This window comes from Neovison vison, chromosome 9 (genome assembly GCF_020171115.1).
Source record: "Neovison vison isolate M4711 chromosome 9, ASM_NN_V1, whole genome shotgun sequence".
NCBI lineage: Eukaryota > Metazoa > Chordata > Mammalia > Carnivora > Mustelidae > Neogale > Neogale vison.
Genome location: NC_058099.1, coordinates 86314882 through 86554356, shown reverse-complemented (window position 1 = coordinate 86554356; position 239475 = coordinate 86314882). Strand labels below are relative to the sequence as shown.

The 239475-nt window shown below is 40.9% G+C and overlaps 2 protein-coding genes and 1 pseudogene across 8 annotated transcripts; all 3 read right to left on the bottom strand.

Annotated features, from left to right (window-relative positions):
* Positions 1–15701: 15701 nt before the first annotated feature.
* Positions 15702–181014, bottom strand: TRPM6 (transient receptor potential cation channel subfamily M member 6). Of its 7 annotated transcripts, XM_044265883.1 has the most exons (40): positions 134637–135116; positions 133975–134054; positions 130705–130743; positions 125505–125682; positions 121944–122157; positions 118566–118690; positions 114891–115062; positions 109689–109857; positions 108483–108606; positions 98741–98813; positions 98523–98623; positions 95987–96121; positions 94860–94913; positions 91940–92080; positions 88438–88572; positions 86775–87055; positions 85092–85320; positions 81204–81353; positions 75608–75754; positions 72318–72446; positions 70816–70867; positions 70616–70725; positions 68866–69040; positions 68546–68660; positions 64782–64975; positions 61057–61189; positions 52756–53897; positions 51966–52078; positions 48341–48464; positions 45049–45140; positions 43528–43586; positions 41933–41958; positions 39052–39102; positions 37541–37606; positions 35011–35297; positions 34638–34720; positions 33626–33831; positions 26657–26708; positions 22047–22153; positions 15702–19826 (listed from the first exon to the last, which is right to left on the bottom strand). In XM_044265883.1, the coding sequence occupies exons 1-40, from the start codon at positions 134673–134675 to the stop codon at positions 19693–19695; spliced, it is 6036 nt and encodes a 2011-aa protein (XP_044121818.1). In that variant the 5' UTR covers positions 134676–135116; the 3' UTR covers positions 15702–19692. The 7 variants fall into 7 exon arrangements, with proteins under 7 accessions (XP_044121818.1, XP_044121817.1, XP_044121816.1 ...); XM_044265882.1 differs by lacking the exon at positions 134637–135116 and adding an exon at positions 180774–181014 and having other exon boundaries at positions 70616–70867; XM_044265881.1 differs by lacking the exon at positions 134637–135116 and adding an exon at positions 157675–158077 and having other exon boundaries at positions 70616–70867.
* LOC122917002 lies at positions 89082–90633 on the bottom strand (annotated as a pseudogene).
* Positions 181015–218036: 37022 nt separating the features above from the next.
* On the bottom strand, positions 218037–224659 carry C9H9orf40 (chromosome 9 C9orf40 homolog). Its single transcript, XM_044265878.1, has 2 exons — positions 224119–224659; positions 218037–219662 (listed from the first exon to the last, which is right to left on the bottom strand). The coding sequence occupies exons 1-2, from the start codon at positions 224551–224553 to the stop codon at positions 219504–219506; spliced, it is 594 nt and encodes a 197-aa protein (XP_044121813.1). The 5' UTR covers positions 224554–224659; the 3' UTR covers positions 218037–219503.
* Positions 224660–239475: the final 14816 nt, after the last annotated feature.

Here is a 239475-nt window from a genome sequence, read left to right as displayed (position 1 = left end):
CAGTCCTCCCCTTTCGGACCCTGGAGGTCTTGGCACACCCTCAATAAGAACAAAGGAAGTGGCTTGGACAGTCACAAAGCTTTTGTGCAGATAGCCAAGAGATGGTACCAGGCTGATTGACAAGGTTCATCTCCCACATGAAAACACTGTCAGGAATGAGAAAAGTGGCTGTTTTATCTAATGCATAGAAACCAACACAGAGAGGGAAAGTAAAGAAACATAGGAATATATTCCAAGCAAAATAACAAAATAAAACTCCAGAAAGATAGCTTAATGAAATGAACAGAATTCCTTATCTGAAAGAGGATTCAAAAGATGATTATAAAGTTGCTCAGGAGAGCAATGCATAAGCAAAGTGAGAATTTCAACAAAGAGATAGAAAATATTAAAAAGTACCAAACAAAGTCACAGGACTAAAGAACACAATAATTGAATTGAAAAATTCAATACAGGTGTTCAACAGCAGACTAGACCAAGCTGAAAACAGGGTTGGCAAATGCAAAGACAGGACTGCAGAATTCAACTAATCAGAGAAGCGAAAACTTAAAAAGAATAAAAAAGAGTGAACATGGCTTAAGGGGCTTATAGGACCATAAACTGGATCAGTATGTGTATTATATGAATCCTAGAAACAGAGGAGAGAAAGGGGCAGAAATCTATTCAAAGAAACAATAGCTGAAAACTCCCCTATCCTGGGGAAAGAAAAGAGACATCCAAATCCAGGAATCCTAGAGAATTCCCAACAAACTTAATCCAAAGAGATCCACCCTGAGACGCATTATTTGTTAAAAGTTAAAGAAAAGGAGAGAATAGGGGCACTTGGGTGGCTCAGTGGGTTAAAGCCTCTGCTTTCAGCTCGGGTCGTGATCCCAGGGTCCTGGGATTGAGCCCTGCTTCGGGCTCTCTGCTCAGCAGGGAGCCTGCTTCCCCCTCTCTCTCTGCCTGCTTCTCTGTGATCTCCGTCTGTCAAATAAATAAACAAAATCTTAAAAAAAAAGAGAGAAAAGAAAAGAAAAGGAGAGAATCTTAAAAGCAGCAAGTGAAAAGCAATTTGACTATCAACATATTTTTCATCAGAAATTGTGCAGGCCAGAAGGGAGTGGAATGATATATTCAAAGTACTAAAAGAAAACACTGCCAACCAAGAATATACTATCTGGAGAGACTGTCCTTCAGAATTGAAAGAAAGAGTTTTTCAGATAAATAAAAATGCTAGATAAAAGACACAAGATGAACTGTAAGAATATCTGGCTAACAAATTATGACTAACGATAAATAGGACTAAAAGACAGCTATATAAAGTGAAATTGACAAAAATAAAGTACTGGGACTTCATCAAAATAAAAGCTTCTGCACAGTGAAGGAAACAATCAACAAAACTAATAGGCAACCTTCAGAATGGGAGAAGATATTTGCAAATGACATATCTGATAAAGGGTTAGTATCCAAAAATCTATAAAGAACTTATAAAACCCAATACCCCAAAAAAGAATAGTCTAATTAAAAATGGACAGAAGACACAAATAGATATATTTTTCCAAAGACATCCAGATGGCCAATAGACACATGAAAAGATGCTCATCGTCACTCAACCTCAGGCAAATGCAAATCAAAACTGCAATGAGAGACCACCTCACATCTTTCAGAATGGCTAAAGTCAACAATTCAAGAAACAACGGGTGTTGGTGAGGATGGGGAGAAAGGAGATCCCTCTTACACGGTTGCTGGGGATGCAAACTGGTGCAGCCACTCTGGAAAACAGTATGGAAATTCCTCAAAAAGTTAAAAATAGAGCTACCCTAAGACCCAGCAATCACACTACTAGGTATTCACCCAGAGAATATACAAACACTAATTCAAAGCAATACATGCACTCTGATGTTTATAGCAGCATTTTCTACAATAACCAGAACATGGAAGCAGCCCAAGGGTCCACTGACTGATGAATAGATATAAAGATGTGGGATACACACACACACACACACACACACACACATAATGGAATACTACTCAGACATAAAAAAGAATAAAATCTTGAAAAATCTTGCCATGTGCAACACCATGGATGGAGCTAGGGAGTATTACGTTAAGCAAAATAAGTCGGTCAGAAAAAGACAAATACCAAGGATTTCACTCATATGTAGAATTTAAGAAACAAAACAAATGACCAAAGGGGAAGTAAGGGCCGGGGGGCGGGGGTGGGGGGAGGCAAACCAAAAAACAGACTCCTGAAGCAGGTGGGTGGTTCAGCTGGTTAAGTGCCTGACTCTTGGTTTTAGCTCAGGTCATGATCTCAGTGTTGTGGGATTGAGCCCCCTCCCCTCTCCCCAAATAAATAAATTAATAAATCTTTAAAAACAAAAACCAAAACAAAACAGACTCTTAACCATAGAGAGCAAACGGATCGTTCCCAGAGGAGAATGGGTGAAACAGGTGATGGGGTTTAAGGAAGGCACTTAATTGTGATGAACACCAGGTGACTAAAATAAACAAAAAGAAAGAAAGAAAGAAAGAAAAATAGAAGAAAAATGAAAGTAGATATTTAGGGGAAACAAATAAAAATAAGCGCACTCATGAGTCAAAATTCAGTAATGACAAAACATTAGCAAAATAAAATCAGAGATGAGGCATCTAATTCAATCTTGTTTGGGGAAACTTTTTTTCCTTAAAAAGTTATGATGTTTGCTTCCTGTTTTCTCATCTCCCCCACCCCAGACCATTCTCCAACCTTCGCTGTGCCCAGTGAATACTTCTATTAATTGAAATTTAAATGATTGCTTTTAAGCCCTTTTTAAACTCCTTTCACAAATGTAATTGCTGTCAGTACACACACACAAACACACACACACACACACACACACTCTCATGCCAATAACCGAAAAAGTTTCACAAAACTGTACTTAACCTTACCATATATGAGTCTCTCTGATGCATTCTATGATAATTTGTTCTACTTGTGTTTCCTTTGTTTTCTTTTAAATGTGGCTTACAACCAACAAAACTGATTTCATGACTCACCATTGGACTAAACCTGCAGTCTGTAAAACATTGGTTTAAAGGAGAAATAAGCCAGTATGCATCGGTAAAGATTTTAAACATCATTAGATAGCAGGGAACTGCAAATTAAAACTATGAGATACCACTACATACAATATTCGTGTCTAGCAAAAATATAGTAGAACAAAACTCTTTATACATACAATCACACAGAAAAAAATCCCCCAAAACATGTTAAGCAGAACCAATAAGACACAAAAAGGTATATACCCTGTGATATCATTTATAAAAAGTTCAAGATCCAGCAAAAAATAATCTACAGTAATAGAAATCAGTACCAAGGCAGGGACTGGGAACTGACTGAAACAACACACGAGAAAGTTTCCTGAGGTGATGGAACTGTCCACGATATTGATCAAGATAATGATTATATGAGTAATTTGTTAAAAAATTCATCAGTCTGTATGCTTAAGATTCATACATTTGACTACATGTCAATAAAGAAATATTGGGATTTTTGAAGGCTAAATAAGTCTCAGCCATCAAAGAGTAGTTGGAGAAAGAAAACTCCAGGCGGAAGGGGCAGCATAGCAAAGGCAAGAGGAAGGAAGGAAGCACAAGGCAGAGAACACGGTGACCTGCACCCAGAGAGGGAAGGGGGACTCGCGTGCAACATTAGGAAGATTGGGCGTTATTACCGGTGCAGTGGAAACCCTTTGGTGGGTAGAAGAATGGCATTAATAATACTGCCAGATTTCCATATGTGCTAAGTCAATCTGGTAACAACGTGGAAAACTGAAATAAGGCATTGAGGAGGCGCGTTGAGTGTCTTGAATAGGTGTTTGGGGAGGAGGCAGGGAGTGTGGGTTTAGGGAAGGATGGGTGTTTGCTGTAGCCGAAGCATGGGACACAGCAAGGGCTTGGAGGTGTGTAGCCTCAAGAAGCTGGGTCACAATGTGAAGGTCTTCTGTGCCACGGGAAAGAGCGTGACACTATCTCAGATAAATAAATGTGCAGGAGTGTAAGAACAATTACAGAGCACCTACTGTGTGCCAGACTATTGCTACGGAGTGTAAATTCCAAAAGGTAAGGATAACCTTTCCTTACCTCGCTATACCGAAGAAGAACCCAGGAGACTCAGAAAATCAGAGTAAATTTCCTAAGGCCACGCAGCTAGTAACCATTATGACTAACATTCAAACAAAGGCCTATCTGGTGTAAGTACCTGCTCTTTCCAAAACACCCCACTGTCACCATATTTCTGAAGGACATAAAAGCAAGTGACACTCCTCAGAGGTAGAGTTTCATCACATTGCAATCAGGAGTCAGAGGGAATGACGTGAAGGCTACAGTAGTCCTCCGGGTGAGCAGTGATGCTGGAGAGGGTGGGCAGTGATCACGGACTGAATATGTTTTTAGGCAGACCCTAGATCACATGTCAATAAACCGGATATGGGGTGAAACAAAGAAGAGGAATCAATGAGGACTCCAAAATTTTTGACCTTGGCACCCAAAAGGATGAAAGGCATTAACTGAGATGTGAGAGAATGCAGGAGAAATAGATTTGGGGGAAATCAGGGGTTTAGGTATTAAATCATTTAGGATGTCTGCTAGACTCCCAAGCTAGCACTCAGGGTCAAGAAAGCACTGAAACACAGAGGACTGTTCTAGGGCATTTTTTAAAAATATGTGTGCTGTGTGTGTGTTAATTTTATATAAATGGGATCACATTTACCACACCGTTCTAACATTAAGATTTATGTATGGACACAAAATGAATGAAGGAAGCAATCAGTCAATCGGGGCATATTGACAGAGAAGTCTGGATAAAGTTTTAATAATCAGAATCTGTAGGTGGTAAGATAGTGAGAGACTTGGACATTCTTTTTGGATTCTTCACGGCACTGTCTGAATTTTTTCTACAATGAGCATTAGATTATCCTTCCATACACAACAATGCTACTTTCTAAAGATACTAGAGGAAATTTACGTGTAATAAATCCTGAAGGTAAGTATGTTCTCTGACCCAGTATGTATACAACTAAACCTTAGCTTTAGTTATTGAAACTAAACCTACTGAAACCTTCAGTTTCCCACACAGAGACAGAATGAGGATGTAACAACGTTGAGTTTTAAACAATGCAAATTACCCATTTTCAGACTATGACCGGACCGGATGCCCTTTTTTGGCAATACTAAGTTAAGCCTGAGCCAGCCTGTGGAGTAGGTAGGTGGATATGTGTTATATACGTAAGTTTCTACGCATGTCTGTGTGTGTGTCTGCAAATCTGCATCAGGACTTGGCAGGTGTCTTCTGCACCCGTGCTAGAAGGCTCCTTGCAAAAGAACCCTGCCTTTTAATGAGTTTACCATTGGGGGGGGTGGAATTGGGACACTGCCTAGTTCCTCAGTGTTAAATGAAAATAACATTTAGAGTTGAATTAATCTGATTGCATGGGATCTCTTTCCCCCCTTGCTGCAAATCAGGAGAGTTTTTCAGCTAACAAGGAGGGGTGCCCTATTTGAACGGGCAGCGGGCGCCGCTGCAACTCAGAGCAGCACTGAGCGTGGCGTTGCCATCATAACCTCCCCGGGCTCGCGGCAATGAAACTCCGGGAGTGGCAAAGTCAAATCAGTTCAATTGTCTGATTGTTCATACTCATAAAGTGGGGAAGCTGGCAGGGGTCCGGCATAAAACTTGGGAGCTCGGCGGCGGAGCTCCTTGAAGGTAATTCATTGCCCTCTGCAGTAGCTTAGATCAGAAGGGCCAGCTCGGTCACAGTCGCTGTGGTTCCCCACGCTGCTTGAGAGCAATAGCGCAGATAGCCGGCTGCTATGCCAGATGTCAAAGGTGCACTAAAAGCACTTGTTTTTGATCTACCCCATTCCCGAGAAGTACAATGGATGGGTCTCTAAGTACCGCCATAAAAAAAGATTGTGATTAATGAAGCAGCACAACTTAATAAACCAAGCTGACTCCCACTTCTTTCTCCGAGGCGTTTTCACTGTCCACAAAGCAGTTCTTTTACTTAGCAGCAGGGACGTGTAAAATGTTAATCATCAATCTGTGGGCCATTAAAGAAGTTGCTTTCCCTTCCTCAACTTGAAACCAAGGGGGAAAGATAATAGGTTTGGTTAACAGAGCTGTTCACATAATGGAGATGTGCAGAGGAAAGCTTTGATAGAGTCGGTGTGGGAGCCCCGAGCGCTAATCCAGTCTGCTCTTGGGACCACAAGTTCAAGTCCTTGCTGGGGCTGGAAAGCCTGGTATGGAGGCTGGGGTGAGTGTCTTGATCTGGCTAGACATGGGGGAGGTAGCCGTACCTGAGTGAGGCCAAAAATAAAATGAGAAGGCACGGGTGTTCTGTGTGTCAGAAGAGAGGGACCTGAGCCGTTGGTATTGCTGATTTATCTGGCCTCCTGCCTCTCAGAAAAGAGGGCCACACTAGCCTTCCCAGAGGGCATGTGGCCTCGGGGGAGGCCTGGGTACTAGAATCCTCCCTTGCCCAGAGGTCAATGGAATTTTCAACTAATTCTCCAAAATCTAATGAAATGCTTCCTCTGTGGGAGTCAAAGGTAAATCTGTAAAAATTTACTCATGATATAAGAACTGCTTTCAGCAGAGGCAGGAGTCAGAGACGTAAGGCTTAGGCCCAAGGCCCACAACGGTTTGATGGTCAGTCAGTGAATTTCGTGAGGAGAGACTACTGGCAGGCATTTGAAAATGGCTACAGTTGGAAAGATGATGCTACCGTAAAAACAGTTCACTGCACCTTTTTATTCCTTTCGAGAAATCCTGCTCGTGTCTTCCCTTGGTAAAAAAACCTTAGACCACACTGTGACCAGAGCACGCATCGGGAGATGCCTCCCACTCCTAGAAGAGTGTGGAGCCGATGGCCCCAGTGAGGAGGGCCAGTGGTCCACGGCAGGTGGAGAAACCTCTCTGGTCTGCTGAAACGCCTCCTGCCAGAGGCTTTAACCCTCCACCTTCGTTGCTTTCTCTAAAAATGAACTGGGGGCAAGACCAGTTTCCATTATTTGAAGTCACTGGTAGGCACAGTTGTCTATGTTTTTTCTCAGGAAGCTTCCTTGAGTCCCCCAGTCAAGACCCTGAGCGACAATGAAACCACTCGGCCCTCTTAGTCTGAGGACCACTAACCAAGCTCGAATACCCAACACTCAGCTTCTCAGACCGGACACACAGATCAGGAAAGACGTGCCAACAACTCTGAAAAGCAGATTATGGCCAAAGAAATCTTTGGCAGTTTATACTGGGGCCCTGATTTTTTTTTAATTTTTTTTTGATTATTTATTTATTTGACAGAGATCACAAGTAGGCAGAGAGGCAAGCAGAGAGAGAGGAGGAAGCAGGCCTCCCACCAAGCAGAGAGCCCGATGTGGGCCTCGATCCCAGGACCCTGGGATCATGACCCAAGCGGAAGGCAGAGGCTTCAACCCACTGAGCCACCCAGGCGGCCCCTGTTTTTGCTTTTAAAGATTTATTTGTTTACTTGAGAGAGAACATGAGTGGGAGAGGCAGAGGGAGAGAGAGTCTCAAGCAGGCTCTGCGCAGAAAGCAGAGCCAGACACGGGGCCCGATCTCCCGACCGTGAGATCACGAAACCAAGAGTCAGATGCTCAGTGACTGCACCATCCAGCCACCCTGATGCTCCCTGTCTTATGCGTTTTCTTGGAGAAAGAGAATGAATTTGTGGGACAGCTAGGCTGAGTCAATAAAAGTGGGCTTCCTTCCCCCCTGTCGCCACACATCTCACTCAAAGAACTGCATCTAAGGAATAGATGTTGGTCCAACGAGCCTTTCTTCCAAACCTTTCATTTGTCAAGGTGGCCACGTCATTCTCCCACCCTCGACCTCTCGTCTCTCCTGCACAGCAACCACAGCAGTCGGTCCAGAACACTGGCGCTCCTGTTCCCTGGCATACCCTCCGCAGGACACGCCCCCACGCCCCAGCCTCCTCCTTCCCCAGGACTCAGTGCAGGTCAGAGCCCCTGCAGGAAGCTGCCCCTCGCCGTGAGCATGAGGCGCCTATAGGAGAGCTTCTGCACGCGCCTGCTCGCTCTCTCCCCTGTGCTCTAACGATTGATTTGGGTCTGCATGTCCCTCAGTACACATCTAGGAGAGCCCCGTGTAGCAGTAAAACATGTCATTGCTGTCTGCTCCGGACTTCCTATACGGGGCAGCTCTGGAGAGGGAACCATCCGACTGAAACAGACTAGGGATCTTTTCTGGCTTGTTTCTTAAGGACATTGTTTTCATCACTTTTATGCCACAGAGCAACAAAATAGCAGTATTTTACAAAAATGCCCTTGAACAGAAGATTGAGAAAACGTCTGTCTATCAGCCATATAGAACAGAGTTAATGGTGATACGAAGTGAGTTTGGAGGGGGTTGATGGTACGAGCACTTAAAGCCCTTCTCAAGAAACCCCTGGAGCCATCTGTACTCATGGTCTTTGCTCAACTTTTGCAAGTTGCTTAGGGGCAGAGCCTACGTCATACTCAGTGCTATACTACCAAGGCCAAGCAGTTTATACTCCGTGGATGGCTGATTAATTAACCCACTATCAACTGTGTTGAGAAGAGTTCCTAACTTCCGTAGCCTGCGCAGTAAAACTTAATTCCTTATGATTACATGCAAGGCTTTTAACAAATTTCCCCCTTCTCCTCACCTTCTTATCTTGCCACCTCCTGCTCTGTCCCATGATAAGGACATGATAAGGAAGAGCCACCCATGTCCCTCCCCATCAGTCCACAAGCCTCTCTTCCGGCTGCCATTCCCTTCTCCAGGAAAAATTCCTCTCATTCTCTGTGAAGGCCTCCCTTCCTTCTCGAGCGAGGGAGTCCCTCCTTCACTTGACCCCAAAGCATTTTGCAAATGTCTCCATGGTAGCTTGTGGCGCAGTGAGGTTTTCAAACACGTCTGTCTCACCACGGACCTGTGAGTACCCACCTTGCTGATCACGGCACGGTGCCTGGCAAATGCTAGACACTTACTGAATCTTAGCTAAATCAATAAATTAATGACTCAACCAATAAAATAATTGAGCAGCCACTGGGTGGGTGGGGTGGGGAGGAGGTTTACCAAAAAAAAAAAAAAAAAAAAATATCATGTCGAATCCAGTTATCAGCCGTGGTACTTAGGCAGCTTAAAGAAGAGATCGTAAATTTTCACCAAAGTACTCTAGAAATAGACTGACTTTTAAAATTTGATCAATTGATATATTAAAATGTTCCAATTCCCCTACCCAGTGCCCTTCATGAAATGATCCAAGATGACTCTTAAAAATCATTTTTAAGCATTCGCACCCAAACTTTAAAGTCAAAGCACCCCTTAAGGTCTTCTACTTTGTGGGAAAGGTATGTGATAATGAACTGTCTTCATAAAATGTAGTCAGTTCCCATCTCTTATGTACATCCAAGTTTTCTACCTCCATCTTAGCTCTTGCCATGATGAAAATTTACAGTGATCATGACCATCCAGTGTAAGAAATGAATTAACATTCTCCGCAGGACCCTCATTTGTATAGTATATTAATAGGCTCCTTATGTAAATTTCTACTCTTAGCCTCACTGCTTCTATGCCTGCTAGCTGGTTGTATGCAATTTAGAAATGAGGGCAAGATGTGTTTGATTTCACATGAAGTTGCTTAGAGGGATGGTAAGGGGGAGAATGGGTGGGGTTCAAGCAGTGAAAAGAAAGTTATAATGGACATATTTTATAGCTGTCACCAAACAGTGCTCAGTAAAGCCTACTCTCATTCTAATTAGATTTTACTTGTTTCCAATAGATTTTTGCCATTATAAATGAATTGTGGGAAAATAAAAGGGAGTGTATCTGATGATATTTTGAAGATGTCTGGTGCCAGATATGGGGAGTTAGTCAAAAGTGTGTTCTGCACTACATAAGGAGAATGTTTTAATTAAGACTTCTGAAGAAGGGGGAAAAAATCCACTCTCCAAAGCCATACCGAAAAACACTCCATCTTCAGAGCCACACTCAGTCAAACGAGGTACTGGACCAGACTAGATAATCCGTAATTCAGTAGAGATTTCTAGCTATTCATCACATTCCTGTTTGTCTTTTCTTAAATATGGTGCTCGGCGGCATTTCTTAGCCTTTTTTGTGGGTAGGCATGACCCTGTGACTGACTGAGTTCTAGCCAACGGTATGAAAAAAAGGATGTGTTTCACTTCTAGGGATGGCCCATAAGACCTCCCATATATCTCCACCATGTTCTTCTCCCCTCCTGGCACTTGGGTTGTGGACACGCAAGGGCAATCTTGGGATCCATCTGTTAAAAATGGAAGAACCACTCTCAGGCTGGGCCCTTGACTATTAGGCAAACAAGAAATAAATGTCTCTTGTGTTAAGTCATCCAATTTTTGTGTTTAGTGTTGTTGCCTAGATTTCCCTAATATAGGACTCTTTCATTTTTGGCATTCTAGGTGCAATCTCAAGAACTATAATATTAATCTTCTGCTTGCAAAGAGAAGCAGATGGGGGAGGCTATGCATGTGTTGGGGCAAGGAGTATATGGGAAATCTCTGTACCTTTTGTCCAACTTTTCTGTGAACCTAAAATTGTTCTAAAAAATTAAAGTCTCTTTTTTAAAAAGAGAGAAAGCAGTTCTCGCTCCACCAATTTTGGTCAGAGGTTGTTTTGATGATGAAATAAAAATGGCTTACATAATAATTATTAATAATTCTCAGCATGTCTCTTTTGTGCCAGACACTGTCCTAAGTGCCCTGGGCACATTATCTCTCTTTCCCAGAATAATCCTACTTGGTAGAGCTTAGGTTGCAGAGATAATGTTCTCCACAATGCTCAGATGCAAAAAATGGCACACTTCCTTATTTTTCTAAACCTAGAAGAAAGTCCCCTCTCTCTAAAATGGCAAGGATCAATCTCAGTCATATTTTGCAGTTATAAAATATATAATACCAAGGTAGTTTACTGGGCACTTGGAAAACAGGGAGGGGCTTCTAACCTGTAGGCCATCGGGCCCATGGTCCCAGCCCACAGGACTCATTGAGAGGCAGGAGGCTCCATCTGATCCGTGACCAGCATGGACATGAATTGCTCCCTATGACTTCTCAAGTAATAGTTCTTAGTCAGCCCTCCTGATATCCATAGCCCTTTCACAAGTCTTATACCCCTCTTGAAAAAACCACCATCTTCCCTATCTCCAGGAATGAATCTCTTTTCTTTTTCCCAGGGTAGATGTCCTCAGCCTCTTCAAGTTCTAGCCCCCATCAATTTTCCAGAAATCTTAGTGACAGGTTATCATATTGGGGCCTGGCAACTTCTGCAGTAAACCATTAATGCCCTGAGGGGAACATGTCCACCTATCCTCTTGGGATAGAAAATATCAAGAAACACAAGTCAGTATATTATCAGATTATCCTACCATATTCAGATAATAAAGGTTCAGAGACATTCAACAAGTTGCCCAAGGTCACAAACTATTCTGTGCTAAAGCTTCAAACCTAGCTCAAACCTAAGTCCACTGGTCCCAAAGTCTAGAGAATTTTCTGCCATTCCCTGTAACCCAGCCTGGGAAAACTAAAGGCATGCCACAGGCCCATGAGGCTTTTTAGTAATAGGAAATAATCATAAATCATCCTCAATCAATGAGTATTTGACAGACTCACTGAAATCCAAGACTTACAGAATCGTTTCACTTTGTATCTTCAATGGTTACCCAAGCCTGGTATTCAAATAGCTATTTTCCATTTATACAAACACACATACACATATACAAATAAGTAAAGAGAATTGCTAAAATCATTAATTTGCAATGTCGCCTTGCAATAGAATTCTGAAATCACATACTGAAAAGCATAGATGATTAAATCTCATTTGACTCATCTTAATGACAGCCATATAAAGATTTCCAAGTTCAAAACTCAGTCACAGAAACACCTCAATATTTTCCAGGAAAACACAGAAAGGTTTTAATACAAGAGAACATTATTTGCCTTAACACAAATTCGGTCATTATTAAGATAAATGATGATGACTTAGAAGGCCTGGGTTCTAGTCCTTCCTCTGACAACAGTTAATATTAACTGTGGGTGAAGCACAATGTCTTTGATCTCATTACTTGCATCTATCTTTGTAGCTATCACATTTTCTGATTCTACATTTCTGGAAAAATTGGTACCTCACTTATAAAATTAATGATGTTTTTTGGTCTACATTTGCAGTCAATGTAGTGTAAAAAGATGTAACATAATAGAGAATCAGAGAAAGGAAAATGTGGGAGGGAAAGGAAGGGAGAGGAGAGAAAAAGAATGCAAGAGAAGAAAAGAAATATTTTCTCATGATGGTCCAAATTTCTTAAGGTTGATAAACAATTGAAATTCTGTTGCAACCTTTGGACCCAGTCTGGAGTTTTGTAGGCTTTGGTATTCCACTCCCCCAACAGGCCCATCCCTCTGGAGAAGATGGGATGAAACAGGATGTCTTAGCCCAACATCATTAAATATTTGATTTATCTAACTCTCTTTGTTCTGATTCCATGCACTTCAAGCCACCCTCTGATTATAATCCATCTTGCAAGGCCTCCAAGGACACATTGTGATGGTCAGGCTGATTAAGTTTTTGTAGTTTGCACAGATTCTACTTTTCACTATAATTTGATAAAGTGGACTGTCACTAGATGCTATCCAATAGTTCTTGTATTGATCAAAAAAATCTAATTGTCTAGGGAGGCAGAAAAGAAAAGTGAGAGAGAAAGGGAGTGTACAGTAGAGGCAGAAAATTTCACTGGCAGACACAATGCTGGACCCAAGAGAACCCACTCATCGTCTTGCACTTACCTTGTGATGATGTCAAAAGGGAGTGGCTGATTGTTTCCTTTGCTGTGCAGAAGGTTTTTTTTATCTTGATGAAGTCCCAATAGTTCATTTTTGCTTTTGTTTCCCTTGCTTCAGGAAACATGTAGTAAGAAGTAGCTATGGCTGAGGTCAAAGAAGTTACTGCCTATTTTCTCCTCTAGGATTTTAATGGTTTCCTGTCTCACATTTACATTGTTCATCCATTTTGAATTTATCTTTGTATCTGATGTGAGAAAGTAGTCCATTTTCATTCTTCTACATGTACCTGTCCAGTTTTCCCTACAGCATTTGCTGAAGAGACCATATTTTTTCCATTGGACATTCTTTCCTGCTTTGTTGGAAATTAGTTGATCATAGAGCTAATGGTTCATTTTGAGGTTTCCTGTTTTGTTCCATTGACCTGTGTGTCTGGTTTTTGTGCCAGTACCATACTGTCTTCATCACTACAGCTTTGTAATATAACTTGAAACCCGGACTTGTAATGCTTCCAGCTCTGCTTTTCTTTTCCAAGATCGATTTGGCTATTAAGAGTCTTTTGAGGTTCTATGCAAATTTTAGGACTGTGTGTTCCAGCTCTGTAAAAAATGCTGGTGGTATTTTGATAGGGATTGAATTCAATGTGTAAATTACTTTAGGTAGTATAGACATTTTAACAATATTTGTTCTTCTAATCCATGAGCATGAAATGTTTTCCCATTTCTTTGTGTCTTCAATTTCCTACGTAAGTGTTTTACAGTTTTCAGGCGTGCTGTAGTAATTCTGAGTGTGCTGGCTAGTACTGTCTTCTATGTTACTGATTTGATGTAGCTTTCACTCCTAGCTCTCCCTTGAGTAGCTGATTTAATCAAGTTATTGAACTTATAACCAGTATTTTCAAATCTTTATAATGAGCATAGCCATCAGGTTGCTGTTCAGATAAATGAAATTACGTGTAGTGTACATTTAGCACAATGCCTAAAACACAATGAGTGCTCAACACATGTCACCTATAATAAAGATATTAAAAAGTTATCTTTCTAGTTGTTATGGGGCAATGATGATCAGCACTGTAAATTTACAGGCAGTAATACTGTAAATTCCTTATTTGTCTTTGAGACCCCTGAAGACAGAAATAGGTCTTATCTAGTAAGTCTAAACTTAGCGTCAGGCATAAGATACAGCTGGCCTCCACAAACATTTTTGAGAAGGATATATACTGATCAGTTGTACAAAACTAAGGACTGCACCTCTCTTCCCACCCTATCCCCTAAGATATCCCCAGAAGCCCTTCAACAATAAGCAAACGGCCAACCTCATGAAGCCCAGCCCATGTTAGTTTTCATCTGCAACATTCATGTGATCTTCTAGAACACATGACCCCTACTATCTCAATAAAACAATTCACTAGTCCTACCACAACCCATGGTACTCTCTATCCTCACCCCCAGCACAGGCATGCATCCAACAACCATTTATCCTCCTCCTCCTCTGTTGTTACCAGCATCTCTGCTCCCCAAGGCCCTAGCTATGAAATTTCAAAGATAATAGAGAATTCCAAAATATGACAATAAACTGTGATAGTTTTCTAGGGCTGCCATAACTGAGTAGCACAGACTGGGTGGCTTAAACAAAAAGACTTAATTCCCTCACAGTTCTGGAGGCCGGAAGTCCAAGATGAAGGCGTCGGCACATCGTTTCCTCTGAGGAGTCTCTCCTTGGTTTGCAGGTGGCCACCTTCTTTCTGTGTCTTCACATGATCTTTCCTGAGTGTGCTGTGTCCTAATCTTCTCTTCTTATAAGAACATCAATAATACTGCATCAGGCCCACCTTAATGACCCCACTTAAGCTAATTACCTCTTTAAAGAACCTGTTTCCAAATACAGTCACATTCTGAGGTACTGGGGGTTAGAATTTCAACACATGAATTTGAGGGGAGGGGTAGGGAGGCACATTTCAGCCTGTAACCCAGACCAAGAGTTTCTTTTGCTTACCAAGGCATCCTGAGGCTCTGTAACCTCTTAGTTAGTGACCCATAGGGAAACAGAGAAAAAGATTCATGGGAAGCCAAAATGCAACCACATGATATCGATAATGATTCCCCCAAATACCTCCAAGGAAAGGCATTTGGACAGTCATTAGCCAAAGGGTCTCTACTATAATACTTGTGAGGACTTGGTGATACTAACATAGCAAATGGGATTTCTAAAGGTTCACAATGAAAAAAATCATTGCGAAAGGGCAGAATTCTATAGGAGGTTACAGTTGACCGTTGAACGAGGCAGAGATCAGGGGCACAACCCCTCCCCCTTACAGTTGGAAATGACTCCCTCAAAACTTAATTACTAATAGCCTACTCTTGATCGGAAGCCTTATTAATAACAAATGGTCAATTAACACCTATTTTCAATGTTATATGTATTATAAACTCTATTTTTACATTAAACTAAGCCAGAGAAAATATGAAAATCATAAGGAAAATACATTTATAGTGCTACGCTATATAAAATCTGCGTGTAAGTGGACCCATGCACTTCAAACCAGTTCTTCCATGGTCAACTGTAGTTGCTAAAAGATGCTGGCGAGCTAAAGGCTGGAATTTTCTTATTACTGAACAGCCCCATATGACAAAACTTAAGTCACCATTAATTAAAACTTTTGTAAAACATCCAGCTTTGCAAACATCAAGACTCTAAACCTGCTCTCTGTGTATTCCCAAAAATGTCACCATTCATGGTGTCAGATTTGGGCTTTACTGTTCCGAAAGGCTTTCTCCGGGCAGAAGATGGCAAAAGAAATTCACTGCATAACCTAAATACATCGAAAAGCAAAATAAATAGGTGACACTTTGAAATGGTGAACTTCCTGGTTTTGAGCTATTTAATTAAGCTTCCAAACAAAAAGGGAGCAATGAGCTTTTTCCCTTAGGAAACGGAGAAAGAGCAGAACCCACTTCTGTGTTTACACTGAAACAGGTCCACGGAGCATCCTCAGTAAACATTAAATAATGATCACATAATATCAAAAATGAAAATCCCTTATAATTTATTGAACTGGGTCTCATACTCACAAGAAGCCTGGTAAGTGAGATTCTCTAAGGGCTTTATAAACGCTCTCTTATTGCTCACCTTTGTTTGAAAAGGTAAGCATCTCATCTCCATTTCAGAGTTAGGGGTTAAGAGAAAGGTTAAACAAATTATATAAAGTTATACCAAAATCTGCCAATGATACAGACCAAGGTCTGTTACTCTTGAGGACTAAAAATCTCTCTTGGAAACATTAAACAACTTAATATTTTTAGGAGGCCACTTTACAAAAATATATTTTATCTGTACATCATGGTCCAGAAAGAAAAGTCACAAAATAATAACTGTGAAACAAGACAAAACAAAACAAACAATGTGGTTTCCAGAACGCTTTCCATTCTACGGACCCACCCATGTGCCTCGAGAATTTGAAATGCTATTTTAAGTCTCATTTTCCTTCAGAAGCTAACCTCTGTGGAATAAAAGATTGTTAAGGGGAAAAAAATCTTTTCTGTCATTTGACTTTAACTTATGATAAATTAGCTTCAACTAGTTTCTTAGAAAATTGCCCAAGAAATGACTACAGAAAATTAAATACCAAGACTTCAAAGAGGCAAACACACAGCCTTCAAATTCCGACCTCAGAGAATAATCCTCCCTTTCTCGTGCTTTGGAGAGATGTGAGTAAAGAAATCAGACTAGGGCATGGTAATGAACCATCTTTCAAATGACTTTTCTATCAATCTTCTTTTCAAAGGGTAATAAAGTGATGATTATTTCTAGGCAGTTTCTGGGAAGTTATCATCTCATTTCAAGAGTCGCCAGTAAGAAGGACCATATTCTGGTATCACAACAATGATAAGGGCAAGAACTGGTTGAGAATTCAATAGACAAGGTGTAGGTTGTTAAAAGCTATTTCCTGGAAAATTAAAACAGAGAGAGATCAAAAGAATTGTGTGGGGTCTTAAGGAATTGGTAATCATTCCCTTCTAGATTAAATATGCAAATCTGATTTATTACCTAGTGAATGAAATCCATTACCATTTGAAGGTTTTATTATTTCTTCCAACAAGTAACATTGGAAGCTTATGGTGTGCCATGTCTTGTGTCAGACGCTGGTGACTAGTGGAGAAAGACAACTCACTATGACAGGGGCAGCTGTGTCATGACTTCTAGAACCTCGGTGGTCCCATCCAAAATAGTTAATAACCACCGCCAAGAAAATAAAATTATTTTTTAAACATTCATTAAATGGTTGTTTGGGAAGACTTTATCACCGAGAACTTGGTTTGCAAAGCCACAGAAAAGAGGAACAGGGTGAGAAATACCCAAGACCATATCTGAGCTCATTCCCTAGAGCTGTCAGAGGCTTTCAGGTGTCCCGAGGCAGAAGTCGCTGCAGGAACACACAGCCTCTCTGAGAGGACTACGTGTAGACAGGATGCCCTCAGCGGGGTCTCCTGTGAACCCGGCTGCTTCTCCAATCTCCCAAGTCCCGTCCCATCTGGGAGATGGGTTTTATGCTCATGCAAGGACTCGACAGTTCATTCTTCCTCGGTGGTTCCTAAAACCATCCTTAGCTGGGTCTTCTTATTTACCCTAATTCTCTTATCCCAGTCAGAGCCTCCTACTCACTTAGCAGATGAAGCATGGGACATATCACTGGATCCAATGTTCTCCCAGAAGACAGTTTTTTTTAATATTAACCACAGATCTACAGTTGGTACCAAAGGGCTGGGGGGAACAGAAACACCAGACAGAAAGGTTTTTTAAGGGCAAGGAAATGCTTTGTTCATTGCGTCCTCATCACTCACACGGTACAGAGAAGGCACTTTGGTAAAAATCTGTTGACTAAAACTGACCAAATGAATGAATGAATACCCACCCGTCTGTGGTCATGAATCACTCAAAAGTCATGACCGTCACGTCGGCATTTGCACACAAGCAATCCCATAGGAAACTTTGCCCAGAACTTCATCTTTTTAACATAATATTCTGGTGATTTTTCTGAAAGAAAAGAAGGAAAAGAAAGCAAGAGAAAGAAAAGAAGGAAGGAAGGAAGGAAGGAAGGGAGGGAGAGAGAAAGAAAGAAAGAAAGAAAAGCACAACACAGACATTTGAAATCAAAACGCATTTGTTCTCAAGTTCTATGCCAAGTAACAAATATTTGCCCCCTCAATTAACGCCTTTAGTTTGGCTCTTGGACAGTAAAACTGCCTCTTTTCCACAGTTCAACACAGCACTGAAGTACCAAGAGATCCCTTATTGATTTGCAGAGCAGGATAAAGCTGTTAAGCCCTGAAAAACACGTTAACATGTTATCCCCATTGCCAATCAAGAAATCACCCAAATTTCCTGTCCACTGCCACCCCCCAAGACCAAAGTACAAGGGGTAGAAATGTGTCCTTTGCAATGCACACAAGAACCAGACACAACCCTGGGCAAATGAAATCTGTGGCTCTCCAGCCCTACATGTCTGGGCCACACTTCCCCCAAAGAATCATCTAGAAATGCAGTTACGTCGGTGAATATATCAAACCAGCTCACGGAAGAGCTCTAGATAAAGAGGGGTTGACATTTTTCAAGCCTTCCATTCCCTCCTTGTATGAAAAGTTCATGCTTATTCTGAGGTGGGGTGACTCTGACCAGTGCCAAAGAGAGATGGCTGATCCCCCAAAGGTTCTGGGTGGTGAGGTGACCTGGGAGCCCTCCTTTGGGCCTCGGAAACTGATTACATGTTCTCAGGCCATACTTCAAATCTTACTGGGGCATTCCGCCTTCAAGCCACCGGCACTCTGCAGTAGAATGAAGAAAACACCTTCAAGCACATTTTCAGTCAGAAACTCCATCTTTCCCCAGAGAACCTGAAAGAGTAACTTAGCCTGTTGTATTATATGCACAACTTTGAAAAGGGGAGTCCTGTTTTAGAGGTTGGCTTAGTCAACTCTAGTTGATAGTAACCCTGAGCTTAAGGAAAGGGAAAATATTTCGTGGCAATTCCTAGTTCTACATATCCCCGGTTCCCCTTTAAGGAAAAACAAAACAAAACAAAACAAAACAAAAAAACAAAACAAAAAGGAAGCAGGAGCATTTGTTTTAGATTTCCCTTTTCCTTTCTTTGGGAGAAACCCGAAATGTCCAGGCATCATGTGATTGCTGACAAAACCTCAAATCCATCTGGATTTCACCAGGATGCTAACTTTTTCACTGGTGAGCCCATGCGGGAGGGTGCTCCAATCTGAGCAAAGACACCCCATCCCACTGTTTTCCCTGTTGCTGCTATTCAAAGCCTTGTGCCGCCGGGAAGGAGGAAGGAGGGAGTCGGAAGTCGAATGTCTATACACGTACATCCATAAACAATATGGGGGTGAGGTAATGAACAGCAGTGGGGGCTCGAGTCAGTGCACACAGTGAGAAAATAACTTAAATTCATCTTCCCGGTTCCTCAGAGCCCACCACCCTGCTCCAAGGGCTCTAAGAAACCACCCAAGGCAATGAGGTATGAGGGAGCAGTGTTCCCAGCTGGCTCGCCTGAGGGTCTTCCTACCCAGCCACAGGACAGGGGAACGAACACACCAAGCACCCAGGTCAGTGTCAGGTGCACACAGTGCACACAGGTCAGTGTCAGGGAGAACCCGTGTGTCAAACCCCAGTGAGGTCCTTAGGCAGGGCGAGCTGCCAGGCTGCGAGGGCGTGTCTCAGGGAGGCCCTCAGGGTAAGGCTGTCTGTCCCACGGACACTCTGGTGCCACCGACGGTGCTCCAATCAGTCTCTGTTAGCAGAGTTCACAGAAAGGAGGGCAACGGCTGGTATCCTCCTCTCCTTCCCTTTTTACAGGCGGGTGAGGTCTTCTGGAGAATGACGCCCCCTTTCCCGTGCTGGAGGCCCCTCCGCTGGTTCTATTTTGACATCAAGTCCAAAAGTGGAATTTATCCTTCCAGGGGAATAGTCATTTCTTTTTAAATCTGCAAGGAAAACAAGGCAGACGGTTACAGGGGAGCCTCCAGAAGGCAGTGTTCACACAGACAGACTGAACGTTGGGTCTGGCCAAGTGCTCAGAACGGACCCTGCTTCCTAAGGTTGCAGATACGGGAAACGCGAACCCTCCACCATGTCCGAACCCCCTGCCCCAGAGTCCGCGAGTCACTCAGCTCCCCAGTGCTGTTGCGGGGGCCGGGCGGTGGGGGGGCACCGAGAGGGGGAGGTCTGATCGCCGAATTCCACATGCAGTGCCGTAGGGAGCACACTCTGGCTGGAGTTAAGCAAGGCCAACCTGGAAACAGGGCGTTTTCATGGCTGGATGAGGCACAGGACAGGGAGCTCAGCCAAAAAGGTAGATATGAGAGATTTCAGGGGTCAGTGTTCTGCAGCAAAGTCGATCCTCAGGTCCGGAAGCGCCGAGGAAGGTTTCATCCCGTTATCGGATTCTACGCTCCCTGAAGCCTCCTTCCATTTGCGAAAGAAAATTCTCAAACGAAAATACTGAGGGGGGTATAACCCCTGGGGAGAAGCTGATGGAGGAGGTCGGGCTCTTTTATGTTTATGTAGCACGTAGTGCCATATTGATTAAGTCTGTTAACCTTAAATATGTATTCCTTATATTATTTTTAATGCTAAAAGGGGATTATCCAGACATAAAACTAATACATACTATCATTTACTAATAACCACAACACTTACTGAACATATCCATAGATGAATTCGGTCCTCACAGCAATTTCATGAGCTAGGTGCTATTATACTCAGTTCATGGATGAGAAAAATCAAGGCTCAGGGTCACATAGCTAGTAAAAAGCATTACTGGGATATGAGCTCAACCTATCGGCTCTGGATTCCATGCTCTTATACACTATTCTAAACTAGTTTTCCTTGAAAAAAAAAATGTGAGACTGAGAAAACATAATCAAGAGCAAAGAAAAATCACCTGCAGTTCTGTTTTTCCTAACTAAGCTTTTTTTTATATTCATATTAATAAATATCTGAATAAATGAGGGTATTCCTTATTTCCACTTAAACGTGTTAACTGAAGTGTTGAGAGAAAACAAAAATTAAAGCTATAAATGGAAGAATTATTGAGTTAGTGTGCTGTGGACTGATCTCTTTGCCCTCATCTACTGCGTATCTGTGAGACCGAGCTCTGAGCCGCTACAAGACCAGAGTGACAGTCCCCCCTCTCTTCTGCTCCTGTGTCACCTCCTCACCCCCAGCCGCAGCCCCACTGCCACCCCCTTGGCTGACAGGCTCATTCCCACTGGAACGACAAGCCTGCTCCCATCCCCATCTTTCGCTTTGCCATGCCCGCAAGAGCTTCTCAACCGCCTACCTCTACCTCCAATGAGATTAGAAATTGCCCTTCTCTGTTGTCCATTTGCACCTACTCCACCCCAAGTTACAGAGGATGCTGATCTTTTACTGATTTCCCATCCGGGGGCAGGATCCTTTAGCCTAAGGCAGGAAGGGCTACTGGGCTTAAAGCACGTGAGATTCCAGTCTGAGGACAAGTTTGGTACGACCGAAGAAAAACAGCGAACGAGCGGGGAGACATGAAGCATCCCTTCTGGAATCAAAGAAAAGAATTCCACAGAGCTGGGACTGCCAGTTTGGGGGACACAGACCTCCAGCTGCTTGCTTTTATGCTAAGAATATTTGTCTGTGGTGACTATATCAGTTTCGGAGAAAGTGTGCCATATTGTCAAATCAGATTTTTTAAAAATACACACTGCAAAAATGTTGAACGTGGCAGGCGTTTGTAGTGAAAAGCACTACTTTAATTGACAGCTGTTGTCTCCTTAGCTACTCCCCGGTCCCAAGTGTCCATTGAGTAACTAAGAATTGAAATCCTGGGGACACCACACAGGACTCAGAGTGGGAAGTGTGGGGGCGGCGCAGGGGGGATCCTGCCTCAGTTCAGTTTTACCCCAATTAAGTCGGTAAACCTTTCCCCTTGGAGAGACTGTGACAAGTACTGGCCCAATGTTGTTTTATCACATTTTGGCAGAACCTGAAGTAAATCCCCATCCTTTTAATCCCTTTGGGGACTTGAGAAATTTGCAGTCGGAAAGTCAGGCCTCGACTAGGAATGAGATAAAAATGTGATTGAGATTTTCGACTCCATCCCAGGTTACAGTGGATGTTGTTCTAGGAGAGATTTACTCAGAGAGAAATAGAATTGTCTGGGGCCATACCCGGGAGTTTGAGCTTCCGGCAGCAGGAGTTGCAACGATGTTTTGCAATGAAGTTTCTAATTGCATCTTCCCCTAAATTGGCTGGTCCAAACACCATTCCTCTTGATCTAGAGGAAATATCAGAATATCAATGAGATCACAGCGAAGCAAAAGGAGCTCAACCGGGATTCTCTGAGATACCGAACAGTATCCCATAGTAACCCAGTAAATTCGAAGGAGCCAACAAAGAACAGAGCACTTTGGAGAAGCAACAATGTTAGGTTTGCAAATTTAAAATTCAAATGCACTTCAATCTTTGTACCCAACTCCAAGACCTGCTGTGAAACTCATTTCAACGCTAATCTGATAGAAGAGTGAATTTTCTATGTACCACAGTAAAACAAAATACAGTGAGACCCTTTTCAACGCATATGGGGTGAGAGAATGACATTCATCACCAAATGTTCTTTCTACTCCCGGCCCCAAAAGGTGAGGTGAGACGTAAAATAAACTTGCTGTTGGAACACACCTTCTGGAAAGGCTCATATACATTGTTTCAAACCCAGATGCTTTTCGGAGAGTAACTGATGTCCTCAAAAATAAATTCCTGCTGCAACCCTACTTCCGGGACTCACAGCTCTTTCGACAGTTGGTTTTTATCCCACAAACTGCTCTAGCTGGGCTCTTTCTTTGTGCAAAGACAAGACCACTAGGAGACAGTGACTTCGTAGAAGTAAACTACATATGCTAAGTGTGAGTGACAAAATTATAGACAGAACCAGCCTATCTTCGGCACATTTCGAATATTCCATAACATGATCGATTCCCCAGCGGATTTGAGGACCGACGTTCACCCGCGATTAGATCCCGCACGACCATCTCCCCAGCTGACACCCCACACGCCGTGGAGCACAGCACACCAGAAACGCTTCCAAAGAAACTTTACGAGAGCTAATATTTTATTTTAATGACATGCGGAGTGGAAACGGCACATTCTAAAATCTGAACTCAATTACCACTCTTAAATACCACGTCTTGGGAAAAAAGAGAAGCAAACTCGCACAAAAGGAAACCATAAACTTCGCTTCTAAGGAATGTGGCTTTTCAAAAGGGACGTGATGTAAAAAATGGACTTTTTTTTTTTCCCCCATCTGAGTATTGAAACATTTATCTCAATTTCCACTTCCTTTTGGCAGAACAACAGTAGCTGCTCTGAAGATGTGCCAAGCTCGGGACAGGGGCTGATGTCAGTCGGCTCTCGGATCGCCTCGCCGCTCCGAGGCGAGGAGGTGGGGGAAATCTCTTGGGAGGACAACGTGAACGGACACCCAGGATTAACTTTCCTGGTCACTCAATCGCCCTTACAAAGTGCGGCTCTGCTGGGATCTACCGGCTGCATAAGCCGCCTCTTGTTTACTACCCGCCTCTTCAGGCATCTGTTAAGGAAAGACTTCAATAAGATGAAACCGAATGTGCCCCCCCCAAAAAATAAATAGAAAAGTAGAACCACTGGCTACTTAGTACTAGAACTCTCCTGATGCCAGCAGAGTGAAAAATGAAGGTGCTATTTCAGTCGTTCCAATGCAAGCATTCTTTTGCTAATCTCTAGCGTGACCCCGTTGGATTGCTTCGGTCCTGCATTCTACCTGCCACTTGCTCCCTCCCCGTAAAGCAGGAAAACCCCCAACTTAGAGATGTAACCCTGATCCGCGGATAAAAGCCGTAAGCTAAGTAACTGTCCTCTGTGAGCTCTGTGAAGGTTAACAGAAAAGAATCCACGTTTCTCTAGTGTGTGTGTGAGGGCTGTGACCATTCCCCGTGCAGGGGAGAGGGGGTTGGGGGTCATGGAAACCTTCGTCTGGCTCTGTTGCGTCTACAGTCCTACAGCATGCCGACGGACTTGCCGTCTCAGCAAAGTGAAAAAGAACAGTAACAACAACAAGCTGTTTTCTGGATCTTCTACAGCACAGGAGAAGGCAAGTGATAGCTCGGTTCTGGGAGCGCGGGAACGCCAGGCAGGGCCAAGTACACACAGATTTCCTAAAGAACATGTCATCCCTGTTACTGTCATTTTGTATTTGTCACAGGACCCCATCCAGCAAGGCAGTAAATGGAAAATAACCCCAGACGGCCAGTCACTGAGGTCGCCTCCTCCAAGGCTCAGTGACCCAAGGAGGTACAGCGACCGGCCGGACAGGGTTGGGCGGGGGGGAGTCAGATGACCGTGTCTTCACGTGCACAAGTGTGGGGAAGGATGGGGACAACAGGCACTACAGGTAATACCCGAATCTGTACTGCAAGAACTCTTCTCTGGTAGAGGATTCTTCTCTTTCGTGGACCCCTGGTCCTCGCAGACAAGTTACCCATCTCCACCCAGATTCGGTATTCTCGTGGGGGAACGGGGACGGGAGAGGCCTACTGCCCGTGTTGTTGGGAGGGGTAAAGCAAGCACGTGAAAGCGCCTGCTTGAACTGGCACTTCTCCAGCGTCTGTGGTTTACACCAGATCACCTGCTCATCTTGTCACAGCTGATTCAGCAGGTCTAGCGAGGGGCTGGAGAATCTGCATGGCCTACAGTCTCCCAGATACTGTGCCGGGACTGGCCCGTGGCTCCTGCTTTGGGCAGCAAAGGGTTCACCACACACGGCTCTCAAAAATGTGTGTCTCAGTGAACCGAGTAGACGCCACATGCCACCACTGTGAGTTTACCTTCACCGAGAAAACCAACGGCCCCCCCAAAGGAAGGCGCCCCACAAAACCAGACAGCCTCCAGTGATGCCATCCTATCAATCTCTACAGAGTTCCTATCTTCAAGTCATAAACAATGAAGCTGGTCCTAAGACAAGAGGTTCCCATCTTCGGTTGCCCAGCAGAATCTCGAGGGGGGACTTCTCAAAAAATATAAACATCAGGGCCCCCTCCTCAGAAATTTTGATTTGATACTCATTCTCAGAAGCTTTTTCTCCTTCCTTTTTCTTTTTTTAGTTTCCTAGGTGACCTTAATGGAAATTGATACCCACTGGCCTACAGAACACAATGAAATACTCCACAGTCAAGTGGGATAACGTGATCTTCTTAGACTTCTAAAAGGTGGAAATATTCAGGTCATATTAAATGACACACGTGGAGATCAAAATGTAATAGATGATAGATTAGACATAAACTGGGTTCGTTCTATATGCAAAACATTCTTCACTAAAAAATTAATGAAGGAAGAAGGAAGTACTCATAGTACAAGTTTCCTACTACAAACCTTTGGGTGCACAGGGCTATTGAAGAAATAATATCCTTAGCTAAAAACACTAGCTGTGCTAAAATAAAAATAATAATAAAGCCTTTCCCTGTACCCTAAGGGTTACAACGTGAACTCAATGCTCAAATATCATAGAAGTTGGATGCATATGGGCATAGGGATCCCCTTTATCTCCTCTAACTCACCTAGTCCAAAGAGATAAGCTAATACACATTTAGACGGACCTCTCTACAAAGATGCCTATACAGATGAGAAGATATTTCTTGTAAATCATTGAGGAAAAGAAGAGCATTAAAGCATGAATGTTTACAATATGAGTGCTGTGGGAGAGAAGTAAAAATTTCAGAAGTTATCGTATGAACATTGCCCACATATGTAATTTCTTTTATACATTTTTTTCCTACAGGGGCCAAATACAGACACGTATGTAGGACAACTGAGAGTAAAAATACCATATGCTAGTGGTTCTCAAAGTGGGGTCTCCAGGCCAGCAGCGTCAGAATCATCTGGGAGCTTGTTGCCTCATCTGACCTCACCCTAGACCCACTGAATCAAGAACACACAACCTGTGTTTTAGCAAGCTCCGTGATGGTAGAGGAAGCTCCTGTTTAAGAACCGCCGTCGTCTGCCATTTTGATCAGTCCTTAATTGGCCTCACCATACTTTGTCCTTCACCTTGAACAGAAGAGCACAACCTCAGACCCTCCGGTGCCTCCGTATGGGATCAAATGCCCAGGAGAATTCAAAGGACAGAGAGACGACTCATTCTTCCGTATAGTTTAAAGAGCATCCCTGAATTAAGTCAGGCGCTCTGATGCTTCCTCTGTAAGCCCTGCTGCTTTGGCCTCTTGTAGGTCGGCTGTTACTGACCAGCACACATTATGCCTTCTGTTGTGACAGAACACCCTGCCATGAGAAGACGAAGTGACTCCATTGTGAGGCCAGCAAGGGGAGCAGGGCTTCTCCTAGGACATCGTTTTCCCGTCAAAGCCTACAGAAGCTGAGCCCACCCATATTTTTCACTGGCTTGGGCCACCAGAAAACTCAGGGTTAAATCTGCAACAAAATCTGAGTTACTACACGGTCTTTATACTTTCCACTTATGTGTATTAACTCCGAATTTCATCTTATTTTATTTCCATATGTTCTTTTTGCCCCCATTTCCTAATCTGTGATTTTTTTTTAAAAAATCTCATTGTATTGGATATAGATATATAGAAATTTAATAGAGATATCCAGCTTCTCTGTACATATAAGCCATCTCAAAATTTTCTAGGATCTAGGCAAGAAATATAAATGCTTAAAAATTATTTTTTCAAAAAAAGATACAATGTGTTAAAAGCAATTTTCTAAATGATAACCTCATTAATCAACTTACTGTTTGTCTTCAGGTTTTATAACAGATGGATCAGTCAAATTCTCTCCAACACCTCCAAAGAAAAAATAAAATGCATTTAGCAAATGGGGATTTCATCTCCTCAGAAATTCAAGAAACTAATATCCAGATCTTAATTTCTTTCTTTAAACTTACATTCACCCTGTAGTAAATGCGACATTATATGAATTCAACGGACCATAACAGTTACGCAGGTGTGCCTGAATATTTTAGCTAATCCACTGTCTCCCGCAGCCCCCCCTCCTATGCTGTCATAAACTAGGAGGCCGTGGTGTGTTCACAGTTGCTGATAGCGGCATCCGTCATTCATTTACCATTTGTCTACACGAGACATTCTAATTATAGTCTCTGTAACTCTCTGCGACTATAAAGGAAAAGTATTAGCACCCTTGTATCCTCGATTTGCCAACAAATATGTTGACGTTCGAGAAGATTAAGCAGTGTGTCAGAGGCTGCACAGTTCACCGGTGATGAGAACAGGACGCGGGCTGAGCCGGTCCTTGCGTCCCTCCCCGTGAGGACGTGGGGTCCGGAGGTGGAGTCCGCCGGTGCCCAGAGAGGCACAAGGGGCTGCGAGGTTCTGCGGGCACAACCTCTCCTCCATCAGAGACGCCCACCAGATGCTGTATCTACACAGCCTTTACCAACAGGAGCCTATCGACGACCCCCGCCTCTGGACGTGGACGCTGGCTGCACACAGGTTCACTTGTGAAAATTCTTTGGGGGGTAAGCTCCTGCGGTGTGCACTTTCCTGAACCACCGTTTTTCTTTCATACAATTTAGTTGTTTAAAAAAAAAATGGACACCAAAGCGTACAAGGACAGCAGGAGTGGAATGCAGCACTGACATGGATCAAAACAGCAGTCGACACCTAGAGTGAATCTGTTATAAAATGCAAGTGGGGAGGAGCAGTTCTCCGCCGGATAGAACTTGTCGGGGCAAGCTGATGGGGAGGAATTGCACCATTTGGGCACACCCCAGCCCCTTTGGAGATCGGCCTCTAGACTGCACTGGTTCTTTTTGCTTGGAAGAGAGCAACCTTGCGGAAAAACTATTTAAAAATCAAATGAAATGGGTGCCTGGGTGGCTCAGTTGGTTAAGTGTCTGCCTTGGGCTCAGGTCAAAATCCCAGGGTCCTGGGATCAAGCTCTGCATCCGGCTCCCTGCTCAGCGGAAAGTCTGTTTCTCCCTCTCCCTCTCCTTCTGCCCCTCCCTTATGCTCCCTCTCTCTCAAATAAGTAAATAAATAAAACATTTTTTTAAAGAAAATCAAATGAAATGTAGAGATTTATTATGTATTTCTATTCGGTAAAAAATATTCAAGTTTTCTAACCGCTATTTTAAAAAGATTTTTTTTTTTTTGCCATGCTCAGTATGTTTTACCATATGCTAAACCTTTCATAAGAAAATGTAATCCTTATAGTTTATAGACCTTTCTCCCAAGAAACTGACTTCCTTAGAAAAATAACCTGGTTATTGTAAGGGTATTCAACCATTTTCGTGTCAGGACCCTCTTTGCCAGTCTGGGTTAATGTTTTAAAAATGCGAAATTTAAATACATAGGATGACAAAGGAAACCAATGATACTGAAATACAGTCATCAAAATATTTAAGTTGTACTGCAATACATGTGCATCTCCATTAGCACATTAAATAACAGAATCTAGTGCAAGTCTATAACTACCATAACGCCACGTTGTACAAACAGCGTTTTGCAGTATCTGCCAACACTGTAATGTGCTTTGTTAATATCGGGAATTGCTACTGCAAACAGTCATGGGTACCGCTAATGCCACTGTGGTTTGTGGTCTCCCCTATAATCGAAGGAAATGATGAATTTCAGTTGTGGGTTAGTGAAAATAGTGGTGTAATTTGTTTTCTCATCAAAGTTCACAGACCCTCCGCATTCTCTTTAAGAGCCTCTGGCTTACCATCTCCTTACACGGATTCTGCACAGGGAAAGGAAGAGCCAGGCTGAAACTCAGGCTCACGGGGAGGTGTATAAAATGTGATTGGCTCGGGCTTTATTCTTTTTAAAGAAAAAGTCACAGGAAGTGACTGGGCTCTTTATATTTTTCTCATTACAGATACAAGAAGGAACAGGGTCCACTGACTCCACTTTTCTAATGATGGAGTAAATACACAGAAAAACAGACAGAAAGATAGTCCGAGGACCGTCAGCAGAGAGACTACAGAAGTTAAAAACCTTTTCATGCTTATGCTCAGATCTAACTTTAAGCCTGGACTTCCCAGCAATGACAAGGCTGATGACTAAGGAAACTAAATTTAAGCTGGAAATGCTCAGTACCTAAAGTGGTCATACCAACAGGGGAAAAGGAAGTTTACAGGGGAGAACAATTCTGATCAAAATCACATCAGCTCCCGTTGACTTCAAATCTTGTTGCCTGTTAGACAGGCAGGGGTCAACGGGTCTGCGTCCCATGGCTCTGTCACCTTCTAATTCCGTGACCTGGATACCTTCTCTGTTCTGAGTCTCGCTGTTCTTATCTCAAAGTGTGAATAATAATGGGCCTTATCTTATATGCTTACTGAGGATGAAATGAACTACTGTATGCAAGATGCTTAGCAAAGTGTCCCAGAGCAAGCTAAAAAATGTCAACTGCTACCTTTATTATCTTTACTCTATCAAGACCTCTTTTGAAACAAAATTCTACTTTCTTACCACTGGTAAAATCATGTTCTGATTATCCCATTTCCCTAATGAATAAATCCCTCTAAAAGAATGACGGTGGAGTCTCCACAAATCTTTATATCCCTAAACCCAATCTGACCGTTCAAAGCCTTACTACTAAATGCATATTTTGGGGCCCTCCAATGGCAGAAGGAACGCTCGACAGAGTGAGAAGATATGGAAGAAAACTAGGCATTTCAACATCCCAAAATCCCAATCACACCTGTTTACTGACGTTAACAAGGTACATGCCCACGTGCAGGTGCACGCTGCGTGCCCTCGTGAGGAACTCCGACACACACATTCCGATCCCAACCACCCCGGGACAGGTCTGTGAGCCTCTAAATCCGTGGAAATAAGTTACTTTCTTTGTAGCGGCAGAATTCATGATGGTAGTGCTGATGGGAATGCTGACTTATTCTGGAAATGCTTTGTTGAATAAAAAAATCTGCTATCTCCAAAGTTCTTTGAAAAATAAAATGAACTTTTTTTTTAAAAGATTTTATTTATTTATTTGAGAGAGAATGAGTGAGAGAGAGCATGAGAAAGGAGAAGGTCAGAGGGAGAAGCAGACTCCCCAAGGAGCTGGGAGCCCGATGCGGGACTTGATCCTGAAGTCCGGGATCATGACCTGAGCCGAAGGCAGTTGCTCAACCAACTGAGCTACCCAGGAACCCTAAAATGAGCTTTTAAAAAAAGAGTGATCTCGGGGTACCTGGGTGGCTCAATCGGTTAGTGTTCAACTCTTGATTTTGGCTCAGGTCATGATCTCAGGGTTGTGAGATCGAGCCCCGAAAGGGCTCTGCACTAGGCATGGAGTCTGCTTGGGATTCTCTCTCTCTCTCCTCTCCTTTGACTCCTCCCCCAGCCTCTCTCTCTCTCTCTCTCTCTCTCTCTCTCAAAAAAGACAGAGAAAGAGAGAGAGAGAGACTTCTCCAGACAACTGTAATTTGAAGTGTAATTGTTTTTCATTGCCATTGCTGAGAATCAAATGTTGGATTTCACATGTAATGCTGACGATGCAGGCCCTCACATGTAGGATTTCTAAATGGAAAGCAAGTGGGAAACTACAGCATAAATTACAAGTGAGCAGAAACTGGTCAAGCCTTTCCTTCGCGTTCAGCTCCCAGGCCCGGTGTGGCAGGCAGTTCCTGGGTTAATGACTGGCACTCCCTGGGAAGAGAGTAGAAAGCAGAAGAAAAAGAAAAACTGCCAGGATAAACTGCCAGAGTGTTTCTCATTCTTCTTTTCCCCCTAAGCAACTGGGAGCCACAGCAAGCTGATAAAAAAATCACTTCTGTTTTAAAAAGCCACTTGGAGAATACTAATGACAATAACTAGCATTACGGAGGTCTTACTATGGGCCAAGAACTTGCCTCATTCTAGCTCCTTAATAGGAGGGATTAATAATGAGTTAAGTGCATAATAGCATTTCCCCGATTACAAATGAGGGTGTAGGGCTCAAAGTGATTGCCCCCCATTACACAGCTACTTCATGCTGGAGCCAGGAGTCAGACCCCAGCACTGCAACTCCAGGCCCCTTCCTCCAAACTGCTGCTACCAGGCCTCTCAGTCTCTACTCCAGACCACCTGAACAACGGAGATCATCATCTCTCCGATGACAGAAAGACTCATCAGTTAAATCCAAGACCGAACCCAAAACCACGATGGCATTTTAAGAATACATATATCCCCGGGGCACCTGGGTGGCTCGGTGGGTTAAGCCTCTGCCTTCAGCTCAGGTTATGATCTCAGGGTCCTGAGATCGAGCCCCACATCAGGCTCTCTGCTCGGTGGGGAGCCCGCGTCCCCCTCTCTCTCTGCCTGCCTCTCTGCCTACTTGTGATCTCTGTCAAATAAATTTAAAAAAATAAAAATTTTAAAAAAATACATATATTCTCATTTTTCCCTTCCAACCTGGTTTGGATTAAATATCATAATGCATTAAGTCTTTACCCAAGCGCCTGATAGAAAACAAGTGCTTGGTAAGCGTTAGCTACTAGCTGTAGTCATGTAACTGCTCATAGTTACTATTATAGGATTCATCTTCCTCCATAAATTCAGGCTTCACCAATTGGCCAAAACTCTCCAGTAAGTATCTCAATTGCTTCATGCTCGTTCTATGAGGCCCACAGTCCTCCTCTTTGAAGGTCAGTGTTTTGACATAGTTTCTTGGAGTGGCCTATTTCTGCAATTCACATAATTGCCCAGTAAAAGAATAAAGTTAATTCCATTTCCCTCCCCACCCCCCCAAGACTATCAACGCAGCATTTGTTCTGTTTAATGTCATTCTGGATTACTTAGAGACATAAAAATCCCCAGACATAAACATCATTAAACAAAAACCTATTCAAGTGGAATAGAAAACACACTAAAGAGCCATCATTAATTCCTTAAAGTTTTTCTTCTGTTGTTTTTTCTGTTTGTTTGTTTGTTTCTGTTATTGCTTTTTAAACAACTCCACCCCAAACTCAAAGCACAGGCACTGGAATACAGATGAAAACAATCAGCCTCTCCCCAACATGAGCTACAAAAGCAGCCCGTGGGCACGCGTATGCTGAGTTACATGGATCACACACTTGCTGGTTGGAAAGCTGAATCATGTTGACTGTTTTAACTTTGTTTATACGGCTTCCCTAAATATTGTGTTTGAGGGTTAGAAATATAACTCAACTCTGAGAACAGTGCAAATCAGAAAAGACGGAGAGACTTATGTGTAGTTTAAGAAGTCTGTACACATCCTTGAACATATGGCATAAATTTCAATCAGAATTTACTGGACATTGTTCACAACGCCTCGGGATTATGTATGTCAGCTGTGCCCAGCCTCCAAGCCTGGCTTTCGGTACAGAATCCCAGGACTGGAGAGGTGGGAAAGTCAGAGAGGACAAGCATTTTGCCCCATCTGTTTATAGGAACCATAACACGGTTATGTCCTAGGAAACTCATAAAGAAAAAAAGACAGTACAGTGAGAAGGAAAGAACATGGAATGGTCAGTTTGCATCCTGGCTCCCTCCTTAGTAGCTGTGCAGCCTGGGGCAAGTTATTTAAACTTTCAGGGCCTACAGTCCCCATCGTATCTACCGTGAGGTGCTGCTTCTGGGATTAAATGAGATAGCTCCAGTGAACGTTTCTGGACTAAATCCCTTATTTAAAACCAAAGCCCCAGTCAGTGAGCCCAAGGACTAAACTTAGACCTAAATACATACTTCATTCTGTGTCTGCAAGGAAAGCCTGCTGGAGATCCTCTGTTTCGTGCTGCAGGATTATAACTGACACGTGAGGTGTTCACAGTGGAGAGATGCACTGATCAAAGGTTTCCATTAAATATGAGTGTACTGTGTCACCTCTCTCGGGCTGAGTCTGCACTTTCATGAACTGTCATATCAAGGTACACAGCAAAGAGAGCAAGCTAAATTATGAACTCCCAAAGCTCTGAGCTCAAAATCATGTAAAATGCCCAGAATTTACACTTTCCTAGGTATATAAATGCATGCCTACTGTTATTATGAACAGAAGTTCAAGGTAAAGCCATAAAACTAAAAAATTTGGTACAAAAATCATTCCCCTCTTAGGGGCACCTGGGTGGTGCGGTTGGTTGTGTAACTTGACTCTTGGTTTTTGGCTCAGGTCCTCATCTGAGTCTTGAGATCAAACCCCACATGGAGCTCTGTGCTCAGGGCAGAGGTTGCTTGGAGCTTCTCTCTCCCTCTCCCCCTACCCCTTCCTGCCACACACTTTATCTCTCTCAAATAAAGTTTTTAAAAAATCACTCCCCATTTAGATCAAAGTTGAAGACATATTTAAATTTTAGGCAGCTAATTATGCCTGTGTTTTCCTCTTGAGCTAAGTGGGAAACAACATAAGAGGTGCTCATGACCATCACTGCACAATGTCTCTGAAATAAGTGACCCCGCCTCCCTTCAAAACTAGGTAGAGCAACTCCACACATTACCCATCCCTGTTCTTGCAAGATATCCTGGGACACCCGTCTGGTTCCTCGCATATTGGACAGTTTCACGAATAATAAATTCAGAAAACAGATACCATCTTTCAGTTTTCAAATTAAGAAAAAAAATTAAAAAGCACACACTATTGGGGAATATCTCTACTGAAAGACCTTAACTATGGCTTTGGGCAAAGAAAGAGGCAGGGTCAAGGGTAGGTGACAAGGACATGGACAAACCATCCCTGGTCAATGTTTCCCGAACCCGTGCCTCATACTTCTTGTATCAATCACACTTGCACGATCAATTACCTTGCAAATCTAAAACCAGCAGCTCTCCCCGGGTATACTCATAGGTCCAGTGGGAAAAAGCCAACATCAGCTCCTCTAAGGTGTTGCTGGGGGAAATTTCATCACCGTTGTTATTGTTGTACTTCCGGAACTCTCCTGTCATGTACTTCTCAATGGTCAACCATTGGTTGGCTGAATGGCAGTAGATTAAGAAAACTTCCAGGAATCTATGAGGGAGGAAAAGGAGGCCACTGAGTCCCCACAAGGCAGCAAAGGTGAGACTTACATTACCAGTCAGCAGCCCAGGAGAATAGCTCAAGTCTGGCCCGATGAAGCCTCAATGCACGTGCCCCACCTTTCTAAGGCAGGGACAGAATGCAAGGACTAGCAGTCTTCTCCACACTTATCCACCTCCCTTATCTTTGAAGAAACCTTCCAACTCTTTTATAAGAGTAGCGGACTCAACTTTTCTTGCTGTGCTCTATAAAGTTCCTCGTAACTTGAAGTTACTTCTTACTTGAAGCAGTAAAACTTTACCATAATCCCCAGCACCAAATTATGATCTATCTTAATCTATTATGATCTATCTTGATCTATTAGGATCTACCTTTATCTATTATGATCTATCTTACTAATGAATGTAAGAGTCTTGAGACATTCAAGCAAAAGTAACAGGAGTTCATTCTCAGAAAGCTCCTAATTTCTGGAAGAAAACTGGGCTTCCAATAGAAATGTTTTTCTTCTAGAATATTCCCGGACATTAGTAGCTACATCTAGGCTCTGCCCGTCATGGCTTCTGCCTGAGCTTCTCTTTTCCACGCACATGAGTTCAGTGTTTAAGCCAAGATTTCCTGGGATCTAACTCTCTTCTTATCAGTCCCCAGAGCTATAGAAGGAAAAACCCCAAAATAAGATCATATGGGGAATTTCCTCATGGCTTTGGCATTTCTCATGACTAACAGGTCTGAGAAAAAATGGAGAGAAATCAGTACTCAAAATGAAGGGCCAGGGTGCCCGTACTCCCTGTACTCACCTTGGCGTGTAGGGAATGGTTTGTGGTTTCACTTGGTTGAAGGTATAGATCAGTTTTTGAGCAGCTCTTTGTTGCTGAATTTCCTACAAAGTAGGGAGCATTGATAAAGACATTGATCTGTTATCATATGCGCGCCAATCAATGATCACAGAAGCACCAGGGTCCTCCCCGGTGTGACTTTTAGCCTTATTCAGCTTCCACCACACTCCACCCAAAAACAAAAGCTCTACAGAACAGAGATGGGGGAACACCACCACATCCAGAACAGAACAGGCTGTCCTCTGGGTTGAAGGAAATGGCCCCTAATCAGGATGCAGCCAGAACGGCTTTCTTTGACGGATCCCTCCGGGTGGGCACGGGGTCTCGAACTTACCCTGAGGCAAAGGTGAAGCACCGTACTCTCATGGAAGATTTTGTGCCATGACTTCACAACCTCGGGAAGAAAGGACTTCACGATGAAAACGTGTCCTGGTTTGAGAACGTCATCCTCAGACCAGGTGCTGATGACTCTCATGGCTTTCCGGAGCCCGCCATCCATCTCCTCTCGGGACAGCACCTGGATCATGGCCGCTCTCCCGCGCTGGGACCACGAAGACATGCTCCTGTCCAGGGCCAGAGGGGAACTCTCCTCCAGCCTGTAGACAGTCACTTCTTCTCCTGCTGCAAAAAGCAGTACAGGTGAGAAGTTCAAGGACATCTCACGTCTTTGACATGTTACAGTGTCCTAAATAACAACTCAGAATCAGTTCTGTTTCCCAAATGTTCGGAAGAGAGCGGGAGTTCCACCTAGGCACAAAGGAGTACAGGATAAAGGCGTGGACTTTGGCCACGTTATTTTCCAGTAGGGGGAGAGGGCAGGAGAGGACAGTAGAGGACAAGCATCAAATGATACATTTATATAAATATAAATATTTATATAAAAGATTTTTTAAAAAGACATTTAAAAAAAATGAAAAATTTAAGAAAAAGAAAGAAAGCCTGGTCCACTAATTTCCACTAATACATAATTTCCACTATTTCCACTAATTTCATAATACATTTCCACTAATTTCCACTAATACATAATGCATAAGAATTAGGTTGTTCTTATTGTGAACTACAACTAGACAAAAACAAACAAGTAGGGCTATGATTCCTTTTTAAAGACAAATACTTCCAAAGAGATAGTTTAACCCCATGTTTTCACTATCAATCCTTTTATAAGCCTTATTAGGCTTTTTTTTTTCCCCTCGAGTCCTCCTCCCTTTTTTTTTTCCTAAGATTCCATTTATTTATTTATTTAAGAGAGACAGAGATAGCAAGAGAGAACATGAGTGGGGAGGAGAGGGAGAAACAGGCTCCCCGCTGAGCAGAGAGCCCAATGTGGGGCTCGATCCCAGGACCCCGAGATCATGACCTGAGCTGAAGGCAGACGCTTAACCCACTGAGCCACCCAGATGCCCCTCCTAATTCCTCCTTCTATGACAATTTAATACCGAAAATACATTGTATATATCTACAAGCAAGTACACACAAATATACGCACTTGATACAGAAAAAGCTATTCCTGCCTCCTTGCGGGTGACATTAACACGCCCACTGAGGATTTGTGTTTCAACACAATTGGAGTTAGCACCAGGGTCACACCTTGCCGCCTCTCCCTACTTCCTCTCCCTCCTTCCTTGGTGCCCTTGGATAACTTACTTCAGGCCTGACTTTCCTGATCAGTGAAATGAAAGTGAAAATAACATTCAGCTCATTGGGTTGTTATAAAGATTAAATATGTCAATGTGGCTAACGTAAACTAGAACTTCAGATACAAACTCAATCCCACTGAAAAGATTTTACACATAAAATGCTCTCGAGCTGCAGGACAGTTTCCACTTTTAGGCTGTTGAACAGGGAACAATGCAAGCCTAAACGCCACCTACTACAGTGTTTAATGCTTCATAGCAGAAGTAACGTTCTATACACAACTTCCGTCCAGCCTAGGTTTGATTTTCTCCTTACACCTCTGGTTTAAAATGCTTTTCTTTCTTTTTACTTTTTTTCTTTCTTTTTCTTTTTTGGGTAACACTACACTGGTTCACCAAGAAAAGAATCTATTTGTTCACTCTTGCACTGAGTTGAACAGAACACATCTAGGTAATCCTTAGTAACACATTTTCAAATATTTATTCTTGGTGCCCAAATAAACGCCACTGAAGGTCTCTTTAGAGTTCTAAATATTTGGAGGATTTACAGCACGGCTTCTGAGTTGCAAAACCAGCCGTGGAGCCACAGGGAAGGGAAAGGCATTTGCGTCCGCGATCAGGAGCCACCTGATCTGTCCCCATGTGAAGAGAATTAAGATCTAGGACAGAGTGGGGACCCTTGTTACATTGTCAGTTGGCTGGACAGAGAGACTCTGGTAGCCTTGGCTTAAGGCAAGCTTGTTTTTCTTTACCACTCCAGCCTTTAAAAATGACATTTACTATCTGAGCTAAGTGCAATTAGTTTACACGAAACAAAACAAACCGAAAACAATATACAAAGCATTTCTCTTTAGATGCCTGTTAGTTTTTACTGTATTGACATTTATCGCTTTGTTCTGTGTTCATTACACACGGTTGGTTGGTTCTTTTCTTTCCTACTTACTTCCAGCCTTAAATCAGTGAATGCCCGGTGCAACATTATTGCTTTTTTTTTCCCCAAATGCTGCCCATTAAAGGTCCCATCCGCACAGTATCCAATTCTGACCTCGGATGCTGGCTGGACAGTTAACAAGAATTCCCATTTTAGAAAAATTAATTGCACTAAACGGCAAGCACCGGCAAAACAGAATTTTCAATGAAGACGATGCAAAAGGGTTTCTCCTGTGATTTCCTCGGCCGCTATGCCTCTGCCCTGGCACAGCCTCAAGAAGGTAGAAATGGCACACTCACCAAATAGTTGGATTGGTGTAAATGGTATAGTCTGAGAAAGCCTCATTAAATTGTTCCTTTCAATGGCTGCAAACAAAAACAGATTTGCTATTTTAAGTATGCACCAGTGGACTGAACTTACAGAAAGCCTCCCCACACCAGCCTATTCGTATAAGGCTAAAATATTTCATTGCAAAGACCCCTTATTTTTGCCTTCCTCAAAAATATTTTCCATAATCCAGCTTTTAAAATAAACTGTGCCTTAACACAGGAAGGCCCTCCCCCAGTCTTCGAAATGATATGAGATTATATAACATGGTCTGAGCGCGGGGCTATTACCTCCCCTCTCCTGAATACCAAATCACAGACTCATCCATACATATGTGGAACTTTCTTTTAAAGGGGGTTCTGTGATCTTCCTTTCTCTGGTTTTCCTTTTCTAGAGCACATCGAGCGCGCAGTGGACTGTGGGGACATCTACTGTTGATTTTGCACAGTTCACCTTCTTTTCCAGAGAGAACTGAAGGCCAGTTTTAATTAGAAGCAAGTGATCTGCATTTTCCTGTTGAGAGCTGTACCCTAACAGATCAGAGTCAATACGAGCCACAGTATTCTTCAGCAGACTTTCTAAAGTTGACAGCCAGAGTCAAAATATTGGATTACGAGCTGAGCTGAAAGACGCAGTTAGAAGGGCACGGAATGTAGTCCGGAGTCCTGCCCAGGGGAGAATTCAGGACAAGGGAGGCTCTTACTGGGCCCTGAGCATGTGACCTTGACATGATACGAATGGTACGTGTCACACCACCCACCTCGTACGCCGGGGCTGAGCTTTAGACTGTATGGAAGACCTTGCCCGTGTCTCATCTCCTCCAGTGCTGAGAGCAAGGGCAAGCAAAAGACCAGCCAGTGGCACAAGTCCAGTTGGTTGTTCTATGGCTCTGCATTTCAAAGGGTTTCCCTCTTCGCTCCCAGCTAGCCCTTCGGCAGACTGTTCCTCAGGAAGGGCAAGTGCAATCATTCCCGCTCTGAAAGGAAGCCAGCCGAAGCGCCGTGAAGCCATGTTGCTTATGAGAGTCGAGGCCCTTGACATCTTGTTAAATAACACCCTTGTCAGGTGTCCTTGTGGGACCTACTCGCTGGGGCTGGCCTTCATTCAGAGGCTGTGTTTGCTGAGGGCCAGTGAGGGTATAAAATCCTCCTTTAAAGAACTCATTTCCGGCCCCAATCTCAAATACGGAGATGTCTGGCTTTGGGCTTGTAAGGAATGTTGAGACGCCGAGGTCACCATTTGGCACTTGCCCATACATTTTTTTTTTTTTTTTAATCCCACAATCTCTTAAACCCTAACAACTTGTTTTCCCAAGTAAATGGCAAGGTAAGAAGTCTGAATGCTCTTCTCACGGGAGTGAACGCACAGCCTTTCAAGTCAGGAATCATGTCAATACTTGGCGATTCATCAATATTTCTGTTTACAACTGCAGAATCGCAGACTTTGAGCTCAGCTGACGCGTCGAGGCGCACATGCTTCCTACCTGAATAATGATGGCGAGGCTCTGGAGGGCTTTTTAAGGAGGCTGAGATTTCTGAAATTATAGAGAAGATTGGCATTTTAATTACTTGGCTGGAGATAAATACATGCTTATGAATATATTGCTTTCAAAGTTATTATTGAACAGGTTCATCGGAACGGCTTCTCCATATTTGAGAGAGATGGCCTAATATTCTTTAACCACATTATTGGGCATGGTATCCTGACAGCTTCCAATCATCAATGTAATATCTCCAAACATATTTATATAGGGAATTGAAGAAAGACAGGTAATATTAGCCTCAAAGATGCATTTTCTCTGAACCAATTACACCTCTGGGTTGCAGAAGGCACTAGGCTGCCCATCACACTTCTTGACATCCCCAAAGCACAATTCTCTGCGCTCCCACCAAGATGCAGTACCCATATGAAGACATTATTAATACCAAGTTATTAGCAGTCTACTTCACTGACCTAAAATGACAACAAAGTGATGAAAACAAATTAAGAGGCATGTACCAGAAACAAAGGAGTGGGCGGAGACTAGGACACCAAGGGACTTGTTTGATGGGCTCACCTCCTGCAGGCTTAACTCGTTCTCCTCTATCTGCTCAAGTCCTAAATTACAAGTCTCCAGAGAAATCCCTTGCAACCGTTTTGCCATTTCATAAAATTAAAATTAAAGTGGAGAGCTTTAGTCTCATGGTGGTACCTGCTTTATACCTAGTAGAGGAAACAGTATAATGAACCCAGTTTCACAGATCTCACTGGCTTCTTGTTGCCGGATAAGGAAAGGAACAAAAATCCCTTCCTCTGGGGGTGCTTCGTAAAAAGTAAGATCAGCAGAAAAGGCCCTTTCTTTTGAATCCATTCAATAATAAAAAATAAAAACATATTCAGCTCCTGCTTTAGGTCCTGCTAGCCAGGACAGATCTGGGTAAGTTGTGGCTCCCACCCTAGAAGAAAAGAAAATGTGAAATACTGGGAGCTAAGCACCTGTAAACTATAGTTACAACACAGCTGGCTAAGTAACAGACCAGAGATGTACACAGAGGCTTATGAAACCTTCATAGACAAGCAACGTGATATTCTTAAAGAGTGTGGGCATCTGAATCTGATAATGCTGAGTTTCAATCCTGGCTCATTTAAGGAGCTGTGAGGATTTGTTCACATTCATCCAACACGTATTTATTCAACACCTACTAGGTGCTTAAGAGAAAGACCAGTGTAAAAACAGACACAATCTCTGGCTACCTTTTAGTGAGAGGAAAGAGAAAATAAAGTAAATACATAGTACATATAGTATTACATATATATCAAGTTAGAGGGCTAGAAAGTGGGAGAAAGGGAGGTTATTATTTTAAGGATGGCAAGTCAAAGCCTCTGTGAAAAGGTGAAATATGAGCATAGGCCCAAAGGGAGAGATAGATAAGTCATATGGAAAAATGATGCAAAATTCGAGGCAGAGGTGACAGCAGGTGCAAATGCCCTGAGGCAGGACCATGGAGAGTGTGGCCAGAGTGGGCTGTGCTGAGGGGAAATGAGGTTGAAGAGCTGGAGGAGGAGCAGATCAACAGGGCTTTGTAGACCACATCTGGACTTTTACAGAGTGAGATGAAACGCCACGTGAGCAGAAGAGTGACTTGATCTGATTTTAGTTTCAAAGTGTTATTCTGACTGCGCTCTGGAAATCGACCATCAGAGAGCAAGAGTTTGGAGGTCATCCTGTAATCCACGGAGGAGATGAAGAGTGGTACGTGAAGGTAGCAAAGTGATCAGGCTCTTGATATATTTTGGAGGATATACCGATGGTTTGGACGTGGAGATGTGGGAAAACGGACATCAAGTATGATGGCAAGACCTTGGCCTCAGCAACTGGAAGGATGGAGTTGCCATTTCCTAAGATGGGTGAGGCAGGAGGTGGCACATCTGGTTTGAGATGCCTTGTAGACACCCAAGGGAAGGGGTAGATAGATAGGTTGTCATATTCCTCAGGGTAGAAATGTTGAGTGAAAGAATGAACATGAGCCTGTATATTTGGATGAGGGCCCTCACTGACGCCTGAGAAAGATTAAGGGATTTGCAGCCTATCCTGTAGGTAATGGGAAGCCACTGGAAACCTGGACGTAAGTGATGAATTATTGTTCAGAAATGTAATTCCAGTGGGAACACAGGAAAGTACAAAGGGAGAGAGACCCACCCGAAAGCTAGCATAAAATCAAGGGCAAAACTTTTTACATGGGAAAATAAATATTAGAGGCTCTAAGGCAGAAGCCATGGGCCAGAGCAACACAGCTCTGGTGGTACGGAGGCAAAGCTGATGACTGGGAACCAGAGAGAGTGGGACACACAGGGCTGAGGAAGAGAAGGGGCCCAATCGGCATCAAGAGGTCAAGAACCTGAAAAGGAGCTTGTAGAGTGTGGTAATGTTTGAGAACAGCCTTTACAGTGGCTTTGCCAGGGAGTTGTCTCATATGACCCAGCCTTACTCAGCCACTTGGGGCACAGAGTCCTACGGAAGCCATACAGGAAAAGGGATCACAACATGACGAAGGGCTCTTCGTGAGCGGTATGTAACAGACAAACCGACTTGCTGACCAGTCGAAGTGAACTCAGCGGGAACATCCTCACTCACAGAGAAAACTGGAAAATCACTGTCTGAAATGGGCAATTAAAAAAAAACCAGAACTGTAAACCAGACATCAATTCTGATTTATGTGGAGAAAGACAATCAACTTCCTACTTTTCTACTGAACTTTCTACTCCCTACGGTAGACAAAAATCACATACAGAATTTCAAGGACTGCAGAAATCTCAGTAGGAGAGGGAACCTTGCCATTAATGAGATTTTAAGAAAATAACATCTTTAAATATAAAAAACTTACTGTCAACTCCATTTGAACTTCTCAACCTGTATGAAAAAATTGAAGTTGTTTAGATACTGCTTTAAATTTTTCAGTGACAAATAAGAAAGGAAAAATAAGTACAACAGTAACAATACAGAGTCTGTATGTCCATGTGTATGTATGTAGACTTTCTTTGAAAGAGAAGTGTCGTTTGACCTCTACCTCTATCAACAGAGAAATGGTTTGCAACCCTACAATTATTTTCATAAAAAAGTGAGCACCACATATGCATACAATTCACTTACTGTGCATGCCCTAAGCTAGCCGAAAAGCAGTTGTTGGTTTTGTTTTTAATTAGCTATATGATCACACACACGACATATAGAAGATTTAACTGTGTTTGTGTTGTTCCGGATCAATTAAACTAAAGGGTTCCTGAACTATGCAAAGCAGATGCCTACAAATGAGTCTGTGAATGTCTCTGGACAAGCCTACAAATCAGTTTCATTAGCCCACATGGCCCCTAAATGTTCACGGGCTGAGATTAGCTCTCTGTAAATTGTCACTTGCCCTGCTCAAGTGCACAAGTGGCCATGGGCAAGTCGGAATAAACGCGATCAAAGAGTATCTCTGGTATTGAAGGTCCTTAGGGAAGAGAGTACAATTACAATTATTGTTTAATTTCATGCTGCAATAACCCACCACTCGGCATGAGCACACACTACCGAACCTCTGGGAGGGGAAAGTCATGTGCACCCGAAGTCTAGAGGCAGGCTTGCACACAGAGACCTGGATGGGAGTTCCAGAAAAAAAAAACAAAAAACTTCGAAAAGGCCACCTCGAATGGAGCTGGCTGCAGACTCTAAGTCACATTCCACTTGCCTGGTATCAACTGGCCCTTCATACAGAAGACGGTTTCGAGTTCGGGGCCCAGAGCCAGATGGATCCTTTGATGATGTTAACTAGAAAGGTCCAGAAAATACTACGAACCAAACAGAATCATTCTGCTTGGCTGGTTTTCCAACTTCGTTTCTCTGAATAAATAAAATTCCAGGGAAATGCTCTAGCCTACACCATGGGGGTTCTCGAGCTCCCGTCTCTTCTGATCCCTGCCTTCCCTCCGTTTTGTCTCCATCCTTGAACGGTTACTGCTTTGACAGATACTTGGGATGCTCATGAGAAACCAAAAATGAAAAAGATCAACCTCAAAAACTGAAATTGAAAAATTGGGGAAAAAAAAATTTTAGAACTATCTGGTCTTCAGTCTTTTTCTTTCGGCCAGACAGGCTTGTTCCTATTCCTGAATGCAAATGTCACAATCTTATCTGTCAGAAAAGATGGGATACTCCTGATTCCGCCCGTGCTTTTTTGACATTGAAAAGACAAATGCTTAATCTGCTGTGGGGAGTACGTTTTATTATTTTCTTAGAAGGCACTGAGGTGGGATCTTATTGCCAGAAACGGGAAAACTTGGAGAATAACAAGTTTTGTCTTACGACAAAAGGAAAATATTGTCATTGGAAACACTTTCTTTTCACTCTTTTTCTGACCCAATTAAACCTCTGTTACAAATCAGGCTTAAAAAAAAAATAGAAGCCAATGATGATTAAAAACAGACACTGCAAAATACTCACGGGGAGTTCCTATTGAGGGTGGTGCTCCTGGAGCTCCACGAAGAGTTTCTGCTCGGATCCTGAGCAGAAGGGAAAGGTCATTACCTGTTCACCCAACACACACCCACCCCAGGCTTCCAGTAATACATTTGCAAAAACACACACCTTGAAGGGGATAGTTCTCCGCCCTCCCCCAGCTCTCCAACCCACCTCCTCTAACTCAGTATTTCTCTTTCACTGGACGCAGTAAACTCAAGTTAGAAAGATGTATAATGTCAGCACAATCTCTGAACAATTCAGTGTGTTGACTGACTTGAACAGGATGAAATTACTTATATGGGACATCCCAGAGGAAACACAATATACAGAAATGAGAATGAACAGTTAATGACAGGAAAGAAGGAAGGAAGGTCTAGGTTGACAAGAAACATCAATCATTATATCCCTATGTCCTCTATCAGGACATTGTTGTTTCAGTGGATGATTATTTAGAATAACATTACTTGAAATTTATCATTCTAATTCCTATGTAGACTCAACTATGACTTCTTGAAACCTACTACATTCCAGGCATCACTCTAGGCACTTCCCGTGGTCCTATTTTTGTTATCCACGACCAATAATCTCCCAAGGATGGCACTGGTCCCATATTAGAGACACAGCTAACGAAGCTCAGAGGTTAATTACCATACCCGGCCCTGAAACCTGGGAATGGCAGACAGGTTCTTGCCTCCACTCCCCTCCAAGCAGTCTTACATTTTAGTTTGAACCTTCCACAGATCACATTCATGAGGTTATTAACGTACACTCATGCAGGTAATGTGGACAGAGTTCCTGAGTTCATAGAAATAATGTCCAAACCATGGCCACAGTTAGATCTCGTGCTTCCCACACGGTCGATGGCAGGAAAGTGAGCACATATTTGCAGACGGTAAGGAACACAGGCTGTAACATCACAGACCCCCAGTGCTGGAGGCCCCTACACGCAGCAATGCCCAAATCCCCTGCAGCACGTCTGCAGAGAGGCCGGCTCAGTCTGTTTGCCAAACCACACCAAGCGAGGGGCTTCCTACTTCAGGAAATAAACCATCCCATCCTTAGAAAGCTCCAGTTGCTAAAAGCTCCAGCTCAAATTGGGCTCAATCTGCCTCCCAGTGGTTTCGATCTGTTGACTCTAGCCCCACCCCTGAAAGCAGATTGAAGATACCTATGTTTCTTCCACCTGGCAACCTTCATAAACTTCAGCACATTTTCAAAAATTCCTGACTTATCTATTTTTCAGGCTAAAAACACTCATGATGAATTACTGGTGGACCAATACACTGAACGGAGGAAAACCAACAAGGGAAGAAAAAAGGGTGGGGGTGGGGGCTGAAGAGGAGTAGGAAAAATACTGAGCGTATATTCAAAGCAAGGATTTAAATGTAGTACCAATAAAACGTAGAAGCCAATTAAGGGTCACAAAGGTAAAACAGACACAGTCAAGGAGTTACAGAAGTGTGTATAAGATTTTTTTTTAAATATCAAATAAGATGTTTTTACCTCTTGCGACTGCTTTAAATAATCACTGACTTGGAGAGCATGCTGTTCCATTTCTTTCGTTTTCATTTTCTGAAGTATAGAGGGTTCTAGACCTTGTTAAAAGAAAGAAAAAAAAATTAGAGAATGCTTGAAAAATGTGTTACATTCAAATCACATTCCTAAATAGAAAGATCTGAACATAGTGCATTCATCTAAATTTGAATATAGCTTCGTTTTCTCTTTTTAGCAAGTGTTACCAAGATTCTTTTGTCCTTTTTTTCCTCAAGTGGTTGAAAGCTATATATTCTACAGTATTTCTATTCGCCAGTAGTTTCCTTTACATTTATAATAATTTATGCTCTCTAATCAAAGTCAAGCACTAAGTGATCCGTAACTTGAGTCCTCCCTTACAGAAGGACACCTTGAGCGAATCTTTTTTGTCCATGCTTTACGTAAAACACATGAAATTTTCATTCCAAATTGTTCTCCTACACCCTATTGTCCATGCTTTATGTAAAACACATGAAATTTTCATTCCAAAGTGTGAGGGCAACCTTCCTTAACAACTGCATGAAGCATCATAGTAGGCTACCCAAAAAAAATAAAACAAAAACAAAAGACAGGAAAGAATGCCAGACGACACGTTTCGTTTTCAGCTCTTTCTTAAAGAGGATGGCAAGGATCATTATTGTCGTTAGGTTTTATACTGGTACCTGCAGAATCACTGGTATGTAGTAGCTGCCCAATAATAATTAAGTTATTGGTCTAGATTAATTCTGAGAATAATGCTTAAGAGTCCCAAGCTAAATGTGGGGGGATAAGAAATAAGAGCAGTCATTTTTTTCTCTAATGATTTTTTGCCAAAAATACACACACACACACACACACACACACAGTGCAAAAAATCTACTGGGAAAAAAAATCACAAAATGTCATATGACATTTTTGTAATATTGTAAAGGTATGATCAATATGGCTTCAATGAGAGTGCAAAACTAAAATTACAATACCTTTAGGAAAAGTTAAAAATATACTTTTCCTAGTGGACAGTAGACAGGTAGACAGAGGGCCTCCTGGTCTCCTCAGATTAACTAGGCACCTGGAGTCAGCCTATTTCCCTACACCTTCTTTCTAATCATCAGACTTAAGATTCTTTCCCAGAACCCTCCTGCCACCTGCATCTTTTTCTATTTGAAAGTCACTGGAAAGAAATAACTCGGGAGTTGGGGGGTGAGTGAAATGGGTGAAGGTGGTCTCAGGTACAGACTTCCGACTGTAAGATAAGTAAGTCCTGGGAAGTAATGTACAGCACGGTGACTGTAATTAACAATAGTGTATATCTGAAAGTTGCTGAAAGAAGGGATCTTTGAACATCCTCATTACAAGAGAAAAAATTGTAACTATGGAAAAGACTTAACTTGTAGCAATCACTTCACTACATACATACACATACACACACACCAAATCATGTTGTACACATAAAACTAATACGTCAATTATATCTCAATAAAAAAAAGACTTGAATAATTTAAGAAAAACATACAACTTAAATATCAGATTACAAATAAACATTTATAAATAAAATGAATACATTGGCAGCTGGTCCTAGAATCGTATCTTCAGGTATGGTATTTGGGTTTATTCTGTACTGTAGGCTCTTATAAACTGTGTGCTTTAAGGCAAGACAATAATTAAGCTCTCTAGTTATATCTGTAGGTTAAGGGGGTTCTGAATAATTTAATTTCTAATGTCTCTTTCAGCTTAGAGTCCATTTGATTCACAGTGATTTAACAGACAATTGAGTATTTTCAAATATAAATCAGGGTTTCTCAAACTTGGCACTGACATTTTGTTCTGGATAATTCCTTTTCAGGAGGAAAGAGACCATCCCGTGCATTGTAGTGGGATGTTCAGCAGCATCTTTGGCCTCTACCCACTAGAAGTCAAGAATACCTGTACCTCCCTTAGTTGTCATAACCAAAAGTCTTCAGACATTGTCAAATGTCCCAGGAAAGAGAGATGGGATGTGTACAAAATTGGCCCTTGGTTGAAAACCACCAACCATAAGACAAAGCAAGGTTTTAAAGAAGCATAATAACATAGATTTCAATACAGTGTCTATTTTATCTTAACTTCAGTATTTCAAGTAATTGTAAATATTTATGAGACCTGATCACATAGTTCCTTCTGTTTAAAAATTAGTAAAAGGGAGTGTGAGGAAGATGGTGATAGAGAGGGAGGACCCAAGCCTTGCCTCTTCCCATAAATACAACTAGATACAACTAGGAGTATCCTAAATACTCCAAAAATTGACCTGAAGACTGGTAGAACAAACCCCACAAAGAAAGGTAGAGAAGAGGCTACATCAAAGAAGAGATTGGCACACACACACGCTCATGACAGTATTATTCATAGTGGCCAAGATGGGGGAACAACCCAAGTGTCCACTAATGAATGGATAAGCAAAATATGGATATTAACTGCATTCTGTCTTGCCATGGCAGCCACGGAGGTGCCCTGCAGAGATCTTGGAAGCCCTACGTTGAACATGCATAACAGAGCTGCAACATGGTCGGAACATGGTCCCCGCATCCCTGGATGGGAGGCTGCCTGTCAAACAGTTGCACAGGGCTTCGCCTAAGTAAGAATAAACCTCAAATGTGTGAAAGAATGTAATTTTTTTTTTTTAAAAAAGAGCTCGTAATGATCTCTTACCATGTAACCAAAGAAGTTCAAAGTTCTGACCATTGCTCCCAATTCTGTTCATCATCTGGCCTTATCCTACTTGTCCAGGCTTATTTCACACTCTCTGCCTACCTCAGAGTTTTCATTTGTAGCTAGCTGATCCATCTTTTCTCCTTTACGAACCACCATTAAGGGATACTTGCCCATGGAATAAATACTATATGTCAATAGTAATAAATAACTAACCACAACTCATCCAACCGAGTTCTGTGTAAGGGTTCATATCAACGTTTCATGAACCTTAAGAATTTATAACACGAGACAACCCCACGCCATACATCATACTAAATGAAAACTCCCTGAGCCAGATTTAACATCTCTGAATATGAAACTGACTGAGCCTTAATTTTTCTGGATCCCAACAACTATTCCATTAAACAAATGGAATAGTTTCTACAGTTTTCATAAAAATTAAAAATCAAAAAAAGTTATTTTTCTAAATGGTTACTGCCACCCTCTCATTCCCCCATCTCCACTTGAAAGAACAGCAGGGACCACCAGTGGTCTGGGAGCACAATGAGGAAACTTTCCCAAACTGTTTGAGATCCAAGAGTGGACTGTTACATACTTATCTGACTAAATTGGGATACTGTGAGCCAGTTCTTGCTGCAGGTCTCTTCTTCTGAGAGGTTACTTTCTCCTGGCTCTGAATCCAGCTTGTCATTTTGAGAGCAGGTGTCAACCTTTATGACCTGGAGAGAAAGACGATTGTTGGAACCCAGTGACATTAATCTGAAAACATTCTGAGTCATTAATGTGACCCATAGAGGTACTATGGTGAGTAGCACTGGTTGTTAACATTGGCTGCACATTAGAATCAACTGGAAAGCTTTCAAAACTCCCATTAGTCAAGCTGGCAGGACACAAGCACCAGGTGATTACTATTTGTGGCCATGACTGAGAACCAGGGTAGGGGGCAGCAGTCATCAAACTTGACTGTGCAGCAGAATCACTCAAAGCTATGCTAAACCACAGACCACTGGGTCCCACCTCCAAGATCCATGATTCATTAGGTCTAGAGGGAGAAAGAATTTGAATGTCTAGTAAGTTCCCAAGTAATGCTATCACTGCTGATAGAAGACCATAATTTGAGAACCAGTGGCACAGAGCAAAAAAACATAGGCTTGGATCCAAAAAGAACTTGTATTGGAATTCTAGATCCATCACTTAGAAGTTACATGAACTTGAGTAAATCATTTAATGTCTGTGAACCCCATTCCCTTTGTCATTAAAGTAACAGGTAGCCAACAATAATGGCTTCCATATGTACTAACCAGGGACAGAGAAGAAATGCGATAAACTGACAAAATACCAAGCAATAAACAAGTTCAAGTTATTAGTACCTAACCCTAGTTTAAATTCTAGTTAATTTCTGGCCACTTTAACTATTGCAAAATCCACTGAATTCATATTTCATAAGATTCCAGCAACTCATATCATTTTCCCTGTAAAAGAGTCTTCTTTACAAGCTAAATCTCTCCCTGCAAAAGGTAATTTTACATAATTGTCTTAATACTTCTTTCTTTGCTTCTGCTTCTCATTCTAAAAAGAGCTGAGGTGCTTTTAAAAATGCATCCAGATTACTATGCGGAAAAATGAAGCAGGGCATTAAGATCATGAAAGATGAAGCCCTATGGAATTACTAACTTGGATCTAAAGCTTCCTAATAATAAATTAAAAGATTCACTAAGTAAAAATGTAAGCATAACATATTGGAATTTGTGGATATAGCTAACACAATGATTAGAGGGAATTTCATAGCACTAAATGCATATATTAGAAAAGATGACAGTCTCAAATCAATGACTAAAGCTTCTATCTTAACAAACAAGAAAAAAAAATAAAGCAAAATAAAACCAAATTGAACAAAAGAAATAATGAAGAGCAGAAATCAATAAAACAGTATTCAGAGACAAATCAATAAAACCAAGAACTGGTTCTTTGTAAGATCACTAAAGCAGATAAGCCAGCAGCCAAACTAAACATGAAACAGAGAAATGCAAATATAGAATATTATGAATGAGAGAACTGATGTCACTACAGACCCCAAAGACAATAAGGGGATAAGAAAAGAATATTATAAAAAACTAGATGCCAATAAATTCAACAACTTAAACGAAATGGACAAATTCTTTGAAAAATACAAACAAAGCTCACTGAAGATGAATCAGATAACCTGAATATGCAGTCCTGCGTCTATTACAGACTTAGGGAGACATTTTTAAAAACATGGGCAAGAACTGAACACTTCTGGCACCTGGGTGGCTCAGATGGTTAAGCATCTGCCTGTGTCTCAGCCCATGATCCCAGAATCCTGGGATCAAGCCACATGTTAGGCTCCCTGTTCAGCAAGGAGTCGGCTTCTTCCTCTCCCTCTGCCTCTCTACCCTGCTCAGGCTCTCTCTCTCTCTGTCTCAGATGAATAAGAAATCTTTAAAAAAAAAACTGTACACTGAAAACTACAAAATATTACTGAGTGAAACTGAGGAATTTCTAAATAAATAGACATAGCATGTTCATGGATCAAAAAACTTATTACTGTTAAGATGCCAACTGTCCCCAAGCAATTCCACTCACCCCAGCAGGCTTCTCTGTAAAAACTGTACAGCTGATTCTAAATATATGTGGAAATGCAAAGAAACTAGAATAGCCAAAAAACAAGACAAAAAACAAAACAAAACAAAAACCACTTTGAAAAGGAAGAAAAATTCTGGCAGAGCTACACTACATGATTTCAGTATTGAATATAAAATACAGTATTCAAGACAGTATGGTAATACCATAAAGACCGACATGCCGATAAATGGAACAGAACAGATCCAGAAATAGATCCATCCATATTATGGATTCCATGGTCAATTAATTTTTGACAAAGATGTCAAGGCAACTCTATTGGAGAAAGACAACCTTTTTACCAGAAAATGGTAGGGAAAAAATTGGTATTTGTATTCAAGGAAGGAATGGAGGGCGGGCGGGAGGAAGGAAGGAACAAAGAAATAAAGGGGTGGGGGAGAAAAAGGAAAAGAAGGAGGGACTTCACTCCTCACCTGTCACCATCCCCAAAAGTTAACTCAAAACGGGTACTAGACCTGAATATAAGAGCAAAAACTATGAAGCATCTAGAAGAAAACATGGAAGAAAATCTCTGTGATCTTGGGTTTTGCAAATTTTCTTAAATAGGGTACAAAAAGTACAGACTTAAAAAAAAAAAAAGAAGAAGAAGTGGACTTCATCAAAATAAAAAATGTATTCACTTCAAAGAACATTTATGAAAAGTAAAAGGCAAGCCACCCAGAGAAAATATTTGCAAAACATATATCCAACAATGGACTTAAATCTAAAAAAAAACTCTCACAACCTAATAAGACAACCCAAGTTTTAAAAGTAGTCAAAATATTCAGACAGGTCGCCAAAAATGATATATGGGTGACCCAAAAAAGCACATAAATGATACCTCCCAGCACTCGTCATTCCAGAAATGCAAATGAAATCACCAGGAGATCCCACTCCATACCCCCAGCTATGGCTAAAGTTAAAAAGACCCAGTAGGGTGCCTGGGTGGCTCAGTGGGTTAAGCCTCTGCCTTTGGCTTGGGTCATGATCTCAGGGTCCCGGGATCGAGTCCCGCATCGGGCTCTCTGCTTGGCGGGGAGCCTGCTTCCTCCTCTCTCTCTGCCTGCCTCTCTGCCTACTGGTGATCTCTCTCTGTCAAACAAATAAATAAAATCTTAAAAAAAAAAAAAAAAGACCCAGCATACTAAGGATTGGTGAGAACGTGGACCGCTGGAACACTCCTAAGCCACTCCTCATAAACAAAATGGTACAGCCACTTTGAAAAGCAGTTTGGGAGTATCTTCTAAAATTAAACAAATACTTACCATATGACTCTGACATGCTTACTACTAAATATTTACCAAAGAGAAACTGAAACATATGTCCACACAAAGACTTGTGCACAAATGTTCATAACAGCTTTGTTTGGAATAGCCCAAAACTGAAAATAACACAAGTGTCCTTGAACATGTGAGCTGATAAATGAGCTGTGGCAGATCCACTCTGATGACTCTTCCATTTCTATCTTTACTCCTTCCAGCACAGGACCATTCTGTAGTGTGCCGGACACCAGACACTCCAGAGCAACCGAGCTAAGACAGGCGACAACCTCAGGGGCCCACGACATAAAACACACTTACTGGCACCTGCAGCCCTTGTGTTTTCTTCTTTTTCTTTGACGACCTCTTATCCCTGATCAGCATTTTTGTTTTGATCCATGCTGACTGCCCCATCTCTGAGGATCTTGAAAGATCTGTAAGGGAAAGGGTTGGCAAAAGAGGTTGAAGACTGCTCAGGGAGCCATTTCGTTCTACAGAGGACTGAGAATGGGGAGAATGAGGATCTAGTCGAAGGTGGTCAGCTTTTTAAAAATACTAGTAATGCACAGAATTTAGTAATTTAAGAGTTTTTTTTTAAAAAAAAACTTTTTTAATCTTTTAATACATACGCACTTAAAGATTATTTATTTGTTTGTTTGTTTGTTTATTTATTTATTTATTAGACAGAGATCACAAGTAAGCAGAGAGGCAGGCAGAGAGAGAGGAAGGGAAGCAGGCTCCCTGCTGAGCAGGGAGTCCAATGCAGGGCTCGATCCTAGGGCCCTAGGATCATGACCTGAGCCGAAGGCAGAGGCTTTAACCCACTGGGCCACCCAGGCACCCCTAAAATTTTTATTAACATATTATGTATTATTTGTTTCAGGGTACAGGTCTGTGAATCGCCAGGTTTACACACTTCACAGCACTCACCATAGCACATAGCCTCCCCAATGTCCATCACCCCACCCCCCTTCTCCCAGCCCCCCTCCCCCTAGCAAACCTCAGTTTGTTTCCTGAGATTGAGAGTCTCTTAAAGTTTGTCTCCCTCCCCGGTCCCACCTTGTCTCATTTTTATTTTTTAAACAAACAGACAAAAATGTTCACTTCTTACTTTTAATCTTAGAGATCTTCAGTTTCTCCTCCTTGTGGAATCTCAAACTGTGACTCCGCGTGAAGGGCCTATCTCTGCGGAAAGGACTGATCCAAAAGGAGGTGTTTGGCTGCGGCCACCGTCCCGCGGCTGAGCAGTCACTACTGTGGGCCAAGTTTGCTGAGTGCTGAGAGAGGGATCTAGCTCGGATCTGCCTCTGGCCTTGGCCGCTCTCTGCAGAGTCGCTGTTACAAGCGGAGGCCAGGCAGGTCTGCCATTTCTTCCTGACGCTAAACACGCCGGTTTCATCACCTTCGGAAAACGCCCAGTTCACGTATCCACCTGCAGTTCCCAGGCTGTCGCCTTGAGAAGGGAGGGAGGTCACTTTCATTGGCGGAGACGTGCACATCCAAGTGGGCAGAACCTGCTCCCCCTGGTCTTGTCTGGCTGGCCTCCGAGCGAATGACCCGTGCTGTGCCTCGGGTTTGGGCACGGAGTCCTGAGCTGAGACGCCGGGGCTCGGCCAAGTCAGACGAACAGGGACCTCGCTCTGGGCCACCTGTTTGGCCGCCAGCACATCTGCACCAGCTTCCACGGATGGTCTGAACAGAGGCAAGTCCTTTTGTGCAGGAAAAGGAACTTGCTTGAGGCAAGAAGGGACCAGGAGAAACTGGCCATGCTTTGGCTGGGTTTGCCCGTCAAGGGACAGCCCAGAAGCCATGAAAGTGGTTCCTGTTTCTTGCTTTTCCTGCTCATCTCTTACATTCGAAGCCTCTCTCTGACTGTCTGTGATCTCGAGCAGGGGCCCCCTCTGCACTGTCGGGGTGTGCTGGCTTCTGGCCAGGCTCCGCAGCAAAGAGGGAGGCATGCTGTAATACTGGTATTTCTTCTCCGCGGAGACCTCTGTGCTGCCCGGAACCCCGGCACAGACGACGTTGCTCCAGCTGTGTGGCAGTTTTCTGCACGTCGACGGCTTGCTGCTGGCCAGGAGAGCCTCATCCTCTTGTAAGGTGTCAACAGCAGAAAGGAATTTCAGGGTATCCACTGCCAGGGCAGAGAGGTCCTGCAGGTGTCCCACTTGGCTGTCCAAGGACAGTAAAGAGTCCTTTATAAAAGACACTTTTTCATTCATTTCTTTCATTTGGAAGTACATCTCTGTAACCCTAATGGTAAAGGCAGGAAGAAAACCAATGAGCACGTTGAGCCAGTGGGAACCTGCCTTGCTCTCTTCCCATCCTATTTCCACCCTTAGAAGGCTCCCTAGCCTCAGCTGCTTCCCCGGGTTGGGGGAGTCATCTTCTGTCTTCTCATCTCAGGGGATGTCACGCCTCCTACAATTCCAACTACCACCCCAATGAGGAAACCCTATGCATCTACTTCTCTAGCCCTTATTTCTCTCCAGCATTTCGGAACCGTGTTTCAGGCTTCCTGCTAGTTCTCTCTCGAATATTCCATCCACCAGCCCTACTGTATTCATTAACATTCACTCATTTCCATGGCAAATATCCAAAAATCTCCTACTGACAAACACCAGGTTATTCTGGATAGGGAAAGGAGATCTTGAGGAAGAAGCCAGAATGAGAGGAACAGAATTAATAATCAAATATGTGATTAGAAAAAAAATTTATAGATCTTAAAAAAAAAAATCCAAGTCTACAGTTCAAACAGGTTTCCCAAGCTTCACACAAAATCCATTTTAAGAGTCCTACATTCCAATAAAGTCTGAGGCAAATTTTTACAATTATTTTGAATACTTTAACCCAATATTACGATGTCCAGCCATTGATTTATGTAAAAGGAACACAAGATATTTTCAGCTATGAAAGTCAAAAGTTAAATGGCAAGTCGAATCCAATTAAATGTGATAACTGACTTAAGAGACAGAGAGAAATAATGAAGGAAATGTTGAAATATTATCTGTATATCTAAATATCTCTATTTGGGGATGGGTTTCGTTTTGTACCTCCCCTCAAAAGAGATATGTTGAAGTCCTAACCCCCTAGTACTCCTAGATGAGGACCTTATTTGGAAACATGGTCTTTACAGAGATAATCAAGTTAAAATGAGGTCATCAGAGTAGACTCTAAGCCACTATGGCTGGTGTCCTTCTAAAAGGGAAATCTGGACACAGAGAGAAGCCCACCCTACAACTTCAGTGATGGGTCTACAAGCCCAGGAACACCAGGGATTACCAGTACATGCCAGAAGCAAGAAAAGGCAAGGAAGTATTCTCCACTACAGCCATCAGAGGAAGTATGGCCCTCCCAACTTCTTGATTTTGGACTTGTAACCTCCAGAACTCTGAGACAATAAATTTCTGCTGTTATAGGACACCCAACATTTGCTACGTCATTATGGCAGCCCTAGGAAAATAATACAGCTTTCTAAGCTTAACAAAATAATAAATTACAAAATATCTCATATTTGGTTATATAAAAACAAACTCATACCCATAAAAAATAAAATATTTTAAAATAAACTGTAAGTTAGAAGTTATTCTAACAAATGTGATGACGTGTTTGTATCCTTTAAAAAATCAAAAGCTTTTACAAATTGTTGGGACACCTGGGTGGCGAAGTTGGTTAAGCAGCTGCCTTTGGCTCAGGTCATGATTTCAGGGTGCTGGGATGGAGCCAGACATTGGGCTCCCTGCTCAGTGGGGAGCCTGCTTCTCCCTCTGCCCCTTCCCCCCACTTATGTACTGTCTCTCTAATAAATAAATAAATAAAATCTTTAAAAAAAAAAGTTTTTACAAATTGTTATGGAAAAAATTACAAAGACTCCAAAGGATGTGAACAAACAATTCACAAAGATAAAACAAAGAAGATAGGGAAATATGGTAAAATATTCAACCCCATTAGGAATGCAGAGAAATGGAAATTAAAATTACTTCATCTACATTGTAACAACATTTTTTTTTTTGCCTAGAAAATGATTAAAATAATTCAATGGCAACAAAGGTACACCATTGGGACATTCAATTAGGCAATGTACGCAAAGAGACTATGATTTCACTATGCTAAAATAGATATTCTTTACATTACACAATACTAGGCAGTCATTTAAAAAATCACACATTGCTGATAGCAATTTCCTTTGGCTATTTCTGATGGTAGGCATGGGGATGTGGATGTGTGTTATGTTCTGTATTATATACTTCAAAATTTGGTATAAAAACTTTAAGTCAAGAAACAACAAAAGTTAAAAATATGTTTATAAATAAGTTGAATTATTTGAAGAAATGTTTTTGATGTATAAGGGGGGAGGGGTACAACATAAAAACTTGTATAAATTTTTTTTAAAGATTTTATTTATTTGAGAGGGAGAGAGTAGAAGGAGGGGCAGAGGGAGAGAGAATTGCCAACAGACTACACGGAGCTCAGAGCCTGACCTGGGGCTCGATCTCACGACTCTGAGATCATTATTTGAGCCAAAATCAAGGGTCAGATGCTTCACCGACTGAGGCACCCAGGCACCCAGGCACCCCCAAATCTGTATAATTTTAACTAAAAGCACATGAAAGCTAAATGGGAAAAAGGAAATTTTCACAGTGTGCTCTGGCTTATGACATTTTTTCTTTCCCTGTTCTATTCTTTTATTTGGATAAGTGAGTATTCTGGCCAAATTCTCAACAAAAATCTTTGATAGACAGAAATAAAGGATTAAAAAAAGGAAAAAAAAAACCCAGCAAGGAAGGGAATCTCATCAACAGTTTCACAACTGACATGACTAGAGGCAGAAATTAAAAATGATCCCCGGTCTCAGGTGGGGGCTGGAGGAAGCAGTGGTTGTACTCTAAAGATTTAGCATTCGGCGGCAGCAAGCACTTCCCAAAACAGTGTGCGATATCCCCTTCCTAGAATGTATCCCAAGTCACATGGATTGAGAAACCTTCCTCCTCTTTCTGGGAGCCTGGCAGACAGGAATCAAAGAACCAAAGGGGTGATACCAAAGGGTGGGACCCTCTCTTTCTTCCTTCCGCTATAGAATTCAACTTCTGAAACCAAGCAGAGGCTTAATAAATGCTTCCTGACCTTCTGGAACCTGCAAAACGAGAATGAGCAGAGATGATGAGGGGAAGAGCACAAAATATATGTAGATTCCCTTCCAAATATGCTTAATTAGAGCCTCTCCATTTAGTGCACTGTTTCATCTAATTCAAAAACAGAACAGTGTGAGCGGCAGTAACGGAGGCTCATTAAGTTCCATTAGCAGCCGCCGCATCCAACGGATACAATAGAAACCGGGAACGATTCACAGCAACAGGTAACGTGCGACAATACGGACCCGTTAGACAAATAACCTGGTCACCCTCACATCGGGTCTTCTTGCTTTCACAGGCATTTTTTTTTTTTTCTTCGCTACAGCATTATGACCCGGGAAACGTATTTTAATTATATTCCTCACCCACCAACTCTATCAACTTAATGTAGACTTTCAGTCATTCTGACATACAAAATCAATTCTTACCAGTTTAGTGTCCCCTGTGTACGACTGGAGGGTGGAGCGCAGACCAGGACGGTCATGGTGTGAGTGTGGGTCTTCGGAGAAGATGGTTTAAAGTAAGACTGTAGGAAGTATCCTGGTAATCGTCATGATAATCACAATATTCAGGGAGGGCTCACTCTGCGCCGGCCATGCTACAAAGGCTCTGCCTTATTATTTTTATGTAATCCGTGTAACCACCGCATAACGGAGGCATTCCTATTACCCCTTCCATGAAAGAAAGAGGTTAGGTCACGTGGCCGGGCACAGGGCTGGGGATGGAGTGAGGCCTCGAACCCAGGCAGTCCACCTCCACATCCAGTGGCCTCGACCCCCACCCTCGGGCACCGGGCACCGGCTGAACAGCTCAGCAGAGATCTAGGCAAAGCTCTTGCGGGGGAGGGGGGCCTTCAAGGTATAGGAAGTGCTAAAGGAGTTAGACTAACGGTTCCCAGGCTGGGAGGAACACAGATGTTCCTCAATAAGGTTTCGCAGCAGAACAACGGCAGGGCCTGCTCCCACGATGACTCTACCGCGTCACAGCGTGACTTGTTTAAAAATGGAGCATTCTCCAGGGGCAGCTGGCTGGCTCAGCAGGTAGAGCGTGCCACTCTTGAGCTCAGAGATGTCCGTCCGAGCCCCACGTTGGGTGTAGAGATGGTTTTAAGAAAATAAAATACGTCCCAAATAGAACATGCTTAATATAGGAAAATACCCAGCTAACATCTTACTGCGCAGAACAGAGACAGGCAAGCGCCGGCTTCTCTCGCTGGGGCCGAAAGGTAGCCAGGGCTCCCGCGAGAGGAAGACCTAGAAGAGCCCGAGGACTCCTCTTCCCTCGTCTCACAACTGACTCCGTTCTGGAAGGTTACAGGGGATCTCTTCCTCACGGCAGGGGGCCGCGCACATGTCCTCATCTCCTTTCCCTTCCTCTTCGGACTCGCTCAGCTGCCTCCGGGACCCCCCACGGCTCTGCCGTGGACCCCCCGGAGATGGGCTCCCCGAGGCGAACCGCGTCAACGGAAGGCTGGGAGGCCGCTCCAGCGCGAGGGAACGCGGACGGACGCTGTTCTCAAGAGAGAAAGGAGGGCTTCGCCATCCAATTCTAGGGCCACAGACGCCTCCAGAATCTGGTTCAGAAGCTACGTACCCATCTCCCTTCCGCGCCTTCCTCTACCCAAGGGAAACCCGAAGAGGAACAGAACGATAGGACGGTGCTCGTCCTCCGATCGCCCACACCACTGCTGTTACGGATTCCTCGTCCCTCACGTCTGGTCCTCCAGGTTCACACCGGGTCCCTCTGACTCGGAGCACGACGCTTCCTAGTTGACCTTCTCCTCTTCTGATCGAGTCTGGCTCCTCCTCCCCAGAAGCCCTTCTTCCTTGCTCTGTTACGCAGGTCTTGGCACCCATCACCGGCCCGCCCTCTGCAGGCTCAGTTTCCTCACCTTTCTTGCTTCCCGGGCCTCATCACTTCCCCCGTCGTGCCCTGTGCCCTTCCTGTCTTACAAGGGTCAGACGACTCCTGAATCTCCTTGTCCAGCTCAGTCTTTGCCCCAGGACGTCATAGCCTCACATCCAAGACTAGAAATCTCTGGCTAAATATGCAACAGGAGCCTCAAGATCAACTCAAAGCTGAAAGTCATTGCTTGTCCCCGTCCCCGTGTCTTTTGCACATTTTTTTTCTATCATGGCGGCGCCACTTTTCCCCTAATTACCCCCACTGCAGGTCGGACAGTCTTCCTGGACTCCGCCCTCTCCCGTGGCTGCATGTCCATCCCTCACTCCCCTCATGAACTGACCTTTCTTTTTTTTTTTTTTAAGATTTTAGTTATTTATTTCCCAGACAGAGATCACAAGTCAGACAGAGATCACAAGTAGGCAGAGAGGCAGGCAGGGTGGGGGGGAAGTAGGCTCCCCACCAAGCAGAGAGCCCGATGTGGGGCTCAATCCAGGACCCTGGGACCATGACCTGAAGCCAAAGGCTTTAACCCACTGAGCCACCCAGGCGCCCCTGAACTGCTCTTTCTAAACATGTCTTTACTCATCCCTTCTGCTATGGCTTAAATGTCGGTATCTCCCTGAAACCCCTGTTGCCGTGCTAACCCCCAAAGGTGATAGGATTAGTCACCAGGGATCAGGGACTGATCCCTGCTTGTCTTCACATTTCGAATTCCGACTCTTCACATCCACACCGTTGACTGAAGGAATCTGCCTAGAACTTCAATCAGTCTATCTTGGACACCTAAAACTCCTTCCTTCGTTTACAGCGTAAAAAGTAAGGGGCTCTCCGTGACCTCGGCCCCATTCATAATCTGGGGCAGGGAGGTCATCTCATCTTACGGATTCACTCCCCTTTTCTTAAGATTTGAAGGAAAAGATGTACTTAGAAAGAAATCACCCTCACAGTTTTTGAAGCCTGCTTTTACTTTCTTTGAACCCTTCCTATCGGTCCACATTCCGTCACCTACTTCGTCTACATCACCTCGGGTCATCCTCACGGCACCTCTAAGAGGAAGGTCTAGTTCTGTGTGCATCTCACAAGGAAGAAAACAAAGACCCAGAGCCGGCTTGCCCGAGTCCACGGAGCCAGTAAGAAGAGAAACCGGTCTTCATCCGGCTCCATCAACTCCTATCTGGGCACGTGTCCTAGAAAACAGAGAGCCAGGCTGGCCCACAAGGTTCAGTGAGCACATCTACGAAGGAGGCAGAATGTGCAGAAGAGGAAAAGGGGAGAGAAGCTCATCCAGCTCTGGCCTAAAGATATTATTTAAGGAAAATAGAATTTGCGTGCTCACAAACCTTTGATTTTTTTCTCAATATAAAATTTGGTGTGAGAGTCAATCGGCCATCTAAATACATATTTACATAATATGGGAGCAATTGAAAAGCCCAGAAGTAAGACTTATACCCATAGCAAGCCATTCAGAGAGCTCTTCATGTAACTCAATTTTAAAGAACGCCATATTTAAGGATTCACTGTCTATTCACTGAGACGTCAGAAAAAATACATGCATAATGAGGTATAACCGTTTATCGTTGGGAGAGGGCCCAGGCATTAAGCCTTCTCCTGGGGCAAACTGCGGCCTTGCTTCTCCTCCTGTAGTTTCTCCCTTTGCTGGTGAATCATCCCCAGGATCACAGATATTTGTAATCCCCGCGTGAAAACAAAGTAAGGAGCCTCACCCGTCCCCGTCTCCCCAGTGCAATCAGCCCCCGGCACTCAACTTTCTCCAGTCCTACCTGCATTGGTGGACACGCCGTACTGTCCCAGGCATCCTCACCGGCTACCCCGGCAGCCAGGGGCGCTGCCATCCCACCGGGTGTCTCTGCCTGGCCCGCCTCCCTCAGGTCTCTCCCCTCCAACTTCTCAGTGGCCTTCCTGCCCTAAGCTATGCCCTCAAGAGTCCAACCCAACTCAACAGAGTCAGGGGGCGGACTCTGGCAGACCCCTCCCCCCCCATTGTTTTCTATTCCCTTACGCAACTGACTTTTTTCATCACTCCTTGCCTGACATTAAATTACATCTTTTTATGTGTTTCTCTGCATATTATTTATCCTCCACACCCCTCGCCCCTCTACCCGCACACACTAGAACACAGATCCTATGAAAGCAGGCACTCTCGTCTCCTATTTACCACTTATCTCCAGTGACTAGAAGGGCATCTGGACATAGCAGGTGCTCAATAAATATCTATCCATTACAGAAATATTATCCTCTACCAGACAGAACTGTAGAGAACCCAAACCTCTGGGTTTTGAAAGTCCATTTTTCTACTTCTTCAGACTAGCAGCAGAATCAGCTTTAGGGAACTGGGAAAAGTACGTATCTTTCACCTTTCTGAGGTCACCCGGATTCGTTCCTCACAGCTATAATTCAGACTTTCCATCTTCTCGTGGAAGTATATCCCCACGCACTGCTCCTCGAAATCATGAAGTCTTTTCAGATCCTCCTCACTCAGGTAGAGTTCTGTGTAAACAAGCAAGGTACATTAAAAAAAAAATTATTTGTCTTTTTTTTTTTTTAAGATTTTATTTATTTATTTGACAGACAGAGAGATCACAAGTAGGCAGAGAGAGGAGGAAGCAGGCTCCCCGCTGAGCAGAGAGCCTGATGCCAGGCTCAATCCCAGGACCCTGGGACCACGACCTGAGCCAAAGGCAGAGGCTTTAACCCACTGAGTCACCCAGGTGCCCCCCATTATTTGTCTTTAATAGGAAGCTGATACGGAGTAGGAGTGGCTTTTCTTCTACTGCTGTTGAAAATCAATAAACTATTTCTTGTGTGAGAAAACTCTGCTGCCTTGCCACGCCAAATTCCTAATATTAATGGAGAAGCACAGTGCAGAAACAAATAAAAACACCAACTCGGCTCTTCCCTATTGTCTTATAAGCAGGTGTGGGGAATCTGAAGATGACTCATGTGCAACAGATATTTTCTGTCCAATATGCTCATAGGTTAGACTGTTTCTACACATTAACAAAACTTCACTACATTTATATGCACATGGGGGAAAGAACCTGATTGTTTTTTTTTCCCAGCCAACTGTTTGGTAAATAAACTGTAGGTTAAAATCAAGTTTGGTGAAGTCTATTCTGTTAAATTAATCCAGCAAGTGTAAGAAAGTTTCACTTTGTTACACTCAGTTTGTAGATATAGCTGACCCCTGAACAACAGGGGTTGAAACTCACTTATATTTGTTCTTGTTTGTTTGGGGTTTTTTCCCCAGTAAATACAGCACACTACTGTATTTTTCTCCCTTACGATTTTAATAACCTTTCTCTTTTCTCTAGTACACTTTTAAGTCTTAGTATATAACACAAATAATACCCACAATATGTGTTAATTGATTACTTATATTATCAGTAAGGCTTCTGGTCAACAGAAAACTATTTAGTAGTTAAGTCTGAGGGGAGTCAAAAGTTATATACTGATTTTTGGCTGTGCAAGGGGCTGGCACCCCAACCCCACATTGCTTAAGGGCCAACTGCATAAGTTGCTCTACTGGAAACAGAGGCATTATTGCCGGCCAATGGCTGAAGTCATCCACTTTCCTTGACATGATTATAATTAACTCACAAAGAGATACATCGTTTCATGATACTGTGGAGCTAACACACATCAATGTCAATCCTCAGTGATCACATTCCATCTACTACTTTGGCCCTCACTCTGATCTAACAGAAAAATAATATTTTCTCATGAGCAAGTTTCTAACACTTGAAAAATATATAAATGGCGCTGCAAAAAAGGTTTAAAATGGAGCATTCTTTTCCTTCAGTTGTTAAATTAGGGAAAAACCCATAATGTTCCCTCAGACTTAGAAATCCAAACATTTATTTTCCAATAAAATGAGACAAAAATATTAATTTTAAATTGAAAAAATGGGGCAAAGAGAAAACAATATCCAGCCATAAAAATCTGTCCACAACTCAAGGACATACTATTTTATGATTTTATGGTGTGGAAGAATCAAGATACTGAAAAAAATCCAGTAACAACCCCCCGTCCCCTGCCCACCAACAAACTCTAAATGCCTGTTTGCATTAAAGAATCTCTCGTGAGGGAGAAAGTTTGCAGTTTTCTTGATTTGATCCTTCTGTGGATTCCTGAAAGCGAACAACCCAAAGACCAATTCCAGGGACAGGCGCGGCTAACGTCTGTGGAACAGTCCCGTGACTCTCCACCAGGTGGCACTGCTGCCCTGCATGCACACGTCAATCTTCACTAACGGAGTGGAAGAAATTTCACAAAAATTCAAAAAGTTTCCAGACCTCTGGATGAACACAATCCATCAGAAATGCACTTGCGTTATAAACAGAATCATCCTATAAGCCCAGATGAAAGAGAAGCTGAAATCTGGCCAAATCCCAGCCAATTCCGGGATCTTTCACCTGGTTCACATGCTAACAGCTTGCAGGCGTTCCACAGCCAGTGCCGGGGAGGGCTCTCTATGAGAAGCCTAAAAATTATAGTGTAATTATAAGCCTTTAAAATAACTTCAGTTATATGGTGCCTGTGTGGCTCCATTAGTTAAGCGGCCAACTCTGGATCTCTGCTCGGGTCGCAATCTCAGGGTCACGGGAGAGAAAGCTGGGCATTGGGGTCGGTCCTCAGTGCAGAGCCTGTTTCAGATTCTCCTTCCCTTTGCTTATTACCCCTCCCCCCAACCCTGACTCTAAAATAAATAAATAAATCTTTTTAAAAAATTAAATCCAATTGTACTTTGGCTTCCTCATCTAGGCTGAATATTTGCAGGGGAGCTGGGGAGGGTGGGAAAGAAAAGTAAACTCCAAAGTGACTCGAAAAGAGAGAAATACTTCACTGAGCCAATTGCCAGGAGAAACCAAAGCATATCCACCCTGGCAACCTTGTAATAACACCCACCCCTTAAGAGCACCGTGAAATGTGTAAACAGCGCACACTCCCTTATCTGAAACTCCTGGAACTCCTGTGTTTTAGAATTAAGAGTTATCCTGGTCTCGTTTCAGAAAGGTAATACAGTGCATATGCCATAAGTGAAGTAAAATCCCTACCTGAGGCTAGGGCAGTACCTAAAAGCCAACACAATCGGGTTTTTTTGCAGCAGAATCAATGAATATTCACGCTACGAGGAATAAAGAGAATAAATGGCTTCACATTAGTCCCATCTGCTTCTTTTGTCCAAATGACTCTCTAACTTAAGAGGGAAAAAGCTTTCTGTTTTCAGGGGTATTTTGGTTGTAGGAATTGAGATAAGGTTTATGGATTTATGCATTTCTCTATACATAGGAATTACCTCAAAATGGGCCTGGTACCCTTTGTGAAATTGCTTGAGAGGAACTACAATAGATCTGTGAAACCACAATAAGAAATGTGCTATTGTAACAATCAGCGTGAGAGTCATATTTACAGAGAAGACATGGATAAGCAAAATGAACTAAGAGAATCTCCAAATATGCAGACTAAAGCACTAAGAAGAAGGGGGGGGAGGGGAGGAGAAGAAAAAGAGGAAGGAAGAGGAGGAGGAGGAGAAAAGAAAAATAATCCACATTTCTCCGTCTTGAACTGAAAATATGAAACAACCATACAGAATCATCTCCATTCTCAGCAGATTAGGAAGCAGAGAATCGGGACTCTAATTTCTAAGTGAAGCCAAGTCTGTCTTTCTAATTTCTCTCAGCCCACAAGACCTCCTGTGACTCCTCTGTTTGGATTCCCCCTTCGACAACAGGAAAACGAGTATGGGTCACTGTGAGTACTCCCTAGGAGTTACTCTGGTGACTTCCCAGGTGATAAGAGAAAACACTGATTTCCCAGGTGACACGGAGCCTTAAACATTCACACAGAGATCCCGTTCTTATCTCTTCCTTTCTTTCGAAGTACTGGTTAATCTCCGCATAAGGTACCACAACTACATGATGAGATCAATGTATCTGCTTAGACCCGGGGTCTGGGCCAATACGCTATTGTATGGGAAGGCCCAGAGACTTCCATCCCATGCCCTGAACCCAACTTCATACTTTCACCTTGGATCTCCACTCTTTACCCTCTTCCCAGTGCCCCATAAATGAAAACGTACTTAATCCAACATCACCCTCTTCTTGGTCGTTTGGAGCTTGATGATGGCAAAGACGGCGAAGAAGGAGACCAATGTGGCTCAGCAGGATGAAAGGTGGGGGCAACCACGGCTTCTGGTGGTAGGTCATGATGTAGCGATAGCGATTGTATTTCCACAGTTTATTGGAAATGGATTTCATATCTACATAGACGTTACTGTAAGTTGCAGGGAAGAGAGGGATAATGTTTTAAAACAGCATCCTAAAATATAACAGATTCTTTCTCTATTTTCCAACTTTTATGATTGGCTCGCTCGACATTCCCAGCACTTAGTCAACAAAAATAATATCCATTGCCTTTGTGATTCTTCCTCTACCCATACAAGATATATTAAGCACCTTCTACAATCAAATAGGCTAATCAGAATAATAAAAAGATAGAAATTACAATCAGAGAGAAAAATGCTAATGTTTTAAATGCAATGAACATAAAACTGCCTTCTGGAACTTATCACTATTCTTGGTTCACCATCTCTTCTCAAATAAGCAGCTCTTTTCAGTCCATGATTTACCATTCACAGTAAAAACTGTTAACGTTTCTCTGTATCATTAACGAATTAGAAGAGATTCTCCCAATGTCAAATGTGAGAACCGACAGAATAATCCTAGTTAAAACACCCAAATGAAAGAATACTAATGAAGAGACAAAGAAGAAAAATCAGTTCATCCTAAAATAATCAATAAGCAGTACTCTGATTTAGAAACTACATAAAAATTATATACATTAACTTTACAATGAAAATAATCCCTTATGGGTAGGCCACCTGGATTATCCCTTTAATGACATCAATTTTAATACGCAGATAGTATGTTAATACTGATACCATAGAACTGGCAATGGAAGTTGTGGTGGGTGGTGCATTATTCTAAAACAATGTGCCATCTCCTAATTACTTACCTTTAAGTCTACACTGTCATGGGGTGGGGAGAGAACACCATGGGATGTCTATCCTAACATTCTGCGTAGGCTAATGTTTAGTCTCTCTAGAGAAAGATGGCAAAGAAGTACTTGAGGAGGAAAGCCAGAACGAGCCAATAAAAATACAGGCAGCCCTACACTTGAGCCATGATAAAGAGAAGAAAGCAGAACTATCCTGGAGAAAGCCAGCTGAGAATAAGAGGAAAGGAGAAAGTTTCACAGAATCCGTAAAGCAGATGATGGGAAGATAGAAAACTGAGTTTTAATAGTAGTTCTCACAAGTGTGGCCGGAACCACAGAATTAGCATCACCTTAAGGACGTGTCAAAAATGCAAATTCTTGGGTCCTAACCCAGAACCCCTGAATCAGAAACTCTAGAAGAGACATTACGGCAATGTCTCCACAAGGCCTCCGGGAGATACTCCGGCACCATCCAGCTGGAGAACCACCACAGTTAAACGCGGTCATTCCGAGTGAGACTACATCTTGCCCACCAGCAGGTGGCGATCTTCACAGTGTAGGTCAGGGTTTTTGTAATTATTGCTACAGAGAATCTGGAATGGGGCCCTGGACATCAGATCTGGGGTTTCTCAGCTTCTTTGGTCCTCCCTCTTTCCCTCTCTAGAGAGAGACAACTGGTCTGTGAGGATTTCTCAACCTCTCTTTTGACACCTGTCATTTGTGAGAAACAAAAGTCTCATACCCTCTCTGAATATTATTTGAAATACCAAAAAAAAAAAAAAAAAAAAAACCCAGCTATATTAACTAAATACCAGTAAATGTTAGATAAAATGGCGGAAGTACTAGAGATGACAGCTACAGCTATTGCATGATCTTGTAACAAGGAGGGAGATAGGTCTTCCTTGTACATTTATAACAATAGTCTTTTTTTTTTAAGTATTCTGATTTTATTTTATTTTATTTTATTTTACTTAGATTCCATTGCACTGATTTATCTTGCCCTCTTCAGTGGAATAATCAATGAATAAAATACCTAGCATTGGGGCACCTGGGTGGCTCAGTGGGTTAAGCCTCTGCCTTCAGCTTGGGTCGTGATCTCAGGGTCCTGGGATCGAGTCCCACTTCGTGCCCTCTGCTCGGCAGGGAGCCTGCTTCCCCCTCTCTCTCTCTGCCTGCCTCTCTGCCTACTTGTGATCTCTGTCTGTCAAATAAATAAATAAAATCTTTAACATACCTAGCATCGTGCCTGGCATCAATGAAGCCTTCAAAAAATACTAGCTTCTTCCCATCTCTTCACCTGATTTCTTTCATCCATTAAACACTCTTTTTGGTACTCGGGGAAAATTCATCAGCAAAAAAAGACAATAAAGTATCTTGTCCTTGTAGGACTTATATTACAATAGAGAAGACAAATAAGCAGCAAAAAAAAGTATAAATAAAATATATTTGTATTTATAAGTGGGTATAAAGAAGAGTAAGGGGGACCAGACATACCACAGAGATGGCTGAAGGAGAGGGGGCTGCACTTTCAAATGTCATCCTTAGACTAGGCCTAATGACAAAGGAAACGGCTGAGCAATGTCTCGAAAGGGGCCGAGAAAATGGGCCGCAGGGACACCTGAAGGAAGAGCACTGCTGGCCAAGGGGAACAGCAGCTGCAAACACCCCTGTGCTGGTTGAAAACCTCCAAGGGGCCGTTGTGATTGGAGAGCAGAGGGTCAGGGGAAGAGTCGTGTGATGCATGATTAGAAAAGCCATAGGGAAGCCAGGTCACCGGGGCTCTGTAGGTCTTAGGATCTCTCAGGAGCTTTGAAATGGGAAACCACTGAGAGTTTGGAGCAGAGTAGTGACATCATCTGACATACGTTTTTAAAGGGTCACCAGGGGCTACTGTGTTGAGAAGAGACTATAGGCCCAAGACAGAAGCAGAGAAATAAGTAGGAGGCTCTCTAGTGGCAGTGGGGTGGCAAGGGGTGGTCGGGTTGATGATCTGTTTGAAGGCAGAGTCCACAGGCAGTCGTTGACAGTGCAGAGGTAGACAGGTAAGTGTTGAGAATGACTCCAAGGCTTCTGATGTCAGCAACTGGGGAAATGGAGAATTGACAGAAATTTGTGGGTCTTCTCCAAAAATTTGGGACAGATGAGGAGTAGAGTAAGTCTATTCTGGGAAAGAGAGGAGATCAGGAGTTTGAACATTTAGAATTTTAGAATTCTATTATACAACCAACTGGTGGTCAAAGGGGGCAGTTGGATCTGTGATTGGAGTGTGAGGAAGAGATCAGGGCTGGAGATAGACATTGGACTTTGCTGGCATTACAGGAAACTGACCAAGATCACCAAACAAAATGTAAATAAGAAATGCGCAAGATCTGGGCCCAGGGGATGTTTCAGTGTTACAAGATTGAGGAGAAGGAGATGACCCAGAAAAGCAGACCGAGAAGAAATGAAAGTGAGGTAGAAGAAGAGACATTGGAGCCAAGTAAAGAAAAGACATCAAGAACCCCTCAGCCAGTTTTTAATCTTCGCAACTGTTATTCTCCCACGATTCCAACTTACTCCTTTACTACAATGCGTGGTCTCCTTTCATTCTGCTTTTATTGCTTTCTGTCCATTTACTGGTTTTTTTCCTTTTTTCTCCTGCTCTGCTCTCTTCCTACCCATAGTTCATGCCCACGTGTTAAAACTACAGTGAAAAAGGGAAAAAAAATGGAACACACAAAAACCAAAGGCTACATACTCCAAATATGAGCATCTACTCAAAATAGATATTGATTTAAATGAAATCATCTTGATGTAAGTTTGACTGTGATTTAAATAAAATAACCACATTTAATTAAAATAACCTACTTGAAAAAAGCAATCAGCAGGTTCACCATGATGATGTACTGCACGAAGAGGTAGACAGCTTGGAGGAACGGAGTAAGAAAAGAACCAGGAGGGCAAGATGGTTGGCTTGCACAAACTACAAATAAAGAATTTAAAAGAACGAGAGATACGGTAAATCACAGTCCTATGGCTCCACAGAAATACTTAGCACAGTAACTTAGCAGAATACCACCAATTTTTGACATCTGCACGAGGCAGAAGAATGTTTTCCAGGTTTTTTTGCTTTTGTAGTCTGCGTACAAAGGTTTGATTTCAGCATGAGGGCAAAACCCCCTACCTACCATCTATATCTGAAGCATAGACTTCTCCGTAAATCATCCAGTATGGCTCAAACACAATGTCTCGAGCAAGGCTCCAAGACGGTAGCTGCTTTGGTGAAAGGATGGCCTTGCGTGCCACTCCGAAGCTCAGCAGGACGATGGCCATCAGGATCACAATGTAGAACATGTTTGCGGTCTGCAAAAGAGCAAGGCACGACCCGAATTTTACCACAGACTTGAAATTTAAAACAAACACTAGCAGCATTCATAATGATACCTCCCCAATAAGAAGACTGTCTAGTCACTGAGGACAGTGTCCCAGGCCATGAAGAGCTGGGCTTCCTCTGGCTAAATCATCTCCTTCTCTCTGCGCGTATGTTCCATGTCCATGGGGTCTACAGGAAAACGTTAACTGTGCTGAGGGTAAAGAATCTGTGCTTAAACAAAAAATAGGGAGTACTCAAATTAGTCAAATGAGTCCTGATCCTGACGACTGTCTTCAGGAGTTGGTGAGAGTGTGAGAAATTGATCAGGTCAGGTTCATTTCACTTACAAACGTACATCAACTCAACCCACTTGTTCACTGTAGCAGAGACAATTATGCCATGGGGATTCCATGAGCTCCTCCACAATTCTTAGCCTGCCTTCCACGAAGCTGGGACCACATGACTTACCTAGCCGATGGCCTGTGGGATGACAGGAAGTTATTTTACTTCCTGTCCAGAACAGTTCAAAGCTGTTAGACTTTCTCTATCTCTCTCATTCCCCACCACAGGAGACCTTGGAAGCCACAGGCAGATGTGGCTCCATCCCAAGATGGAAGATTCTGGATCCCTGAGCTATAGGGTAGAGCTCAGCCCCCATGAACACTCATTATTAAACTTTGCATTAGGGAGAAATAAACTTGTGCTAAGTCACTAAGATGTATTAGTCAGCTCAGTATAGCCCATCTGATAAATGCCAGGGTCACCAAGACCAGAGAAAACACTGATGTCTGAAAGCGTAAAGAAAAAGTCTGTCTTTGGAGTCCTGGAGGCTCTCCCTTTTCTGTTCTCCTTTGTTTTCGTACCAACCTTCTTTCTCCAGAACCTGCCCCTTCCCTGCCAGTGAGTATTCCAGGAAGAAGAGCCAAAGATGATCTGGAAGTACTGTGCTTCCCAGAGGGTGGGTCTCAGGCCCTGTACGGAGCCCGCTGGAGAAGGCTAACCCCAGCCGCACAGAGCCGGGCAGCCCCGATTTGAATCCTGACTCCCCTACTAATGCCCTTGGGAGATTTGCTTCCTCTCCATTTCCTTATATGCAAAATGTGGATAATAATAGTACCTATCTCATAAAGTCATTCTGAAGATTAAATGAGTTAATAGGTACAAAGTACTTAGAACAAGGTGCGGCCCATAATATGGACTATTTAAGAGTCGGCCAGAGGTGAGCAGATAAAGAGAGAAATTGATATTTTAGCAGAAAATATTACTGGTGATAGCCTCACGCAAATCTCACCCTTGAGAATTACTGTGCTTAGAGATAAATTTGATTCAACCATATTATCTGGCCCCTACCCAAAAAGCTAATAAGCAGAGTATCCAAATCAACTGACCAATATACTCTCCAAGGACATTTGTTAAATAGGAGTTTGTGGCTATAAAGAAAGCAGAGACAAAATGAGCTGGATGTCTGTGCTTCTATGAATAATTCTAAAAGTTAAACTGTTAGATGTGAACCACGAAAGAACCACTACAAAGGACTCCAGAATATACATGCAGACCGTACTCACCATTTTTGCAATCATGGTCACATACGGGCCTACATGTTGATTCACAGCAAAGAAGTCCAGGAGCCGTGAGAACCAGAATATGATGTCTATGCAGTAGATGAGTCTTCCAGCTGTGTGCAAAGGAGGGTCACCCCACCGAAGGCCGAAACCAACTGAAAATAGGCCAATAGCCACAGTTTCTATTATGTTCCAGTACTCACCAATCCATACCTTCACCTTTTGAGTAAACTTCCCAGGTTCTGAAATACAGACCTAAAAGAAGATAGAAAGGGGGAAATTTAAAGAATGGGGCATAACCCAAGAGACTCACAATAACGTTCTTTGGTCCATCAACTGCCCCCTTAAAGAGTAATTTGAATCCCACCAAACCTTAGATCACTTAGATATTTTACACTTGATCTTAGCCAAAGGCCGAGACACGATCACTTAGATATTTTAAAGACTTCAGTGATCCTTGGGTAATGAATTATTAAAACAATTCTGTAAGTGTGTTTTAATGTCATTGCTAGTGTGAACCAGCTATTTGAGAAACAAACCAGAAGTCAAAAAATAATAATAATAATAAAGTTTTTTCTAGCTTTCATTAATCCTAAGCTAAAGGACCAGAAAGACATTTTAAAAAACTCAATTATTACAGCAGAGCTATATACCTATGATTCTATCATTGTGAGGGATAGTCAAGTGCAGAGGAGACTGGTTTGAAACTAAGAAATGTTGCTAAGATCAAGTGTAAAATATCTGCTCCTGCTACTTAGTGAGTTGCTGAGAAATTACTAAGAAAGTCATAGTAGAAGTCACTACTAAGGAATTACCCCTGCAACAGAGTATCAAATTCAAATGTAAAATAATTAACTTTCTTCCCCTGGAGCATAAAAAAATGGTGGAATTCAGGTAATTGTTTTCTATTTCTGAATTGTTTTCTATAGACTCCACAATAGTAACTAGCAGGCGATTTAGGTATAATTACCAAGAATCCATTTACTTGGTGTATAATGTTGGTCATATCAGCTCCAGGACAAAATAAGTGTCTAAGTGCATAGACACAGAAATACATACACACCGAGATACACAGACATCGATACAGAAAACAAAGTCCTAACTGTCCTGTTCGTAACTGATTGCAGATACAATGGCATGATGCTAAGTTATTTTTTTTTAAGTGACTCATTTGCAAAACTAAAAATGAACATTTTGTTTTGTTTTTTTTGGACTCCTTGCCTCAGGGATTTGCAGCTTCAATTTTCAAAGGTGTTAGTAAAATAATTCAAAAGCTATAAATGAACTCTTTACCTATTGCACAGCCCGGCCATTTCCATGCCTTGTGTGAAATGGGAGCTGACAACGGGCAAGCGATGGTAGGCTACAAAAATCAATCTCATTAAAAAAAAAAAAAAAAAAAGCTTCTGGGAAATCAAATAGTTGAGGGGTCTAACAATAATTAGATAGCATCCCTCTAAGACTGATAAACACATAAGGACATCTTTAAAAATAACTGCTTTCGAGGAACAGCAACCAGCCAAGTATATGGCAAGGAGTAAGGGCTGAGCTCCAAGATGTTCCCCTGAATACCCTTCCTGTAGCAAGCAAATTAGGGTTAGCATTGCCTGTCTCACCCCTACTCTTGACCCATCTGCCCGTTTTCATTATGAGCCCCAAACACCTTCTTGCAGAGGTGAAGACAAAGGTAGAAGGCGTGACTCACCTCCCTGACTTTCTCAATGGCATTGGTGAAGATATAAATGATAACGAGCCACTCTTGCACGGTGGGCTGGGGCTGCATTTCCACCAACACAGTGTAAGTGAACAGCATGAGGAACGCCAAATATGCCATCTAGGAGGGGGACACACATTCCCTGGATGTGAGTGAGAGTCGTAACGGAGAAGGCCAAGCAGAGACAAACAGCCAGGCAGAAACACACAGGAACGTCTACGTCATAACACGGCAATGTAACTGGGACTGCCCCCCAACGATCAATAAGCTGGTTTCAAGGAAGGCAGAATAATCTCTAGTTTCTGTCCCAGAATTCAAAGGAAGGAATGAAGGTCACTGTTCCCAAATGCATGGAAGGGGACACTGTCTCTTCTCGTATGCTCCTGACCGGAATTTCCAGAATCCTGCACACGCCAGCATGCCAACAAGCCAGCAGTGAACCACACACTTCCCCTCCATCTACGCACAGAAAACATGTATCTCAAACACACCAATGAGCAGTAGCCATAGGTGCCTATTTTCAAATGTCATAAATTGTGACGTTTACTTTTGTTGGAAGTTGGTTTTTTTAATTTAATTTAATTTTTTTCATTTATTTGAGAGAGAGAGAGAGCATGAGAGAGAGTACAAGAGGGAGGAGGAGCAGAGGGACAAACAGACACCCCACCGAGCAGGGAGCCCAACTCGGGGCTCGATCCCAGGACTCACGACCTGAGCTGAAGGCAGACAACGAGCCAACTGAGCCACGCAGATGCCCCTTCTGGGAGCTTTATTTTATGTGATTAAAACATACTGATCAGTGGGAAAGTACTCTCCAACTGTGCGTCCTTGTAATTAAAAGACTGTTGGCATTTGTATCTTCAGCACTCAGCACTTGGCCTCACACAGGGTAGACATTCCAGAAATGCATGTTTAATTACTAACTGTTCATACTAAACCTGGATCTCCAAGATCTTCAAAGAATTAAGGCACAGTAAGCATATATATATATATATGGTATATATATATATATATATACATAAGGTATATATATGTGTGTGACATATATATACATTGTGATGAACAGCTTTGCAATCTTATCTAAAGTCTTATTTTCTTAAAATATATTCCCAGAAGTAGAATCGCTGGGCATACACATTTAAATCCACGACACATATTACTCAACTGTCCACCAAAAAGGCTTTACCAATTTCCACAAAAACCAGCAATACATGAGACAGGGCAGTTCTTTAAATAGCCTCAGATGCATCAAAGCACCAGATCAATAGAGAGAATGTGTGTGTGTGTGTTCATTCTCAACAAGGTTAATCATTATTTTAAACAGAATCCCTATTTCTGAGATCTTTTTGAGCTCTTCCTAAGTTTGGTACATGATCCTCTCAGTACAGTTCTACATAGAGAATGGCTAAAACCAGTTGTTAACTACACAGCTGGGAAGCCATATATCCAACAGGCTGTGCCTGGGGCAGGCATGAAGCATGATGAGTATCGCTGCCTCTGAGATATAGAACCTGCTAGAAAAGCATAGAAGAAAGTTAAGGTAAATTCTATTAATTCTGTATTTCTCTAGGCTTATGCCTCAAAGTCTAAGCATGTTTGATGACTGCTTAGACACATAATTAAATAAATTTGTTCTGTCAAGCAGTTTCTTTCCTTTTTTATTTTATTTTTTTAAATTTTTCCCTTTGGCTTCATGGTGGCCAGATACTCAACCACCACAAATACTGGTAATATTGTTCCTGACACTTGATTTCTTTCCATCTTAAGATCCAAACATGTTTACATGTTTTGCTTCTTCACCAGCACATATATAACAAGACACTGCTTCAGTAAAGCACACACGTCATAACACAGCAACATGATAGCCAAGACAAAAACGCCCGTGCTCCCTTCCATTATGGTGGGCAGACCTGGCTGGCTAATTGGTTTCCTTTGTTAACTCTTTGTTGTTGTTATTCTATTTTCTGAGCTTTACTCCTGTCTCTTAAGAGCTCATCAGCTGGGGGTGCCTCAGTGGCTCAGTCAGTTAAGCATCTGGCTCTCAGATCTGGCACAGGTCCCGTGAAGATCCTAATCTCAGGGTCGTGAGATCAAGCTCTGTGTCAGGCTCCCCACTCAGGAGTCTATTTGGACATTCTCTGCCTCTGCCCTTTACCCGGCTTGTGTACTCTTCTTTTCTCTCTGTCAAATAAATAAATGAACTCTTTAAATAAGAGTTCATCAGCTGGAAATTTCTATGGACAGAAATACTTGAATACTCTTTTCCCAATGATGTGACTACAGTTAAAAATCTCTTGAAGCTACTATCGGACCCTTTGGAATATTTTGTTGCATATTCACAAAAATGGTGAAACTTCATCGTTTGAAGGAATATTTGATTTTTGAAAACAGAGCTATGTACATATTTAGTAACTATATGCAACAAATGTTTGAATGGGTGAGTAAATATTTTGAAATACAACACACTTAGAGAAATGTCCTTTTATAATCACACTTCAAATGTTTTAGAAATACAATCTTGGCCATGAGAAATTTAAAGTATATATAAGCATTAGAAAAATGCTCTTAAATAAATGTGAAAAGCACTTATGACATTTAAAGTGCTGTTAATTATTTCTCTGTATCACTATAATCAATATTAGGTATAGTATTTGTTCATAAATTTAACTTCTACAGTTTTATTGTCCTCCAAAAGGTGGGGGGGATAGTGTCAGAGGATAAAATAAAATTTTATTGTCCTCTCTCTATATATATTTTTTATATATATTTATATATTTATATATATTTATAGTCCTATATAGTTATGTATTTATAGTCCTATGTTATTGAAGACAAAAAGCAAACACTTTGCATTCTTCCTGTCTATATTACACATTGTTTCTAACAAACAGAAAAATCAATTCAACTGCTGATTTCTTTGCCCAAGATGAGAAAAGAATCCACCCCACCATTTAATTCTACAACCACTTTCATTAACTTTGTTCCACAAAGTCTTAAGCACTCAGTCCCAGCAGAGCTAACGGAAAGCCCTCAGGAAAGACGAAAACGCTTGTTCCTTCATTCCCATAGTGGGAGAGATCGGCTCTAGCCTTTCCTCACCTCCCTCCAATCTTCTTTGCTAACCCTTTTTCATTTTCCAGTTTTGTTTTTGTTTTTTTTTTTTCCTCACTGAATTTCTACATTTTCTCACAAGTTGACAAAACCAAGCATATCATTGCCAAAATCATCATTGACTACTGGCCAGCATGAAGACTATATTTAATTGCTGCACTGAGACCAACCGTATAAAACCAGAACTTGACAATTGGAGCACTGTAGAACTCATAGATCTTCCTGGTCCATGGAAGGCTTTGGGGATCGCTCTTTAAATCAAAGTGCTGATTTTCATCTGGTTTCTCATCGGGGCCTCTTTCCAAATCATAGTCTTTCTGCAAAATAAATAAATATTTATTGTTAGAGCCTTAAGTAAAATACTAACATTTGCAAGTATCCAAAATACATAATCTATATGAAGATAATAAATATATTAGGAATTAACTGGGCACCCACCTGCCAGATTAGAATCTTAGTCTTGGAAGAAAGAAAACTGTGTATTGTATAAACCTCTGACTTTGGGGTAAGGAGCACAGGCTTCTCTGAAATGCGAGCTAAGTCTCCAATTACAAAACCTAGTCAAACTAAGGATAGTTCCAAGGATTTAAAAATGGTCCCCATTCTTCTGCTTAGTCTGCCTTATTGGTATTTTAGAACCTGAAAATATCATAAAACCCCCATGAAATCATTAGCAGATAATACAATTATTTCCATAATAGAGCAGGACAAAATGGACATCCATCAATGATACAGTTTCCAATTCCCAGGAAAGTTGGGCACAACATTACTTTCAGAATTCTAGCTTTGATAGCAGAGGTGCTTTGCCTGAAGTTCATGGACTCTTGGAGCTTCCGGGGTTCCTTGAACCTCCTGAGACTATATGCAAGTATCTGTGTTGAACACACATTCTGCTAGGGGTGTGTGTGTCAGTCCAAAGAGGTTAACCCTGGTCTGTGATGAGCAGTAAGCATCTCTGTGGCAGACAAGTGGCTGTGTAGTGCCCTATGGGTGTGCACAGAGAAGAGCCTTTTATAAAAGCCAGGTGGGGGGGCAGAGAACTGAAAAGAAAAAAAATCACCTGTAGCCTGGTTGCTTTTGGGAAGAGGGAATTTAGGGACAGTAAAAGAGAAGCAAAAGAGATGTCACCCTACTTTATGGAGCTCTGTATGGTTCTAATTTTTAAGCAGGAAATGCACTACTTGTGTGATTTGAAAAAATACTAAATGAAACCACAGCAGTGTTTTCTGTTCTTAGAGGAGTCAATTTCTTCGACCTCTCCACAAAAGATGTCTGTCTAGTGTCACACCGGCAAGACTGGTATGATTTTACCTGCCAAGAAATCAATCAATGTTGCCTGAATTGTCCGTAACGCTGATCAAATGGAATTTGGGGGGTCTCAGGCATCGGGATGGCCTGACTGACTGCTGTCATTCACTTCCTTTTGGGCAGTGAAATTGGCACTGTGACCTCAAAGTGGTTCCTAACAGGTCTGAACCTGTCTAGACTTAAAATAGCTTACAGCCGATGAGAAAAGTCATCATTTACTATGATTTTAATGACATCAGCACCACTTCAAAAAGACCCCAGAAAGCAATTTCAGTAATGACTATGTAATTAAATAACTCTCTTTTTTTTTCTTCTAGGAGTTTCTCATTAGGTATTATTTACCCTTGACGGTTTGGTATGGATTATAAAGTCCTAATTGAGCTTCTCTCTCAGCTGAACTCCAAGACACCAACTACCATAATGAAGACAATGTAAGAATGTAAATTCAGATTCAGATTTCCTCCTCCTTACCCCACCTTAGAAGAAGGTAAACAAAAATATTTCACGTAACTAGCTTTTATTCTACTCAAATCTCAATATAATCAATCAAACTCTCTTTCTCTCTCCCTTCCCTCCTCTCTGCCTTCCTCTCCCCTGTCCTTCTCCCTCCCCCCCCCTCTCCCTCTCCTCTTTCTCTAACAGGACTCTGATCAGGAGGCACACAGAATAAAATTACAACTGCCACAATCAACTCTACTGCAATTCATACCTATTTTCCATTGTGATCCCTATCATCATTTCCACTTAATGACATTCTGAGAAAATAGCTTATTGTTCAACTTTAGAAACTATTTTTGCACTGTGGTTTATCAACATGTCTAAGACTAAACTTGTCTTTCTCCTTCTAAAGCTGCTCCTTTTCCAATCACCCCCATATCCCTTCAAGATGGCCTTGTTTTAACCATCAGCCTCTCCGTCATATTTGCGATCTCCATTTTACCCATGCCCCGCATCCAAACGTTACCTGATTCTTCACTTTAGAGCTCTCTTTTCCTCTCTATGCCCATTGCTACTAACTCTGGTCAAAGCCCTTAATCCTTCTCATTTGGACAGTTTTGTCAGCTGACGCTCTCCCTGCTTTCAGGCTATCTTCCTGCTACGTCATCCTATTCACTGGAGACAGAATAATTCTCCTAATGGTCAGATCATCCTGCTACTCTGGTCATGTCCATCCCTGGATCTCCATTACCTACAGAAAAAAACACCACATTCCTTCATAGCATATCCATGATCTAGTCTCTATCTACCTTCCCAGCCATACCTGCAAATAGTCCCTCCTTGTCCCATACCTACTACAACCTAGACTCAAGTCAAACCATAGAACTTACAGTGCTTGACACATGCCTTTCATTTCCTACCTCTGTACCCCTACTTACTGTCTGTCTTCCCAAGGAAATGCTAGTTCCACACATTGTCAAGCCCCAACTTATCTACCACCTCGTGCACGAAGCTGCCACCAGCCTGTAATCCTCGCTGACCCCAAGTGAGAAGAACCTTCTTCTTCTTCTCCTAGTTAAGCCATTCTGCCATCTTGCTATAAGAAAGCTCAAGTCATCAAAAGTCACGTTTTTAAAGGGCTAGCAGCTAGAGAGATTGAAAGTTCACACGGCAAAGTTCTTTTGCCGGTAGAGGCTTCAGCAAGGACTTTTATAAAACTTCATGAGGCATGGAGCACTGGGTGTGGTGAAAAAATAATGAATACTGTTTTTCTGAAAATAAATAAATTGGAAAAAAAAAAAAAAAACTTCATGAGGCAGATGCAGAAGTTGACTCTATCCAGCTAAATGACAATGGCCTTCCTTCTCCATTACCACCCACGATGACCACAGGGCCAAAGCACCGAGACCCACTCAAAGAACATCTCCATCTCACCTGTCTTCATTTTGCTTCCAAAATCTGTAACACAAATTGTGTTCCTCGACTAATCACACGTATCATCTTTAACCAGGAATGTGAAATCTTCCACATTCCATCTAATGTTGATGCCACACACACTCTCTGCTTAGCAATGTTCCAAACAGAGCAGGTAATCAAAAACTACTGCTCTGATTAAATTCAAAGGCAAAAGAACATTGTTGTTGTGATTATAATTCATAACAGAGCAGGTCTGGGGCACTTTACAATAAAAGTTTTAAAATGAATAATGCTGAGGTATCAAGGATATCCTCTCTGGTTATCTCTGGTTATATCTGGTTACCTCTGTGGTGGCAAGGGTCACGTCTGCCTTAGTTACTGCAGTGTTCCAGAACATTGAATCTTGTCTGGCTCATGAGCAGTGGCCATTAAATAGTCAATGAATTAATAAATCAATATGGCCATGTCCCAGCCATCCAGATGGGCAATGTGATAAAAAAAGGACCACTACACTACAGCCAAAGTTTAATTTTTCAGGAAACTGTGAGAACTTACTACATTTTTTAATGTTAAAAGCATGTTAATTGCCATTTAAGGAAGGGCTTTCTTCTCTACAAGTTTCCCTTTAAGAACAACTACTTAGGGGAATGTTCCAGCCACCTACAAGGACTTATGTGTTCATGAGAGCTTATCTTTCCATGAACCTTATAGGTGCCAAAAGTGAAGTAACATCCACTTGCAAACCACGATTTGCTACCAACTGCCAACATATTTACATATTTGTTTATAGATAGACAGGGAGGCAGATAAGCAACTCTCTCCATTTTTCATTTCAACAAACTAAATAAACTTGGACACATAAATAAGCAAAATCAAACAAAATATCTCACATATAAAGATTTCATTTTATTTCTAAAGATGTTAGGTCAACACTACATTTCTCATCCTTCCTTAAAGAAATTTTGAAGTGGTCTAAGCTTATTAACCAGATCATTAAGCCAGAAAAATCACAATTGTAACAACTTGATTGCCCAGCTTTGTAAGATAATTGCTCACACATTCCACAGAGGTTAAAATGTACCGGTCATCTCTTGTATTCTGAGAACCCCAGATAGAACCATCGGGCTTAGTAAAGTGAAGATGGAAGGAAGCAGGGGAGGGTAAAGGAGAAGAATCCCCAGGCAGGCACAATGGTCAAAATATTTAACTGATCTGGTAGAGGCATTAACCAATCAGAATGGATCCTCACCCCAACACAACAGATGTCAGCCAGACAAACTAATGATTACCTATAATTACTTATTTTTTATTTAATACCTATTGAGTGCATTTTTTAAAGCTTTTATTTATTTGACAGAGAGAGAGAGATCACAAGTAGGCAGAGCAGCAGGCAGAGAGAGAGTGGGGGGGGGCAGGTTCCCTGCTGAGCAGAGAGCCTGATGCAGGGCTTGATCACAGGACCCTGAGATCATGACATGAGCAGAAGGCAGAGGCTTAACCCACTGAGCCATTCAGGTGCCCTGATACTTACTGAGTGCATTTTTAAATATTGTAACAAATACTTCACAAGTGCAAAAGCATATCCAACAATATGCTAGAGAAAGATGCCTCATTCAAGCATTGAATGCCAAGGAAGACAGTCACTGTACCTACACTAAGAAGTTTGTAAGTAATGATCTAAGGTGAGAAATAAAATGCAAAAAATACATGCACAGACAGCATCCTGGAGACTCTCAGAGAAGAAAGGTTGCAAGAGAAGTATCTCATATTACTCAGGAAAACATATATATCCAAGAACTCAAGTAAAATTATTTGATCACTGGATATAACAAATGAAAAAAAATCGTGGAGTGGGACAGCGAAGGTAATGCAAAACCTAAACCTGAAGGATATGAAGCATTCTTCATTATAACTTTCTTTTTTTTTTTACTTTTTTTTAAAGAAAGGGAGAGAAGTGGGGGAGGGGCTGAGGGACAGAGAATCTTTTTTTTTTTTTTTTAAGATTTTATTTATTTATTTGAGAGAGAGATAGTGAGAGAGAACATGAGGGAGGAGAAGGTCAGAGAGAGAAGCAGACTCCCCGTGGAGCTGGGAGCCCGATCCAGGACTCGATCCCGGGACTCCGGGATCATGACCCGAACCGAAGGCAGTCGTCCAACCAACTGAGCCACCCAGGCGTCCCGGGACAGAGAATCTTAAACAGGCTCCACGCCCAGTGTGGACCTTGATGCAGGGCAGATCTCACAGGCTGAGGTCATGACCTGAATTGAAATCAAGAGTCTGACACTTGACCAACTGAGCCAGTGAGATGCTCCTCTTCACTGTCCCTTTAGAGAAATAGTGACTCTATTTATTCTACTAGTTACAAAGGAAAATAAAAAGTTATGCACCTGCCAAGATATTATAAAGATATTCTTTCCCAGAGAACAGGATATTTTGCTTAATCATATATGGGGGTAAAGCAGATGTATCATACATGCTCAACCCGATCACAGATTATATGATTGAGACCACTAAATACATTGTTTAATAAATGACCTTTGTGCATGTGTGTTTTGGGGTGCGGTCAACACCATGAAAACGACATTCATCAGGATACTGTACCATAGAAGCACTTTCTTTCGCGCCGGGGTTCTGGTCGCCGTAATACCACGCGAACTGGAAGTCCTGCGACTGGGGAACATGTGACATCTCTGCTCTGCTTTTAAATTCCAACGACAAAATGGTGGGTGGAAAAAGAATACTTATGATGATCTTTAAAAGAAAAAGCAAGATAAGTAGGAGGGATTATAAAACAATGCACAAGTAGTAGTCAAATCAACAAATGAAGATTTTGATGTACATAAAGCACCAGACCTATCCCTACATCAGTTGATACCCTGATTCTGTAGATATTTTTTGACTCAATTCCAAATCTAGCAGTGTCTCTCCCAGAAAGTCATAAATGCAAGCGTATGTGTATAGGGAAGTCCACTGCAGGGTTATGTGTAATAGCAAAAACATCTGTCAACCTACGTATCTATCTATATAGAGGGCTAGCTGGTGGGGGACAACCTAACAGTGGAATACTATGCAATCATTAAAAAGATAAAAATCACTTCTCAATGTAATGAAGATATCCAAGTTATATTGTTAAATGAATAAAAGCAAGTTATATAATAATATATATAGTGTGATCCCATTATTGTACAAAAAGAAAATTAAAAATTAGAAAAAATATGTTCATAATGTATAAAATATGTTCATAATGTATAAAATATGTTCATAATGTAAAAAATATGTATACCACACTGTTATTATTTATCCCCAGGGGGGTGCAGTGAGAAGTATTATTTTTAAAGAACATAAGCAGATTGCTTTCATAATTCTTTAAAGCAATTAAGTAATTATTATACCATAAAATACATTAAAGCTTATTCATATTATAAAATCAAGAATACAAAAACATACTGTCACTTTGTTAAATTTATCTTACAGCCTACACAAATACTTATGTTTTTTTAAGATTTTATTTATTTATTTCTGTGAGAGAGAGAGAAAGAGTGTGTGTGTGTCCACAAGCAGGGAAGGGGGGGATGCGCAGAGGGAGAAGCAGATTCCCTGCTGAACAGGAAGCCGGATGCAGGTCTCGATCCCAGGACACTGGGATCATGAACTGAGCCAAAGGCAGATGCTTAACTGATGCTTAACTTAAGTAAAAATATTTATTTTCTTTGCCAGTAAAACCCAAGGAAGGTACAGATCTGTAATTTTTCATTCTATTACTATCATTCATGAATTTATTTATAGGCTTTTCAAAGGAATATTTATGTTCAATCTGTATGGCCTTTCAGAGCAAACAGTTCAGGAGATTGACGAAATGTTATAAAAATCAACTTGTCGCATACTACCTCTTTCAAGCTAAATTAGGCCTTAGTATTCTGGGATTCTGAACAAAAACAAGATTCACCCTAACTGTCCACCATACATGAGGAAATAAAATGAAGTCTTATCTTTGTCAACTTTCATTGCTGAAATGACCTTTTGTTTTGTTTTAAAGCCTGATCTCCTGCGAAGTTTTTCGGGACATCCAGTTCTGACAAGGTTTTTTGTTTATGTGCAAGTATAAGCTTTCTCTTCAGATGCAGAACCCAAGACACCTACAGGCTTCTAGGTCTGGAAACACCACAGATATCAGGCACACTGATAATGTCACATTACTTCCTAACCCTCTCCCTGAAAAGGCTCCACAATTTGTTGCCTTTGTCCATCTGAGAACAACTGGCTCACGAAACAGTGTTCACTGACATCAGTATCCCCTTCCCAAGGGATCTGTTGGAGCCTATCCCACTAAACGTACTTAAGTGAGTTTTCTCTTCCAAGACCCAATAAGGTCTTCCTCTGGTCTTTATCCTTGGAATTAATCAAACCAGGGTATCTTTAACACTTATTGGCAAACGTGTTCCTAAAAACCCCTCTAAGTCCAGCACTGATGAATTAGAATCTAGGCAGAGAGAGCAATTTCCAGCAGCTCAGAGATTTTAAGTAGCTAATTCAGCCTTCTTCGGCCACTCACTGTTTTGGGGGGCAAAATATTCAGCCTTGCTTCATTTAGGTCTCTTTATTGACATAAGGTATATGAGGAGCAAATTGGTGTAATTTTCCCCACGACTGTACAGAAAACAGTTGTGGGGAAAATTACTGCTCATACTTGCAGCCATCTATACCCCATCTTGCTCTCTACACATTTAAGAAGAATTATTGTCAGGGATTCTGGAGCTTGAGGTGGACCCATTCACTCCTCTGTTTCATCACTTCCAAGGCCGAAATCAAAACAGACCAAAGGAGAACTTTTTCTGGAAATAAATGTTATTTCTCCCATTGGGGTTCCCCCCCCCAGGTTTTATTTATTTATTTGACAGAGAGAGACACAGTGAGAGAGCAAGCACAAGTGGGGGGAGTGAGGGAGGAAGAAGCAGGCTTCCTGCTGAGCAAGGAGCCGGAGGCGGGACTCGATCCCAAGACTCTGGGATCATGACCTGAGCTGAAGGCAGATGCTTAATGAATGAGCTACCTAGGCTTCCCTCTTCAGTATTTTTTAAAGAGGAATTTATGTGAAATAATTTTTGATTCACATTTCTCTTATTTTTGTAATTTCATAAATAGATTTCAAAAGTGCAAGTTCTTCTATATATTTTGTATAGCATGTCTTATTCCTTTGTGTTTTCTATAGTGTGTCCAAGAAAAAAAATTTAAGTCATTCTATTTTTAAGAATTGTAGAAGACGGGACGCCTGGGTGGCTCAGTTGGTTAAGCGGCTGCCTTCGGCTCAGGTCGTGATCCCAGCGTCCTGGAATCGAGTCCCACATCGGGCTCCTTGCTTGGCAGGGAGCCTGGTTCTCCCTCTGCCTCTGCCTGCCTCTCTGTCTGCCTGTGCTCACTCGCTCTCTCTCCCTCTATCCCTGACAAATAAATAAATAAAATCTTAAAAAAAAAAAAAAAAGAATTGTAGAAGACGACAATTAAAATATATAGTCTTACGATGCTTTTAATGCTCATGCTTTCTCCCTTTTCATTCAGTTTTATAAGCTTAAGTACTTCAGAAGCTTGACCACAACCTAAAGCTTTAGGCTTAGGTGTGATGTTAAAAGTTAAATGTCTTTAGTAGTTAACTAAATTACTCTTGACAATTCGAGATGTGAGATGAGGCCAAACTGTAACGGATAGAAGAATTCGGAAATAGGTGTTTCAGGGCAGCTTTAACAAAAGGAGCATCTATTCCCTCAAACATCACACTGGATGAACAGACCAGAAATTGCTATTTTATTTAGTATATTATTGATTAATTCTTTTAAGCTGAAATATTTTTCACTAAAAAGGCTCATTTACTTCTGTTCTAATTATCAGAGCTCAAAGAGTATACTAAGAATGAAATCTTGCAGATGCTTTTATCTGCTTTTAACTTCTAACCATCTGCACAAAAAAATGCCTTTTGATGGACAGAGCTGGTGTAATCAGCCCCATTTCTTAAAAAGAAACTGTGGGGGTGGGAGATGACGCCATTGTCAGGATTCCACTGGGAAGAACCCAGCTCATCTGTGAGAACCAGAGATATTAACTGGTTTTCCTGAATGGAGTCTTGTAGAACAAGGGAAAAATGAACTCAAGAGTACAGACCTTCAAATAAATAACTGTTAAACTCTAGAAAGCCAGTAAATATACCCTTTTTTAAAAAAATTGAAGTACAATTGATACACAAGGGCCTACAGAACAGTGATTTGACACATCTATAAGTTACGCTGTGCTCACCGCCATTGTAGCTACCATTGGTCTCCACACAACACCATCCCGGTACCACTGACTGACTATTCCCTACACTCTACCTTTCATCCCTGTGACGTATTCATTCCATCACTGGAAGCCTGTGTCTCCCACTCCCTTCAGCCATTTTGCCCAACCCCCAACTTCCTCTCCTCTGGCAACCACCAGTTTGTTCTCTGAAAGTCGGTGTACCTTTAACCAAGAGTTCTTCCTCATTTTCAGGCGCCCAGTCCACATGTCTGTCAGCAGCATTTGGGTGCAAGTATGCGAAACGAAGGGCCGCAATCTTCCAGACGCAGCCAGCTTCAGACAAGTAGAATTGCTCCAGTTCTTGAGTTCATAGGTCAACAGTTTCATGGCCATTCTTTCATTCTGCTTGAAGGCCTTCTCCAGCACATCCAGGGCGAGCTGGCCGAACTGTCTGTGATGACACAGTGGGGAGCGGCAAAAAAAAATGCAGGTCAGAGTCCCAGAAACACTTTCAAAGATTAGCTATGAGCCTCAGCAAAGAGCAATACAAAAGAATGAACAATAACATACGCCTCAGATTACAGAAGCCATTTCAAAGTGGTTGCGGCTCAGGAAATGGACGTTCTCCCTTTGCAGGAGGGTTTACACTGCAGTATACGGAATTTGGTTTGCACCAGGAGTGGCTGAGCTATCTACCCATGGGGAGAAGCCTCTCCACACCACGAAACAGGCTACATATAGCTTGGTTTGGGGCTCTCTGACAAAACCAAGTAGAGAATTTTTTGACAGAAAAGACTGTTCAATACTGAATAAGCAATTGAGGGAAATCGTGGGGCCACCTTTTTTTTTTTTTTTAATTTTCTAGAAAATACATAGATGACTTAAGTAACAAGCTAGACATGGAGATATTTCCTGGGAGGTTGTTTTCTCTAAAAAATAGATAGACACTTATGCTCTAGGACTTTTAAATTCACAATTATACATGAGTTTCTATGAACTCGAGCTGCCCTTCTCTATTACAATGCTGAGTTTTCTTTTTTTTTTTTTTAAGATTTTTTTTTTTTTTATTTGACAGACGGAGATCACAGAGAAGCAGGCAGAGAGAGAGGAGAAGCACGCTCCCTGCTGAGCAGAGAGCCCGATGTGGGGCCCGATCCCAGGACCCTGGGATCATGACCCGAGCTGAAGGCAGAGGCTTTAACCCACTGAGCCACCCAGGCGCCCCTACAATGCTGAGTTTTCAAAAAGTTTTCCAACTTTTCTATCTTTTGCCATCAAGCTCCAGTTCTTTTGTACATAACATATTTATTTATTTTCCTGCCTGAGAGTTACTAAAAGTAGACAAGTTTTCACATAGCATAGCATCAAAGGGTTTGGGAGTTAGAAGGGACTTTCAAAATCATTAAGTGAACCTTCTGTGTGAGGAAACTAGAGTCCCAAAATCTGGCCAGCTGAGTTGTCCAATTAGTAAATAGCTGGACGAGGACCGAAGCCCAGTCTCCTGACTGGAGAGCTACCTCTCTTCCCTTTACTCCACAAAGCTCCTTGAAATACCTAAAGACCACTATTTGGGGGCACCTGGGTGGCTCAGTAGATTAAAGCCTCTGCCTTTGGCTCAGGTGATGATCTCAGGGTCCTGGGATCGAGCCCCGCATCGGGCTCTCTGCTCAGCGGGGAGCCTGCTTCCTCCTCTCTCTCTCTGCCTGCCTCTCTGCCTAATTATGTTCTCTGTCAAATAAATTAATAAAATCTTAAAAAAAAAAAAGACCACTATTCTTAGGAGGGCCTAGGAAATGCTGGCAGCAAGTCCACGCACCTTACAAGTTCTAAGGCAAGGGAGATAAAAGTGTCTAACCATTCTAAGCACTGTCGATGTTTAGTATGAAGTGAAGAGAGAATTCCTACTTTGAGTAATTTTTCAGCTCTTCTGAGGCATCATCCATCATGTTGCTCTCCTTAGCTTCATGGGCCATGGCTCGGTAGAGTTTATAGGCAATCACTGCCTTGACCGTAGCCTCCTCTCCATGCTGCCAGAAGAACATGGCCATCTTCTGTCTTTTCATGAGCACAGCCCAAACCAGCAGGTCATTGTAAGGGTAAATAAAGCCAGTAGACTCAGGGTCATCTGATACGTTTTGTTCTTCTTTTGACTTCCTCCTTGATTTATGAAGGACTACAGATTTTTCCTGTTGGAAAATAAAATAGGAACAGATTCCCAAAGAGTCAGATGCATGGTATTTGACCTAATGAAACATATCTGATATCCTAAGAATACTTTTTAAATCTCAGAAAAGAGATGGAAATAACAATACAACTTTATAAACCAGAAACCAAAATTTTGGCCTTTTAGGTGATCCACTTCTTGTTGTGTCTGATAGATCCAGGGTCTACAAGCTGAGATACCTTGTGTTCATTCAGCACAACTTAAAACACTATACCTTTGGGATAGACCCAATAACTACATGAGAATTTTCAATGTCTCAAGGAAATGGGTTGAAATAACATATTGGATAGATGAGAAGTATTAAAAAAAAAAAAGAAAACAAAATTCTAACCTCACTTTATAAATAAATTATCTTTCCCTTAGAAAAATGTCACTAGCATTGCCAAAACGCATCCAGACTGATTGACTTTAAGTTTCCTTTCCTTCTACAATACTCTTCACCATGTAAACTAACCCTTTACAGCTCATCTCAACTATGAGCTGTACGTTCTTCTATGTCACTATGTATGTATTTCTATTTCAATATTCATTATATGGCAATATGGTTATTACTTTGGGGAGAGAGGCATCATTTCTCCATCATCATTATACCTTCTCCCAAATTTAACCAAGCACCCAACATATTGCCTGGTAAGTAATAGGATTTGATAATCCTTTTAATAAAAGGGAAAAGAGAGAAAATTATACATTTCCTCTATTTCTATAAAGAAAAGGAAATTTTCATTCATTGCTGGTTATCAAGGATAATTTTATAAAATATCCTTTCATCCTAGGAATTATGGAAAGTAAACCTCTTTCAGCCAACACGGGTATCATTTATACAGAAACTCCTGAGCAAATCCATTCGTCCCCAGAGGAAAGTGGGACTGAGTTGATATGAGGAGAGGTGGATTAACGACATTGTTAACGACATTGTTACAGCCAGTTCTGGCTGTACCACGTAATTGTCACTGTAGAATCATTTACTCCCTTGTTGTTGGCTGCTGACCAGCACACATCTGTTTAGGGTACTTCTAACTGACCTGTTTGTAGCTCTTTCCTCCAACTTTATTTATTTATTTTTATTTTTTTTTTAAGATTTTATTTATTTATTTGACAGAGAGAAATCACAAATAGGCAGAGAGGCAGGCAGAGAGAGAGAGAGAGGGAAGCAGGCTCCCTGCTGAGCAGAGAGCCCGATGCGGGACTCGATCCCAGGACCCTGAGATCATGACCTGAGCCGAAGGCAGTGGCTTAACCCACTGAGCCACCCAGGCGCCCTCTTTCCTCCAACTTTAAATTGAAGAAATGGTCTAGCCTACAAGAACAATTTTATTTTCACATCTAAAAAGAAGTAAGTGGTACCTTGAATTTGTAAGGCTGGGCAGTTCTAATGAACTGGGAATGAAGTGTGCTTTCTGCAGATTCTTTTCTATTTCCTGAGGGGCGTCTTCGGTGAAGAGGGGGCTGGGAAAGGCTTTGAGCAAAACTGGTCACTCGCTGGAAGGTGTTATTTTATTTTTAAAATAAAACAAAAAGGGAAAAAAAAGATTATCATGGTAACAATGAACATTTCATTTCCAGACAGTAATGAAAACAAAATATAATATTGTGTCCTACCAAGTATCCCAAGGTTCTGTCTCTAGCCCATGATTAGTATTTAATTACTCGTCCAACAAAAGCCTCTCATGATCTCCTCCTTATTAAGCACAATGTTATTTCCTAACATCCTAGAGAACATACTCTTTTGTTCCCTATTATATATCTGCATTCCTTCTCTATGTGGAAATTCCATTAAAAATCAATGGAGTTTCTATACCTGGAACAAGTTCAGAATAGGCAGTAAAGATTCACAGTTCTGATAAGAAAAAGTTCCCATTCACAAACAACTCCAAGGTTAAGTTAGAAAGTTATGGAACTTCCCCAGATGTTACACAGCACCACTGGAATTCCAGGGATTAGGCCCAATAACAACATAATTTATTGCTTATCAGCATGAAACTTTCATCAATGAGAAAATAAAAGAAGCATTCTTTAAGGGGCTGATATAAAATGGATGATACCATGGTCTTTGAGATACTTCATTTATTTATTTTTTGAAATAAGAAGTCATCAAACTGACTACCACTTTATGTCAACTTCCAACACCAAGAACAAAGCTGATTAGTCCAAAACAAACAAACAGCAACAATCATTTGCCACCTTCTGCTAATACTTAATATGTTGTCCCAAAGCAGTGGCTTATTTTTGCTATCCTCAGGAAAAGGACCAGGCTGACGATGAAGTACTCTGTCTCTTTAATCCACATCATGAGCATTTTTCCCTTGTGAGTCAACATAGTAAGTCTGTCCCAAGAAATTAGGACCATTAGAGGACCCAGAAATCTCATACAAACCAGGGAACTGAAAGACCAAAAGGGTTTCCCATATTCATCCCACAGACTTATTAGGGCCATACAGAACAACTCTTTATACAGCCTTTGAAAATACCAGTTCTCCAAGAGAGGCCATCTTTTCCAGTAAGAGGTAGTTTTCTGTGTTATTTTTAAAACTTAGAACAGCAAGCTTCACATATCCATTTTCAATGTATCCTTTCTTGGTAAAGAGATGGAGAAATGTGCCACACAGGTAGAACATTCCACTGCTATGCAAATCAGCATGGAGTTGGTGGCCAGGTAGTCCAGATTCTGGGTTGTCATCCACAAGAGGCGTATGAGGAGGTAGCTCAAAGGGGACAGTGGCTGAGCCTAACGTGCTCTTTTCCACAAAGTGATGGAAATGAAGATTTGCTGTAACAAAAGCCCATTCTTCCCCCTCCTTCCACAGCCCCACCAGGAGGCCTGGCTGTAAGCAGAAGATCCCAAGGAGTCTGTCCCAGCCAATCATGGTGGATCCAGCCAAGTTACTCAGGTTGTATTTTGCAATTCAACAATGCCACTGAGGTCCATTTTTGGAGGGGGTCCATAACAACTGGTGTCATAGCACACAAATCTAAGGTCGACAACGTGGCTAGCTATGGCCAGTTCTGGCTGTACCACGTAACTGTCACTGTAGAATCATTTATGGAGAGATCAATGCCCTCCATGATGGATTCTTTTCCACTTTTTTCTTTCACCATAATTACCCAACCTGAACCAGATATTCTGAGGGCCTCTTTGGTTTGAACTGCACGGCCTGTGGAAGGGTTGACCAGCTGGAGAACCTGAGCTAGCGTGGCTTTTGCAAAAGCTCTTCGTTTTCTGAGAGATTCTTTCTTCCCGTACCCAGCTTCTTTACACTTGACCAATAGTAAGTTCATAGATTCAGCGGTCTTCTCTGCTGAAGCAATTTTCCAGGTAGATCTTTTAGGTGAAAAAGCAGTTGAAGAGACTGTGATCCAATTAAAATGGTCATTGGCCAGATGATAAAAGCGCCTAGTCATGCATCCAGTACACAGCAGGGTCCCAGCATCCAAGTGGGAAAAGATCTTCAGCAAAATTTCTGAAGGCACACGATCCAGAGACACAGAAAGATTAGCGGAGAACTTCCCACAGCATTCTCCCCGCCTTGCGCGCTGCCTCATGGTAGCGCGGCCTGCGGCACATCTGAGGCCTAGTCCCTTTCTGAACCCAGCAACTGAGGGCCTCCCTGGGGAACCCCTGGGCTGCGCGACCCCACGGGTTCAGCGGCAAATGCAGCGCCTGGAAGCTACCTCCGTCCTGCCCAAGCTCCTGTATTTACGCATTTATTTTCATTTGCACTTTATGGATATAAATTACACAAAGAAGTGATGGGTCCTGGCTTCTAAAAAGTCATACTCAAATTATTATTATGATGGTTGTAATACAGAATTAATAGCATCATCAGTAGTGATCGTACTGACTATTATTAACAGTTATGTTGTACCCTCTATGTACCAGGAATATAGGTTTTCCAGGTATAATTTTATTTAATCCTTTTGATAAATTTATGAGATATTACTATCCCCATTTTATAAAGAATGTGACACACAGAGAGGTTAAGCTTCTACTCAAGACTTCACAAATACTAACGAGCAAAACTAATACTCCATCCCAAATCCTTCTGACTCCAAACCATGTATTTGTAACTGCTATGACCTAACTTACTATAGGAGTTCACTAATAAACTCTAATCCTTCCCTAGAAAACAGTCAGAGAAATGGGCAGTAATTCACACCATTTCAGAAGGAAAACAAGCACGAGGGGTACTTGCCTAGCAAACTCCCCACTGGGCTACAGCAAGGGCGCAGTCTCCTCACACCTGTCACAGGTAACCTCACAGCAAGATGTATTTGGTTTTAGTGAAGGAGCTGATACCTCACGTGCATCTCTATGCCTCTGAAATCTTAAGGAACATCATTTTCTCTGTGAAATTTGAGTTTCTTTTGCTTTGTTCTTTTATTTCTTAAAGACAAGTTAGGCTTTCACATCACCTGATTCTTTATAAATAAAGGTCAAAAGTGGCTTGATATTCTGGACTTTTCTGTGATCCAAAACCACCTTTCCAGTCTTAGCCTTCACTACCTTCTATCATATTGATGGCAACAAAGGCCCCTCCTTGTCACTGCAAAAACGTATCCTGAGGTCCAGAGCACTGTGCCTTTCCCTGCCGCTGCTCTTCTCTCAACCCCAAATGCCCAAACTCCGCTTTCTAAAACTTCCATTATCCTTCAAGAAGAAAGGCTCTCTTTGAAAACAAGCGATGTTTTCTCAGCTAATCAACCAGGGAGCAACTCTGACTTTACATTCCTAGACTTTATATACGTCCATTTTAGAAGCTATTCCCATTTGAACTTCCTAAGCCACTTTTCTAAAAGTCTAACTCCTAGATATCCCATAGTTTATGAGGGTACTTATCAGTTGTGGTACCTTGTGTTTTCTGTAGAGGTTGTGGTAGAGGGCTCTGAAACTTTTTCTAGTGTAGCTGCTGCGATATGCTCCACCGATGAGGTACTCAATTACCAATCCAATGTCAATCAGTGTTATTCTGTAGCCTGAGAGAAGGGCATGCTGAAACAAAACCATGTAACACGTTGTAACTTTCAGTTCCCGTTTTGTGTCTCCTTTGCCATCTGTTAGGACATAACCCAATCATCTGCAAAGAGGCAGACTCATACTTTTCAAGCATCTTTACAAACAGATCGATTCATGTGACCAACCACTGATACAGTCTGCTTGTTCAGAGGGGAAAAAAACCTAGTCTTAATGTGTTTTTCATTTCACAGATATCAAGTGTGTGCTTATTATCTGCTCATGCAACATTCTTTTTTCTCTTTCTTTCATGCATACATACACTTTATACTAAAACACACTTAAATATAGTATAAAAGATTGTTTTTAACTGGAAATTATATAACTATTACAACAGAAGTAAAATCATTGGAGGATATTGCCAAAATGTGCCATTTTGATATACTTGATTATTTTAAATAAAAGTTATTTGAGAGACAGCCCATACAAGAAAGACACTCAGATCCTCTTCTGTTCCCCAAAAGCAGGAAATAACTCCCCCATGTGAAAGGTACCATCCCTGTCCCAGGAGGTAAAGAGACATCCTTATCACCAGAGAAGGGAAATTTAGAGCAGAGAAGGTTGTATAAGTGACCCTCGTTGCTTTTTACTAATTTACTAGCTCAGTCGAAATTCTGTTTAGAATTCCTTACTAATTGAAGCTCCAGTGTTAAGTTTTCTTTGTCTTGTCAATTCTTCACAGATTTATTGTCTCTTTGTCTGAAAAGTATAAAAATTCCCCACCTTGGTCATTTCTTGAGGTCTCAATTTCATCACTGGGCCTCTATGTGCACACAATAAAACTCTGATTTTTTTCTCCTGTTAATCTATCTCATATAAAATTTAATTCTTAGGTTAGCTGCAAGAACCATAGACTGTGGAAAATTTCTTCCTCCCCTTCAATATACTGAGTGTAAGTGATTCAAAATTAACATTGGCTTAGAACTTCCACCTCTCTATTGAATTGGCTATAGCACTTTGCACTGTGTTGACTACATCATACACAAAATAAGAATATGGAAGGAGGTAGAATAGAAATAAGAAACATAGTATGGCAGAACAAAATAAGATCAAAATATGAGGCTGTGCCAAAACAAATGTTACGGTTGATAGAGGGCTGAGTAGCAGATCTCCAAGTATATGAGTCTTAGTCTAAATGAAGGTAACAGACCACTTAAAAACCTGCCTTACTACCTTTTCATAATCATTACTTCTCAATTACCATTCACAGTACAATCTTTCATTAAAGTATAATTGACATCTAATATCCTACTAATTTCAGGTGTGTATCACAGTGATCTAATATTTTTATACATTATGATAAGTCTAGATACTATCTGTTGCCATACAAAGTTATTACAATACTATTAACTATATTCCTTATGCTATCCATTACACCCTCAAAACTTCTTTATTGTCTAACTGGGAGTTTATACCTCTTAATCTTACCCTTCACCTATTAAGGTTATTACACTGATTCATATATGAATAAATGCAAATACATGCATAATTTACCTTTTTTAAGGAACACCAAAACTAATGCTCTTAGTTGCTACTAGTTAAAATCATTTAACCTATTCTATTCCTTTTTCTTCAATTTACTGTAAAGGAATCAAAGTTCAAGGAAATAATCTAAGGAAAATCATCTTGATCTGGCATAACTCATGCAAACTAAATTTACATCAGCATGGATATTTTTGCTTACTTCTAATTTGCCAACTAAATGTCTTCCTCTGTAGCCTTTTACTCTGGCTCTCCCACCAAGACAACACAGCCAGAATGCCCACAATCTCTCCATCAAGATACCACACTTCCAAGAAATGAGCAAGTACTCTTAAAGTGTGCCATGGATGGAGTTTAATCATGGGGACAAAAAACATCTCTTCTAGTTTTCTGCAGATGTAAATAGAAGTTCTTGGTGATTAAAAGAGAAGCAGTTAAAGCATAAGAGATGGTTAAAGGTTTAGTAACTAACAGAAGATGATTTGATTTTAAGTCTGATTTAACTCCAAGTTCAGGGAAAGCACCATGAGCAAAATATGAGCAAGGGTACTGACTAGTAGGAGTCATCCTGGCTCCCTAAAACAATGCTCAGACTCACAAAAGGAGGTAGGGCCTCCAAGCCATCACTCATAGTCAAAACAATAACAACAACAAAAAAGTGAAAATCACATATCAGTCCTCTAATTAACATGACAGGACAAGGAAATGTCTTTATTTTCAGCAAGCATTATTATCTTTGGAAATACTGTTGTATCATGTTGAGGTAAAGTTCTGATTGAAAGTTTTATATGTCCCTGATTCATATTTTGTAAGAGAAAATAATTAATAGTTAATGCCACTTACATGGTGGATCAAATCTTTAAAAATATAAAATAAATTACAAGTAAAAAAACTTAGGAGTATGGTTTGGTGATGAAATTGCTCAGACTCCTAGGCAAAGAGGGTAGGTAACTCATTAGAAAATCCAAATCAGGGCGTCTGGGTGGCTCAGTGGGTTAAGCCGCTGCCTTTGGCTCAGGTCATGATCTCAGGGTCCTGGGATCGAGTCCCGCATCGGGCTCTCTGCTCAGCGGGGAGCCTGCTTCCTCCTCTCTCTCTCTGCCTGCCTCTCTGCCTATTTGTAATCTCTCTCTGTCAAATAAATAAATAAAATCTTTAAAAAAAAAAAAAAAAGAAAATCCAAATCAACATTTTACAAAGCAAAATCTGGCAACACCTCAATCACAGAGCTAAAACAATACACAAAGAAATTTGCACACATTCATAATTAGGTTACCTGTTTTACATCTCGGACAAGATGATGCAAGAGCATATTAGTAGGTCCTTGTTTCTATAAGAGGGAAAGAAAAAATTTATTCCTTTTAATTACCATATGCTGGGGGAAAATATTTTATTTCAGAATGTATAAATAATCCAGAATATTGAAAATTTTCTTCAATATCTTTAGTAATAAGGTTTACCTCAATTAATTATAAGTTATTTCTAGGAGAAGATATAATTAGAAATATTTTTCAAAATAAGATGTAAAATGTGTGTGTGTGTGTGTGCGTGTGTGCGCACACACATGCAGGTAGTAAAAATTTAATTAACTTTATTTCTTTCAAGAGACAAAAATAAATTTTAAGTAATTCATAACTATCCTTTATCATATATAAACTACACCATGACAAACCCCATCACACTATTACACTCCATCAACAATTACTTATTGAACACTCTATGTTCAATTCAGCTTTGAGGGAGCCAATGAAGAATATAAGTACTTTGTTTAAAGTTTTTACAGTCTAATTGAAGAGAGGGGGGACTTACATGAAAAAATAATTACAAAGATGTGTGCTTGGAAAGAGTTGCAAAAAAATTTGTACCATAGGAATAGATCAGTGAAAACTGGAGTATTCAAAAAGAGCTTGAAGAGGGCTTTAAAGAAAGGTTAAGATTCAAAGAACAAGGAAGGACATTGCAACAAGGGCACTTGGCTTGAGCAATTAGTGCTTTTACAATGAGTAAGCTAGTCTGGTTTCAATAAAGGGTCTGCATAGGAAAGTTGCAGGAATAGAATTTTAACAGTGGCTGTAGGTCGAGATGTTTCCAACAATTCAATAAAAGCAATTTGTTCTTATTTACATCACTGGCTTTAATTATGGTCTTCCTGTTGTGTTTTCTTAACTTGGTTTGTTTCTACTCTGTGTAATTAATTAAAATAAGAAATGCAGAAATGACCATAGGATAAAATGGATTTGGTAAGAATGTTTGTCCTCTGGTTGAGAAATCTGTCTCTAAATAATCTTTGTATGCCAATATTCAAGAAGACTTGGACATTCAATATTTAGCTTAAGCTAAATATTAAGCTAATTAATAAATGAATCTTAAGGGAGGCGACTGATGGAATTTTCCAATACTCACTGTGTTATAGAGCTCCTCCAGTCGGGGGATGGTAAGAAAGCGATGGAGGTTCACTCCATATTCTATTAAGAGCTTCACAAAATCCACTCGATCCATCACTAAGGCATCTAACATTGCTTGTTCCAGTGCACCAGCCTTCAGAAGGTAGAAATAAATAAGAGAGATAATTAATAAAGTAACAATCATAAAATACAGTCTTACTAAGAAATGTTCAGGACCTGATGGAAGAAATAACAAAAAATGAACTTAAAGGCATAAAAGATACTTGCAGAAGTAAATCCATTCTTGTATCAGAGACAGATAATTGTAAAGATCTCATTGCTTCCCACATTCATGTATAGGTTTAATGCAATTCTAAAAAAAAAATTCAAGGCTTCTTTTGTTCTTGTTCTTTTAACTTGGCATGTTTGGATTTAGACCATACCCAGTTTCTAAACATATAAGGGAAATTGAACACACTCATTTACTTCTACTCTGTCCTAAAATTTCAGTAAAATAATTGTAAAAGGATTTTTTAAAAGAAATGAATCCACAAAAACAAGCGGGTCCAGAGTGTCATATTTTGAAAGTTGGAAAGCAGATGGTCAATTGGTAATTGGCTTAACTGTCCCCCAGAAAACTAGGAGATGAAAGTCCCCAGAAACTGAAACCAGAAAAAGCTGAGAACCAAACAAATCTATGCCATGGGATTCTGGCAGCTTCAGGATGAAATAAATGTATACATACTGAATCCCTAATGTTGAGACCTTCCCATTCATCTTCCCCCATTTGACTTCCATTAGCACTAGCAGCAAGGTTTTACCTTATCTAGGTAGGGGATTAGAGGATTCTTTTCAGTAAAGGGACTAAGAGAAAAGGCAGGACTATGCTGTCATCTCTGGTCCCCACCAACAAATGGAGGCCACATCAATCCTCTGTGAAGCTCAAACCTACAGTAAAGTCTCACCTACAGGCTCCAAATTTCTAAAGAGCTTTCTCTCCTCCACTCTTAAATAAAAAGTCCAGAATAAACACACCACAAAACATCAGTCAGTAAGACTCAGACAATGCAAGAAGAAGAAAACTTCAAAAAAACTGTCAATATTCTCAGTGAAATAAGATATTACATTCAGGATTCTTTAAGAAAAAAAAAATTTGCTCATAGAAATTAATAGTATGCTTCCAGAAACCAAAAGCTCCATATAAGGCATGAAAGTTAAAGTTGAAGAAATCAAAAAAAGAAAAATATGGAAGATAAAAGGAAAAAGATAAGATTAGAGGAGCAGTCCTTAGGTCCAACATTTAAATGCTATGAATTCCAGAAAGAAAACAGGAAGGTAATTTCCCAGCATGGAAACCCATAATTCCTAAGCTGAAAGCATGTGCCCAGCATAATGGATATAAAGACTCATAATAGCACACAGCAAAATCTCAAAACACTGGAAAGATATTTGTTTGAACTTCCAGAGAGGGGAAAAAAAATAGTCCAAACAAAGAAAAAATCAGAAATGTTGAATGCTAGCAGCTAACTATTCAAAATTCTTCAGGCAAATTAGTTCTGATCTTTAATTAAAATATATCCAAACGTGTAAGCTCTCAAAATGTTTATCTTCCATGTTTCCTTTCTCAGAAAGCTACTAAAGGATGCACCCCATTAAAATAAAGGAGTAAACCAGGGAAGAAGATGACACGGGATAAAGAAAGTGGGGTTTCTAACACAGGAGAGAGGCAAAGGGAATCTCCAATATGATGACGGTAGATCTCAGGATGACAGCCCAAAATCAGGAACAGCAGGCAACCAGTCCAGATTGTAGCAGTGAGGACAGGACCACAGACAGAAATGTTGAGAGGACTCTAAAATGAATGAATCAGAAAACAGCAATATGACTTGCTATTTAAAACTATGGAGATTTATAAATGTCAATACAATCCAAAAATGTCAAAAATACTTTACTCTTGTAATTAGCAGGGCAGGGAACTACTGTTATTTTAGTAGCCTTTTAGTACCATTAGATGTTTTAACTAATAAGCATGTATTATACCTGGGGTACAGTCACAATTGCAATCTTTAAAAAAGGAATGTTAATAGTGATTATCATTATCATTACCACTATAAGTAACTTTCTTCTGCTCTTCTCTGTTTTCACTTATTTATGTTGTGAGTACATATCACACTTTAATGCAAAAATAAGAAGAGCTTCAAGTATTAAATAACAAAGGGGCGCCTGGGTGGCTCAGTGGTTTAAGTATTAAATAACAATATAAAAATACAACCATATAAAAAAAATAAATAAAATATCCTTCCATTCTGTCCTTCTCCCAACTTCATTTGGCAGTTTCAATTAGGCTGCAGAGCCTGAGGGGGAAAAAATTACTTTAGGGAGGCAAAGTTGATGAGAGAAATGTCACAGGTATCTGTGGGCACCCAGCTACACAGAGGCTATCTCCACACACCTCCCAAACCAATCTATCTATCCTTCAGTTTCTTTTTTTTGAGCCACCCGCCCAACAAGCCAACACAAAATATTTTTCCCAAATAACTTCATCTTCACTCTACCTTCCAATGTTGTCCATAAATCAGGATGTGTTTCTTAGCTATGTCCATTCTGTCCCAAGTCATTGCCAGATTTAGTTGTTCTGATGCTGTTAAGTTAGTGCCTAGTTTAAAAGAAGGGATCATATATTTTATTTAAAATATCAATATGAAAAAAAAATTTTCCATGGAACATGAAAAGAGGAAATGTGGAAGAGATGTAACCCTCTTCAGACACTCACCCTTGAGCAGAGCTGTTAGGATTGCTAAATCAAGGTCCTGAGACTCCTCGGAATCAGCATCAAATATGGTAATCTGTAACAGTTGAAAAATAGGAAGCCATACATTTTGGGAACTAGTAAAGAAATGTTTTCAAAAAGTCCCCACAAAATGTGCTCTACAGCTAATTAGTTGAGAAACTTGATACTTAATCTTCTTGATTACTCTCCCTTTTTACTTTACAGAAAACTTTTTAAATAGGGTAATGGAGAATTGTGAACACTCAGTGGGGGGAAAAAAAAAACCCATGAAATCCATGGTATTTCTTACATGGAATACAGGAAACACATGGTAACACATTACTACACTGAATTTACCAAGTACAGGCTAGAATGAAAAGAAACTCATTGTCAATTCCTAATGATAATGAAAAAAAAAAAAATCATTCCTTTTGAAGAGATACCATAGGACATCCTTCTGCTCACCTTACCTTAGGGACTAAGATTTTTGCTTGTTAATGAGAGATGAGTCCTCAAGGATTCATCGTAAAACAAGTGAGGCAATTACAATGTGCCCAGTGAACAAGGAGAAAGAGCAGACGGACAGTCTTCACAATGTATACATTGTGAAATGCGTAGTGCCTCCTGCCCCCTGCCATGATACTAATTGCCCCCTGCCATGATACTAATTTTTGTAAGACAATAATTTTTGTAAGACAAATAAGGCTTTTGTTTCTGATTGTAAAAGTGCCCGGTGGCTCAACTGATTGGCTGAGTGCCTAACTCTTGGTTTTGGCTCAGGTTACAATCTCAGGGTCTAAGATCAAGCCCTGTGTGGGGCTCCATGCTCAGCGCAGAATCTGCTCACAATTCTCTCTCCCTCTGCCACCCCCCTCCTCAAATAAATAAATAAAAAGAAAAAAAGTTTGCCTGTTGTTAATGAATGTTAATAAATGTATCTAAGTAAAAATATGTTTTATATAGTAAAGGGAACTATTCAACACAAAGAGCCATGTCTGGCAAGCCCAGATACACCACTAACTAGCCAGTCTGAAGGAAACATCTTAAGGCCACTGAATCTCAGATTTCTTATCCACACTGAATCTCAGATTTCTTATCCAAAAGGTGAGAAGAACCCACTAAATAATCTCCAAGGTCCCATAAAGGTAGAAAAACTATGCTTCCACAATTCAGGTATTGGTTCCCTCCAATACCACCCCTCTATGTGCATGAATAAAATCAATTCTCAATTATGCAGGAGCTGAGGACCTAATTCCTTATATGGGCAAACCCTTTAGCACCTACTCTAGTCCCCTCTTGATCATTACACCCTTCAGTACTCTCTTTGATGATGGGAAGACACAAATATAAGGGTGATCTCTTTAAGATGTTCATTTCTTATTGATTTCTGTGGAAGTATCAAATGTAGTAGACCATATACAGGATTTCAACTCTTAGCCCATGTATCTGTTCAACCATTCTGTAACTTCATGACTTGGGACAAATCACTTAAATTCTCTAGGTTGCAGCTTTGGCATCTCTGAAACTGAATAAACAATTACTGCCATACTGAACTCACTCATGGGGCCGCTTCAAGGTGAAAAAAATGTATCTGAAAAAAGTTGTTAACTGTAGACATGGCTGTTATTTTTGTTGTTATTGGGCCCACTGAAGCTAAGTGTTTATCACTATGTTTAACCATGCTTTCTCTAGCCCAAACTGGTTCATTTGTTTATTTTTGTGGTTTTTTTTTTTTTTTTTGAGGCAAAGTGGTTAAGTATTACCAAAATCTTGAATGATGTGGTCTAGCCTTTGAAATCTGGAAAGATCACTATGAATCATGACATATTGGCATATTTACTAGAATTGTTGGTTCCATCTCATCCAAGTCATTGATCAAAATTTTGATCAAAGTACCCTAAAAACCTAAAATCTTTTCCTGAATCTACATTATGGTGACAGCCCCTAGTTTGCAGCCTCCATTTTCTGTCCCAGAGAATAATCTCAGACTTCCCATTGTTCATTGCATCCCTAAAGATCTCCTGCAGGATGTACTTGGGTGTTCTGATATAGTCATCTAAGCCAGCAGACAGGACTTCACATGGAGCTGTTCTTTAGCCCTCTGACAATATTTAGGTGTAATCATCACTAAATATGGTAATTTTTCTGTAATATTGGTACCCTGAGTTTTGTTGTTGTTGTTTTCCTAACTGCAGTCTGAAATTTGAAGCATTTAGGGGAAGTGGTCACAGGAGGGAATAAAAAGTCAAGTTTACTCAACTAAGGGTCAAACTTCTACAGAGTTATATACAATCAAATTAAAATTAAAAACTCCTTATTTGGGGGGGCGCCTGGCTGGCTCAGGTAGAAGAGCAGTGATCTCGACTTCAAGACTCTTGATCTCAGGGTAATGAGTTCAAAGCCCACAATGGTGTAGAGATCACTTGAAACTATAAAATAAAATCTTTAAAAAAAAAAAAAAAAACCCTTATTTTTAGTAGGAAGTAAGATGGCAGAGGAGTAGGAGACTGAAATAGCATTAGGTCCCAGGAGTTCAGCTAGATAATTATCAAACCATTCCCAACACCTACAAACTCAACAGGAGATAGAAGAGAAGAAGAGCAGCAATTCTAGGAACAGAAAAACTACCACTTTCTAAAAGGGAGGACATGCAGAGAAATGAATGTGAAGTGAGAGGAAGATAAACCGTGGGCAGATGGCTGGCTCCTGGCAAGCAGTAGAGCAGTGGAGCACAAAATCAGAACTTTTAGAAGTCCACTCCACTGAGGGACATTGCTTCAGTGGCTAAGCATGGGGGGAGCCCTCATGGGGACAGTGTGGTCTCAGGGACCCATGGGGTCACAGAAAGAGCGAGGGTGTCCGAGTTTGGCAGAGCTACCAGGTATTGCAATGGGGAGGCCGGCTACAGAGATGGAGCCAAGGAGTGGGTTCACAGCTCGGGGTTACCTTAAACCGTGATCCAAGGCACAGCTCGGCCACTGCTCTTCAAGCAGGGACCCCACAAGTGGCAGATCCGGAGAGACCCGCCCCCCTCCTTCCTCCTCCAGGAGAAGTGGCATGCAAGCATGTGGCAGGAATCTGCTGGGTTTGGAGACTCCGAACAGGGTCGTGCACCAGAGATAGAAATGCTCGGTCACAGGCCAGGTGAGCACAGAGCATGGCCAGAGACCAGGGAGACGGGAGGGAGTGACTGCTTTTTTCTGAGGGTGCACTGAGGAGGGGGGCCCTGAGCACTCAGCTCCTCCAGGCCAGAGATTGGGAGGTTGCCATCTTCATTCCGGTCCTCCAAAGCTCTACGGAAAGCATTCAGGGAACAAAATCTCCCGAGACTGAACCCAAGCAGATAACTGAGCCTGGCCCCTGACAAGGGCAGTGCAATTCACCTCAGGCAAAGACATTTGAAAATCACTGCAACAGGCCCCACCCCCAGAAGATCAGCAAGAACATCCAGCCAAGACCAAGTTTACCTATTAACGAGAACTGTGGAAATCCAGAGCTAGGGGAAAGCAACACATAGAATTCATGGCTTTTTCTCATGATCTTTCAGTCCTGCTAAGTTAAATTTAAAAATTTTTTTTCTTATTCTATTTTATTAACTTTTCCTCTTTCTTCTTTTAATGTTCTTTTTAACTATTATCAATACCTTTTAAAAATAACTTTTTAAAATTTTAATTGTTATTGTCATATTTTATCCCCTCATTGTATTTAACCTTATTTTTTGTGTAAGTTCTTTTTCTTTAAAATGTTGAGATACAATTTCTTCTAACAGATCAAAATATTCCCAAAACTAGCTCCAGACTGATCACATTCTCTTTTTTTTCCTTCTTTTTCCAACTAACTTGTAGCAATTCCTTTTTAAAATCTTTTTAAATTTGCATCTTTACAATCATATTCTATCCCTTCATTGTGTTAACTCTTATTTCTGCATACATATACATTTTTTTTTCTTTCTTTAAAATTTTGGGAGGTAGTTTCTTCTAAGAGACCGGAATACATCTATTCACCAATCTAACATATATATATATAAATATATGTATATATATATAAGTTTTTATTTTTCCCCTTTTATCTCCCCCAGTTTCAGGTCTAATCTGGTTAGTGTATATTTTCCTGGGGTCTTTGCAAACCTATTAGTATTTCACTCTCTCATTCATGTATTCTTATCTGGATAAAATGACAAGGCAGAAATACTCACCACAAAAAAAAAAAAAAAAAAAAAAAGAACAAGAGTTAGTACCGATAGCTAGGAACCTAATCAATACAGACACTGGTAATGTAAGAACTATAGTTCAGAATGATGATTATCAAGGTGCTAGCTGGGCTCAAAAAAGGCATGGAAGATATTAGAGAATCTCTTTCTGGAAAAATAAAATCCCTTTATGGAGAAATAAAAGAATTAAAATCTAACCAAGTTGAAATTTTAAAAAGCTATTAATGAGGTGCAATAAAAAATGGAGGCTCTTACTGCTACAATAAATGAGGCAGAAGAGAAAATTAGTGATATAGAAGAACAAATGATGGAGAATAAAGAAGCTGAGCAAGAGAGACAACTACTGGACCATGAGCAGAGAATCTCAGAGATAAGTGATACCATAAGACGAAACAATATTAGAATAATTGGGAACCTAGAAGAAGAGAGAAAGGGGAAGAAGGTATATTGGATCAAATTATAATAGAGAAATATCCTAATATGACAAAGGGGACAAGTATCAACATCCAGGAGTCACAGAGAACCACCCTCAAAATCAGTAAAAATACAGTCATAACCCATCATCTAATAGTAAAACTTACAAATCTTAGTGACAAAGAGAAAATCGTGAAAGCAGCTTGGGACAAGAAGTCTGTAACATACAATGGTACGAATAGCAGACTGACAGCAGACTTATCCACAGAGACTTGGCAGGCCAGAAAGGACTGAGGACTGGCAGGATATATTCAGAGCACTAAACAAGGAAAAATATGCAGCCAAGAATACTATATCCAGCTAGGCTATCACTGAAAATAAAAGGAGAGATAAAAATCTTCCAAGACAAACAAAAACTACAAGAATTTGCTAACACCAAACCAGCCCTACAGGAAATATTGAAAGGGGTCCTCTAAGCAGAAAGCAAGCCTAAAAGTAACATACCAGAGAGGAACAGAGACAATGTACAGTAAGAGTCAGCTTACAGGCAATACAATGGCACTAAATTCATATCTTTCAATAGTTATCCTGAATGTAAATGCCCCAGTCAAAAGACACAGGGTATCAGAATGGATAAAAAAACAAAATCCATCAATATGCTATCTACAAGAAACTCATTTTAGACCCAAAGACAACTCCAGATTTAAAGTGAGGGGGTGGAAAACTATTTACTCTGCTAATGGAGATCAAAAGAAAGTTAGGGTAGCAATTCTTGTATCGGATAAATTAGATTTTATGCCAATGATATAATAAGAGATGAGGAAGGACATTTTATCATACTTAAAGGGTCTGTCCAACAAGATCTAACAATTTTAAATATCTATGTCCCTAACAAGGGAGCAGCCAATTATATAAACCAATTAAAAACAAAATCAAAGAAACACACTGACAATAATAAAATAATAGCAGAGGACTTTAACACCCCCCTCACTGAATTGGACAGATCATCTAAGCAAAAGATTAACAAGGAAATAAAGGCCTTAAATGACACACCGGACCAGATGGACCTCACAGATATATTAAGAACATTCCATTCCAAAGCAACAGATACACATCTTCTCACATGGAACATTCTCCTAAATGTATCCTGGGTCACAAGTCAGGTGTTACTGGTACCAAAAGATTAGGATCATTCCATGCATATTTTCAGACCACAGTGCTCTGAAGCTAGAACTCAATTACAAGAGGAAAGTTGGAAAGAACTCAAATACATGGAGGTTAAACCGCATCCTACTAAGTAATGGATGGGTCAACCAGGAAATTAAAGAACAACTGAAAAAATTCATGGGAACAAATGAAAATGAAAACACAACTGTTCAAAATCTTTGCAACACAGGAAAGGTGGTCTTGAGAGCAAAGTATATAGCGATACAAGCCTTTCTCAATAAACAAGAATGGTCTCAAGTACACAACCTAACCCTACACCTAAAAGAGCTGGAAAAAGAACAGCAAAGAAAGCCTAAACTCAGCAGGAGAAGAGAAATCATCAAGATCAGAGCAGATATCAATGAAATAGAAACCAAAAGAACAGTAGAACAAATCAACAAAACTAGGAGCTGGTTCTTTGAAAGAATTAGTAAGATTGATAAACCACTGGCCAGACTTATCAAAAAGAAAAGACAAAGAACCTAAATCAATAAAAACATGCATGGAAGAGGAGAAATCACAACAAACACCAAAGAATACAAACAATTATAAGAACATATTATGAGCAACCATATGCCAGCAAATTTGACAATCTGGGAGAAATGGATGCATTCCTAGAGACATATAAACTATCAAAACTGAACCAGGAAGAAACAGAAAACCTGAACAGACCCATAACCAATTAGGAGATTGAAGCAATTATCAAAAATCGCCCAACAAACAAGAGCCTAGGGCCAGATGGCTTCCCAGGGGAATTCTACCAAACATTTAAAGAAGAATACCTATTCTCCCAAAACTGTTCCAAAAAATAGAAATGGAAGGAAAACTTCCAAACTCATTTTATGAGGGCAGCATTACCTTAATCCCAAAACCAGATTGAGTTTAAAAAGGAGAATTACAGGGCGCCTGGGTGGCTCAGTGGGTTAAGCTGCTGCCTTCAGCTCAGGTCATGATCTCAGGGTCCTGGGATCGAGCCCCGCATCAGGCTCTCTGCTCAGTGCAGAGCCTGCTTCTCTCTCTGCCTCTGCCTGCCTGCCTCTCTGCCTACTTGTGATCTCTGTCTCTCTGTCAAATAAAAAAATAAATAAAATCTTTTAAAAAAAAAAAAAAAAAGGAGAATTACAGACCAATATCCTTGATGAACATGGATGCAAAAATTCTCAGGAAAATACTAGCCATAGGATCCAACAGTACATTTAAAGGATTATTCACCACAACCAAGTGGGATTTATTCCTGGGCTGCAAGGTTGGTTCAACATCCACAAATCAATCAATGTGATACAATATATTAATAAAAGAAAGAACAAGAACCATATGATACTCTCGGGACTCCTAGGTGGCTCAGGTCATGATCCTTGGATCGAGTTCCACATCCAGCTCCTGGCTCAGCAGGGAGCCTGCTTCTCCCTCCCATTCTGCCTGCTGCTCTCCCTGCTTGGACTCTCCCTCTCTGTTAAATGAATAAATAAAATCTTTAAAAATGAAAACAAAAAGCCCTATGATACTCTCAATTGATGCTGAAAAAGCATTTGACAAAGTACAGCATCCTTCCTTGATCAAAACTCTTCAAACTGTAGGGATAGAGGGATCATACCTCAATACCAAAGCCATCTATGAAAAAACCCACAGCAAATATCATTCTCAATGGGGAAAGACTGAGAGCTTTCCCCCAAGATCAGAAACATGGCAGAGATGTCCACTATCATCACTGCTATTCAACATAGTACTAGAAATCCTAGCCTCAGCAATCAGACAACAAAAAAAAGCATCCAAACTGGCAAAGAAGAAGTCAAACTCTCACTCTTTGCAGATGATATGGTACTTTATGTGGAAAACCGAAAGATTCCACTCCAAAACTTCTAGAACTCAGACAGGAATTCAGTAAAGTGTCAGGATAAAAAATCAGTGCTCAGAAATCAGTTGCATTTCTATATACCAACAACAAGACAGAAGAAAGAGAAATTAAGGTGTTGATCCCATTTACAACTGCACCCAAAACCGTAAGATACATAGGAATAAACCTAACCAAAGAGGCAAAGAATCTTTACTCAGAAAACTATAAAGTACTCATCAAAGAAATTGAGGAAGACACAAAGAAATGGAAAAATATTCCATGCTCATGAGTTGGAAAAACAAATATTGTGAAAATGTCTATGCTACCTAAGGCAATCTACATGTTTAATGCAATCCCTATCAAAATACCATCAATTTTTTCCTAAGAAATGGAACAAATAATCCTAAAATTTATATGGAACCAGAAAAGACCTCGAATAGCAAGAGGAATGTTGAAAAAGAAAGCCAAGGTTGGTGGCATCACAATTCCAGACTTCAAGCTCTACTATAAAGTGGTCATCATCAAGACAGTATGGTATTGGCACAAAAACAGACACATAGATCAGTGGAACACAATAGAGAGCCCAGAAAGAGACCCTCAACTCTATGGTCAACTCATCTTTGACAAAGCAGGAAAGAATGTCCAATGGAAAAAAGACAGTCTCTTCAACAAATGGTGTTGGGAAAAGTGGACAGCCACATGCAGAAAAATGAAACTGGACCATTTCCTTACACCACACACAAAAATAGACCCAAAATGGATGAAAGACCACAATGTGAGAAAGGAATCCATCCAAACCCTTGAGGAGAACACAGACAGCAACCTCTTCGGCCTCAACTGCTACAACTTCTTTCTAGAAACATCGCCAAAGGCAAGGGAAGCAAGGGCAAAAATGAACTGTTGGGACTTCATCAGGATTGAAATCTTTTGCACAGCAAAGGAAACAGTCAACAAAACCAAAAGACAACTGACAGAATAGGAGAAGATATCTGCAAACAACATATCAGATAAAGAACTAGTATCCAAAATCTATGAAGAACTTATCAAACTCAACACCCAAAGAACAAATAATCCAATAAAGAAATGGGCAGAGGACATGAACAGACATTTCTGCAAAGAAGACATCCAAATGGCCAAGAGACATGAAAAAGTGCTCAACTTCAATCGGCATCAGGGAAATACAAATCAAAACCACAGTGAGATACCACCTCACACCAGTCAGAATGGCTAAAATTAACAAGTTAGGAAATGACATGCTGACGAGGATGCAGAGAAAGGGGAGCCCTCCTACACTGCTGGTGGGAATACAAGCTGGTACAACCACTCTGGAAAACAGTATGGAGGTTCCTCAAAAAGTTGAAAATAGAGCTACCCTATGACCCAGCAATCGCACTACTGGGTATTCACCCTAAAGATAACAAATGTAGTGATCCAAAGGGGCATGTGCACCCGAATGTTTATAGCAGCAATGTCCGCAACAGCCAAATTATGGAAAGAACCTAGATGCCCATCAACAGATGAATGGATAAAGAAGATGTGGTACACACACACACACACACACACACAATGAATACTATACAGCCATCAAAAGAAATGAAATCTTGCCATTTGCAAAGATGTGGATGGAACCAGAGGGTATTATACTGAGTTAAATAAGTCAATCAGAGCAAGACAATTATCATATGATCTCCCTTATATGAGGAATTTGAGAGGCAGGGCAGGGGGTTGTGGGGGGTAGGGAAGGAAAAAATGAAACAAGGTGGGATCGGGAGGGAAACAAACCATAAGAGACTCTTAACCTCAGGAAACAAACTGAGGGTTGCTGGGGGAATTAGGGGGAGGGATAGGGTGGCTGGGTGATGGACACTGGGAAGGTATGTGCTATGGTGAGTGCTGTGAAATGTGTAAGCCTGATGATCCACAGACCTGTACCCCTGGGGCAAATAATACATTATATGTTAATAAAAATATTTAAAAATAAATAAATAATTTAAAAGTTCTTATTTTTAAGAGTTGTGGAAACAGATACTATGATTGGTACAAATTATCAGTTTTAAAGTCATTTGAGTTATCATACTCACAGAATCCCTGTGCACCATACACTCCATTAGAATTTGAAAAAGGTGCTTGGACTGTTTATGACTAAAGTTGAAAGTGTTCTGAATCATGCAGATGATCTCCTCCTTCACCTGAGGCCGCAGAGTCCTGGGAGAGAGAGAAAAGGTCACGACTTGGCAAATGCAGAGGAGGGAACAAGCCAGTAACTTCAGGTCAAGAGCACCTGTGGGTCGCCTCTGAATGAGAAGCTTTCCATGGACACTTCTGCTCTGAGCAAGTGGGCAGGAAGCAGAGGGAAGGAAGGTACCAGGAGAGGCTGAATTTGAAAGCGAGCATGGACGGATCTGCCACGGTCCTGGAAAGAACGCGCTCTTGGGCAAGGCTCCTGAGCGGACAGAGCTCCAACCCATGACTACTTAAGTAAATTGGGAGGGTCAATATTTTAGTTCATAGGCATTATATTTACTTACCCAGGAGAAATACCACACTTTTGCAATTGGAAATACCACACTAGACATAGGGATAGCTAGAAAAAAGATTTTTTTCACTTGAAAAGGCTAAAGAATTAAAACCTTAGGGCACCTGGGTGGCTCAGGCAGTTAAGCATCTACTTTTGGCTCAAGTCATGATCCCAAGATCCTGGGATCAAGTCCACATGGGGCTCCCCGCTCAGCAGGGAGTCTGCTTCTCCTTCACCCCTGCTTTACTCTCTCACTCTCTCCCTCTCTCTCCCTTCCTTTCTCTCTCAAATAAATAAATAAATAATTTTTTTTTTTTTTAAAGAATTAAAACCTTTCATAAAAAGAACATACTTTAATGCTGGATTGCTGATTTCCCCAGTTCCTCTGTTCTCGCTAATGACAAATGATCCTAAAGGTGATCTGGGGCCCACGCTGGTCTCACTCACTGCAGGGTTTTTTCAACTTGATGGAGCAACTGCCAGAGCACTCCCCCCCTCACTCCCCTGTGGAAGTGCTCCCTCACCCCCACTCCGACCCCCCCAAGGTTCAAGAACCCCTGAGAGAACCAGGCCATTCTTCAGCGAAAGAAACAGCGACTTGTATCAGTGGAGGGCCTTTGGGCATTAATCCATACATATAAAAATCACTGAAAAATTAATTCCAGTCTAATCTCTGTCTCCCCGGGATATGCGTCCCACCCAAACACAGAGCTTCCGTGGAGGAATAAATAGTTACTGTGGTTTGACAGCTGAGGAGTCCACAACTCACCCTTCATCTGCTAGGTGTTTGTGGGTGAAGGCCAGGAGGTCGGCGGCCCTGCCCGTGCCGTCACACACCACCACGGGATCTTTGTCCCTCACAGTCTCCCACACGGCGAGGATGGCGTTGGGACCTCCTTCCACGACCAGCCCCACCACGGGCACACCTTGTCTTGAACCTGTTTCAGAGAACAAACAATACCAAAGTGTTACAGAGAAACCTTACGCTGGCCAATCATCCATTTTGCTTTCCTGGACACAAGTCTTTCAATCACCCCAGATACCTGCTACCCGCGCTCCCCCTCTTCCTTCCTTGACTCACTCAGGCTTCCCTAGTTTAAGACCAAGCCAGAAGCTTGCACTTTCCATAAAGTTACAGAAATAATGGTGAGAGCATCTTCAAGCTTTTCCCCCATTAGAAAGGTAGCTAAAGGTTTCCACTATTTTAAAAAAAATTTTTTAAACTGGTCTTCAAGAAATCTCTATTTTTCATCATGGAAAACTTCAAACATGTCTTTAAAAAAAGAAAAAAACAGAATGATATAATGGATCCAATGCATCTATCACTCACCTCCAAAAATGATAAACCTTTTGCTAATTTAATCAACTTCTAAGTCTGATTCTAAGAACAAGATGGGATGGGTAACTCTTTTAAAGAAAAGATATTGGGTGAAAAAATGTTACAGAATGAACTATATAGTATAAGCCTTTTATATTTTTAAAACCACATACATGAGTATATATTTATAAATATTTGCATTATATATATTTCTGTGTATGCTTGCCCAATACATATATGTGTATAAATGTATGTTTATTATACATACATATCCATATATACAGTTACATATGCATTTATTATATATACACATATATACATTTTTATATATCCATATACCCATGTGTGTGTGTATATACATAAACACATTTTTATACACACACATATCCACATTGTCTATATATGTAATATATATATAAAACCAGAAAACTCTGGAAGTGTACACATCAAACTACTAATACTGGAGAGGGAGGGAAGGATTCGGAGAAACATTCAAAAGGGACCTTATTTATTCTATAGACCTCTTTAACTTCTACACAGTGCATATATATATTTAAATCATTATTTATATATAAATATATTTAAATCATTATTTTTTGTTTTTCAAAAGCAGAAAAATCAGCAGGCAATATCACACTCACACCTGGGCATCAGAGGATGTTTTCCTGGGCCCCAACTTTAACAGGCCCTCGTCTAGCCACGCCCCTCCCCTCACAGTGAAGAGTCTACAGGACCAACGTTTGAGGGACGCCTCTATGCCCTCTTCCCTATTTACCAGAGTGACCTAGACCCCAAAATTCCTGCCTTTAGGGGCTGCCAAAGCCTCTGCTCCAGATATGTCCTCCTGCAGGACATACTTGCGCATGACTCTGGGGCATAGGGGAGTGGGTAGAGCTTGGACATACAGGCTGGGGTGTGCAGGTGAGTACATGTGTGAAGCCCTTGGCACAGAGGGATGGAGCCAAGGGCAGAAAGAGAAGCAGAGAGCAGGCTGTATGTAGGCTGGGGAGACAGTCCTGGCTCTGGCTCAGAACTCCCAAATTTCCAAGATGCTGAACTCAAACCTTGGCCTTCCAGCTATATGGACAAATGTAAAAGGATAAAACATTATACAGTTTGTTAGCTTGATTTAAAGCTTTTAAATATTCTAACATATAGTATGTGGGCTTTCCTGTGTACCCTGTCCTGGACTCCACAAATATCTGGTGGGGGTGGGAGCTGGGGGTGAGGGAGGTGCCTTAGCAGGTATCCAAACATGGGATTCAGTCTGTTTAATTGCTCTGAGATTCTACTTCTTTTCCTCCTCCATACACTTCTACCTCATTATTCTCTCCCTGTCACTAAAAAGTTAATCTAAGATACATCGATTGATAGTCATGGGATTCCTCTAATAATATAGTCTTATAAAAGCTAAATGAGATGAAGAAAATGATACTTAACACATAAAAGTACTAGAAGAAAATTCAAATAAATATTCCATTAATCATAAATTATTGACATGGATGGAAAAAACTTTTATAAGAGAGTATCTTATACCCTATATAATGAAATACTACACGGCCATTAAAAATGTTTTAAACTACGCTTGCTGATGTGGAAATGCATTCATGGGGAGGGGAAGATCACAAAAGCAGCATGGATATTCTACAAACCTAGCGTTCATTTAAAAAAAATATTGCTTTGAGGGCGTGTTGAAAATTTCTGAAAGCATATATATGAAAAAGTTGACAATGGTTAGGTTTTTTGTGTGTGTGTGAAATTATGGAAAACCCTTCCTTCTACTCTATGTTATCTTTGCTTTACGTGAATACGAGAGTATATAGCACTTTTATCATCACAAAAGAATTAATAGGGGTAAAGAGGGAATTCAATTTCTATTAGGTATGTCTTTCTAGAAGAAATAACTAATTCCCACAAAACTAAAAATATCTGTGATTGTTTTCTACAAGAAGGATCTTACTGATGCTACTAATTAAATTTGTTTAAGAAAAGAAAAAAGAGAAAAATGTCAAGTTCTTGCTGAAAAATCTTACCAGGGAGCTCCCTCTACCCTTGGACCCCAGGATTAGGCAGGAATATGATATCATGCTCCAGATTAAAAGGTCCTAGGATGGACAACCCAGGAAAGCACTCTCCCCCACTGAGAGTTGGATATTGAAGAGATACAGAGGCATCTGATGATATGCTTTCTATCCTCAGGGGCTTAGGAACTGACAATGGCCACATTTCAAATGGCGAAACCCAGGAATTCCTATAGCAACTTCATGATGTCAGGGTTTGGGGTTTTTTTTCTAAATACTCTTGGCTAGTACCAAGGGTTTTCCAGGGACTCCAAGAAGTCCAGCTGAAAAGAAATAAAAGAAATCAACAAAATATTTAAGTCTTTTCCATCCAAATAAATCCTCTTTAAGCAGTACAAATATGGTAGAAAGCCTCCCTAGTGGGCATGGTGGGCATGAAGACCAGCTCTGCTATGTAAGAATTTGGTGTCTGTTGGGGGCTTTTCTTTTCTTTCTTTCTTTCTTCTTCTCTTCCTTCTCCTTCTCCTCCTTCTTCTCTCTCCTTCCTTTCTTCCTTTCCTGTGTGTGTGCATGTAGGTGTCTTGTTTTTATTCCTTCCTATTGGTTCTCCTTAGAATAATAATTGTTACCAATCCGTGGGAATGGACTACACACACAAAATGGACTTTTACACACAAAGTAAAACTCTCCTAATAAGTCCCAAGTTTCAAGATCTTTGAAAGTAGAAATGTTACTTGATGCTATGTGGAAGCTTCAGGTGGTATACACAAATGGAGAATCAGCAGGCAATAAGAAAGACAAGACTTTGCTCTCTGGGGGCACACATTATGACGCTGTGCGAAAACCCTACGCAATTGCGGTGGTGGGCATGGGTCAGCAGAGGCAACAGGACATTTCAGGTAATTGAGAGTTGAGACCCTGAGGGATCCCTCCTGCAGAGACTCTCCTGCAGGTCAGCCTCTCACCTATCCTCTTCTTCTCTGCTCTGTGGCTCTCCTTTCCCCCCTCACCTATACCCACTCCACAGAGGACCACATGCCTGATCCCCTCTCCCCTTTCCTTACCTAAATGAGCCTCCAACCTTCATTAACACTATGCTCTGAGTGACTGGCAACAATTCCCAGGGTCCCTCCCACACTACCCCACCACCACCACCGCAGACAAGATTACACCTATATCAAAGGAGGATACAAGGAAAGAAAGAAACAGACACTTACTGAGGGCCTACTATGCACCCAACACTATTGCAGGCACAGCAAGCGTACATTATCTCAATTTTCACAACGAAAGGTAGACAGTTCCCTCCCTTTTATATTAAGAACACTGTTTAACAGATGTTAACTCCCTTGGCCAAGAACATAGATAGTAGATGATACACCTTCTTTGATCTGACCTCCTACATTCTGCTGCCTCAGAAGATCAAGGTGAAAAACTCAAAGGACATTCAACATATAAGGCCAAAGTCAAAGACTAAGGAGGACTTGAGCCTCCTAGGGCCTTGGCTCCCTGGTCTTCTGCCCCAACAGTGGGGAGATTTTGTGGAAGATTTAACTCACGGAAAGAGGCAGAAGCCCACTTTCTGCTGCCTTGGACAAAATGTCTCCATTGCTCAGGCAGCACCTAGTTTCCATCTCTCCACCCAAAGATGTTTGCTGATTCTGGCCCTCTTCCCCTTTCTCCCTCCTGCAGAGACTACTATTAAAGAAGAGACAACAGGTCCAAAATAGAGTCACTTGTGCTAAGCTCCACATCAGCAAACCAAGACATAATACTCAACTTAATTGCAGTTGCAACCTCTCCCAGGAATGTAACCTTTAACCAGTCCATCTGGAATTATCTGGTTGGCACTAGTGAGGTCATCTGCCTGGTAGGACCCCCACGCCCACCCCACCTTCCCCCAAAGGAAGGTGACCTTGCCCAAAACAATCCACTCCTTGTGAGAAGAACTCCCTTGCCACACCTCCTTCTGCCTATAAAAGTCTTCCACTCTGTCCTGCTCCTAGGAATTCCTCTCCACCTGCCAGATGGGATGCGGCCCAAATGATGAATCACTGAAGAAGGCTAGTAAGATCTTTCAGTTTACTCAACTGAATTTTGTTTTTTTAACACTACCAAAATGGCCATCTCGAAGCATCGTGGAAGCAGCACACAATACTAAAACCTTCAAAGGTCCTATTGCCAAAAGCCCTGTCTAGTTTTATTGCTTTCCGATCTGGGGCATGCCTCCATATATGAAACGCATCTTCCCTGACAGTCAAACTCATGCCCCCACTCTTCCCAGGCCAGTCTCCTTCCTGCTCTTCAGTCATCTCCATGCTGGTGTCAACACCTCCCCCACCATACACACAACCATCCTCCACCCACCCTGCCCTGTGGACAGCTGGAGGCTACGCTAAAGTCTCCATTGTTCCAGAAAACCTCTCCTGACTATGCCGTCCCCCAAGACTTCTTCCTCTCTCTCCTGTCACCCACAATTCCACATTTCTGCTTTCTTCTGACTGTGGGCTCACGTATGTTAATTTAAGTCAGGGAGCAGCTTGGACCTCTCTACTCTGTATGGATGACAAAGGAATGCCTTTCTCCGTAGTAGCCCCAAGCCAGGCCCTGGGGGCTGAGCCGCCGTGGTACTCACGACTGTGTATTTTCTGCAGAGACAAGTACTTTTCCAGGTTCCTCCTGAGCTTCATCTCATTTCCATACTTGCCCACAGTCCCGTCATCGGACAAGATGAAGTGGGAATGCATGCTGTTGAGTGTGGTGAGCTTGCTGAGGGGGTTGCCCAGTGTCTGGTACAGGCACACTACCTGAAGAGAGTAAAGATATGAGGGAAGGTCAGAGAAGAACCTTGACTCTCAACCCAGAATACAAGTTCCCAATAAAAGCAACCAGCCATTCTCAAGGAGGAAAAAAATATGCACCATTAGCTTGAAACTTTTTTTAGTACTAAAACACAAGGAAGCCATGAAAAACAACTAGAATTGTGTTAAAAGGACTCAGAAGACAATTTGAAAATTTTCCACTGGCCAAAATGGGATAGTTCAGACATAATTAAGAGTAATAACTAGAATAGATGAATTGAAACATATTTAATATTTGGTATGTTTCAATTCATGAACCAAAAAAATCTCACTGTTCACCCTGAAGGATGATAGATAATGAATCATTGCTTTGAAAACTGGAAGATAAAGAGAAAGAATCAAGCATTCTGCCTTTTCCCATACAACTGTACCACAAGGTAAAACAAATCATTGATGAGAATATGTTTCTCTTTACAGAGTGTTTAGCTAATAAAGAACACTATAATTAAATATCAGCATCTGCAACTCAGTTGAGATCTTGAATCTACACAGGACATCATAAAAAGAAAGATGATCATAAGTTACAAGGAAAGGATCCATCTCTTATGGCATAAACTCGCACAAAATAACTTGTATTTGATCATACCTCTGGATCAAACTACCAATTTACAGGAAAAATAAGAGACAGAGAAATACATTAAACCCTACTATAACAGGCTAAATTTGTAAAATGCAAACTATGGGAAATTCTTCAGGAAAAATGACCTAGTTCTTTAACAAATAAACTGCACCAAAAAAAAAAAAAGAGAGAGAGAGAGAGAAGGAGGGACAATCCATAGGCGGGCACCTGGGTGGCTCAGTGGGTTAAAGCCTCTGCCTTCGGCTCGGGTCATGATCCCAGGGTCCTGGGAGCAAGCCCCACATTGGGCTCTCTGTTCAGCAGGGAGCCTGCTTCCCTTCCTCTCTCTCTGCCTGCCTCTCTGCCTACTTGTGATCTCTGTCAAATGAATAAATAAAATCTTTAAAAAAAAAAAAAAAAGATGACTGCGGGGCACCTGGGTAGCACAGCCAGCTGAAATCCAACTCTTGATTTCAGCTCAGGTCATGATCTCAGGGTCATGAGATCAGCCTTGCATCGGGCTTCATGCTAGGCATGGAGCCTGCTTGGGATTCCCTCTCTCCTCAGCTCCTCTTCCTCTCCTTCTCTAACAACAATTAAAAAAAAAAAAAAAAAAAGAAAAGACTAAAAGTGACTCAAGAGACATCTCAACCCATCACAATACAGGAAACTTTTCTGGATAATGAAATCAAACAACTAGGGTACCTGGGTGGCTCAATTGGTTAAACATCTGCCTTTAGCTCAGGTCTTGGGATCAAGCCAGGTGTTGGGCTCCTGCTCAGCACGGACTCTGCTTCTCCCTCTGCTCTCCTCCCTACTTGTACTCTCTCTCTTTCTCCGTCTCTCACTCCTTCAAGTAAATAAATCTTTTTTGAAAAAGGAATTAAACACAACCAGAACACTGAAAATAGACTAGCTATTTGTTGATATTTAGGAATTAATTTTTAATTTTTTAGGCATGAAAATGGCAATGTCTTTATATATTTTTAATTGTCCATATATTTCAGAAATATCTACTTACTGGTATTTAGAAATAGCAAAGTATTGGTAAATCAATTGCTAAATTAGAAATACTGGTTAAGGGCGCCTGGGTGGCTCAGTGGGTTAAGCCGCTGCCTTCGGCTCAGGTCATGATCTCAGGGTCCTGGGATCGAGTCCCGCATCGGGCTCTCTGCTCTGCAGGGAGCCTGCTTCCTCCTCTCCCTCTCTCTGCCTGCCTCTCTGCCTGCTTGTGATCTCTGTCTGTCAGATAAATAAATAAAATCTTAAAAAAAAAAAAAAAAGAAATACTGGTTAAAATATTTATAGACAGAGACATGTGATGCCTGGAATTTGCTTCAAAATATTGGAGTGAAGAGGTGGGGAATGGATAAAGGAAGAGATGAGACAAAATTGGTCTAATTTCATTGCTGAAACTGGGAGATGGGTACATACGATTTCATTATTTTAATCTCTCTACTCCTTAATGTGTGTGAAATTTTCCAAAATGAAAGTTAAACCATACACATGTCTATGCTAATTGACATAGAGAAGTAACTGTTAAATAGTTAATCCAAAGAACAATTCACAAAAACAAATAAAAATAAAAAACAGATTTACATTGGTGGGTTTCTGTTTCTACTTTTTTAATGTAAATTTTTTTATTATACATATGTACACATATGTAGAAAAAATTCTACACACCAAGATATTAATAGTGGTTATCTTCATCTTCATACCTTTGGTAATTCCTAAAATTTTCATCAAAAATATACACTATTGGGGTGCCTGAGTGGCTCAGTGGGTTAAAGCCTCTGCCTTCAGCTCAGGTCATGATCCCAGCGTCCTGGGATCGAGTCCCCCATTGGGCTCTCTGTTTGGTGGGGAGCCTGCTTCTCCCTCTCCCTCTGCTTGCCTCTCTGCCTACTTGTGATCTCTGTCTGTTAAATAAATAAATAAAACCTTAAAATACACACACACACACACACACACACACTATTCTTATACACAGACCTAGACAAGTCTGTTCCTTATTTTAAAAAAAAACTCAGGATCAAAGAATCGATACACAGGAATGAATAAAGCAGAGAGTAGTACAAGATAAGGAAAAAGAAGGGTCAGTTCATGAATGGTCCTTGTTTTATCAGACACACCACTACAAGAAACTTGACCATTACTCTCAGCAAGACAGGAGCCATTGAAGGGTTTTTCATAGGGGAATAGCATGATCTGATTTATATTTTAGAAGAATCATTTTGGCTATTGTGTTGAGATTAGATGACAAGAAGTGAGAAGCACAAGAGAAAAAGGAAGGCTTATTACTACAATCGTCCAGTGAACAGATAATGGTGGTTTGGACCTGCTCAGTAACAGTGGGGTAATGAAAAGAGATCAGATTCCAGATATATTTTTATATTTAAAGTGAAGCTGAGATAATTTACTGATGGATTAGGTTTGAGGTATTGAGACAGATCATTCCAGGATTAGTCTGAGGTGTTTGGCTTCAACAACTCCAAGGATAAGATCATTTTCTAAGATAGGGCAAGTAGGAAGACGAAAGTTGGCTTGGGTATACTACATTGAGATGCCTTTTAGAAACCCAGGTATAGTGTTGCTGCACCTGGGTGGCTCAGTGGGTTAAAGCCTCTGTCTTCGGCTCAGGTCATGATCCCAGGGTCCTGGGATCAAGGCCCGCATCGGGGTCCCTGTTCAGCAGGGAGCCTTCTTCCTCCTCTCTCTCTGCCTGCCTCTCTGCCTACTTGTGATTTCTGTCTGTCAAATACATAAATGAAATATTTAAAAAAAAAAACAAAAAACAAAAAACAAGAAAGAAAGAAACCCAGGGATAGCGCTGAGTTGGCAGTTAGATACACATTCGTTGCCTTTGGTTGTGAATGGGATGCCCACTTACATCTTTTCCAATAAGATCTCTCTGGTTCTCAATGACGCCCCAAGGAGGGATTCCAACTGTCCAGATTTTTCTCAAGGACTGGAAGGAATGGGCTTTCAGGGCATCCCCAACATGTTTGGACACACCTATGAACAACAGAGATCAAACTTTAACATGCAAATCATGCAAAACACTGGTGTGATTGTAGGAAAGAGACAAATGGGCATGGGTAAATGCAAAGGACCATTCTTAGGGAAAGTTGCTAGGGCAGTGGAATGAATTTCTGATATCCTGGCTTCCTGCTCTCTTTTAACACCTCTTTCGCCTATCACTCACCTCTTTACCTAAACAATTCTCCTCTCCCTTTGGGCAATTTTTGCTTACAACCTCAGTCCTGCCCCTAGTTTTGACTGACCAGAAAGTCCTGTGATATCAACATGAATGTTCTAAAATTTTTTTTTTTCCTCTAACCTTCTCAACTGTCTCAACAGAACATCCTACAGAAATGGCCCTTGCTTCATGGAAGCAAATTAAGTTAATAGCTTTATAGACATATATATTCCAGAACTAATGCATTCATATTTGACTTTCTAGAATTAATAGCAATAATAATAATAGCCAGCATTGATCAAACACTTACAATGCACCAGGTGCTTTTTTTTTTTTTTTAGGTGTTTCACAGGTATTTACACTTTAAGTAGAAACTTTAATCTATTTTATAGGCAAGAACTGAGTCATAAAGAAGTTAAATAATTAGCCCAATGTTATAGAGCTGGTAATTTGTAGAGCTTGGATTCCAATCCAGGATATTTGACTTTTCTTTTTTAAACAGACATTATTTCTAAAACAATTTTAAGCTCAGGTTCACATAAAACTGAGCCAGTAGTACAGACTTGCTTTGTACCCCTAATCTATACACCATCCCCCACATGGTACATTTGTCACAGCTGATGAACCCACACTGACACATCATTATCACCCAAAGACCACAGTTTATGTTGGGATGGGGGCTGTAGATTCCATAGGTTTGAACAAATACATAATGATCTATACCCGTCGCTGTCAATCAAACAGAACAGATTCACGGCCCTAAAAGTCCTCTGTGCTCCGCTTATTCATCCCCTGCCACCAGCCCTGGCAACCCCTGACCTTCTCCCGGTCTCCAGTTTCGCCTTTTCCAGGATGTCATGTTGTTAGAATCCTGCAGTATGTGGCTTCGAGATGGGCTCCATCTGCCTTTTAATGACAACACTGCACTGCGCCACTGCCCCTTGTTATCTATAGTGCGGGTCCTGTATGTGTCATTAGCACAGACACACACACACACACACACACACTCTATCTGCCACAACCATCTGATGCACAGCACCTCATCATTTTCCCCTCTCTGCCATCTTCCAACCCACCCGATCTTTTGCACTTTTCCCAGAGCCATCTTCTAGAATCGGGGATCGGGAGCACCGGCGTGTATCAGCATCAGCTGTGCCGCCGTCCGCGGCAGTAGAGATCGGGACTCCCTTGGTCTGGCCTGGGCTACCAGCACGGTGGGGCTGGTGGATGCACTTCAGCATCCCACATGTGGGCCTAGTACACACTGTCTACTGAGACTCTCTGTAAAACCAGGTCTGACTGCATCATTTCCTACACATTCTCCTGTCTAAATTCCTTTGAGGCCCCAGGCTATACAGAAAATAAAACCTCAGCCCCATCAGCAGGGCACCCAGTCTGGCTCCGTCTCCCATGTCCCTGTCCTCTGCCACGGGGAACATCCAACCTGTAGCCTTATCACCTCTTTCTACCTGTGCCTTCACCTCCAGCTGTGTGTCTGGCCTTGAACTGCCACCTCTGTCTAGGAGGATCCTTCCTACCCTTCCTTCAAGGCCAACGGCAAGAGCTATATCCTTCTCCATGCCTCCTTGGGTGCCCTCAGGAGGAACTGGGATGTGTCTTCCTCCTCCTTGCATTCTCAACACGTGCTCTGTACCTCAACCGTGACCCAGTCAGCACTGATGGTGCTTAGTTGCTCACTCTTACCACAGTCCACCTTGTCACTAAACCCAGGGCCGGTATCTTACTCATTTTTCATCCACAGCATCTATCCAAATGCTTTATACATAAGGCTTCTGGCATCCAATTAAATGCCAAACATTCGTGCCAGATAATGTTCAACAACAGTTGAGGAGCAGCTCAAGAACAGGCAGAAGCTGCTAAGTGACACGTCTCAAACTGAAATGTGTGTAAGAATCACCCGGGGGTGTTGTCAACATGCAGATCCTGGTCCTGCTGGTCTGGGAAGTCTCTGAGATCTGGGAAGTCTCTGAGATTCCCAGCCAGCTCCCAGGTGATGCTGCTGCTGATGTCCCTTCCTGAGCAGTCAGGCCCCAAGGAGCTGTGGTTGAATGGGGTCAGATCCCGATTACTGCTCAAGAAAGCTCCTAGTAGGTCTCATTTCTTTTGTTTATATGAACTATTTTAATAGTCTTCACACTGTTGTATTTGTATTCCTTAATCGGTCCTCACTTGAAACACACACACACACGAGCAGTATATAAAATAAAGGCTGTGTTCTTAAAAAGGGACACCATGGGGCCAAAATGGAATCACTTATGCCAAGTTATCAAACTGGGGCTTAATACCTAATCTAACCTAATTGTAGTTCCCACCTCCCCCAGAAATGTAGTCTTAACCATTCATTTGGAAAATTTCTGATCAGTACCAACGAGGTAATCTGTCACAAGAACTCTCCACATCCCATCCTGCCCCCCCAACACCCAACAAAGGAAGATGAGGTAATCTGCATGCTTAGACCCCCTGCCATTCCTGTTGAAGGAAGAGGACCTTCCTTGTAACAATCCTTCCTTTTCTTTTGCTATTAACTTCCTTGCCCCACTCCCCTTCCTATAAAAACCTTCCATTTCTTAAAAAAAAAAAAAAAAAAACCTTCCATTTCTTAAACCTGTGAGCATCTCTTTACTTCAATAGGTTGCTGCTTAATTCATAAACTGCTTAATAAAGCCAACCGATCTTCAGATTTACTCAGTTGTATTTCTGTTGTTGAACTTGACGCCCCAGCCCACACACTCCATACTTGAAGGATTCCGCATCCTTTCAAATCTCACCATGGTTTAAGTTCAGGAAAAGACTATCTTCCTCGCCAGAAGTTTACCCAAAGTTGTGTTAAAATAGCATATTTTAACAATGGCAAAAATGCATTCCAGGAAAGGTCTATGACTGTTCTGGGTTCTTTCCTAGTCATTACGCTTTTTGTCTTTCTTGCGCATGTCACCATGTCTCCTGGGAGCTCTGCAGAGCAGAGATTAGGAGCCACACTACCAGATTCAGTTATAAAGAGGGATTTTTTTTTTTTAATTTTTAAGCGAAGCAGGGAATGCACTTTACCAGTATTAATGCCTTCTGTTATTATCCACGCTCCTGTTGTCTCTGCAGCTTTGACCAAACCATGGCTGAAGATCTCTTTAAGTTTGGAGGGCATCTTGAAGTTCTGGATGCCCCCATGGACAGAGATCACCAGCTTTGGCAGTTCCATCTTCCACTCTTTCAACATTAAATGTAACAGATGATCCAACTTTGTATCATAAGAAGTCCTAATATACTGGAAAATATGCAAAGACACATGTACATAAAATAGGAAAAACTACATGCCAGTAACAATGAGCACACAGCAGGGCCACTGAAATGGCCAAAAATTAAAAGGAAGTGTCTGAAATTTCTTTAAAAGTTCATCTTTGTATAATGGAAACATTTACTTTGAAAGGATCCCACACCCCCTGTAAGTTCCTTCTGGGAATTGCAAGTCACCGTAGGAAGGCTTCCTCTGACTCTCAGGGTTGGCCCACCAATGTTCTCTAGAAGGTCTGAGATGAGGCAGAAATGCTTCGAACTGGCAAAAACCACTACTCTAGGAAACCCATTTTTAAAAAAAGTTTTTAGAAATAGGTGAAGTGGGGTTTTTCATACATGCTATTGATGAGGGAGCAGGAGGTTAACTGAAGACAAAGCACAAGCTGACCCCCACCCCCACCCCGACCCCTGTGTGGGATGTGTGTGACATTCTTCCATGGATCTCCCAACTATTGTAATGCTAATACATTGCTAGAGGGGAAACAACCTTAACTTGACAATGGGAAGGCCTCCATTATCTTGTAGGTCCTCTTCTGCATTTGAAACCTCCCTTTTATGACCCCAACTCCCATATATGTACATATATATGTGTGTGTGTGTGTGTGTGTGTATATATATATATATGTATATGTATATATATATATATATATATGTAATCAGCCACACCTCAGGGCCTCAGGGCCTCAACTCTTTCTGCCCACAGGGTCCTGTCCTCGTGCTTTAATAAACCACCATTTTGCATCAAAGATGGCTCAAGAATTCTTTCTTGGTGGTGGGCTCTGAACCTCACCCACCAAACCTCACCTATATTCCAAAAACACATCACCATGACTTCTAATATACTTGAGTATTTCATACATTTCCATAATTTAAATCAAATTATGATCCAGGAGCATGTATATTTGCTATAAATTTAAATTCTAACCATTCCCTTTATATAGGACTATCCCGTCTTTTTTCCAAAATAAGTACTTTTCACAAGAGTCATATTTTTGACTAGTCAGTGCAACACAAAGAAAAGATCAGAAAAATCTGAATCAGCGGGTAAGACCAGAATCATTTTGTGTTTTGCCCAAGACCACGGTGTATGGCTGACTCTCTTTTCCCAACAGACGCAGCCACATACAGACCTAAAATCATAATGAGAGGAGGGTGCCATCCTCAAGCATAAGCTAACAAGACCAAGTCAGATTTATAGGAATAAGGACAATAAACCATGAATTAGGAAACTATACCATAAAGAACCACAGGTAGAGACCTTCATACAAAGGCAAACAGAATCATCACCTATCTTCCAGAACGTACTAATGACTATTTACCTTTGAAATTCTTAAAACATAATCCCTTTATTAAAATGTTAGACTGAACATCGAGTTGGTACAGCCATCACAGAATATAATAGAACCTAAGGATAATCAGGATTCAGTTTGCAAGTGAGGAAAATGAGTTGCCATGGCTTTATTACATATTCAAGTAACGGGGAAAAAATACAAGTTGACCTTTGAGAAATGGTTTGTGCTGCTCCAGATCTTGAATAAGGGCAGAGGAGACAGCTCTGACGTGTGTCCACTGAGCTCAACTCTCTCTCAGGTGCCTCTCTTTCATTTAAAAGTCCTTTTAGTCCTAGAAGATATTCCTCCTTGAGATTTCAGATAAACAACCTTGATTAACTAAATTATCAGCACTAGTCTTTTCTTCCAAAGGCCAACCGAAGATGGTGCCGAAGGTTAATGACTTTCTTGCCCCTGCCCCCTCCTTTATAACTAACTCAGACATAGATTTCCCTCAAATCATTTGTGGAATGAGGTGGTAGGGATAAAGCTGAGAAGGACAATGCTGGGTGGGAAATGAATAACCAGATCTCGCAGCTTTCCTGCTTATCACAGTGAGCAAGAAGTACAATTCTGGGCTTTCATATAAAAGGTAGCTTCTTCTCTTCTGAGAGAGCAAGTAAAATTCATTCAGATATTCAGGATCTAATGCTAAGCATAAAACCTATGAATGATCAGGAGATCCACTGAACCGTATTTTCAGTTCTCCAGTATGCACCATATTCTCCCTTGGCCTTCCCCTAAGCCCAGAATGTTCTTAGTCCTCTAACTCAGCTGACATCAAACACCTCACTCACCTTTCTGATCTCAGCTTAGCTGTCCCTACTTCCCGATGGCTTCCTTGACCCACACACTGCCTCAGAAAACCGGGAGTTACACTTTCCATTTTCTCAAAGAACCCTATATTCCCATCCAGAGCACCCCCATACACACCCTACAATTACCCAGGGTAATTGTATATTTATCTCCTGTTTCCCTCACTAGACTGTAAGCAGTTAGTACATGGAACATAAGCTCTTTGGGGCATAGCAAATTATGAGCACCTAATAAATCTTTGTCAAGCGGATGAAAAAATGAGGAAATGAAGGGGATCATGAATCAACATAAAAGCAAAAGGAGGAAGACAAAAACTTTAGGGGAAAATTACATGCAGCGTTATGTGAGAGTCAGCTTTTAAAGAAGATTACAGAGGAAAATAAGGACAGTTTTCTCACCAACTAAAGAGAACACCAACACACAAAGCTAAACGCGAGAATTAAAAACTGGAAGTGTAGATTACTGTATTACAAAACTTGATTATGATTGCATTCTTAAGAACTGTTCTTTCAAATCCATCCAACTGATGGTCACACTCCAGGGTATATAGCTGATTCTAAGATTTCCTGGAGTGGACACCAACCCCCTTACAGGTTCCCCAGGGAAATCTGCCCCCCCCCCAAAAAGCAGCAGGTGATTAATAAGCTCAAGAAAAAACACCTGAGAGATAGCTGACCCATAGGTATTACGCAAATTACATGCAAAATTATCTTATTAGCGACAGGAGCAAAACTGGCCTGGAAAGCCTATGGACAATCATCACAAGGACATAGCAGGCAGGAATAGCCACAAGGTACTAGTGGTGGCTATGCCCTTGCTTCAGCTAAAACCATGCCTTTGGCAGTGAGTTTCCTCCATTCCTTAACAACAGGACAGCCCTTTTGCAACTGTCTCAAGAGCCTGAAGCCATTCTCCATAGAGAAGGCATAGCTTGCTAAAACGGGTCAAATAAAAAGCTTGCCACACCACACCCGGGAAAGGTCCCATGTCCCTCAGACAGAAAGGAGAGAGAAGGGTCAGGACATTTTTGCAAAGAGGTCAATAACACAGATAATTTTTGCAATAAAACTCAGTCATCTGATCATCTACACTTGGAGAGAAGATTTGCAGAAACATTTGGAGGTCATCCTCTGTTAAAAACAAGCAAAAATAATGTGAGTTATTAGCGAACCTTGGCGTGGTGGGTGTGCTCTCCATCTTGAAAATTAATAGTGCCAAATGTGTCTGTAGGGCTTTTTGTCGTATGCTTTTCAACAGACCATTGTTCATTTTCATTACCGTTGGCAGCGGAGATGGCCCAGGAATAATCTATCCCCTGATGGTCTCCAATCAGTCGCCCACAGTAACACCTTAAATATGGGATGAAAACCAGTTTCAGAACAGAAAACACACAATGTCAAAACAGAAAGCAGATGTAATTTCTACACTTTCCTAAGGTAATATACAGATGGCATATATGACAATTTTTTTAAAACCTCCCATTAAAATTTAGATTAGATTTATATCACTAGGTTATCTTCTGAGTTTTGAAACCCCCCCCAGTGGGTCTCGCCCTTAGCTGCACCTTAAAATCATCTAGTGAATGTTTAAAAAAAAATGCTAAAAATCTTGTGCACACCCATGTTCATGTATTATGAAGCATTATTCATAATACCAAGTGCCCATTGTTCATGTAAGTATTATTCATAATACCAAATTTATCCAGACGAATGGATAAACAAAACATGGCATATATATATATATATATATATATATATATATATAATGGAATATTATTTAGTCTTAAAAAGGGAAGAAACCTGTAATATGCTACAATAGGGATAAATCTTGAGGATATTATGCTAAATGAAATGAACCAGTCATAAAACAGGTCCTGTATGATTCCACTGATTGGAGGTACCTAGAGTAGTTAACCCACCGAGACAGACAGCAGACTGGTGGCAGCCAGGGACTGGAAGAAGCGACCAACGGGGAGTTATTGTTTAATGGACACAGAATTTCTGTTTTGCAAGATGAAAAAGTTCTAAAGATCTGTTGCACAACAACAGAAATATATTCTTAACACCACTGAACGATACACTTACAAGGGTTAAGATGGTAAAAAAAAAAAAAATCAAATTGTACATTTTAAATACGTGTGGTTTATTTCATATCAATTATATCTCAACAAGGCTGTTAAGAAAAAAAACCTAAAAATTTCTAACATGCAATACTTAAGGAGACTCAGAAAATGTTTTCATGTAAAACATAATATGTACATCAAAAGGAAAGAACATTAATGCCGAAAAACATTCAACTTCAGAGAAATACATAAATACAGAGCTACCACAAGAAAATAGCCATATACAAGGCTTGACTATGAATATAAATTAAATAATAAATAAAGGCGATATAATTACAAAGGAATATTTAATAAATGTTCCTGCAAATAAAGTTTTAAAAATTATTTCAGATACATGGCCATAATTTCTATTGTGTAACAAAATGAAGCAAATTAGAGGGTTCAATCTCTTTGAAACTAAAACTATATAAAAACTAACAAACTATAACAATCATCATACTGGTGACAGGACGATAACCTTCTCCTATTTCATTAATTTAAAAAATCAGGAAGAAAAATTAAAATTTGAGCATGTAGAACTTTCATATATCTATTATATGTAAAGAAGTTATTCAGCTTTTTGAGTGATTCAGGCTTTTTTGTATGTGTATGTGTGAAAAGCAACATAAAAACGTGTACAAGTTATGGGGTTCAACTAAGCAAGGAAACAGGATGACAACAATAAGTCAGAGGACCATTTCAGAGTTGTATATGGAGGGCCCCTGACTCAAAGGCTGGAGGAATAATCTCAAATTCACAGAACACACATAATCAGAATCTGCTAGAGAGAAATGTATCACCTGCTTATCTTTCGGAATGAGCGGTAGTCTTCAAAACGGAAAAACATCTTTTCATAAGCTGAATGATTCACTTCCCTGTAGGTTTTTCTAAACAGAACATGAATGACTACAGGCAACCCTAATTCACACCTGGAATGATAAGCCACTGACCTTGCAAAGGACCATTTTTCAGGTTGAACCCATTTTACTCTAAGTATTTTTTGAGCCTAATCCATTTCACTTGAATCAATATAGTTTCATTCCAGTTTTTACCAGGTCATTAAAATACAGCATGATAATCCCATAGAAGAAACCAATTACCCCTCATTTTTTTTTAAAGCATCCATGTCCATCCTTTTAGAATTAAAACTTTCAGAAGTTCCAAATTATGTATAACTAAAAGTTTACCTTGAGAATCAACTTTGTAAAACTGCCAAGTGCCAAATCCCTCCCAAATTATTTTAATAAATTCTATAAAATACCCATCAATATCTTAAAAGAATTTTTCAGAGAATCTGACAAAGCGATTCTAATATTCATACGAATGTGCAAGTTGTCTAAAAGAGTAAACTGGTATTAAAAAAAAATAAAGTGCAGAGGACTAGCCCTGTCACATATTAAGATACATTACAAAACTATAATAATGAAGAACAGTTGCATTTACCAGGAAAAGGAGAAGTAGATCAATGGCACTAAAAGAAAAAAAGCTTAGAAACAGAGCCACAAACGTGGGAATTTGTTGTATAACAGAAATGACACCAGAAATGCCTAGGACAGACTGCTCAGTAACTGACCCCAGGATATTTCACCTTCCACATGAAAAAAGGTCTTAGCTATGTTCAATAATGATAAGTTTCAACAACTTTTAATTTCTGGATAGTGTGAAATAGATGTTTTTCTAGTATCATTCATATTCGTTACCTCTGAAGATTGCAAAGTTGGGAAAATATGGCCCGGGAAATGTTCTGGAGAATAAAGTAGGAAGCAGAAGGAGTAAATGTAGCCTTTTCACTTCTCTTCAATATAGTCTTATACTTGCTTTCAATTTTAGCAAATTGTAAATCATTACTAAAAAGTAAAAATAAAAAATAATTGGAGGAAAGGTAAAAGAGGTTAGTCAAATGGAAAAGCTTCATTCAGTGTGAGGAAATGAATCGAGTCCCCCAGAATCTGTTATGTTGAAGTCCTAATCCCTGGTGTGCCTATGTTTGAAGACAGAGCCTACAAGGCAGTAATAGTTGAAATGAGGTCTTGGAGGTGGGACTCTAACCTGATAGGGATAGTGTCTATAAAAGAGAAGGAGACACAAGAACTCTATCAGGGTACAGAGCAAAGGCCATGTGAAGACACAGCAAGAAGGTAACTTCCTGCAGAATAAGAGAGGCCTCATCAGAAACCAACTCTGATGGCACCTCGATCAGACTTACACAGCTCTGAGATAAAACTGTTATTGTTTAAACCACCCAGTCTGTGGTAGTCTATTACGGCAGCCTGAACAGACCAATACACCCGGCAACCTGATCCTTCCTCTACACCTCCATCTGTGGATGATGGTGTTTTCCTTTCCCCATGATTTGCCAAACTTGGGATTCCAGATTTTTTCTTTTACAAAAATAAATTTAACATTGAGCCAATCCATAAGGTGAACTATGACCAGAATTAAGGAAATTTTCATTTTCCTCCATTTACAAAAGAGAAAGGTCAAACCAGTTACTAACATGTAGTTTAAAATGCAAATCACCACTAATATTTGTAATCTGCTGGAGTTATTTCTGTCCATGAGGTTGTGTATTATGACTTATAATAAACACAGACCTGGTCTTTGCCCTACGTTTCTGGCACAGATGCCCAAAACCCTTGAGATCTCCTAACTGCTAAGAAAGATCAAGATGCTGAAGGTTGAATCCACCATGAATGACCAATGAGTCAACCAGAATCAACCACCAATGGCCAATGACTCAGCCAATCCTACCTACATAATGAAGCCTCCATAAAACCCCAGAAGGATGGCATTCGGAGACTTCAGGTTGGTGACTGGGGGTTGGGGGGGAGGGGTGCTAGAAGAGTGGCTTGCTGAGAAAGAGCACAGAAGCTCCAAGCCCCTTCGCACATAGCTGGCCCTATGCATCTCTTCCATCTGGCTGTTTATCCTTCATAACATCCTTTTTAAGAAACTGGTAAATGTAAGCAAATGTTTCTCTGAGATCTGGGAGCCCGGCTAGCACACTAACTGAACCCACGGAAGAGTTCTTGGGAACCTCTTATCTCTAGCCTATCAGTCAGAAGCACAGGTGATAACGGACTTGTGACTGGCCCCTGACCTGGGGGAGGAAGGGTAGTCTAGTATGACTAGGCTCTTAACCCATGGGAACTGATGCTATCTCCATGTGGACGATGGCAGAATCTAGTTAATTACCTGGCGGTGTGTTGGGAAAAAACACACACATGTCAAAACTGGTGTCAGAAATCGAGCTTGGTATGATCACAAACCATAGGTCAAACACAGTGCTCTACAGGAACAAACCATCTTTGTGACCCAAATACAACACAGGGGCAGCCGGGTGGCCCAGCTGTGTCTGACTCTTGACGCTGGCTCAGGTCGTGGTCTCAGGGTGGTGAGATGGAGCCCCGCTTCAGACTCTGCACTGAGTGTGGAGCCGCTTCAGACTTTACACTGAGTGTGGAGCCTGCGACATCCTCTCTCCCTCTGCCTCTGCCCCTCCACCCCCTCTCCACCGCTCATACTCTCTCACTTTCTCAAACAGACAAATAAAATATGACATAAGCAAATGAAAATGTGATGCTTTATAAGTATTTCAATTGGTAGAAGTTCTTGCCAAAGGCCCATGCCATTTACATGTCTCGATAATTTAAGTTATTGCATTCAAATAATCACCGTCCTTCAAAAAATTCCCACATCTCTCTTTTTTAAACTTCCCTTGGAGGGGCACCTGGGCAGCTCCATCAGTTAAGTGTCTGCCTCCGGCTCAGGCCGTGATCCCAGGGTCCCGGCTCGGGGTGGGGAGAGCCTGCTTTTTTCTCCCTCTGCCCCTGCCCCCACCCCCCAGCTCATGCTCTCGCTCTCAAATAAATAAATTAATTAAATCTAAACAAACAAACAAAAATCTTCCTTTGGCAAGGTAAATAGGATACACCAATAAAGCCCTTTCATTGAGTCCATTCAAGTTGTAAGAAAGCTGTCTCAGTAAGTGTTTTTTTTTTTTTTTTAAAGATTTTATTTATTTATTTGTCAGAGAGAGAGGGAGAAAGAGCGAGCACAGGCAGACAGAGAGACAGGCAGAGGCAGAGGGAGAAGCAGGCTCCCTGCCGAGCAAGGAGCCCGATGTGGGACTCGATCCCAGGACGCTGGGATCATGACCTGAGCCGAAGGCAGCTGCTTAACCAACTGAGCCACCCAGGCGTCCCTGTCTCAGTAAGTTTTAAACCGAGTGCCTAAATATTAAAAGAAATCTTATTTATCTAGGTCTTACCTGATTAAATTCTGGCAGACCTGGCATCCTGCAGTACATCTAAATTAAAAACACAAAACCTCTGTTAGGTTAGTGATATATCTGAAAGTATATTCAACGCTTATACCATAAATAGCCATTGTTTTCCCTGGTCTAAAAATCAGGGTTTGCTGAGTACTTCCTATGTCACCCCCAAATAACCAACTAACTAACAGAATGCTGAATTTGGAACCTAAATACCTGGATTGAAATCTCATGTATTTAACAATTTCTCTAAGCATTGGTTTCCGCATTTGGAAGTAGTATCTGGCCTGTAAGGTTATTAAGAGGATTACCTGAGATGATGTGTGTAATGTGTCTCACAGTGGTACATTGCAGTATATATACTATTGGTGGCTGTTATTTTTATTACACTATGAAGGTGACAGAATTCTTGAGAATTCTGAGGATTAAAAAATATGTTTATATATTTATAAATATACAATATATAGACATATAATATTTAATATATAATGGTATACTATTTATGTATTAGATATATATTATATTAATTAATAACTAATATTATATTAGTTATAATACTATATAGATACTATTTTAAAACCATAAAACACTATCAAATCAAAAAATCAAAAGATAGTTGGTATGATTGTAAGTATTATCCTTATTAATCTTTCTTCTCATGATTCAAAAAGAACCTTCTGAAGTTAGGGGATCATCATGATCATCAAAGGTCATATTTTAGGTATAAAGAAGTTTTAACTAGAAAAGAATACTAGCTAAAACAATGCAAGAAAGGACAGCATTCAAAGAATCAGGGTTATTCTACATTATTCAGAAACAAATACTTAGGCCTTTCATTTCTTCCCGTCCCAGCCTTTTGGGACTATCTTTTCTCAGAAGCTTCACTTCAACAACAATTTCAAAATAAGAAGGAAAAAGGCATTGTATTTTATTAGGAACCATAAAAATAACTGATAAAAGATCAACTTTTATCTAAATTTAAAATCACAAACTACCACTTTTTTCTTCTGCACCATCAAGAAGAAAAATTCATAAAAGCTACAAATTTGAGATTCTTACTGGGTTCTAAGAAAAAGAATGGCATAGCAAGATCCGTAATCACCCAATAATTTTTTTTTCCACAATCACATAAAGACCACCTTTTTACATAAAATGCAGATCTTGGACCATTCCATAATATGAAATTATGATCGTCGATATTCTTCTTGAGTCTGTGGACTAATGGCCTATAGGTTATCACATTTCATGACGTTTAAGATTATGAAGATGATTATAATTATGATTCCATTACAGAAACAGATGGACTGTGTGAGCTCAGTCTGCCTTCCATTGTAACCACCACATTACAAGATCCCGTAAAAGATGAAGGGGGAAAAGTGAGTTTACCCTGCCATTCTGTAAACATTTTATTAGGGGGCAAAATGAGAACTTCCAATCACGGGGCTTACAAACCCCAGGTAATTCAGTGAGGGTAGGGCTAGTAAATATTTAACAAAAGCAAGGAACACTGTTTTAGTCATCCCCAAAGAACAAGAATTTCAGTGACCTCACCATGCTACCCTTCATAGGCATACAACTGTGATTTCTAAACTTTAAATAAGGTCAAATGCTAAAAAGAGCCTAAAAATAGAGTGGTCCCCCTAATTAAAATACTGCTCTTCTATTTTTCCTTTCCTTCTAATTTCTACTCTCCAAGGGCAATGCCACCCAATCTTAATTTCAGGAACCCAATTACCCTGGGGAATTTTCCATAGCCCTTTATTCTCCTATCTTTCACTGGCTGCTATTTTGAACTTTGTTCCACAAGTAGAGCTTCCAAATGGTTCTCAACAACTCAGAGCGGTCAAACTCAAGCCATTCCATTCTGCTATCCATTATCTGCTCAAGCAAAAAGACTTTACAGGAAACGTAAAATTGTCCGCATAATCTGAACACAGTGTCCTAAAATATTCCAAACTGTCACTGTTGTCACAATTTTCCATAAACACTTGAGTTGGGGATAAGGCATATTCACAGTATTTTGAATATTCAGTATTCAGAAGTTGTGGGGAATGGAATGGTGGAATGGATACAGCACTAGATATTTCCCTAATACCTTTTTTTAATTAAGTTTTTTAAATTTTAATTACAGTATAGTTAACATGGGATCATGTTAGTTTTAGGTGTACAATATAGTGATCCAACAATTCTGTACAGTACTCAGTGCTCATCCTGACAAGAGCTTCTTAATCCCCTTCACATATTTAACCCATGCCCCCACCACCTCCCCTCCGGTAACCACCAATTTGTTCACTATAGTTAAGAATCTTTTTCTTCAGGGCGCCTGGGTGCCTCCGTGGGTTAAAGCCTCTGCCTTCGGCTCAGGTCCTGATCCCAGGGTCCTGGGATCGAGCCCCGCATCAGACTCTCTGCTCAGCAGGGAGCCTGCTTCCCCCTCTCTCTGCCTGCCTCTCTGCCTACTGGTGATCTCTGTCCGTCAAATAAATAAATAAAATCTTTGAAAAAAAAAAAAAGAATCTGTTTCTTGGTTTCTTTTTTTCCCCCTTTGCTCATTTGCTTTGTTTCTTAAATTCCACATGGGAATGAAATCATATGGTATTTGTCTTTCTCTGACTGACTTATTTCATGTAGCATAATGCTCCCTAATTTCTTTTCTTCCCCTAAGAGAAACAGGAGCATTAAAGACATGAAAGTCACCACAAAATTAACAGTGGCTCCATCCCAGTGATGTCATTATGATCAATTTTTTCTTCTTTATACCTCATTAAGTCATTAAGCAGATGTCTATCAGGAGCCTTCCACACAGCGGGCACTGTCATAGGCTCCGGGCTTGCAGTCAGGTATGAAACTGACAACAAGGTCCCTGATCGTACCAGTTTGTCTACAATAATTACATATTATTTTTATAAAGACAAACAAATATTGATTAAAAATAAATAAATGCTAACTTCACAGGTATGATTAAATCCTCTAGACAATTCACTGGGTACTGTTTCCCTAAATAGTCGCTTGAAATAGTGTTGTTTTAAAATGAAAAAATATAGGGGCACCTAGGTGGCTCAGTGGGTTAAGCCTCTGCCTTCGGCTCAGGTCATGATCCCGGGGTCCTGGGATCGAGCCCCGAGTCAGGCTCTCTGCTCATCAGGGAGCCTGTTTTCCTTCCTCTCTCTCTGCCTGCCTCTCTGCCTACTTGTGATCTCTGTCTGTCAAATAAATTTAAAAATCTTAAAATAAAATAAAATGAAAAAATATAATTAAAAATTGTACCTGTGAGGGTCTTTTGAGCTAGGTATGATTTTGTTACATTCTCTCTTGTTGAACACTCCTTCAATCCAGGATTTCTGGGACTAAAGAAAAAGTATAATTATTTTTACATTATAATTAAGTGAGAAGGGAATGTAACCACATTAGTTTAGGTAGACAAGATATATTCAATTATCATCAAGATGAATTAAAATGCCAAGATCAACCCCAAACAGGCTAAGCATTTTATTGGCTTCTATCACACACATCACAGACACAAATGAACCATACGTGAACACAAAAACATTCACAAAATTAATACATCCATAATCTCGTTTTCATCAAAATGTCCATAAATGCACAAAACTCTAGGAAGGTAGTCATGTTATAACTAAAGCATCCCCTTAATTCTGCTAAAAGTCACTCTAAAATCTTGTGCCATAGTTCTACAAAGTGAATTTCAAGCTCTCAAATTTCAAAATTCTCACATATAAAGTCCCACTTTGGTTAAGATACCATGGAAGCTGGAACCTCATTAAGATTCTGTGACAGGATTTCCTCTAAAACTAGGACCTGGAGGATATGAAAAGTAGAATCTCACACATGTACCCTCAGCAGAAGAGAACTTAAAAAACTGAAACACTGATTTCCAGTAAATGCCTTATTTCCAGAAGACTGAGACTTACCTCCTGAGCAGCGAACATTTGCCAAGAATCTCTCTCCATCCTCAAGCCAGTGAGCTTACAGCCTGGACCCTAGCTGGACTTTCCCCTCTTCACACTCCTCGCCGGTAAATATAAACCACCCCAAGCCTTCAATGGACTCCCATGTAGCTTGCCCCAGTGTTTTCCTGAATTGTAATTCTTTCCCTCCTATGGAATAAATTCGATTTCTCGTCATTACAGTTTGCCTCAGTTTACCTCCTAACTGGATAGACAACCTGATACACATTCTGTAAGCATGGCTTACTATAGACTGTGCTGCTTTAATCTGCACCACCCCGACCCTTCGTGAATCCAGGTGGGACACTGGTCCTTGCTCATCCCCTTAATGATACAAGTCATACAAGTCATAGCCAAGCTCTTCCATAAGCAGAAGTCCAGAAGCAGAGGAGCCTTGACCCACAATACACCCCAACCAACGGATGAGCTTGGCCTTCTTATAACATGAAAATATTTTAGCTCTGTGTGGTGTAAAAATATAAATACAGATACAACTTTTTACACACAGGTGTTACAGCAGTGGCGAAAGGGTGGTGCACGGGAACCTGTAAGGGGGCCTTCTTAAGCTCCATGGCAGGGCAGTGCCCGCCTCGGACACCTGTTCTCGTCCTACAGTCCCAGGGAATGCCCGGCATCAGACAAGGGCTTACAAATCGATCTGTGTCCCAGCTGTGCCACCTCCTTATCACACCGTCCTCAGGTGCCAGATGTTCAGGACATGCCGCCCTATAACATGCTGCTTTGGCGTAGAGGGGATTTTCAGCTGTGATTTTGAGGCACTTGAAAAACAGCAGATGCAGTGAGAGGCTTCCTCTGAACTCTCGGTATCTGCCTAAAGACAGATCTTCCAAGAGGATCTCAACTGTCATAAATCCCTGGGAGTTTTATCAGCCCAAAAGGACTCTTATCTCAAGAGAAGGGAGGAGAAGTCAACACCGCACCCAGACAAACCTGGTCACTAACTACCGTATCTCCCACCTTGTCTTCTAGGATCCCCTTCACCTTTTCTAAAAATCATTTACTCTCTTTGAAATTGCCTACATCTCCCAGCCCTTCCCCTATTAAGAGAGTATATAAATTCCCAAATATCATCATCTCTGGGGTATTTACTTCTGTTTTTCTGGGATGCTGTCATGACCACAATATTAAAAATTAATAAACTTGGGTATCTTGTCAGTTTACTTCACAGACCCAGCCATCAAACCTAAAAGAGCAAAGTTTTTCTTCTCCCACAATTATAAATGAGGCAGTTACGGAATCCTCTGTATACTTTAATATTAAACTCATGGATTTTGTTCAATATTCACCAACCTTAAACCTAAGTGTTGACTACTGAATATAACTGTATATAAACCAGAACCCAGATCTTGTTAAGCAAAAAGGGGGGAGGGGCACTGACTTATTGGTTCCTGTGCATTTTGAACATAACTATAAACAAGGAAAACTTCCCAAATCAAACTCAGTTTATCTTAAAATCATTCTACCTCTTAACCTTTTGCATAGTCAGCAGTTTTTTAAAAGACATTTGCTAAATTGGGAAAGCACTGAAAACATACAAAGTTGGAAAAAATGAGAGTCACAGAACTTGGAATGAACTAAACAAAGTAAACTCAAAATCTACTTATTATAATAAGAAAATAACACAATCTTTTGGAATTGGTAAGCCCTATCCCCTCTTCAAAAACTAACAATTTCATTTATTCATTCTGCCAAGATTAATTAAGTCCCTAATTTTTGAAAAGCACTGAGAAAAGGGTGACAGGGGAATTAGTATGTTCTCAAAGAGCTCTTCATGCTGAATTTATTCAACCAATATACTGGAGAGGCCAAGCTGCACGCTGGGAATACTACGGCAGGTAAGACAAGATGTTGGCTCTGATGGAACTTGGAATACAAAGAAGGAAACAGATAATGAATTGGTATCATTAAACTGCATGTACACAAATTAACTATTAAAAAGGAGCTCCAGGGACGCCTGGGTAGCTCAGTTGGTCAAGTGGCTGCCTTCAGCTCGGATCATGGTCTGAAAGGGATGGAAGACCACATCAGGCTCTCTGCTCACTGGGAACCTGCTTCTTACCCTCCCTCTACCTGCTACTCTGCCTGCTTGTGCTCTGTCAAACAAATAAATAAAAATTACTTAAAAATAAATAAAAAATAAATTAAAATCTCAAAAACGGGTCTCTCATATAGGACACAAATTAAGCAGGCTGTGCTGTCATTCATTTCTTTATAAGACTAGACATTCGGTAGGACTATCTGAGCAAACTAATTTCTTCATGTCTGTTTGCTTATATGTTAAAAATGGAGATAATAGCAATAATAATACCTCATAGCTCTGTTGAAAGGAATAGATAAATTAAAGACTTAGAATTCTCCCTGGGACTTACTAAGGCTATAAAGCTTAGCTATTATTATTAGTATTTCAAAAAGAAAAAAAATTAGGTTTCGGTGGGTGGTCAGGGAACTTAACTTTGATGTATTTTTTTTTCCTAAAAAATACTTCCTGACCTCCAAATCCTCCTCCTGGGACCTCTCATACTAGAAATGAATGACTTCTACAGGTCCACTTTCCCCACTGGACTCCAGCGCCCACAGGCCCTGTGCCAGTCACTTCTGCTGCTCCAGGGCCTGGCCCAATCATTACTGAATGAACAACAAAATGAACACACCTAGACTAGAACTTCAGGAATCCACGAATACAATTTTCCCTTCAAAGGTGTAAACAGGAAGCCTGAGCCATAATAAGAACATGGAAACTCTGCTTCGGCAACTCTCGGATCTTATCTCAATACTACAGGAAAAGAAAAGCAGGCCGAATTTGAAAGAGTTTCAGACAATTGCCAATTTTGAATCTTACTCCCCCCCCCCACCTCATTGTGGTAGTCTTTTCAATATATTCTAAAGCACATGTAGAAAAGTCTCCCATGTTTAGGACAACAGAGAGCAACTAGAAACCAAATGCTTGTTGGTTTTAATTCAATAGCCCAAATCTGTTGAGGACAAATGCCCAGTAAGCTGGCTTCTACCACCTGGAGCAGAAAATGGTCATGAATTGTGGTTGACAGTGGAGATTATGCCATTTCTGCTGCCATCACGGCAGCTTACAAAGCTGGGTGTGTGTGTGTCTGTGTGTGTGTATAAAATATAATGTATCTCTATATAACGTATATACATTATATAGATATTTGTATGTATACATGTGTATACACACATACACACACACACACACACACACATACACACCCCACACCGCAGAGTGAGGGGAGGTGCTTGCTGACTGTCATTATTATTCGGAGGAGGGAAAGGCAGAGGGCATAAAAGGGAAACTGTGGGTCTCAGGCTCAGTGTGTTGCTCACCCTATAACATAATCAGATTTTACTTACAATCCCAGGCCTGAGGTGAGGGTAGCCAACAGCACAGAAATGTCCAAAAACAAATCCTTCCCCTCCCTGAAAGTTTTCTATACTATGGCTTTCAGATCTTCCAGAGAAGAGATTCTCTCTCAGGGGAATCTCTGAGAAGGCATAGTTTTAGAGTTATTCCTTAATTAAAAAAAAAAAAAATCCTACAAGTATGCATGAATTGCTTTTTTAATATCCAGAGGGCTGGGTGATCGGGGGTGAGGGGTTGCACAGATTATCGGTCCTTTGTTTTCTTTTTTAAAATTCTTTTGTACTTAAAAAAAAAATCTAATGTATAACAAATACTTTTCCAAGTGAAGCAGACTACTTACTCCCCTTTTTATGTTTCCCACACACTATCTTCTACATATCATAGCACGAACAATGCTTAATTGCACAACAGTTGTTTTTCTCTTAAAGTTATCATAATCTACGTTAGGATAAAGAGTTGGATTAGTTATCTTGAATCTACAATACACAGGGAGGCACCAAAACAGACCAAGCAGAGAAGCAGTGTTTTCAGACTCCAGATGGACATCGGGCGTCTCCTCTATACAGCTTCTCCTCTGGAGCAAGGGCCTCTTCAAAGTCAATCACAGGTGGACGGACTTGCGCCACCTCTTGGCTCAGGGGCACTGCTTCAGGACAAAGAAAGTCCATCTACCAGAAGAGTCCACTCAGGGTCTCCTGTGGGGTTCTGGCCACGTCCTACAGGGATAGTTCATCTGACTCCTTCGATCCAAGATTAACGGTCTCGGGCAAACCTGTAATAACCTAAACCCAAGGATCTGGTTCGTTATCAGGGCCACAAGTTGATCTCACTTTCAATGAGTACTCTTTCCAGCAGGCAGCATTTAGGTAAACTTCATAAAAAATAATCTTACATGTTTTCTCCTTTTCAAGTAGAAAAAAGTGAGCACTATTTTTACTGGTAATGATTGGGGTTTTTTTGTTTTTGTTATTTTGGTAGCATCATTAAAAATGGAATGTCAATTAAATAACTCAAAATCTCCTAAAATGCCAGTTCTCCTCTTTAGCTGACATTTTCATTTCCTGTCTTGTCAAGCAAAGGCATTTAGAACTTCAGAACGAACGTCTCTGTTATATAAACTCATAAGCCCACGAGTAAAACATTTATGAATTCTCCACGGGGCCTAATGGGGAATCGGAAGAACTCAACAGTGACCAGCCAAATAGAGCATATCATAAAGGTTCACACTAAACTGATGTCTTACTCAATCCTGCCCCTTCCCAAACTGGTGAAAGTCCCCATTATGTCAGCACTAACACAATTAGGACATCCTTTCCTCTGTTGTCACACAGGCTTCAGCTTTATCCAGTTCCCTGGGGGAATACAACATGCAAATAAAATGTTTATAATCTCTGATCATGTTAAATCATTTTGTTAAAAAGAGAAAAGATATAGAAGTTCATTTATGTGTATTCTTTACAGCTGTCCCTGGATAGTAACACACAGAATTTAACTGAATGCCGGGCCTATTTGTTACGTAACTACTCTAATCTGCTCTAATCTGTTAATATTTTCAAATCAGATGCAATTAATGAAGGATAATTGGAAGAAAGGCAGCTAGGGACAAGGGCCCCTTCCCTAAGAGGAAACCACCCTTGGAAAGATTTTACATCCCCGTGGAAGGAGGCCTCTACTCGTTCCCACATGACAGAACATGACACATACACGATAAAAAGCTGACTGGGTGAGAGGCTCATGGAAGGTTCATCAAATTAAAGCAGCCTGACAACAAGCCCATAAAAACCCCTAGACTTAGAAACAATGGTGGCAACCTTCTCAGTTCCCCTCCCTTTCCAGGAGCTTTGTGCCTATCGCTCAATAACCTTTGCTTTGCTGCCCACCACTCTCCGTCTGGTCTACCTCTTCATTCTTTGAAGGGATATGACCAAGAACCAGGGCACCAAAGGAAAAGGAATCCTCTAACACAATCAGTGTTCTCCAATTTCCAAGTAGCAAAATATCCCTGAGTACCCATGTACCCAGATGGTCTTAAATTATGCTCCAAATTTCCTGTTAAATTATCTAAAACTTGATTAGAACTTCATCTGAGTGAGCTACACAGTCTAAAAAGCCTTTTCTTGAAGTAAAGCTAAACTCTTTTACAAGTGTTGTTATTAGTGAAGCTATCCTCTTAAATAATTGACTTTTTGGAAACCCACTATACTATGGGACAAGAACACCTTTATTTGGAATTACAGATTAAAGGAAATTTTATTCAGATCATCCATAGTAAGGTTTATATATGTGCAGCACAGCAGAAAGAACATTGCAATAGGATTTCACTTCCTGAAGTTCAGCAGAGACACATACCACACATTTAACTTGGACGAATTTAAAATTTTTGCTAAAGGAGTAAATAAGAGGTAAAAGAAGTGTGAGAAGAAGGAGAAAAAAAAAAAACTAAGTGTGATCAATATGATTTTAAGTTCAGAAGTACACAATTCCCAAGAGCATCAGTTCTCAAAACTTTTGGAGCTTGGAACCCCTTCATATTCATTACCAAGGACCTCCAAAAAACTTTCATTTTTAGGAGAATTTCTACCAACCTTTATGTACCAGAATTCAGAACTGGGACTTCTTAAGATATTTACTCATTAGCTCATTTTTTTTTAAAGATTTTTATTCATTCATTTATTTGACAAAGAGAGAGATCACAAGCAAGCAGAGAGGCAGGTGGGGGGGGGAAGCAGGCTACACGCAGAGCAGAGAGCCCAATGTGGGGCTTGATCCCAGGACCCTGAGATCATGACCTGAGCCAAAGGCAGAGGCTTAACCCACTGAGCCACCTAGGCGCCCCATTTTAAGTAACAGTAATAAATCTGTTTACCTATTAGTTAATATATATACTTTTCATGAAAAATATTAATATTCATAAAGGTTTTATCTTTTTTTTTCAACATAGAGAAATCAATTAGAGATCAAATCTTCACATATGATACTTTATGAGCAATGGAGATACTTTTGAAAGATATTTTGATAACTGTATTCATTTCTAACTGTATGGTTGACTTTAGTGCCTACCAAATTCCCCATCCCAAAGATGTCACTGCAGTATAAGTGGGAGATCAGCCCTTGAGAACCCATAGGTAGCATATATTTTATCTGTTTATCCATTCTTCCTTTAAAATATCAGTATCTCTAAGAATAATAGCATCATTCATTCATTTATTCATTCATTCATTCAAAAATACTTTGGTTGGTATATATTATACTAATAAAATAAGTAAAACTGTGTCCTGAAGACCTACACCAAAGGAGAAAAAAAGTATGTGGGGCTCCTTGGAAGCAGAAATCCCTCTGCCTGCAGGTATCTGGAAGGTTTCAAGGAGGACAAGAGACTTAGGAAAGTCCTTGAAAGATGACAAAGGTTTTAGGAGGTGGTGAGAGAATGCCACAGGGGTTAGAAATGCAGAGATTTCAGCCTGGAGGAGAATTCAGAGAACACTTCTGGTAAAAGCCATGAGGTCACTGGGGAAGAGAGAACAGAGAAAATGAAAGAGCCAAGAACTTTTGGAAACAGCTAAACATGCGGTGCAAAAGAGTTCAGGGGATAACAAACAAAGAGTTACTAACCGGATGGTGACATGATACCTGAAGTAGAGAAGAGAGCAAGTTTCTCTCTTAAATAAAAAAATTTTTTAAATGTGATTATGAAAGTAGGAGGTTTCAAAGAAAAGCCAAGAAGTTTAATACTGACAAGAAAATAAGGAGAGAGGCACCTGAGTGGCTCGGTCAGTTGGGTGTCTTCCTTTGGCTAGGGTCATGGTCTCAGGGTCCTGGGATCAAGCCCCAAGACAGGCAGCCTGCTTCTCCCTCTCATTCCCCCTGCTTGTTCTCTCTCTGCCAAATAAATAAAATCAAAGGAAGTAGGGAAGGAAGGAAGGAAAGAAGGAAGCAGAATGGCAATTTTGGCCATGATCACTGAGCAGATTGAGAGAGATTTAGGAAATAGTTGCAGGGGCACATGAGTGGTTCAGTTGATTAAGTGTCAGACTCAATCTCTTGACCTCAGGTCTTAATCTCAGGGTTAGGAGTTCAAGCCCTACATTGGGCTCCACGGTGGGTGTGAGGCCTACTTTAAAAAAATATATAAAAACATAGAATAAACTCTATTAAAAAAAAAACAGTATTAAGAACAGCCACTAACTCAACAATATCAAGCAAAAGCCATCAAGTGTGTAAGCCTTGTGTATCTGCCAAAGGTGTGCTAAGTGCTTTATGTGCTTTAGCTACAGTAATATTCACTACTGTGGGAGGGGTACAATTATTACTACCTCTTAATGGAAGAGGAGCAGGTTCTACCAAACACCAATTCTGGAGCTCTTCTGCAAGATGTTTAAGAGGCAAAGTTGAAAGAACCCTTATATTATGTTGAGAAGGCCTAGACCTTGTTTGTAGGTAAGAGAGAAGTCAATAAAGGGAGAAAATACAAGAGAGAATGACTTTAGAGACTTCTGGGGGTGGGGGTAGGGGTTAGGTGAAAAAAAGGTATGAACAGCAGAGGAGGAAGGCTCAACCTGGAAGAAAATGCTTCCTCTCCTGATAGAGGCAAGGAGAGGGTGACAAACGTTTCTTCCTTTAATTTTTTTTAAAGGATTTTTTTAAAGATTTTATTTTATTTATTTGACAGACAGAGATCATAAGTAGGCAGAGATGCAGGCAGAGAGAGAGGGGGAAGCAGGCTCCCTGCTGAGCAGAGAGCCCGATGCAGGGCTCTACCCCAGGACCCTGGGATCATGGCCTGAGCTGAAGGCAGAGGCTTTAACCTACTGAGCCACCCAGGTGCCCCTCCTTCTTTTAATTTTGCCCAAGACCCCATTACATATGTACGGATCAGAAGTCAGCCCGTGACACCCCGAAGGCTGCAAACCTCAGCATTTTCCTTTGCCCCTCTTATCAAGGGAGAAGATGGGAGGCAGAAGATAAGCCTGTGCAATTGTACTTTCCCTTTTCATTACTAGCCCTTCACAGTAAACAGCACAATACGCCATACACCATACGTTCTACGAATCACAAAGCATAGGGATACTCTCTCAACAGAGGATCCACCCAAGTTAAGACAGACGGGGAACGCCAGTAGGATCCCATTGGGTAGGCTTCGGAGCAAACTGCCCCGCAATATTCCAAGGATGTCCCGGATACACTAACCTAAAAATGTGTTCCTCTATGGGTCTGCAGACACCCACACTAAGCAAATAAGAATTCAGAGTAAAGTGTAAGAGCAAATGTAACTAGAGATCACTGGGCGGTTGGACTGCCAGGGCAAGGTATAGAGTAAATGCACTTTCTTTGCCAGCCTGTCAGAAATCTCTATCGGCAAACTCGAGAAATCTTTTTCTTCCTGGGTGACTGACCCCCAGAGGTTGTCAGACAAACTTCCACCTGTCCAGCTACAAATTCTTCATTCCTTTAGATACACCTAGAAATAGGCACTTTTATTTTTAAAAAGAATTAATTATAATCACTTCAGGTAAACCTTTTACGACTGTGTGCCTAACTGCCACATGGCAAAAAACAAACAAGATTTACTATAGTGTTGGTCCTTGTATTGTAAGCCTTCACTCTGTCACTTGTAGAACACCTAAGCCAGGACTCAGCAACATTTTTTTTTTTTAACAGATAACTTTGAAAGGGGTATAACATTGACAAGGAATAGTAGATGATACAGGGAGAAATGAACTCTTCCTCCTACCCCTGTATTCCAGACATCCCACTTCCCTTCCCCAAAGGAACCTGTTACACTTCGTTATGTGTTCTTCCGAAGATAATCTATGCATTTATAAGCATATACCAAAAAATAATATTTTACATAGAGGTATATTATACACATTGTCGTGCACCTTGCTTTTTCTTCACTAACAATTTGGACATTCTTATATATTTGTACACATAGAGTTCCTTCATTCTTTGGGGGGCTGACCGGTATCCCTTTGTATGGAAGTCTCATAATTTATTTAGCTAAAATCCGTACACCATAGCTTTCACGTACATGTGTATCTATCAGATAAAAACCTACCAGTAAAATGTCTGAGTGAATTCAAATACTGCCATGTTGCCCTCCATTGAAGATATGCCAATTTATAAGCAAAAGGTTTGAGGGGCATCCGTGTGGCTCAGTGGGTTAAGCCACTGCCTTTGGCTCAGGTCATGATCTTGGGGTCCTGGGATCGAGTCCTACATCAGGTCCTCTGCTCAGCAGGGAGCCTGCTTCCCTCTCTCTCTCTCTGCCTGCCTCTCTACCTACTTGTGATCTCTGCCTGTTAAATAAATTTTTAAAAAATTTTTAAAAAAAGGTTTGAGTTACTAATAACTCTTAAATGTTAGAGACTACACTGTAGAGAATACTAGAGAAACTAGAGAAAATATTAGAGAATATACTGTGTATACACTGAGGATACACTGTATACAGTATTTTTTATTATTAATACTCAACTTCCTTCCAAATAAAAATTTGAAGTGACCAGATTCCTTCGATTTAAAAATAGCTGTAAAATAAAATAAAATACTGAAAAACACACTTGCCTGAGGAACAAGAATCTCAAGCATCCAAAATGGCTTTAATGTTGAGAAGTTATAAAGTATTTCTGAGAGAACTTTGAAAATATATGAAAATTTGAATAGCAGCAAGACAACTGACGACCAGAAGACTTCAAAGGACTTCAGAGAAGAGGGTACTGGTTTGCTGATTGTTATCTATGGAAGTCACATCTTTGAGAAGTCATGGGTTACAGCAGAGAAAGGACAGAAGGAGGTATGGGGACAAGGTGGGGGGGGGGCTGTTTTTGTCACCTATTGACTATGGCAGTCCATGCACGGTATGCAATTTGGCGGCGGGATATATAAAACCCACCTTAGTGACCTCACCAGGTTTAAAAGGGAACAAAGGATTATGCTACTTCAAAGTAACCTGTCCATGTCTGCATCCCTTGTTTCCCCCACCAAACCTATCCCCCACCTGCCTTCCCCAAGTGCTCGACCATATATCAAGGTGTTCAAGTGGGAAAGCAGAGCATCATCGTTCATTCCTCCCCATCCTTACTTCCCAGTCAACCATCACGACCTATTGATTCTATTGCTTAGTATCTATTTCTTGAATATCTCTTGCATCTGCCCACCTCTGCATTTATATCGCCAGGATCCTAAAGTCACCCTGAATTCTTGGCTAGATGGCCTCCCTTCAGTCTTTCTGCCTCCAGATTTCCCTTCTCCGATCCATTCTCTGCAGTAAAGTCTATAGGGTTTTTTTTGTTTTGTTTTTGTTTTTAAGATTCTACCTATTTATTTGCCAGAGAGAGCGCAAGCAAGAGTACAAGCAGGGGGCGTGGCAGGCAGAGGGAGAGGGAGAAGACTCCCCACAGAGCAGGCGCAGCCTCATATGGGACTCGATCCCAGAACCCTGGGATCAGGACCTGAGCCAAAGGCAGACGCCCAACCCAGGTGTCCCAAGCCTCCAGCCTTCTTAAAGTGAAACAGTAAACATGTCATTCTCACCTAGAAGCTTTCAGTGGTTCTCCCAAGGTCATGAGGAATGTTTAAAAGTCCTTCACCATGTGTGCAGCCCACTGCCCACCACATCCGAGCTGCTCCCTCTCCCTGCTTCAATCTCTACATTCTAAATATAACGAACAACTTCGAATTCTCTGCATTCGCCTCCCGCTCCTTCCACGCTGTTCTCTGCTAAGGACATTCTCCACTCCGCCCCTTTTGCCATCAAGAGAGACAACATGAGGAGCGCCTGGGTGGCTCAGTTGGTTGAGCGACTGCCTTCGGCTCAAGTCATGATCCTGGAGTCCTGGGATCGAGTCCCACATCGGGCTCCCTGCTCGGCGGGGAGTCTGCTCTTCCTCTGACCTCTCCACTCTCACACTCTCTCTCTCAAATAAATAAATAAAATTTAAAAAAAAAAAAAGAGAGAGAGAGACAACATGAAAACCTTCATAGAAACTCTCTGAATCAGGATCCCCTTCCCTGTGCCCCTGAGCCTTCGGTGTTTGCCCCCAGGTACTGTACAACCTGACCCATTTAGACTAACTATACTCTAAGCCCCAGAACATGGGGAACGGTCTTGTTGACTGTAGTAATCCCCAATGTCCACCTGAGTTCTGGGTACACATTCAAACACTTTACCAGAGTTTAAGTATATCCTAGAGAACAAAGATATTGCATGGGATGAAAAGAAAATGTTTTGTGGCTTTATAAACATATGCAAATAGTGCACTCTCCAGAAGAAATCCATTATTATCCATTGGTCCCCTAAATGTATTTGACCAATGATCATCTATGAGGGTATACACACTTGTTTGCCCGGGGTACAATTTTGACAGACTCTTTTCCAAGAGATTTCTGCCAGCTCTCAGTTCAGAATATTCCCTCCCCTAATTCTTATATCCTGATGTTAAGATGTTTATCTAAGATTTTCAGCTTACTTCTTAAAAAAAAATCTTTGAGATGTTTAAGTTGATTTAAAGGACAGAACCCTTTAAGATTTTTATCTTAATTTAAGTTAAAAGATTTAAGTCCGGGTTTGTTTTTGTTTTCTTCAGAAGAAAAGAATTCTCATCCAGAATAACTAATTCCACTAGTATTCCGTAAGAAAAATGATGTTTTAATAAAATGGTGTGGTACTGGAAGTTGAGAATCACAAGTCTGTCAGTGGGATGCCGAGAACTAAAAATGGAGGCTGCCAGATGAGAAATGGCCATTTGCTAGGATGACGTTTCCCAACTCTTTCTGGCTGTTACACTTGATTTTCAAAATTCCAATGTTGTTCAGAAACTGACTGTTCTTTCAGTGCAATTCAGGAAGGAAAAGGGAAGGTAACTACCACACCATGCCTTTCTCATTCTCTGTCACCAAGGAGCCAAACTACAGAGCAGCTTTTCCTTATCACGGAGTTTTAGTCATTAGGCTAGTTCTTTTGTATGTCTTCTGCTGTTGTAAAACGGGAAGAAATATATTATATCCATAAGGGAAAGACCTTGAAATTATAAGAAAGGGATTAAACAAAAGAAAAGCAGCTTTTCTCTTTTAAGGCTGTGTCCCTCAAATGCTCACAGTATTTTGTGACTGTATTACGTAAACAGGATCAGTCTGCCTTAGCCACCTCATGCCTCAAACCAATCAAGACACTCTCCTTGACCAAACTTGGTTCAGGCTCTTCCTGAGCTGAGTCCTTTTTCTGACTAGGCCGTAACCTTGGGCCTTGTAGTTGGCCCCGCTAATGCAGTTTTAGCAAGAATCTGCTGGGTCAGTAAGTGAAAACCACCCACCCTTCGTATCTCATCACCCTGGCCTACCTTCAGCAAGAATCCTGTTGAGTTGGTTTAGCAAGAATCCTTCTGGCTTTGATCTTTTCTCCTGTAATTTTCCATTCACTGACCCCCCCCCCCCCGCACCTCGCTCCCCAACTATCCATCTCCACTTGTTGTTGTACTAGGAGTTGAGCCCCGTCTCTCACTGCAAAACCCCCACTGCAGCAGACCCCCCTTGAAGAAAATCTTCCTTACCATCTTTAACAAGTGTCATGAAAATGTTTTCTTCAGTAAAATCCAAGACACACACACACACTCACTCACTCTGTAGGTCTGAGAACAAAACTCCCAAGACACTAGCATCCCAGTAACTCTCAGGAACTCTCTGGTAGACTGAAGCCTACAGAGCTTCTCCCTTTAGCTAAACTGGAAGATAGACTCTGACATCAAGAGGACTCCACGGAGTGGACCTCCGAGGACTTACCTATCGCCTATCACACTCCACGTTTGCTGAACCCAAACACCAGCCAGAGAGATACAATTTTTGTCTGAAAACTGTCTACTCTAAGAGTTGCTTTTCAAGAATGTGGTTTCCCTCTGAAGGGCAGTGGCTACAAGCGCAGGAGACCAAAATAAGAGCCTGAATGGTTTGTCTCTTTATTACATTCAAGAGCAAAGATCCACTCTACAACATCTTGGGCTGATTCACCATTCTCTCCTAGTTTGCTGGCCTAAAGACTCTAACAAATTTTAGAAAGTTTAAATTTTAAGCTTTTGGACATGCCTCTCTGCTTTAATACAACAATGCCTACTTGCTTGACCTTCCTGCCACAGAGCAAAATCGCCTGGAATCCTGAGTTCCTCTAGGCCAGGTAAGGACAAAGATTATGAGGAAGCAGTGGGCAGGGTGTGGCTTTGTATTTTTTTTTTTCTTTACATCACTTCTAAGCACACACTAACAGTAGTGACAAATTTGGAGAGGATTATCTGAGCTAGACCAAGGATCTATAAAGTATACTGTGGGCTTATGTTCTTAGGGGAGTAAAATTCTCTTTCCTAAGATTCTAAGATTTGATTTACAAAAACTTCTTGGTTCTTTTAAAGATCCATGGAGGACACCTATTTTTTCCAGAAAGAAGGAAGATATTTCCATATTCAAAGACCAACCTGCTCCACTACAATATGCCTAGTTCATTCTGCAAGATAGTATTAATAGCAGCTGGTTTAGTCAGTTTGGGCTACTACAAACCACAGAATACCATACACCTGTGCTTTATACTACAGATGTTTATTTCTTACAGTTCTGGAGAACAGAAGTCCCAAATCAGGGCGCCCAGACGGTCAAGTTCTGGTGTGAGCCGTCTTCATGGTTTGCCGTGGTTGCCTTCTCACTGTATGTTCACACAACAGACAGAGATCATCGCTCCCGTGTGCCCTCTTGTAAGGGCATCCCTCCCTGTCGAGAGGGCTCCACCCTCCAGACCAAATTACGTCCCAAAGGCTCCACCTCCGAATACCGCACAGATCAGGGCTTCAACAGACACAGTTTGGGAGACACAAACAGTCCAGGGCAACATGGTAACCACGTATTGCAGCACTTTCTGTGTACCCACCTGCACAACACGAAGTACTTTATTATGCTAACTGCTCAAGAAGACGTGGGAAGTAGGTCAGTTGCTAGCTCCATTTTACAAATGAAAACCGAGTCAGAGAAGTTGAACTGCCCCAAAACACAATGGCTCAGAAAGGCGACACTAGGATTCAAACATGGCCCCCCGCCTCCGTCCATGCCCTGACCAGTGCCGTTCACTATCACTCACCTACAGAGCTTGCACCTATAGCAACCCCCGAAGCTGTACCCTGTTTAATGGTTTACAAATCACTTTCCTGAACATCTGACCCTCACATGAGTCCCATGAGGTCCCTCAAAGATAATATGAATAAGATCAAGCATGTGAAATGCCCAGAAAAATCCCTGCTATACCGGAGGCTTTCTGTGAGTATCCTCAGACTCACAGAGAAATATCAAGAGGGTCATGAACCCCTGAAAACTGTGTACAGCGCTCCCCCCTTGTCCACGGTTTTAGTGACCTGCCGTCAACCCCAGTGTAACAAATCATCAAAAGATCAATAGTAGCCTGATGCTACGTCATGAAGCCGATATTCTTATCTCACCTCGTCTCACATCATCACAGGAAGGGTGAGGAAGGTAAGAGAAGATATTTTGCAAGACACCGCATTCACACAACTTTTATTACAGTATATTCTCATAATTGTTTATTATTTGCTACAGACAGTTTTCTCCTTACTCTCTTACTATAGTGTGTACACACCATAAGTGTGTACATATAGGAAAAAAACAGTATGTAGGTCTTGGGTTTGATACTACCCACAGTTTCAGGTGTTCATTGGGGGGTCTTACTTAGGACATATTCCCTTTTGTTAATTAAATTAAAATTAAACTAATAAAAAGAACATATCCCCTCTTGTGCGGATGTGAAATGTGTGTTTCTCAGGAGAAAATCTCAAGAGCTGGGTCAAACATAAGGGCCACACTAAGGATCTGAACCAACAGTTTTCCAAAGAAGACAGACAAATGGCTAATAAACACATGAATATCCTCAACATCATTACTCATGAGGGAAATGCAAATCTAAACCACACTCACTGGGAATACTATACTCAACAAGTAAGATCATATAAGGGATGGGGAGAAACTGAAACCATCATATACACTGTTTGTGCATAATCTCTCTGGAAAACAGTCTGGCAGTTCCTCAAAATGCTAAACATAGAATTACTAACTCCACTTCTGGGTACCTACCTGAGAGAAATGAAAATGTATGTCCATACAAAACCCTATACACAAATGTCCACAGAAACATTATTCATAATAGCCAAAGATCACAAACAACCCAAATGTCCACCAACTGATGGACAAATAAAATGTGATATAAAGTATTGTGCAGCAATACAAAAAAATCCTACATGGATGAACTCTGAAAACCTTAAGATAAATGAAAGAAACAGATAAAAAGGAAAACTTCTTGTAGGTGGCCATCTATATATGATGTCCGGAAGAGACAGATCTATAGTGGCAGAAGGTAGATCAGTGGTTGCCTAGGGCTGATGGGGATATAGGGACAAAGAGTTGACAGCTAAGGGGTGTGGGGCTTCTTTTAGAGATGACAGATGTTATAAAATGGACTGTAGTGATAGATGGACGATTCTGTGAATATACTAAAAGCCACTAAATTGTATACTTTAACTAGGTGAATTAGGGGTGCCTGAATGGCTCAGTTGGTAGAGCATGTGATTCCTTATCTCAGGGTTAGGAGTTCAAGACCCACACTGGGTGTGAAGACTACCTAAAAATAAATAAATAAATAGGTGGATTATGGGATATCTGAATTATATCTCAAAAATTTTGGGGCACCCGGGTGGCTCAGTGGGTTGGGCCGCTGCCTTCGGCTCAGGTCATGATCTCAGGGTCCTGGGATCGAGTCCCGCATCGGGCTCTCTGCTCAGCAGGGAGCCTGCTTCCTCCTCTCTCTCTCTCTCTGCCTGCCTCTCTGCCTACTTGTGACGTCTCTCTGTCAAATAAATAAATAAATAATCTTTTAAAAAAATTTTTTTAAGTGGGGAGAAGCACAGGCAAAGAAAAAGACTGACCCATCACAGAAAACCACAATAGTCCTCCTAATCCATGGCGGATACATTCCAAGACTCCCAGTGGATGCTGGAAAGAGCAGGTAGTACTGGATACTATGCATGCTATATTTTTTTCCTGGAACCACATACCTATGATGAAGTTTAATTTGTAAATGAAGCATAGGGCACCTGGGTGGTTCAGGCCACGATCCCAGGGTCCTGGGATGGAGTCCTGCATGGGACTCCCTGCTCAGAGGGGACCGTGCTTCTCCCTCACCCTCTGCCTGCTACTCTGCATACTTGTGCTCTTTGTCAAATAAATAAATAAGAGCTTTTAGAAATAAATAAATAAGGCACAATAACTAATAATAAATAATTACAATAAGGTATGTACATGTGGTCTCTCTTCCTCAAAATCTTATTGTATTGTACTCATCCTTATGACCAGGATGATGTAGGATGCTAGAATGCCTGTGTGAGGAGATGAAGTGAGCTGATGAGCTGAACGACACAGGCACGGTAATGCAGCATGAGACAACTCGGCTTCGTGATGATTGGCTGGAAGGAGGATCATCTGCTTCCACACTGCGGTTGACTAAAACCGCAGAAAACCACCAAAGACAAGAAGGGACTACTGTATTTAATAAGCAAGTAATGGCCCACCGGCAGAAAGAAATTAGACCACAAGGTGTTGCATTCAACCAATAAAGTTCTTCTAAAAATCTTCTGAAGCAACTACTGAAATGTAAAAAACCAAGAGGTTTCACGTTCAAGAAAGAATCTTTTTATCTGCATTTTCTATAAAAAGGAAGAGGGGCACAGAATCCGGCAGTACTTGGCTTGCATTTCAACTTGGCAATAGTCAGCTGGGGCCAACTGTGGGCTGCCATGTTTAGTCGGGGCTTATAATGACCAGGAAACCTGAGTCCGCAGCAGGCCTGGTTTTTGAGCTCCTGATCTATCGCTTTCATTGGATTTTCAAAGGAATTTCTGCCTCAAAACACATTAGGAGCTCTTAGAAGGAGGTGGCCAGTGAAAGGTAGCTATTTGCTTTCTAGTTAAGGAAACTGAGGTAGCTTCCCTAAGGCGAAAGGGCATGCAGCCAGCAGTAAAACCACCTTTTCCAAGTATTCCTTTTATTACTCTTCTCACCTTGCTGCTGATACTTCTAGAGACTTAATTACCACATTCTGCCCCTTTTTTTGATTACAAGTAAGGAAAATCAGTGATAAAGAGCATGCCAGGCATTCCAAAATGATGTGTTCTTATCAGGCTCTATGACCTAATCACAAGGTAACTTTTGCCTAGCTCTGACCCTTCAGCTGGTATGGGCAATTTAAGGGGGCCCTCCTGGCCCATATCCCAACACGTTCCAATACTGGGAAAGATAAAAAGAATGTTGATCTTGCACACATGGCAGGGGGATAAAATTCCAAGAAAGGGTATTTTCTCCAAGGTCATCCCACACACCTACACAGAAGCAGAAGTCTCAGACAGGGATGTTTCCACCCCTGTACCAGGTGGTTTGCTCGTGTCAAAAATGACCATTCTAAGAAATTCTGAATCCACCATCAGCAAACTGAACAGAGAACTTGGGTTGTGTAAGGGCCTATTCAGCCAGAGCAGCCCCACCCTGGTTGAACTACTATTTTGTTGTAAAGCTTAAACTGACCTTGCCCCCCGCCCCCAGGGGAACTTACTTAAAAGCAAGTCCGGGAAACCAGTCCCAGGTAACAAAGTACAAGTACAAGGGTGGGTCAGGCCAGGTGGAGGTATTCAATCAGTGGGGGCACATACTGTCTCCTTAGCTATCAAGGAGTATGGGCCCCCACCCTTTGGGAGCCTTTTGGTGCCAATCCTAACCAAGGTGTGATAGGCTGGTTCCAGTGTCTACTAGGGTCAACTGTAATTTAATTTGTCGCCAACCATCACTGTGGAGTTTCCTGTGTGTGTTACAATCTCATTGGCCACCTGTGTGTGGCCAGGCCCAACCACATGGCTTTTACTCTATAAAAGTTAGTCTGGGAAGCAGGGAGGGGTCGTCCTCTCTGGAGGGGCGCCCCCGACTGGTCTGTTTGACGGCCGGTCTGATTCCTGATGTTTGTCGGGAAATAAAGCTTTGCTTGACCTTCGCTTTGTATCAGTCTCGCTCCTTTAATCATGGACCCATTATTGGGGTACCCAATTTTGGGGGGACCCAACAGTTGCCCATAGTCATTCCTCCCACTGGGCTTTGAGTTTGCCAGGAAGAAAATTCTTTTTCTAGGGGGTGGGGGTAAATGGGAAGGGAGAGGGAGAAAGACAGCCCCAAGCAGAGCTTGATCTCACAACCTGGAGATCATGCCCTGAGCCAAAACCAAGAGTAGGACGCTTAACAGATTGAGACCCCCAGGTGTCCCCGGAAGAAAATTCCGTGTGATGGCCATACATAGTTTACAGAGAGGTAGAACAGAGCACAGCCAAATCCACCAGGCTGATCTCTGCAGCCAAGACACACAGCACCACTGCAATCCTGGGATACCTGGATTTGACGTCCACGCCTGGACGTCTGAAGAACCAGAGCACAGGGCTGTAGAGCAAACACAGACAGGAAAGTGCGGGGAAGGCACCTCCAGGTGCTACCAAGAAAACCTCTTCGTTTCCAGTCGAAATGGGTCAGGAGACTCTCAAGAGGCACATGCTTACAAACTCAGAAAAAGAATGTAACCCCTAAGCCAAACAAAACTACCACTTCTCACTGCTCCCAGGTGCATAACCGGTCACGGCACTCCAACAGTCTCAGAGTTAGTTTATCAGCACTATAAATAACTGAGGGCCTCTTCCCCAGAGATATGGAAATCCCATGAAAGAAAGAGAAAGCAGCATTAGTCCACCCCAACAAGGTGACCTCCAAATGTTCTGGTGCTAAGTGCATCAAAAGAAAGTTCCAGGGCAATCCATTGCTACCCACTCCGCATACCCTAGAAACCACAGATTCCGGGCAGTAGCTGAACCCAGCCGCAAGCAGATTCCATCACCCTCATCAAATTACAGGATGCATCCCATTATGGAGTTTGCGTGAGAACTTCTGGGTTTTTGTTTTTCATTTAATTGTGATAAAAAATGAACCTAATATAGAATTTGCCTTCTTCACTGTTTTTTAAATATTTATTTATTTGTCAGAGAGAGAACACAAGCCAGGTGGAGCAGCAGGCAGAGGGAGAAGCAGACTCCCGTCTAAGCAGGGATTCCAAAGCGGGACTTGATCCTGGGACTCCAGGATTGTGACCAGAGCCCAAATGCAGATGCTTAACTGACTGAACCACCCAAGTGCCCCCCATCTTAACTATTTCCAGGTTACTATTGTTAAATATTTTCACATATTTGTGCAACCAATCTCCAAAACTTTTCATCCTGCAACACTGAAACTCTACACCCATTAAATAACACCTTATTTCCCTCAGCTTTTGATGACCTTCATTCTACTTTTTCTTTCTATGAATTGGACTACTTTATATACCGCATATAAAGTGAAATCATACAATATTTGTCTTTTGATGAGTGCCTCTTTTACTTAGCATAACATCTTCAAGGTTTATCCATGTTGTATCATGTGTCGGAATTTCTTTCCTCTTTAAGGCTAAATATTCCACTGCGTGTGCGCGTGCGTGTATGCGCGTGTAAACACACCACATTGTGTTTATCTATTCAGAAAATCTATTTCTGGGATGTTGTTGCTCTAGTGACACACAGCTATGCAGTTCAATTTGTAACGGTCATCATTTTATACCGAGAAAGGAAAAGAGAGACAGACAGAGAGACCCTGGATTGTGTGAGGTTTGTATTCCAAGAGAAGAAAAAGCAGCTATCCAAAGCAGCAGTAAAGCTCAGGTCCAGCATCAAGAAGCAGCACACCATTCCCCCCCAGCTCAAAAAGAAGTTTTGTTCGCTGTATATTCCCAAGTTCTGGAATAGGTCTCAGCACAGTTGGCACTTATAAATTCATAAATATCTGTTGACTGAATAAATCCAAAGAGTGACTGAATGCTTCACATCCAACAGTTTGAATACCTCTGGACTGGAGAGAGATACAAAGATGAGAGAAAGGGAACTTTCTGTTTGAATTTCTATTAACACTTGAAAGATTTACCACAAGAAATTATTTTTGCATTATTAGCAGAACTTTAAGGGAAAAAAAGTCTAAGAGGACAATTTGTCATAACAATACACCAATTCAATGTACCTGACATGTACCCTTTCTCAGAGAGCTACTGGAAAAAGTGCTCTACCAAAATGATGGGAAAAAAAGTAACAAGGACATGGGATATAAGAAACAGGAACCAGCATAAGAGGAAAAGGGAATCTGCATCTGTGCATCCAACATCAAGACTGGAAAGGTCTGGACAGGCAAAGCAAGTCAGAAAGCTGTACTCAAGATAAAGTTGGTTAAAACAGATATTACATGAGATCATCTTGAGAGGAGATATAGGCAAAGAACTTGTGAGTTATATCAGTGAAAACACCATAGAAAATTCTGGAAACACGCAAAGACCACTCTGGGGGAAATCTAAAGATAGAAAGGGGGAGTAATCATAAACTACTTAACTTAGCTTTTAATACTGTGTGTGTGTGTAGGAAAGTATAATAATGTGGACCAGACTAAATATTGACCTAACTAAAAATTATGGACAGCTGTATTCTGTAGATGTTAGGAAGAGGAAGGACCATGTGAATGGTATATGCAGGAATGGGAAAGAAATCTAAATCCTTATATTCCATCTGGAAAGTATTCCAGTGACTACACCTGAAAAATCAAGAAGGAGCCACATAAGTATTATCCAGAGGCATGAACAAGCATCAACAAGCTAAAAGAGATGAACATGATTGCGGTTTCAGAAAAGCAGGAAATGATGGAGGGTTCTGCTGTTTTTAGTAACGAACTTTATGGAATTATTTGACTCTGAACTACATATACAACTTCAATAAAACTAAGAAGTTAAAAAAAAAAAAGCCACAACTGAGACCCACTTTGGAATATCTTACCTAACATGATTTTTTTTTTTAATACGAAATAGTTGCCATGTAGATTTCTGATGGGACACGAAGAGATAATGATAACAGATAGAGGGCGCATGGACATTTGGGAGTTCCAACACTGGGTGAGTCTACAGAGGTGTAATGAAAGTCACTCTCAGACTGGCTCTTCAGCCTATCCTCAACACCCATGATCAAAAAATCCAGCGAAAGGGACGCCTGGGTGGCTCAGTTGGTTAAGCCGCTGCCTTTGGCTCAGGTCACAATCCCAGCATCCTGGGATTGAGTCCCATATTGGGGTCCTTGCTTGGCAGGGAACCTGCTTCTTCCTCTGCCTCTGCCTGCCTCTCCTCCTACTTGTGATCTCTCTCTCTCTCTCTGACAAATAAAATCTTAAAAAAAAAAAAAAATCCAGTGACATATTTCAGGTCCTTGAGAGTTTTGGCACAGATATCCTGCCAAAAACATGAGCCATCATAGAAAATTGCAAATAGTCAAGATAAGACCCAAATTTGTGGCAAATCGCCAGTGTGCTGTATGGGGTCTTTTCCTTCTCCTCCAGGGTACAATGAACTCAAAGTGCTATTCATACCCTTTGTTTCAAGGCAAGTTTAATTCCAGAGAACTGGTCCCTAATTTTGGCCCCCAAAAGGAGGCTCCTGCCGAGTGCCAGCGGGAATGATTTATAATCCCTAGAAGATAGAGGCTGGTAGGGGTAGGAAGAGAAGAAACGTCCAGACTCTTCACAGTCAAACCCAGTTGTCAGTCTAATCAGAATATTTAATGCTTTACCAGCTGTGGTACAATCCAAAGCAGAAGAAAAATTCACATCAAAATTCATACACCAGGGGAAAGAAACTAAAAAATTCAGCTCCCACTTTGGCAGTTACGGGTGACCCTCCTTCTCCCTAGGAACAAATGATCAAAATCCTAGGTGCGGACAGAATACTCAAATTCTTAGTGTTTTAAAGCACTGCCCTGAGTTTGCTGCTTTATTTTCCTCCTTCAGCTTCGTTTTCCTCACCTGGAAACCGGTGTGGTGGGCTGAAGGGAGGGGCGATGACAGACCTCATAGGGTTATTGCCAAGGTGAGGTGTTAACCGTGACAAACTTTCGCACCCCGCTAAGTATGTTAGGCATCATTTTCTAAGTGCCAAGCATATAGAGCATCTGATTTAATCTTCAAATTATAAATATTATCCCGCTTTCCAGATCAGGAAGAATTACACCGATTAAGTAACTTGCTCAGGATCATAGTCGGTGGTGGAGCGGGTAAGCTCTCTCAGGTGCTCTGGCTCCGCAGACAGTGCTCGGAACCAGGCTGTGCCGAAACACGGAAAATGCAGTGCGCCCCACGAACGCCAAGCATTCACACACAGCGCGCGCCCCTCCAGAGTAGCTAAGTGAGAGCCCGGCTGAGGCTCGCTTGCCTTGGGAGACAAAGCCAGGACCAGGGTCTCCGCTCCCCTAGTCCCCAGCGTCCGCAGAGGCTGGGGGCGCCCTCCCTCTCCAAGCCTCCAGAACTTCCAGTCGCGCCCCGGGCCACGAGCGGCGGGGAGCCCGTCCGCGGGTCCCGAGGCTGCGAGTCCCGAGGCTCGAGCCCCGGCGGCGCGAGCGGAGGGATGAGCGGCCGGTGGGGGCCGGAGTTTACCTTGACCAGCACTCTCATCGCTCCGGGCCTCCGGCGCACACCGCCGGCGCAACGCTTCTCCCGCGGCCTCCGGGGAACCGCCGCGCCCGGCTCGTCCCGATCCCCTCCGGCCAGACCGGCCCCTGCAGCTGGGGGCTGCGCCTTTTCTCCTCCCTGCGGCCGGCTCACGCCACGTCCGGTCTCCTCCGCCGCCCGCCGCGAGCGGAACCGCAGAGCTACCTCCTCTCCGGAGACCTGTCCCCACCGCGCCCAGCCGAACCCCGGGCCCCGTTAGGTTTCCGCTGGGACACCGCCTCCGCGCTGGCCCCATTCCAGCTCCTGGAACGGGGACTGCGGGACCTGCCCTTGAGTGGGTGCCCTGCGTTCGCCGAAACCTCAGAGATGATAATCAGCTTCAGGTGGGGACCTGAGGACGGGAAGGCAGGTGTTTCGTAAGTCCCAGCTCTTCTAGATCCCACTGAGATACGTGCGCGACTGGCCCCACCCACAGCCGCCTGGGGCCCCGGGTGCTGATTAGGTAAATGGCCTGAAGCCCTTTTGCCCCGCCGGCCCCGGGGCCGCCCTACCCACCTGTAGGCGCTCCGCAGCTGGTCGGGCTTTCATCCTTGACGGGCCGGCCGGCTAGCAAAGCCTCATCTGAGCTTCGGACCTGTGGAGTCGGATCTGGGCTCCACCTCCACACGCTGCCTTTTACGGCCAGTGGAATTGTCAAGATACGCTTTCACCTCATTTACCTCCCGTGTAGCAAAGAGGTGTATTTCTAACCTGACCTAAATCAAAGTGAGGGCCAAAAAGAATGTTCAGTAACAGACATATCCGTGGTGTTGTCTTGTTCCCATGGGAGTCCCGTGGTGGGGGGAGGACATGAAAGAGTTAGCCTTAACAGCCCCACTTGTACTATCTGGGAGTTACTGGGTATGTCAAGGGACCCCCTCAGCGCCCGAGTTTACTTATCTATGCGGTGGGAAGGACAGCGAATAAGCCCACCTTCCTCAGAGGTTCCACTGAACAAAAGGAATCCGTAAGCTACCATCCAAATGCTTTCCTGATTTCTGTTGTTTTCGGTGCGTTCTTCTAGCTAGGCAGCCTTGATTTAGGTTGGGTAGGTGACTCTGGGTGGATCTGGTTTGTTGGCAGGTGATGCTCACTTGTAATTACAATGCTAGTCGTAATTAACTAGTGCTGTAATTAACAATGCTCGCCATTTATCCCAGATGACTGACTTCAGATGGGGGGCATCTACTCCATTCTGAGTTTCTGCCCAGTGAGCTCACATTTGCAGACATGGTTAACAGGTTTCCCCCCATTTCTCAGCGTGGTTTTAACCAACATTTTTTAGAAAACTTGAACATCTCCTTTGTGCCGTAACATTTTGTTTTCCTATTAACGCATTCACTCTTTCCTTGACCCATCTCCTTCAAAATGGTAATGATCTATAGGGCGTTATCAGGTTCAGAAGCCCGTCCGGCCTGTTAGGTCTCTCACAGTGCTAGACCCTGGGAGCTCTCAGAAATCTGCAGACCCACTAAGAAGACTGGACATTTAAGACCCAAGATTCTTAAGATCTTGGTGCACTGGGATCACTAACTTCTAGTTTAATGTCTTTAGTAAATGTACATGTTACTATGATCACATGCTCTTTTCTGATCAAGCTGCAAGGCACAAAGTCCAAACTACCAGGGCGATTCCAGAATACACCACGGCCATCCCAGGGCTTACGGCATCTGCTGTGCTTGACCACAAGCTGCCCGGGGTTCCCAAGGTGTTAGCAGCAGCACCTGAGGAATCTGTTAAAACCACAGATTCCCAAGGCCCCACCCACCCCTCCCAGACCACTGCTATTGGAATCTCTGGGATAGGGCCCAGGAATGTGCATCTTTCACAGGTGCCTCAATTGATTTAAAGGCTTTTATCTATAGAAGTCTTACGGCCACGAACATACTGATTCCCAAAAACTAGCTCTGAAATTTAAACTTTAGAATGGTCATTAGTAATCTAGTGTGACTTGACTCAGGCCAAAAAATATTTCCTGAACACAGACTGTTTGTCAGGTATCCTGCTGGGTGCTGGGAAAACAAAGATGAATAAGACATTGTCCAGTCTACAAGGAGTTCGAGTTTGTAGGAGGAGGAACAATCAAAAATGAAACAGTACCTGGGGCGCCATTGGTAACCCTTGTCAATAGAAACAGTGCTATATTTTCTCGTTCGTGGCCCTCCCTTATCCCTTTCTTCCTCTTCCCACTCTTAACTCCTATGTCGTCTTCTCTGTCGGACCTCCCTTTTTATCCCGGGCATTGTAAACGTTTGTTTCCAGACCCAATGTGGTTTTTTTTTTGTTTTGTTTTGTTTTTTTTTTAAGATTTTATTTATTTATTTGACAGAGAGAAATCACAAGTAGATGGAGAGGCAGGCAGAGAGAGAGAGAGAGGGAAGCAGGCTCCCTGCTGAGCAGAGAGCCTGATGCGGGACTCGATCCCAGGATCCTGAGATCATGACCTGAGCCGAAGGCAGCGGCTTAACCCACTGAGCCACCCAGGCGCCCCCCCAATGTGGTTTTAAGATACTGTTCCAACTTTTAAATTCAGTCTAATGATTTCAAAATGGAAAGGAACAGCTGGTTTTTCAGCAGAGAAAAATGGATATGACAACATTTTTAATGTGTCAAGATCTTAACAAGTCCCAGTAACTGGAGCCCACTAAGGGGCAGTTTATATATATATATACATATAATATATATATATTATATGTATATATGTATACATATATATGTGCATTCTTCTCTTGAAGAAATTTGTTTCAGCTTGGACTTGGTTTTGATTGGGTTTCTTTGGACAGGAGTGAGGGTCGTTGGGATTTCTGCATAGTAATACTTCCCATCCCCTCTGGACAGTGCAGCAGGAAAAATGAGAAAAAAAAAAAAAAAAAAAAAAGCTCTGTTCCTTTGCACCAAGAAGAAGAAAGAGCACCACAGGGAATCTCTGACCCCAGGGCATCAGGGTGTGTTATCATCTTTGGTTTGTGGTCCTCACCCTGGGTGGTCGTTCACCCCTTTCCTCTCTGAGTCATAAACAGAACAAATGCATGGTATTCTGAATGGGGTGGTGGCAAATATGGTAAGCTAGAGTGGGTTCCACAGTGGGGAAAGTTTAAAGGTCTGGGTAATTTACTGAAGAAGTCCAGTGAGGGTGTATCACCAGCAATGAGGGATGCCATCCAGCCCTCCCAGTCCATTCCTGTGTAACTGTTTCTGTTTTTAGACTTCCCTATTCAACCCAAGGGGTTGAGTTTGAATTTCATGCATTTGTGTGCGCAAACAAGGTACAAACCAAATTTCCTTCTGAAAGGAAGTGATCTGTTTTCTTCTGCTCACTGAATAAATTTCTCTCCTATTCAGTTCTTCTAAAGGGAATCTGCTTTCAATTTAGTTCTCTATTTGCTGTGAAATGGTTTATTCCTCCTGTTATGTAAGCAAAGATTAGAACAGTGATGGCTGGCAAGGTGGAAGTATTGGAATTTTCACATACTTTTGGTGACAGTTTAAAACGATACCCTTTGGAAGGTATTCCAGATTCAAGGCATGCCCTTTCTCGTCACAGTGCCAATCCCAGAACTTCGTACATCAGAAATACACAAAGATATGCCAGTACGGATACGTGTAGTAGCACTTTCTGTAATGGAGAGGAATCCCTAATAACGCACACTGCCACCGGTGAACGTTGACATAAGTCAACTCTGGTGTGCGCAGGCCGTACAGCACAATGTAGCTTTCAGAAGAATGACTTAGATCTAAAGGTACACAGATAGGGAAAGGGAAAACAGCAACTAGTCAAAGCAAATATCATTTCATTTTTTTAAGAGTTATATGTGTAGGTTGGAATATTGACAGGAAAGTTCTAGAACTTTCCTTGTTTCCCTAACAAGGGAAGACATATTTCTACTAAGAAATTATTCATTGCTTATCTGAAATTTGAATTTAACCAGACATCCTGCCCCACAAGGTTCCGCCAAGCCTGCTTGGTAGCTTTAGGCAGCTATGGGGGCTGTTTCAAGGGTGCCTTATAGTGACACCAAACCTAAGCTCCACTAGGACGGTACCTTCACGTTCAATGTTGAATGATTCTTGAAAAGAAGGAAAGAAGGGTCTTAAAACTGATTGAGCACCTGTAACGAGATGCCAGGCCAGCAGGTAGATACCATCTTCTTCAGCTTCTTTAATACAAACATAGTGGATACTATTCTTTGTTAAATGACCACAAACGCCTCCCATCCCAGCACACACCTCTCTGCAATGGGACTTTGCAACAGCCTCCCCTGCCCCATGAAGAGGCCCAGTCTCTTCTCCACAGCCCTAAATCTGAACCAGACTTGTGGCCAATAAAATATGGCCAAAGTGCCAAAGTTCCTGAGTCTAGGCCTCAAGTGGCCTTGCATTTTCGGCCTTCCCCTCGTGCAACACTACACTAGACACGTGGAGGCGCCAGCCCTCAGAAGTACAACACAACCCTCAGAATCCTGTGGCATAATCAACCAATGTTATTTGAAGCTACTCAATTTGGGGGTTAACTTGTTCTGAAGCAATACATAACTCAGTTTCTTTTCTCATTGTTTTCCTCAGTTTTTTTCCTCATGAAATCTCTGCTTTGAATTTCTGAATCTCTGAGGATTCACTGAAGGTCAGCAAGCGTCTTTGTGAGTCTCACCAGTTTCTCAACTTGTAAGGTGTGAAGCCAATGAAAATTTGAACACAGGTCTGCGTGGCTGTAAAGGTCCATAGTATTTTGTTTTGCTTTTATACACACCTTGAACATAATGAGCATTCATTACAATTTAGTTGGGTAACTAACTGAATGAATCAGAAGTCGGTTTTTATTACCTGCATATATTAGAATTAAGAATATATCTATTTGACAGGAAATGTCTACTATAACTAAAAATTTTAACCTTTAGATTTTTTTTTTTTTTTTACTGTGGGGAAGGGGGGAGAGAACAAAAAACACTATTCAACCTATTATTGTTGTCCCTGAAAGGTGAACCATAATTGTTCATCCATGGAACAAGTTCTCTAGTAGTTTAAGAAGTTTTGTTATTCCATTTTAGTTGAGAAAACTGAAGGACAAAAAAAAAAAATAATACATGGCTTAACTAGAAGAAACCAACTAATTAAACCCTCCACACCTGTCTCATTTATCCAGCACTGTTTTTTCCTTTAACTTATTTTTAAAAGACTAGAACCTCAGAGAAAGTTACAAAAAGTATATATAGGATCCCTTGAACTAAAATGAGGGGCTTTTGAAAGCATTTTAAATTGACAATATTTTAAGTATTCCTTCTGCAGTATTCTTTACATTATCAATGTGTGCCATGAATAAAGGAGGGAAGCAATTACTACTTATTGGGCACTCACTGCGGGCTACCTACTTTGATATACACCTTATGTTTTTAATTTTTATTTATTTATTTTTTTTACAGGGGGAGAGGAGGAGGGGAGGGGCAGAGGGAGAGAGAGAGAGAGAATCCCAAGCAGGCTCCACACTCAGCATGGAACCCAATGCAGGACTTGATCTCACAACCCTGAGATAATGACCTGAGCCAAAATCAAGAGTTGGATGGTTAAGAGACTGAGCCACCCAGGCCTACGCCTTATTTTTATTTAACACATTATTAACCACCATTTTATATAATAACAGGGTTTCCAAAAAGTCAACACTTGTCCAGAGAAAGTGAAACTGGAATTCCAAAACAGATTGTCTGACTCCAAAGCCCATGGTGTTTCCATCCTATTAGAGTTCCTACCCAGAATAATCTCAACTTCTATTTACTACTGAGGTTTCATTTTGCTTTTGTTTTAATGTTAATTCAATGAAAATATTTATAAACTCTGAGCAAAGAATCATTTTTTTCCAACTAACTTTCAGTACGGTAGCAGATCCACACAGCAAAGGAAACCTCAGCCATCCAGGACTAATGAGATCTTTAGATTCCGTCCTTCTCTAAACAAATCGAGTGTGATTTACGTCATGGTAAAGATGCCCAAGCATTGCAGTAATATCCTTGAAGGTATACTAATTCAAACCTTTTTCAGACAAGGTCATTATGTCTAGATATTAAGTCTGGAGTCACTATAATCCAACCACGAAATTTATCTGGCCATCTTCAGTAAATCAGTCCTGAGGGTTGGCTTTGTGGCTCTGAGGGCTGGCTGGTCTCTCCATGTGGTGTTTCTTCCCACGAGGGTGGCCGAGGGTATCGGGACGTGAGGGAGAGACCGAGGCTCTGGGCCCACTGAAGCCCTCCACTTGGGAACTTCGCAGCTCTGGTAAAATGGAGATTGTTTTACTCACCTAAGAGTAAAATGTGGTCATAAAAGGCTTCACAATCTTGTGACCCATGAAGATCATATCTAGAACTCTTACCCCCCCAAAAAAAATCTTACATATGATGCTATTTTGAATAAGATATTTATATCAAAACTATACAGTATGTTAGAAATTAGCTGAAAGTCTATTATTAGAGGAGTAATTAAATTACTAGATGTGTAATTATGTGGCTGTTGAAAACTGCTAATAATGAAGATTCTAAAAGAAGGCCAAAAAGGGAGCTAGAATAGAGTATATATTATGTTGAGTACAACTGTGTAAAAAAATTATGTAGAAAAAATTTGGAAATGTCTCCCTTTTGTTTTTCCAAATATCCTGTACCGTGGTCTTATTATTTTTACAATTTTTTAAATTAATTAAAAGTGAAAAACTCACATATCTTGGAATGACTCATGGGATTACCTAAAATTTTATACTTTTTTATACCATTTTATACTTTTTCTGATCATTCATTCTCCCTGGTGAATAAAATATGAATTTCACTCATATCCCAGACCATTTGAGCCTAAAGTTCAGTACCAGTGCTATTATTTTTATGTTTTATGGTTCATGTATTACACTCCATAACCCGGTGCTTCTCAACCACACAGGCTAGGATAATTTTGTTCTGGCTATAGCCGTTCAATCAGACAACCCTGATGCCAATTTCTTCTTTGCCAAGGAAATGTGTGCACCACTATTTCATCAATACTTATGGAGTTAGAGATAAATGATGAAAGAGCAACAACATAAGAATGAAAACATTTCTATGTGAATTTCAGCAGGAATCCACATATTGTCATAGTTTATGAAGTTTCCCATTGGCCTTTTATAGTAATGACACAGACAACAGCTTACACTTCGCAAGAACATGAAGGTCTGATATTTCTTTATTTAAGCCCCTGATACCTACACCAAGCAAGGTGTATATTCCTCTCCCTGACTTTTTGTCTACATACTACTTTGCAGGTATAACCGCTCAACTTTTTATGTTATTTCTTGGATGTGCCGCCAAATTTTTGTCGCTATAGACACTTTGAACTAACTCAAGATGGTTCCTTCACAGAGCTCAGAATTAATCACATTCATTATTCTGTGAACCATAAAGTCCCTGTGGGGACAGGAGAAGGGTAAAATAGCTTTAATTTCATTAGTAAATGAAATCAGGTCTCACAGCAGAGAATTATCAATTACTGTGCTAAAATGTGGCCAGCCTGTTTCTTGTACCTCCCAGATATGGCATCCCATGGCTCAGTATGCTCTAGTCAACTGTCACTTGAGGATCCCTCCATCACCGGCATCCAATCTTTATTACCTATCTGGAAAGAAGACTCTTAGAACACAAATAACTCCCCAAAGTAAAAGTCTCTATCTCTCTCATGATCCTTCATTTTGTTTATTCCCTCCCCTCCAAACTTATTAAAACCTAGATTTGGGGCACCTGGGTGGCTCATAAACCTCTGCCTTCAGCTGAGGTCATGATCTCAGGGTCCTGGGATCAAGTCCAGCATTGGGCTCTCTGCTTCCCCCTCCCCCTCTCTGCCTGCCTCTCTCCCTACTTGTGACCTCTGTCTGTCAAGTAAATAAATAAAATCTTTAAAAAAATAAAAAATAAATTAAAAATTTTTTTAAAAACCCACCTAGATTTGCCTCCTGATCATGATATGTACCAGGAAGCTAGTGTCCACCAACTATCCAGATGTTAACTTCGCTACACCGTGGTGCTCTCGCCAATTTTCTATCGTCCTTCCTGTTATTCGTTGAAATCGTAACCCTCGCAGAAAGGTATGTTGGCATCCTAACCAACCCCCAGTACCTCAGAATTTGACATTACTTGGCGACAGGATTTTTACAGAGGTAACGAGCTAAAATGAGGTCATTAAATTGGACTCTAACCCAGTATGACTGGTGTCCCTATGCAAAGGGAAAATGTGGACATGTGCACACACGTGCGGAGAGGGGAGATGATATGAAGACACAGGGAGAAGACAACCTCCGACACGCCAAGGAGAAGGACCTGGAATAGAACCTTCCCTCACAGCTCTCAGAAGGACCAACGCTGCTGACACCTCAATGTTCAACTTCTGACTTCCAGAACCACAAGACAATAAAATTTCCACCCTGCAGGCCATCCATTTATGGCAGCCATGCAAACTAATACACTTTTCCACCATTTGGATTCATGATGATTCTCCCTAAATCTGGCCTTTTAATGAGGGGCACCATAACTCCTTGTTGCCCTGAAAGAGACCCAGATAATACCTCTTACACAAGCATAAATACGAATAGCACCCATTTTTATTCTCAAAAGGATCCATGTTTATGTACTCATTCTACCTACAGCCCACAGTTCTTCCTACACCCCCCCTTCCCTTCAGCCAAGAGGTTCTTTCCAATCGCTTTGGCCTCTGAATATTACAGACTCCCCCTTGGTGCAATGACAAAAGGGGTATTCATTCAACAGCTTTCACCACTTCTTGTTTTGACTATATTGTTGTACCTTGTAAAGATAGGAACCACTTCTTTCTCTTTGTATCACCAAGCCTTTACATGGCCCAGTGTGCAAGAAATGCTTACTCAACCCAACTAAGTGTAAGTAAGAGCTTTATTACCTGTAACTCTTTAGTAAAGTATCATGCTTGCTCCAAACTACCCTCTCTTACTTTAAAAGTCATCAGGACACAGATGTAAATTGCTGAGTATATTTTATGCGGTTCGGGAATTCTCACTAAAAAAGTATGAAGAACAAAGCAAGTGAAACATTTAACTTTTTATGGCATTAGTATGCTTAGACCAGCCTGACTGCATCTACAGAGAGAAACCAGACTTGCGCAACAGTGAGTATCATATTTCAATAAAATGCTTTATGAAGTTAATGGAAATTAAAAAACACAAAAGGAGAGTAAGATTACTGCAAATAACGTACCTCATCAGTAAAATGAGCAGAGATTAGAAGACACATACTTTCCTGTGGGCTGTAAACTATATGGAAAGGGACTGACAGGGGTACCTGGGTGGCTCAATTGATTGTCTGCCTTGGGCTCAGGCCATGATCCTGGCAACCAGGAATCAGGGGAGTCTGTCCCCTTCTCTTGAGCTCTCGGTTACACATACTCTCTCCCTCTCAAATAAAATAAAATAAGAAGGGACTGACATGAGTATTTATAGACTTAAACATCCCCTCCAGGTCTCCTAATGATAGAAAACCATCTGAGGGCTGATGGACGGAGGTGGGTGAGGGATTGGTTAGGTAGGTGATCTAGGTGCATTAAGGAGTACCCCCCACTAGGGGTGCCTGGGTGGCTCAGTGGGTTAAAGCCTCTGCCTTCTGCTCAGGTCTTGATCCCAGGGTCCTGGGATCAAGCCCCACATAGGGATCTCTGCTCAGTGGGGAGTCTGCTTCCTCCTCTCTCTCTGCCTGCCTCTCTGCCTACTTGTGATCTCTGTCAAATAAATAAATAAAATTTTTAAAAAAAGGAGTGCACCCATTAAAAACAGTATAGCACTTTATGTTAACTAGAATTTAAATAAAAATTTGAAAAGAAAAAGAAAATTAAAATATAGATAATATAGAAAAGGATCTAAAGTCATGAGCATGGAACCAAATCAGTAACAGGACGGCCCAAGAACACGAAAGCTCTCGGGGTGGCTATGACCCAGAGAGTGTGTCTGGACCAGCCCTTCTCTTCCCCTGGCTGAGCACGAACACTTAGGGCTAGCAGGTTCCGTTTAAGAACTGAAAGAGCACTGTGTTTGTCACTGCCTTAATGGAAGTGCAAGGTTTCCAGAGTAACTTCTTCTGGAATGATGTTGTGAAGGGTTTAAAGGACTTGTGACCCAAAAAGAATTAGCTTCCTTTTTTGACTCTGGTAGGCCTCTGTCCGCAGGTGCCGATGGAGCCTTCATATTTCATCAGGAAAACCAAAGAGAGGGCGGCCTCTGTTCTTTGTCTACATAGACACTTCTCCTCTGAAGTTCTGAACTGTATATGTGCTGCGTGTGCCCAGAGCTCCTACCGGAAGCTGCTGGAGCTGGAAAGGGCTTCACCTCTGCCTTAAGGAGCACACTGTCCAGGGTCCCCTCATCTCCTAGCCATGCTAGAAACCACGTCACAAACCTGCATGCACCTTTCACCCCAGAAGCACTCTGATTTTTCTGATTATAAAGGGAGTAAGGGTTAGTTGTAGAGAATTCGGAGGATTCAGGAAGATACAAGGGGGACAGAAAGAGAGAATACGAAGAAGGAATCCCTGGTAATTCCTTCTCTCAGATATTCCTTCTAGAAGCTCTCTTTTCTCTTTTCAGTATCTCTCTGCCTCGTTCTCCTCATCAGCTCCCTGTCTTGCACTTCCTATCTCTTATGAAACAGATGGCTAAGTGGGTTGGTACTTGAATTACAAAAGATTTTATTTGGTGTGATTAAAAAAGTCAATAAAAGGGCTTTCCCTTTAACATTACCCACTGTACACAGTGGCACTTTGTAGCAATAGAATGGGACGTGTTAAGACAGAAGTCCATCTGACACAGCAGAGAATCCTTCTCCCTAACTCCCAGAAGCCCCACATTGCCACCATGGACGGCAATGACAAGATAGTGCCCTGAAGGGCGCTTAGTTATGTTCTGAGTTACACAGGCCTGGAGAGAGGCCGGGGGACCCATCACCTATGGACCTCTGAATCCATGGGAAAATCAGTTCTGGGCTCCGGACCACTTCCCAACAATGACCTCATAGAGCGAATGATTTCTGGAAGGGAGACAGCCTGTGTTTGGACCCTGGAATAAGAACACATCGTGCTCGGGTAACATTTGTGAAGAGGAGGTAGCAAGCCAACCTGGTGGGGAAGGAGGTGTGATTAATGGACATAGGATTCTGTGGGATGCCTACAAGTTGGAAGGAGAGAGAAAGAGGACATTTCTGGAAAGCAACTACCCTGTGAGCTTTGCTTATTCGCTTTTTTCCTCATTCCTCTTCTTTGTCTTTTGAACTTCATTTATCAAAGCTCAGTTCCACAGAAGTATATGCATGCGAACTTGGAAAGGACGTATAGATTGTCCCACAGTCCACATGCCAGATCTGATATTGTACTATAGTTATATGTAGGCTGTTATGATTAGGGTAAGCTCAGCAAAGGGTCCCTAGGACTTCTGTGTGCCACTCTTGCTACTTCCCATGAATCTATAATCTTTCAGAAGAAAAATAAAAGCTCAGTTCCAGAGCTTTCCACGCAGAGTCTTGCCCAACAACCAGATTCACACCACCTTCCACCTGCTTTGGCTTACCGTCCCTTCACATAATTCCCAAACCCTTGCCTGCTTTCTAATCATCCATGCCACACCACTTGGTATACATGTGTATTTCTATGTGTGTTCCATGATTAACACGTGCGTGCCTCCACCAAGACAGACACCCGGATGTGTACAATACTCTCCTGTTCACTAGCTGTTTCATATGTGTGTGTATCGCAAATCCCAAGCAAGACCGTAAGTTCTGTCTTCGTACCTCCTTCTTTGGCATACTGGGATGCTGCCCAGTGCTAAAGGCATAGTAAGTACACAACAGATATTACCTAGGTGACTGAGAGAAAAAAATATTAAAAGGAAATAGAGATACAGTTAAAATAACTCATCAAGTTTTTTTGTTTTTTAAGAAGATAATCTGATGCCCAGAAAATATTTCCTAGCCCAAGATTAGAGTTTAAAGGCATGTCTGTCTGCTCTAATCGTACTTACCACCACAAACAGGTGGTTATCAACTGAGAAGCACAAAGGTTAGTCACACGTGGGCTGTTTTGACACCTGTCATAAAATACCTCTGAGTTCATTCAGGGAAATGCTGAAGGAGCACTTTGCTAACTCTAGAATCCACCACCCTTCCCTTGGGGTGATCTTGTCTATGAAAGGGTGAGCAGGTTTGTTTAACCCGAAACCTTGAGTTAAAAAAAAAAAAAAAAAGGACATGTGCATTTTAAGTTTTACGAAAAAGGTATACCTTTAAAATCAATATGACTAGTAGCTACACAATGAGAAACTAGGAACACAATATAAAGTATATTCTTAGAAAAGGTACCTGCTTATTTAAACTCTATTTACAGGTCAAAATATATTGGTTGCAGCCTGGGAAGAAAGACTGATGTTATCAGTTTTATCTAATTTGACCCTAGGGGATAGCGAACAGTGTACAAAATATTCAGTAAAATAAAGATCAGAACACGTGTATGGCCTTCTACTTCTACCATTTATGCTTTTTTTAAAAAGATTTTATTTATTTATTCATTCCACAAACAGAGATCACAAGTAGGCAGAGAGGCAGGCAGAGAGAGGGGTTGGGAAGAAGCAGGCTCCCTGCTGAGCAGAGAGCCCGATGCGGGGCTCGATCCCAGGACCCTGAGATCATTACCTGAGCTGAAGGCAGAGGCTTTAACCCACTGAGCCACACAGGCACCCTCCCCATTTATGCTTTTAAAACAAGAGGGAATTATACGTATTACATATGTTCATATACACAAACACACATATACATATATAACAAGCACACGTGTGTGTGAGATTTTATATGCATGAGCTCTCTCTGGATAGATAGACAAGAGGCAGGTGACCGTGGCTACCTCTAGGGGAAAAGAAATTCAAGGACTGAGGTTGGGGAGGAGAACAACTTTTTACTTTACAGATCTTTTCACTATTTGAATATTTTACTAGGGTCACACATTATCTTCAGAAATTTTTTTTTATCTTCAGAAATTTTAAAAAATCTTTTTATCATAAGATAAAACACAGATAAAGGATATCATATAAAACAAATTAAAACATTAGTGAGTGATTATGAGGTAAATGATAGTTACCTACTGGGTCAAGACATAAAAGTTTGCCAGCCACCCAGAAGCCTCTCCACATGCCCTACCTTCATCACAGTCCTGTCCTCCACCCCAAAGCAACCACTGTCTTGACTTACATAGTAATCCCCTTCCTTCTTCCACTGTCCTGGCTTTGATAACTTCCATGCATTTCTATCTAATTTTATCAACCAAGAATGCATTCCTAGCTGCTGTCATCTTGCCCATTTTTTAAAAATTGTTCTTTTAGGTTGCTTGTATTTCCCCTCCATCCCTTTCTTTCCTTTCACTTTTTCTGTTGAATAACCCAGGCTGCTTGGCCTATAGAGATTTCCTTGTCTGGAGTGCGCTGATGACACACTCGCTGTATAGTTCAATGTGTTCCTCCTCTTGCTTCCATCGCAAATTGATGAATGAATCCACAGGCCTGATGGGACTTAGCTTCAGTCCCTTCCGCAAGTTCGGGGTGGTCACGTGGTCTTTCATCGATGGCATATGCATCTGGTTTTCTTTGTTCTTCATTGTCAGCAGCATTTCACATTCACTGCCCACATTCATTCATTTACTGGGCGGTTGTAATAATAGGTAAAATATGTCAACCCTATCATTTCATCTCTTTACCTGAAATAATTTTTTTAAAGATTTTTTAAAAATTTATTTGACACAAAGAGATCACAAGTGAACAGAGCATCAGGCAGAGAGAGAGGGGGAAGCAGGCTCCCGGCTGAGCAGAGAGCCAATATGGGGCTCGATCCCAGGACCCTGAGATCATGACCTGAGCTGAAGGCAGAGGTTTAACCCACTGAGCCACTCAGGCACCCCCAGCTGAAATAATTTTATAAAAGAATCCCTCACTCATCTACTCTGCTTGCTCAACACTCTAGTTATAGTTCGTATAGGAAAGCTTGATTCTTTCATTTCCCCAGTTCTCAAGATAACATATGGCTGGCTGTCATCCTCAAGAGACCAACTAGGCTTTTGGTTTTTGAACATTATTGTGAACTCATGGATTTAAACGTATCTGATGGGTTTCCTACTGTAGAAGCCAGAGTCCAAGAGGGCCCCTCATGCTCCTTGCCTTCTGGCCTTCACATCTTGCACAGTCCCCTACCCAAAAAAGGGGGTTTGGTCTGTGTAGCCAATACACTACAGCAGAAGTGATGGTGTGTCACTTCTGAGATCAGGCTGTAAACGTTGGCAGCTTCCATTCTTGGTGCTCACTCACTGCATTGCTCTCGCTGTTTCTCTGCACTCAGAGGCAAGTCATATTGTACGCAGCCCTGCGGAGAGGCCGCACCAGTGAGGAGGAGGAGCATCCTTCCAAGAGCCACAAGAGTGATCTTCTGCTGTGCACTTCCACGCCCAAACGCAAATGAATGTACAGTGAACGGCCTCACCGCAATCTCATTAGAGACTCTAGGACAGAGGTAAGGGAGTTAAGCTGCTCTGGGACTCCGGACTTTGAGAAACTGTGTGATATGATGCATCCGGCTTTAAGCAAGGGTTCAGAACAGTTGTTACGCAGCACCAGATAACCAATTTGCAATCCACGGCCATTCTTACCATTATTGAAACTCAGTCTACTCAATCTGTCCCATTTCTGGTCAGTGAGGGCCTCTTCTCATTGTCTCTTGAGTTATTTGAGATAATTCTAATAGTCTTTAATTTTAATAGCTCCAAAACTAGAATTTACTATTTCTCTAAGAAGTCTTGGTTCACTTGAGGAAGACCATAGTCTAGATGCCACTGTGGAGCTTGGTTGGTCATTATTTCTGGAATTTCTCAGTAGAGAAATAAAATATCTTGTTAGTTCATACTTACAACTGAACTTCAGATTAAACATTTTTTAATTTAATTTCCTTTTTTTTAAAAAAGATTTTATTTATTTACTTGACAAAGATCACAAGTAGGCAGAGAGGCAGAGAAAGCGAGAGATAGAGAGAGAGAGGGAAGCAGGCTCACCGCTGAGCAGAGAGCCCGATGCGGGGCTCAATCCCAGGACCCTGAGATCATGACCTAAGCCGAAGGCAGAGGCTTAACCCACTGAGCCACCCAGGCGCCCCTTAATTTAATTTCCTTTATATTAAATCTGTAAACTGTTCAACTACACAAAGAATCTTGCTTCTCAAGGACAGAGTCGATAAAATAAAATATCCATTAATTTTTCATTACTTTATTAATTCTACAAGTAATCACACAGTATAATTAATGCCACCACCAGTACTCATGATGATGTCTCTCACAGCATTTTGGTTAAGCTTTTCTTTAGTAGATTACTCAGGAAAAGCTCATGAAAAAGCTGAGTCCTTGGCATGTTGCTAACAGCTTATGCACTTCATACTTGAAGGCCAGTTTTGTTGGGTATAAAATCCTCAGCTCATAGGTGCTTTCATGAGTATCAGAAATATGTTATTGTCTTATCTTCTGGCATAGATTATTGCTCTCAAACTGTCTGAAAATAATATTATTTTCTTTCTCTTATACCTCACATGATTTTTTTTCCTTGATGACCAAAGATTACTATGTGGTTTTTTTTTTTTCCTTTTAAGTTCATCAGTTTTACCAGAATAAGACTCGGTCATCATTATTCTATATCAATGCCCTCAGATACACACTGTGTTCTTTCAGTACAGATTTCAATGTTTTTTTTTTTTAGTTTCAGGAAATCTTTAAAATTATACCTTTTTTTAATTATACTTTTTAATATTTGTTCTGTTCTCCTACTTAGGGTTTCTTTTTCAGCAACTCCTATGAACCATGTGTCAAATCATCTCTATCTTCAATATTTGTTCTTTTTCCCCCTCAAATTCTGTTTTCCCTCCTTCCTTTTTTCCTCCTTTTTCTATTTTTTCCTCCAATTCTTCTATTTTTATAAAGACATTATTTGCTGTGTTTATGTACTCTCTTATATCTTCTAGTCATTAAAAATTTTGTTGATTTATTCTTTCTTAAGTCCTGTTGCCTCATTTCTGAATTTTTCTATTTCTGACTTATATTCCTCTCTCATGGCTTATATTATTTCCTTATTGCCTGTTAGTGTGTTTTTAAATCATTACAGTTTTTATCTATTTTTTAATCATATTTTCTGAGATGCTTTCGTTGTCTAAGGATGTTATCATGACTCTCATTCTCTTTATTTCTTACAGCAATTTTGTGTGAGATTTTAACTGAATACTTTGCTATTGCTCATTTTATGTAAAATGAATTTTCCTGATATTTTAGAAGGAGGAAAAGTTAGGACAGTTTTTAAGTCTTCACAGAGCTCCCTCTCTTATGGTTTCCATATAGTGTACAAAAATATGCTAACTCTGAGATTTCTTGACTCCACCCCCAACTTCCAATGTTTATTGGGATCTTCTCTTTCTTCTTTCTCTGGTTTCTCCTCTTGCTCAATTTTGGTTTCATTGCAAGTAGTTTTTCTCCTATTTGGACCTTTCTGGAAAGAAACTATAGAGGGTCCATTTTGAGAGTTCAAAAGTCTCTTTGCGTTTTACAACAAGGACACTCGCCGCCTCTCCCTAGTGTAGGCAAACCCCTCCTGGTTTTATCTTCTGGTCTGATTAACATACCATACTTTTCAGTGATTATTTGTTGGCTCCTCTGAGTTTCTCCTGTTCTTATTCTACCTGCCACCCCATTGCCTCCCTTTGCTATCTCCCACATAAATAATGATAATATACAGTCTGGTTATTGGCAATTCTCTCCAGTCAGTTGTATTTGGGGTTTCCTTGTGCTTACTTGTCACTTAATTTGGTATTTATCTTGCTTGGTGTTCTCTGAGTTCCTGGATGGAACTGTGGTTTGGTGTTTGTTAAGAATTTTGGGAAATTCCCAGTCATTACTGCTTCAAATATTTCTGTGTACCCTTCCCACTTCTCCCATTACACATATGTTAAACATTTTGCACTTGTCTCAGAGAACCAGATATCTGTTTCTTTTTCATTCCTTTTTTCTCTTTGCATTTCAGTTTCAGAAATAGTGACATTTCTTCAAAGAGCAGCTGTTAACTTTCAATTTGTTCAGCTATTTTCTTATTGTGGCATCAGGAGTATGCCTGATATTCTAATCAGGAGTATGCCTTACATATCAAATCTTATCTCCTTACATGCCAAAAGAGAGACTGAAGTCTACTTAGTTTTGTAGCAAATGTTGTTCATGAGTTTTAATTTTTACCATGTATTTTATATGTGGGGATTTAGGAAGATCTAACAACTATACAGCTACTGCTATCTCCTCAAAATCAGAAATAATGTTTAATAATAATAAAGTTATTAAGTTAAGTAAGAGGTATTCAGCAAAGTGATTCAATGATACAGTTTAAGTTAATATTCTTGGTTGAAAAAATGACTTAATAAGCACTTAATTATTAATTAACAACAAAGATAAGAATTCCCTTGGGGAAAAAAATGGAGAAATATTTACAAACAAGTAATTTATGGGAAAAAAACTCAAAGAAACTGAGTCAAGCAAGATTTTGAAACTCTTTCATAAACACAGTAACACTAATTAAAACAACAATGAAATATTAATTTTTAACTGTTAAAATAACAAAAATTAGAAAGCTGGTAACACTAAGTATTAGTAGGGTTATAGTTTATAGAAACTCTGTTATGGGGCAGGGAGGGGACATGGGCATAAACTAACACCACCACTCTGCAGGGGAATCTGGTCCTCCTTAGTCAAATTAAACAGACATTTACCCTGTGATCCAGCAGTGCCATTCCTGGAGAATTTTTCCAAATAAATTCTCACACGAGGTCTAGGAGGGAACAATACAAAGATGTTCCTCATAATGTGTAGTAACAGAGGTTGGAGGCAGGACTGGTTTCCATCATGGAGGTGTAAAATTCACTTCATGAAGTATGATGTAGCAACAGAAACGATAGGTCTAACTACAGGAATATGTATAGATCTTCAACACCTAATGCTTCATTAAAAAGGTAAGAAGCAGATTGAGATTCATAACATATCACCCCATATATAAGTGTTTTAAATACATGCTAAAAAACAAATAAAAGGAAGTTTTCATAAACAGACACAAAAAGAAGATACACATCAATCACATTAGAGCCATTCCTGTGGTAGTGAAGAGAAATGGCAATAGGTAAAGAGGACACTAAGGAAAACATATACGTATGTAAATAAATGAATACATAAAAAAGAAGGTGAGTACCTTACACAGATCAATGATGATTAATTGCCCTAAACTGAAAAGTCGATTAACTCATTTCTCCACATTTGAATTTCTACCAAAAATTTTTTTAAATAAACTTAAATATTTGCCCTCCAAACGTAAACTTTTTGCGAATACTCTAATTACAAATACCTATCTTATTAGCATCTCCTCTAATTATTTCCCATTCTCCGAGTTCCCTTTTTTGGCAGTATTTCCAACCTCATGACTTTTTATCGTCTGACTCATTTGTGTATTTTTTCAATAAGTATGTGTCTACTCAAATATTATGTACATATTGTTCTGGGTACTAAGAGAGTATGAGGGAAACCTCTCCTGCTCCCTCTTTCCAGGAACCCACATTCTAATGAACCTTCCTGCAAAGCGTTAGCCCATGAAATGGCACGAAGCAGCCCAAGGCAGTCCTGATGACTAAATCTGAGAATGAGTGGTGGTTGTCGATGTGTGATGGAACCCACAGATGCACGAGCGAGGTGTCAGCGAGGCTCAGGGTGGGTGGGAAGAAAATCTGCCTGAAGCGCCATAGTTGTGTTGGGCCTTCTAGGATGAGCAGTATAGATTAGAGAGAGAGGAAGAGACATCCTAAGGGGGAAGCATATCTTTCTACAAAGCACAGTTAAGACCAAATGAAACGCAATCAGAAAGCATCAAACTAGACAATGGGAAATGACATAAGAAAGTAAGGACAATAAAACTAAATTAGCAGCAAACAAGTTTTGGAGGACTTGATCTTATCCTGTAGACAGCAGGAAGCTCTGGAGGTATTTGAGTCAAAACCGGACAGAGTTGTCTATTTCACTTGTCACATCAAATCTCCCACCAAATACTGCTCAGGCTCCCAGTTCTCTTTCCATCCAGTCCCAGAGTAGTAGACGTTGCGTTGGACGTCCAAGGAGAGGCCATTGATCTCCTACCACTTTGCTCTCTTTGCTGCTCTCCAACCCCCCCTTACTTTTTCTACTTCAACTTCATAACCTGACCTCATCCTCTCAGAGTTGGGGTTATGTATGTTCTCCTAGCATCCTATGGTTACCTCGATCATATTAACTGATTCATTCATTAGTTCATTCATCAAATGCTTACAGATCCCCTACTGCTGCGTGCTGGGCACTCTGCTAGAAGCTGAGCGCACAATGATAAGTAAAACAGAACCAAAGCCTGCCCTCATGTAGCCTAGACACAGAGAGAAAAGTCATCATACCTCAGTATCCTATTTTTCATTGTAGAAATTATTGCACTGTATTTCAGCTGTTTTATCTGCCTCATAGACCATGAGTTCGGAGTGCTTGACACTTTGTAAATGCTCAAGAAAGGTAATGTTAACTGATTGAATGAATGAGTGGGTGCTTGGAGAATCCTACTCATACAAGACTAAGAGTTATTATCAGTCCTGAATGGATAATGGCAATCTCACCCCTTCCCAGAACTGCTGGTCACACAAAAATGTGAACTCTAGGCTACAGGTCAGCACACTTCTTCTACAGAGTGCTAGGCAGTAAATACCTTGGGCTCTGCAAGCCATACGGTATCTGTTATGACTCTCAGTTCTGCTACATAGCACAAAAGCAGCTGTAGACAATATGTAAGCAGTGCATGGCTGTGTCCCCATAAGATCTGGTTTATGAAGGCAGCTGTGGACTGGATTTGGCCCATGGGCCCTACGTTGCCAATCCATGCTGCAGATAATGTCACCTTTCTCAATTTTCCAGGACTGCCTTCACATACTCCATTCTTCAGTCAGATAAATTTAGTTGCTACATCCAATATCTGACTTCACCTTTAAACCCATGTCTGTGGAGCGTTGCGAGAGAATATGCAATTTGGGGCCCAATGGACCTATTTTACTCATTGGTTAGCCTTTTGACAAGTTTATCTGTTTGAACCTCTAGTTCCTCAATGTGAATAGAGGCATATATTTTTTAATCCTGACTATGAGGGGAGAAATAAATGTTGAGAAAAAAATGTGATGTCTACACACCGTAACCAGTTCACAAATAGCCCCTGCTGTGCTCAGTCGTGTTCTTTTCTGCCTGTAAATCCCATTATTGGATTATTTATTGAGGATCTACTACATTCAAAGCACACTTGCTGGTACCTCTAAAACCATCTCTCTTGGCCACTGGTTCTCAAACTTGGCTACAGTACAATTTACTCGAGAGCTTGAAAGTACTGAAGCTTGGGTCCTGACACTAGATATTCTGATAAGGGTTATAGAGTGGTATGTGCATCAGAATGATCCCCAGATAATTTCGGTAGGGAACAAATTTGAGAGTCGTCGCTCTACACTGCGATTCTGGCTTTACTCAATTCAGATAGCCCCTCCCTCCATCTTTCCATCTGCCACCTTTGTAACCATTACTGCCGATAAGCGCATCTTTACAGAGCTAGAGCTGATCGGTTCTTGTATCTGTTACTTACTCCTATTTGTATATGTTTAGGGAGAATGGAAAAGAAAAGAATGATATATAGTCATCTTCCTTTGCATTTGACCTTTGCCATTCAACTATCAGGCATCCATTCCCCTTTCCAACGGCAACAGCCTTGACTTCTCCTCGGGGCTCCAGCTGTCCCCTCAGTCCGCCTGGCCTGCTTGAGGCTTTCCCCCTCGCCCTCGAATCTCATGAAACCAGTGCACGGGAAGTCTCCTGGGTACACTCAGTGTTGGTTTACTGAGTGCCCTGATTTCATTTTCCAGGGAGGACTGCTGAAACAAAAGACACATTTTCCGCTGGATTGCAATCAAAAGAATATGGTTTGAAGAGATTGGAGCAGCTATTTCACAAGCTCAAAGAGAAAGTCTGCCTGAGAACAGAGAAAGAGAGAGGCGGAGATGTCATTTTGAGGCACAGTGGGTAGCCATCTCTAAAGCCAGCTGCACTAACAAACTGCCGTGGGCACCCATAAATTCCCTTTTTCTTCTGCTTCTGCCAGTTTAGTCAGGTGTTCTGTTAATGGCAATGGAAACAATTCCAAACTGATACAGCCTCCTCCCACCCCCTCAAAACCAAATCTAATCACCTGTGTATGCAGAGATTACGTGCCAGGATCAAGCCCCAGTGATTCATTCAACAAACACACACCAGGGCCCTATTGTATGTAATGCTTGGCTTATGAGGAGGGATTCCAATAGTTCTCCACTGCTAAGAACCTCACAGATGTTTCTGGAAAGAATACCCGAAAATATAACTATTCCCCTACTATTAGGGTGGCCTTGTGCTAAGTATTGAGGACAGAAAAGATCATCAGACAGGGTCTGTATCTTCAGGGTTTATAATCAAATTGGAAGGATGGCATGTGCATAAGAAGATAAAGAGCAATCTGGGATGTGAGATGCACAGATTTCTGAGGGCAGACATCAAACCCAAAGTAAGTCTCAGCAGAAGCTCTCAGGTGAGCATAGGCACTACAACATTCTCTTTTCCTTTGCAAAATTAACTAGGAAAATGAGGGTAAGTATTGCAAAAAGTGGGAAAGAAGTATTAGAGGCTTTGGAAGTTGTTCTAAATCACTTTTTATACTTAAAAATTAAGGTATTTTGTGAATTTATTTCCTTACAAATTACCCATGTCAGGTCTCAACAACTGAAATATTATAGAAATCTCTTCATTAATGCATTCGTTCAGTCGACACTATTTATTGCATGCCTATATGTACCAGAAACAATTATTTTTATACACTGAGGTTTTAGCACTAAATACAACAATATCCCTACTACTTGCATTCTAAATGACTAAGAATAGATGGAAAACTTTTGTATTCAGCGCCCCAAAAGTAGCCACTGTAAATGGTTTGGTGAATATCACTACAGACTTGTATACATAGATAGTGATACTTGTTTTTACAAAAAACAAGAAGAAAAAGAAGAAGGGGGAGGAGGAAATATGCTATACTTACTAATGCCTTATTTTTTAGAAACTTACTTTTTTTTAACTTAGCAATATAATCTGGGCTGGTTTCATGTTAATAAATACAGATTCTCCATTCTCCATTCTTTTTTATGGTCACATAGTATTCCAGTGTATTTAGTCACCATCCTGTTTGTGAACATGTATCTGGTTGTTTCCAGGTTTTCACAATGACAGGCAACGTTGTAAAACATGTGTAATTGCAGTAATTTTTGAACAGTCAGAAGTGTTCTCAAAAACAGAATCATAGTTTTAATCATAGTGCAAAAGATGTGAAATTATTTTTAAGTACAAGCCTTATTTTCTACTTCCTTTTTCATTCATCACTGATGTATCAAGTCCATAAGATTTTATGCAAATGGATGGAAAATACCTTCTACAACCCATTAATGTAGTGCAGAGTTAAAAAAAAAAAAGAGAGAGAGAGAGAGAGAAATAATCATTAGCTATTTCACAAAATCTTCTATGCGCCCAGGACTGTTCTAGGCCTTGAAGAAATCTGTTTACTGAACAGTTCAACCTTCCATCAATGCAGAAAGACATTTTGCTAACAGTTCAATTAACTAAACAGGCTGTTTAATTAATAAAAATATTTTTGTCAAGAGGAAACTGAAGCAATTTTGTTTGGCATGCATGCTTAATTGTGTGTTTTAATTTCTTGGTTTTGGCCTGTGATCACTTAAAAATAGTCAACAAGCAAATCTCAATGGTTAACTGTAATTGCAAGAGTATGCCTTTTGCATTTTATGGCGTGTAAAATCTCGTGTAAGAGAAAATAAACACAAGAGCAACAAAGAGGTTCATTCACTTACCCTCTTCATAACCACAGCCAGGGTAAACTTCACTCAGCCTTCGGCCATTGAATTTTATCCTGAAGTTTCCATCCACCGCGCAATCAGATAATCTCCAGCTTGTGGGAGCAACTAATGGAAATGGTGCTGTAAAAAGAATTGCTGAACAAATTTCCATGTACTTAACCTGAAAGGGAGAAATGGCAATGTGAATGGAGTAAAATGTTTTTAGCCGTTTTTAAACCAGAGGGGGTGATTTCACTTTCAGCAGGAACTTGTGACTAAGATTGCCTGGCCGGGGCAATGATTAACAATCCTGTCGTCATCACTCTGCTGGAGCTCCCCAGGCCGAGGGAACCTCATCAACACTAAGCATCTGCACTTGAGTGTGCTTCCCTGAGCAGCTGATCAGCGCGCTGAGTTCGACTTTGGCATTAAGTTATATAAAATAAAAATGGATTTAGAACCTCTGCCAACTTTGTTAGTGGTTATTTTCACTGAAGTGTAAAAAGGCTTGTTTTTACTTTTCATTGCGGTGCCCCTCCTTGAAAAATGGGCTGTCATTTAGATCCTTTTTCTTAAAATTCCTAAATTTTTTTTTAATTTTTTTTTAAAGATTTTATTTATTTATTTGACAGAGAGAGATCACAAGCAGACAGAGAGGCAGGCAGAGAGGGAGATAGAGGGAAGCAGGCTCCCTGCTGAGCAGAGAGCCGGATGTGGGACTGGATCCCAGGACCCCGAGATCATGACCCGAGCGGAAGGCAGCAGCCCAACCCACTGAGCCAACCAGGCGCCCTTAAAATTCCTAAATTTTATCAGAAACGTTAGCAGGGTCTCTGGGTTCCCTTAGCCTTGTTTTCTTCCCCACTATGCTTGAGTCTAAAAACTTCAGCGCTGGGGTGCCTGGGCTCAGTGGGTTAAGCCTCTGCCTTCGGCTCGGGTCCTGATCTCAGGTCCTGGGATCGAGCCCCGCATTGGGCTCTCTGCTCAGCAGGGAGCCTGCTTCCCTCTCTCTCTGCCTGCCTCTCTGCCTACTTGTGATCTCTGTCTGTCAAATAAATAAAATCTTAAAACAACAACAACAACAAAAGACAAACAAAAAACTTCAGTGCCTTTTTGAACTGCCATTTCTTGCCTTTCTGGAAACCAGGGGCACAGAAAGATGAGGAAGAACTAGTGAACACGTACACATGTCATCAACGGAATGGTCTTTTTCTTTAGATGGTTGCCTCAAAGAGCCACTACTATGGGATCAGTCCTTCATAAATGCTTCTAGAAGAAGCAGGGGTGGGGGAAAGAAATCTTACCCAGATTTGAGAAAGAAATGGCCGAGGTTTATTTAGATAAACGGTGCAGCTACCTTGTGCTCGGGAGACTGATACAGTATCTGCAAACACATGGTTTCTTTTAGGTGGAATTCCACTCCACCAACAGGGCGAAGTAGATGATGCATTTCCTGTGGAGTGTCTGAGGAAAGGGAAAACTGGGTCTTAAACATAGTGCTGAATAGGGAACTTCAGAGCTAGCTGTGGGTTGTGTTTATTATGCTATAAACTTCATTTTCTTCATAGCCCTTAGACTGCTGACTTGGAAGTAAACTGATGACTCAGAGTTCTTATCACCCTTCCTGAGGTATTTTCCACGAATTGCAAGCTCATTTTAGGAACTCAGTTGCATCACCAGGCCGCCCTCCTACAGCCTCCCTCCCTCCACCCAAGATAGCACGCGCGAACTGTTTCAATGCTGTCCAACCATTCCAGATAAATTCAGTGAGTTTCTCCCTCTGCACCCATATATTTCTGTCTCTGAAATTTAGCAAGTACCCTAAGCAAATCTCACATACTCTTAGTGTGCCTAAAATGATGAGCACTTTAAAGTCTTTACTGCTACCCTTCATTTCCTTTTGTTGGGCCACAACAATCAGCTGGAATTTGGAGAAAAATGCTATGTGCATGTGCACACACACACACACACAGGCATGCGCAAGGTTTAAGGCATCTTCCTTGTTTATTGTTTTAACAGTGTCTGGCACATAGTAAGCACCAAATACTCATTTGCTGTTATTATTCTGTTGTCCCTATGAAAAAAAAATTCCAAATCTTCCAGAACCGAGATTCTTAATATAAATTTTAAGGGAACCAAAGGTCCTCTGAACCCAAAATTGTATGTAAAATTTATGATTACATGTATTTTTTCCTGGGAAAAAGGGAATTAGGGGTCATCAGATGCTTAACTTAATGTGTCAATGACACACACATAAAAGGGCAAGAACCACCACCATGAAGAATTATTAAAAAGATGTAGTCTCGGGCGCCTGGGTGGCTCAGTGGGTTAAGCCGCTGCCTTCGGCTCAGGTCATGATCTCAGGGTCCTGTGATGGAGTCCCGCATCGGGCTCTCTGCTCAGCGGGGAGCCTGCTTCCCTCTCTCTCTCTCTCTGCCTGCCTCTCCATCTACTTGTGATTTCTCTCTGTCAAATAAATAAATAAAATCTTAAAAAAAAAAAAAAAGATATAGTCTCAAAAAAGGGGGGGGGCATGGAGGGAGGGAGGAAATAAATACAGTCTCCAGGGTGGGGGCTCATCAAGTAGACTCTAGAGGTGGAGTGAGATTATCAGGAAAGGATTATATTATCTCTGTATTATGGTAAAACAAAATATTAACTATTTTGAGGAATACCCAATATCATTACCTTTGTTTTTTATTATAAATATTATAAGGTTACTATCATTATAGCATAATAAACACAAATGAACAGACAATCATGGTGCAGATTCAACTGAGTCAGAGTCGGTTAATGATAGCCATATATGTGTGTGTGTGCGATGTTACAAGGTAATTAAGACTCAAATGATAAGAAGATGCAAGTGTCTGAAACCCACATTACCAATACGTTGTCAAATCAAATTTCTCTCTTTCCAAGCTTGAATTTGTCAATGGCGGCAATAACCCCAACACCAGCTGTAAGCATATGCGGGGGTGCTCCCTGAGTCCTGATGGATTCCTTCTCACCCTCCCCCGGGGAGGGCTGGTTCTGGTCGCAGAGAAGTCGCAAAGAAATGAACTCTGCATAGCTGGCATTTGGGCAGAGAGAAGGAATCCCACCGAGGTTCAAAAGAAACAGAGAAGGCAGAATACCAGGACGGGAATGAAGGCCTAGAGCTGGCAACTGAACTCCAGCAAATCCAATTCTTCCCCAACAAATGCTGTGGAGGAGAGAGCGTGTGGGAGGAGCAGAAGCACCATCCTTCCTCAAGCACCTAATAAACACCGGGTCTGCTTTAGAGTCATTCTTCTCATTTATTCTTCACAACAACACTATAGGATGGACAGTATAATTATTCCCATTTCACAGACCAAATCCTCTTAAAGTCAAAGCAGTGTGACTTGGAAAGAAGTAGACCAGGACTCCCTAATTTTCCTTAGGGGATTATGTCTTTAACTTCTGTTTAATCTTATTTATTGTAAACCTTTATTTCTTCTGTATTTTCTGAAGAAATAATACACTTGTATTTTCTGAAGAAATACTACACTTGCTGCCTACCTGATCTCTTCTCCAAGAGTCCTCAAGCAGTTCACCTGCGCACACACACAGCCCTTCAAGTATAAGCGTGAGACAGGCCAGTCCAGAGCCGTCACCACGGCAAGGAGCTAGAGACAACAATAAACACTTTTACGGCTTCTTTGAAAAAAGTGGAATTGTAAGCACTTTAATATTCATGCTTTTTAATATTTTCATATTCACATTTTTCATATTTTCAGTCACATCTTTTCTGAAAGAAAATGTATGTAGACATATTTAATCTTTAAGAAGCCATTGAATAGAATGCTCTCCAATATTACTGAGTGTAAATAAAATCTGTGATGACTATGATTCTGATAGAATGTAACCCATGAGTGAGACATGAGGGATTTTTACTGCAAGGGCAGCTCTTAAAGCATTCCTTTGACTTGGCATCACTGGGTGACCTTTGGCCCCATGAAGCCAGAGCTCTTGGTCCATTTACACGGGGCTGATTGTTTCACAGAGCCCTTAGCGCCGCATAACAATGGAATCCCTGTCGGAGTAACACTTGATAAGCAGCAAGATGAGCTAAAACAAACACGTCAACAAACAACACACAAAAACACAACTCTTACACTAAGTAACCAGCAACGAAAACAATGAGAGCCAGAGTAAAAGTGTGCACTGATCAGATAACATGTGACCAAAAAAATTCTAATCAAGTTTATCGAAAAGGCCAAAGAGAAATAGATCTTGTCTGAAGTTTGACTTCCATTTAGAGCTTTCCAAATCCCAGCACCGTACATATACCTTTATAATACATTGATGGGTTACAAAAAAAACCTAATATGAATCAGATCTATATAAATGTGTAGTTGTCAATAAGTGCATCTTCTCAGATAATTACCTAATGGGGTTATCCTGTCTACCTTTCTGGTAACTGAGACATCTCTGAGGGTGAAGACTATGTTTCCTGACCATCCACCTTCTCTATAAGCCTCTGGCTTTCATCCCTGTGAAATCCTTCTTTGAAATACACCGACAGCTTTATTTGACTTCTACGAAGCTCCAACTTTTTTACTGCTCCTAACCTCCACGGCATGTAACTAAATAGAAACTCTCTCCCTGCTCTTGGCTTTAGAGATGTTACACCCTCTTCCTCCCTCACTGTCCTTCCTCTGTTCTTACTTCTCCTTTTCCAGGAGTGGTCCAGTTACTCTCTTACCAAGGTTTGAAAATTCAGTGCCATGTTTTATCTAACTCTGTCTCTCATGGTCCCTTCCCACACACTAATATATGTGGTCATTGCTTAAGTTAATGGGCTTTTTCCTTCTTTAAAAAACACCTCCCTCCATTCCTTGTTAAAAATTATTTTTCATTCCTATTGTTATTATCTTACTTCAGCCATTCAGCCCCACACTTTGTGGTATTATCTTTCCTCCTGGTTGGTATTCCACTCTCTTATTTATTTGCTACCAAGTAACATTCCATAGAACATCACTTCCGTAGTATTCCTCCCTGATCAATGACTTCAACAACAGTCATCTCTTAGAGGTTTACCAAAGCTTTTCAACTTTCATGTGCAGGAATCACTTGAGGTTCTTCCTAAAATGCAGACTGGGATTCAGCTGGTCTGGGGTAGGGCCTGAGAGCCTGCCTTTCTAAGTCCCAGGTGATGTGGATGGTGCAGCTCTGCTTGTGCTGAGTTTATGACCTGGGTCATGTCCAAGTTTCATTCTCCTCACCTGCCAAATGGGGAGACTAATAGCTAATAACAGGCCCCCCGCCCTTACTCTTGCCCCATTCAATAAAACAGACAGAATGACTTAGTTAATATGTAGGTACAATCACGTTCCTCCTCTGATCAAAGACCCCAATGTCTCATTTAGGCAAAAAGAAAGTCCTTACAGTTAGTTTTCTGCAAGATCTGACCCAGCCTTTGCCTGCACGACTGCAGCTCCTTATACTCTCCTACCCACACCACCCTCCTTGTTTTCAGAACACCTAAAAGCTTCCTCTTGTAGGCTTTTACTCTTGCCTTTTCTTCTGCCCAGAATGCTCTTCTTCCAGAGAGTTGCATGGCTTACTCCCTCACCTCCTTTCAGCTTGGACTCAAAGCTCTTTTTATCAGTGATATCTTCCTTCACCCAGTATCTAAAATTGCGAAACTGCTGGGGCGCCTGGCTGGGGTAGCTCAGTCAGTTAAGCATCTGACTCTTCATTTCATCTCAGGTCATGATCTCAGGGTCATGAGATAGAGCCCCATGTCCGGTGCTGTGCTGGGTGTGGAGTCTGCTGGGATTCTCTCTCTCCCTCTCCCTCCAAGCCCCCCTTCACTCCCTACTGCTGTGCTCGTGCTCTCTCTCTCTCCCCCTCAAAAAAAAAAAAAAATTAAAAAATTATAAACATCCCTCCTTTATCATCAGCTCCTTATATCCCCTTCCTTGTTTTATTTTTCTCAGCAACATTTATCCATATCTAATATATCAAATATTTTGCTTATAAAATGTAAGCTCCGGGCAAGTATAGATTCTTGGCTGTTTGGGTTAACTATTCATAGATATATGTCTCTTTCTTTTGGCTGATGTCCCAACACTCACCATATACCAGTGCCTGGTATATACTAGGTAAAAATTATTTGTTAATTGAATGAAAAATGAATGAAGGAATGAATGAGAGAATAAAAGACCTAACTCTAGGATTGTTATGAATATATAAGATCACATACATAAAGCATTTGACACATTGCTTGACTGATATCTTAAATACAGAGAATAGAATGGTGGTTGCCATTCTATGGCAAAGGGAAAGTCAAAGGCAAAGTCAAAGGGAACTAATTTTCAGTTATAAGAAAAAGTTCTGAAGATCTAATTCACAGCATGGTGGTGACTAGAGTTAATAATACAATACTGTGTACTTAAAGGTGGCTGAGGGTAGAGCTAAAGCATTCTCACCACAAAAAAGAGTTCTCTGCATTAACTGTGTCAGGTGACAAATATGTTAATTATCTTGATATTGGTAATCACTCTACTATAGACAGAGATATCAACACAACATATAATTACATAATTATGATTGTCAATTATTCCTCAAAAAGTTAAAATTAAAAAACACAGTAACTGAAATATAGAGCCATACTTCTTTGACCCTAACTCAGTTGTCTTTCAATATTAAAATTCTAAATAGCTCCACTGGATATTATAAATTCTCAATAGCTACATGTAATAATATGGATAAATCTCAGTAACATAATGGGGGCACCTGGGTGGCTCAGTTGGTTGAGCAATGGCCTTCAGCTCAGGTCATGATCCTGGAGTCACAGGATTCAATCCCGCATCAGGATCCCTGCTTGGCAGGGGGTCTGCTTCTTCTTCTGACATTCCCCTCTCATGCTCACTCTCTCTCATTCTCTCTCTCTCTCAAATAAATAAATAAAATCTTTTTTAAAAAATCTTAAAAACAGGGGCGCCTGGGTGGCTCAGTGGGTTAAGCCGCTGCCTTCGGCTCAGGTCATGATCTCAGGGTCTTGGGATCGAGTCCCGCGTCGGGCTGCGTCGGGCTCTCTGCTCAGCAGGGACCCTGCTTCCTCCTCTCTCTCTCTCTCTGCCTCTCTGCCTACTTGTGATCTCTCTCTGTCAAATAAATAAATAAAATCTTTAAAAAAATAAAAAATAAATAAAAAATAAAAAATCTTAAAAACAGAATGTTGAGTAAAGAAAGCCAACACAAAAGGAAATTCCATTTATTTCTCTGTAGTGTGTGTGTGTGTGTGTGTGTGTTTAACAACAGGCAAAAACTCATCTAGAAGGACAGAAGTCAGAATGTTAATTGCCTTTGGTGGTGGAGGGGAATGGCTGGGAAGATGCACAAGGTAGTCATCTGAGGCACTGATTATGTTTTATGTCTTGATCTAGGTGATGCTTACACACGAGTGTTCCCTGTGTAAGAATTCATTGATATATACCATGTGTGTGTACTTTCTGTTTGTATGTTATATTTCAATTAAAAAACATTTCCTTTAAAAAAGAGAGAATGGTCAGACTAGGAAACACTAGGCACAAATGAGGGTAGAAAAACTGATTGAAATTTTATGTAATAAACATCTAGACCCCAATTTTCTTTACTTGATGAATAGCAGAATGCACTCAGTCAGGACTTTTCCCTCCAGAAAGGAGGTTAGAAGATTCCTCTATAGGAATTCTGACTTGTCAGAAGAAAAGACCTAAACGTAGGAGTTGCCCCAAATAAGGTCTTGCCAGACCACTCTATAAGAAAGACCCCAGCTGAGAAAGCTCATACTTGCACAGATACTCTCAATAATTTTTTAGTGTGCAAATCTTAAATATAAGCAAATTAGCCAAGGGGTAAACAAGACAAAGTAGGGAGAACAGGAGAACACATTTTCAAAAAACTCAACTATTTGTCCATCCTCCCTCTCTAGAAAAAACAAAAACAAACAAACAAACAAAGACTAAGCCATTCCTATCCTTAGAGAATTAGGAATATTTCATATCCATGAACAAGAATGATTATCTTGGGGGCACCTGGGTCGCTCAGTTGGTTAAGCAACTGCCTTCAGGTGGGATCATGATCCCAGGGTCCTGGGATGGCGACCTGCATCAGGTTGCCTGTTCAGCGGGAGACTGCTTCTCCCTCTCCCTCTGCCTGCCACTCCCCTTGCTTGTGCTCTCTCTCCCTATCAAAGAAAGAAAGAGAGAGAGAGAGAGAAAGAAAGAAAAAAAAAAAAGAATAGGATTATTCTTAAAGGGAGAATTCTGCAAACAAACAAAAACTCTAATAATTAGGGCTCCTGGGTGGCTCAGTGGGTTAAAGCCTCTGCCTTCGGCTCAGATCATGATCCCAGGGTCCTGGGATCGAGCCCCACGTCAGGCTCTCTGCTCATCAAGGAGACTTCTTCCCACCCCTGCCCCACCTCTGCCTGCCTCTCTGCCTACTTGTGGCCTCTGTCAAATAAAGAAATAAAAAATCTTAAAAAAAAAAAAAAACTTCTAATAATTAAAGTCTGGTACCAGAAATAAAAAAAATTAACAGGATGATTAGAAGATAAAGTTGAAAAAATCTTACATAAAGTAGGATGGAAAGACAATGATGTGAAAAAATGGCTGGAAAAACTAAGAAAATTAGGAGACCAAGCCAAGAGGTCAAGATAGAAGAGAAAAACCAAAGTCAAGGACATTTTCAAATAACAAATTCAAAACCTTTTCCTAGAATACAAGAATCTAAATTCCCAGAATGAATGAGCCTATTGAACATCTAAACCAAGGATGAAAAGTGAGTCAAACTACTATGAAATTCTAGGAAAGTGTAACAAATAAAAGCTCCTATAAGCTTTTAAGAGAAAAGCATCATACAAAAACTGAAGAATCAGAAGATCATGAAATATCCCAACAGCAATATTGGGAGCTGTAAGACTAGTCCAATGACTTAAAAAAAAATTTTTTTTTAAGATTTTTTGTTTATTTATTTGACAGAGAGAGAGATCACAAGTAGGCAGAGAGAGAGAGGAGGAAGCAGGCTCCCTGCTGAGCAGAGAGCCCGATGTGGGACTCGATCCCAGGACCCCGAGATCATGACCTGAGCCAAAGGCAGCAGCTTAAACCACTGAGCCACCCAGGCGCCCATGACTTCAAAATTTTAAGGGAAAATTATTTCCAGTCTAAAATAACAAATCCAACTACACTATAAAATGTAAGATCAAATAAAGACATTTTTAGGTATGCAAGATCCCCAAATTCTTTCCCCATGCTCCCCTTCCTAAGAGGCTACTGGAGTACTGGCTCTATAAAAACAAAGGAATAAATCAAGATTAGGAAAGGATGGGTGGCTCCGTTGCTTAAGCATCTGTCTTTGGCTCAGGTCATCGAGCCTTGTGTCAGACTCCCTGCTCAGTGGGAAGCCTGCTTCTCCCTCTCCCATTCCCCTTGCTTGTATACCCTTTCCTGCAGTCTGGTTCTCTGTCAAGGAAATAAATAAAATAAAACAAAAAAAAAGCATGGTATTCAGGGAATGAAATCCAGTACAAGAAAAAGTGAAGAGAATCCACAGTATAGCAGTGAAAGGGGAGACAAGATGAGAACTGTATGGCAGGTTCAATGAGGCCTACTTGAGCAAGTCTGGAAATTGCAGGAAAATTTGCTTTAATAAGTTGTAGGTAATAAAATTCCTAGAACATATTGAAAATAAATTACAATTTGGGGAGAGTTTGGGCTTAAAATTCTAGTAAATACATTAAAAAAACTGAACAAGCAAGAAAAAGCTATTATTAATTTCAGGAAAAGAAAAGTCTTTTTCTGCCTTTTCCTTTTCTCTGAAGATGAGGAAAAGTAATCATAGTATATACTGCATAACTCATCTGCGAATAGCACTTACTTAGTCATGACACTGTAAGTCCTGAACACTGAACTAACCAAGCTTATATATAATACATCTATATGGGGAAGTGAGTGTGTATGTGAACTGGGGCTCGTAAAAGAGAGTCGAACCTTTACCTTTCATGTGAAACGTCAAAGCATAATACCTAAAGCTACCCAAGAAATAGTAAGAAAAGCATATTATTTAGGGATATGGAGCTATAAAACAAAATAATCAGTAGGAAGAGTTGAAACCTCTAGGAAATTTTAAAATAGTGATGTTGGACATTCCACATTGCTCTTAATTTCTCTAGAAAATGATTCAGTAATTCACTATTTTATTTCATTTTCATTGTACAGTTGACCCTTGAACAACATGGGTTTGAACTATGTGGGTCTACTTATATGCAAGGTTTTTTTTTTATAAATACAGTAGAGCATTGTAAATGTATTTTATCTTCCTTGTTATTTTCTCAGTAACATTTTATTTTCTCTAGCTTGCTTTATTAGAAGAATTCAGTGCATTATACACACAATATACAAAATATGTTAATTAACTTTTTATCTTATCAGTTAGGCTTCTGGTCAACAGTAGGCTATCAGTAGGTAAGTTTTTGTGGAGCTAAAAGTACACACAGATTTTTGCCTGCATGAAGGTAGGCACCTCTAACCCCTGCATTGTTCAAGGATCAATTATATTTGTAGGAATGCCAAAACAATGGTGAATAATAATGATGATACTGTATCTTTTTATATCATTTTTTCTTTTACTAAAGAATGCTTCAACCCTTTTGTTGTTGTTGTTCAGCATGGTATTTATCACTTTTAAGTAGTTTTTTTTAAATTTGTGTTTTACTTAGAATAATGCCTAAAAAGTTCTGAGAGGGAAAATGTTATGTCAAGAACATTATTCCCAGTCAACTTTTGTTCACATGTGAAGGCAAGAGGAAGCCAATGTCCACCAAACAAGAGCCAAAGAAATATGTGATATGAGCACTCGTCTTCAAAATATTCCTCAATTATGAATTCTAGAGAATAAAAAATGAAAGGAGGAACTTCTGGTAAAGAACTAGAACACACATAAATACCATAAGGTAACAATGTCTGTAGTGTCTGTTCTCCAGGAAAGATCATTTAACTAAAAAAGGTATGCTAGCCAAGTTCTAATAGAAATATAAGACTAGGGCATATGCACTCTTGAACAAGCAAGCAACACATATTAAAATGAACTTTAAAAAAACTATACAGGGGCGCCTGGGTGGCTCAGTGGGTTGGGCCGCTGCCTTCGGCTCAGGTCATGATCTCAGGGTCCTGGGATCGAGCCCCACATCGGGCTCTCTGCTCTGCGGGGAGCCTGCTTCCTCCTCTCTGCCTTCCTCTCTGCCTACTTGTGATCTCTGTCTATCAAATAAATAAATAAATAAAATCTTTAAAAAAAAAATAAAATAAAAAAACTATACAGCAGTGAAATCAGCCAACCGAGAGATGAATTTATTTTTTAATCCTCTAGGATAGATGGGATGTGATTAAAAAAAAAAGTCAAGTATTTAATGCACTTACATGAAGAACTAAAAGTAAATAAAAATGGAAATTATGATTACAGAGGGAAAGTAAATGTTTTTATTTGACAAAGTAAAAATAATATAAGTAACAAAAAGAAAGAGATGGGAAACAGAAAAAAATATAAGAATGTTAACTTTCGGAATTTGAGAGTCAAGATAGCGGAGGAGTAGCAGACTGAGATGACATCAGATCGCAAGAGTTCAGCTAGATAGTTATCAAACCATTCCAAACACCTATGAAGCCAACAAGAGATCGAAGAGAAGAAGAGCAGCAATTCTAGAAACAGAAAATCGATGATTTCCTGAAAGGTAGGATGTGTGGAGAAGTGAATCTGAAGTGATGGGAAGGTAGACCACAGGGGGAAGGGCCAGCTCCCAGCGAGCAGTGGAGCAATGGAGCACAAAATCTTAACTTTTAGAAGTCTGCTCCACTGAGGGACATCATTTCAGAGGCGAAGTGGGGGTGGAGCCCTCCCAGGGACAGTGTGGTCTCAGGTCCCATGGGGTCACAGAAGGATCAGGGGTATCTGAGTATAGCAGAGTTCACAGGTATCAGAGCGGGGAAGCCAACTACAGAGAGAGAGCCAAGGAGTGAGCTTGCAGCTTGGGTTACCTTAAACTGTGATCCGTGGCACAGTCGGGCACTGCTCTTTGATCAGGGACCCCACAAGTGTCAGATCCAAGGAGACTCATTTTCCTCCTCTGGAGGCAGGAATCTGCTGGGTTTGGAGACTCCCAATGGGGCTGGGTGCCAGAGACAGAAACACTGGGTCACAGGCCAGATAAGCTCGGAGCATGGCCAAAGACCAGGGAGAAGGGAAGGATTCACTGCTTTTCTCAGAGGGTGCACTGAGCTCTAGGCTCCTCTGGGCAGATACTGGGAGGCTACCATTTTCATTTCCATCCTCCAGAGCTCTACAGAAAGTGTTCAGGGAATAAAAGCTCCCAAGAGTGAACCTGAGCAGATCACTTAGCCCAGCCCCTAGCAAGGGCAGCGCAATTCAGCCTCTGGCAAAGACATTTGAGAATCACTACAGCAGGTCCCTCCCCAAGGAGATCAGCAAGAACATCCAGACAAGACCAAGTTCACTGATCAAAGAGAACAGTAGAATTCCAGAGGAGAGGAAAGTAAAGCATGGAATTCATGGCTTTCTCCCCATGATTCTTCAGTCTTGCAAAGTTAATTAAATTTTTAAGATTTTTTTTCTTATTCTAATTTTTTAAACTTTTCCTCTTTCCTCTTTTAACATTTTATAACTAGTTTATCTTAACAATACCTTTCTTTTTAAAAATCTTTTTTTAAAATTTTTTTTCTTTTTTTTTTTTTATATTTACTTGACAGACAGAGATCACAAGTAGGCAGAGAGGCAGGCAGAGAGAGAGGAAGGAAAGCAGCTCCCGCTGAACAGAGAGCCCGATGCGGGGCTCGATCCCAGAACCCTGGGATCATGACCCGAGCCGAAAGCAGAGGCTTAACCCACTGAGCCACCCAGGCGCCCCTCTTTAAAAAAATCTTTTTAAACCTTCATTATTATAGTCATATTTTTTTTTTTAAAGATTTTATTTATTTATTTGAGAGAGACAGTGAGAGAGAGCATGAGCGAGGAGAAGGTCAGAGAGCGAAGCAGACTCCCCATTATCCTTCATAGTATCTAACTTTGATTCTTGTATATATATAGGGTTTTTCCTTCTAAAAAATTTTGAGATACAATTTCTTCTAATAGATTAAAATATACCCTAAATCTAGCACAGGGCTCTGTTCTAGTCTCCTGAGAAAATTCTCTTCACTTTTTCTTTCTTTTTCCAACCAACTTATTTTATCAATTATGTATGTATAATTTTAAAAAAATTTTCAGCTTTACAGTCCTATTCCAACCCTTCATTGTGTTTATCCTCATTTTTGTATATATATAAGTTTTTATTTCTTTAAAATTTTGGAAGGTATTTTCTTCTAAATGACCAAAATACTCCCCAAATCAAGTGTGTGGCTCTGTTCTATTCACCAGTCTAATATATATTTCTATATATATATTTTTTTCATTTCTTTTTACCACCTTTCTTCTCCCCCCAATTTGGGGCCTCTTCTGATTTGATTAGCGTACATTTCTCTGAGGTCTTTGCCAACCTTTTAGTATTTTACTCTCTCATTTATATATTTTTGTTTGTTTGTTCATACATTCTTTTTTTTTTTTAAAGATTTTATTTGTTTATTTGACAGACAGAGATCACAAGTAGACAGAGAGGCAGAGAGAGAGAGAGAGAGAGAGGGAAGCAGGCTTCCTGCTGAGCAGAGAGCCCGATGCGGGACTCGATCCCAGGACCCTGAGATCATGACCTGAGCTGAAGGCAGCGGCTTAACCCACTGAGCCACCCAGGCACCCTCGTTCATACATTCTTATCTGCATAAAATGACAAGGTAGAAAAACTCACCACAAAAAAAAGAACAAGAGGCAGTACCAAAGCCTAGGGACCTAATCAATACAGACATTGTAATATGTCAGATCTAGAGTTCAGAATGACTATTTTCAAGGTGCTAGCTGGGCTTGAAAAAGGCATGGAAGATATTAGAGAAATCCTGACTGGAGAAATAAAACCCCTTTCTGGAGAAATAAAAGAACCAAAATCTAACCAAGCTGAAATCAAAAAAGCTATCAATGAGGTGCAATAAAAAAATGGAGGCTCTTACTGCTGCAATAAATGAGGCAGAAAAGAGAATTAGAGATATAGAAGACCAAATGATAGAGAATAAAGAAGTTGAGTGAAAGAGAGACAAACAACTACTAGACCACAGGGTAGAATTTAAGAGATAAGTGATACCATAAGATGAAACAATATTATAATAATTGGGATTCCAGAAGAAGAAGAAAGAGAGGGGGGGGCAGAAGGTATATTGGAGTGAATTATAGTAGAGAATTTCCCTAATATGACAAAGGGAACAAGCATCAAAATCCAGAAGGCACAGAAAACCCTCCTCAAAATCAATACAAATAGGTCCACACCCCAACATCTAATAGTAAAACTTACTAGTCTTAGTGACAAAGAGAAAATCCTGAAAGCAGCTGGGAAAAGAAGTCTGCAACAAACAATAGTAAAAATATTAGATTGGCAGCAGAATTATCCACAGACACCTGGCAGGCCAGAAAGAAATAGCATAATAAATTCAGAGCACTAAATGAGAAAAACATGCAGCCAAGAATACTATATCTAGTGAGGCTATCATTGAAAATAGAAGGAGAGATAAAAAGCTTCCAGGACAAGCGAAAATGAAAATAATTTGCAAACAGCAAACCAGCCCTACAGGAAATATTGAAAGGGGTCCTCTAAGTAAAGAGAGAGCCTAAAAGTAGTATACCATAAAGGAACAGTGACAATATACAGTAAAAGTCACCTTACAGGCAGTACATTGTACAGGCAGTACTAAATTCATATCTCTCAATAGTTACCTTGAATGTTAATGGGCTAAATGCCCCAATCAAAAGACACAGGGTATCAGAATGGATAAAAAAACAAAACCCATCAATATGCTGTCTACAAGGGCGCCTGGGTGGCTCAGTGGGTTAAGCCGCTGCCTTTGGCTCAGGTCATGATCTCAGGGTCCTGGGATGGAGTCCCACATCGGGCTCTCTGCTTAGCAGGGAGCCTGCTTCCTCCTCTCTCTCTCTGCCTGCCTCTCTGCCTACTTGTGATCTCTCTCTGTCAAATAAGTAAATAAAATCTTTGGGAAAAAAAAAAGTCAGCATTCCTTTAAAAAAAAAATATGCTGTCTACAAGAAACTCATTTTAGACCCCAAAACACCTCCAGATTCAAAGTGGGGGGGGACAATTTATCATGCTAGTGGACATCAAAAGAAAGCTGGGGGTGGCAATTCTTATATCAGATAAATTAGATTTTAAGCCAAAGACTATAATAAGAGATGAGAAAGGACATTATATCATACTCAAAGAGTCTGTCCAACACGAAGATCTAACAATTGTAAATATCTATGCCCCTAACATGGGAGCAGCCAACTATATAAACCAATTAATATCAAAATCAAAGAAACACATCAACAATAATACAACAATATTAAGGGACTTTAATACCTCCCTCACTGAAATGTACAGATCATCCAAGCAAAAGATCAACAAGGAAATAAGGGCCTTAAATGACACACTGGACCAAATGGACGTCACAGATACATTCAGAACATTCCATCCTAAAGCAACAGAATATCCATTCTTCTTTAGTGCGCAGGGAACATTCTCCAGAACATATCACATCCTGGGTCACAAATCAGGTCTCAACCGATACCAAAACACTGGGATCATTCCCTGCATATTTTCAGACCACAATGCTCTGAAGCTAGAACTCAGTCACAAGAGAAATGTTGGAAAGAACTCAAATACATGGAAGCTAAAGAGCATCTTACTAAAGAATGAATGGGTCAACCAGAAAATTAAAGAAGAATTGAAAAAATTCATGGAAACAAATGATAATGAAAACACAACGGTTCAAAATCTGTGGGTCACAGCAAAGGTGGACCTGAGAGAAAAGTATGTAATGATACAAGCCTTTCTCAAGAAACAAGAAAGGTCTCAATGACACAACCTAACCCTACACCTAAAGGAGTTGGAGAAAACAGCAAAGAAAGCCCAAACCCAGCAGGAGAAGAGAAATAATAAAGATCAGAGCAGAAATCAATGAAATAGAAACAAACAAACAACAACAACAAAAAACCAGTAGAACAAATCAACAAAACTAGGAGCTTGTTCTTTGAAAGAATTAATAAGACTGATAAACCCCTGGCCAGACTTACAAAAAGAAAAGAGAAAGGACTCAAATAAATAAAATCAATCAATTATAAGAACATATTACGAGCAACTCTACGCCAGCAAATTTGACAATCTGGAAGAAATGGATGCATTCCTAGAGATGTATAAATGACCAAAACTGAACCAGGAAGAAATAGAAAACCTGAACAGACCCATAACAAATAAGGAGATTGAAGCAGTCATCAAAAATCTCCCAACAAACAAGAGCCCAGGGCCAGATGGCTTCCCAGGGGAATTCTACCAAACAATTACAGAAGAATTAATACCTATTCTCCCAAAACTGTTCCAAAAAATAGATATGGAACCAAAACTTCCAAACTCATTTTATGAGGCCAGCATTATCTTGATCCCAAAACCAGACAAAGGCCCCATCAAAAAGAGAACTGCAGACCAATATCCTTGTGAACACAGATGCAAAAATTCTCACCAAAATAATAGCCAATAGGATCCAACAGTACATTAAAAGGATTATTCACCACGACCAAATGGGATTTATTCTTGGACTGCAAGGTTGATTCAACATCCATGAAGCAATCAATGTGATATAGTACATTAATAAAAGAAAGAACATGAAACATATGATACTCTCAATAGATGCTGAAAAAGCATTTGCCAAAGTACAGCATCCTTTCTTGATCAAAACTCTTCAAAGGGGGGCGCCTGGGTGGCTCAGTGGGTTAAAGCCTCTGCCTTCGGCTCAGGTCGTGATCTCAGGGTCGTGGGATCGAGTCCCGCATCGGGCTCTCTGCTCAGCGGGGAGCCTGCTTCCTCCTCTCTCTCTGCCTGCCTCTCTGCCTACTTGTGATCTCTCTGTCAAATAAATAAATAAAATCTTTTAAAAAAAAAACTCTTCAAAGGATAGGGATAGGAGGTACATACCTCAATATAATCAAAGCCATCTATGAAAACCCCACTCCATTCTCAATGGAGAAAATATTGTGAAAATGTCTATGCTACCTAGACCAAGCTACACATTTAATGCAATCCCTATCAAAATACCATCAATTTTTTCCAAAGAAATGGAACAAATAATCCTAAAATTTATATGGAACCAGAAAAGACCCCAAATAGCCAGAGGAATGTTGAAAAAGAAAGCCAGAGTTGGTGGCATCACAATTCCAGACTTCAAGCTCTATTACAAAGCTGTCATCATCAAGACAGTATGGGATTAGCACAAAAACAGACACATAGATCGATGGAACAGAATACAGAGCCCAGAAATAGACACTCAACTCTATGGTTAACTAATCTTTGACAAAGCAGGAAAGAATGTCCAATGGAAAAGAGATCGTCTCTTCAACAAATGGTGTTGGGAAAAGTGGACAGCCACATGCAGAAAAATGAAACTGGACCATTTCCTTATACCACACACAAAAATGGACCCAAAATGGATGAAAGACCACAATGTGAGAAAGGAATCCATCCAAACCCTTGAGAAGAACACAGGCAGCAACCTCTTCAGCCTCAGCTGCTGTAACTGCTTTCTAGAAACATTGCCAAAGGCAAGGGAAGCAAGGGGGAAAAAATCAACTATTGGGACTTCATCAAGATCGAAAGCTTTTACACAGCAAAGGAAACAGTCAACAAAACCAAAAGACAACTGACAGAATGGGAGAAGATATTTGCAAACAACATATCAGATAAAGGATTAGAATCCAAAATCTATAAAGAACTTATCAAACTCAACACCCAAAGAACAAATAATCCAATCAAGAAATGAGCAGAGGACATGAATAGACATTTCTGCAAAGAAGACATCCAGATGGCCAAAAGACACATGAAAAAGTGCTCAACGTCAATCGGCATCAGGGAAATACAAATCAAAACCACAGTGAGATACCACCTCACACCAGTCAGAATGGCTCAAATTAACAAGTAAGGAAATGACAGGTGTTGGCAAGGATGCAGAGAAAGGGGAACCCTCCTACACTGTTGGTGGGAATGCAAGCTGCTGCAAGCCACTCTGGAAAACAGCTTGGAGGTTCCTCAAAAAGTTGAAAATAGAGCTACCCTATGACCCACTGGGTATTTACCCTAAAGATACAAATGTAGTGATACGAAGGGGCACGTGCACCCAAATTTTATAGCAGCAATGTCGACAGTAGCCAAACTATGGAAAGAATCAAGATGGACATCAACAGAAGAATGGATAAAGAAGATGTGGTACACACACACACACACACACACACACACACACACAGGAATACTATGCAGCCATCAAAAGAAATGAAATCTTGCCATTTGCAACAACGTGGATGGAAATAGAGGGTATAATGCTGAGTGAAATAAGTCAATCAGAGAAAGACAATTATCATATGATCTCCCTAATATGAGGAATTTGAGAGGCAAAATGGGGGGTTTGGGGGTTAGGGAAGGAAAAAATGAAACAAGATGGGATCGGGAGGGAAATTAAACCATAAGAGACTCTTAATTTCACAAAACAAATGGAGGGTTGCCAGGGGGATGGGAGTATGGAGAAGCTGGTTGGGTTATGGACATTGGGGAGGGAATGAGCTATGTGAGTGTTGTGAAATGTGTAAGCCTGACGATTCACAGACCTGTACCCCTGGTGCAAATAATATATATAAGTTAATTTTAAAAAAAAAGACTGTTAACTTCCTTGTATTTTAATCATGGAAATCAATCAGTGGAATCTAAATTAGAGCATCTAGGTCATGTATATTCTTCGTGGTCTTTCCTTTTTAACTTCAGATAATTTTTTTTGTTTTTCCATTTTTGGTTTTGGTTTTTGTTTATTTTTTGGACAGAGAGAAAGAAAACATAAGCAGGCAGAGGGGGAAGGAGACGTAGGCTCCCGGCCTTCAAAGTGGGGAATCTATCCCAGGAGCCTGGGAATCATGACCTGAGCCTAAGGCAGATGCTCAACCAACTGAGCCACCCAGGCAACCCTCTGATAATCTTTATTAGCTAAAAAATTTAATGATGAAGAAATAAATGTTTATCTGAGGTTTAGCTATTTCTTCTATTTTACTTCAACGTCTTCTATTAAATTCAATTAGAACTCCCTGTAATTCCTTTTATGATGCAAGTTTATAAAAACTACTTCTATCGGGGTGCCTGGGTGGCTCATTAAGTGTCATTAAGTGTCTGTCATTAACTGTCAGTCATTAAGTATCTGTATTTGGCTCAGGTCATGATCCCAGGGTCCTGGGATCAAGCCCCATATCGGGCTCCCTGCTCAGTTGGAATCCTGCTTTCCCACTTTCCCACTTTCCCCTTTCCCACTTTCCTTGTTTGTGTTCCCTCTCTCACTGTGTCTCTCTGTCAAATAAATAAATAAAATGTTTTAAAAAAAAACCAAACTACTTCTATATTTCTTCTTTCCACTCTGTATTTCCATCTAGCCATTCCCCTATCCATTAAGGGGTGCTAAATGGATTCTCAATGTTATCAAATGTTACTTCTTTAAGTAATAATGTTGACTTTTTTTTTTTTACATTATCCTTTTATTAATTTATTGCTTAAATATTTACTATGCTCCTTTTTAATAAAGTGAAAGCATTTATATTTTTTAATATTTGGAAATTTTGAGTTCACAGAAACGTTACAAAAGAAGAACATGTTAAAATAATTCAAGAGTATTTTAATAACAATGTGAATTTGGAACAAATATATATATATGATATATATTTAGGCCTGTCTGTTACTTTAACTAAAGAAATAAAGAATTCAAATACATAAATAAAACTATAGATTAAAAAACAAGCTAAAATATTAACCATGGTTTTCTTTAGGAAAAGGACTTTAATTTAACTAAACATACATCTTGGGACTGACTGGAATCCTTTCCAGAGACCTCAGAGGGCAGGTACTATATTCACGCTCACCTGCTGATACGCTGAGGACCACCACTGGCTCCTGAAGGGCAGCTATACACAAATCTGTCTGCGACACTGGTTTTCATGGCTGCCACCCAGCGGACAACTCTTGATCACCTAATTGTGGTGGCCATGAGTGCTTGCAGTCCTAGGTCTCACAGGACGTTGGCAATCGGAAAGATGGCTCCTTGCAGACTACTGCTCCCAAGGTACTACCCAGATAGCAGGCTGAGGTACAACCCCCAATCTTTCAGTGAAGAAAGCTGCTTTACTTGCCCTGGAGCTTTGGTCTGAGGAGCACATTTCCGGTATGGCAGACATTTAATGGCTAAAGGAGCTGCTCTCCAGGAATGTAGGCTGTGGATGCCACCTTGGTGCTCTCCTTCTGCCTTGTTTCAGTTTTCAAGAATCTCCCAGAAAGGGGCTTTCACACTCATTTGGAGCCCCGATTTTGTGACTGCTGTACAATGGACACCTCCAGATCACCCAGCCCTGGTGACCAGGTTTATGTTTATGGTCCCATAGGACTGCACATAGTTGCACAGTTTGAAAAGCTGATGCCTGAGGATCTGGCTTTCAGTCAGCTGGAATGGAACACTGACAGGTCTTGGCACATCCTGAACAAGTGGGAGCTATTAAAAATATAATAGGCTGCTTGAATGAGTACAAAGGTTTGAAAGACAAGCAAGAGCCTAGGTAGGGTTGGACAATAAGATTCATGTCCTATACAAGGCCACTCCTTCAAGACTGGGAGAGGTGGCTGTTTCATCTGCTATAGAAACCAAACAGACTAAGGTAAAATGAAGAAACAGAGAAATACATCCTAAATGTAAAATCAAGATAAAACCTCAGGAAAAAAAAAAGCTTAATGAAATGGAGATAAGTAATTTACCTGATAAAGAACTCAAAGGAATGTTCATAAAGATGCTCAGTGAACTTGGGAGAAGAATGGAACACAGTGAGAACCTCAACAATGCAAAATTCCCAACAAACAAAAGTTCAGGGCCAGATTGCTTCACAGACGAATTCTACCAAACATTTAAAGAAGAATTAGTACCCAATCTTCTCAAACTATTCCAAAAATTAGAAAAGGAAGGTAAATATCTGAATTTATTTTATGTGGCCAGCATTACCCTGACAGCAAAACCAAATAAAGACTTCATTTAAAAAGAGAATGACAGGGGGTACCTGGGTGGCTCAGTGGGTTAAAGCCTCTGCCTTCGGCTCAGGTCATGATCTCAGGGTCCTGGGATGGAGCCCCGCATTGGGCTCTCTGCTCAGCGGGGAGCCTGCTTCCTCCTCTCTCTGCCTGCCTTTCTGGCTACTTGTGATCTGTCTGTCAAATAAATGAATAAAATCTTAAAAAAAAAAGAGAGAGAATGACAGGCTAATATCTCTGATGAATCCAGGTGTGAAAATTCTCAATGAAATACTAGCAAACCAAATCTAACAATACATTTAAAAAATAATTCATCACGATCAAGTGGGATTTATTCCTGGCTTGCTGGGGTTCTTCCGTATTTGCAAATCAAGCAATGTGATACATCACATTCATAAAAAAAGGGATAAGAACCATAGGATCATTTCAAAAGATGAAAAAAAAAAAAGCACTTAACAAAGTACAACATCCATTCATGAGAAAAACTCAACCAAGTAGGTTGAGAGTAAACATACCTCAACATAATAAAGGTCACATATGAAAACCCCATAACTAATATCGCCCTCAATGGAAAAAAACTGAGAGCTTTTCCTTAACTATCAGGAACAAGACAGGGATGTCCACTCTTGCCAGTTATTGAACATAGTACTGGACGTCCTAGCCACAGCACTTAAACAACAAAAAAAGAAATCAAAGGCATCTGAATCAGCAAAGAAGTAAAACGTCCCCTATTTGCAGGTGACACAATACTCTATACAGAAAACCTGAAAGACTCCACCAAAAAAACTGCTAGAACTGATAAAAGAATTCAGTAAATTTACAGGATACAAAATGAACACACAGAAATCTGAGGAATTTCTAGAAATCTATAATGAAGCAGCAGAAAGAGAAATTAAGGAATTAGTCCCACTTACAATTGCACCAAAACCAATAAGATGCCTAGGAATAAACCTAACCGAAGAGGTGAAAGACTTGTACTTGGAAATTCTAAAATATTGATGAAAGAAACTGGAGATGACAGAAAGAAATGAAAAGACATTCCATGCATATGGATTGGAAGAAGAACAAATATTCTTTTTTTTTAAGAACGAATATTCTTAAAATGCTCTGCTACCCAAAGCAATCTACACATTTAATGCAATCCCTATCAAAATTCCAACGGCATTTTTTCTCAGAGCTAGAACAAACAATCCTAAAATTTATGAAATGACAAAAGACCCCGAAAAGTCAAAACAAGCTTAAAAAAGAAAAAGGCAGACCTGAAGGCATCACAATTCCCGACTCCATGCTGTATTACAAAGTTGTGGTGATCAAAACAGTATGGCGCTGGCACAAAAATAGACACAGAGGTCCACAGAACAGAATACAAATCCCAGAAATAAACCCACAACTATATGGTTGATTAATCTTTAACAAAGGAGGAGAAGATATCCAACAGGAAAAAGACAGTCTCTTCAACAAATGGTGTTGGGAAAATTGAACACAAAATGCAGAAGAATGAAACTGGACCATATATGCAAAGATATATGTGTCTATATGCATACACACACACACATGCACACACACACACACACATATGCAATGGGATATTACTCAAACATAATAAAAAATGGAATCTTGCCATACGCAACAATGTGGATGGTGTTATGAGTATTATGGTAAGCAAAATGAGACAGAGAATGACAAATACCATATGATTTCACTCATATGTGGAATTTAAGAAACAAATGAGCAAAGGAGGATAAGGAGAGAGAGAGAGCAGCAGACCAAGAAACAGTAGAACAGTTAAGACAACTAGAGAGAACAAATTGATGGTTACCAGAGGGAAGGTGGGTGAGGGATGGGGAAGCAGGTGGTGGGGATCAAGGAGAGCACTTGTGATGAGCACTGGGTGTCGTATGGAAGTGTTGAAACCCCGTATGGTGCAGCTGAAACTAATATTACAGTGCATGTTGACTAACTGGAATTCAAATAAAAACTTGAAAAAATAAAAGGATAGGATAGATACTCCTCTCTGATCTACTAGAATAAGTTGAACAGATATAAACATTATTCTTTCATCCTCATATTAAACTAATTCTGATTTTTGTCTTTTGGTTTTTAGTCTAAGTTAGAATGATGCTGAATATTTTGAGTATTTCTAAGATTTAACGAGTCTTTTGAACACTTGGTGTATTTTAAATAGTATTGCTCTCCATAAAAGTGGCCCTATATTTTTTAATTACCTCTTTAAAATATGTTGGCTTACCCTCTAGAAGAAAGGTGGCAATTATTGGAATTACAAAAATTGGAATTACATAACTCTGTAATGCTTATTAAAATTTGAAAACAATATTTTTATTTTTATTAACATGATAGGTTTTCTAACTCGAGCCTGTAAGCCAACAGGTGTGAAATTGTAGGTGTGTCCAATAAAGTCTAATGTCATTCCAACCCTGAGCTTTACAGACACCATTTGATTACTGTATGTCCATTGTTAAACAGGCATCTGTGAAGTCTTGGAGGCAAACATAGCAGTGTAATACATGGCTCTCTATCTGTACACAACCATCCGTTTATTTTTTCCCTATTTCTTCCACCCCTCACTCACCACATCTGGCAATCACCAATCTGTATCTGTGAGCTTAGTTTATTAATTTATTATTTATTTAATTTATAGATTCAAAATGTAAGAAAGATCATGCAGTAATTATTTTTTTCTGACTTGTCTGACTTCACTCAGCATAATTCTTACTAGGGCTATCCATGTTGTTGCAAATGGCAAGATTTCATTTTTTTTTGTGGCTGGATAATATTGTTGTATATATATATATAGATATACCACAGCTTCTTTATTTATTCAACCATGGATGGAGATAGATTATTTCCATGTCTTGGTTATTGATAAATAATGGTGAAATGAATGTGGAGGTGCATATATCTTTTCAAGTTAGTTTTTTTGTTTTGTTTGGATAAATACACAGAAGCAGAATAAGTGGGTCATATGTAGTTCTAGTTTTAAAATTTAGAGGAACCTCCATACTGTTTCCCTTTGTGGTTGCACCAATTTACATTGCCACCAACAGTGCACAGGTGTTTCTCTTTCTCCACACCCTTGCTAACAATTGTTATTTCTTGATGATGAATGTTGCAGAGCCTCTTCTCATGCACCTGTTGGCCAACATATGTCTTCTTTGGAAAAATGTCTATTCAGATCTGCCTGATTTTTATTATTTAGTTAGTTAGTTAGTTTCCAGTTTTTATTTAAATTCTAGTTACTTAACATATAGCATAGTACTGATTTTGGGAGTAGAATTCAGTGATTCATCACTTCCATATCACACACTGTGCTCATCCCAAGTGCCTTCCTTAATAAATACCCATCACCCGTGTAGCCCACGGCACCCCTCCCCCACTTACCCTCCATCAACCTTCAGTTTCTTCTCTATAGTTGAGAGTCTCTTATGGCTTGCTTACCTCTCTTTCCTTCCCCTATGTTTATCCGTTTTATTTCTTAAATTCCACATATGAATGAAATAATATGGTTATTCTTAGCATAATACACTCTAACTCCACCCATATCATTCTAAATGGCAAGATGTCATTCTTTAATATTATACCACATCTTTATCCATTCATCAGTTGATGGACATTTGGACTCTTTCTATAATTTGGCTATCATAGATAATGCTGCTATAAATATTGGGGTGCATGTGCCCCTTTGAATCAGTATTTACCCTCTTTGGATAAATATCTAGTAGTGAACTTTCTGGGTCTAGGATAGTTCTATTTTTAACTTTTTGAGGAATCTCCATACTATGTTCCAGAGGGCTGCACCAGTTTGCATTCTCATCAACATTGTAAGAGCAGGACTGCCCAATTTTTTATTGGACTGTTTTTCACCATTAAGTTGCTTGAGTTATTTATATATTTTGGCTAATAGCCCCTTATTATATATATATAATTCTATAATTATAAATTATATAAATTTATATGATTTATGATTTATAAATATTTTCTTATTTTTTAGATGGTTTTCCGTCTTGTGAAGAAAGATTTTAGTTTAGTTTCATTTATTTTTACATCGAATCTGTAGATTGCTTTTCAGAGTTTTGTCATTTTTATTTTTTTAAAGATTTTATTTATTCATGAGAGAGTGAGAGAGAGCATATGTAGAGGGAGGGGGCAGAGGGAAAAAGAAAAGCAGATCCCTGGCAAGCAGGGAGCCAGCCCAATGTGGGGCTCCATCCAAGGATCCTGAGATCATGACCTGAGCTAAAGGTAGATATTTAACTGATTGAGCCACCCAGGTGCCCCAAGTTTGGACATTTTAACAATATTAACTCTTTCAATCTTGAACATGAAGTATCTTTCCATTTCTTAGCAATGGGATGTCTTGTATTGTTCCTGAACTCTAACAACAAGCTTTCAGCTTTTTTTTTTTTAAGATTTTATTTATTCATTTGATAGAGAGAGATCACAAGTAGGCAGAGAGGCAGGCAGAGAGAGAGTGAGAGAGAGAGGGAAGCAGGCCCCCGCTGAGCAGAGAGCCTGACTCGGGGCTTGATCCCAGAATCCTGGGATCATGACCTGAGCCGAAGGCAGAGGCTTAACCCACTGAGCCACCCAGGTGCCCCAAGCTTTCAGCTTTTCACCACTGAGTATGATGTTAGCTTTATTATGCTGAGGTACATTCCCTCTTATACCCACTTTGTTTAGAGTTTTTATCATAAATGGTTGCTGAATTTTGCCAAATGCTTTTTCTGCAACTATTCAGATAATTGTATGTTTGGTGGTGATGTACGACATTGACCGATTTGTGGATGTTGAACCATCCTTGCTTCCCTGGAATAAATCCCACTTCATCATGGCGTATGATTCTTTTTTTTTTTTTTTTTTTTTTTTGCGTATGATTCTTTTAATGTATTTTTAAAATTTGGTTTGCTAGTATTTCGTTGAGGATTTTCCCATCCACATTCATCAGGGATCTTGGCCTGTAATTTTCTTTCTTTGTGGCATCCTTGTCTGGCTTTCATATTAAGGTAATGCCAGCCTTGTGAAATGAATTTGGAAGAGCTCCATCCTAATCTGTTTTTTAGAATTTGAGAAGGATTGGCCTTAATTCTTCTTTGAAAGTTTGGTAGAATTCACCTGTGAAGTCATTTGGTCCTGGACTTTTATTTTTTGGGAGGCTTTTAATTACTTATTCAACCCCCTTGCTAATAATTTATTCAGATTTTCTATTTCATCATTATTCAGTCTTGGTAGGGTATATGTTTGCAGAAATTTATCTATTTCTTTTAGGTTATTTAATTTGTTGGCATATAACTGTTCCTACTAGTCTCCTAGGATTCTTTGTATTTGGTGGTATCAGTTGTAACATCTTTCATTTTTTACTTTATTTCTTTGAGCCCCCTCCCACTTTTTCTTGGTGAGTCTAGCCAATGGTTTGTCAAAGATTTATCTTTTCAAAGAACTGGCTCTTAGTTTCATTGATCTTTTCTGTTATATTTTAAATCTATTTCATTTATTTCTGCTCTAATCTTTGTCATTTCCTTCCCCCTACTAATGTTGAGCTTCATTTGTTCTTTTTATCTAGTTTCTTGAGGCTAAAGTTAGATTATTTAAGACCTTTTTTTGTTTCTTGAGTGGGCATTTATTACTATGAACTCCCCTCTTAGAACTGCTTTTGCTGCCTACCATAGATTGTAGTGTTTTACATTTCCATTTTCATTTACCTGAAATTATTTTTTGCTATCTCCTTTGATTTCTTCAATGACCCATTGGTTATTCAGTATCCTGTTGTTCAATCACCACATTTTTGTGTATTTTCCAATTTTATTCATGTAATTAATTTCTAGTTTCATACCATTATGGTCAGAACAAAATGCTTGATATGATTTCAGTCCTCTAAAATTTATTAAGATTTATTTTGTGGCCTAATATATGATCTATCTTGGGAAGTGTTCCATGAGTGCTTGAGAAAAATGTATATTCTGTTGTTTTGGGGTAAAATGTTCTATAAATATCTGTCGAGCCCATCTGGTCCAATGGGTCATTTATGGCCAATGTTTCCATATTGGTTTTCTGTTGGAATGATCTATCCACTGACATAAGTAGGATACTGAAATTCTCTGCTATTATTGTATTGCTCTCTATTTCTCTTGCTGGGTCTGTTAATATTTGTTTTACATAGTAGGTGTTCCAGTGCTAGGTACAGAAATATTTACAAATGTTGTATTTTCTTGTTGGATTGACTCTTTATCATTATGTAATATCCTTCTTTGTCTCTTATTACAATCTTTGTTTTAAAGTCTATTTTTTCTGATATAAGTATAGCTACTCCAGCTTTCTTTAGGTTTCTATTTGAATGGAGTAACTTTTTCCATCCCTTCACTTTTAGTCTGTGTGTCCTTTTATCTAAAGTGAGTGTCTTCTAGGCAGCACAGAGAAGGGTCCCCTTTTTACATCTATTCAGCCACTTTATACCTTTTAATTGTAGAATTGAGTCCATTTACATTTAAAGTCATTATTGATAGGCATGCACTTATCTATCAATAATGACTTTAAATGTAAATGGACTAAACTCACCATTTGGTTAATTACTTTCTGGCAGTTTTTGTAGTTCCTCTATAATCTTGTCTTGCTTTCTTCTTTTGTGGTTTGATGACGTACTTTAGTGGTATGCTTATATTCCTTTTTCTTTATCTTTTGTGTATTTACTTTAGGATTTTTACTTCTGTATAACAACTTACATCTCTAGCAGTCTATTTTAAGCTGATAACAACTTAAGTTTGTGTCCACTGGGATGCTCAACATTATTATCCCCCCACCACATATTGTGTTTTTAATGTCACATTTAACATCTTTTTATCTTGTGTATACCTTAATTATTATAATCATAGCTTTTAGTACTTTAATTTTGTAACCTTCATTGTAGCTTTGTAAGTGACTAAGCAACTCTACCTTTACTTATATATTTATCTTAACAAGTGAATTTCATTCTTTCATACGTGTTATTGTTATAAATTAGTGCCCTTTCTTTTTAGCTTAAAAACGTCTCTTCAACAGCTCTTATAAGGCCAGTTTAGTGGTGATGAGCTCCTTTAACTTTTGCTTGTCTGGAAAATTCTGTATCTCTCCTCCCCTTCTAAATGATAACTTCACCAGGTAGAGTATTTTTGGTTGAAGTTTTTCCCTTCAGCACTTTGAGTATGTCATACCACTCCCTTCAGGCCTACAAAGTTGTTGCTGAAAAATCTGCTGATGGTCTTCTGGGGGTTCCCTTGGATGTAATAAGGTTTTTCTCCTTTCTTTTTGCTACTTTTAATATTCTCTCCTTGTCTTTAACTTTGACATTTTAATTATAATGTGTCTTGATGTGGATTTCTTTGTGTTCTTCTTATGTATGATTTTATTTACTTGGGTCCTTTCTCTTTTCTTTTTGGCAAGTCTCTCTAGAGGTTTATCAATTTTATTATTTTTTTTCAAAGAACCAGCTCCTGGTTTCATTGGTCTTTTCTATTGTTTTTGTTTTGTTTTAGTTTCTATATCAGTTATTTCTGCTCAAGTCTTCACTATTTCCTTCCTTCTGTTGGCTGCAGCTTCATTTGTTGTTCTTTTTCTAGCTTCTGTAGGTGTAAGATTAGGTTGTTTGAGATTTTCTTATTTCTTGAGGTAGGCCCATATTGCTATACACTTCCCTCTTAGAACTGCTTCTGGTGCACCTCAAAAGTTTTAGACATCTGTTTTCATTTTCATTTGTTACCATGTATTTTTTTAAAGAGTTCTTTGATTTCCTGGTAGACCCATTCATTGTTTAGAAGCATGTTGTGCTACCTACAAGTGTGTGTGTCCTTTCCAGATTTTTTTCTTGTGGTTGTTTCCAGTTCTCGTTTTACAGCATTGTGGTTGGAAAAGGTGCATAGTATGATTTCAATCTTTTTGTATTTGTTGAGGCCTGTTTTGTGACCTAATATGTAATCTATTCTGCAGTATGTTCCATGTGCATTTGCAAAGAATGTGTATTCTGCTGTTTTTAGGATGGAATGCTCTGAATATACGTTATCTGGTTCAGTGTGTCATTCAATGCCATTGTTTTCTTGTTTATTTTCTGTTTAGATAATCTGTCCATTGATGTAAGTAGGATGTTAAAGTCCTCTATTATTATTATATTATCATCAATTAGTTCCTTTATGTTTGTTATTGTTTTATATATTTGGGTGCTCCCATATTGGGGGTATAAATATTTATGATTGCTTTATATTTTTGTTGGATTGTCCCCTTTATGACTACTTAGTCCTCTTTGTTGTTTTAAAGTCTACTCTGATTTTCTTTTGACTTATTATTCATTTGTGATAAACTCCTCCATTTCGGCATTTTCTCTACGTTTCTTCCTTCTTCTCTGTGTTAGAAAAGCCAGTTATGTCTCTTGTTCCTGCAGTTAATGGCTTTATGAAGATGTCATGTGGTGCCCAGGGACTGGAGCTCCAGGAAGTGTATTTGCTGTGTGTTGTGTGCACTCTGCTACTGTGTTTTGGCTGTTCTATCCTTCAGGCCAGTCATCTACAAAGGGTCTCATTGCCTGCTGTGGGCTGTGTTTGATCCTTGCTTGAATGTGATGAGTTTTAACCAGGTATGCTGTGGTCTGTTTGTGAAATGAGACCCAACGTCACCTCACCAGAACTCAGGCCATGAAGAACTCTCTGGTTGAGAAATGTGGTGTGGGCAGAGGTTTGTGCTGGTCTTCTCAGGGAGGAGTCTGCTGTGCGGGGAGTAAAGCAAGCATGACTGAGAAGGGCTGTTCCACCAGAGTGTAGAGTGGTGGGGCTTTATAAACAAGTTACGTAACCAGTGTTGGTGCTGTGCTACTTCCTGCAGGTGACTCTGTGTTTACGCTGAGGGGCAGGAGAGGGAAATGGTGCTGGCCAGCTCCTTGATTCCCAGAGAGGCATCTCCCTGAATGCTGCCTCTCAGGGATGCACTTGGAGAAGAGTGAATAATCTCCCCTGTGTGCCCCAGGTGTTCTCTAGATCACTCTTGCCACACTGTCTGCCCCCCCGGGTTGTCTGTCTTCTCTCCAGGAACAGGTACAGTGCCCTCTGGGCTGTATTCCAGCCAAACCCTCTACCCTTTAAAACTTCAGGCTTTAGGCCCCACTGGTTCCAAGAATTCATAAAATGCAGCCCTCTCATTTTTAGAAATTCAGCCAGCGGATTCTGGGACATGTTTTCCTTGTGCATTCCCTTCTACTCTTCTCTCTAGTCCTTTTCCGTAACAATGGCTTCCTCTCCTCTGCAGCAGCTGTGATCCTTTTCTCCCTGGAACCACATCTCTGCACTTACCTTCTTCGGTATACTCCCTACCTCCTCTCTTTTAGTTGTGGAGTCTGTTCTTTCAATCTTCAGGTCAATTTCTGGGGTTGTGTCAGTGTTCAGATCAATTTCTGAGGTATTTTGGATGACTTGATGGTTATGTAGTTGTGTTCATAGGACGAAGAGAGCCTAGGGTCCTCCTAATCTGTCACCATCTTCCTCTATATTATCCTTTAAATATATTGTTGGCTATGTCAATATTTTCTTGAGAATTTTTATGTTTGTGTTCATAAAAGGTATTGATCTGTACATTTTTCTTGCAATATATTCATCTGGTTGTGGTATCAGGGTAATGCTGACCTCATAAAATGAATTGAAAAGGGTTCTCTTTTCATCTCAATATAATCTCTAAGAGATTATATTATTTCTTGCTTAAAAATCTGGTAGAATTCTCCAGTAAAAACATGTAAGTCTGGAGGTTTACTTTTGGAATGTTTTTAACTAGGAGTTCAATTTCTTTTTTTTTTTTTTTAATATTTTATTTATTTATTTGAGAGAGAGACAGGGAGAGAGAGCATGAGTGAGGAGAAGGGCAGAGAGAGAAGCAGACTCCCCGTGGAGCTGGGAGCCCGATGCGGGACTCGATCCCGGGACTCCGAGATCATGACCTGAGCCGAAGGCAGTCGTCCAACCAACTGAGCCACCCACAGATAAAAAACTATTCTGATTATCTGTTGTTGTTTTTTTAATGATCTTGGTAATTTATGCTTTTGAAAAATTTGTTCACTTCATCTAAGTTGTCAAATATATAGGAATAAAGTTGTTCATAATATCTGGGACTCCAGTGACACAGACTCATATGTTACAAACTCTGTTCATTTTTAATTTTCTTCTTCTTTTTTTAAATTGGAGAATCTCTACTGATCTATCTTCCCATTCACTGATTCTTTCGTCTGTCATCTATATTCTGCTACTTAGCACATTTACTAAATCTTTTCTTTCAGGTTTTGTATTTTTCTCTTCTAAAATTTTCATTTGTTTCTGTCTTCTCTCCAGGAACAGGTGCCCTCTGGGCTGTATTCCAGCCAAACCCTCTACCCTTTAAAACTTCAGGCTTTAAGCCCCACTGGTTCCAAGAATTTATTGTGATCTCTCTCTGTGTGTCAAATAAATAAAATCTTTAAAAAAATAAAATAAAATAAAATTTGGAGTAATTCTAACATTTGGGTCATCCTGGAATTGACATCTATTAATTGTCTTTGAAAACTGGTCACATTTTCCTGGTTTGAATGTTGACTACTGTCTTTCCCTTTAAAACGAGCCACATTTTTTTTTTTTAATTCTTTCAATGTCAAGTATTTTGGATTGTGTCCTGAATATTACTTTGAGACTATGGGTCTTATTAAAACCTTCTAGATGATATTGATTTTTTTTTCCCTACTCAAACCTTAGTTTTGTACCATAAATAGTCTCTTTTTCCATGGGCATGGTTTTAAGGCCCATTTTCAAACTCTTGGCTATATAGTTTAGGTCTGTCCCATGCATGCATCACTCAGACATTAGAAAGGGATTTGAGCATAGGTTTATATTTTATTTTAGTTCTCAAATTCTTTGCCACATGGCTCTCAATCTGTTCTGTGCATATGTCCCTCAAGAATGAGCCCGGGATGCCTGGGTGGCTCAGTCATTAAGTGTCTGGCTTTGGCTCAGGTCATGATCCCAGGGTCCTGGGATAGAGTCCCATGTTGGGCTCCCTGCTCTACCAGAAGACTGTTTCTCCCTTTCCCACTCCCCCTGCTTGCCTGCTTGCATTCCCTATCTCACTGTGTCTCTCTCTGTCAAATAAATAAATAAGATCTCAAGAATGAACCCAGGATTGGGGAGCCCGAGTAACTCAGTTGGAAACTACTTAAAAAAGAAAAGAAAAAAGAAAAAATCTCAGGACTAGTAACTAGTATCAGTTTATATAGAGACTTATGGGATCGCTTACCCAGATTTCTCATCTCCAGAATTCTTGCACTCTTGCTCAGAGGAGCTCCCTTTCCCAGTCTTCTGGCCAAAAAGATGGGTTTCTCTCAAGAGTTTAGGCGGTCCATGCTGGCCACTGCAGTTCTACTGGGTGGTCACTCTTGGTTCAAAGCTGGGAGAGTGAAAAACAAAGCCATAAAACTTTACTCCATATGAGTTGCTTTGCTAAGCTGGACTTCCATTCTCTATCCAGTAATGTCTCCATTTAGTTTTCCGTGACCAAGTGTGTATTTTAGTTGGGCTTTTAGTTGTATTTAGTGGGAGAGAGTTTGATCAGCTCTGAAAGTCCTAATATTTTTGAGCACTTTTCTGCATCACTGAAACTCCTAATAACACCAGCTTATAAGCACATTATAGTCTAGCATGCATATTTTAATTATCCATCAATTCTCTCAAGCTATTTTTTATTTCTAATTTTTTACTATTACAGTGATGTGTAAATTTGCATCTAGTTTTCTGATTATTTAAGATATATTTTTAGATACAGAAAGAAAACTAGTTCAAAGATTATGATAAGGCTCTTAAAGCATATTACCAAGCTGCTCTTCAGAAAGGCTTTACTAAAAATAAAGTGTTATGGGCAACTTTTGCCAATTTATATAGAAAAATGGATTCTTGTTTAAAATTTGAGACCACAATAAAGCAGAAATGTTTATTTTTTATGCTCATGTGTATTTTTTCTTTTGTAAATTATTTTTCTATGTCTATTACCCAGTTATTAGAATTATAGTTTTATTATAAATTTGTATGAGTTATAAATATATAAAGAAATTATATGTGTATTTGCCTATTAGGCCAAAAGAAAAGCAGTAGAACAAACCAGAAACTAATAAAATTGTTTATTTATGGAGGAGTAAGGGGAACAGAGTAGGAAAAACAGAGGAATGAAAATGGGGGCGACAACTCTGATTATTAGGGTGACACATCTCTGATTATATATTTTTGTAGAGTTCTGGTGCACAGAATCATGTGAATGTTTTACAGACTTAAAAAAAAAAAACCACATAGATGGGGAGTCAAAACTGATATAAAAACAGAAACAAATGAACCCAACTGTATTACAATAATTTAACCACTCGGAAGGGAAGGATGGAAAAGAAAGAACCAACCTAACTTTAGAACACAATGTTAATTGAATATCCAAAGGCTAAACACAAAAGAAGTATGTACAGATATTCTACTCCAATAGCAAGCCTGTTTGGAATAGGAGTATAGGTTAGCAGTTTCTAAACTGTGTTATGTGTATTTGAGGATTGAGGAAATGAAGGAAGGAAGGAAGGAAGGAAGGGAGGAAGGAAGGAAGGATATGAGGTCTACTTTTCAAAGGAATTAAAAATAAGAGCATTTATAATGAACACTGTGGTATTGGGATTGGAAGTATCAGTGTGAACTCATTTTTTAAGTATATATACAGATACAGATACAAGTATACTGATAAATACATATAGTTGTATACTCATGTATCTTGTAGCTCTGTCAACTGAGAGGATCTTGAAGCAGTGATACTGAGTACAGTGAGAAGATCTTACACCCAGATCTTCATTTCTAAGTATCATTCTCAGTAAAAGAACCAGGGCTGTTTGGAGAAATGATTCCACGACTAGAGTGGAGATACAACAAGATAAATGTTTGTGCCAAAACATCTGCTTGAAAAGGTATGGAAGTTATAAAAATGATGAGTCCATATAAGTTTTCTGTTGCTGCATAACAAATTACCACAAATTTAGCAGCTTAACACACACACACACACACACACACACACACACAGAGTCAGTTTAGTCCAGGAGGTCAGAAGTCCCACTTGCCAAGCCAAAGTGCCAAAAAGATGAAATCAAGGTACCAGCCGGGCTGTGTTCTTCTCTGAAGGCTCCAGGGAAGAATCCACTCCCATGTTCATTCAAGTTGGCTGAGTTCACATCCTTGAGGTTGTAGGACTGAGGTCCCTGTTTCCTTGCTGGCAGGCTGCCAGGGCTCACTCTCAGCCTTAGAGGCTGTTCTCAGGTTGTCACACAGTTCCCTTCATCTTCGAAGTCAGAATTGCTTTTATATTGAATCTCTTTCACATTTTGCACCAACTTCTTCTGTCTCTGAGCTCCCCACCATATTTAAAGGGCTCATGTAATTAAGTCATACCCATATGGATCATGTCATCTCATGATCAACTGGCTTGGGACTTTAATGACATTTGCAGAATTTCTCACAGTAGTATCTTAATCAATGTTTGATCAAATGACTGGATGATACACTGTGCTCTGGCAATCTTGGGGCCCATTTTAGAATTCTTTCTACCACAGGGTTGTATCAAAAAGACAAGATACAGCAACCAATAAACAGAAATTGCTAGAACACTGCCATTTATGTCTGTGGACTCCAGGTAATTGTTAAAATTCTTTAAAAGTAGTCTTAACATTTGCCTCAGTTTCAGGTATTGTCAGAGATCACGAATAGTCCATCTACCTATGTATCTGCAAGATGGCAAAAATGTGCATTTTCAAGTACTATAAGGAAGAGATATATATACTTAGTGCCCACTATGGGTTCTGCATAACCATCATGTCATTTCATCCCCACTTTGTTCCTCTGAGGTGGTTATCAGTGTCCCCATTCTCTGAAGAGGATGCCAAGGTTCAAATTGTTCAGTGAAAATCACAGCATTGCACAAGTGGCACAATTTTCATCCATTAATCTTGTAAATGCAAAAGTGCATTGCCAATGTTAACCAGTATTCACAATAAATGTTAGAAAAAGAAGAAGGGCACAAGAACCAATTCAGAGGGCCTCCCAAATGGCTAGATCTGTTGCGATAATGGGTACAACAAAATAATGACGGCAACATGTTATAATTCATATAATAAAATATATGCCTGTTAATCTATACTGCTATAAATCACTAAATAAAAAATGGGGGTGAAAGGAAAGGTGATGCTTTACAGAATTCCAGTTAATAGATGTAGGACGGATAATGGAAATAGCAAGTTACCATTTGACATATGCCAGAGCAATAAATATGTCATGTAAGAATCATCAACATATCCTAAAATTCATTCAGAATATGATGAGAAATGGGATATTTACAGTCTCAAAGTGTCTTCCAGAGGATAATTATTACATAGGAGAAAATACTAACTTTATAAAAGAGAAACCTGGCCAACATCAAGTTAACCAAGTAATCAATTTATAGTCACCAGTGACAAGACAGGTTGATATCCAGTGCCTTATGGGGTGATGCATTGAGGATACATTGCTTCTACAGAGTTCTCACCAAAAATGCGTACCAAAATCCACGGCTACCCTATGAAATAACTGATCAGCACTCTGCAAAAAGTACTAAGGTCATGAAAGGCAAATGAATTCTGAGGAACTGATTTAAAGGAGATTGAAGAGATACTACAGGTAAAAAATAAATTGTGACCCTGGATTGAATCTTGGGCCAGAAAAAGGGTGTTAGTGAGACGGTGGTAAAATTTGAAAAGTCTAGTATTTGTACATTTTTTGACATATCCCTTAAGCCTTGCCTGAAGTCACTCTTTCCATGTCCTCATAATAGCATTATAGAAATATATGAACATTAATTTTCTCATTTCCATAATTGTATGGTGCTAATGGAATATGCTATATTAGGGAATCTGGGTGAAGTGTATACAACTTAAAAAAAATTCTTTTAAGCTTCCATCTTAATTTATCCACCAAATAATTTTGCTGAATTATCTTGAGGTTTACTTACTAACAATTTTTTCTAAAAGGATAGAATTATATCAAATCCCTATCTCTGTGTATACACACACACACACGTATGTATACATCTTTACATATTCATATTCTACATATTAAACTTATTTAAATGTTTACATTAAACTATGTACACATCTATATAAAAATGTTCAGCCTTCAACATATTGATAGCAAATATTTTCCCTGAATCTTTACCTTACAGTTTTGTATGCTATTTGACACATAATGCTCAAAACATTGCATTTTGATTTTTCAAGTAAGCTTTAATACTGATGGTGGGGCTTGAACTCACAACCCTGAGATCAAGAGTTGCATAGCTCTACCAACAAAGCCAGCCAGGAACCCATCTGAGCTACTCTTTGAATCTCCTATTCACTCACCTGCAATGTAGCATCCTATGAAATTTCTCATTAGATGACCACCTCCTAAAGTTCATTAGGTAGATAGGTAGATCTGTCTTAGTTTTTACATTATTGTTTCCAGTGTTTTACTATTTCCAATGTTTTATTATTTCATCTCTGTGACATCTTTTGTATGCACATCTTTGGTAAAATGCCTAGCTTTGTGATATGTTCTGAGAAAATGGTTGCCATTACCTTCCCATCACTAGAGAACACTCATTAATTTGCTCATGCAATTTTTATTGACTATCTACTATGTGACAGGCACTGTTCTAGTCAGTAGGAAGAGCACTGAACAAAAATGGACCCTCTCCTACCCTCAGGTCAAACAGAAGGGGGAAGAAGGTTTACTGTTTTTTCCTTCTACAGCAATTTAACTGCTTCCCCCACTTGCTTGCCATCCTTGATATTTCAATTCCAATTCTTATCCTGAAATTTCTAGTGGCAACTTAAAGTTAAGTAGAACTACAAAAAGTACGTTTATTCTATTTTTTTTTTAACCTACAATAAGGTTATTATGAGAATTAAACAAGATGCAGGTAAAGAGTACTTGGTATACTACTTGACAACATAGCCTCTGTGAGGTAGATACTATTTATTGTTTTTCATATTACAGTTAAGGAACCTGGGGCTCAAAGATGAAAAATAACTTGCTTAATGTTACATAGGTAGAAAGTGGCAGTACAAACCTTTGAATCATGTCTGACACCAAAGTCTTAATTCTTAACCACAGTACAAGTCTTCCGTTCTAGAATATTCTCATTAATGTCAACCCATACTTAAATCCTACAGGTATATACACAACATTGTTTTTTTTTTCCCCCCTCTCACTGGCATTTATCACCCTTTCTCAATTTTGGATCTACTGTCATTAACAACAAAAAGTATACAGGGACAAGTTACTCAATTACAAATCCAACACTCTAGACATAGTACAAAAGTTAATTAACTTAATCATTGATATTCAACTCAAACACAAACTGCTTACTTTATTTTTTTAACAGTAACACAATAACTTACTTGTAACAAAGTCACTGAAAGAACAAAATAAAAACAAAGCTAATGAAGAGGAGTTGCTTCTTCTCAAATGAGTTACCTCCTTTAAACAGGAAAAACTACCATTAGTCTAGTGGTTCTCAAAGTTGTCCACGCATTAGGATTGGGGAAAAGGAGGACTGGTGTTTTAAAAAATAGCTATACCTAAGGCCCATCTCAATTAAATGGGAATCTCTCCAATGGGGCTCAGGCAAGGATTTCTGAAGTGTTTTCTGTGTTGAGAACAAGTCTAAAGTAATAAGCAATAGAAACCATGCCCTCAAAACAATTCAAAATCAAGAAATTTAAAAATACAACTAAATTTCTTTCTTCTTACTTAGGAAAAGGGCGGGGGGGGGCAACACCTATTTGCTCCTCATTGTTCTTTAACCATTTATGATTCCTCAAAGTAGAGTTAAACAAGTTTCAAACACTGGAAGCTATGCAAACATGCTACCCAAATGGAAATTTTCGCTCCTTTACATTTAGAAAGTTCTTTTAAAACTATGCCACCTTTAAGAATCCCCCACATTTTAAGTTTGCATAGATGTTTAAGTTGGCTATCTGTTCAACTAAGAAGAGGCAATACAATGTACTAGAAAGCATTTTATTAATAAGAGTTATTATAAAACAATATTCATTTCATGTACCACAAATTAACTTTTTGGTACAGAGAAGAGGAAGTATGTGTTCTCCACCTACTTTGAAAACTGTCAGAATTCCTTTTTATAAGATCAGTATGTTCAAATTTCAGGTCTAAACATAAATTTTTCTTTAAGAGTACATATATAAAATACTTCCCCTGTAACTGTACTATATCCTTAACAAACCCCCTTGGGAGTTTCAGTAGTGACTGTAGGTATTTATTTTTCAAACAACTTTTCCTCATTTCTCAGGTTTGGGAATGGTATCACATTAAGTATGGAAAATAACTTTTCTCCTTAAGAATACGTGAATTCGTTTAAGAGATGTCTCCTCAAATTCAGAAAAACCTGTTCTTCAACTCCTTCTGTCAGGACTCCATGTCAATCTCAACCACTTCATTCTTGCCTGGAAGCGTTGCTTCTGGCAGGTTATCTTCAACTACATCTTCGATGTCTGCCAGATCTATAGGTGGTAAAGGATTCCTCCAATATTGGAAGGAGTTATACTGCCAAAATTCTTCATTGAGCTTTGGGAAAAAAAGAAAAATGAAAGTATATCAACAGTTTATAGAGAGTCACTTTTTTTTTTTTTTAGGCAAAAAATTTTCTTGTTTTAAAAACAAACTCACTTAAGATTTTGTGGTCTTTTATTTTGCATCTTCAACAAAGACACCTTTAAATTCTGCCTAATCAAAGTGCTTCATGGACTTAGTCAAAGCTGTGCATTTTCATATTCATGGATTTGTGAAAATATTTTGTTAGTAGTTTATTTTAAAAGAATTTCTTCCAAGAGCTTCTCTTCTTGGTAATTTTCTTCTATTTTTCAACCAAGAAAAACATTGGAAAATGGGTCTTTTTTTTTTTTTTTTAACCTTTCAGTGAGGAAAACAATTTATTTAAGAAATACACACATACCTTAAAACTTATTTTTGGTCTTTCCCCTGAGGTTTTGGTATTTAGTTTAAGGGGCTGACTTCATATAAGATAAAGTATTTTGACACCTTGCCAAAAAACTTTTAGGCTATAAACATGCTAAATAGCAAGAAAATCTTAAGCTGATTATTTTATTAAAGATATAAGATTTGGTACATGGCAAGACTTTTAAATCAGTATACTAACACTGATAAATGCAAGTGAGTACAGGCCCTTTTAAAATTCAACAGATTCCTCTGAAAGGCTATAATATCGTTTCAAGTTACTATGAAATGAAGTTGATGTTCCAGTGACGTTCAAAACTGGCAAAGAATTTCAAAAGCAACCCCAAAATACTTTGTGCAAGGAAGCAGCACTGGAATTATATATAGGATTCCAAGGTGACCAGTTTGAACGTTAACACCCCACCCAGATGAATATTTATATACCTATACTACTCAGTTGTGTTTTCACCTTAGGCTCATACTCGCTGACACACCCCTATCCAACAGAAATAATGAAAGCCACGTATGTAATTTTAAAAAGTAAAAAAGAGATGGAATTATTCTTAACAATATTTTATTTGATCTGATATATACAAAATAGTATTTCAACAAGCAGTCATATTTTTAAAAATTAACGAGTATTTTACATTATTTTTGTCATACTAAGTTTTCACAATCTGGCAGATATTTTACACTTTTAGCACTATTCAGACTGGCCACATTTCAACGCTTAATAGCCAGCCACATGTTGCCAGTCACTTTACTGAACTGCACAAGCCTATTAGGAAATCTCAGTAGGAAGTACACTGAGAGCCTTAGACATTAAGGCTTAGAGAATTAAGAGTGTCTTTGGAATTTCTTTATAATGGGATAAAAAACTGTAATAATCCAAATGATGCCCCTCTCCAAAATTAATTTTGATAAGCAAACACGGTTAAAAACAAGGGTCAAGATCTCCACCTTTTGGGAAAAATCTACTGTTCAAATTACCTACTTTAAACATGAGCCCAGAAAAGATCATTTAATGACATCAGTGTAACCTAATAGCTAAGAGCACAAACTTTGCCACCAGATAGATCTGAGTTTGCATGATAACTCCACCACCCACTAACTCTGACCTTGATCTAAGTCTGTTTCCTCACTGGTAAAACGCAGGGCTCTTTAAAAAAAATAGTAATAATAATAATAATAATATTTATTTATTTATATTTATGGGTGGGATTTATATTTATGAATGGGGGGATGCAGGAGAAGGGGAGAGAGAATCTAAAGCATGCTTCATGCCCTGCACAGAACCCAACTCGGGCCTTGATCTTACAACCCTGAGCCAAAATCAAGAGTCTGATGTTTAACCAACTGAGACAACTAGTGCCCCCAGGACTCTTTCAAATTCAGGATTAGTACTGTAATTGCTCAATACTGCTAGATATTATATCCCATGAAAACTATGAACCATTCATTATTTTCTTCATAGGAATAGAAAAAAACATTTCTGCTTACTTTCCATTAAAAATAGCTAAGGTAACAGGGCCAGCAGAGTAATAGATCTGCATGAAGTGACACCATCATGAGAAAACATATAAATATTTAATTAAGTAATATCTGGTTAGTTCAGTTCTCTGGTTAAAAACACCAAAACAAAACAAAAACAGAAAAAAACCACCACCACCACCAACAACAACAAAAAACATCTGAGACAACTCAAAAAATATTCTGAGGTTCTAGGACAGAAAAAAGGTATCATTATTCTGCCTCAACTGAATCCTCAATATAGAAAGGACCTATTTGAGAAACTTTTCCTAAATGAGATTCCAAGGATGAGGACAGGGACTATTCTGAGTGCCAGGAACCAGGGAGAGACATTTACTACATAAATTGAAAAGCCTTTTTAGCTTCTCCATGTTTTCATCATAACCTTGTATCTTGGTCATTCACTATAAATCTCTTAAAACCTAAAACCTCCATCTTTGGAGGCAGGAAAGAAGGGAGCTGGAGAAAACATGTTCCTCTCTTAAATCTGCAGAAGACAAGAAGCTCACGAACAAAACCAACAAAAGGAAGAAACGTAAGGATTCCTGGACTTTTGCCAAAAGAAAAGAGGAGGGACTGTCTTCATGAAGAAGGTATGCCTTTGGCCAAGCTTAGTCCTTGCCATGAGCCTGCAGCGACTAGGAAGCAGAGATCTGCCAAATGCAGTCACTGCTGTAAAAGATACCGGTGTGTCTGAAAGATTCTAAGGTTTCTCTGTCAGTCTGCTAAAAAAATTCTCCTTCCTTGCCTACCTACAATTTCCATATTTTCCTCTTATCAATCTGTGGCATACTGCAGTCAGTATGTTCTGGTAGAAAAGACAAGCCTATTTATAGGTGGGGTACCAAAATGGTCTAAGAGGAAAAGTTTTCAAAGTGCACAGTAGTTATCTCTGTATCAAATAGGTCTGGATGACTTAGCATTCTGGTTTTGTTTTGTTTTGTTTTTAAGGTTTGCCACTGGCAACACAAGAATATAACTGTAAATTCTAGTTATTGTTTTCAAAACATAAGGGCTATCATTTGGTTTTAAGTAAGCAGACTTTGAACATCTAAAAGCAATCCGAAGTCTTAAAAAAAACCCTCATGTTTTCTAAATTCCAAGACAACTGGGGGTGGAAATATTTACAATTTAGAATTTCATCCAGAAATGCTCATCGTTCACTGTCCAAAGGTAATTTCTCACAACCATAGAAAAAGCTCTTTCCTAACTATCAAATTCTCATTTTATTGGGTTTTCACCAAAAAAGTCCTGCCAAAGGAACCTTAATTCACTTTTTGTCTAGCAAGGCATTTGGTAAATTCTGTAATATACTTAAAAAAATGGAAAAATGTGAGCTGGATCCCACGATGTAGTAGTGCTTGAAGAGGTTGGTGAACTGAGCCCTACCTTTGGTCTATTGCCAAAGCTTCTGGTAAGCCAACCCAGAACTGCCAAAAACCAGCTTTAATTCTTAAGTCTAGGCCAAACCTGTCCAATAAATATTACTAATGCCAGCCACAAACATACTTTAAAATTTTTCTAGTGGCCACACTAAAAAAGTACGACAGGTAAATTTTCATTCCATTTTACTCAACCCAGTATCTCCAAGTTCTTTCAACGGGTAATCAATATAAAAATTTTTGAGATCTCTGAACTCTAGAGAGTATTTTACACTGAAAGCACACCTCCCTTTGGACTAGTCACGTTTCAAGTGTTCAGTTTGTCCCACAGTTGCGGAGACCATGTTGAAGAGCGCACATCTAGACAAATCAGATCTTAGGTGCAGAGATGGGGCAGGCCCGTTCCCCCCCAAAACAGTAACTCTTAACACGCTTACATATGATCCTAGTATAGTCGCTTTACTTTACGGTCGAAATTAATTTTCAACAATAATCCTTTTTCACAGGATCCGATCTAACAACTGTGAGTTATTAAATGCCTTTTCCCAAAACAGGGCGTGGGGTGGGGGGTAGGGGTTCCTTCCTCTCTACCAAAGGGCTTACCATGCCTACCGGCCGTCCAACTGATGGCCACCACATTGGTCACTCTCCTTAGAAAGAAATCTATCACGAACTGTAGAAGGAATCAGCGTTAAGCCAAGGAAGGTGCGCCGCACCTTCCTCCATGTGTCGTTGAACAGACCCATCGCGGTTCCCGGTTAAGTCTCCAGAAAGCTCACGTCGGTCGGTCGTGACCCACACTCCCGCCTTCCTCTTACACAGGACAGAGGCACGGCCGGTGCAAGCCCACGTCTACCTCACCCCCTCATTTACGCAGGTGCTTTCGGGTGCTTGACCTCATGCTTGGCAGGTTTGGGGAGAGTCCCCAAACCTGCCAAGCATGAGGTCAAGGGCTCTGGGGCCCTTCCTGTGCAGCCCGGGAGTCCGAGTCCTTCCTGCAGCAAGGACCCCGGCTTTTCGCCTTCTGGGACTTCTTGAAGAACACGAGTCACGACGTGTTCCCTCCCGGGGCGCGCAGGGGCTGCGTTAAGGGGGACCCCTGTCCCCTCAAGCCGCCCGCCCTCTGGAGAGGTCAGCCAGCCCCTGGCCCCTACCTGGTGCGGCGCTGCACCCCAGTCTCCCGGCCGGGGCTCTGTGCGCCCCGCCCCGTCGTCGCCACCGCCCCTCGGGGGCCGGGCGCCCCGGGGCTCCTCCCCTGGCCCACGGGGCCGCACCGGAGGCTGCTGCAGCGGCGGCTCGCCCGTCTCCAGGCCTCGGCCCTCACGCTGCACGCCGCCCGGAACGCTGCTGCCCCGGCCGTCGCGACGCTTGCTGGGCGAAGCTGAGGGCTCAGTCATAGCCCCCGCGTCGATTTTGCGCTTTCGGGGCAGCTCCGGGACGCCGACGGGCTGCCCGGGATGGGAGGCCCCCGGCGGCGGGATCCAGAACGGTGGCGGGGGCGGCGGCGGCTCCTCGGGAAAGTCGCAGAGCAGGAGCCGCTTCCAAGGCACGTGGAACGTCAGCGGCTCCGCCGCACGCCGCTTGGCCATGGGCCCCGGAGCCTCGGGCGGAGCCCGCCGGGCGCGGGAGGCCGAGCGCGGATAACTCTGCGGGTGGAGGGCGAGGGCGGGGCGCGCGAGGGCGGGCGAGGACCAGCCCAGGGCGAGGGGGCGCCGGGCAGGTGGGGCGGGCGGAGGGGGCGGGGCGGCTGGGCCCGGCTGAACCCCGCGCGCTGCCCTCCCTGCACTCGAAGTGCTGCCGGACGTTGGGGAGCTACCGCGAAGCGGCGGAGATTCGAACCTGCGCACAAGTGTGCGCGCGCGTACTCGCGCCGGCCAGGCGGAGCCGCTGGTTGGTGGAGACTGGCGGGGCGCGCTCCCGAACGCTCCCGCGGCCGGAAGTGCGCGCCCGAGGGGGGAGGCGGGAAGGCGGCTGCCGCTTTATTAAAGGCCCAGTGGCACGGTTCCCCCGGAGGGCGTGACCTTGTTTCCCCAAGGGAGGGGAGGGGCTATGCAAATCTCTCGGGGAAGCTGTGTTGGTTTTAGACCTTCAGGATGTGTTAATTTTCCCTTGGAGTCCGTGGCCTCAGGGACGCCTGCGGAGATTGAAATCACCTCCAGGAGCTACAGACTCTCAGCAAACTAGGGTTGAGAGGCACTGGCGCCACATTAAATGATCCTTTCAGGCGGACTGTTCTACAGGGGTGGGGACTGAGGGCAGTCGCTAAAGCCAACACGCAAAAACCAAGCAAAACAAAATCCAGCCAAAGGGTATGTTTTGCAGTGACTGTCGTGGATTGGCACCGCATTCTTCGAAGATCTTTTGAATAAAAATTCACTGATGAAGTTGCAGAGGACATGTGCAACTCATCCAAAATAGCTCATCCCAGAGCCAAGCCTTGCCTTTTCCCACTGAAACCTAAACTTGTTTGGCTCTTAAATTACGTGGGAAGCACACAGAGTTCCTTCTAACTCGGTGCGATGATCTGTAGTGAGATTCCAAGACCTTCCTTACAGCTGAATTTGTGGTCAAGCGAAGTGAGGGGGGGTGAGAGCCGTGAGTTTACTATAGCTTGTATTTCGATGGTTGGTAAAGATACAACCAAGTAAACAAAAATGAAGAAGAGAGCTGCATGATCTTGTAGAGGTAGTGCAAGGAAGATAACTATTCCAACTGGTAAGTACTTAACCTATATTACTTACCCCATGCCAAGGTTGTGAGACCATAGGCAACAACTTACTTAATAGGCACAGAAATACAGTCTGCTCGATCTTTCCATTTCTTCTTTGAAATTGATAACCTATCAATCTCAAAGAGCAGATCACACAGATCAGATATGAAAGACCTTTTATTTGAAAGGTTTTGAGGGTGTCCTTCCCCAAAATGATAGAAGTTGGGGTTAGCTAATAGAGAGGTCCACTCCTTTGTGGTCCTCACCACGGACTCCGTTTTTCTAAACTGTGAAATACATCATATGTATAAAACACAAAGGAATGATAGTAAGATGCCCAGCACCTAGTTTTATATATAGAATATTACTTGGGCCAGAACATGACCAGGTCCTTTCGTACTTCTCCTACTGGTGGCTTTCTCCCTTTCCTCCACTCTAGGTAATTGCTGTTTTGAATTAACCATCCCTTTGCATTACTTTGTAATTTTGTCATTTGTGTTTGTGCTCCTAAATAAATAACACCTTTGGTGTTGCTGGGTTTGTTTGTTTTTTAACACTTCATGGAGCCCTAATTGACATAAAATAAAATGCATGTATTTAAAGTTTGTACTTTGCTGAATTTTGACATATGTATGTTCCTGTGAAACCATAGCCACAATGAAGAAAATACACATCTCCATCACCCCCAGAAGTTTTCATTTGCCCTTTTGTGATTCCTTTCTCCTCCCCTGGTTCCTTCCAAGGGAATGTAACCACTGCTTTACTTTCTGTCGTTATAGATTAATTTGCATTTTCTAGAATTTTATATAAATAGACTCACAGTGTATAGTGTTCTTATTTGATTCTTCAGCACAGTTATTTTGAGATTCATTCATGTTATCACATTTTCATTCCTTTTTATTTCTCAGTACTTCTGAGAGTGGCTGTATCCCAATTTGTTTCTCCATTCACCTGTTCATGGACATGTAGGTTGCTTCCCGTTTAGGGCTATACAGATCAAGCTGCTGAGAACATTTGTGTGTAAGGCTTCTTATGGACATAAGATTTTTGTCTTGGGTACATACCTAGGAGTAGAATGGCTGGACCATGTGGTAGGTGTCTTTAACTTTCTAGCAAATTGCTGATTGTGGTTATACCATTTTACTTTCCCATCAGCAGTGTATGAGAGCTCTATTTCCTGCACATGCTCTCCAACAATTGGTATGGTCAGACTTTATTTTTAGTCCTCATGTATCTTATTATGGTTTTAATTTACATTTCCCTAATGACTAATGTTGTTGACTAATGATAGTTTATTTGCTATCTGTATCTCTCTTTTTTAATAAAACAATTTATTTTGTGAGAGAATATGAGAGCGAGAGAGAGATCATGAGAAGGGAGAAGGGTAGAAGGGGAAGCAGACTCCCTACTGAGCAGGGATCCTGATGTGGGACTTGATCCCAGGACCCTGGGGTCATGACCCGAGCTGAAGGCAGGTACTTAACCGACTGAGCCACCTGGGTACCCTATCTGTACCTCTTCTTTGTAAAATGTTCAAATCTTTTGTCTACTTAAAATATTGAGTTCTTTCTTTCCTGTTTTCCTTATTTTATGTTTTTGTGCATGTAATTTTCATCCACTTATGTTGACTATGATATTCCATCATATGAATCTACTCTACTGATAAACATTTGAGGGTTGGTTTTTGTTTGTTTGTTTGTTTTTGGTTTTTTTTCAAATTTTTTTCAGATTTTTGCATCATGTGCAGTGAGCATACTTGATGATTTTTTTAAAAGATTTTATTTATTTATTTGACAGAGAGAGATCACAAGTAGGCACAGAGGCAGTCAGAGAAAGAGAGAGGAGGAAGCAGGCTCCCTGCTGAGCAGAGAGCCCGATGCGGGACTCGATCCCAGAACCCTGAGATCATGACCTGAGCGGAAGGCAGCGGCTTAACCCACTGAGCCACCAAGGTGCCCTTGATGATTTTTTTTAATTGAAGTCTAATTGACATGATATATCCTATTTTCAGGTATACATTATAGTGATTTGATATTTTTATACATAATGAAATGATTCCCATGATAAGTGTGCTTACCATCTGTCACCATACAAAGTCATTTACAAAATTATTGACTATTCCCTGTGCTGTACAGTGCATTTCCTGATTCCTAGTTTGACCTATAGATTATTTGTGTTAACTTCACAACTATCAGAGGTTTTCCTAGATATTTTTCTTCTTGATTGCTAGTTTAATTCCTTTCTCATTTAATTCATGATCTGTGTAATTTTCATCCTTTTAAATTTATTGAGATTTATTTTATGATCCAGCCTATGAATTACCATGGTATATGTAACGTATTCTTTGAAAGAACATAATATCCTGCATGTATTTGGCGTAGTATTTTATCAGTGTCACTTAGGTCAAGGTGGTTGGTAGTGTTCCTCAGATATTACGTCTTTATAGATTTGGGTTTCTTGTTTGGAGGGGGATTTTTTTAATCTAAATGTTCCATGAATTGCTAAGAAATAGGGGTTAAAATATCCATTTAGGACAGTAGATTTTTATGTTTCTCTTTTTAGTTCTCAGATTTCTTCTGTGTATTTTGAAACTCCATTATTAGGCACACATATATTGTGTCTGTGATGTATTAACCCTTTGTTCTTATGAAATATCCCTTTTTATCTCTGCTAATGCTCTTAAATTTTGAAGTCATCTTTGATAGCAGTTCCAGCCCTCTTATGCTTACCATTTGCATAGTACAACTTTTTTTTTCCCCCATCCATTTACTTTCAGTTTATCTGTCTCCTTATATTTAATGTTTCTGTTGGAAACTACATGTATAGTTGGATTTTGCTTTTCTGACATTGTGACAGTTTCTGTATTTTATTTTATTTTTTTAAAAGATTTTATTTATTTATTTGACAGAGATCACAAGTAGGCAGAGAGGCAGGCAGAGAGAGAGAGAGAAGCAGGCTCCCTGCCGAGCAGAGAGTCCGATGCGGGGCTCAATCCCAGGACCCTGAGATCACGACCTGAGCCAAAGGCAGAGGCTTAACCCACTGAGGCACCCAGGCGCCCCCGTTTCTATATTTTAATTGGAATGTTTAGTGCTTTAACAGTTGATAGCTATTATTGAGATGACTGGATTTAGGTCTAGTCTTCTACTATTTATTTTCTGTCTGTTCCTTTTCTTTTTTGATTCCGTACCCCCTTTCCAGACCTCTTTTGGATTAATTCAGAATTGCTTTGAATTTAATTTTAATTTAATCCATTAAATTAAATACCTGTTTGTATGAAATGTTCAGTGATTGCTCCAGGGATTGCAATACACATCTTTAACTTTCCACAGCTGACTTCAAGTTAACACTGTTCCACTTCATGTAAAGCAGAAACCTTGCAGCCCCTCACTCCCACCCTCACCCCATCCAGGGGCACTTTTATATGGACCCAATGGGATTTTCTTCCTGTCCGATAATTTTGTCTAAGCAACTCTCTGATTTCTTTCCCCAGCACTTCTTATGGATAATGACTCAGAACTCATCCTTACTAATAGCAAAGCAACAAAGAAGGAAACTTTTCACGTCTTCGTGGTAAAGAAGGGATGCACACTAACGTTCTGCTTATCTTGAAATTTGCCTGTTTCAGACTGATTAAAGCCCTACAGCAGTTTAGGGTGGGGAGGTGGTTTAAAAACTTTTTTTTTAGCAACTATGTACTTGCCAGATGTTTTCCATATCTCATTTAATCCTCAGAACTCCATGGCAGGTATTACTGCAATTTTTTTTTTTAAGATTTTATTTATTTATTTGACAGAGATCACAAGTAGGCAGAGAGGCAGGCGGGGGGCGGGGGAAGCAGGCTCCCCGCTGAGCAGAGAGCCCAATGTGGTGCTTGATCCCAGGACCCTGGCATCATGACCTGAGCCGAAGGCAGAGGCTTTAACCCACTGAGCCACCCAGGAGCCCCATATTACTGCAAATTTAATAGATAAACCTCACCCCAGAGCATGAGACCCTTGCCAACTTCTCAATGACTCCAGCCCTGACCATCCTATTTAAAATTTCAACTCACTCAGCACTGCCCAGGACTCTTGAGATTCACGTTGCCTGATTTATTTGTTTGTTTGTTTGTTTGTTTGCCTTTAGCACATATCACCTTCCAATCTATTACATGACTTACTTACTTACTATTCTTACTGTGCCCTTCTCTAGGAAGTAAGCTCCTTTAGGGTAGGGCTCTTCACTTTATTTTTTTTTTCTTTACTTGTGATATACTCGAGCACCTAGAACAATGCCTGACATACATCAGGTGCTCCGTACCTGTTTGTTGAATGAATGACTGTTCGTCATTTTTGCTTAGATGTTTCACAGGCATCTACTCGTCCAATCTTGTGTTCCCCCGTGTATCCCATCATTTATCCAACAAGGTACTCATATCAGAAGTATAACTGGACCACGGAAAATTCTAGAGTTACCACAGTAAACAAAACAAAAATCTGTTTCGTGACTCCCCAAGTAAAGCTTATATTGAGGGAGATAGACAGGAAACAAGTACATCTGTCAGGGGCTGAAGAAGAACGGAGCAGAGTAAGGATGGTGAGGTAACCTTATGTGGTCAAGAAGGGTTTTTCTCAGATAAGGAGACTTTTGAGCAGGGACCTGAGGAAAATCAGGGGTGAGTTGAGCATTTATGGTGACTGATTGTAGGCGGAGGTAATGAGTGCAGATGTGCTCAAGTAAGAGCACATCTGGCTTGAGCTTGGGACAGCAGAAAAGCCAGAGTGGCCTTTTTTCCCATAGTGTTTTGGCTAGTTTCTATTGCCAGTTTCTATTGTGATTTGAAGCTCACAAACCTTTTCTTTCCTCACGCCTTTTCTGCTGTTAATCTCTCAGGCTGTATTTTTCATCCTAGACAATGTGCTTACTATCTCCAGAAGTTCAGTGTAAGTCTTCTGTGCATCTCTGTATAGCTTTCTGAACATACGGAACAGTTACACTCATGTTTTAATGTCCTTCTCTCCTAATTCTAGGTTAGGAGAATTCTAGGTTAGGAGGTTTATCGGTTCTGGGTTGGTTTCCATTGATTAATCTCTAAGGATGTTTTGTTCTGTGTCTGCATACATGGCAGTTTTTTAATTGGAGACCAGGTATTACAGGTTTACTTTCTTGGTCCTTCTATCTCTGGCCTTGGGAAGTCACTTCACGCACATGCCTTCATCAGTACTCTGTAGATCTGTGTTCGGAGGTGGGGGGGGGGGCTCTGCTCTGATCTCCAGAGTGCTCTCGGTGTGTAATTCCCTCCTCTCAGGTTCTCTGTCCTGCAGACTCTAGCTGCCTTGGTTTCCCCGGACGGTCAACATCACATCACATCACATCCTCGGTTCAGGGACACTGCCAGGCTTGGCAGGAAATGCCTTTTACTTTGACTTCAAGGTTACATTGTTGTATAACTTTTAACTTTGAGATATGCCTGCTTCCTTGTCTGTTGTAGAAAATTGTATTTATTCATTATATAGAAGTATATTATATGCTGTGTATTAATATATATAATATACAAAAGGAAATTCATCAACCTTGTAATGTTCAGATCATTGACTATGACATACCTGATCTTATTCTGTAAGAACTCAACCAGTATAAAGAATATTGTGGGGGTGCCTGGGTGGCTCAGTGGGTTAAAGCCTCTGCCTTTGGCTCAGGTCATGATCCCAGGGTCCTGGGATCGAGCCCCACATCGGGCTCTCTGCTTAGCAGGGAGCTTGCTTCCTCCTCTCTCTCTCTGCCTTCTTCTCTGCCTACTTGTGATCTGTCAAATAAATAAGTAAAATCTTTTTAAAAAAAGAAAGAAAGAAAATTGTGTAAATTTCCTTGCAGACTAGAAAAATACCAATTCTCCTCTTTGTACTAATTAAGGTACAAGTAAATGGTGGTTATAGCAGGAACACTTGAAATATGTAATACAGATTCTTGATCATATCTGCATGTGTATTTGATAAGTTCTTTTCTTCTTTTAGGTCTCAGCTCAAATAATCATTTCTTTAGGAAAGTCCTCTCTTGAGTCAGCATCTCCCTACTGCTCAGAGTACCCTGTACCTGTCCCTTATGACGGTGACCTCAGTTCTTACAATTAGCTAATTACTTGTTTTCGTTGTTTTTTAATTACTTGTTTGACACCTTTCCTCTGCTATGTAAGCTCTGGTGGGAAAAACAGTAACTTCTGACCTTTGATCAAGCCTTATTCCTGACACAATGCAGATTCTCAGTGTATGTGGGGTGAAGGAAAAAGTGAAGACCGCACAGAAATTAGTGAGGCTGGGATACTGACCAGGTCTGTGTTCCTGCACTCGGTTTCTTCCTTCCCAGGTGTCTGTGATAGTGAAGAGCAAAACAAACAAACAAAAAACCAAAGATTTTAATGTAGTTTTCAACATCAGCTTGGCCACCATTAAAATATTTAATAATGGGTTGTGTTAGTGAAGATATTGGGAAACAGATACCTTGTTTTAAATGTAACCTTTTAAGAGAGCTATCTGACAAAATCTATGAAAATTTTAAAATGCACTGCTCAGCAATGTCCACAATAGCCAAACTATGGAAAGAACCTAGATGTCCATCAACAGATGAATGGATAAAGAAGATGTGGTATATATACACAATGGAATACTATGCAGCCATCAAAAGAAATGAAATCTTGCCATTTGCGACGACGTGGATGGAACTAGAGCGTATCATGCTCAGCAAAATAAGTCAAGCGGAGAAAGACAACTATCATATGATCTCCATGATATGAGGAAGTGGAGATGCAATGGGGGGGTTAAGGGGGTAGGAGAAGAATAAATGAAACAAGATGGGATTGGGAGGGAGACAAACCATAAGTGACTTAATCTCACAAAACAAACTGAGGGTTGCTGGGGGAGGGGGGTTGGGGGAAGGGGGTTGGGTTATGGACATTGGGGAGGGTATGTGCTATGGTGAGTGCTGTGAAGTGTGTAAACCTGGCGATTCACAGACCTGTACCCTGGGGGATAAAAATATATGTTTATAAAAAATTAAAAAGAAAAAAAAATGTACTGCTCACCCTCAGGAATTTACACCAGAAGTATGAACGTGTCCGCTGAGAATGGACACAAAGCAGTATGTACTAGGACTACTCATTGTAATATAAAGCTGAATAGCAAAAGGTTGAAAACAATCTAAATCTAAATGTTACTTGTTAGCATTGTGTGTGTGTGTGTGTGTGTTATACATACAGACATGCAGATTTATTTTTTATTTTTTTTAAATTTTATTTATTTATTTGATAGAGATCACAAGTAGGCAGAGAAGCAGGCAGAGAGAGAGGAGGAGGAAGCAGGCTCCCTGCCGAGCAGAGAGCCCGATGCGGGGTTCGATCCCAAGAGCCTGAGATCATGACCTGAGCAAAAGGCAGAGGCTTAACCCTCTGAGCCACCCAGGCACCCCAGACATGCAGATTTTATTAAAGGAATTTACGTGTATGGATATAGAACAATTGGTAAACCATATTTAGTCAAAAAAGTAAGGTCTGCATGTATATACACATATTTACATGTACATTTTTTTGGTATTGCATTGTCTGGGTTGCAAATTTCTTTACTATAGGCCAACACTTAGTCTCTGCCTTCTGTTACCTTCTGTTGGGAGCAATTTCCTGTGTTTTTTTTACATTACAGCATATTTTGAAAGCGGAGGTACTGGCTAACTTTATTCTAGATTATCTGTTCAAGGATATATGTACAGTGAACAGGCTTGGAAGACAGAGACTGTCTCCTGGAACAAAGGGTAGGTTTATTTACCATCTAGCATAGTATCTTCTCCTAGTGCAAAGTCAGTCACACTTACTGCTTGCCCATCGTGAGAGAATAAGATTTCCAAAGCTCAAGATCCGTCTGTAATACAACCCAATGCTTGTGCCAAGCGTCACCTAGCACTGTCTTGTGTCATTCTGTGAGATTTGGGTCTCAGGGTACTGGGCAAAATTAATACTTGGGCTAATGCTATTGCTGTGAGTTATCAATTCTCCTTTGACTTTGATGTAGGAGTTTTGTGTCAAAAGTGGCTGTTTTATAAGCTAAGAAATCTGCAGAAATTTTTCCATTTTGGCAGTTGTGGATTAGCAACTCAGTTTGGAATATTTGGGAGTCTCTTACACAAATGATGTTTACACTTCTCTAAGATTTTTTTTTTCATGGCCTTCCATTGCTCAAGACAAAGACTTGGGGTAAAGTAGACTGGAAGGGACAGACATTGTTTCTTTTTAGGGAGCAGTGGAAGCAAACCCCCTCTGCCTTAGGGAGGGGGTAGGAAAACCTCTTATCCCCAGGACAATGGTAAGGATCCTTAGAGGAAAAATAAAAGCAAAAATCAGGAAATCCTTGCTCAAAACTAACTACAAATACATGGGGAAGAGGATGGGAATACGGAGAAAAACCCACTTATGAGGCCTAGGTGACAGAGGCTGCCTAAGACTGGGCTACACCAAGACAACAAGAATTCCCATTTTCACTACCATGAACCTAGCACAGTCTCACAAGGAATGGTAGTCTACCCCTGGGGTGGAGGTAGGAGCACGTAGCAAGAATTCCTCTGTGGCACAGGCATGCAGACACAGCTGAATGCTGGAGAGGGCGCAACCACACTGGGAAAAACCATTGGGCATCCTGTCCTCTACTCTAAGCACAAGGGAAAAACAAGTTATTGCCAGCAGAGGTTGAAGCCAGTGATGCACTGCTTGCTGATAAAATGCAAACCCAACTCACCTTCTTGCAAGATTGACTCAGCCTACCATACCAGCCTATCAGACATATATTTATACCTGGGCATAAATACTGTTTATGTCAGTTTGTTTTTTGTTGTTTTTCTACACAACAGATCGAATTCAATACCGGAAGACTCAGGAAAAAAGCAACAGGAGAAAACAAACAAAACATGAACAAATGAAGCAATTAATAGAACTAGACTCAGAGCTGAGCAGGATATTGGGGTTACCAGTCTTTTTATCAACCAAGCTCCTGTAACATATTAAAGGATATGGTGGAAATAGTGAACAGCATGCATTAACACACAGGGAATGTCAGCAGAGAGTTAGAAATTATAAATTATTGGGGCACTGGGTGGCTCAGTGGGTTGGGCCTCTGCCTTTGGCTCAGGTTGTGGTCTCAGGGTCCTGGGATGGAGCCCTGCTTTGGGCTCTCTCCTTGGCAAGCAGCCTGCTTCCCCTCTCTCTGCCTGCCTCTCTGCCTATTTGTGATCTCTTTCTCTGTCAAATAAATAAAATCTTTTTTAAAAAATTATAAATTATTTAGGGCACCTGGGTGGCTCAGTGGGTTAAGCCGCTGCCTTCGGCTCAGGTCATGATCTCAGGGTCCTGGGATCGAGTCCCGCATCGGGCTCTCTGCTCAGCAGGGAGCCTGCTTCCCTCTCTCTCTCTCTGCCTGCCTCTCCATCTACTTGTGATTTCTCTCTGTCAAATAAATAAATAAAATCTTAAAAAAAATTATAAATTATTTATATAATCTTAATTATATAATTATAAGTTTAAGTGGAAATGCTTGAAATAAAAAGCCTAACAGATAAAAATTCTTAACAGGCTCATTATTAGAATGGGCACAGATGAGGAAAGATTCAAGGAACGTGAAGATAAAGAAACATAAAAAGGAAACATGAAGAAGAAAATAAAAAGTAAAAACTAAATAAAAATGAAAAACAAACACCTGAACAGAGCTTCCAGGAATTGTGGGACAAGAACAAGCCATCTAATGTACATCCAATAGAAGTCCCAGAAAAGGGAGTAAGGCAGAAGGAATAATTGAAGAGATAAGATTTTTCAGAAATAGTAACATCGACCACACAGATATAACAGGGTAAATTGCAAAAGCAAACCAAAACACACATGCATAGACAATCCAACTGCTGAAAACTGAAAGCAGCCAGTTTAAAGAGAAACCCACTCAGAGAGACAAAAATAAGAATGACAGCAGCATACTCATCTAAACAATGGTGGTCTATAAAGAATAAAGGTCAACCCAGAATTCTGTACTCAGCAAATCTTTTACAAAATAAAACTTGAGATAAAGGATTTTTCAGACAAAATCTAAGAGAATGCATTGCCAGCAGACCTGCAAAGAGAAATGTTAAGGGAAGTTTTTCAGGTGCAACTATGTCTAACAAATGGAAACTTGGATACACACGAGGAAGTGAAGAGTGTTTTGTCACAAATTACCCCAAAACTCTGTGGCTTACAACAATAAACCTGACCCATTTCCTCAACCTGTGGGTCAGGAATTCAACATCAGCTTAGCTGGGTCATTTAGGGTTGCTGACCAGAGTTGCTCACCTGGTTGCAGTCAAGATGTTGGTTGGGGCTTCATCCGAAGTCTTGACTGGAGCCAGGGGACCCATTTTCAAGCTCATTCTACACATGCAACTGTTTGGAGAAGGCCTTCTTTCTTCACCATGTGGAACTCTCCATGGGGTTATTTGAAATGTCCTCATGACTTTGTCTCCCTTAATGCCAAGTGATCCGACTGAAGAATGGAAGTCCTTCATGACTTGCAAAAATTTTTACATTCTTGGCAGTTGTGGGTTACCATTCGCAGTTTGGAAAAGTCTCAGACACAGGGGATGTTTGCACTCACAAGATTTGGTTTTTCTCATGGCCTTCCATTGGGTGATCAAGAGAAAGCCTTGGAGCAGGTCAGGAGGCCAGGCCTCCTGGCTTACGTTATGATATCCAGGATAGCTGCTGCAGGGGGCTTGTGTAAGTCACACGTTTCTACCTCTGTCTCTTCATTAGAAGTGAGCCACTGCAGCCCACACTTCAGGAGGGAGAGGAATGAGGCTATACCGAAGGGAGAAGGTATCAAGGGAATCTGTAGAGGGGCACCTGGGTGGCTCAGTGGGTTAAAGCCTCTGCCTTCAGCTCAGGTCATGATCTCAGGGTCCTGGGATCGAGTACTGCATCGCATCAGGCTGTCTGCTCAGTGGGGAGCCTGCTTCCCTCTCTCTCTCTCTGCCTACTTGTGATCTCTGTCTCTGTCAAATAAATAAATAAAATCTTAAAAAAGAGAGAGAGAGAATCTGTAGAGAGATCTTTAAAGCAGCACACACCAGAAACTATAAAAATGAAGGTAAGTAAAAAATATATTTCTGTTTTTATTGCTACAAAAGAATTCAGTTAAAGCATAAATAGTAACCATGTATTCTGGGGTTTATTATGCACATTAAAGTAAAGTGTGTGACAACAGCATGAATGCTGGAAGAAAGGAATTGGAAGTATATTGTAGGAGTGGTAATACAACTATATATTCAGTGGTATAATACTTTGAAGGTGGACTGTGAATAACAATGTATATTGGAAGCCCTATGGAAAGCACTGAAACTTCTTTTTGTAAAGAGCTGTAACTCATAAGCCAGTAGTGGAGAAGAAATCAACAAAATAAGCCCAGGAATAAATGAGAAAGGACAAAAAAAGAGGAAATGGAACAAGTAGAAAACTAGCAAAATGGTAGGTTTAAATTCACCCATGTCAATAATTACTTTAAAGTGTAAACGGTTTAAATACCCAATTACAAGACAACAAAACATAAAGACAATCAGAATGAATAAAAAGGCAAGACCTAGGTACATACTATCAATAAGAAACCCATTTTAGAAATAAATCAGAAAGTTGAAAAGTAGGATTTTTTAATGAGAGCTTACAAAAACTGGCATGCTTCAAGGTCTATAGTTCAGTAACAGAATCACGCCAATGTCCATGTCATGGTTGTGATTACTGTCTTATAGTTACATGAAATGTTACTTTGGGGTGAAAGCTGGAGGGCACACAGGAACCCTCTACTTTTGTGTAACTTCTCCTGTCTTCTGGCAGCATGCATGAAAGGAATAGGCTAAGTCACTCATCAAAAGGGTTAAGACCAAGCCCCAGACTCCACAGTTTTGCTGACAAGTCTGGGATGCTGACAGACTTGACATTCCAGATTTGGAAGGACAAGGTCCTACAGGCCAGTTCAGGAATATGAGAAATCCTAGGATACAGCAGCAGATGCTCTTACCTACATGGTTAATACGGCCTGAAAGTAATGAGGCCCTTGTGTTCTGTAGTGATGAACAGCTACGGGTGGGTAGCAGACATTTGCTCACTCTTCCCAGCAGGAAGAGATAGGGTTGTTATCACCATAGAGCAGCAAGCCCTGTGGCCCCAGCCAGAGGCAATAAGGCTGCATCTGCTGACAGAGTCCTCAACTGAGATTAAAGTCAGCAATGAGCAATCGGCTATTCAATACAGAGGACCTCCAAACAGACGGCCGTTTGGTTGAACTGAATGTAGGTGGCCCCTCGAAAGTGAGGAAGAAGCCTTGCCTATCAGTGCAAAGTCTTGCCACAGCCAAACGTGGCTGGCAGTGAAGTTGGGGCTCTGGGTGCCGGGATGGCCAAAGCTAGCAGACTGGACTGGACAGCACAGTGGCATGTGCTCGAGCACCAAGTAAAGGGCCCTAGGAGCTGGGCATGCATTGGGCGCTAGAAGCACACGGGGGAGGAAGCAGCAGTCTGCTCGGACATTAACTCTGGAGTCAGGTCAATGGAGAAAATCAGGCTTCCCTCCCACCATTTCCTCCCACTGTCTCCGTGGACTTGCCTCCCAGCTGGAGGCAACTTGGTCTCCTGGCTGCTGTGCTGTGGCCCGTAATGCACGTGTTAAACTTCTTGGTTCTGTGATTCTATAGGGGAAAAAGACACTTGAATTGAACTGATAGTATGGACAAGGCTTGTGATGGGAAGGAAGGTGTGAAAAATTGTTAGCGGCTCATCTGAGCCAGGGAAAGCCGGTGCCTAACTAAGCAGGTGAATACAAGAAGCCAAGACGAAACTCACAGTCAAACCACAGGGAGCTTCTGCTCCATTTTCATCCTGGGACAGCACACCGGTCAGGGGTGAGCGGGGTCTGCACAGACATGGTAGTAGTTTCATTACTAAAGGAAGTCCAGACAGGCTCCTGCAAGCCTGCAGACCTGGAGGGTGGGGTAGAAGAGGAGGACGACCTAGGAGTGGGTAAAGTACTGAGTGGGAGTATAGAGATGTGGTTTCCAAGTCTTCCCCTTGCCCTCCTCCTACTAGCAGGTGTCAGCAGAGGCACCCAAGGAAGGCTCATCCCAAAGCTGCTGACAGGCACTGGGCCAGGGCTGCCGCTGTGCACAGGAGCCCGCATTTTTGACTGCAAGTCCTACTAGAGACTGCAGTGCAGCAATTCTGGTCCAGCGAGGCCAGCTTTGTTCCATGAACCTGCCAGGTAAAGCCTTTGGAATGACCTAGGTTCAGGACTGAAAAAAAGGAAAAAAGAAAAATCGCAGTTGTTTTTCCTAAGGAGTCAGACACCTCAAAAATAGCCTCTCACTGAGGCCCTTTGGGCCAATTCAGTACATGTATCATGGATCTGATGTATTATCCGCCTGCACATTTCCTTCCACTTAAGGGTCATGGTCAAAGGCTGTTCCTTCCTGGGTGGTCCAGCAGAAATAATACTGAACTCCAGGAGAGAGAACCCCCAGCTTCAAAGACTTACTGGCTGCCTAAATTCTCACAGGCATAGCCAAGTACTACCACAGAATCAAATGCCAATCACCAAAGACACCTTTGTACAAAAGAAGGAAGTTATTAATCTGCTACTAAGCTTTTGAGACTGAATGCCTCGTTGGGTTTGACGTTCTCATTTGGAGGTGAGTCAGTTTGGACCTGATCACTACCAAGGTGAAAAGGACCCAACAAGCCTTCCAAGTCAAAACAAATAGCATATTCAAGGGTG

Excerpts from the sequence above, each read along its gene's own strand:
- TRPM6 (XM_044265879.1), bottom strand. The coding sequence starts at position 134,675 with ATGGAGAGAGATTCTTGGCAAATGTTCGCTGCTCAGGAG. Across the intron at positions 96,122-98,522 it reads TTTATGGACAACATTGGAAG|GCTGGTGCACTGGAACAAGC; the intron begins GTAGAGTGAAGA and ends TACCTTCTGAAG. Across the intron at positions 41,959-43,527 it reads ACCCTCAATAGGAACTCCCC|GTTGAGAAGTTCAAATGGAG; the intron begins GTGAGTATTTTG and ends TTTTTCATACAG.
- C9H9orf40 (XM_044265878.1), bottom strand. The coding sequence starts at position 224,553 with ATGGCCAAGCGGCGTGCGGCGGAGCCGCTGACGTTCCACGTGCCTTGG. Across the intron at positions 219,663-224,118 it reads GGGGTGCAGCGCCGCACCAG|CTCAATGAAGAATTTTGGCA; the intron begins GTAGGGGCCAGG and ends TTTTTCCCAAAG.